General features: G+C 50.2%; 12 protein-coding genes across 32 annotated transcripts; 2 read left to right on the top strand and 10 right to left on the bottom strand.

The window, feature by feature from the left end:
* Positions 1 to 8,577: 8,577 nt before the first annotated feature.
* LHX3 (LIM homeobox 3) lies at positions 8,578 to 14,562 on the bottom strand. Its single transcript, XM_050319963.1, has 6 exons — positions 14,493 to 14,562; positions 11,771 to 11,942; positions 11,357 to 11,559; positions 11,006 to 11,157; positions 10,748 to 10,919; positions 8,578 to 9,134 (listed from the first exon to the last, which is right to left on the bottom strand). The coding sequence occupies exons 1-6, from the start codon at positions 14,560 to 14,562 to the stop codon at positions 8,716 to 8,718; spliced, it is 1,188 nt and encodes a 395-aa protein (XP_050175920.1). The 3' UTR covers positions 8,578 to 8,715.
* Positions 14,563 to 16,933: 2,371 nt separating this feature from the next.
* Positions 16,934 to 40,411, bottom strand: QSOX2 (quiescin sulfhydryl oxidase 2). Its single transcript, XM_050320020.1, is given in 13 exon segments — positions 16,934 to 20,293; positions 20,296 to 20,532; positions 22,770 to 22,958; positions 26,653 to 26,803; positions 27,555 to 27,677; positions 29,517 to 29,646; positions 31,357 to 31,500; positions 31,786 to 31,931; positions 33,361 to 33,451; positions 33,647 to 33,755; positions 34,854 to 34,902; positions 36,025 to 36,125; positions 40,072 to 40,411. Coding segments are annotated over 13 exon segments (2,121 nt in total). The 3' UTR covers positions 16,934 to 19,982.
* A 2,520-nt stretch (positions 40,412 to 42,931) lies between these two features.
* LOC126642382 (centrosome-associated protein 350-like) lies at positions 42,932 to 53,927 on the bottom strand. 3 transcript variants are annotated; one of them, XM_050319959.1, is made up of 11 exons: positions 53,873 to 53,927; positions 52,914 to 53,090; positions 52,661 to 52,836; positions 50,700 to 50,875; positions 50,063 to 50,175; positions 49,418 to 49,586; positions 46,098 to 48,759; positions 45,550 to 45,891; positions 45,035 to 45,178; positions 44,499 to 44,624; positions 42,932 to 44,200 (listed from the first exon to the last, which is right to left on the bottom strand). In XM_050319959.1, exons 1-7 carry the CDS (start codon positions 53,918 to 53,920, stop codon positions 48,680 to 48,682), a joined length of 939 nt encoding a protein of 312 aa, XP_050175916.1. In that variant the 5' UTR covers positions 53,921 to 53,927; the 3' UTR covers positions 42,932 to 44,200; positions 44,499 to 44,624; positions 45,035 to 45,178; positions 45,550 to 45,891; positions 46,098 to 48,679. The 3 variants fall into 3 exon arrangements, with proteins under 3 accessions (XP_050175916.1, XP_050175914.1, XP_050175915.1); XM_050319957.1 differs by lacking the exon at positions 53,873 to 53,927 and having other exon boundaries at positions 52,914 to 53,064; XM_050319958.1 differs by lacking the exons at positions 42,932 to 44,200; positions 44,499 to 44,624; positions 45,035 to 45,178; positions 45,550 to 45,891; positions 46,098 to 48,759 and having other exon boundaries at positions 49,174 to 49,586.
* A 38,091-nt stretch (positions 53,928 to 92,018) lies between these two features.
* On the top strand, positions 92,019 to 156,522 carry GPSM1 (G protein signaling modulator 1). Of its 5 annotated transcripts, XM_050320014.1 has the most exons (14): positions 92,019 to 92,113; positions 111,112 to 111,333; positions 111,820 to 111,955; positions 112,238 to 112,380; positions 113,510 to 113,633; positions 114,416 to 114,531; positions 114,799 to 114,954; positions 116,612 to 116,720; positions 119,459 to 119,585; positions 132,595 to 132,665; positions 135,554 to 135,724; positions 152,003 to 152,162; positions 154,137 to 154,345; positions 154,442 to 156,522. In XM_050320014.1, exons 1-14 carry the CDS (start codon positions 92,055 to 92,057, stop codon positions 154,628 to 154,630), a joined length of 1,992 nt encoding a protein of 663 aa, XP_050175971.1. In that variant the 5' UTR covers positions 92,019 to 92,054; the 3' UTR covers positions 154,631 to 156,522. The 5 variants fall into 5 exon arrangements, with proteins under 5 accessions (XP_050175971.1, XP_050175972.1, XP_050175975.1 ...); XM_050320015.1 differs by lacking the exons at positions 113,510 to 113,633; positions 114,416 to 114,531; XM_050320018.1 differs by lacking the exons at positions 92,019 to 92,113; positions 111,112 to 111,333; positions 111,820 to 111,955; ... (6 more) ...; positions 132,595 to 132,665; positions 135,554 to 135,724 and adding an exon at positions 145,303 to 145,323.
* A 3,098-nt stretch (positions 156,523 to 159,620) lies between these two features.
* Positions 159,621 to 161,327, bottom strand: DNLZ (DNL-type zinc finger). The gene is made up of 4 exons (XM_050320303.1): positions 161,187 to 161,327; positions 161,030 to 161,101; positions 160,546 to 160,685; positions 159,621 to 159,894 (listed from the first exon to the last, which is right to left on the bottom strand). The coding sequence occupies exons 1-4, from the start codon at positions 161,325 to 161,327 to the stop codon at positions 159,723 to 159,725; spliced, it is 525 nt and encodes a 174-aa protein (XP_050176260.1). The 3' UTR covers positions 159,621 to 159,722.
* A 97-nt stretch (positions 161,328 to 161,424) lies between these two features.
* CARD9 (caspase recruitment domain family member 9) lies at positions 161,425 to 169,309 on the bottom strand. 8 transcript variants are annotated; one of them, XM_050319968.1, is made up of 12 exons: positions 166,724 to 169,309; positions 166,177 to 166,314; positions 165,495 to 165,820; positions 165,226 to 165,405; positions 164,885 to 165,037; positions 164,534 to 164,662; positions 164,226 to 164,417; positions 163,927 to 163,968; positions 163,673 to 163,718; positions 162,670 to 162,737; positions 162,100 to 162,188; positions 161,425 to 161,873 (listed from the first exon to the last, which is right to left on the bottom strand). In XM_050319968.1, exons 1-12 carry the CDS (start codon positions 166,905 to 166,907, stop codon positions 161,777 to 161,779), a joined length of 1,644 nt encoding a protein of 547 aa, XP_050175925.1. In that variant the 5' UTR covers positions 166,908 to 169,309; the 3' UTR covers positions 161,425 to 161,776. The 8 variants fall into 8 exon arrangements, with proteins under 8 accessions (XP_050175925.1, XP_050175929.1, XP_050175932.1 ...); XM_050319972.1 differs by having other exon boundaries at positions 162,112 to 162,188; XM_050319975.1 differs by having other exon boundaries at positions 162,112 to 162,194; positions 162,670 to 162,740; positions 164,534 to 164,659.
* A 136-nt stretch (positions 169,310 to 169,445) lies between these two features.
* Positions 169,446 to 183,486, bottom strand: SNAPC4 (small nuclear RNA activating complex polypeptide 4). 3 transcript variants are annotated; one of them, XM_050319967.1, is made up of 23 exons: positions 183,404 to 183,486; positions 182,016 to 182,071; positions 181,652 to 181,810; positions 181,199 to 181,327; positions 180,973 to 181,051; positions 180,436 to 180,517; positions 179,814 to 179,918; positions 179,260 to 179,332; positions 178,841 to 179,005; positions 178,482 to 178,629; positions 178,040 to 178,146; positions 177,687 to 177,781; positions 177,342 to 177,436; positions 176,999 to 177,084; positions 175,915 to 176,328; positions 174,936 to 175,025; positions 174,547 to 174,790; positions 174,366 to 174,436; positions 173,948 to 174,046; positions 173,710 to 173,737; positions 171,208 to 173,270; positions 170,442 to 170,560; positions 169,446 to 169,956 (listed from the first exon to the last, which is right to left on the bottom strand). In XM_050319967.1, the coding sequence occupies exons 2-23, from the start codon at positions 182,016 to 182,018 to the stop codon at positions 169,917 to 169,919; spliced, it is 4,494 nt and encodes a 1,497-aa protein (XP_050175924.1). In that variant the 5' UTR covers positions 182,019 to 182,071; positions 183,404 to 183,486; the 3' UTR covers positions 169,446 to 169,916. The 3 variants fall into 3 exon arrangements, with proteins under 3 accessions (XP_050175924.1, XP_050175923.1, XP_050175922.1); XM_050319966.1 differs by lacking the exon at positions 183,404 to 183,486 and adding an exon at positions 182,748 to 183,195 and having other exon boundaries at positions 170,433 to 170,560; XM_050319965.1 differs by lacking the exon at positions 183,404 to 183,486 and adding an exon at positions 182,748 to 183,195.
* On the bottom strand, positions 183,331 to 186,870 carry ENTR1 (endosome associated trafficking regulator 1). Its single transcript, XM_050319977.1, has 7 exons — positions 186,747 to 186,870; positions 186,427 to 186,669; positions 185,908 to 185,980; positions 185,180 to 185,291; positions 184,565 to 184,627; positions 183,839 to 183,975; positions 183,331 to 183,493 (listed from the first exon to the last, which is right to left on the bottom strand). Exons 2-7 carry the CDS (start codon positions 186,578 to 186,580, stop codon positions 183,400 to 183,402), a joined length of 633 nt encoding a protein of 210 aa, XP_050175934.1. The 5' UTR covers positions 186,581 to 186,669; positions 186,747 to 186,870; the 3' UTR covers positions 183,331 to 183,399.
* Positions 186,871 to 186,977: 107 nt separating this feature from the next.
* PMPCA (peptidase, mitochondrial processing subunit alpha) lies at positions 186,978 to 192,471 on the top strand. The gene is made up of 13 exons (XM_050320001.1): positions 186,978 to 187,035; positions 187,220 to 187,422; positions 187,527 to 187,606; positions 187,919 to 188,001; positions 188,281 to 188,375; positions 188,527 to 188,627; positions 189,024 to 189,287; positions 189,513 to 189,605; positions 189,854 to 189,972; positions 190,229 to 190,319; positions 190,443 to 190,505; positions 190,778 to 190,922; positions 191,184 to 192,471. The coding sequence occupies exons 1-13, from the start codon at positions 186,992 to 186,994 to the stop codon at positions 191,351 to 191,353; spliced, it is 1,551 nt and encodes a 516-aa protein (XP_050175958.1). The 5' UTR covers positions 186,978 to 186,991; the 3' UTR covers positions 191,354 to 192,471.
* Positions 192,472 to 193,309: 838 nt separating this feature from the next.
* INPP5E (inositol polyphosphate-5-phosphatase E) lies at positions 193,310 to 202,481 on the bottom strand. Its single transcript, XM_050320000.1, has 11 exons — positions 202,358 to 202,481; positions 200,548 to 201,615; positions 198,848 to 198,971; positions 198,471 to 198,568; positions 197,763 to 197,887; positions 197,520 to 197,639; positions 197,037 to 197,144; positions 196,119 to 196,280; positions 195,440 to 195,555; positions 194,895 to 195,031; positions 193,310 to 194,053 (listed from the first exon to the last, which is right to left on the bottom strand). Exons 2-11 carry the CDS (start codon positions 201,402 to 201,404, stop codon positions 193,921 to 193,923), a joined length of 1,980 nt encoding a protein of 659 aa, XP_050175957.1. The 5' UTR covers positions 201,405 to 201,615; positions 202,358 to 202,481; the 3' UTR covers positions 193,310 to 193,920.
* Positions 202,482 to 203,083: 602 nt separating this feature from the next.
* SEC16A (SEC16 homolog A, endoplasmic reticulum export factor) lies at positions 203,084 to 229,284 on the bottom strand. Of its 5 annotated transcripts, none has more exons than XM_050319928.1 (31): positions 229,166 to 229,284; positions 221,424 to 225,196; positions 220,959 to 221,104; positions 219,360 to 219,445; positions 219,125 to 219,245; positions 218,314 to 218,512; positions 217,144 to 217,321; positions 216,243 to 216,385; positions 215,791 to 215,852; positions 215,409 to 215,547; positions 214,942 to 215,184; positions 214,533 to 214,630; positions 213,739 to 213,820; positions 213,454 to 213,571; positions 213,103 to 213,214; positions 212,734 to 212,839; positions 212,148 to 212,288; positions 211,918 to 212,031; positions 211,094 to 211,295; positions 210,659 to 210,904; positions 209,925 to 210,013; positions 209,332 to 209,493; positions 209,013 to 209,090; positions 208,734 to 208,790; positions 207,964 to 208,075; positions 207,503 to 207,640; positions 207,316 to 207,416; positions 206,861 to 206,935; positions 206,158 to 206,217; positions 205,179 to 205,253; positions 203,084 to 204,748 (listed from the first exon to the last, which is right to left on the bottom strand). In XM_050319928.1, exons 2-31 carry the CDS (start codon positions 225,126 to 225,128, stop codon positions 204,680 to 204,682), a joined length of 7,257 nt encoding a protein of 2,418 aa, XP_050175885.1. In that variant the 5' UTR covers positions 225,129 to 225,196; positions 229,166 to 229,284; the 3' UTR covers positions 203,084 to 204,679. The 5 variants fall into 5 exon arrangements, with proteins under 5 accessions (XP_050175885.1, XP_050175886.1, XP_050175889.1 ...); XM_050319929.1 differs by having other exon boundaries at positions 221,424 to 225,199; positions 229,166 to 229,256; XM_050319932.1 differs by lacking the exon at positions 229,166 to 229,284 and having other exon boundaries at positions 221,424 to 221,924; positions 222,669 to 225,196.
* Positions 229,285 to 233,037: 3,753 nt separating this feature from the next.
* NOTCH1 (notch receptor 1) lies at positions 233,038 to 276,040 on the bottom strand. Of its 2 annotated transcripts, none has more exons than XM_050320050.1 (34): positions 275,920 to 276,040; positions 274,122 to 274,203; positions 256,885 to 257,147; positions 256,196 to 256,534; positions 253,051 to 253,173; positions 252,660 to 252,893; positions 252,371 to 252,526; positions 252,090 to 252,275; positions 251,532 to 251,645; positions 250,814 to 250,927; positions 249,602 to 249,835; positions 249,174 to 249,284; positions 248,326 to 248,518; positions 247,966 to 248,111; positions 247,552 to 247,665; positions 246,438 to 246,557; positions 245,992 to 246,144; positions 245,336 to 245,564; positions 245,001 to 245,202; positions 244,722 to 244,875; positions 244,346 to 244,530; positions 244,019 to 244,151; positions 243,448 to 243,705; positions 243,248 to 243,360; positions 242,156 to 242,727; positions 241,022 to 241,450; positions 240,080 to 240,228; positions 239,230 to 239,446; positions 238,804 to 238,894; positions 238,413 to 238,578; positions 237,397 to 237,692; positions 236,951 to 237,098; positions 236,735 to 236,832; positions 233,038 to 236,394 (listed from the first exon to the last, which is right to left on the bottom strand). In XM_050320050.1, the coding sequence occupies exons 1-34, from the start codon at positions 275,975 to 275,977 to the stop codon at positions 234,916 to 234,918; spliced, it is 7,659 nt and encodes a 2,552-aa protein (XP_050176007.1). In that variant the 5' UTR covers positions 275,978 to 276,040; the 3' UTR covers positions 233,038 to 234,915. The 2 variants fall into 2 exon arrangements, with proteins under 2 accessions (XP_050176007.1, XP_050176008.1); XM_050320051.1 differs by having other exon boundaries at positions 243,448 to 243,567; positions 275,920 to 275,993.
* Positions 276,041 to 276,842: the final 802 nt, after the last annotated feature.

Below are 276,842 nucleotides of genomic sequence, written 5' to 3'. Positions count from 1 at the left end.
GAAATGCCACATTTTCAGCAGAGCAGCAGCACATCTAATAAATCACATCTGTACGCTGCTTTATTCACCGGCACTGACAGTTTAGGATTGACGACACCCAGGGCAGCCCAGTGTCAAGCACTCCTAATGAAAACTATCCCATTTTGCTCCAGTAGCAGCAGCTGCCAACAGACATAATCTACTGGCATATGGAGAAGGCCATGCTAATCCCTGCAAGGTCATTAACAAGAGGGTGAAAATTACATGCAAAGCACCAGCTGTGGCATCCTCTGCTCCCTCACACTTGCTGTGGCAGGGGCAAGGGAGGTGAAAAATGCGAGTCCCTCTCGGCAGGTCAAGCGCTGCTGGTACAGCACAGCTATTTCCCCCCTTCCCCAAACCTTCCTCCTGTGCAGGGGAGCCTTCAAAGTGTCACCTGTTTTCCCGCTCAGGGGGAGATGAGCCCCGTGACAGCTGGAGCAGAGGGTTAACGAGGAGGTCTTGGCCCACCTCGTTAGGTGGGCTGAGCTCTGCCAGGGCAGGAGCCACATCCCATCTCCCCTGACAGCCTGTCACCACTGGCACTGCTGCCCTCAGCAGAACAGATGCAAAGAGCATCTTTCCATCAGCCTTTCCAAGCGAAACCGTGGGGCTGTGGGGCTCAGGGACACGGCTGAGTGCTGGGTGAATGGTGGCACTCAGGGATCTCAGAGAGGTTTTCTCCACAGAGGACAGAGTTCCAAATGCGCTGAGCAGCAGCACTTTATGAGGACAAGGGCAAACAGAGCCTCCAACCTGTCTTTCCCCCAACCCCTTACCCACAAATAAGGCCCCTCTCCCTTCAGCCTCACCTCAGACACGTATTTTATCATTTACATCCAGATACAAGGTCTTCTTCCATAATCCAAACCTCATTCCCAAAGAATAGTCCACCCCCTATATTTACATGGGAATTCAGGATGTGGGTTTGCCTTTGCATGAAGTCATGCAATCATTTTTATAAGCACTAAATCAGAAAGTCTGTTAAAACCCCTCAGCAACGACCACCTAAAACAAATCTTCTCCAATTTAAATCCCAGCCTGCATAACGATCAATCCCATAAACCCCCTAATTGTTAACGTTACTTTGGGTGATGTTTAAAAACATTAATTTCAAAAAATGTAATAGGAAAAAAGCTCTTGAAATCGGCAAAAAAGATAAATGGTCTCCAGCAGCATGACCTTTTTCCATACCACGGTGACATTGAATCATTTTAAAGTTATTTACATTTTCATTCTTCCTTGGAAAAATGTTGACAAGGCTTTCACAGGCCGTAATGGATACTCAGTAACATCTGTGGGCAGTGGAGCTGCATCAAGAGCCCTTCCTCGATTCCTCTTCACACCAAAGGGCTTTAATTAATGGAGGAGAGGTGACTCCAGAGAGAGCTGGTTCATTAGTGGGGCTGGCTGAGCTGTGAGGAGTGACCCAGCTCCCCAAAACACAACCTGCCAGGGGTTTTAACCACCAGTGTCCTCCTGCCTCGAGCATGAGTGCCTTCAGCTCTGCTTTTCAACGGTGAATTTGACCTCCAGGCTCAGAATCACCACCAAGTTGGGCTGTGACAGCAGAAAAATCCCTGAGATAAGTCTTGGCTTTACTTTCCAACCTATAACTGGAGCATCCCCAGTCAGAGGCAGTGCATGGTGTGCACACACAGTCCCAACACGCAGAGAGTACCTGTGGCAGGAGGAACTTACAGGCACTTACAGGGAGCTAAACAGAGCTATTCCCATCCCTGGAAGTGTTCAAGGCCAGGTTGGAGGGGCTTGGAGCAACGTGGGCCAGTGGAAATTGTCCCTGGGTAGCCTGAAATTTGACACCATTCCTCTACTAACTCACAGCAGGAGCAGACATGACCCTAAAAACAAAAGGCACTCTGGTTTTCCCTTCTTCCATCCTTTGCTGAGCATTTGTGTCTTCAGAAAGCAAAACATCTTCCATGCTGGAAGCAGGAGGTGGCTCCCAGGTGAGTTCTGTCCCCATGGCACTGCAAGTTCAACTCACACACAAGACACAACCTGCTCCCCCTAATATTGAAGCGGGACAGAAATATCCCACCAGCTCAAAGCGTGTCAATTAGTGCTCGTCTCTGTTAATGAGATGCTTCAACTCACACAAGGGAATCTATTTCTGAACATCATGATTTTTCTGTTGGCAAATCTGGTGATAAAAACCTGCACAAATCTGTGTTTCAGTGGATCTGGGCATCAGTGTGGTTCTGGGGCATGGCTAATATCGGCATCCCACAATTAGCATGCAGCTTATTAATCCCTGCAAATAAATGAGCCTGGCCCTCCAGTCCAGAAAAACACTTGGGGGACCAATTCTTTATTTCTGAGTGTATGATTAGTACAAATTAAAACCAGAATAAGTTTTAATTTTGCCACATCAGGCAGGTTCATCAAAACACCCCTATCCCCCAGAGCCAAATCCCAATAAAGGCATAACAAGGGGATGTTTCAAGTAGAGTGATTAGGATAGTCCAGGAAAATTAATTTTGAAGTTCGTGGCAGCCTCCTGTCAGAAACAGGCCACAGTGAGGAGGGAATGTTCAGAAAATGAAAATGAAAAGGCTGTGCTAAGCACTGCTGGTGGCAAGGAACAGGCAGGACCTGGCTCTGCTCCTTCTCAATCACTCTCATCAAAGCATCGCATAATATGAAGCCAATTCAACGTGATAAACTCAACAACTGGAGCCCAGCTCCCAAATAAAGGGGTCTGCTGCCCAAATCCTCCCTCACTGAGCCAAAGGCTCCCCTTAGTTCTCGATCTGGACTGGTCAGAGCCATCAGAGCAGGTGCTGCTGGAGAAGGGCCCGAGGGGGACACTGAGGACTGCATGGGATGTTCAACTTCACTTTCTGAAGAGCACAGTGAAAACAAATCTCTTTTTAGCACTGCTCCCTTCTACCACCCTGGCTCTGCCCAGCACACAGAGCCTGGCTTTGCTTCATCAGCCTCAGACCAGCCCACGAGGCACCACTTGGGCTGTGACACCTCCATCCAACTGCACCCGGGAGAGTGATGGTTCTGGTGCAGCGACACAGGAGCTCAGCCCCTTCCTTAACCAGGAGGTGACCACCATCCCTCCTCTTCTGCACACACAGGCACAGCTTGGTGTGTCCCTCTCATCTGTCCCCAGCACATGAGGCAGCAGCACACCCACACCCAGATTCCAAGAGCGAACAAGCAGGAATTCCAGCATCCAGTCTCCGGGGGATATCCTAACTCCTTGCAGAATTATAATTCACGTTTGAGAAAACAAAACAAAACACCAACAAATCCTAGTCCAGTTTGCAGCATCCAGAAGGAAAAGCAGCCACAGCTCACAGTGTTGTGTGGCCTTGAAAAAAGGAACCATCAAACAAGTCCAACCCCTTAAACCTGGCTGTGTTAAAGTAAAAACTGGTTGTACAGCAAGCTGAGAGCACCTGAGCTTTGTTTTGGGGTTTTTTTCAGTCCAGAAAAAGATCACATTGTTGGGAACCAACCTCCCTATGGATACAAAGAAACCCACTGCTCCATCTATGGCTCCCACAAACAGGACAGATCCTGGGGAAACACCAAGCACCAAGTTCTGGAGATGAAATCAGTGCCACGTCCCATGAATTTGCAACAACCTCTCCCAAACCCAGCCCACAGAACTGACCTTCAGTCCAAAGGGAAGGCTCAATCCCAGGTCCCACGTGGTGAATCGAGAGGGACCCCATGGTGCTTTAGGAAAGCCAGGAATGAGCAAGGACACAGGCCTGGATAAGGGGAGCCAGGAGCCATCAAATGACCTCCCTCTGGCCTCACCTGCAGAGCCCTGGATGAGGCCCATCCCTCTTTCCAGGCAGATTGGAGGAGATCAGCTGTTTCAAGTGGAATAAAACTTCCCCCCCAAGCCCTGCCCAGCCCTCTGGGGGTGTCTGTGTGGGAGGGAGCCCCTGTCCCTGCAGGGGCACAGCCCCGGGGCCACCCTTTGCACTTGTGTTGCCTGCCCTGATTTACACCACCCCGAGAGAGGGGAGCCTGCCCTTGGCCCCCATCCCGCCGTCAATAAATATCCCAATGTGCCATTCCCGTAGCTGGAGCACAACATCCTCCCCCGGAAAGAACCAGCAGCGATTCCTGAATTAATTTAGATTTCCCGCTGCCTGCCCAGACCAGCTGGATGTGGCACGCTTCATCTTCCCTGCAAACAGTGCCAGAGTCCCCCGGGGACACTCAGCACTTTATAAACCTGTCAAGCCCTTAAAGCCGCTGACCATGAGGCTCCACAACAGAACGTGTGGAGCTTTATGGCCACACACACACCCCGGCCAGCCCCGGAGAGGAGCTGCAGCCTCGGCGAGTGAGGGGATGTTTGTTTTTTGTGCTGTGCTTTCATTTCAAAGCAAGCAAAAGAAAAAAAAAAAAAGCACTGCATGATTTATTTTAAAGCCTCCAAGCTGCTGCAATGCTTCGAGTGGCCATGTATATACATGGGGGAACGGGAGATTGTCTCCAAAGTCATTTGCATTCGTTCCCTTCCCTCCCTCCTCCACGCAGTGTTTTTAAAAGGTCTTATCCTGGAGATGCTGGAACACCTGCAGCGTGCAGAAATCAGACTTTTGGGTGCAGAGCACCTGATGGAGCTGGGTTTTATTTAGAAAACACATCGCCCTGCCAGTCCCACCCTGTGCTGATTTACTCCTCTCCTCCTCTGACAAGATATATATTTTTTTGACACAAACAACCTTATTCAGCATCTCTGTGAGCTGCTCAGGCCCAGCAGCTGCCCGGCGATCCCCTGGGCTGCTCCTGCCGCTCGGGGCGATTCCCATCCTGGAGCTGGGGCTGTCCCTGGAGCCACGCTCAGCTGCCCCACGCTGGCCCATTCCCAGCTGGAGGCTCTCCCGGCTCTGCTCTCCCCACCCGGCCCTTTGCTCAGCTTAACAAGTCGGCATCTGATGGAGTCGCTGCCGTTTGGGTCCCGCAGGGATTATAATGTGACTGCAGCAGGTCCCAGCCATTCTCCGCAGCCCCGCGTGTTGTTGCTTCATTAAACGCCAAATTGTTACATTAATTCTAACTGCCCTGTAGAGATGTAGCTGTCAGGAGTGATTTACTCGCCTGCAGCTGACTCGGAGACTTTCCTCCCTGGAAGAGGCCGGTGCCTGGGTGGGAGTGGGATGCAGGACATTTGTCCAGACAGAGAGTGGCAGTGAGAGGCTCTGCCCTCCCTGCAGAGACAGGGATGGTCTTCAGACCTCAGTGGAAACATCACCAGGGGGCTAAAAAAAGGTGTGGGGGTTGCTTTTGGCTGAACTCTGAGCTGCTGGTGGCTCAGGCCGCATCTTTGCTGGAGTATTTACTGAGTCCAAATCTCTGGGGTCTCTCCTTCGTCCCAACCAGCAGCTCTGCCTGTGCTGCAGCAGGAGGGTCTGGGGGCTTTCCTGCCTTGTTCCCAAGGACCGTGGTGTGGGCAGGGGGAGACGAGGTCAGACAGGAGGGGTGGTGGGAATCTCTTTGCTCGGATGCTCCTATCTGGGATAAGCCACTGGAGGGGAACTTGAGGATGAACAGGCCCCATCTGCCTTCTCTGCTCCCCGTGGATGAGGGATTTCACCTGGCCCACATTCCACATAAAACCTGATAATTTCTGCAGGTAACACAGGTTTGGGTACAAAGGTGAATTTGCTGTTTGAAAAAACAAATATTAATACAGTAGATTTTCCTCACTGAGAACACAAAAAATTTCCTGCCTCCCATGTCTTGCACTCAGGGAAATCAGCAGAGGTTGTAAAGCTCACCTGCAAACTGAGCAGTGCAAACCCCCCCCCCTTCCTAATTCTGTTTGGGTTTTACAAGCTGTCAGTCACTCGGACAGTGCGAGTTTTATTTGCTTCTTTCAAATTGGTTTTTCTTTTTAACGGGAAGAAAGCATTTATATTAATGGAATCCTTGAGCCTCAGCCCTGAAAGGAGAGGCTGAAACGCAATCCCTGAATTTGAGACCAGGGCGCTGGGGAAGCTCCTCTCTCTCTGTGTGTTCAGACGAGCACAAACAAACATCGGCAACTTCCAGCCCGTTCTGCCTCTGAGAGCAAAGCACAAAAGGCAGAGGGGCAGATTTGCATTTCTCCCTTTCTTAAATTCAGCCATCCCCTGGGAATTCCCGGGGGAGAGGAACAGCAGTGTCCGTTATTTGCAGGGAGGGAAACGATGAGAGAAATATCTGTAAACTGTACATTCAAGTACTACAGTTTTTAGGTTGGTTTTATAACAGCATTATCCCAAAATCAACTACATTTCTCTCCTTCCCTTCTTATTTCCTTATTTTTAGGAAATAAACATCCCCCAAAGTCTTTTCTTAGTCTGCTGTAGGAAAATATTATCAATAGAACCACCAAAACGTTTTGATGCAAAACACTTGCCCTCAGTTTTGGTGAGGGTGTTTCCAGACACGGAAATCTTGAAAGCACAAACTGCTCTTTTCTCTTTAGGTGAAGTTCTGCCATCTGATTTTTTAAATCCTGCAGTTTTCTATTTACTCCAGAAATTTCCATCAGAAATGTCCTCATGACGTACCTACAGGCTGGGATCAACAGTTGTCTCTTTATTACTCAGTCCTGGAGAAGGAAGGAAAAGCTGCTCAGGCTCATCCAAACAAGGCAAATTTCTGCCTTGGCTGGAGGAGGCAGAGCTTCACCCATCTCCAAACTCCCCCAGGAGCAGAGACACGAGCAGATTTCCACGTGTCACCCCCAGGTCCAAGTTGGTAGGGTGTTTTTTGCACCCATGGTGTCACACGGTGGGGTTTTCCCTTCCCTGCTGTAGCTCTGGGGATTTAGAATTCTCAAATCCAAACCTTTCTGCAGATATTGTCAGCACCTGCTCCCTCCTGGAGAACATCAGCATCCCACCCCTGCTGAGCAAAGGCCTGGGAAGGAGGGAATGGGAACCCACAGCTGCCCCCACAGCAAGAGATGGGGGACATTTGTAGAGGTGTTCATATCTGGATATGTGTGTGTGTATGTACAGATATAGAAATCAAACAAATATATGTGTATATGCTCTGACAAACCTAACCCCTCGAGGATTTTTTCCCTTTTCTTTTGGATTTCTCTCTGAAATATTCCAGTATTTGACTCCGTGTTTCACGTTCCCAGCTTTCTGCTCAGGGACAGGCAACATCAGACTGCATTTGCCTTTGCTTTATCAGCCCAGAGTTCTGCTTCCACCTTTGGGATGAATGCTAAAAAATAACCAGGGCCCATCAAAACCAGCCAGACCATGATCAAAGTCTGTGTGTGCCCAGAGCAATCCCCTCTGGATCATCCAAGGATTGCCAGCCTCTAAAAAAAAATGTCATTTTTTAACTTCCAAAGCATTTCCACCTCGGTGGGTTTGCTCCTCTGTTGAAAGGGACATTTCAACATTAAAATATTGAAAGCACATTTCAGCACTTTGCTGGATCATGGCATCGAGGTTTAAGTGCTTTTACTCTTAGATTAACGTGTTTTATTTACTTATGTTGATGCTTTCGAGGTGAATTTAGCAAAAGGCTGTTTAAAGTTTAGCTGACAAATTTATTTGTAACCTTGAAGTATTTGATCATCAGAGAGAAAGCGAGGATATAAATAAAAGACACTGGACATTCACATAATCTACAGTTAATTCCATATTTTTTTTTTTTACAGATAACAATATACACATTGTCTTGCCTTTCCTCACAATCAGCTCGCACCATATCCATAGGAATACACAAATGCCCGGAGCAGAGATGAGTTCCCAGGAAAGCCTGTGCTGGCTCCGACACTCCCAGCGGTGCCTCGGGAATGGCAGGAACTAAACCAGCCGAGCCCTCCCGCTCAGAGACCCCCGAGAAGGTATTTGGCAACAAGACATCAGGGTGATTGTTGAGACATTTTGCAGTAAAAACTGTTGCAAAGAAATGGGAAGGAAAAGCAGAAGACCCACAGCCCAGAGCCATTAGTGTTTCTGGGTCAAGAAAAATTCGCCTCCTGACCCCGTGATAAACGTGGAATTATTTGGTAATAAATACATCTATTCACGGTTTAGTGCTCATATGGAAGAGTCAAACTAGCAATCTACAAATTAAAAAGGGGGGGAAGCAGAATTAACATATGATTTTCATTTCACAAAGGAAAATGCTGGTGAGTGATTGGCATGTTAAAGAGCGTTTCATTTTAGAGAAGTGGATGTGAATCCGAAATAAACCAAAACATACCACCATTAGTGCGCTTTTAAAAAATCTGCTGGAAGAACAGAGAAGTTTCCTACCATGGATTTCTGAAGTGATTCACTATGAACAGTTCTCCTATAGAAATATAGAACACTGTCACACCTTTCACCGTGGATGAGGACTTTCATTTTCCCTTGAAAATGTCTCAGTGTGGGCGGGCGATGAAGCAAGTCCTTGCCTTGGAGAATGCACTGACAACAGAGAGCAAAATACCTCATATCAAATCTGTAAAGCACGAGTCTTGGTGTTTAGTAAAGACACGAGAAGCAGTTTGTTTGGACACCTCAGGATGCCACTTGCTGTGGTGCCACTGCCAGCCCAGGTCGGGTCCCCTCCGAAATCCCGTCCGTGTCCCCGCACGTTCCTGCCCCGCTCGGCAGCCACGGCTCGGCCCTCCATCATTCCAAGGGTTCAACAGCACCGAGTCCTTTCCCTTCCCACTGCAGGGTGGTGGATCCTGTATCAAAACTGAGCGTGGTCGACTTCATCCAGCCAGGAGGCCGGGCTGGCCGGGAAATCCGGGTACCCCCCGCTGCTGCCGGTGGACAGGTCGGAGCTGGGGCCATTCCCGGCCAGGACCCTCATGGGCTGGGGCACCCCTTGTCCGCTTTGTCCCATCATGCCCAAGCCGTTGTCTGGGTAAACCAAGCTGGAGATTAAAGGCTGGTGGCCTGGCAGTGCTTGCAGGGAGGCTGGAGATTGGGGGATCCCGTAGGGGCTGTTGGAGCGCAGGTCGTGGTACTGGTCCTGGGCTGGGATCCCGCTGGGATCCAGGGCAAAGCTCCCGTTGGTCCCGGCCTGTCTCCCCAGAGCGGGGGAGGCCTCGTTGAGATTGCTGTAAATCCCATTGGAATGGCTCATTTCTGACATGGAGGGCTCATCTGAAAGGGAAATGGACTGGTTTTACTGGTCACAGCTAGAATGGACTGGTTTTACTGGGGAGCAATGGTTGGGGTGGCAGTGGCTGCACAGGAACCCCTGCAAGCTCTGGGTATAAATAGATGAGATGGATGGGAGCTGAGCAGCCACGCTCTTCCCACTTGTAATTCCTTATTATTCCCATCCTTGCTGATGGATCTTCGTAGAAGGCCATGAGATGATTATTTTCTTTTTTTCTGAGTACAAACATCTAACACAATTTGGATTTTAAAAATATGCATGAAAAGTACATATTAAAATATAAGACTGTGATTTTAAAATAATCCTTTAAAGGGAAAGTGAGTTCAATACCTTTCCACCTTTTGTTTCTATTTGACTTTGAGGTTTATCTTGAATTTTGATATATTTTTTAGGAGCTACCTGAACATTGACCAATGCAAGAAAAACTCTCCATTTCTCAGGAAAAAAAATTATATTAAATAGAGATATTTATCTACTCAGGAACAGGCTGATGAAAACACAGTTCCAGAATGTATTTGTAAGACTTAAAAACACTCCTGAAAAATGAGCAGCATTTTTTAAATACCCAGCAAAAATTGTTTTTATTTGTTAGGGGTTTATGGACAGTGAGAGCTGCTCTGTTGCCTGGGATACAAACCTGTTTGTGGCATCGGGCTCTCAATAATTGTTCACATTTTTTAGTTATTATTTATAGAATATTCATATTTAATGAGCTGATGCACAGTGTGTGTATAAACAGACTCGAAAATCAAACAGTTTTCAGAAACAGCGAGGAGCTGAGATGCAAAGCTGTGTGTGCATAAACATTATGGATGTGTCTGTGTAAATATGTACAAAGCTTTGCTTTTCGGTTTCTCCCGTTATCCCTAAAAACGGCACACACACGTTTGGGATGGAGCTCTGCCTGGAGCCGGGACTGTGCGGAACCTTTCCCCGCCACCGACCTCCCCACCCAACCCCATCCTGCTCCCGCGGCTCTGGAGATTGCGGGATGAGGCTGTGCAGGGCAGGAGCTGCTGTGGGAATGTCCCTGAATTTGTCAACAGAAATCTGGGCTCCAAAAACGGGACCCTCTGATGCAGAAACCTCCTAACACGCAGCAAAATCTCTCTTTTGCAGCACAGCAGCCACAGCTCCCGCAGGGCTGAGGAGTCCTAACGAGTAACTACACAGATAAAACCATCCCTAAAAAAGATTTAAAACGAAACAAACAAACAAAAAATTAAAATTTCGCACATTTTTCCAGGTAAAAACATTGAGTGGTTCTGGACTCTCTGGTTTTTATATTTCCAAGGGTCCCTTGAAAAGGCCGTGTGTGAGCTGCGGCTCTGACATCGCAGCGTCTGCCCAGGGAGCTCTCCCTGCTGTCCCCGCAGCTTTTCGGGCCTGACACAAACATCCCCCCAGAGGAACAGCGGAGTGTCCCCCCTACTCCTCAGTCCCCACCGCTCCGGTTCCCCCGCCGGGACCGCGCCGCGGTCAATCCCTCCAGCTCTGCCCTTCTGCCGCCCCGGGCGCTTGGTTTCACTCATTGTACCGTGTCTGAAAATTCTGCCCGTGGCACCGAGGGGGTGACAACAGCTCAGTGACCGACCTGTGAAGGAGACCTCGGCGTCGCTGTCGGGCCCCTCCTCCTGGATGCTGTCCTTGTCGGACTTGGATGTCCCCCGGGATCGCTTCATGTTCCTGAAGTACTGACCCCACCGCTGCCTCCCCGCGTCCTTCTTCAGCCTTTTCTCCTTGGCCCTGCGGTTCTGGAACCAGACCTGCGGGCGGGACACGCCGGGGAGCTCGGGGAATGCGGGGTCTGTCCCTCCTGGAGCCCCCCGGCCCGCTCAGACCCCGCTCTCACCTGCACCACCCGCATGTCCAGCCCCGTCTCCGACGAAAGCTGCTCCCGGACGTGCCGCGCCGGCTTGGGAGAGTTGTTATAAGCGTTTTTGAGGGTCTCCAGCTGCTTGGCCGTGATGGTGGTGCGGGGCCGCTTGGCCGTGGATTCAGCCTCTGCCGACACGGTGCGAGTTGGAGGTGAAGTCACCACGGGACGCGGGACCCGCGACCTCCCCGCAGCCACCTCCCGATGGCAAGATGCTCCCAACCCCTCCCGCCCGCTGCTTGAGCCTGTCCCGCGGGGCAGGAGCGCCCCGGGTCGCCTCCCTGCAGCCCTCGGGGGGTGTCAGGACGGGGTAAGGGGAAGGGGTACCTCTCTGCTTGGCCGTCTCGTAGTCCGCCTTGCAGACCAGCCTGCTGTCCTCCATGAGGTAGAACTCGTCGCCGGTGGCCAGCTGCCGCTTGCAGACGATGCAGGCGAAGCAGTGCAGGTGGTAAACGAAGTCCTGGGCCCGGCGCACCACCTGGGTCGGGGGGATGCCCTGCTGGCAGGCGGCACACTTCGTCCCGAAGCGCCTGGGCGGGGGGGACAAGCGGCGGCCGCTGAGCCGGGGAGTGTCCGGGGGAGGATCCCCGTCCCTGCCCGGCGCTGTCCGCGGTTCTGAACCCGCCGCTGTCCCGGTGCTGAATCCCCCCCTCACCCTGAGCCGCTGCCCGCGCTGAGACCCCCACCCGGCCCGGCCGCCCCCCGTCCCCTCCTGTCCCGTCCCGTCCCTTCCCCACGCACTTGAAGAAGTCCTCCTTGCAGTACACGCCGTCCCCGCGGCTGAAGCACTTCTCGGCCAGCTGCGTCTGGCAGTCGGAGCATTTCAGGCACTTGCTGTGCCAGTGCCGGTCCAGGACCTTGAGGATGAACCTGTCCACGATGTGCTGGTTGCAGCCGGCGCACAGCGGGATCTCTGTGGGGAGGCAGCTCCGGTCAGCCCCGGCAGCCCCGCTGCCCCCCGAGACCGGCCTGGCCCCTCTCGCCACCCCCGGGGCCGCTGCCGCTCGGGGTGGCCCGGGAAACAGCCCGAAAAACCCCAGTATTCGTTCAAATTCGTTTTTTGCAGCGCCGTGAGAGCGTTTGCCCGCACGGAGGGGATCAGTGAACCCCCGGGCTGAGCACACCCGGGAGCATCCGCGAAAACATGAAGGGAAGTGATGGAAACGGAATTAACCCCCCGACCGTTCCGCCAGCAAAGCTGCAATTATTCCAAGTTCTTTTCCCTTTTCCTACACTTCCAAAATTCACCTTCAAATAACGGCGGGGTAGCCCGGGTGGAGTGAGGGAAGAAACTACCAAAAATTGCGAGAATTGCACTGAAAATGAAACCGCGGCAGGCTTGTCCCTTCACCCTGCAGATACCGACAGGGATGATACAGAAAGAGATAAAGATACAGATATGGAGAAATAGAGATATAAAAATAAACAGATACAGCAGATAGAGAACGAAATGTACAGATACATAGACACAAATACATAGATTTCGTTATAGATGTCTGGATAGAGATATGTAGGTAAAAATACGAACATAGGATACATAAATACAGATATATCGGTATAGATAGAGATGGAGAGATATAGACACGGCGGTAGAAATACAGATAGATGAGGACACGAGAGCATCTATATGTAAAGACAACTGTCTGTGGAGACACAGAGCTGCCTCGGAGTGCGTAGGGGTGGAGGTGGAGGTGATCTCGTTCTCCTCAACAATTCACCGCGTCCAAAAGAACAACCCCAACAGGGGCAGCGGCTCCGGACAGGACTGAGCTCCGGCAGCGGTAACACGGCACAGCCCCGCGGGGTCCCGGCTCAGCCCGGCTCGACCCGCGGCTCTTACGCTGCATCGCGATCCGCGGGCCAGCTCCGCTCGCTCAGCGGGGCCTCGGGCTCTGCAGCATCTTCCGCCGCCCCCCGCCCCGTCGCTGCCGAGGCCGGGCCGGGCACGGACCCGCCGTGCTCCCCCGCCGATCCTCCCCCCCACCCCAAATCACGGCGGCAGTTGTGTCCCCCCTCCCCGGCCGCTGCCACCCCCGCGCCGCCGGGGATTTAATTCGCTAAAGCGGGTTATTTTTAGCCGGCGGCCCTGCCCGCCGGTGCCGCTCTGAAGCGCCGGGCAGGGCATCGCGCCGCGCTGTATTTAATCCCCCCCCGCCCCCGGCGGCACATCCCCACATCCCCTCCCGCCGCCCCTTCCCGGCCGAGCGCGGCGGGAGGGACGCGGCTCCGGGAAACGATCCCGACGGGGCCGGCGGCGGGCGGGGGTCGTACCGGGGGGAGGCAGCGCCAGGCGCTGCGCCGGGTTCGTTGTGAGCCGCAAACCTGGGATTTGACCCCAGCTCGAGCAAACACAGCACGGCTCGGCCCCCCCGGCGGGGCGAACCCCCCCGTGCCCCGTCCTGCCGCCGCGCTGCCCCGGGCATCCCCACGGTAAGCCCCGCCGAGCACCCTCGCTCCCCTCCCGCTGCCTCCCCGACGGAGCCGGAGACCACGGGGCCAAAAACGAGCATCGCGTTCAGCGGGAAAACGGTTCTGTTCGCGTCGCTCGTTCTAGCGGAGGTACCGATTTCGGCGGTGTCGCCTCCGCCCCCGCAGGGCAAAAGCAGCTCCCGGTTGCCGGGTCAAACGCGCAAATGCCGCGCCGCGGGGAGAGCCACGGAAAGACGAGCCGGGGCAGGACCGGGGGCACCAGCCCCACCATGGGGGCTGCAGGGGCGCGGCGTCCGTCCCGCGGCCGGTGACAACTCGGTCCCCGCACACCGGCGGAGCCCCCGCGCCGGCTCCTCGTTGTTTGGTTTTTAAGCCCCCGCCGGCCGCAGTCGCTGTTGGAGAGAACCGGGACGGCCCCGCACCGGGACCGGCCCCGCTGCCCCAGCCCCGGCTGTGCCACAGCCGGTGAGACGCGGAGTCCCGAGCACGGCGGGGAAGCGCCGTGTGGTTCCTCCCGCCCCGACAGGGCTGTCCCCGTTCGTTAAACGGGAGGAAAGAACATCTAAGAGAAGAATTAACGGGAGTTTTTCCAAAGTGAGGAAATATCCGTGTGGGAGCAGGACGGGGGGCGCGGGGGGTCCCCGCAGTCGGGGGGAACCATCGGGCACCAAAAACTCCCCGTTTCGTCCCTGCCCTCGTTGTGGGGGAGCGGTGGGACCCCGGAGCAGCTCCAGGATCCCGAGGCAGCCCCGCCGTTACCCCGAGGGCGGCGGGGGAACCAAACGGGCGTCTGGAGCGGCCGAGGGGGCAGCGAGGGGGTCTCCTCTATCGGGGAAGAGCAGGAGAGAGCGAGCGGGAGCGCGGGGCGCTCGGGACGGACCGGGATGAACTCCCCGCTGCCGTCGGGCCGCCCGCCTTGCCCCGCAGCCAACCCCGACCGCGGCCCTGACGGTGCCCCGGGGAAGCGGCACAGACGGGACTCCCAGCGGTGCCTCCGCGGGGGGACGCGGAGGTTTGCGCGCCCCCGCCTCACCTGGGCTCCGCGGGAAGGGGCAGAGCTCCGCTGCCTTCTCCGAGCCGGCGCGGACCCGCTCCAGCAGCATCGCGGCCTCCGTGGGCGCCGTCCGAGGAGCGCGGCGGCGGTGCGGGAGTGGCGGAGCGGCGCGGAGGGGCGCGCAGGGAGCGGCGCGGGGCTGGGCGGGGCGGGGGGTGTGGGGGGCGGGCCGGGGGCGGCTCCGGGGCCGCAGCTGGGCCGCGGTTCAGCGCCGGGCTCTTTAGCATCACAAAAGCGGCGGGGGGAGCGCTGTCTCCCCCCTCCCCGGCCCACGCATGGCCGGGGCTGCTGTTCCCGACGCGTGGGCTCGGGCTGCAGGAGCCGCCCGCGGGGGCGAAGCGGCCCCCGGGACCCCCCTGAGCCCCCCGGAGCCCGCATGGAGCGGGGCGGGGGAGCCTCCGTCTGGGGGAGTCTCCTCCTGGGTCCCGCCGCGCCCCGGCCGCCCCCACGCCCGGATTTCGTTTGTCCCCGCAGCGCGGTCTGCGGGTCTCCTCCAACGCCGCCCGTGGGGAGCTGGGGGGGCTCTTCTCCCTCCGCTAATTAATTAATGAGTGCGGAGATGTAGCGGGTGTCCGACCCCCGGGCAGCGGCGCGCGGCGGCTGCAGGAGGTTAATTGCGCTAATTGAGGACGGGGCGGACAGGGACGTGTGTGTGTGTGCGCGCTGTGTGGGTAGCAGGGCTGCGGGTGTGCTTGTGCGTGTGCCCTTGTTTGTGCGCGCGTGGCAGCCCGTGGATCATTTCGGATGTGCCTGTCGCGCTGTGCGGGTTTTTGTGCTCACACGGCTGTCCCCGCGTTTTTTGGGTGTCCGTGTGTGCGGGGCGTCGGTGCGTCCACGGGGCTCGCGGGTCCGTGTTTTTGTGCGTGTGCCACCGCCAGCCCCGTGCGTGTGTGCCCCGCTTGCCCCAGGCAGCCGGAGCTGATAATTGTGGTTGTTACTGTGAGCCCGTTAATCCCCCGAATCCCTTTACCTCCTGCTCGCAGGGGATTACAAATTAATAAAAGCAGCTTAGGGGCGGGAGCTCCGAGCACACATATGCTCCTGCCGACGGCAGCACCGGGACTTTCGCCCGCTCGTGGGGGCACCCGGGGAGCTCCACACCGAGCCCCCGACCCTGGGACACCCCCGCCGGGGTGACAGACCACCGTCCTGCCCGCTCCCCTCCTGCGGGGCCGAGGGTCGGGACTGTCCCCTGTGATGGTTCATCTGCCCGGGGACAGGTCCCAGCCTGGGGACAGCTCAGCCCTGTGCTGGTGGAAAATAATCAGGGAGATATTTTGGAGGCCGGGATCTGGGGTGCCCAAATAAAGTACCCAGAAATTCCAGGCTGAAGTGAAGTTGGGGTGCAGGTACAGCACTGCTGGAGCGTGACTGTGACCGTGCTGCAGTGACACAGGTACCACCAGCACCACAGGTCCAGGAACAGCTCCTGGGGGGCAGGCGATGGCCCACAGGGCCACTTTTAAGCTCAGTTTTAAAGTGTGTTTTGTCTGAGCCCCTAAGGAAGCACTCTAACAAAACGTGCGTGTGTGGTGGTGCCAGTTCCTCCCGCATGGGGCAGGAGGGAGGGAGGGGCTCTTTCCCACTCAGACCATCCGTGGCACACACCAGCCCTGTGGTCTCTCACTGTGACACCACCACCCCACAAGAGCCCCTCAGGTGATCTCCCCCTACACACACTCCTGTGCTCTCCTGCTCAGGTTGTAGCAGCCACCAGACCCTTCCCCGGGGGTTTCCTCCCTGTGGTTCTGTCACCATTAACAAAACCCAAACCCATGTCTGTTCCTGGTTTTCTCTCTTCCCTGGTTCAGAAGATTCCTGAGCAACCCCTGAGAAGTCTGGGCTTAAAAATACTCCCCTCCCTGTTTTCTTCTGTTGGCTCTTCTATGACCAGACCCAGAGGCTGCACCACCCTTCCCTCCCACGAAATTGTGCCAGTTTTTGTAGGACTTGTCCCCAAAGCAGCATCAGACCATGAATTGAGTGGTCCCAGGACACCCTTTGGTATCTCTTCACCAGGAGGCAGCAGATGGCCCGAGTCTGAGTCTGGGTGGTCAGGACAGGTCTGGTCCTGCCCCAGCAGGGACAACACCCAGGTTTGTCCTCAGGGATTCAGGTGGTGAGCCCAGTCCTCAGGCTCCCCATGGGAACATTGCTGGTTCCCAGGCAAGGTCAGGGGCCAGCCAGGAAGCGAGTCTCAGTGCCAAACATTCCCTGACATTTCAGGAATTTATGGGATAACAGTGACAGAAACGGAGCCAAGGTTCACCTGCTCTCAGAATTAAACACCTGCACAAAAGGATGGCTGTGCTTTGCCACAGGCAGGGACATGGGCAATCCTGGCAACACAGGTTAGCTAAAAACAAACTGAAAACTAAAAACCAGTTGGAAAACACAGGTAAAGAGCCCAAACACACTAGTTTGCCCAAACGTTTGCAATTTATTTTAAACAAGCACATTAGTTTACATTTTAGTACAAAACAGTCACTTTTCCTTCCAAGAGAGGAACGAGACAGTAAAAAACCAAACCAAACCAAACCAGAACAGAATCAAAAAATGTCAAGTTACTGAATTCAAATAAATAGAACATTTAAATTACTGCAATGGTATCGTCACTATTTCCAACACCTCGTGTGCAAAGCACAGACTGAGACAACACATCCAGGATTTTTGTTCCCATCCAGTTCTGAGCAGGAACAGCAGGATGGACACACTGCTGGACATCAAAAATTAGCAGTTCTCAGGAATAACTTTATTAGGTTTCTTTAGCACTTGCAGCTTTTCTCTCTCTCCTGGCACATCCTACTCCTATGCAGGTTTAATATTCCCTCTTTAAAAACATCCAGAGAGCAAAGAAAGCTCCGTGAATTACAAAGGGCCAAGAAATCCCTCTTGGAACTGACTGACCCCGGCACAGGGCAGGGGCATTGCAGGAACCTCCGTGGCACAGCACAGGACACAAATAAACCCTCCAGGACTGAGGAGATGGGGCTGGAGGCAATTTTTAAAGCAGAACCACTTTCCTGGCAGCACCACCCATCCCCCAGCACAGACTGTGCCGTTACACAGACATAAAATGACACCATTTGTCATGATAAAGGTGGAAAACAAGAACGAGCAAACCAAGATTTACACAACTGAATTCAAAGTGAGGAAAAACCTGCCCAGATGAGGTTGTTGAAGGGAAAGCCTTGGCTGGTTCACTGGCAAGAGTTGGAGCACCACCACAGGCAAGAAACATCCTAATTTCACACTTTTGCACTCTTAAAAAGCCACTGGAAGTTGGAGTATTGGTTCCTTTCGTTGTGTTCGCAGCAATGTGGAAGTTAAAGGTGGGTGGCAAAATTCCCCCACCTTATTCCAAACCCACATTTGCTGGTTTTGAAAGGCCAAATCATCCCTAAAAACCTCCAGGAGCAGAAGGAGTCAAAGCTAACCAGGTCAGGTCTCTAAATGTGGGCGAATTCCAATCAACAGCAGCAATGACTGATTTTCAGCTTTGGAATGTGCAGCAATTCCCACAGTAGGAATTCAAGTCCCACAGGAAAAGGCCCAGTTTCCCAGATCCAACACTGCTGTGCTGGCTTAGGGGGTTTTTGGGTGCTTGGGTTTACTTTTAAAATCTAAAAGTCCTCGCCTGTGGGATGAGAACACCTGCCCAGATCAGGTCACTTTGAAGTTGCCTGATTTTCAAAACTAAAGGTGGAATCTCCAGGTTTTCCTCCTTCCTGGGATCTCTCATTGGATTCCAGCCCAAACCAACCTGCACTGAGCCTGTCCCACCTGCCACCACCATTCCTGTTGCTTACAGGGTGTTTTAATATCCAAAGCCAGGTGCTGGAGGGAGTCAAAAGCAACAGGGGACAGCGAATCCCTGAAGTTCAGTTCTGTTACTCCAAGTGGAAGTAGCAGAAACACGTCAGAAATACTCAGTTTTGTGAACAAACAAGATTTGATTATGAAAAAAACAAAAACAAATACCTTGTGCTTTTTAGATTGTTCTTGTTGCCAGGTTTTAAACTTCCTATGCTGGGGCTTTATGAGGGAAACCAGAGGAGGACCCACTAATGGCATAAACACAGGGAATTGGCCAGAGACTCCTTATTCCTTCTCGTGTAACAGAGGAGTCAGCAAACATTCAATTAAATTAAAAGTTGCAAATGTAGAATTGAAAGGAAAAGCCTTTTTATATAACATAATTAATCTGGAGAACTCACTGCCACGAGAAAACATTGAGGCCAAAACCTATTAGGATTAACTAAAGATTAGGTAATGGATAACCAGAACATGCTCAATTACATGGGATAGGATTATAAACTTCACTATCCAGGACGTGAATTATCCCCCCCAGCCAGGATCACAGGAACTCCTATTCCCACTGGTAACTTTAGAGCTGCTTTCAGGGTTTCTTCGAATTGCTGCCCACCAGGCCCCCAGACTGAGCTGTAAAGGAAGATGCCACAATCCCAACCTGCTGCCACCTCCCAGAAAGGAGCAGCACTGCCCTGAGAGCCCTTCCTGACTCCAGCAGGAGCATTCCAGCAGCAGGGAGGGAGGGAAGAGCAGCTCTGTGCACTGCACAGACAATTCACAGCTGGCAGGTGAGCTCAGAGCTGGAAATGCCAAGGGAAGAGTTCATCAGGATTGGCTTCCACCTGGATAACAAGATAATTACTCAGCTATTTTCCTGGTTCATAAATGAGGTGAGTTATCCAATGCTCCATCCAATAGTGGAGCAAGCCAAGCACCAGGTCCAAGTCTGTCCTTGCTCACACCTTAATCTCCAGTAAAATCCTGACCATCATCAGCAATCAGAATCAGGCTGCTGATTGAGACACAGACTGCCCCAAAACTCACACCCAGGCAGTCACACACACATCCTTGGCTGGAATACACAAGAATGATTTCAACACAGAATGCTTTCCCTTTTAAATATGCCTTGGAAATAATGTTTCAGAAAGTCACAGAGGTTTAGAAATGGTTTAATCAGAATAAAACTCGTTTCCTGGAAAAAAAAACAAAACCAACCAACAAAAAACCAACTCAGAATTGAATTCTTGCTCCTCCAAAGGAAGCAGCCAAAGTACCACTGGAACTGTTCAGAACTCGGGGAGGTGAAACCAGCTCTGGAATAAACTAAAAAATAAAAATAACACCTGACTGGAAGTTCACCAAACAATATTCAATTTCCTCCCACGGCAGGCACAGCGGATTGCATAATGCAATGTTTACTCTGACAGTGAGTAAAGGATGTCGGTGGTAAGTCATGGAAAAATCTGCACTCCCTGCCACATGCAACGCTCCCTCCAGAGCACAGCCACGTGTGCCTCGGGCTCCCCACAGCCAGCTCCTCACACCCACCACCTGCAAATGCCTGGAGGGCTCTGCCACAAGGAACACTGTGTACAAAATCCCTGATCAGAAAGGTTAAAGCTGTGCCTGGGAACAGCCACGAACACGGAGCACTCCCTACACCGAGGCCCGGGAATACCTCACCTTCCACCTCTTGGACCTCATCCTGAAAAAAAAGTACATGATCATCAGAAACAGGGAGGAGGCCACGTAGAGGATGACACAGAGGCTCATGTCGATGTTGGAGAAGCCAATCCCCAGGAAGGACACGGCCTGCCTGGCCTCTCTGAGGTTCACCGAGGCCGCCGCGTTTTTGCCGCTACCTTGGACAGCTCCGGGATTCCCCGCTGGCTTCTCCAGCACCTTGGAGCCCGGATCTCCCGGGTTTTCCTTCTCCTGGATCTTATTTTCTCTGTTTCCCCCGGTTTCTTCAGCAGGTTTTTGTCCTTCCCCTCCCTGGTGTCTCCCTGCTCGGGGTCACTGTGGTCAGCCTGGCTCTCGGTGTATTTGTAGAGGATGTTGGCACTGTTGTAGTGGGATTTCAGGAACTGCAGGACTTGCTCCTCATTCCAGCTGTGCAGGCCTTTAATTTCCTCGTGGCATGCAGGACAAATGTCTGGAGTCGGCCACTGAACCTTGGGAAATTTTGGATCCTCGGTCAAATCGCCTGATTGGGAGGAGTTAAAAAACCACAAACAACACAGTAAAAATACATGTCAGAATAAAAATCAGGGAATGAACTGGGGAAAGCTGAAACCTCACAGAGAGCATTTCCCACTCACAACCAGTGGGGTTGTTCAAAAAACACACAGCTCCAAAAATATTTGTATGAAACCAAGACAATCACAAAGAAATTCAGGAAGTTTCCTCAGGGATGCATCAATTGTGACCCGAAACATTTCCAAGCACAAACACCAAAGGATAATTATTTGCCTTTTCTCCCAGGAAAAGCTGCAGCCCTGGAATCCCAGCCCGAGCTCCTGCAGTTGCTGCTTTCAGGAGGCAGGAAAGACCATCTGGGCCCTTCAGGGTTAAACCTGAATTATGGTGCAAAACAAACTGCTCTTTTCACTCCGTGCTCCTTAATCCCTGCACTCTGCCTGGGTTGCAGGAGCAGCTTCAAGGCCAAAGACTCTGATACTTTCATGTTTCTGGGCCGTGAATCATTCCATCCTAAGCTTGCTCTTCCCCAGTTTTGCATTATTGCCAGAGCAAACTGGTTTTAGTAGTTGAAAAAAAAATTCTTATATTTAAAGATGTATTTTTCAGCTTGTGGTTTTTTGTTTGTTTGTTTGTTTTTTTAGCCTTTAAACCTGTAGTGCTGTCTTGATTTAGATCCAGTTTGGACATTTCAGATGCTCACAGCTGAAGGCTGGAGCTGGTGTCACATTTTGCTCTAAAAATAGCATTTGAAAATGTTGATGGAGATAATTTTGGGGAAAAAAAAAACTTGCAAGAAAAAGCTGATTTATTTAGCTGGTGGTTATTAGTACACTAGTATTTAAAATGTTTTTAAAAAGACAGACTCTGGTTTTATTATTATTATTATTATATATTCTTTTTAAAGGCAGGAAGCTTCCCCACGATTTTGAGTAAAACAGGGATTCAAAGGATGCTTAAAAAAAAAAATGTCTCCTTGATATGTACAAGCAAGAGAGTAAATTTGCCTTTTTATCTTCCAGATCACTCAGTAATCAAGTTGTTTCAACAGAGAAAGCAGAGACACAACGAATTATGCCGAGATCACAAACAGAAAATTCCCTGTGCTTCGTGTTTTGCTGCCAAAGAGGAAAATGCTGTCAATCCTGCCCCTTCTAAAGCAACAGGGAATAATCCCACAGGGCAGAGCCATTTCCAAGCAGCTCCTGCCCCACCCCAAGGTGCTTTCACTGCCCAAACATCATTTCTCACTGGAAGCCACTCGTGTGGCCACAACTCCAGAGGGCAGCTCTTAAGGCTGAAAATACATCACTGTCCCATGGAGAGATTTTAGCAAACTTAAAAAGCCCAATTTAACACCGTTATTTATTCCAGGGGGTTTCTACTTCTTAACTGAAAGGGTATTTTTGCTGGCTGTTGCATCACCCTAAATCAATATCCCTGGGAGTTTTCCAATCCCTTAATGCTCTAAATAAGTGTATTGCTTGCACCACTTAGCAAGTCCCAGCCAAGAGGAGTCACCTGGTTCTGTGTTCAGCAATTGGAACCAAAAATTAGGGGAGTGTGTGTGTTTTTTTCATTTAAATCCCTTATCATTTCCTTTTCTTCTCCTCGGAGGGAGGAGACCCAACTGTTTGTGCTCACAACAGTATTTAATACTTCATAAATCTGGGGAATTCAGCAGGACCATAACATGAACACAGTGTAGCATATTTAAATGGTAACCAGTGCTACATTACCCAGATCCATAACAGCAGACAGGGATTTAGTGCAAAGAGAAACCAATTTTCTTTAGTGCTTTAGTTATTTGATACCCTCATAACAGAAGGGATTAAACACAACCAGTATTTTAACAGCACTTTCAGTCTAAGTGAAAACACAGTGATCTAGAGGGGGCACAGATTTCCCTCACACACTAATTTTGTTTTATGCCACTGCTGATCTGCCAATAATTCAGGCTCTTTTATCCTGAGAAAGTCTCTTGTTCACTTATATTTTTCCATCCAGTGTCGCTCCAGCACAAAACAAAGCCAGGTTTTCACCTCTATTTAAAGTGTTACAGAAAGAAATGCGATTCATTTTTATCCACTTTTATTGTCCCTCTTTAAAAAGGTTTTGATTTGGACTCCAGGAAGATCCTCTCCTCAAGTAAAAGGTGAGATTTCAGAAGGAACTCCCTTTGGGAATGGTGTTTTGTCATTATATCCCACAAGGGCACAGTCCCTAAGGGTTTCCCTCCCATACCTGCCAGCCTGTTGTTCACCACGTTGTGCTTCTCCCAGAGCCACAGCACAGCCTTGTCCCAGCTTTTCACGGAATCCATGGACTCCCTGGCCATCTCCTCGAAGTGCTGAGCACAAGCCCTGCACCCAAAGAAGTGGTGGATGTACCTCCTCATCACCTGCAGCACAACCTGGGGGTTGTCCTCGAGACCTGCAACAACACAAGGGACAGGTTTATTCAGCCCCCTCTGGACCAGCACAGGCACTTCAACATCACAGTGAGCCAGGGGAAAATGTTCCACCACTCTTGTTCACTGCAAATTTACACCTGACTCTAAAAACAGCCACTTTTGTAACTTAGAGATACCCAAGGCACAAGTGTCACCACACAGGATCTATATAAAAATAAGTCACAAAGGTCTTAGAGGGACTAAAAGCTTCACACAGTTCTTTGAAGAAATAGCCCCTCCAACAAAAAAATATATATAATATTGTCACTAAGTAGCTCATCTGTAACAGTGCCACTAAGTAGTTGAGGTGAGACATTTAGAAGCAAAATGATTTGGCAATAAATAGAGCTGAGAGTGCTCTCAAACAGGGCTTTCCACAACACACTGTTTGGAAAGCTTGGCTGGGCTGTCAGACACAACTACAAGGGAATGATTTCCAACACACTGAGGGTCCCAAAATGCTGATTGAGCAACAGTGCTATTAAAAATGCAAAGTTGCTGCTTGCACCAATACAAACCAGCACATTTAGTCTGTACAACTGTGCTGAAAGTTACCCTGAACAACACAATTAAAATAAGAGTTAAAAGTCAGGTGTTCTCTACAGTGAAATTTCTCCTTTCAAAGAGTATCTGACAATTCAAGAGGGGCAAACAAACTTAGTTAAATGAGAGCCAGACATTCATTTTTACCAGAGAACATTGTGAAATTGTTCAAACATGCAAAGTTCACACTGCCTGTGTGTCACAACTCTTCTGCAGGCAGATATCCTGCCCAATAAATGAATATTTATGGCATTTATGCCCAGGCACTGAAGTTCTGGTGATCCTTCTACTGGAAAAACCAGGAGTCAAACCCCCTCAGGTCAGTATTTCCCAAGGTGCCTGTGATGCCTGTGTGTTCCTGAGGAATTTGAGCACCAGAATTTCATTAAACTCATTAATGCCACAGCTTTTTTGGCAGGCACTGGATGCACCCCCAGAACAGCTGCTGAGCAACGTTTGCACTTCCAAGAGTGAATCAGGAATCCCTCCTAAAATAAACACAAGCACATTATTATTCTGTGACACTCACACTTTTACAGTAAATAGCTAATAATTAATTCTGAAGTAAAAGGTCTCCCCAGATGGAGAACTTTGTGGCCTTTACTGTGTCAGCAGGTAGTTCTTTCATCTCCCAGTGGCTTGAAAACCTGACATAATTTGTTGAAATCTTAATGGTTTCATCTCTGTCTCGCAGAATTTCTGATTCATGCTTAATTGACCCAGTAAATTATGTCAAAATGCATTTAAAAATGTACTGTGTGCTACCAGAAACACACACTTGTCAAATTAAACACATTTTATGGTGCAGATTGATCAAATTACAGCCTCCTGCTGCTGAACACTGGAATAATTTACTATTGCATTGTTTTTTGGAAGAAAAAAAAAGCCTCGAAAAAGCTGCTCAAACTATCAGGGCACTCTTGTTATGTGTATAAGAAATACATGTAGACCTTTATTTAGAATAACACCACAATATTCTTAAACCCAGCAGCAAAAAGAAGTCTTTAAAGTTGAAAAGAAACCCTAAACAGCAACCAATCTCTCCTCAGCCCCCTCAATATCTGTGATTGAGCAGACATGTATAAATAAAAGCTGTGAGATTAAAGTAGATTAAATTACTGTATTAAAAGAAAGGGCTGGCAAATAATTTCGGAAAGTTGAAACGAAATTTCAGGCAGAACAGTTTTATTATTCACACTGAAATATGTATTTAGAAAAAAAAAAAAACAACACCAAACACAACCAAAGTAATTACCTGCAAATAAATCACACAAAAATGTCATTATATCTGTTACACTCCTGAAAATTCATTCTGTGGGGAGACCTTTCCAATTCACCACTAGATTAGGAAAAGAATCCAGATAATTCATTATGAAATCCCCAAGCCTGCCTTATTCACACCAACAGATCCTGTTATGAAAAACTCATTCCTCTATAATTAAGTGTGCTCAGGACTCGATGTCTGCGGTGAATTGACACGTCCTGGGGTGTGAGCAGCTCGGATCCCTCGTGCTGCAGGTTCAACATCTCCCCCTTCCCCATTCAAATATTCCAAGTGCAGCCCAATAAAGGCATTTTCTCCCTTAACCCACAGCGAGCTCACCCCGAGGAAGCAAAGGAAACAAACAACTGCAAACCGGCTCCTTTTGTTTGTTTTTCTTTTATCAGTCTCCCGAGATGAATCTTCTATTAACATCTGCCACGTATCATCATCGTGTAATCCTCCTTTCCTCTCTCTCTCCTCCCCAAACTACTGCGATTCAGGGTAACCCTAATCTCTAAAGTGGACAAGAAGCATAAAAGCCCTACCTGTGGTGGGCAGGATTAGGGGAGCACATCATGCTTTTTAGTAGATGGGATTTAAGCAAGCAATAAGGAGAGGCAAACCTTCCCCAAGACATAATCCCACAGTCTCAGACTGACCCAATTCTTTGGCTGTAAGAAGTGATCAGCACATCCCTGCCCCCGATCCGCAGCCGGGGTTAGCTGTGCCAAAGAGTTCTCAGGTCCTGCCGTGCATTTTCAACTTCAGGTTTGGACTCCAGGCTCGGAACACATAATTTAAGGGGTGATTTTGCACGGTTTAAACCCCCAAAATTCCCAATGTTTAATCAGCAAGTGGGACAAAAGGGGAATTTAACTTAAGGCAAGTGCAAACCCCTCGAAGTCACAGCACTGAATGGAAGAGATTTAACCCACTGTCCCATGAGAAACAAAGAGAACAACAAAAATAAACAACAGGCTGATTTGCTATCACAAACAACAACAAAAATCCCTGTTCTGCAGGAGAATTATTAAGATTTGAAAGATCTGCAAATCATTCACGTCTAGAGTTTGAAATAATAAAATAATCAGCAATTGGCAAATCGCAGATTTCTGGGGTTTATGGTTTAGGAACAGTCCACCTGGAATTCTCGTATTCCTCAGAAAAGACATTTAAAAGGCTTTAAATGAGAACTAAATAGAATTGTAACCAAATACAGTACTGTCCTGGCAAGAATAAAAATATATGAAGGTCAGTATTTTAGCATTAATAATTCTATTTTCATTGGGTGAGGAGAATAGATTATATATCCAGCATGTTTCTTAAATGGGAATCATCACCAGAATATTAACACTCTGCTTCACAAGATGCTGCAACTCTAAAAACAAGCAATTTTACAGAGTGCTGCCAAAGCAGTAAATCACTGCAGAGATTAATGACAGGTACATTCAGCTGAAAAAAAAAAAAACATCAACCCAAAAGAGTCATAACATTCAGTATTTAATAAATAACATTACAGAGGGATCAGCTAATGGTTGGACATCCTTTACAGCTACTAAATTCTGTGGTTAAATCTCATTCTTCTCAAATTGAATTCCCGGTGCAACCTCAGGTGACCTGAATCATTTTCATCCCTTTTCAGGGAGCTCAGAATTTCTTTTGTTTGAATTTTATTTATTTTTTTTTCCCCTGCTTTATCACTCCCAGCTTTAGGGCCACACTCTTTATTTACCACATTTCCCAGCAAGGAGAAGGGGCTTTCAAAACCTTCCAGCTGCAGCAAAGCTCTGACCCCTGCTGGTACAGACCTGCAGCCACAGATGTATTAACTGAGGGTTTAAAAACCCCCCAAAAAATGTATTTTTTACCTGTATTTAGCAAGGCTTTTGGTCTCAGTGCAGCTTGGACAGTGAGGGTGTGGAACAGCTTCCAAAGGGAGCAGCTGTAACCTCTCAGCTCTGGTCTGCTGCCCTGGCAGCCAACCCACTGCACCTTCTTCGTCAGAAATATCCCAGAAATCTGGAAAAAAACCCCAAAAAACAACACATGATGTAGCTCAACCTGTAAAGTTATTTTTTTCAGAACAGCGTGAACAAAACCAACACAAAAATATTGTAGAATTTAATATTATTTCTTCTTAAAGCAAACCCACTTTTTATTCCTTACACCCCAAATCCAGTGCAAGGTTTTAGTTTCAGAGTCTTCTCTCTCTGCTTCCCAAAACACACAGGAGGTTTCCAAATTTCAGAGGGCAAATAAGGAGGGAAGATTCTTATTAATTTCTGGGCAGAGGCAGTCCTGTCACAGGGCTTTGATTGCCAGAGTGGGATGGGATTCCAGCAAGGCCTTTGCATGCCAGGAAATGAAAGAATAATTCAGGAATAACGCCCATTTCAGTGGGTGAATCTCCCAGAGAATCCTGCTGATAACAGGCACAGCAAAGCCTAAAACATCCCCTGGGAATCTGGGATCCCTGGAAGCTGACATTAGGGAGCACACATTGCTTGCTCATTCTAAACCCAGCCAGGCTTGTGGATTTCAATTCTCTCATTTCAATTTCTTCATTGTAGATTTTTTGTTGTTGTTGATGTTGTTGGCTTTTGTTTTGTGGTTTTTTTTTTTCTGGTAATGATTTCACTTTATTTTCATTTTAACCTTCTTATAACTCCATTATGACCGAGGGACCATCAGTAAGTGATGTCTTAGATTTACAGAGAATCTTATCCTTTACTAATGCTGCATTTTCTGCTGGGAACTGGCACCAGCTTACCCGCATTTTGTTGTTGACCAGATCCAGAATAGCATCATAAGGGATTTTGTCTAATGGAAGGCTCACCAGCCACTCTTGCAAGGTCTCTAACAACTTCACCACAGGCTGACGGCCAGGAAAGAGCTGAGGAGAACAAAAATAAAAAAAAAAAAAAGCAAGGAAAACAATATTTTAAAGCCCAAATCTCATCACCAGCAAGATACTTTTGTCTAAATTGCCTAAATGTTTTCCTGCCTTTCAAATGCTTCAGATTATAAGTAAATTAACTGCTTGTTCTGCTTCCAGTGAAAAGCCATCTCACACTAAGTTAGGCTGACAAAACTAACAAGTTTTATCTGCAAAATATTAAAATGGAAGGTACTGAAGAACGAGCAGGAATTGCATGGAATAACTTTGGCCAGGTTACCCAGAATTTCACATTGGGGTAATTCAGTTCAGAGGGTGGCTCAGAACGGAGGTGACACCTCAGTGAATCAGGGAGGCTGAAATCCTTCTCACTTTTAGAAGACCAATCACCAAAAATCAGTTCTTCTTGGCCAGATTTCTGTCAGTTGAGGAGCTGGTTATCCAGAAGAGCGTTTTCCTTCTCATATGGGTAAGAGTGGTTTCCAAAGTGATTTGGAAGCAGTGACTTCCTTAGATTGGAATTTACAGAAGCCACAGTCTGGCAGATGGGTGTGAGGGACTGCAAGTCAGTGGTGAGGTCGTGATTTTACACCAGAAATGGTTATTTTGCTTTAATTAGGGCTGTGATTGCTACAGAATTGAGTTGAGTGTGCCCACCAGCCCTTAGGGAGCAGGATTTCAGCAATGAAAATTCCCCAAGTAGGGAACCAGAGACCTCTGTGACTTTGGGTTGATCCTCACTAGAACCAGGAGCAGAGTATAAAATGTTTCCTACCAAAATCACCTGCAAATCATGAAGGGGAGATACAAGGAAAATGTTACATCACCAAAAATAAATGCAAATAAAGGCCAGCAGCCCACCCTGCAAGGGCAGGTGGAGCTGAGCAGGGGCCCAAAAGAGAGCATTCCCAATTTCTGCACTAATAACTAGGGAAGCAAATGACATCAGCTGGCCAGGGGCCATCAGGAAGAGCAGAGGATGTTTTAGGGATAATATGATGGAAAGATTAGCACCACACTTTCTTAAAGAAATGAGGCCAGTGAGAGATTTCTGACCTCTGATGGCTGCAGGGGGGGGGAAAGGGGGTAAGAAACTGTCTGTCTGATTTTCAGATAAATCCAGATATCTGAAAATGGTTCATATAGGCCTTATTATTCCCTTAATAGTTATTGATTCACTGTTTTAAAATAAAACATAGTGGTAGCTACACTGTAAGTAAATATAAAGAGACATTGCTCACTTCAGTAAACTGGCATTATAAAGTGAAATTACTTCAATTTTTTTTCAATTCACATTATATTACAAATATAACACATAAGCATTCTTATTTTTTAAATACTCATTAATATTCAATGCCTCCATTATTTTGAAATAATCAGTTAAAATTCAGTACCTCAATTACATTCCAAATTTAGACAGAAGCTGCTAAGGTCTCTAAACAGAACACCACTTGCCAAGTGTGCATTAACAAAATCCAAAAGTCAAGAATGAAAAACAAAGGTTGTTTTAATCCCACTGAGTTCCAATAGCTACTTATCCTGAAAATCTGATAAATGGACTATATTTACAGTGGCTGTTCAATATGCTGCAGACTACTTAAGCTTTATTTAATTTTGAGCCCTCCAAGATTAAATTAAAATGCATTTTAACCCTGTAAGTATGTCAGAACAGCACAAAAGACTTCAAAAACAACACATAAACAAACCCACAAGACTCCTTTTTCCCCTATGGAGGACGCACATATTTAAACATCCCGAGAGACCTTTGCCCCACAATAAATTGATGATGTCAAGCCACTTCATTCTCACAAATAATCAACGACCAGAAGTGTGTACCTTGGCAGAGATGGTGACAAAATCCTTGAAGGTCCTGAGCTCAGCTCCCTCCAGCGTCTTGTGCGTGGCGAGCTCCACCCTGAGCAGGAAATGCAATCCCGACTCAAGGTCAGCCATGTACAGCTTGGTCCTGGAAAACACACAAATCATGGGGGGACAAACCTGGCAGTTTTCTTTTGCTTCTTTGCTCCCCAGCCACGAAGATAAAATTGATGGAGAGAGGTGTCATTAAAGCCTCAACCCTGCAGAGTCTGCAGTTACCCCGCCCAGGGTGCTCGGGTTGGTGTCATTGGGCTCTTTCATTCTTTTCAGGGTTTGGATAAATGAAGCACAATCACATTGCAGAAAGTTGGTTTTTTTAATATTTGACTAAACTTTTCTGCCTCCCAGACAGCCTTTACCTTGCCATGAAATTATAGCCCTGGCACTGCCAGCAAGGAAATGAAGCGGTGCGAGGAAATTACAGCTGCTCTGCTGGGGTGGCCACAAACAGCAAAATGGCATGTGATGGACAAAGGGAGAACTCTGTTCAACAGCAGTGGATTAAAGACAGAGCAGGGGCACAAACAAGGCTGAAAATGGCACTGTTGGAAAGGACTGGGGTTAGAAATCCTCTCCCAAACGCAGCAGTTTTACTGCAGGTCCTTCCCGTGCGAGTTAAACCACACCGGCCGGTTGAATGAGGCACCTCGGGACAGCTCAAAGCAAACCACGTAAAACAAATAGCTTTAAAAGTTCCTTCCCACAACCAATCATCTTCATAACAAAAACCACTTCACAAAGCACAAATGTATCAAGAATATCCCCCCCAGCTTTCAGTGCTTCCAGAGCACGGACTTCAGACAGCGTGAGACAGAGCAATGGCACTGAAAAAGCAGAATTTCACTTGGGGAATAGTTAAAATTTCTTGTAAGAGCTCGGCAGCACTATTGTTCCTAAAACAATCATTGAAGAAATTGGCTGGCCCCACCTCCTAAATTACACACAGGAAAGAACATATTAAAGTACAGAATATTCTATATCTTAACAGCTCAAACCACAGAGTTATGTTGAATCTACCTCCTTATTTAACAACGTACTCACTTAAATTTTAAAAACCAGCAAAATTCTGCATTGATTTTCTTATTTAAAGAGACAACCACATGAATGCAGGAGGTTCTCCCAAAGGATCCTATTTAGGAGGTACCTGGACTGGAGATTCATGTCCCCAGGATTTGGCCTTGCTGGAAAGCAGCTCAATTTAACTAAGTTGTTTTGCTAAGAGAATGTTTCATATAAAGCACTTTCTAATAGCCATTGGAAGAAGATGACACTAATAGTGTCTCTGAAAGGAAAATAAGTACGAAATTAAAGCCCTCAGTCCTACATCTTTCCATCTAAAGATGCTGAGGGATTATCTCTCTGCAAAGGCTTTACATCCTCCTCTCACACAAAGAGAGAAAGAGGGTGAAGATAAACCTTTGGGATTTGGGATGATAAACATCTTTTTCCAGCGACTTTAGTATTTTCTATTATACTTGCATTTGGCAGCACTTTTTAGAGGGCACTGCTTCAAGTGTTACACACACAGAGAACTCTCCTTATCTACAGCTTTTTATTTTACTATTCAGTTTTACTTCCTGAGGTTTTCCAACCTCATTTTTCCATCCTTTTCCCACTCACATCACTGATTTATATCTTTCAGGCAATGGACAAAAAGCTCTTCATATTTTGAAGAATTTATTATAAATTACAGCACAGCTTCCCACGGGGCAAAAAAAACCCAACAAACCAACAAACAAACCTGTAAAGTAAATTTTAATAATCAAGTATTGATCTGAAAATCAAGGGGATCACTTACTTATCAAACTCTTTCCACACCTTGATTTCTGTGCCCTCCTCTTTGTTTTCTTGAGCAGGAAGCTGCAGTGGCAAAAGGAGCTTTTTCCTCACACCTGGCAGTGACTTTAAATATGAAGAAAAGAAGGAGCGGAGAGGCTTCAAACTGCACATAAACAGACAACAAAGGGAGATTACTTTTAATCTCACACTGAGTGGATATCCAAAGAAAATTAGGATATTTATAAAACAAGATATCCGCTCTGGTTCATGTTTTCCAGTCCCAGAGCAGCACGGTGTGTTTCCATACAAAGTGAAGTGAAATAATGTTCAATTTAGCAACAGCACAGAATAATTTGTTTTGTGTGAAAGGAATCCATAGAAGCTTTTTTTTTTTTTATATATAACTGAAATGAACCTCCTCTTACTGCTCTGACTGCTAATGACTTACTTGTTAATTAAGCCATGGGACCCGTTGGGTTGGATCAAGTAGCAGGAGGGCACTGAGGGAACCCCCAGTTTCTCCAGGAAAGCCTTGTCAGAATTCAAGGCCCTCCTCACCACGATGTTTTCATACTGGATCAAGTCCAAGATCACCTGGGTGACAAAAAAGATGGCATGAATTACACATTGTCCAAGGAATGGCCCCAGAAATGGGTGAAGTGCATCAGCCTTTAAGGGCATCCTAAACTGTTTGCCAAAGAAGTGCAGCTATGAGTGTTCTGTGCACAGTAACAACTGCACTTCAAGAAGATTTATTCTTCTCTGGAAATTATTACTCCTATCTTCCTCTTTTTTATTATTTTCCTTGGTCTCTCCTGGTCTTTGCCTCCTTCCTTCCATCACAGTGATGACACGTGGCCTTCCCTTCTTCAGGAGCTGGGACTCCTGTTAGGATTGCCCATATTGTCTTATATTGTAAACATGAAAACAGTGCTATTTTCTATTTCACTATTTCTATTTCTATTCTGTAAAGCTAAAATGCTACATGACATTAGCAAATATCTTTTCCTCTGAAGGCAGACTCCACTTTGTGTTAATCAGCTGACTCTCAGTCTTCCTGTGTAGCAGCAGGTAAAGAAAAAAAAAATTAAAGCAAGTGTGATAAAAAGCTAAAGAACTTCATAATCTTCTCATTTCTTTTCTTCAGTAATGCTCACTTGTATCAACACAGCAGCTTCCAAAAACAAATGCCTGGAAGCAGAGCAGCCTGCTTCCCAAAATGATTCTCCCTTTTGGCAGCACCCCCTCCTCCCCTCCTGCAACTGGGCCATCTCAGCATCAAATCTAATTAGAAACATTTTGCAGACATTGGATGTTTCTACACAGATTATGTCCAGATAATTATGCAATTTATTTTCTTCACTTATCCCAGATCTTGGCAGGAAGAGAAAAGCAGCAGTTGTCTAAGCTAACAGCAGGCTCATTAGGTGGGGAAAAGATGCCAAACCAAATATTTTACTGATGGAGTGGGGAAAGCAGAAACCAAAGACTTCCACTTCCTCCATGCCTCAGAGATGCAAAAATAATCTTATGCTATCATCTTAATTTAGAACAGAGTTTCCCAAAATTTACATGTGAAGAAAGGGAACCTGAGATTTTAGATCATTATTGACAGTTGAAATCATAAAAGTTGCCCAGAAGAACGAATATCCCAAATGGTTCTCCAGTAGTAACAAAACAGTAACGTAATCTGACAGTATTTTCCCTGTGATCTTCTAAATCCTGAAAGAAAAAAAGAACTGGGCTAAAAGTGAAGTTGATAAATTAATCTTCCACTGAAACATGAATGGAAGAAGTCAACGTGACATCACATTCTTTTGTGAGCGAGTTCCTCTGTGTGACCGAAGCACCGCCCTAGAAAATCCCTTGGCTTTGTGATCCCTCCAACAGGCATGACCTGCCCTTTCTGACCCTTGAATTCAGTCCTGGAAAAGGTTTGTTGCTTGGCTAAATAACCCAAAATTCAGCTGTGTTGTGCCAACATTCATTCCAGGACCTCCTGGGGTTCAGAAGGCACAGTTACCTCTCGTCCCACGTAGGAGCTGTTGCTTTCAAACACAATGGCAGTGTAGTGGTGGCTGTTCTTGTCAAAAAGAGAGGTGATATCACTGGACCTTTTAACAAAAGAAAAGAAAAGAAATTCAGAGTGCAACACACCCCCTGATATTTATGGAATTTCCTTTTGCAACCTCACAGCAGAAGTGATAGTAGGGAAAAAAAAACCTCGCTTCACCTTTACTAGGACCTTTTGTATTTTATTTAATTAACTCAGTGACCATAAACAGCTCCATTTGCAACAAGGAACTCACCAGACTGGGTCCAGTGGTGGGCAAGCAGGTGGTCTGACCTCCTGGGAATGGTTCTGGAGGAAGTCAATCATCATCTGACGGATTGTTTGCAGCTCTCTGTCTGCTCCTGCTGAGAACAGGTCACAGAAAATACAACCCCTTCAGAAACTGGGGGGAAATGACTCCCAAGGAGGTTTTCTGGTCCTGTGCAGGCAGGTTTTCTCATGCTGTGCTTGTTTTAAATTTAGACTCACAATGCAGAACACTGTTTGGCTGAAGAACTAAGGATTGAGTTGCAGGATTGCATTTTAATGTTAATATAAGATCATATTTAAAAGCTGTCGTCCCACCCCAAAATTAATACAGCTTCAAGGCTTTTCCAAATCTACCCATCTGCCTGCCTGACTGATTTTCTATTCTAAATTTGATTCTAAATTTGATTCTAAATTTGTGCTCATTTTCACAATGGTTGGTGTGGGCACCTTCAGGAGCTTTTTTGCCATAAGGGTATTTATTAACCATGAATGTAAAGGTGTATCAATCCCAAATGGGCCAGGTAACAATTTGAGGAAATAACTGGAGTGTGAGAATATTTGATTTGCTTGAGGAGAAACCAATGGAAAAGCAGGAGCTGTCCCAAATGCCAAAAAGCAGCAGGTGCCAGCGTGGCTCCCCTGGCCAGGAAGGGTTAATGGTGCAGGTGGTCTCTCCTCTGACCTCTGGCCTTTGAAATGTTAATCCACTGAAAGACACAACATCACTTTTGTGCCAGACAAACCAGCTCAAGCTGTGATCCTGTCACACAGGGGATAAGCCTGGGTTCAGTCAGGCAACATCTGAATTGCTCTCCCAGTGCCATTCAGGATGCCTGGAAAGTGGCTCGCTGGAGTCAGGAGCCAGCAAATTGGATCTGCTGATGATGAGGTGTGTGGTGGGGAAAAAAAAAAAAGGGAATTTAAAAAAATTATCACGACATTTGGGATAATTAAGAGCTTTATTTAAAAGAAAAATGAGGAATGTGAGTCTTAAGATCTGGAACAAATGTTTTGCCTGTCTAAAGTTGTGCCTAATACTCCATTTTCATACAGTGCTTGGAATATCCTGCCTTGAAAAGCTCTTTAGTGCCCATCCCAGCTCTGTCCAAACTAATTGACAGGCAAAGCGGTGTGACACATCCCTGGCTCACAGGAGAACTGCCCTGGGATTCCTTACAGTTGGATATTCTTACCTTGGTAGTTTTCTCCAGTAGTAAACTGCTTTGTAAATGCTTTGAAGTACTGTGGGGGAGAAAAGAAAAGTCACTGCATCAGATAAAACCAAGAATGGCTTTCAGATTTTTACTTTTCCAGCTCTAACTACAAAACATCTTTATCTTGGAGTTTTCCCTCTAAATTTATGAGCTCCAAAGAGCTGTTTCTCACTCATATGTACCATTCAGAACTCTGATAACAATGAAGCCAATTTAGAGGAAAAATACTGCAAACATTAACCCAGATGAACTGATTCCCAAAAATCTGTGTTATCAGCTCTGCATATGCTTGGAACACAATTCACATTTTCCCAACTCCCTCCAGTGGTTAAACAGGAGATCCTTAGGGAGCTTGGCCACCTTCTGCTATGGAAAAGAAAATGGAAAAATAAAGACTGTGTTCCAATTTACACCTAAAAATTAAAGATTAAAAAAAAAATACTGTTTTTTCTCTCAGGGCAAAAGATCACAAATCCTACAGTGAAATGGCTCCTGTTCCCCCTCATCTCAAACAGAGTTTATTCAGCCCTCTCCATCCACCACATTCTGCTCAGCCTTACAGTTAATAATGTGATGACACAGACTGACAGAGAAGGTAAAAATTGCATTGAGATTTAAAAATGAACAATGGTAAATACTTCTGGTTAACACAAGATCCTTTCAAAAGCCAGTTTAAGCAAATTATGAAATTAATTAGGAAAATAGTGAATGATCAATCAAGGGGAAATTTTTAATTGGTCATGAAATAAACTGTTTTCATGAGGTAATTCCTATGAATATCCTTTGCTTTCACACCCCAACACTAAAACCAATATCAATAATCACAAACATCTGAATTCGAAAAATATTTGTACAGATTGTTGTTACCTAATGAGTCTACTAAAATGAAGTGTTATATAAATGGAACAACACAGTATTTTGTGTTAGAATTTTCCAAATTCAGAATTCCTGCTCTAAACAGCTGCATCAGCTCTTGCATTCAGCAAAAAAAAAAAAAACCCTCAAATTAATCTGTTATCCAGTTTGCAGTTTTCTCAGAAAAAGCAAAGTAAAAGTCCAGTTAAAGAAAAATGAGTTATTCATAATTTTATGGTTTTAATTCCTACAAAACATGCCTTATTTACCCAAGGCAGGATGTTGTGCCACTTACCCTGAAGGTGGGGTAGTAGTGAATCCCGTATTCCTTGCAGGTCTCATAGTTCTCCTCCTCCCCACAGTCCAGCACCCCAACTCTGATTGCAGGTTCCCAGTCTGAAAACAAAGACACCTTTCCATTTTCAGCAGAAGTGATCAGGGATCCCAGCTGATGGATTACTCTGCTTCCCAGGGAAAGCAGGAACAGGACTCTGACAGATTCCAGTGGCACAAAAATCCAGCCCTCGGTCGATGCTCATTTGCTGCTCATTTCCACCCTCGAGTGTAACACAAGCTCCTGATTTTTCAAAGAACTAAAACCTCCCTGTTTCTCTTGGCTGCATCAGGGGTTTAAATGCACCTAAACAAGAGGAATCCCGACAGGCAGTGCAGCAGTCCCAGGGCTGAAGGCATTTTAGTGAATCCAGGAAGATGAAACTGGGGTCATCCCATCAGGACCCTGGATTGAATTCCCCAGCTTTTCCCATTAGCTATGCCCATAAAATGAGGCATGCAGAAAACAGGACTGAATCAAATTAATCCAGCAGTTACTCATCCACATGGCTGTCAATTACAAACCCCTAAATTCGATGCTTTGGTTTTTTTAATAAGCTGCTTTTTTCTCAAAGTTACAATTTTCTGAGAGGCCTCAGGATTACACATAACCCCTCAGCTCATGCAGTGGCTGCTGAAAGTTGTCTTTATCCATCAGCATCGTTCAGAAATACATGAGATATGCCTCAAAAAACACCTGAATTTTAACCAGAGTGCTAAATAGTGGAGTTTGAGCATCACTGTGAGTTTTCTTTATACACGTTTCAAAGCAGTAACCACAAGAGTTCAAGTATTTCCACAAATACACTTATGTAACTTCAATAAGAGCTTTCAACTCACAGCTCTTTCCTTCTCTTTTTGCTGGGAACTTATCTTTCTGAGCCAGGCTGTGCTGCAGCAATCACTTTAAGGAAGAACCACTCCAAGGGAATCCTCAGACAGTTCCTTTTTGAAGCAAAGTTAAATCAAACCAGCCGTGGGCAGAATGTCAAGGTTCCCCCCTGCCCCCAATTCCCCAGTATCAATAAAATTTAAAAAGCACCAAAATCAAACTTGCTTTCACAGCAAAGAGCAGAAAAGCCTCATCAAGTTCAAGAGCTGCTTTGCCAAAGTGCTTTTGAAACTTTGCTTGACCTTCATTTGTCTTTGGAGGAGATGGGGCAGCTGAGGGGAGAGTTTTGTGCCGAACATGCCAAGAGCTGAGCGGGCACCAGGAGACCCCCCCCAGACGTGCTGGAGCAGATGGGCACCTATTCACAGCAGCACAAAGGACACAGCAGTCCGTTTCATCAACTAAAATGCAAAATACAAAAGGAAAGTTTGGCTTCTGGGTATCTCTGCCATTCAACTTCCAGCACTCCTCCTCCTTTTTCCACCTGTCTGGATCCTCCTCCGGGCCATGAATAGGAGCTCTGTGATCCCAATGCAAATAAACCCCACACAACAAAGCACCCCCAGCCCAGCTAAACCCCCGGGTTAAAGAGCACCAGCTGGGGACTGTGTTGCTCAGCATTCCTGCTGCTGGAAAAGCAGCTTTTCCTTCCTCAGGGATGCCAATGTTGCTGGAGAGCACAGCCCACACCGTGCAGTTTACACGGCCACTGCAGCCCTGGACCTGATTAATTTTAAATTAGCATGAGCAGTTTTGAAACACTGACTCACAAACCATGTGGAAAAGGCAGGGGGGTGACATATTAACCAGCACAACTTCTGTTCATGCCAAACAAGTTCCAGTGAATGACAGGACTGTCTCGGACAAACTGGAATCCACAGGTTGGTCAAACCTCCCACTTGAGAAAGGCTACACAACACTCAATCCTATTTTTGAGGAGGATTATGTTCTGCTATGAAATCTGCAATGGTTGTATTGCCAAGATTTAACTTCAAATGAGAAAGAAAAATACAAATGAAGTCTATTAGCACAGGCCTTTTATGGACAGAGTAGTGGCAACCAATTTAACCGGATTTTGTTTGGATACCAAATCAGCAAACGCATCCACAGTGATCCAGGAGTTCCCTAATGTGAAAAGAACCTGCATCCTCGAGGAAAGCTTTAATATCCTAGCAGAGGAGTAAATATTTTCGAAAAAATAAATGTTGAGACAGCCTAAGTGGGCAAAACGTTCTGGGTTTGGGTTTTTTTGATGAAGCTCCCAATGAAAAGTGTGCCTGTTCTCAGCCTCCTCCTAAAATCCATTCATTCCAACCTGAAAGTGGAAACATTTTCCTGACAAGTAACACCAGAAGCCAACTGCATTTGCTGGCAGTGCCAACGTCCACAAGTATCAAAATCCACTTTCTAAATGAAAGTCTTCATAAAAATTCAAAGGACTAAAGAGGAGAGAGGCCTTTAAGTGGTTCCAGCAATACAAGTGCATAACAGAATTTGCAGTTATCATGGCTGTAGATGAGAAAGAAAATACATATTTGAAGAAGTCATTGCAAATTACAAAGGTATCCCACTGCTGTATTAATATATAAACATGTCCCTGTTTTATTTTGGCAAAAGCTGTGGTCAGTTCAGGCTCTTCATGACCTTCACTGCAGTGCTCAAACACTTCCTTGTTACTTCAAAGAAGAAGAAAATCTAATACATTTTGGCCAGAAGCAAATCAAAGCAGTAGTGAAAATGTTACATAAATTTATGCAGATTAAACAGAAAAAAAAGCCACTGCTTTTCTAAACAAGCCCCCCAAGGAGCATCTGGACTGCTCTGAAACCATGACTGCTCTGTGCTTCTCTGGTTTGGAGCCTCTGCTCATCAGACAGAATTCCTCAGTGCGTGGTGAGTTCCTCAGCACCTATTTTTGGGTGGGCCCTCATTTGCACAGATCTAAAGCCATGTACATTTAACACTGCATCTGCATCTCCTGGTAGTTGTTAACACTTTTCAGGCTGTCAGAGAAGAGCCAGAGCTCTTCACTCCCTCTCAAACTGAAACCACAAGAGCATTAGAACTGCTGTTCCATCCTGGAAAGATCTCTTGGGTGAAATGCTAAATTAAGAATAGTTCAAAAGCCTTTTACATCACTCTGTTAAGAATAACATTTCATACAAATTTGATCTCTGGTTTTCTCCCCACCAGAGGTACTGAATGTACCCAGTACCTGAGGGGCCTGTTTGCTCCCTTGCACACATAAAAACAGAGTAAAACACTTCAGCACCTGCCAAAAAACCTGAGCAGGCTGACACAGCAAGGCAGGTCTCTCAGTATAAGCAGTGGAGGCCACCACTTATTTTTAATTCACCATGTGATAAATCTGAAAACCTGGTTCTCACTTTGCTTGATTTTTGAATTACTTCCTGGTGGTTGCCTTCCCCCTTCTAGGCCATCCACACTGTGTTGAATTTGCAAGATACAGATCAAATACATTCACAGTCCTTCCAATACCACAATATTTTTTATTTAGCTTCCAAAGCAGGCCGTTCTCTTTACAAAACATTCCGAGGATAAATATTTTGCCTCCAAGAGTTCAGTCTGAACAAACCTCCCATGGGCACACATGAACCCCGCTGCTGGATCACTGCCTGTGAGGTGATGTTTTACCCCCGGATTCCCACGAAACCTTTAATTTGGGGATGTGCTACCACCACCCATGCCTTGCTCTGTCCCCACGTGCCATTCTGGCAGCGTGGGACCACCAGGGAAGTGGGATGAGGGGTGATGCTCACACAACAAGGGACCACCAGGGAAGTGGGATGAGGGGTGATGCTCACACAGGGTACCACCAGGGAAGTGGGATGAGGGTGATGCTCACACAACAAGGTACCACCAGGGAAGTGGGATGAGGGGTGATGCTCACACTCAGAACACCACCAGGGCGCTGGGAGGAGGGGTGATTCTCACACACCGAGGCCCCACGGCTCCCACACCCGGCCACGCGTGGCCGGCCCGCACAGCCCAGGGGTGACACAGCGCCCGCGGCCCCCCAGCCCAGCGCGGCCCTGCACCGGCACCAGGCACCGGGAGGCCGCGCTCAGGGCGGCCGTGACCCGGTCCCAGCCTCACCTTTGACGTCCCCCGCCAGCGCCCGCCAGGTGGGAGCGAAGGCGATGCAGTGGCCGCAGGACGAGCTGTAGAACTGCACCACCCAGGCGGCCGACGAGTTGAGCAGCGCCGGCCGCACCGAGCCGGCCGTCAGCACGCTCAGCGGGTCGTGGCCGGGCCGGTAGAGCCGAGCGGCCGCGGCCGCCGCCAGGAGCACCGGGAGCAGCAGCGGGAGCAGCCCCGGGAGCGGGAGCGGCACCGGGAGCGGGAGCAGCGCCCGCCGCCCCCCGCCCGCCGCCGCCATGTTGGGACGCGCGGAGAGGGGCGGGGCGGGGCCGCGCCATAGCAACGCGCCCGCCATGGCGGCACGGCCTGAGGGGAGCGGTGGGGGCGCTGAGGGCAGAGAGGGCTGTCCCGTGTCCTGAGGGCAGCGAGGAGTGCCCCGTGTCCCTGCGAGGGCAGAGAGGGCTGTCCCGTGTCCCTGTGAGGAAAACCAGCAGTGTCTTGATTCCCTGTGAGGGGAGCGAGGAGTGTCCCGTGTCCTGAGGGAAATGAGGACTCTCCCGCGTCCTGAGGGAAGCCAGGAGTGTCGCCTGTCAGGAGTGTCGCCTGTCACCTGAGTGTCTCGTGTCCCCTGAGGGCAGCGAGGACTATCCTGTGTCCCTGAGAGGGAAGTGACAACTGCCCCGTGCCCCTCAGAGCCTTTCAAAATGTGGAACATGTAAAAATTTTCATAAGCGAGGGTGTTCGTTGATGCTTGACCTTTCAAGCCTAATCAACAAGAAGGGAGGTTTAATCGGTGAAACAGCAGCTGATAAGCAAGCTCTGAGTGATGTCCGTGTGTCAGAACAATTTACTTGTTGGTGGAGTCGTTGAGGTCTAGGGCTGGACATACTTCAGTGGGTAGGTTAAGGCTCAGGAAAAACAATGTACCACTGATAGGGGTACAAAGAATGCACAATTTTCGGGCCACGAGGACGTTCCGCAGAACTCCATGACCCACTGTGGTCCCTTCCGACCTGACCCAGCCTGTGATACTTTGAGACTGCTCGGTGGCCAAATTGATGTGACAACTGATGTGGAAACTGAAGTTTCAACTTCACAAAGCTTCTCACCGCGAAGAGATGAAAACCTCATGGCCTGTGGGTCGAGAGCTGTTTCATCCCAAAGTCCCTCTCTCAGCAGGGAAGAGCCATTTCTCCTCAAACCAAAGCTCTGATAAAAGGCTGCACGTGGGCAGGCTGATAAAAACTCTGTCCTTTCCATAAATTCAGGTTGGATGTGCACTAGTAATGGATTTTAGCACCTTTTATAGCTCTGGCCACAGTATGGACATCTCCTTTCATTTCTAAATACAGGCTTAAGAACTTCCATTACATTAATGAGAGGCAGAAAACCAACAACAGCACCCGAGGACAATTTCAGAGGAGTTTAAAACTTAGATAATTAAAGACTGAGGTCTCTGAAAATATAATTCTTGCTTCTGTTACTCACAAGCACTTCTTTTAATCCTTTAAGAACAAGTAGGAAACAAATGGGTCTAAATTCTTACTTCAGGCCCACCAGTGTAAATTTAGAGGTTAGAATTTAATTTATCAGATTCTCTCCCTTCTGCCTTTTCCTGATCCTCTCTTTTTTTGACCATTAATATCTGAAGTGCTTCAGTCACATATCTTTTGATCCATAGCCACAGCTACAGGCTAAATGATTTCTCAAATCACAGCCCAGCTTTGGGGTTTTCTGTCTCTTTTTCCAGGGTACAACAGCAAGAAAATAGATGGTTGCAAGAGCAGAGTCAACAGCCCCAAAGAATTGAAAAATCTTGCAGCAGCTGCTAATTAGGATTTTAAAAATCTGCAGTGCCAAAGATATTTTAGAGCACATTTTATTCAGAAGAATCGCTAAATGTATAGAGATGAAAGAGATGGATTACAGGAAAATTAAATGTAGGCTTTAACTGAGAAATAATCATTTTCTATGAAAGATAATGACTCCTCTTGAGCCTAGTATCAAGATTTATTGACCCAGGAGGTTAATATTGATCAAACCCAAGGCAAACAAAATATTAGACCTTGAAGGAGAGTAATCTTGATATTGAAGTCTTGCCACTGAGTGAGCAGGTCAATATATCTGGGTGCCAGAATCTCAGCTTTGGAGCACGGAATGGTGGGGGATATTAAACACGTCTGACATGCTCTGTGTAGACACTTTTTATTCTCATCAGGAGGGGTTACTTTTATAGCTGTGTCCTTCCCTGCAGAGCATCTCCTGAGGGTTCAGGCTTCACTCACACACCTCATTGCAAAGCTGAGGGTTATCAGCCTCAGGTGCAACGTAAGGCACCAGTCTGAAATCAAACAAGTCCTTCAACTCTTATTTCATGTATAAGTGATGTTTTTAACAGCTTTCATACCAAACACAAGGCTCCTGCTGCTGCTGCAAAGTCAGGGATGACAATAAAGTGAAAAACCAGAGCGCTTCAATATATAGATTTGTCATTGTAGCCAACAATCTGCAAGTCCAGGAGAAAAAAAAATTGAGTTAAATTCTACTACAAACTGACAACAAGAAAACAAATAACTTATCTGGATTAACTAATCAATGAGGATAAAAGTCAGAGACTTAAGAAAATGTACCACTAGGGACATGAAAACAGTTCCTAGGATAAGACCAACAGTTAATAAGCTCGGGGCAGAAGTTGCCTTTTTATTTCTGTTCATATGGCAACAAGCAGGGGAGGGTTTGATGTCCTCAGGAACTGTCTGCAGAACAAAAGTGCTCCCAGTCACTGCTGAGAATAGCAGTCTATGATAATCTGCAATTCTAATTGATTTCAGTACAAATAATGTTTTACATATGGTTTATTTTGTTGCTTCAGAAAAGAATTCAACATGAAACAATTCAGTAGGAAAACAACCAAGGCAAAAGAGGTGGGACAGCAATTTCCATAGTGAACTGATTACCACGCTCAGGGAATGCTTATATTTCCTTGCTAAAATCTTGGGGTTTCCACTTTTTCCAATGTTTTGCCATTAGAAAAGGATTATTGATTTCCTCTGTTTTGCCACTTAAAGCACATCCCCAGCACCCCATGTTTAGATGTTGTAAGAATTCAACAGGCTGATGTGAACTGGATGATAAATAACCCAAATCACATGCACATAATTTAATTGACAGACACTGAAGTTACTGGTAGGAAAGTCTCCCAGTTAAAGTGCATTGCATCAGTATTTGTCTCATTTACATAAAATTACAGACATTTAAACTGAACATCTGGCTCTAGGTCCTGCCATTCCCTATGTCACATCTCTGGAACCATCTCCAGGCTATTTTTAACTGGTTCCACAATGTATTAAAAACAATAATGATGGCACAGTCACTTTAAAATCTGCTGTACCCATCAGGAAAAGTTTTAGACTTGTTCCAGTTAGAGGAGTTTATTCCAAACTACAGAGGCCCACAGCAATTCAGGATCTGGGAGATGCAACTCCATCTGCACATTTACATTCTTCAGACAGTCACCAGTGATTTTCTGAACACAGTTTTCAAAGCATTCACAAACCTGAGCATGATAACAAGAATAAGATCGTTTGCACACAAATTAGTTCTGAAACCTGTTTGGAGAGACTTATATACAATTTTAAAACACATTGTGCTCTTCAAAGCAGATAAAGTGCAGTCTTGAATTAAAAAAGAGAAAAAATTTCCCCTTTGGATTCTGTTGGACATCAGTCTAAGAAGACCATCGATCTTAATGAGCCTCCCCAAAGCACAGAACACAAGGAGAGTATTTTGTGTGATATTTTTCTATCTGCATAAGTCTCTCCTTGATCCTTTCAGCATAAATATGAATGTACAAATTAGGCCAAGGCCACACTGGTATTGGGCACAAGTTCAGAGTTAAAGTTCTTAAATCACTCATTTCTTGACTGAAAAATAAAGAAAAAAAATCAGAGATTAAAATTCCTCCATTTGGGCCCATGAGGAAAAACTTCTAATCACAGGCTTTTCTCAGGTAAATCTTATTAAGAACTCTGATTGTATCAAGGATCAAGCAATCAAATATGCCTTCAGTCATCCTCATCTTCACTGTTAACTCATCATCACCATAATAAGTCCACTGAGACTCTTCTTTATGGAGCTCCTGAATCTGAAATATAACAAGAATAAGCTCAAGAGGAGGAGTATGGTTGGTTCTGAAAGGTCCTGAGACACTGTGCCTAATGCAACAGCTTTCTATATATGATATATAATAAAATATATATAATATAGTCAATATATTGAGATATTAAACCACTCACTAGAACTGGAAATACTAGATTATTATTGCAAGTGTACTGGAAAGAAAGGCAATAACTTGAAGTCCTGAAGTAATTAAGACAATATGATTCTCACAAAAGAATTTCTAGTTTAGTAAGAAGGCAAATCCCATTTGGAATTCTGCTTACCAGAATAAGATCCAGTCTGTCTCTCTTACAGTTTCCATACTTGGTCATATTTAGGAATTTCCTTTTCATTTCTAAGTCATTCTTTTCCAGGTTCATTATTTTAATAATTTCACCCTGAACAAATGTCTACAAAAGAAAAAAAGGCTGAAAAGGATTGGCCTCATAGGAACTGTGGCAGATCAGTGACAGGCACTGAAGATCCAGCTTTGAGGACAGAAACCTCCCCCAGTTTAGGGAACTCGTCAATATTGGCCAACCAACACATTTTAGTCATAGTGTTACTTTAGAGGTTACACCCAAAACAGTCATAATTAGGAGGATTGAGGCCATTCCTCTGCAGAGCTCCACACTTTTGGAATATTTTGACTAACCAGCTCAGCCTGTGTTTATTCAGGCATTTCAGAGCAATGCTGTTTTCTTCCCCCATCACTTCCCCTGCCATCACCCTCTCCCTCATTTCACACTTCTCGTTGCCCTTGCAAGACCTGCTCTCTTCACTGGCTCTTGTTCCTGCACTTCCCATTCCCAGAATGTACCTTGACATCACTGACATCTGTTCTTCCACAGGGATGCCTGGAACAACGAGATCCCACGTTTATTTTCATCCATGGAAAACTATTTGGATCTGCAGTCACTCGATATTCTGCACGTAACAGCTCCCGGGTCAAGTCAAATATAACCTGGAAGAACAAAACCACAGCACTGACACAACTGAACCTCTCCCTGCTGGCCCTTTCAAGTGTTTTCTCAGCACTTCTGAAGGATTTTGGTGGAGGTGGTGACAGGAAAGATTTGAATCTCAGGGCAGGATTTCCTGACAGCACCTGTATCACTGATGCTCCCACAGCTGGTGTCAGGTGTCCAGGGGCTGAAGATCTCTGGCAAAAGCCACCCATTCTACTGGAATTATCCAGCTTTACTTTGCAGTACCTTCCAGTGTTCCTTTAGCTACGCTTTGTGTCAGTTTAATAATTAGATTAATATTAAACATTATCTGAGTCAGCTTACAGAACACTAGAAAAGTTAATAACAGTTAGTACTTTGAAAATACCTGATTATACATCCTCTTGCTTTCTGCTTCCAAATCATTCCCTGGGAGATCATTACATTCAGAGTACTTTGGCACACTGATGCTCCTGAAATTTGAATTTATGTCTTCTGGGGTCCACAATTCTTCTACAGCACACGCAGACAAGTTTCTAACATAAGAACTGTAATGTGGTATCACAAGAGGAACTTCCACAGTTTTCTTCCAAGGAGCTGAGTGCCACTGATCTAATTTGTACAAGTATTGCCTTTGTTTTTGTCTCATCAGCATATGTTGGTCAGAATTAGGCTGAACAAAGTCTTCAGAGCTTCCAAAAACACCAGCATCAAGGATTTTATCAAGGAACTTCAACAGAGAGGGGAAAAAAAAAAAATAAAATTCCTTAAGTGAGGATAATTCCTTAAATTTAATGCCTTAAATGGGTCAGATTAAGGGAGCAACCTAGTTCCTAATGGTGAGATGATGTAATTTTTATGAGTGATAAATTCTTGCCTGGATAGACCCAGCTTCAGGACCAACACTTTAAATAAAAACTCTCCCACTGTACTTACTGGCAGAGTGGTTGGAGAAGTCTCTGAAGATAAATGAAGTATCTTGTCTGCTTTTGATCCGTGTTTTCTTTTAATCTTCCTATATTCTTTCACTGCATCGTCTATAAATTTAGTTACAATTCTTTCTGCTACTGTGTGACAACCATGAATGCAAAGCGCATCAAAATCCCCGAGGAGAACATCAGAAACCTTTGCTGATGGTTCAGATAAGACAGCAGCTGAATTTCCTTTGAGGAGAAACAGTTTCTGGCTGTCTCCTTGCCTGAGGCCTTTGCTGTAATTCATCATGTCCTTTTCAAAGGCACTTTTATATTTGTGTTGAGCTGTTTCAGAAAACGCAATTAAAATGTCCAACAGAAGTTTTTTACCGAGTTCACTTGCAACATCATCAGCAAGTTTAATTCTTTTCTGATCCTCTACCAAGCAACAAATATTTTTACTTGTGTTTACCTCATCTGTGGTATTGGTCCTGCTTTTCACTGGAAGCACAGCTGCAAGTATCCTTTGTTTTATTTGTGCCAGCTCTGTTTTTTCCTTATCTGATCCCAAGCACATCAAGTTCTTTTCACAGAGAAATTCAGTACACTTATACTGGCTGCAAGGTGGAAACTTCTGCCCTTTTCTAGACAGAAAGGCAGTGTGTAACCTGGACTGGCTTTCTTTTACTTCTGAGCCTCCTGCACTTTTTGTGTCTTCTGTTTTCTGCTCTGTAAACCCCGCTCTCTGCTCGTCATCTCCAGAGTATCTGCAGTCCCCTTTGAAGGATTCACCATCATCAGAGTCAGAATCTTCACCCCCAGAGGAACTGGAAGTCTTTTTGTTATCCCCCAAGAGGTGTGAGATCTCCTCAGGCCTGACAAAGACACCACAGTGCTGAGCACACTGGAAATACTTCACCCCTTGGTAAGTCCCAGCATTGTCACCTTCAGCTTTGTCCAGTGCAACACCAGCCCAGTGGCCACTGGCAAAATGAGTCTGTCCTTTGAACAGCAGAGTTCCAGACTGGCTCTGCTTTACCAACACCCTGTCCCCAATTTCAAATGACAGCAATGGGTCATCACTGTCCCCCTCAGTGCTGGGCAGCATGAAATCTGTTGTACACTGGTTCATTAATAAGTCAGGACTTTTACTGGCCTGACCAGAAAAAATAGGGTTTGATACAGGCAGGAGCTCCAAATGCTGCAAAGATGTCTCACAGTCTCCTTGCTGGTGTTCTGGTAAGTCCTCCTTTGGGCTGGAAGTGGCTTGAAGTGAAGATTGTTCTGAGTGACAACCACCCTGAGTTGAAAAAGCATCAATTGTCTCTTGACTGAGCGGGGAAATTCTTGAGGCACGATGTTATCAGGTAATGGGGGCCATGCATCCATTTCCAGTGATGTATCTTCACCCATCCCCTGACTGGTCTCTGAGCCTGTCATTTGTTCTGGTGGGGATGGGAAATCATCTGGGCTGAAGGTAGGATCATCATTTTTCATTGCACCTGCACCTAAAGAGGGAGGAAGAAGATCTTCACTTGGCAATGACAAATCCTTTTTGTCAGAGGATGGCAAGTCAGCACTTCCACAGGACAATACTTCATCCCCAGGAGACAGGATTTCCGACAAGGCATCCTCAGCAGTTGGAGGGAGACCCTTATCACTGATAGAGGTTGCATCATCCTCCCCTTTAGAAGAGCAGTGCTCAGCCTGAAATAAATGCTTTTTTGAGGAGGCAGAAGAACAGAGCCCCTCTGGGGAGATGGACATGCTAACAGTTTGTTATTTGCAATATCTCTGTCAGGCAGAAAAGAAACAATGTTCCCCACTTGGTCAGTAACTAAATCTCGATGTTTCAAAGAAACCATTGGTGGAAAACCCTTCAGGTCTCTGTTCTGATCCACAAATGAACCTCTAATTTCCCCTAACACTCTGTTAGCTACAGAATTAGGTTTCTGCTGTTCGTAGATCTTAGGTGAGTAAATATCATCACTGCATGAGGAGCTGACAGAGGCATCAGTACCCTGTTCTGGGATCTCCTGAGAACAGGATTGGTTTCTACTGGAGCTTCCTGAGGCATCCAGGTGTGGCTCACCCGTTCCCTCCTCAGGGTTAGCAGATTGGGAGGAACGTGCTGGCTTGGTTTTGGAGGCACTTGCTTTGTTTGCTGGAGTGAGAGAAAGCAGATGATCAGTGCAGCCATGACCCAACCCATCTCCAGGGGATGGGAGCTGGGAGCGTGACAAAACCTCAGCGCTGTCATCTTCAGGCAGTTCATGATCATCAGTAGGTGATGTTTCCTTTCCATTACTTATTGCTGTTGGCACCTCTTTTGAAAGATCAGGAGACACTTCACCACTGTCATGGACAAACTCTCCTGGGACACTGCCATCTGTGTCCTCTCCATGGTTCAGCTCCAATTCTGAACCTGAAATGGAGCTTGCTGAGATGTCAACCCGAACTGCAGACACCACCTGAAATTCTGGGGGTGAAGAGCCTGATTTGGCACTTTCACATTTCAAAAAGAAGTCATTTGACTTGGATGACGATTCAGTGGAAGAAAATCCTTCAGAAAATGCTTTTAAATTTAGTTCTTCATCAGGAGCTTCATGAGAAACACTGGTCCAAATGCTTCAAACACTGACTGTCATCCAGCTGATAAGGAACAGGCACCTCCACTTCTTTAACTGGAATATTTAAAAGAATTTTTTTTTAAAATCAGCATTTCATAAAAAAGTATTTTATAGAAGAGGTTGCTGGTAGATCACTTAGGACATACAAACCTATAGTCTCCCTCACTATGGTATGTAGGATTAATGCAGAAAGATGGTTCATTAGAAAAAAATGACACAAATACAAAATATTGCCACAATATGTAAATATTTATAATACAGAGATTATGCATACCCAGAACTATGTAAATGATATAACTGGCTCATATATAAACAGACAGTTTTATTTTGTGTATGTCCTACTGAGGAGTAAGAAATATGAACTGAGGATAAAACCTGGAAACAAAAATAACTCCAGCGTGTCCTGTCAAAGTCTATCTTCAACTAATCTATGTTCTTTTAAAAAGAACACCCTTAAATTACTGAAAAAATGCCTCAAAAGAGGCTAAGTTGTTAATGATACAATCAGAATAAGTTATGATTTTGTTCTGAGGAAGCGGGGCAATCACATCTCCTAATAAACCTTGGAGAGATCCCCTCATCTTGCCAGCAGTGATTTATGTGTTGGGTACAGTGAGCAAGACACTTTGGTAACAGACACTTTCTGTCTGGATTAAAGTTTGAGTGAAGTGGTTAAAACAGATTGGACATAAAAGCATTAAATATGATTTACCCGTTCCCTCAAGAGCATTCTCTGCCTGAACCATGCATAAGTTACACCAGGTAGAAAGCATCCCCAGGCTTTTCATTGTGAACTTGCTGCCACATGGACTAAAATCTGCATTGCCTTTAGGATCCACCTCTGGGTTTGAAAGAAGTGCCTCTTCCTGCAGCACAGATTCCTGGAATGTAAATATTGAAGAACACAGTTAATATCAGATTAAATGTACACGTTCCCCCTAAAGTATATAAGGACCTGTGGGCTCCTGAGCAGATATATCCACGCTGGGGCTGTATCAGGGAGGTAGGAGATAGGGAAGGGACTGGTCTCTGCAGATGCTGTGGGAAATAATAGTTTAGTGCTCTGGGAACAGGTTTAGTTTCCCCTGGAGCAGCACAGCACTTTCCCACAGGAGGTGGGTTAAACACTGTCACCAGGTAAGAGCACAGAGAACATGGAAGGGGTGGGAGAATTGGTGAACCAGCTGAACCCAGGTCAAAATTTAATGTTTAGATGAAGTGAAGGTACCCAACACAGACTGATTTTTACTTAATGTCATAACTGGCAGATGAGTCTTGTGCTGGTCCTGCCATGAGGCCAACATATCCCAGGGCACCATTTATTTAGGCATTAATGGAATTCCAGAGGGATCCTTACCTGAAATGCACACTGTCTGCCTTCTCTGGTAATTGGTGTAGATACAGGTTCATCCATTTTAGCTGAATTTATATGTTCCAGAGGTAATAAAACATCACCCTGAGCAGTAAGTTCTGAAAGGTACAACATTAAATTACAATGTTTCCAGTGCTACTTTTTTATATTAACAACTTTACTTCGGCTTTTTGTTTAGCTCAGTGTTAAGTAATTTATAGTTTGAGTAACCATTACCCTAAACGTTCCTAGTCACACCACCAGCAGCTGAAAGGACCAGTGACTTTATCAATCATCACCTTAAGTACCATCCAGTTTCATGGAAGCAACTGGAAAGCCAAATTCCAGAATTTTCTACCCTTTCTTTCTTCATCTGTGCACAGCTGCTGCCTCAACAGAGCAATTCACACCTTTGCTACTGATTCTTGCTAATCCCAAGCAGATCTTGGCACCAAAACTCACACTGGAGGCAACCAAGGAACAGCTCAGCACCCCAAGTTCTCTCTCAGGGGCTGATCAGCTCAAGGTCCTCTCCTGAAAGCTCATTTGAACCACTCCAAAGAGCAGCTGAGACTTCCACTTTTGCCCTAGAAGTGAGTAAGTGGTCACAGACATGGTTTGCTGCAGAATCTGCACTGGGTACCTGTGTTTCTGCAGTCTTTAGCCATAAAAACTGAGCCTGTGGTTTCACCAGCAGCACCACACACTCTCTTGGCCACCATTCTGGACATTTTCACACCAAGGGACTGCTCCAAACCTGGGGACTCCTCTGCCTGTTTCTGGTGCTGTCCCAGTGTTTCCTTGTTCTCAGTAGAAAAGCTGTAAAGAGTTGGACAAAGGATTAATTTGGATTAATGTTTGGGAGTGGGGTTTGTGTTTCCAAGTTAGTCATGACAAATCCATATGAAGTCAAAGGTACAAATTAAATGCTTCTGCTAGTGCTTGATAGTATCTCTAGAGCATTTCTAAACCAGCAAATTAGTATAGCCAGAAACACTCTGAATAGTGTATTTATTTCTCCAATCCCCTCCCTCTCACTTGGTTTTGTATTTTATACAGTCAAGTTTCAAACCTTCATAGACAAGAACAGGAGGAGACTGAAAAAAAAAAAAACAAACACCAACAAACAACAACATTAGAACTCAAAAATCAAACCCAGGGTCAAACTCTGGACCTGTCTGCCTCCTCCCTTTCCAATCAAGCATAGCATATCAGATTTCAACAATTCTCATTGAATTTTCTACTTCAAATATAGCGTTGCAATTTTATGGACATCAGATACAGATTTTGATGGTGACTTTGAACTTTCTAAAGAGTATCCTTACTGCAAAAACACAAGACAACATGACTCATACTCACAGGCTTTTCCCTCAGTTCTATAATTAACAGCTAAGTTCTTCTGTCCAGAAAAAAAAAAAAAATAGATCTGGGTTTTTTCGGTTTGGTTTTGTTGGGGTTTTTGACTAGTTTTTACTTTAATACCAGTTTAAAAAGGTAAATATGTTCTTGAGGATATTAACAAGAGGAATATCCAGAAGTAAATTCCTATATAGTATTCAACACCAACTAATGTTTAAGGACTTAAAAATAAGTAACCCAATTTAGAACATATATCCCTGATTCTTAAGTTAAGAGTTTGTCCATTTGTAAGAATTACACATTTCTTTATCATTTGTTTCTAGTATTTAACACCCATTACAAAACCCCAAACCAGCAGTTTTTTCTGCATGCTGGTAATTTATTATTTCAGTTTGGTTTCAGTTTTGAAAGTATTTCCCAAACTTTTCCATCCCCTTACAGCCCTCCTCTTGTTAACTACCTTCCTGATCAGTGTAAAATATGACCATACCCATGCTGGTGGATAAATAGCAGAATTCCCACTCTGCACTCTTACCCAGGACAGAGATCTGTGGACAATCAGCCTGAATTTGGGTGCATTTGAGTTCCAGCAGGCCCTGGCTGCTCTAGACTGACACCAATATTCACTGTTCTCCTATGAGCAGCTTTGTCAGTGATAAGAAGTGAAAGCACAGCCAAGAAACCTTTTAAAGATTCCTCTGACTTGTAATCAATAACACCATGAATTATAGATCAGTTCCATGCAGGGATTTATTTGAAAGCCTTTCCCTGTGGGGACTTAAGTAAATGGCACAAACCTGACTCACCATTCTGCTAAAGCTCTGGGTGCACTGAATGAAAAGAGGTTTTAATTCATACAAATATGTATTTTTTTAAAACTTTTTTTTTCCCAATTAAATCAATACATTTCTACTCATTCAGCACGGGTATTTTGAAGTCTAATTAATAAATAGTTGCAGAGAGGTTTTAAAAGCCACGATGAAAACATGAACTATCATCAGTAGCTGTGTGGCATCATTAAAAGTGCCCTGAGGAACTTACCATTTGGGACACCAGTTGGTCAGAATAAGCAGTGATATTTATGCATCAACTGCTTGAACATCAAGTTTTCAAAACTTATCATTATAAAACTCCCCTCTTCAGGGTATTTAGTGCTCACACAATTATCTAGGACATAACTGTCTCAATCTGCTCCTCTGGATTGGTTCTTAACTTCAGCTATCACTGAGAAAGGGTTTTACTTACCCCTCATGTTTCTTCTGTTTGTGCTTTAGCTGGAGACAACTCTCTTTACTCCCTGACAGCTCAGGTCTTTCTGGGGGGGCTGCAGACTCTGCTGAAGAGGAACAGGACCTTGGGCCAGAAGTAAGCTTCATTTTCTTCAGCTTTATTGCTTCTTCAGTTGCTTGGTTCCTCACAGCCTAAAAGGAAAAGGTAACAGAAGGTTTCACCTGCAGGATCAGCTCTGACTTCAGCTCTTACCCACCCAAAAACCCACCAGGACATCCAGCGACTGTGACTTCACAACCTCCTGCTTCCCAGACAAACTGTGCAGCTTTTCCTGGAGTTGTGCTGTTGAATGCTGCATCATTAAGATTTCTCTTTGCTGCTTTAACAAAAGCTTTCTTTCTTGATGGGCTGCCCTGTAGATGTTTTGCAGGTGCTGGATTTCTGCCTACGCAAAGCAGAAAAGGAAAGGAGCATAAGAGCGAAGATAACAAGACCTACTTAAAAAAATATGTGTAAAGTTTCTTAACATACTACTCACAAAACACCCTGAAAATTCAATATGCAGGTTTTGCTCCCTTTTGCTAAAAAAATTTTGCAGTTTTATTTTTCACTGGGGGTTTTGTGGGGGGGTTACCTGTGAAAACTAATGACAGATAAGGGGATATTTCGATGGGGTGTCAAGAGGCGAGACCTTTAAAAATGAATTATCTTCAGATCATTCAAAACTACAGGATGCTTGTGGTTTGCATTAGGAATCCCTTTAAGGAAAGGACAGGCTTGTACTACATAAGGAGCAGGACACACTTTCTGACTACCAAGTGTAATTATGAACCCTGCATAGCAGAATAACTGAGACTATAAAATTAGCTGTCAGATTAATTTAATGTATTTCAACATCAGAAGCATAAATCTGCATAAATCAGTGAAAACCTATATTACATGACCTGTTTGTTGTACCATAAATAGAAAAATCCACAATAACAGTGAAGTAGCAGGAAACAAGATATAAAAAGGTGTTTTCTTTTATCCAAGATTTACAGACTGCTGACTTCAGCACAAAAAAACCCTCACTGAATATAGGAAACAAGCAGAATAACGCATGCAAAGTGATTTTTCTTTTTTAAAAAGCAAACCCCACTTGCTCCAGCAACTCCAGACATCTCCCCATGCTGCATCTTCTCCCACTGGTTATGAGATGAAGCCCATCTGCTCTCACTGCAGCATTACCTGCTCCTGTTTCAGCTCCATGAGGATTTTGCACTGCTTTGCTGCCATGGCAGAGGCTCCATCACTATCCTGGAGGTTTTCCAGAACACTGGAGATCAGAGAAGGATGAGAATCACAATCAGATGATTAAACACCTTGAATTTACTGCCCTTCGGAAAACAACGCCAGGGATGGGAGAAAAGCTCCTCTCGGAGCAGCAACAGCCATGAAGGACTCTGCAGAAAGTTCTTCAAGACTCACAGGACATCTCCCAGCCTTGGGGCTGTGGTGCCTGGACCTCTCCCAAGGCAGATGGAGTTCCCTGAGTGCTCAGCGCACAGCACTGGTGAGGGACACAGTGCACTGGGGATGCTCACACTGCACCCTCACCATCCCTGAGGGCTCCTCATCCCAGCAGCACTGAGGGACACCCCTCACCATCCCTGAGGGCTCCTCATCCCAGTCAGCACTGAGGGACACCCCTCACCATCCCTGAGGGCTCCTCATCCCAGTCAGCACTGAGGGACACCCCTCACCATCCCTGAGGGCTCCTCACACCACCCCAAAGGAGGCTGCAGTTGGAAGCTCAGCTCTGCTCTGGAGACACTAAAACCATGCAAGCTCCTCTCCTCTTGCCCTTCTATACCCACGCTCGCTTTCTGAGAGAAGGATTTTATATTTGTTCTCTTTGTCCTGAAAGGAAGAAAAGGAAGTAAAGCAGTCCTGGCCGAGCAGGTCTCTGGGGCTGAGGGCCCTGTCCCCATCATGGCAGGTTCGGCGTCCTGCCCATTGTCCCCCCTCACCGTCTCTGGTGGCCCAGCCAGGCCAGCTCGGCCCTGGCCTTCTCCCTCAGAGCCTTTTTGTGGAGCTGGAGGAGGGTGGCGTGGTGTCGAGCCCGCAGCTCCTCTCCCCTCAGGCACTGCTGCGCCAGGGCCAGGCTGAGGCGGCAGAACGTGCTGGAACCTCCATGGAGCGGAATGGCCGCGCTCCACTGGGGACAGAGCAGAGCATCAGAGTCACTGACAGAGGGACTAAAAGCCAAAAAACAACCCAAATCCAGAGGAAAACCTCCCTCAGAGTGTTCCCAGAGCTGGCCTTACCTGGCTGCCACTGCTCTCTCCAGAGTTGTCCCCTGCACAGGACTCCCCATGGGGCAGATCCACCAGAGGCGACAACAGATTCACGGCTTGATGGCTGTGCAGTGGCTCCCCCCGATCTGCTGGCAGGGATCCTAAGGAAAGGAACTGATGTCACTATAAATAAAATATCTGTAACAGAAGGAAAAAGAGAGACCCAAAAAAACAACAACTCCCACAGTACAAGTTAACATCCGTTCCTGAATTCAAGGCACCTTCGCAAAGACTTGGAAGCCAGGCCCGTGCACTGCCCTCAGCAGGAGCTAGAGGAGCCACCCCACGGCTGTTCATTCACAGGAGCAAGGTATGAACACTAAACTCATGGTGCAGTCACGGTAAACAGGTGAAAAGGGACCCATCAATAGGGTAAATAACTCTCAGCTCCCAAGATAATTTTCCATAGAAAGGTCCAGAGTACAAAGGGAGACTGCTATGGTTTAGATATGGATAATGAATATAAGTATTTATGTCAACATTTTTGAAGTCAGTTATTGAATTTTGTTCCAGCACGGGCTGGATGGGCCTTTCATCAGCCTGGTCGAGGGGAAGGTGTCCCTGCCCATGGCAGGGGTTGGGATGAGATGATCTTTAAGGTCCCTCCAACCCAAGCCATCCTGTGATTACATGTCCCAGCCCACAGATGCTTCACTGTTTCTAATGCTTTCTTAAAAAGTGCTTGTTTTCCCTGTACCACCAAATCCTTCAACTCAGCCTTTACCTTCTTGCAGCACTGAGCAACATGAACCTCTTCCTCCCAGAGGTTTTCTTTCTCTCACTATTTTGGGATGCACTGGAGAGTGAACTCTTTCTATCTTCAGTGCAGGTTGTTTCAGTGAGCACATCTCTTGATTACTGAAGGTGAGAAAGAAAGGCAATATTTCCTTATTGCAGTCAGAGATACTATTTCAATTCTTACCTTTCATAGCTAAAGCTCTGTGGAAACTGAATATTTTTCAAACCAGAATGCTGCTCATTTTTATGAGATGCTGAAAGTTTTACCTGTGCAAAGATGCCTTTCTGGTAATTGCATCCATAAGATCCTAGAAGCAATTCTCAGGTCTTTATCCCACTTTAAATGAACATAAAAATGTGCACATACAATATTCTCATTCCCACCAGGGTATATCAGGGTAATGCAAAATGAGGAAAACTGTATTGTCCCACAGGTTTCAAAGGGCCTTCTACCTTTTAAAAATGCAGCATCTCCCCCAAGATTGGAAGGTGTTAATATTATGATTTGGGCATAAATCAGAGTAAAATGACTGTATTGCATTTGCTTTAGTGCCCTAAGTTGTTCATATAGTCAAACCACGGGCCAAATCATCAGGGTGCCTCACTGCATCCTGCCTCCTGTACCTGCCAGCAGCGTGGTCACCTTCCAGCTGGTGTCCTCTCCGTGTTTGCTCTGTGTGGTACAGTCCTGGCACAGGAGGATCACTGCCTCTGGAGCTCCTGCACTCCTGCACACACAGAAATTACCCACAGACCTCCATCATCTTTGTGAAAGGCACAACTTCTGAATCTTCTTCCTTCGTCTTCTTGGGAAAGCACCTCGTTGTAGATAAGGTGATAATTCAGAGGATACTTTTTGGTCAATATTAGCATCTCACTAGTCTCTCCTGTCTGAGCAAGTATCACTGTAATTATCTCTTGAGGACTTAAAACTTTCTCTTGAATTTACAACAAAACCAGCCATAGACACCAAAAGCTGCAGTACCTCAGTGATTTCAGATCAACGCTCCAAGTGACAGTCTAAGGGACTCTGTCACCTGAGAGACCCGGGCACTTCCAAAAATTACCCTGATCAACAGTTTTTAGTCAGTTAAAAAAACCTCTTTCAATTAAGGGACTCTAAGTGAGAATAAAACCCAGTGGGGACTGGAGGAACATTTGCTGAACCTAGAGGTGTTAACCCAGGATGTGAAATGATAACTTACCTCAGAGCTGTGCTGCAGCAAGTCACTCAAAAACCTCTGGCTTTCCTGAACCTCCTGCTTTGCTTTCTCCCTCAGCACCATAAGCTGCTGTTTCTGCTGGAGCTGATGGATCTGTGGTAGGAAATGACACACCATAAATGGTGTTTTTAACACAACACCTCAGGGCTGGGGGGCAAAGGGCAGCCAACTCCAAGACAGGGGGAGGACAAACACCACTTTGGTTGCAGCACAGCAACCTGCTCTTACCCACCAGAGCTATAGCAGGACCTCCAAACAGCAAATAAAGGCTGGTACCTCTCCTTTATAGCTCTCTGGGGGTTTATAAACCTGATGCAGATCAGCTGATACCAACTGGTTATCACCTAAGCACACCTGAATCCAGGGACAGCAGCACCTTCACTGACCTTCAGTTTGTGAGCCAGCAGTAGGGAGGTTTGCCTCAAAGTGTCCAGGTGGCTCCTGTGTTTGTCTTCCAGCTCCCTGTAGCCATGGTCTCCCTCACCTGTAGGAGTTTAGGAAATAGATGGTAACAGTCACCATTTAATTAAAAGAACCTGTTCTTCATTTAATGGGTGCCAGCTGGAGAAATATCAGAGTTAACCAGAGGCAGACAGTGGAACCAGATTCCTTCAGATTTTGGCTGCTGCCCTGGAAGTGTTTCCACACTGTCAAAGTCCTTTGGGAATTAAGCATTTATGAAGTGTTCTCCCAGCAGGGCTGACTTGCTGGCTCCCCACTGAGGCCAGTACACCTTGGAAAGAGTCTGACAGCACCAAAGTATTTCCAACAGAGTTCCAGGGCATCTGTTCCTCAGCTTTCTCTGCTGCATGACCTGACTGTACTTCCCAAACGTGTCTGAGTCCTGATACCTAAACAAGGGATCATCACAAGGAATGTGTACATTGTTCCTACTGCATTTTCCTTTTGAATCCTCCCTGGGCCTATTTTTGGAAGTGTCCCAAATCTGATATCTGCCTTTATTCCTGAAATAACTTCTCTGCATACATTTACTTCTTCTGCCATAACTGTAAAAGGAAAATGTCACTACCTACATCCTGTCAAAAAAAAACCTGTGAGCATAAAGTCCTTGCAAATATTGGGAAGAGATAGAACTTGAGGGTCTGTGCCAGGAAAGAGAAGGACTGGGGAACAATTCCTGTTCTATGCCTGAATTCCAGAGTGTGGGTTATTGCCACTCTTGGTCCCACTGCTCCTTTGCTGCACCAACAGGATCAGAGCCACCAGGTACAAAAGAAAAGCTTCCCAACAGGTAATTCCCTCGGGAACTTGAGCTGTATCCCTCGTGTCCCCTCCATGTGTGCAGGCTGGTTCCTCTCTTGTCACATGGGGACAAAAACCCCCTGCAAATAAAGCTTTCATTTTTAAGTGGAGATGTTTTCCCCCTTGTTCCAGGGGCACCTATTTCCCTGCTCCTTCCTTGTTGTAACTCCCCTGCCTGTCCTGGATGCTGCAGGTGATGTCATGTTTACCAGAGATATGTTCGTGGCTGCTTTGAGCTCCTCAGATGAATTGCTCAGCTTATGCAAACAGGGCTGGTGTTTACTCTGTGCTGTGCCACTGTCACAGCAACCAGAGCCAGAAATGAATTGAAGTGGGGCTCATAAATAGAAATAGGTTTGACTTGGAAACTTGAGATAAAATCTCAGTCCAAATTGCCCCACGCTGCAGGACGAGCCCACAACATGCAGGGTTTGTTTTTGCTTTAAAATCCTGAAGGATCTTTAACACAGGAGGAGCAGAGATGTGGGATTGTTTGCATGACAGGATGGGGCTTGTGTTTATGTGGGTGTGAGTGAAATAAAATATTAAACCTTACAGCAGATTTTCTATCAGACTGCTGCTCTGTTTTTATAAACAGCCTGACTGCACATTTCACTTACCACTTCCAGTGGTGCTGTGGGAGGCTTTTCTTCACCCCCTCCTTTTCAGAATCGAGGCACTGGATGAAAAATCTCATTTTTATTTTGATAATGGGCATTTCCTGGCTTTGGAGGGTGGTTGGAAAAGGCAAAATCACACTGAATTACCCAGAAATCACATGCCAAAGGGAGAGTCCATGCTCTTAAAAGCATTTTTGGTTTTAACCAATCTTTCTGATTCTGAGGACTGATTCAGACTCTTCAGTGCTGATAGCTGGTAGAGACGATTTTGTGAAATGGCATATTTTGGAAAACTGAGTGGGTGAAAGAGCTGTTGTTTCTACAGTGAAATTTTGAAGCAGTGCAATAGGATAAAAAAAGAAAAGTGAACAGATCTTCAGCAGGTAAACAGAACACTCACCGCTTTCAAAAGCTCCTTCAATACTAACAAATAAGGTCATTTTATAAAAAAGAAATTACAAGCTAAATTTATTGATGCCAAGTTGTCTGACTAGCTTTTAATACTAATATCTGGCCCACTTGAAAGTATGATCACCTATAGGGATATAGTTTAAAACCTGGCAAATATTTCTAATTTGTGCCTCAAGCTGAACAATGCTATTGTTGTTCTGCTCAAAGCCTGACCGGTGGTATTGATCTCAGAGTGATTAAAAAGTTTGATCTGTTTTCACTCCTTAGGAACATAATTTTCCTAATTGTGGCTATTTCCAGATGCATTTCTTGTGTTGCAACATCCTGCATTAAAGAAAATACCATCTGGCTAAACTTCCCATCCTTTTCTGTGGTGATGAATGGCATTTTACTGCCTCCCCAGATAGCTCCAACGTGCACACACTCAGCCTTGGGAAAAAAAATGCTATTTATTAAATCACTTTCCGCTGCACCTGCAGAATCTCAGTAAAGCCCTGTAGAATCTCCCTGACATATAATTAAAAAAGCCAGGCTAAAAGTCTCATTTTTCTAATCACTTGAAGCAAGGCAGAAGCATTTACTGCTGCTTTACTCAAGGACAGCTTTTCCTCTTTCTGCCCATGTCAGCAATCACACCAACCCAGCTATTACAAAAATAGAGACTTGCAACTTTAGCATGAGCACAACTTTGACTGCATTATTGCACATGGGGTACAAAGTGTCCCGAAATGCTGCTGTGGAGTGGAGCAGCAGATCCAGAAAGAATTCACCCATTTTCCCTCTTCTGGGCAATCCTTCCCCTCTCCAAAATTACTGTGTTGGCTCAATTGCTTTATCATTTCAAGGTGTTGCTCAGGTACAGGAGGGTGGTGAAGCACCATCCAGGCATTCCAGCACTCTGTTAACGTGCAGGAGCAGAGCTGGAGTGATGGCAGGGAAATGGAGGTGCAGAAAGAGGGTTGGTAACTCCTGATCCCAGCTGAGATAAACTCAGCACAGGCTGGTTGGCTCTCCTTCAGCACGACCTGTGAGCCAAGAGCAACTCCTGAGCAGGACACCCTCCACCTGCAGGCTGTGCCTGCTCACTCAGGAAAATCAGTGTGCTGATCTGCACCCTGGAGTACCTGGCAGAGTGTGCACTTCCAGGTTCTTCTCTCCTCTGTTAATACATCTGGTATCCACTCGTCACCGAAGAGGAGCTGCTTACTAAACAAGGGGATTAACGTGGCCTTTGCTGCTCCTGCCCTCCACATACTCCGTGTTTGTGTCTAAATCCTCTGGTGTGGAGGGCTGGCCTGAGTTCAGCTCCCAGCCAGATGTTGCAGCACATGGCAGCACCTCCCCCTGCTGCTGCCCCTCGTGCAGAGCAGCAGCTCCTGCTGCAGGATGGCAGGAGAGCCGGGCCTGAGCCTGGACCCGACCACCAGCCCAAATTTCCAGGGAATGCTGCTCCTGTTCCTCATCAGTTCTACCAAATTCCCTCGAGTCACGACCCCACCATTACAGACACTTCAGGGGTGTTTGCAGGCTGAGGATGGAGCTCACTGAAGCTTTGGAAAACACAGAGCACAGGGTAGGATTTGGAAAGGAACAGGAAGAGCTGCCTTAGCTCAGCACTATCCATCAGAGCACAATTAGCTGAAACCATGCTGATACACTGCTGTGCTGATTCCACCGATTTCATCACTTCTCCCTCTGCTAGAAGCAAGAAGGCAGCTCCCTCTAGCGATACGAGAAAATATGTCAATCAGCAGTTTAGGGGAAAGATGCTACATTGAATATATTCTCCTTCTAATTCAGGTTAAAATTCTGCATTTTAAGAGCAATGGAAACATTCCATTTCCTTTCCTAATGCAAATTACTGTAAAGCAGTAGCCAGGCTTAAGCTTCAAAATATAGAAAACACTTTTTCAACAGTTAATTTTGGCTTAAACTTTGTTATCTCAAATATTTAAAAAAAAAAAGAAAAAAAAGAAAGAAAAAAGTCTGGTCTGAAGCAAAGAAATTTCTGGCTCATTTAGAGAATTGGGTACTGTGAGCTTTATTCAGGGGATGTGCTGAAGTATCAAGGAAAGTGTAGCTCATCTCCTCAGCTCCCTATGGAAGAGACCTGGTGTTCTGGCAGGAATAATGGAAAGATTTTACACAGTGGTGTAATATATAAACCACTTCCTTATCAGCTCAATTGGTTATACCCAGTGTTGTTCCTGAACTGATGTGAAATACTTTCCAGTGGTATCTGTGAAGACTATTTTTGTTCACCACAGCATAGGTGCTTACAGGATTTGCAATTCTGGGTCTTACACTGGCTGTGTTTAAAAAGAAAATTCAACAATTCAGGGCAAGTTTCGTCTTACTGCAGGTAGCAAATAGCTACAAATATTTTGTGAATATCTGCTTCTTATTCTGTGCTTGACGGGGTTTGAAGATGAAATGTGTAATTTTGCCAAGTATTTTTCACTACAGAAAATTCTTCACGCCTTTGGCAGAGCAGGTCGAGATTAGGCCATGCAAGCACCCTTTAAAGGTAAATATGTTTGTTTGGCAGCAGTTGGGTAATTACACCTCATTATGCTGCACGTGCAGGGTGAATTCTGTGCTCTGTGACAGCCCAGAACCAACTGCTGGGGTGATGCCTCGGAGCAGACAATGCGGCCCCGTGTCTGAATGCCCTGTTCCTGCCGAGGGTGGTGACCAGCCCCACTTGTGACCCATATTTCACAGGCACATTGTCCCCGTATTGACAGTTCTGTGCCTCATCTGCAGCGGCGTGGCCGTGCTGGGGGTGCTGCTTTACAGCCCGGCCTTGGGCTGGCAGCTCCTGCAGATGCTCAGGGAAGGTGGAGGTTGCTCCTGGTACAAACACCAGGCAGCAGTTCCTGTTGTTCCTGTGGCCAGTGGTGGATGGTAGGATCTTCTTGTCAGGCCAGGCCCTTACTTATCAATAGTAAATAAATACATTGTCTTTCTCTTATGGTAAACACTTCAGACAACAGACTTGCTGTCCAACCCCAGATGATGCCCTCCTAGTCCCTGGGGGGCAGGGAGAAGCACAGTAAACAATGCTGGCTTCTCCACCACCTCAAAATCCAATATTATGTATAAAATGTTGTGGGGAAAACAATGAAGAATCCTTAATAAGAGCAAAGGCTTTTTGTAAGTACCCTCTTTGAGGAAAGGTTATCTGATCTTGTTCCTTTGTCTCAGAAAAGCCCTTAAAACAATGCACCATCTGCTCCTGTTTGGTGGAAGCAGGCAGGGATCTCTTGGTCTGCACGCTACTGTTTGTCATTTAACCCTTTCAGCCACAAACTTTCCCTTGTTTCTATGCAAACCTTTGCTCTGGGCAGAAGCAGCAATGCCCTCCACCCTGCAGGGCCCTGAGCTCCCTGCAGCAGATCACTCACCCTGCACCCTTTGGAACCCTGTCCATGTCCTGTGCCTCAATGCCTCCTGCTGTACAGGCAGGACAATATTCCACGCTGCTCTGATGTGGTAATTATGAAGAATTAATTGTAAGGCTCCTGGAGACCTTGGGATGAAGCTGCGAGGTGCTGGAAATGTCTCTGAGCTCAACGGGGTTTGTTCCATCAGGGACTGTCTGTAGCTGTCACAGTGAGGTGACACTGCTGAACTCACACCTGTGAGACAGCACAGCCCTGCATGGAAAAGGCAAAGAGTTCCTGTTGCATTTTATGCCTTTTTAATAAAAATCTCATCTATTAAACTGTAAAATTAACACTGAGGGGACATTCTTTCATAAATTCATTCTTTCCCTTCAACGCATGGAACACGAACCATCTATTTGAAACCTCCTGTCACCCCAGAAGTTTTTTCAACCCAAGTCAGGACCATTAGCAAGAATTCTCTTGCAATGAAGGACAATAGAGTATTTATTCTACTACAACAGCAGAAGAATCACCTTGGGAGGGCACTGAGTGACCACCCTGCTCTGACCCTCTGGGAGATGCCGCCTTACCCAAGTCCTGCTCAAAGCCATCGGTCTCAGCTCTGGTGCTCGGAGCAGCGGAGGGCTGGAAGCTCAGGCTGTCTGGGATCCTCAGGCTCTCTCCAGGAGATTGGTTGGTCTTTTCCTCTTGGTTCTGAACTTTCAAAAGAGCCTCACGTCGATAGTGATCCCCCTGCGCCGAGAGTCCTCCCTGAGGGCTGTGCCAAGGTAACAACAACAATTACCATGGTTTTGAGATGGTGCATGTGTATAAGCAACCTTTTGAACTAAAAAAAACCCAGTTCTTTCATTTTAACAAAACTCCTAAACTTTGTCAAATGGAAACAAAAGCCTCCCTGCCAACGTACAAAAATCTTCTTTTTTGTACCTTGCTATCGTCAGAAACGTTATCAACACTCATTTTTACCTGCTCTGATTACCTCTCTGAAAGAGCTGGATATTTTCAACCTGGTGGCAAAGAGAAACAACAACCTTGCAAGCTTAATTTATGAGGGTTGCATTGTACAATCTGTGCCATTGTTGGGACTTGGTTGCACAATCTGAGCCTTGGCAAAGAAATCTGTTTAGAAACACAAAGTACTGAGCTCTGTTCCAGTGTTTCTGGGACTTGTGCTGAGTGTGGCTGTGGCCCAGCTAAGATCTGCTAGTGATATATATATATATATATTTTAATATTTCAAAACAATGCCAGCACCAAGTCCTGCAGACAAAGACCTCAGCTAACTGGTTTTACTTTGTTTTGGTCTGTAACTATCTGAGCTTAACTAAAAAGATTAGGAAAGAAGGTGTGAAAATGAGCATTTATTGATCAAGCCTGGGCTAAAACACACGCAGGGACACCGAGACACTGAAATGGTGACAGATGTTTTCTGTTTTACAGAGAAAAAATGAATGTGGAAATTTTTTTTTTTTTTATGGGCAATCAGCTTAGGGAAATCTTATTTCATTTTTCTCGTTAATAAGCTTTTCTTTGTTTTTCGTGACCCAGAAACTGCTAAAACGATTAGAACAGCTTCCACTAACGCGTCTTGGGTGTGTCCTCCCGAAAGTGGGAGCCAAAGGTGGGTGAGAGAGAAAGAGAAGAGCAAAGAGGGATTTCTTAAAAAAGCAGTTCTAATATTCAGTGGGCAAGTGTGCTGAGTTTTGCCTCTGTATTTGTGTTTTGATAGTTTTTTAGTTACTGGGGGGGTGGTTTTTTTGGTTCTTGAGAAATGTCTACTTCTGTCTGGGGAGATTGATGCCAAGGTCTAAATCCTGGGCAGGACACCAGTAGAAGTCAATGCAGATTCTGTAGAAAATATTTGCTTTACACAGGAGTGGTCAGCAATGCTTGTCCTCCAGACACAACCAGCTCTGCAGTGGGCACAAACCAGCACAATTCCCAGAGGAGGCTCTTTGGGTTTGCACCAGCTAAAGAGAAAGTGTTATTTGGTGCACAGGAGGAGGCAGAGCTGTGATCCCGCTGTTTTAACTCTGAGGCTGCCCAGAGCGCTTTCAAATCTAAATTTATGGCCAAAGTGGTATGATTTTTTTTTTTTTTCACTTATAGAAGGTAACTGAAACAAAGTAAGGATGGAATGGCATACATGTTTCCTGGCAGTTTGGAGAATTCCCATCAGGGAGTCATTTGCATCAGCAACAAACCTCCCTCAGCCGCCCCCGCGACTGCAGGGCAGCCGTGCATGAAATGGGAACATTTCTGATGGCAACAGGCACCTGTGGGATTTCTTGCATGGCCACAAGTCGCTGTTTTCAGAGCTATAATTAAACATGTAAACAGAAAAGCCATGCTGCTGAAAGTGGTTGTGGAGCAGGTCGTGCTCAAGAGCGCTGGGTTTGTGGCGCTGGACGTTTTGTGTTTGTGAACGAGGCCGGCAAAGAGTCAGTTTTAACAGGTGGCTTTGTTCAGATGAACCCCTGGAGCCAACTGTGAATTCGTAACTTGTTGTCATTGGTAGTAACACTGAGCATGAACCCAATTCAGCTGATTTTACCATCACAGTTTCTAATCCAGCTACACTGGTGATGAGCTTTGCAGACACAGCACTGTCCCCTCCTGGAGCACAGCCCTGGGAAGTTTTCTGTGTGAGTCAAAAGACAAACTCCCCTCACTCCCTACCAACACATAGAGTTCCTGGACTCACAGTGCAAACATTCCTGGAGCAGGAGATATTATGACCCTGGAAAGTTCCTCAGCCACCTCCTTTGGTGACTGGGCTGACTGAGGCACTGAGGTGGCTGAGGTGACTGGTGCTCCCTCACCCCGTGGCTTTCTGTCTGATCTGATCTGATCTGTGTGCTCTCAGTGGGAATCAGTTGATAATGGATCAGGTTCAGGAATAACCTGATGACAGGAGCCTCACCATATCCCTGCCATGTGCTGCCAACTGGTTTGTGCCAAAGGACTCATCCTCTTTTCCTTCCTGTGAGTGTGCAGGCTTCGGGAAAGGGGCAAAATCAGACAATAGATTATATGGAAATAAAAGCTGAGGACAAAAGCCAGGCTTTTACTCTGAACCTTTGTATTATCCACTTTACCAGTAGCTAAGAAAGGGTTAGACATGGGGTGGTTTTGCCTTTGTATTGTCCCCTTACTGTCACTGCTGCACCAGAGGAGCCCTCAGCCCACAAGGAGATGAGTCTGGAGTCGTTCACAACAGAGCAACACTTTCCACTTCTAATCTCTAAATATAGCAATATTTTATCTGCAAGTGGCTCTCCTCATCTTTTGGAGCAGCACTTGCAACAGGGTTGTGATTTATTGTTGGAGAGGTTTTATTGGTGGTGTTTTTTTTTGCTCTGAGGACTTTCTTTGCCTCGGCCACTCGAACACACGGGAGCTTTGCTTTCTCAGTAATTGCATTGTTCAGGAGATCAGAGCAATCTGTCTTATTTCCACTTGTCCCTTACAGCTGGGGGGGTTGTTCCCATTGGGGCCCAGGGGGTTCTGCCCCTACCTGCCATTGCTGTGAATTAGGGTTGCAGAGGAGCACGACAAGAGCGATGGGCCCCAGCACTGGTGGTCTGTGCTCCCCAAGGTGCGGTGCAGGTGCAGCTCTGACTCTCTCCACTGCACACTCTCAGTGCCCAGAGCTCATGTTTTATACATTTGCCATCTCCTGTGACGGAACAGCTCCATAATCCTTGCAACTGATCTCTGGGAGCAGAAATCAGCCCAACCTTTGTGAGCGTGGTAGTTGTGCACAAAGAACAGGGGTTTAACTCCCGGTAATTCCAGTAATTACAGTTCATAACTTTGGTAAGCTGAGCTGTCTGGGCTTATCTCTCCAATTTTCATTTTCCTCGTGTTTACTTTGCGCTGCAAAGCTGTAAACAATCTTCTTAAAAAGAATGCTGAGCTTAATATCCTGCCTTCACTTACAAAACCCCACACCATGCTCATTTTTTCCTGCTAGAGCTCTCTGCAGGTAGGTTGGCACAGCCAGCCTGGTTCCAGGCTCCAGCAGAGTGTCCATGGAGCAGAGCCAGCCCATCCCTGCCTGGCAGGATCCCACAGCACCTCGTTCTTCCCTCAGAACGGGACGTTTGGGATGCTGTGGCCAGTTTGCTGCACATATGTCCTTTCTTTGGTAATGCCTGTCCAGGTCATATTTAATCTTCAGGGCTCAGGGGATTTATTGTCTAAGGGAAGACGTTTCTGCAGAGATGTGTGGCCCCTCAGGGGGCTCTGGCTTTGTCCTTCTCCATGGTTGGGCAGGGCATGCTCCAACACCTGCAGGTGTTGCCTAAAATCAGAGAAATAACTCTCTGGACGATTTTTGGGTAGTGATTGTGTCTGAGCTAACACGTCCCTTCACAGTCCCTCCTGTCACCAGGTATGACCCAACCATGGGCAGTTACACAAATATGTGTTTGCTCTCTAAGACACAGGCTAAACTCAGAGGGGGTTTTATCAACTGCCATCTACATTAAATATTTAATTAAGGCAGGCTGAAAACAACCTGCCTTAATGTAATCCATTTTTCTAAACTTCCTACTCCCAAACCTATTTTCCTGAGCCATCCCTGCGCTCTGCCCCCTGTGCTGCCCGAGAGCAGACACACAGCCCTTTAGAGCTGCAATAATCGGGATCTTTCGCCCGCTTCGGGGCGCGACAAAACGATTACTCGGAGCGGATTTGTCGCACGGCGGTGATGGAACCCCTCGTTCGTCCCCGCCCGGAGCTCGGGGACCTTTCCCCGGGTGCCCGGGGGGACCCTCGGCCCGTCCCGCCGCGGCTGCCGCTGCCCCCCGGCGGAGCGAGGGAGGAACGGCAGGAGCGACGGGATCCACCTTCCTCATTGATCCAACTCCCTCCAGATAGGGGCTTTCCCTCTGTCAGCTTTGCTCCCGCCAATCTCCGGGTGAGCAGCACAGAGCTGTCTGCTCCGTGCTGAGTTGGTGCTGTTTATTTGAAGTGCATGTGGCACGTTTAGCAGAGGATAATACATCCAGCTTTGTTTACCTTCTGGAGAGGAATCTGTGAGCTGGAGAGGCTGGGCTGGTTATGGGCTTTTCGTCAATAGGCTCCTGTCCACCTCGGGGCTCTTATTCTCAGGGAAACCTTTTAAAAAGACAAATGAAGGCATTTAATAAATATGCTCTTTGTAGAAATGAAATGGTCCAAGCTCTGGCATCTATTCACTGCCTCCTTATGTGTGAGCACTTAACTTCCATACAGCTCTTCTTATCCACAGATTTCTGAGTAGGTGGGGTTAGCCTTATAATTCCTTTCCTAATTTTGGGGATTAAGAGATGTAGTTTCACAGGTGCAAGGAGAGGAGAGGAAAGTACAGCCTAGAAGACCCAGTACTCAGGGATCTCCCAAGACACAACACTTCCAATAGCCCAGGGGAGATGAGGATTAACCACTGCTTTGTAGCTTTGAAAGACCTGGGCAATGGCACCTGAGTCTCCCTGTTGCATCATGCCATGATTTACCTTGCAGTGTGTTGCTGAGGTCTTCCCCAGCGCTGAGGTGCCTCTGTCCTGCTCTGTGAGTGACCCAGGGTAATTCCTCCCTCTCAGCACTCCCACCAGGCAAAGGAACGAGCATTTCCTTCTGTCTGTCCGGGGCTGTTGCTCCCTCAGTGCTACCCACAAGTCTAACCCTGTCCAGTCCGTGAAATTCCCTGTTGGATGACACACGTGGCACATCAGGATCAACAGCACCCAGGAGCATTGGTACAGTCAGTGTCCTGTCTTCCTTGTTCCTGGAAGTCTCAGGTTCTGGGACAGAAGGAGACTCCTTGTAAAGCTCCAGAGGTGTCTGTGTCCAAGCTTTGTCAGCAGAGTCTCTAACCCAGCTTGCTGCACTCAGCCTCTTGGTTGCCACGTCAATCTTTTCTTCAAGCTCCTTGGACAGACTGTGAATGGCTTTCACTCGATCCTCTTTGCTTCTCTGAGGAGAAAGCCCAGAAGTCCAGCCCTTGGAGGAAGGTTTTGCATCTTTCTGAGACAGAGGAAAAGCTCAGAGGTGAATGCAGAGCTGGGGGAGAGCAGGCCCTCAAGTCTTCACATCTCAGAGGACTGAGAAAGCAGCATTCCCATTCCAGTGGTGCTGCAGGAGCTAATGCCTCTCCTTTTTTAGGGGATTGAGCTGCTTCTAGAAGTTGGTTCCTGTTAAAAAAAAACACACAAAAAACCAGAGAAATATGTCTGCAGTGTGTTCTGAGAAAGAGGCTTTCTAGGATGCTTTTGAAGTCTGAGTACCTGCCTCTGTGATCTTTGTGTAACAGAGGACAGGATGCTCCATCCTCCCAGGCCATGGAATTCCTCTCCAGGATTCCCCCACTGGTTTGCTCCTGAAAAAGAAGAGCCATCAGTGTAAGCACCAAACAGCTGGCAACAGGAGGGTAATATTTGGCTTTTGTTCCACCTAATAATTGACTCATGGAACTGGCAAACTGCTCATACCACACAACAAACCTGTTCTTTCAGCTCAGGCAATGGAGATTTCCAGGGTTTTGGCCCCGAAGTCAAGGGTTTCAGCCCTACTAACGAGCCCAGCAGTTCTTGCCACAATTACAGATTAATTGCTCCATTTCTCCAGATAAAACTTTTCCTCCCTGACGCTTCAAAGCATTTGAATGAAGTGTTCCATGTCCTACATGGTGCTGATCAAGATTGGAGGGGTTTCAACGTGCCACTCCTGGAGGACTTACCTGCTCAAGTTCACACTGAGGATTTCCTTTTGCAGAAGCTGTTTTCCCAATGAACTTGTGTACCTTTACAGGACATGATTTCTTCCCAACAGCTTCTTTCTGTTTCCTGTACACCTCTTGCAATCTCTTCTTCCTCACCTCTGCAGCCTCCACCAAGGACTTTTTCTCTTCGAGGAGTTTTTTCTTTCTTTCTTCCTTTTTGCGCTGCATAAATTCCCGAACGATTTCGGGGCTGTAGGGGTGAGGTTTTTTAAGGTTTACCCTCCTCTTTGAAGGGTGCTTAAGGTTTTCTTTCCCAGACCCTCTCTGTGCAGGGCTGCTCAAGCCTTTCTGGCTCTGAGGAGATGCACTTTTCCCTCTGCTGCAGCTTCCTGAGGAGCCAGGCTTGGCTCCAGCTTTCATCAATGAAAGTTGTGTCCCTTCCCCACGGAAGGCAGAGGGAGTTGTGCCCCAAAGTCCAGCTGAAGGAGAATGGATCCCAAGGGATTGCTGCAGAACAATCCCTAGGGGTGCCTTTCCTTTTACAGTATCTTTTGGGAGCCTGGTATGCCTGTTTTCATCACGGGACTGGCTTGGGAGGTGGAGGTTCCAGAGTGGTTGGTTGGTATCCTCAGCTGGTGCAGTGCTGCCCCTTTCCACAGCCTGGCAGCTTTGGAATTCAGGGCTCTTCCCCACAGCTCCACTTCCCTTGTCTCTCCAGCTGTTTTCCATCGCTGGTATTGCCACAAATCCTCTACCAACTTCTGTGGGAAACATTTGGAAACAACAGTGGTGTTGTTACTCCAGAGAGTATCAATCCCTGTATCTATCATGTGCACCTCAAAACCTGCTCTAGGTCTGAGCACTATTTTCAGGTGTAGTCCAGACTTGTACACCTGTTGTAAAAACTGTGGCATTCAAGGGAGAAAACAAAGGTGAAATTTGAAGTGCCCAATTGCCATTGCAAGAACCATTAAAGAAAGGTGCTCAGAAGGGCCTGGAAACCTTTTTTTGCCACTTAGGTTTGATAAACCACTTTTTGTGTGTGTGTGTGTGCCAAAACAGCCAGTGTTGCAGGGGGGCAGCTGTACCGAGGCCGTTTGCTGTGCTCTGCTCTTCAGCTGTGCTCCTCAGATTTGGAAATTCAGGGGGTGGACCAAGCAACTTTCTGGCCAACTTCTGACCTTCTCTCCACGCAGAAGCACCAGGCAGCTTCACACCTGGAACACAGCATTGGTATTGAATTATTCTGTGATTATTCTATGATTAGCCCCTCAAATGTTCTTTGAAAGAGAATTGTAACTCTACTAAAAAGTTTACACTGGGTACCAGCACAGTTGAGAACTGGAGGGAAGGGGAAAACAAAATTATGCTTTTCCTTGCGATGACTTCAACCTCACCAGAGCAAACTAATTCATTTTTAAAGTGGTGAGACTCAGCAGGATGTGGTGTGGAAGGATCAATGAACGACACGGGACGGAGGGACGATGTATAATGCAGATATAAACGGTGCAGAACGAGGCCCAAACAAATTACTGCTGCTTAATAGGTGGTGTCACATAATAGACAACATTTATCACTGTTTTACTTCATAATTGCAGGTTGCATTCACAGCATGCCAATACTTGGACAATTATGTATTTATTGCAAACACTTCTCCAGAGTCTGTTGGGCTCAGGAGGGCTGGGATCCATCCATGTCTTTAAGGAAACACCTGCTGGGTCACTTTGTTTCCCAGTTCAGCGGTACTAAAAATTAAGGATGAGTTTATTTTGTACACTCTTAGTTTCTCTGAATGCACCAAACCAATATGTAGGCCTAAAAATGCTTCACCGTGATGTTTGATTTCAGTTAAATCTCTTTTTAATCTGCACAGTGTTCATTAACTACAGAAACTGATGCTAAAGTTCGAGAGCAGCTGCATTTCTGATGAGAACAGTTGATAGAAGAAAATCTTTTGATTTAAATATTCTCCCGGGTGGGTTCCCCCCCACCACCACCTATGAACAGATGAATATTTTATAGCTGCTGTGACTTAATTTTTTGTTAACTACAGCAAATTTATAATTCATCAAATTCCTGAGTACTCTGGCTCTGACCCCTGCCCCTCATTCATCTCTTTGTAGCCCTGCCTTGGCTCTTTCCCTGACAGAAACTAATAGCCAATAAAGACACCATGACACTGGCAGTTACAATGATGAATGCTTCACGTGGCATGGGCTTATTATGACCCACTCTCAGAGGAAGATCAAGCCATTTTTCAAACAATCCATTAAAACAAAAAAAAAAAGAAAAAAAAAAAGGAAGGAGAAGGAAATTATTACATATTTCATGCATTTTAAATCATACTTAGGTAGTAGAGCACAGGATGTAACTCTGCTCATAATTCCACCTGCTTTGCTTTTTTTCTCTTTCCCACAAGTTACTTCCCTGGTAACTTGGCTGGTGTGAAGAACAACCCACAGCACTCCCACCCTTTGCCTCGCCCCCCACAGAATCTGAATGCAAAAGTAACAGCCTTCAGTGGGTAAAATGACACCAGGCATTCCAACCTGCCCTCAGACCTCCCAAATAAAACTGAGAACCATCAGCTCAGACTCCTGTTCCCGCTGTCCACTTTGCAGGTAGTTCTGGACAATTCATCTGACTTTGCACTCCCTTGTTTGGCAAAACATCCCTGCCTTTGGTGGCACTGGTTTTCTTTGGTACCTGCTCTGTATAACCTGCTGTGTCCTTGGCTGGGATTTGGTGTTATTTAACAACCAGCTGTAGATTTTGGCAGATGAGTTTCCAGATGCCACCAACTTCCAGTAGTTTTGTCCACCAGAGTATGTAATTTCTCATGATTTCCATCCTTACCTTTCCCTGCTGCTGCTGCTCTCCCCAGAACAGAGGATTTGGGTGGAGGCTGCCTCTGGCTTTGTGTTTGGATTCCCCATGCTGAGCGTGCTGAGCTTCTCTCTCTTTGGTCTTTAATCAGGAGGGGGAAAATAAATCACAGAAAAGAATTACTGTGCAGCTAAAACCAAACTTCAGACACGACTGCTGAACCCAGCAAACCAATCCCAGTCCCATTCCCTTGGAATGCAAAAGCAAGGAGTCTTTTTAATGAAACTGGTCACCCAACAAGCAGGACTCTTGGGGTTGATGTTTTTATAGCCCCTTCCTTGTCCAGGGTTGATTACTCCCTCTCTACCTGGTATTCTGTGCCCTTCAGCAGGCAAGGAGAGAGCAGAGCTTGGGGTCAGAGCACTAAACCCAAGATGAACAGGGTACTGAGACCTGTTAGGCTACCAGGAGCTGTGCAGATGCTGGTACCCAACAGCACTGAGCTCATGGATGTGGGAAAGGCAGGAGAGGCTCCCTGGGCTGGACTGCAGGTGTCTGACACAGGGATTATGTCACAAGCAGCTGTGACACACTTTTCTCAGTGGTAGAGCACAGGGAGACAAACTGAACAAGATGCATCAGAACTCAGTGTCTGGAGCTGTTAATCCTCAGCCTCGGGGGCTGCCTCTGTTCTGCAAGTTGAGGAGTTTGCCTGGCAGTTCTCTGACTCGGTTACATAAAATGACCTGGGTTCAAAACAAAAGTAGCCTTCCCTTGGGATGTTCCAAAGAGGCTCAGCCCGGATTGTGGCTTTGGCTTCTGGGTATTAGCAGGGGTAACACCACGGAAAGCACTGCCTGAGGCAGCTGGAAAGGGGAGGTGGCAGCAGGGATGTGTGGCTCCCACAGACCCCTGGGGAGCACCAAAACACACCTCCAAACACCACTGTAAGAGCTGACAGGCAGCAAATCCGAGGGAAGTGCCTGTGGAAGCTGGTGGTGTGTGACAGGGACGCCAGCGCCCGATGAATTAACACTAATGCTATTACAGCAATAAGATTTATTATGTGCAGCTTTTCAGCTCCTCTCCTCTAGTCCCATATTCCCTCAGTAATCCCTCTTGGCTGAGGAGCTTGCTGGGCTCTCCCCAGGCAGGTCTTGCTCCCAACTCCATGCCTTGCTCCCAGCAACCTGAGATCTTAAACCCCACTAAACTAAGGTGACAGCTGTGCATGGATGGTTCTTCAGCCCCAAATTTAGCAGCAAAGCAGGATAAGGACAGTCTAATAATATTTCCTTTCAGATCCACAGTAGTTCCACTGAATGGACTGTCAAATCCCCTGTAATGCCTCTGAACTGCCCAATTCCTGCTTTAAATACCTGTGATGCCTCTGCACTGCTGTGTCCCATTCCACGCTTTACATGGGGCAAAAGGATGTGGGAGGAAAGGGCAGAAAACAGATTTGCAGCAAATTCTTTGCTATTCTGTGGAAAGCAAATGAATTTGTGCACGCTGGGGGAAGTAAATCCAGTGGAGAAATGACCTGAGGAGGGAGCAGGGTGGGATGGACAGCCCAGGGAAATTTGCAGCTGCAGAAGTAAATGGATTTATCACAAGAATATGGGTGATGCCCAACATGGACCAAAGGTGGGGTGGAAGCTGTGTGGGAAGTTATTCAGCTGTGCCAAAGCTCTGCTGGGTAACACACAGCTCCAGCCTTTTCTCCATGGATTCCAGACAACCACTGACCTCTGTAAGCTGGAGCAGGAGGAGCAGAGCCCACCCTGCACACCTTTCTCTTCAGGGCTCTTTTTGGCAGGGGCTCTTTAACAGAAATCAGGGGCTTCTGCTCCCGAGGTGCTGCTTGCTGCCTTTGTTTCTGCTCCTGGATCCTCTTCTTGAGTTGCTCCAACTTGTTTGGGGGTGATTTTTTCCACAGCTCTTCCAGCTTGTGTTCACTGGCCTCGCTGGCTGCTGAAAGGTGGTCCATGGGAGCGTTGCTGCAGCTGCCCCATGGGCCAGCCAAGAACGACCTGCTCCCTGCAGGGGGGTCAGCTGGGTGATGCAGGCAGCAGAGAGGTTTATTCTGCTGTGCTGTGTGACCTCTTGAGTCTGCCTGATCCCCAAAATCATCCCTTCTTGGTCTGCACAGGCTCTTTGCAGGAGTCCATGTCCCAGCTGTGCCTGCGCCATCCACAGCCCAGTTCCTGGAAGTGCTGGAAGGTGCTGAGTGTGAGGATTCCCTGAGGGACACAGGGATCATCCTGGAAGGGGCACAGATCACAGCAGGGCTCTCAGGCACACAGGTCTGTGCCCAGGCAGAGAGAGCAGCAGGGCTTCCCTTTCTTAGGAAAAAACAAACCAAGAGTGAGCACGTAGGATGATTTATTAAATCGGTCACTACACTGACATGAGTGACTGCTGAGATTCTACAACATGCTCTGATCAGCATTTACCACTTACCAGAAGTCTGGCAAACCAAGATAATCTTAGCAAAGTACAATGCAAATCATGGTCTGATAAGAGTAATTATGAGCATGGGCAGACAAACACAGAGAGCTGATGTCAGGATTTGCCTTCCTCCAGTGCCTTGCTGTCAGCATTTCTGAGGGTGAAATTGGTGACTTTTTGTTCCTTTTTTTTTCCCTAATAAACAATAAGGTGCTAAACTTTTTCTCAAGTCCTGCATCCCAGAATTTTAAATCCCTTTATGTATGGCTTCATCTCTTCATCCCCCACATGCTGTACATTCAGGTTATTATTTACCTGTGAGCTGGAGGAATCTCACTGCTCTTTTCCTCACTCAGAGCTGCCTCGTCTTTGTTCCTCTCACCATCTACAGCACAGCAAAACCATGTCAGTGGCAGAAATGTTCCTTAACCATTCGTTTCAAACAGCTCCTTTTACTGGGGATTATTCCCCCACCATTTCTTGCTGGAAACGTCACAGAAAGCTGATAAAAATAGACACTTCCCTCAAGAAAAAGGGTTTCCCACTATCTCCTGTCACCTTCCCTTCCCTCCAGCACCAAATCTGTCCCATCTCAGCAGTTCCCCAGTAACTCAGAACTCACCAAAGCTCTTCTGGTGCCAAAGCTTTCTTCTGGCTGCCTGAGATTTGGCACCACTCCACGTTTGATGATAAAATTTGTTTTCAATCCTTTGTAGCTGTGAAAAGGCAGATTTTTCTTTTGAAGGGTGACATATGTTTTTGGTTTGTTTGGGTTTTTTTTTCCCTGGTAGCTCTTTGCTGGCACACATTGCCTCTCTGATTAATTTTGCAGCTCCTAGTTACTGGGTAAATACTGGCATGTCTGAGCATGTTCCATGTGGCATTTCCTACAGTTGGAAAGAATGCAGTCGACTGGGAAGATAAGAGATGAAATCACCTCTCTCTTTATTTACACTTTGCATGTATTTGTGCTGCAGATTTTTACTGATGTTTTTAAAACCAGCTTAAGCTGGAAGCAAACCCAGCCAAGAGCAACTCCAGCAGTGGGATCCTGGTGTCAGCAATGCCCCATGAATTGGGATAATGTGATGATTTATCCAAGCAATACCAGTCCTGATGTGCCTGATATCAACATTATCATGTTCCCTATTAAGAGGATGATAAGACAGGGAGAATTCAGAGGATGTCCCAGCTCAGTGAGTGTCAGCTATAACACAGTGACACTATTATCCTGCTCAGGACTTCAAACACAAGCAAGGCCAAGCTTTGTCTGTTCTTGCCATTAATTTTGAAGAGTGTTGTGAAACTGAGAAGGATTTCTTGCTTTTCCCTTTATCCTCTTTTTGTTATTTATTAATATATTAATAATCATATTTAGCACACTATTAAAGAGGTGATATGTTCATTGGAAAAGAATAATACAAAGGGCATGTTTACATGTTTCAGTGACAATATTTCCATGGAATTAAACTCTGTGGAGGTGATGCTCAGGTAGCTGAGAGAAAGTGATAAAGGAATGTGACAGCAAGTGTTCCCTCATCCACACCTACCACTGCTTTGGCCTCCTGGAGACTCTTCCAAGCCAAGGCCACATCTGGGGAGTCAAGAGATGAAAAACATCTTTTAGCACCTTCACTGTAAAATGCCCAAGCCAGAATAGAGCACAGAGCTGGTGGGGGAAACACAGAACTGCTCCTGAAAAACTGGGTCTGCCTGCTTTTACATTTCAGTGTGTGCTCTGAGCACTCACAAAACTGTCCAGCCCTCTCCAAACTTCAAAATATTTGCTCCACTGGGCCTGAAGTCATTCAAACCAGACTAAACTAAGCACTCAGGTCTTTCCATAAGTGATAAATCCTGGGTTTAAAATGAAGTTACCCAATGACTGTGCAGAGGAAAATGGAAGCTCATTGCCCACATACCAGCTAGAGGATCCATTTGTCCAGATGCAAAGCTCTTATCCATCTGTCAGCTCTGCTTACTTGATGTCCAAGGTCTGAAACAACCATGCAAAAGGACCAGTCATTGGTGCCCTTTGAGAACAGCCTAGGTAATTTTGATGTCTCTATATATACACATACATGGATATAAATTTTCTCATCTGTAATTACTGACTGCCCATAAAGACCCTCAGCATCTACATTTCCGTGGAGCTTGCAAATGTTACCTGTTATTATTAATTTTCTCAGCCTTGTGAAGGAGCCTAAGGAGAGACAGGGATATGGCAGAGCTGGGAAAAGTCCTGCTCTGGGTCAGTGCCCCTGGCAGAGCTGCCCTGGGAGCTCAGGAGTCCCCTGAGGAAGGGACTGTGTGCTCAGAGAGCCAGGAAAATCAGCTCCCTGCTGCGTCCCCTGTTACTGCCAGTTCAACACTTACCTCGTGAAGCCTCAGCCATGCATGGAACAAAATCTCCACTTGAGAGCTGTGGAAAAGCACTTTAAGGATGATCTGCAGTCTTCCTACAGTGGCCAAGCCCAGCAGCCACTTCCAAAGGGAGGGGTGAGGAAGAGCTCAGCTCTCAACATCCCATGTGCTGCTCCTTCCCCAGGCTGAGCCATCCACGGGCACCGGTCCCTGGTGCCAGCTGGGAATGCAGAAGAGACACCCTCCAGGTCAGTCCCTGCCCTGCCCCTGAGTCCTGGCAGGAGTGGGAGGACATCCAGACGAATCCCCCCAGCCCAGAGGGATCCCCCCAGCCATGGCCACACCTTTGTTTGAGCCCCTCTGTGCAGGGCAACAGTGGCCACAGCACGGGGAGAGGCTGCTGGGAGCCAGGGAGAAAACAAACAGCAACAAGAGGAGCCCGAGTGCTGATCTCAACTTGCAAACACGTGGCAGGACGCCAAGAGATTTCTTGACAGGCCCTTGTGTCCTTTCCAGGGCGTCCTGGGCATCCTGGCAATGCCAGGGCTGGGTGGCTGCAGGAGAGGGCAGAGGGAGCAGCCTGGGGCCCAGGTGGGAGCAGCTCTGCAGTTCTGGGATGCCAGAGCAGGGCGAGAAACCAGAGCCACCCTCAGCCCAGGGCATCTTTCCTCAGTGCAGAGCAGCTCTTGCCGTTCTGGGGCATCTCTGCTCACACCTTGCTCTGTGGATTCATCCAGCCTTTCATCCTGCTCTCTCAGCATGGACATTCAGTCACACCTGAATCCCTGGTCTCAGGGGGCTTAATTTTGGGGTTTTATTTAGGGAAAAAATGAAAACTAAAGGGGAAAAAAAAAAAAAAAAAGGTTTCTGGTCTTTGTGATTACAAAGAAAAGCTTGAGAATATGAAATAAAGGTACACTGAAGTCTCACCCCTTTCTGGGTGTCACTTCTTTAAGTGTCGCGATTCTTCTTTAAGTGCAAGTGTTTGCAATCTGGGGGTAACCGCTCTGGTTCTCCAGGTCCTGCAGTTCCTGCGCTCCCGTTTAGGATTACGCAGAGGGAACAGTTTCATCAGCCGACAGCAGAGGGCAAACGCAGCTCACACACCGGGGACGCAGCGCTCAGTGCTGGGAAGCTCCGGGCCCCACTTTTCTGCCAGGAGAACCCGAGAGAACGGCAGGTGCCACCTTGGACAAAGGCAACCTGGAAAGGGAAGCAGCAGAAAACCTCTCACCACAGCAGAGATTCACTTTCCACTTTCGTGCTTTTCACAGAGTATCTTTCTGATGGGTTTACAACCAGAAGTGCTACAATCAACAAATAATCAGAGCAGGCTGGTCAGTCAGTGCTGCCTCTCTTCCTTGCTTGGATGCTCCTGAGACCTTGGCTTCCCCTGGAATGGGATTTTTCCATTTGTGAATTTTAAATTTGCTTCCCACAAATGTCTCGTCTCGTCATCCTCTCATCTCATATGCTGAAGTTCTGCAGGTCCCAAGGCTATCCTTGCCCTTGGCTCAGATATTCATGGAAGGCATTTGAACTCAAGAAAGACAAACAAATAAGGATAAAACACATTTCTTCTTCCCCCCCAGCAGTGGCCATCACTCACTGCTGCTGTGGGTTGAATTCCTGTAAATACCCTGAGAGGAGGCTCTGTATCCCCTCCTCCCACCCCACTGCAGAGCAGAGGAATCTGTCTACTGTTCCATCAGCATTTTGGCTTATACCGAATCTGGTTCTTTTTTCTGGTTTATATCCTCAACTATTTGTTCATTTTTTATAACTGTACAGATTAAGCAGCAATGTCAGTACTGTAAATGCTTGTTCTTTCTGGAAAGCACCCAGAAGGTGAGACAAGACACTGGCACCACATCCTTTGATGCCCACGGATCCCTGTGCCCTCTGAAGCCCCCCTGAAGAAACAGCCCCTGATGTAACAAATGTCCCTGCAGCCTGTGCTCAGACACCCCCAGCACTCCAGCTTTCCAAGCCTAACCAACCCAGCAATTCCTGAGCTGCAAAATTCCCCTTTCAAGCTGTTCCAAGCCAACGTTTCAGCCTGATTAGAGGTTTCAGTGCTGGGAATGCAGAGCCTGTCCAAGAGGGAACCACAGCTATTCCATGGGCACAAGTGATAAGAGCCCTAATTGCAGTCTCAGGGTTCAGGGGCAGTCACCGTGCCAGGGGAACGGGTCCTGCAAGGAGGGGACAGAACACAGTGAGCAACCTCAGCAGTGTGGGGGGGGAAAGCTGCTAAGATGGGAAGCTGCAACAGCCACCAGGAAAGCCCAGGGCTGCTCCCAGCCTGCTGGGCTGGTGGAGGAGCCAAGTGGAGCAGGAACGCCCGTGCTGTGACGGGCAGAGCTTCTCCCGTCCCTCAGGTCGTGCTGGAGTCTGTTTTGGCTCGGCATTTCCTCAGCAAGCTGTTGGAGCTCGCAGGAGCCGGCAGAGTGACAGATTGCCAGCGTGTTATGCTGCACATCTTGGAGTGTTAGACCGCAAATCTGCTGAGAGATGAAGGGAAACCCATCACTGGGCCAAATCCCGCTTGTGCAGCGTGTGGAACTCCCGAGTCAGGGAGCCAAGTGTGAGCCCAGGCAGAGAGGAGCAAAGCCTTTGAGGGGTGGATTTCAGACCTGGATGAACAAAACAGGCCAGCAATGCACAGTTCTGTCCTGCTGACTCCACAGCTCCTGTCACGTGGAACTAAGGCAGGATTAGGCCCCGTGTTTGCAATCCTATGGCATTTATGAGGCATCAGCCCCCAAACTCTGAATTTCCCCTACAGAGATACTAAACTACCACCCACTCAATTTAGCAACTTAGACAACAGGCTATCACACACTCAGGGAGGTTTTACAAAAGCCATTTTAGGATACTGCAGAGTTTCTCCTCTAGGAATCTATCAAGAGAGATGCAGCGAACCCACCACATGGAGTTATCCCATGGAAAGCACCTGGTCCAGGTTGGAATTCCTGCTTTTTCCCAGCCAGCACATTCCACTGCTGTCCCACTCGCACACATGATGGTGAGTGGGACAAGAAGTGCCTGGCTCTTTGTGCCACATTGTGGCACTTGGAGCTCCAGTGTGGATTTCTGGTGTTCCTGAAAGCAAAGGCAAATGGGTTTGGGCATTACTCAACCTTTGGGAGGCTCTTTGGGGTCTGGAGGTTTGTCTGACGTGGTTCAGGCTGCACATTCATCTCCCAGGGGTTTCATGTTCTGCTGCTGTGCCCTGTCACTGCTTAGGAAATACTTCACCCAATAACCCACAAGGCCCAGCAAAATTCAGGAAGTGCAGATGAGTGTGAACCCAAACCAGAAATTCCTCCTAAGCCTCTGTGTTTTGAAAGTTTTGCACCCACCAGACCTGCCCTAAGGATCTTAAAAACAATAATCCCCATCTCTGGCAGACACCCTCCTTTATTCTCTTGCTGACTTGCTCCCTGTGCCTGGCTTTGTGGGAACACTGTGAATTCCCTCACTTTTGGGAAATATGTCCAGCTAAAAGGAAAGGAAATGGTACTTCTTCATTGATTCTTTTTTTTTTAACAGTGCCTGACTAAGCAATTTCCATTGTAAACCATTTTCACAGCAATTCTCAGTCAGCAAACAATGGAAGCCCAAACCCAGACTTGGATTGCAAGCTGGATGTGACATGAATTTGGGAGTGAGCATATGGTGGGAAGAGGCAGCTGATAAAAAAACCAAGTGCAGTGCTCTGAAGTCTGACAGCCAAGGGCCCAATCCCACTGAAATCTGTGACAATTTAGCTGAAGCTAAAAGGGACACTTAATAAACTGGGATTTGTTTTGAACCTGCAAAGACCTTAGGGTTGACCACAACACTTTGAAGTCAATCTTAATGGTTCTTATCATCTCTCCAATCAGCAGCATAAGACTGAGATAAACGAGTTGCCCCATTAGTGTTGCCTTGTCAGAGTTCCTGAGATAAGACACAAATTTGTCCCTCCACAGGCAGTGCTGTAAGGTGTCAGCACTCATGTAAAACACCCAGAGATACAGGGGAGGAACCTGACCCTGGGCTGCAGAATTTTTGCTGGTACCACTCATAGTATTTCCTCTTTTTTTTTTTTTTTTTCCCCCAGTCCTAGCAGCTTTAATTCCTAATTCCTTCCTTGTTAGGAACCAGCAGATCCTCCTCCCATGGTCTGTGCTGTACACTCACCCTCTGAGTTGCACTGAGTGCTGCTCAGGGAACAGCTCAGATGCAGGTGGGAGGTTGCCACCAGGCTGCCCCGAGCTTGGGGAGGGATTTGCTGCCACAGAGATAGGCTTGCTTTGCTTGGATTACAGCCAGAAACACGAGGGAATATTAAGCTTGCATTTTCCTACTGATGTCCTAAAATAACAGGAGTAAATGTGTGTCAGGAAAGAACGAGACCTTCAGAATATCTGGATGTTTTGCTGCCTGCCAAGTGATGTCTGGAAAAGGGCAAGTGTTCTCTTGATGGGTTAAAATACAGATCTGTCATCCAGTTATTGGGGGAAAGTGTGTTAAGATAGGAAATAGCTATCCATGGCCCACTTGGGTTTTATTCCTATCAATAGGAGACTATGTGAATGGAATCTGAAGTGAAAAGGGGGGGGGGCTGCCTGCACTGTGCAGTGGAATGTGGGAGAGCACAGGATTGCCATGGAAACCCGCTGTAGTAAATGGGGCTCTCCAGCTGCAGAGAGGATTTATAGTGCCAGCCTGGGACTGGGCAATTTAAATCACCAATCTACAGGTAAAATGGCACATTTTCCTTCCACGGTGTCCCTGTGCACTGTGAAGTGATGAAGGGCAGGTGGGTGGTGAGAATCACAGCACAGAGTTATGAGGTGTCTTAAAGCCTGACCTAAAACACACACAGAGAAGCTGATGCAAAGATTCTCGTGGCTCTTGGTGGGGACTGCACCAGGCATGTGTCCCCTGTGCCCCAAACCAGAGCAGCAGGCACAGGATGCCCCATCCCTGTGCCCAGCAAACTCAGAGGGAGGAGAAGCAGAGCCCACTCCCTGCTTGCACAACCTGCAGTTTGGAGACCCCACAGCTCAGGAATGCTCCCAGTTTGTGTTTTTGGTTTGGAGCTGGGGAAGAGTTCACCTGGTAAAAGCCCCTAAACCAGCTTGTTACAGACAAAGTGTGCTGTGAGCCCCAAACAATGCTCTGCTGCAAAGGATCAGAGCAGTGGGGAATGATTTACCGCTTGCAGATGCTCCATGTACTGACATTCCAGCACAGGGATCTGTGGAGTGGTGTGAGACAGCAACACCATCATTTTTGCAGGGCTGCCTTCATCTCCGTAGGTTACCAGGTCCTGAGTGATGGGGCCACAGAATCCCCTGGATCAGACCCCACACACCTGTCTGTCCCACTCCCAGAGAAGGGCAGTGGGTAAATCTGACTCACATGGAACCACCACGGGGGCAGAAGGGTCTTTAGCTCCACTGAGTTTCACTGCCTTGCCTTGTTGTCATATCTGGTAACAAACCTCAAAATCTCCTGACTTAGTCATGGCTTAGTGTGAGGGGATTTAAATATGGACTTTACTACAAACCTGGGTATATTTATAACGTTAAATACAAGAAGGAAAATCCCTTTTGAGCTGGAGAATAGAGTCCTTGGCAGCAAAGGTAAAGCTCTGTGCACTCTGTAAGGGTGTTTTATTGTGCTCCACAGCTTTTTCTTCCAATGTTACTGGGTTCTGCTTCAGCCTTTCAACAAAGCATCAAACAGCTACCAAGAATGGCAGGATTTAGCCTCTTCCTTCAACAAGAGTTATATGTTCAAAATCCAAATAGTCCAATCAAAAGCTGGGAGGTGGGTCCTCCTGTTCTACCTCTACTGCTGCCCCTTCCAAGTCCTGCCCACACAGCAGATGCTGCCAGCCAGAATTCCACTTTCCTTTCCCATAAATTCCTCTCTGTAGCGCTCTCCTTGGACCTTCAGCTTTCAAATCTCTCCTGCCACCTTTCAGCTCTCTTAAGTCCACTCAGCCACTTGCAGGCCATCAGTCTCAGACCTCGATTCAGAGCCGATCTCAGTCCTGGCTGGGGCACAAATTCGGACGACAAGAGGTTATGAGAGCAGAGCAGCTTTATAAACCCAACTTACTAAAAACAGTCTCTGATACCACTGCCCCTCTGCTCATAAATTCACCTGATTCCCCTTGACTGTGTTTGTTTCACCACCAAATGCCACTCCCAGGCACTGGCAGTGAGAAGTAGCAGCTTAAGCTGACACAACAGGCCATCTCCTGCCTTGCCACGCTCCGTCAAGTCAGGTTGCCCTCAGATTTGCTGGAGTTTCATTGCTGCTCTCCCCTGGGATTCCAGGCAGCACAGTCATTTAACCCAAGATCATTTATGACTGACTGGAATTTGTTTGTCTGGGCTCTTTTTCTCTTTTTTTTTTTTTTCCCTGTCTCTTCAGATCATAATGTAAACCAGTAAAAATATTGCCTCATTATTGACAAAATTAATCTATATGGGGCTAAGTGCAAAGGAAAATAGATACTCACTGAGTGCTCATCTCCAATGGAAAATAAACCCAGCATATGTTGGGAGGCTCAATTCTCTGCTGATTTCAAGTGGTGCAGCCCTGTGCCAGTAACCAGAGCTCTCCAGGTTTATGTAAGCAGGGAAGCTGACCCTGAGCAATTTCTGCTTGCCTGCAGCAAAGGGTGGGCATGCTGGGGAAAAAGCAGATCCTGGACACCTGGAAATGATGTTTTTTTAGGGGCTGAGCCATTGGGAGCAAGGACTGCCAGCCCTATGCAGGAATTTGGTAGGAAAATGTGGACTATTGTTAATTTTACCGTCTGGTAGAAGGGTGGTAAGTTTGTAGAGACCAAGGTAGAGGCAAGTAAAATGTGCTGTCCTGGGCACAGCCCGGCCTGGAAGGGTTCCCAGATGCCCCTTTTTTGTTTCTATGACAACATCATTTAGCAGCTCTGGAGTGAAAGTCAAAAGCAGCAGGCAGGAGGTAGGAGCAAGGACACTGCCTGCACTGCCTCTGCCTTTCCAAGGGAAAGAGGGGATGGGGATGGCAGGCACGGACTGACCCTGTGCTTTGCCACTCCCAAACCTCTCCCTCGGTTCCAGGGCTCTGCTCTTTTCCAAGAGGCCACCGCAGCCTTGGGGCTGCAATCAGCAAAGGACACAAATGTTTGATCCCGCTGGACGATCTGAGCAAACGTTCCCGCTCATTGTGTGTGTCCCTCGAGGCGGTGCAGGTTGTTAATCACCCGTGGGGGGGGGATCGATACCACAGCCCCGGTTACACCACTGGCACATCAGCCAGAACGCTGAGAACTGCCAGGCCGGGCCACACACCAAACATCAGCAGATTAATCTGATCAATAGGTATAAACCAGAAGAGTGGTTTTGCAGATAGCAGAGCAGGTTGTCTAATTAGAGATCTGACATAATGCAGAGCAAACACTTGGTGAACGCTGCATCAGACCCCAATTTGTGTTGGAACTGCAGCGTGTTTAGACACCCTTCCTCCAGACACCACCTAAGGCAGGCTGCTCTCCTGAGAAGTTAATTGTTGCACTGTTTAATTACCTGCCTTTAAACATCACGTCTTATTTCCAGTCTGAATTTGCCTCGCTGCAAGGTCTGGATGTGCCGCTTCTTACCAGAACAAAACGCTTTCTTATTCCCAGAAATTTTCATGTCTGTGAAGTCAGCTGTGACCTGAGATTAAGTCACACCTTAAAAACCACCTAAGCAAGCAAAAACAATTCACCTGCCAGTTTTGCATCGCTCCTGGAGCTGACATTTACAGTCTTTGCTGCAGTGCTGCTCTGTGGTCTTACAGCTGGTTTGGCCTCTCACAGCCCCTTCCTTTCCACATGGGCAGCTTCATGTTGTTCTTGTCCCCAGAACAGTAAATGCAGTGATGTTTGGCTGTGCTGGAACATAGCTCCAAGGCATCCCACCCTCCCAAACAAACCAATCCCACCTCTCCCATTAATTGCTACTGCTCTGAATTCCATTTTTTAACACAAACCTTACCACTAATGTCTTCATACTCATTCTCTAGATAACTGATTAAATCTGGATTGATGAAAGTGTTGGATAACACTGTACCAAGAGTAAATCCTTTTGGACACACCAGAAATTCCTCCATCAGATAATTACTTTTAAATGCATGTTACTAATTTTTCCATCCATTTAAAATAAGCTACATTGATATCTTTTTATTTTTTTTAGGGCGTACTATTTTTAACAGAATGTCATGCGAGATTAAGTCAACTGCTTTGCAGAAGTCTATCATGTCAGCAGAATTATCTTTATTAAAACTGAACTTAGATGAAAGATTGCTTGTTTGATGGGAAGTTTTCTGGAGCGAGGGATTGACATTCCACAGACTGTGTCCCACATTAGCATGGCATTATATTTGGACTAAGGAGGCCAAAGTTACTTTGGTCACCCCATTTACTTTTCTATTTCCTAGAATTCCACAATGGGTTGGGTTAGAAAGGGCATTAAAGCTCATCCAGTTCCATCCTCTAATATGGGCAGGGACACCTCCCACTAGTCCCAGGTTGCTCCAAGTCCCATCCAACCTGGCCTTGGACACTTCCAGGGATGGGGCAGCCACAGCTTCTCTGGGCACCCTGTGCCAGGGCCTCTCCACCCTCCCAGGGAAGGATTCCTTTGGGCCTTTGAAAGCTTTCCTTGTGTTCTTTCATTTGCTCAAAACCCGGCATTAAGGGTGCAGAGAGTGTCCTGTGTGCCGGTTATCACTCCTGAAAGGAGAATTATTAAGTTTAGAAAATGCTGCTTAATGTTGCTAAGATATTCTATGAGAATGCTAAGAACAGCCTTATCTTCAAGTGGAAGAAATGCAGAAAAAAAATATGTATATCCTGCCATGACCACTGAGCAGAGCTGAGCTGTGAGTGGTGGTATTTTTTGCGCTGGCTTTCACTGCTGATTAGGAACTCGGTGGCTTCAGACCTGAGCCTGGGTGGTTTCCCTGCAGCTTTGGTGATAACCAGAACGTGCTTCCTGTCACAAAGGGCTGCTTTGGCGACTGCAGGGGCTCTGCAAGGCTGGGGCTGCTGCAGGAGCCTCGGTGACCTCGTGGTTGGTGTCACAGAGTCACTTCTCCAGCTCCTTCTCTGGTCCCAGGAGTGGCTGGGAGTGGAACAGAAACCAGCCCTGTCAGTAATGCAGGGAGTGTTGGGAAGCACTTGCAGAAGCTTGACTAAAACAATGCAATTACACTGTAAATATTGGCAATCTGCTTCAAAAACAAACCCAAACACGCTCTTAATTAATGTCATTATCTACCATTACGATTTAAAAAGGAAATAAAGCCCCCTTCAAAGGTGAAAATGTGAATTTGCCCCCCTGGGCTTTCAACTCTTACAAAAGGTTACTCCTCATTTCAATCAATGCCAATGGGAGTTTTTCCCAGACTTCCAGCAGGAGTAATTGGGTTTTTCTCTGTTGACTATTGGAAATTGAAGCTGGTTAAACAAACCCATTGCCCTCATTGTAAATACAATCTGATCACAACTCTGAGCAATAAAACTTTGATAAGGTGCCTACAAGGAACTCTCCCTATTACTGCCATCAAGGCTATAAAAATCCAGCACATTTCTGGTGAACCCCAAGAGAGGCTCCCACCACCCTGCTGGGGGTTTGGTTGAAATCCTAAGGAGGTCTCTTGGTGCAGGAACCATCGGGATGTTAAATTCTCCTGCAGGAACAGTGAGAGCTGGTGCCCCCAGGCAGTGAGGAGTAGGGAACTTCCCAAGGGATGAGAAGGAATCTTGGGGAATTCACAGCCATGGCAAAGCCAAGCTGGAACACAGACCATTCCAGTGAGCACTGCAGGAAAGGAGGGAGATGTGTGTGCAGAGCCTGTGCTGGGCTCAGCCGGGCCAGTGTCCCTCAGGAATCTGCACCAGGGCACAGAGGAGCTGGCAGGAGGCAGGGCTGGGTTACAACACCTCATCAGCTGCCTCTGCTGGGAAACTTGCTGAGTTCAAAAGCCTTCCCAGGCACTCTGTACAAACAGCCATTCTGCTCCCAGGCAAAGAGCAGCATTTCGGCAAAGAGGAGCTGCGTTTTGGCCACGAGGCACACGTGACATTGGCACAAAGACACCGGGACAGTCCCTTCTGGCCTTGCCTGAAAAATCCCCAACATCCCAGTGCCAGGCCATGGGGCTCCACTTCATCCAACTGTCCATGAGGTTGAAGGCAAGGGCATTTTCAGTGTCTCTTGGTATTTATTTAATGAAGCATTTTCAGTCGGGCTCGGAGGCTGAAGGAAGTGGATGAGCTCTGTCTCTTTGTTTGCCTCTTCCGAGGCTGAAAGAAGTGTTAATGAAGAGGAAATTCAGGGACATCAGAGACACAGGATGTATAAATATGCACAAAGCTAAGGCCAAATCCTCAGCTGCCACGTGCACCCAGACATGAGGGAATGCAACTTGGGAGAATTATTAAGGGCTTGGTGTGTGTTTTCAGGCTGCACCAGGAGAAGGGAGGGGTGGGAATAAGGTCTTACCCTGGGGTGGGGAGAGAAAGTTCAGAGCCCACTTGCAATCCTGCCCAGGTTCTGGGAAGGGGTTGCATCCAACTCTGCTGCCCAACAGGCACCTCACCCACCCCCCAACCTGGGCAGCAGAGCTCTGGGGGTGAACGTGAGCTCAGCAGTGGTTTCAGGAGTGTCTGCACACAGCTAAATTATTCAGAGCAGCTCGTTACTCAGAGCTTTTCCTGTGTGTCTGTGCTCCAAGAGGTTTTAAAAGAGACAGTCATAGTCAGCAAATCAACTCCTCACTCTCAGATGATCCTCCTCATTTCAGGTATGAATAATATTCCTGGCTGAGAGTCTCTTATTACAGGTTATCTGCAGATTGTAATAACCTTTTGTGCTTCTACTTTGGAGATGAAATAATGGTTCCTCACTGAGTCCTTCTCTCTGATCAAAGGAGCTTTGTTGCCTTAGGACCAGATTCAGGGGAAAGAAGGATTGTAAAAGCCCTTGAAAACTGTAATTCCTTTCCAGGTTCTGAAAAAAAGAAAAGCTGTGTGGCACAGCAGTTTTATTTAGACCTGTTCAATCTTTCAGAAGCACGGAGGGCTCCGTTCCCCAAACACAGACACTGAGCCTTGCTCTTAATATGTTGTTTTAAGGAAAGGAAGAGCTAAGCAGTCCTGCTGAAACCCATCCCAGTTTCCTGCATGGCTCTGGGCTGTTCTGAGCAGGCTGTTGCTGCAACTCCTGTAATTATGGTGGATGAAAATCCCAAAGCCAAAGCAAATGTTCCTGGTTCAGACAGGCCGTGTGTGGCCCCGATTTGCCTTCACACCCTCCAGGGGCATTTCTGTGATTCCCTTTTTCTTTCACAAGGCCGACTCCTCTCTTACCCATCCCCACACTGGTGTCAGGCTTCTTCAAACCACTGTGCTGGCAGCTCAGTGACACACTGAAGACCTTCAGACATTGTTCTTTCCCCAGGAGGGACGGGTAGAAGCTGCTTTGTTATCTTGACTCCACAAACTGGCAGATGGCAGCACCAACAGTGGTGTTTCCCAGGAAAGCAGCCCAGGCCAAGGCTGCCCATCATCCCCTCCCTTCCCAGCCCCCTGTCCCTTGTCTGGTGCCTCCATCTGTCCCAACAAACTGGGAAAGAACTGGATCTAGATGAAAACCACCCATTATGAGCTATCATTTCCTGCACACAAAAGGAAGTTACATCCCCTGGGGTATTCTGATATTCAAAGAGGTGCAAACTTCCTCAAAGATATGTTTATTCCCATCTAAATTCACAGCTGTGAAACTATCTGATATCAAAGCCAAGGCAAAGTTTCTTCAGTTTTGCTGTGTGGTTCTTTTTTAGTCTGGTTTAAAGTAGAACTTCCTTGCAGGCTGCCTTTATAGGGATTTAGAAAATGGAATGCTGGACAACAGCAAGGTGCTTTTGGAACCTGCCAGCTTGAGAAAAGAAGGCAGTGCAGAATACAGTGATTAATTCCAGCTGTTGCCAGAGGGAGATGAAGATTTACAGTGCCAGTTGTGCAGTGATTTCAGCTGGGGGCTGCCAGCTTGGGGAGCTGAACTGCAGAGCTCTTTTTGCACAGAAACCCCAGCAGAGGCCCCCAGCCATCCATTCCACGAGCTGCAAGAAAGATGCCCTGCTAATTAAGATGGATCTCTGTGTTTTGGAGGGAGTGCCTGGCTCTAGAGCGTGTCTGGATGATGAAGACATGGAGGCACTGGAGGGCTGTTCCTATGTCCTGGCAACCCTTAAATGGCTGGCAAAATTTACTGTGTTGACATCCATCTTGCTGTCTTCCCCTCAGCTTTCTGTGCCTTCTTGCCTCTTCCAAGTGCAGGGAAATATGATGATAGTTAGAGCCCTTCCATCTTGTGTTGTGACAGCATTGGGTAAGAATTTATAAAAGAAATCCTAAGAACTGCTCAAGAAGTGTTAAGGATCCTGCAATCCTATTATTTAGCACTGTGATTCTGCCTGTGTTTGTAAGTGGAGGTGTAGAGACACTCAGGAACTGGGAGGAACAGGATGATGAGGCTTAAGATTGCAGGAACAAAAGGTGTTGGAGGTGCAGAGGTAAACAGCATCTGACAGAAATGAACCTGCATCGCCTTTGATGGATTCTATCCCACTTTCTTTGCATCCTACCCTCTTCTTCATGATCCATTCCTCCTTTTTTTTTTTCCACTCTGCAACATCCTTTTTTCGTGTCTAAAGATTAGAGCTCCACTTCTTGATCTTATCTGAACAAATCAATTTCTTATACCTTTTTTCTCAGAGGTCACACTTGTCACATTCATCTGGAGTCTCTCTAATTGCTCCGTGTCCTTCCCAGCACACGGCACGATGTGCACACAGTTCACCAGATGAATTAGTGGGATTTCTGAAGTACTGGGGGTTCCTTTCTCTCTGTGCTCTCATAATTTGCCTGTTTCCTTGCAGCTGAGCACTGGATCCGAGTTGTGGCTCGGGCCCAAGTCCTTGCAGGGAGCTTTTTGGCATGAACATGTAGGGTTAACCAACCCCAACCCGCAGCAAAGTAATTGAATTACTTCATCTGACGAATTCAAATCTATGGTGACCTATCTGCCACTTCTAGGAGAGGAAGAAGAAGCTGAGGTTGTCAGATGATAAATTATCCATTGCAAATTCATGAATTCATGAAGGCCAGAGGGGACCATTTTGCTCTGCCCTCCTGCCTAACCCAGACCGTGGGACGTGACCCGGCGATTGCTGTGTCATTAACGTGGGAGTGACCCCTTTGCCCAGAGCTCTCTGGAATTCCATGTCTCTGGCTGCAGCCCAAACTGGAAGCTGGCCTCCACCCTCCTTTCCCTCACTCCCCTTTCCATTGTTTCATTGTTTCTCTGAAGGGCAATTCCTCTCTCTGCCCACACGCAGGGAATGCCAGCCCAGCATCCTCCGTGGCTGGGGAAGGGCTGGAACCAGTGGCAGCAGCAGCTGGTTTGCATCTTTTGCACTAATATTCTTCACTTGAAGAGGGGTTGGGGAGAGGGGGGAGGCATGTTCAAACCTACCCCCTAGAAATACCCAAATCTTTTAGGGCTGAACAGTTCCTTTTTTTTTTTTCCCCATGTGCTTGTGAAAAGCTGCTTGCACCAGGATGTTTGCTGCTGTCAGGGAAACCACAACCTGGCTAAAAACTGCCTGCTGTGAGGCACAAAGTCCCAGCCCGGCCCACAGGTTGGTGATGATCCTCCCACAGGGGCTTCTGTGGCAGAGGGATTCCTTATTTTTGGGGTGATGAGGCACCCAGGACACCATCCCACCTCCCTTGGAGAGGAGGAAACTCTGAGCTGGATGCTTTCAGCTTTCTCTGCTGTGGTTTATCTACAGGACTGAGGCTGTTCCTAAGCCGAGACACAGATCCAGGTTTGTTTATGGGGTTTTGTTTTGAATGTAAATGCCCAATCAATTAGCTCTGGGGAAAGAGGCTTTTGTGGTTTGCTAGTGGGGTGTTATTGAGGATGTTTTTTCGCCGAGCAGGATCTGGGTTTACTCTTGAGAGAGGGGTTTTCAGCAGGTCCCCAGGGTGAAACAGTCCAGTAAGCAAGTATTGCTCTGGATTCCCTCCAGCCACAGAGTTCTGTGTGTGCAGGGTAAGCTGCTGGAACCCAGAGAAAGCCACAGTTTATAACTGTGCTGCTTTGGGGGTTTCTGTGACAATGACAATGTTTAATTTGCTATTGCTGGGTAAGTGGTACTAATTTTCAGACAGGCTTCTGCTGAGTGACCAGCTCACCAACTTCCACAGGGACATCTCAAGCCTTGGGAAACAAAGGCAGCTGGATGCAGTGTTTGAGGATGAGCTGCATCCATCTCTAGATAACAGTTTAATAAATATTAAAGGTCACGAGGTTCAACAAGACAGAATTAACTGAAAGAAGCTGTTGTGGGCTGGAGGGAAACACCCCTTTTCCAGGTGGATTCCTCCCTACCAAAGACAGCAGCCAGACTTGGCTTTGTGGCTGAACCTGCTCGTGGCACAGCCCTGCCAGGTCCTGCTCCCAGCTGCTCCTCCGGGATGCCTCCAGGTGCAGACACTTCCTTTCGAAGCCAAAAAGGCTTCGGCTCAGCCAAAACTGCTTCTCCTAATCACGGATTTAAGCGGCTACACCTGGGGCGGGTCAGACACCGGTGAGGTTGGGTCACATCCCTTTGGCGATATCGCGTGTGGTGCCCTCGCCTCGCTGTCCGGGGGTGCTGTGGGAGCTGCCGGGTGAGCGGGGAGGCACCGCAGGGGTCGGGAGCAGGGAGGGTGAGGAGGTGCGAGCGCAGGGGATGCGAGCGCGGGGCGCGGGGGTGGCCGGGGCGCGGTGCCCGCAGCGCGGGGCGCCCCGGCCGGGGCTCGGCTCCCCCGTCCCACGCCGTGCCGGGCGGGAGGCAGGGCCGGGCCGGGCTGACATCAGCCGGAGGAGGGGCCTGCCCGCGAGTTTCTTTGCTCGGTGCATCACTTCCCGGCGCTGCCATACTCCGCTGCCCGCTCCCCGCCGCGGGGCCGGCGCCCATGGCGTGCCCGCCGGGCGGGGACAGCCCGGGCTCCGCCGCCCGACGCTTCTACTGCAGGTGAGCCCGTCCCGGGACGAGCCCGGTCCTGGGGAGAGCTGAGCCCCGGCGGCAGCGCCGTCCCGGCCCCGGGGCTGCGGCCACCCCCGCGGCACCGCGCTCATCCCCGCCGGGCGAGGAGCTGCTGCTCGCGTGGGGATCCAGCCCGGAGCAAACCCAGAGGAGTCGGGGGGGAAAAAAACCGCTCCGGGGCAGCTCCCGCTCGCGTTGGGTGCCCGGTGGGTGTCCTTGGAGGGATCGGCTCCTCCGCTGAAGGAGGGTGATGCTGAACGCTGGTCAGCGCTGGGTGCTCACACGGGAGGCTGGGATCGCACTGCGGAGGCTCCCGAGTCTCGGCTTTAAAACTGGGCGCTACAGGAATTCGCACAAGGCTGGAAGAAAATAGCTCCAGGCTGTTTAGCGTTCGCGGGAATGCCGTGTCTTGCCCATTCTTCTCAAGGCTGAAAGCAAAGAAGGCTAAACGAGTCACTTAAGAGGCCTCACCACGTTGTTGTTCGTGCTGTTGATCCTCGTGTTTTATTTCTCCTCTAGCAGTCACAAGTGGAGGTGATGCAGTAGCTGGACTCGAGGGGTAAAAAAAGCCAAGAATTCTTGAAGTGTATGAACTACGGCAGCTTTTCATCAGTTCTCTTTGCATGCTCTGCAATAATTAGCACCCACAGCTAGTGGGTGTTGGTTCATCAGGGCAGCAGGTGTTTCTTGGTTTTGTTGTATTATTTAGCGACTCCTGGGAAAATGAAAGGAGAATGCAGAGTTAAAAACCATTGCTCTACCTACTCTGGTGGAGCTGGATTTTAATCTGACTGAGGCTTTTTCTTTCCTTCTCTCTTTTGTTTTGCTTGGAAACTTATTGAGGACTAGATTTTGGTCCTTTCTGTGAAGGAAATTCTAGTGTGGGGCTGAGTCCTGCTAACACGTGCCTGTCCAGCACAGTGAACTCTGCTACCAGCTGTGAGGGAAGGAAAAGAGAAGAGAAAGGGGAGGCACCTCTCCTGTGGCTTATCTGGGTGGCTGTGGCAGGGTGTGTGGTGTTGGAAGTCCCTGCTGTGCTTTTCAGGCCTTGAAAATAGGTGTTGGTGGAGCCTCTGTGTCCTTACAGCGCTGTGAACTACGCTGAGAGTTTCTTAACTCCACTTGCATTGCAGTGTTGAAACTTCTGGGTTGAAGTAAATGACTCTGAATTCCATCTGGTAGGCACGTCTGGATGACAGGTGGAATCTCAGGTGACAGTTTGGGTGGTAAAGCCGTGGTGACTGCTATCAAAGCCTGGGTTTTTTGTTTGGTTGGTTGGTTTGTTTGATTTTTTATTTTGTTTGTTTGTTTGTTTTCTGGGAACATTGACTCAGGTGTAAGAACTGCAAACCCTGGACTGTCATTCCTGAGAGTTCCAGGGCCCAGTCCAGCAGTGTTCACAGAGCTCTGCTGGATTTGGCCCTTTGCTTTATGAGGCCTCTCTGGAGGCTTCTGGGTGTGGGAGGGACACATGGGCATGTCCTGGGCAAGCCATCACTGAACTGCATTGGCATCACGGAGACATTATTGATCCCCACAGAAAGAACAGCAGATGAGGCTGCAGTCGGTCCAGAAATGTATTAATCTGGCATGAGAACTCAGATAAAAGCACACCTTGTTCCTTCCTTTCCCTTCTCTGTTTTCTTGCAGTCTCTGTGTTTTCAATATCCCTGTTGGCTTTTGTAATGTTTGGAAACTTTTCTTGATTGTGTCATAAACAGTCTCCATCTCGCTCATTAGTGTCACCACAGCGAGGACCTGACCTGAATGTGCAGCAGGCAATTAGAGAGTGCTCTGAGAGGAGGCATCTTCCTCCTGCTCTGATGGGAAAACTGGCAGGCAGGAATTGCTTGGCCTTCTGACACGGAAGGCAGTGAGTGAGGGAACAACTCAGCGTGGTGGTTAAGGCAGAATGAACTGGTTTTTGCAGAGAAAATTAGAGAGAAAATCCACCATTGGGGTCAACCTTCCTCTGGAGTGGTTCCAAGGGATCATAACATGAAATATTCTGATATTTCCATGCTGCTAGTTCTTGGAAACTTTCACGACTTTTTAGGTCTGGACTCTGTATAATACTAAAAGCTCTCCTGTTTCCAGGAGGTGGTATTTAATGGTATCTGCCCCAGAGGTGAAAATTAGCACCAGCAGCAGTGCTAGTTTTGGGAAAATGCTATTAGCTTCTTCTATGGGATTGGGAAAGGGCTCAGGTGCACTACCAGACATTTTGCCTCTCTTTTCTCCATGGATCAAAGCTGAAATTGCTCAATTATTACATTGGAGAAAGCTGGTTCAGAGAAAGATTCCAATTTTATTTCTGCAGGCCCCTGCCTGATGGAGCCTGACTGCAGAAGGATGTGAAAAACAGGGCAACCATTTCTAAAATAGCTGTGCTGCATAATAGGTGGCCTGAGCAAAAAATTACATGATAGCTTAGCAGGCGGTGTTGGCAGTGCTGGTTGTGCTGACATCTCTTTTTGGGACATGTTGAACGACTCACTTGTACATTCAGCATCTGTGAGTCATCTGGTCAATCCCAACGTTGTGGTCAAGGCCAAGGTGGAGCCAAGCAGGACATTTAATCTCTACCACAGCAGGGAGAGCAAATTCATGAGACCCTTGCTCAGACCTCGGGTTTGGAGTCAGTCAGTGCCTGGCTGCTTTTTCAGGTTTCCCCAGGAGCTCGGGCATCCTTTTTGGTGTTTCTGTGTTTCCCCTCGTTGGGATGGTGGGGGGAGAAGCTCTGTCCCTGTTCCCTCTGGGTAGGGATGTGCCTCGTGCCTCTAGAGTGTGATCCTCCTGTGCCCTGTGGGTGCTGCTGCAACACAAACAGTCGTGGCTTCAGGGTGTTAATTGGACTTGTAGGTGCAGGTGGGAATGGAGCTGAGGTGATTCCCTGCCTCTTCCCTGTGCTGACTTGCACCTCACTGACTGAAGCTCTGCCAGACCTCCTGCTTGCTGTGCCTCTCCCGGGTGAGAGCTGTCCCTGTGGATGCTTTATCCCAAAATTCCGTGTGTTGTACAAGGAGCTTGTGCCAAGCAGAGTAGAAAGGGAACTCTGTGTGCTGGCCACGTGTCTGTGGCTTCTGTGGAGTTCTCTCCCGAGTCAACTGAAGTTTAAATAAGTTTGACTCATGTGTGTGTTGCCTGAGGGCACCAGTTCCCTGTGAGATAAATATTAATAATCTATTGATCACACCAGAGCCTGGCTGAGCACAGAGCTGGGTGGGGAGGTTCACTCCATGTGTGCTGGGTCCCCTTCAGGCTCCTGCTGGCTCCAGGTCTGGTCAGAGCCTTGGCTGGTGTCTGCAGCATGACCTGCTTGTGCCACGTGAAGCTCTCATGTCATGAATTTCTCTTTTCCTGGAGGATGTAGCCACTTAGGAATCTGCTTCCCCTTATTTTCAAAGTTAGGGGGACTGTGCTTATTACACCAGAGAGGATGAAAATGTGTTGTGAAGGTTGAGAAATTGATTTGTTAGAGAAGAAGGATTTTTAAAATCCTCTTTGGCTGTTCCTCTCTCGAGCCAAGTGCAGCTGGACCATGACTGCTCTGGTGATGATAGCAGAGACTTGGAGGGGATGGGAGAGTAGAAATTCCTGGGTGAAGGAGATGGGAACAGGCTGCACAGCTCTGTTGGCATTCCCCTCCTCCTCCAGTTCAGTGATGTGTCCCAGACATTGGATTTATTCCTGATATGTTACATAAACCACAGGGGAAGCCTTGCCTTGGTGGTGCCTTGAGGATGAGCAAAGTCACAGCCAGGAGCAGAAAGGTTTAAAATTGGCTCTGCTGGTAAAAGTCTGGGGAATCAGCTTCTTCCCTCCCTGATCCAGCCCTCAGGCTTGGAGGGAAACATCTGCAGCTGGCTGTGCAGATAGGAGGGGGATGTTTTTATGGGGACTACCAGAATCACTTGGTTTGTTAAATGAGAATCATCAGGATGGAAGATGCTGTTCTGCTTTAAGAGCAGTTTTATCTCCCAGTTGCTGCTCAGGTGCTCCTGGTGCTGTGTCCCATCTCTCCCATTCCAGTCCTGCTCTGTGTGTTGCTCTGATCAGCCAGCCCAGCTTCCAGAGTTCAAAGCCACTTCCCTGGTCTAAAACCCCCCTGCCAGCCAAAACCATGAAACCCAAATTCCTCCTGCTCTGGGCACTCAGGCTGCACATCCCAACCACAAAGTGGGGCTGTGGAATTCTGAGCCCGGGCTATTTATTGTCAGTTGGGAAAGCTTTCCATTGACTGAGCTGCTCCCTCCCTAAAGATACTTTTAATGAAATTTTATTTGGCAGATCTGACTTTCTAACTGGCTTAGTTTTAACTGGTGTAAATGGGATTATTAATTTTTTTTTCTGATGAAAGAAAAGTAGGAATAATTTTGTTGGAAGGCTACTTAACATTCAGAGTCACCTCTGTCTGGTGTTTGATGTAATAAGCTGATAGAGTCTATTAAAAAAAAAAAAAAGCCAAAAAAATCTCCCACAGCCAGAAAGTCACAAGTTCTTGGTGAGGAGAAGGGGAAAGGGCCAAGGCTGCCTCTAGTTTGGAGCTCTCTAAACAATGCCCAGCATTGTTATGCAACTATCTAGGGAAGGAAGTGAAAAATTATCATTACAGTGCAGTTTCAAGGGCAATATTAAATGAGCAATTTGCAGCACAACCCTGTACTTAAGTGACTTAACTGGCTTCTCCCAGGATAAAATTAACAGGGCTGGTAAGGGCAATAGCCATGACCTCTCTTCCCACCAGGAGTGGAGCAAATACAGGCTCTTTTTGGAACTGAATCTGAGCCTTCAAAGTGAGCAGCCAAACCCAAGCCAGTGCAGTGGCCTGATCCTGTAAGTGCCTGATTCATCCCTGTCCCACTGAAACCTGGGAAAGGGGAAGGAAGCCTGTCCTGAGGCATCTTATGGATCCTTAATTCAGTGGAAGGAATAAAAAGACCCTCTGCAAGTCCCCAGGCACTGGAGCAGCAACACAAACCCTGAATGAATGGCTTGGCAGGCAGTGCTGCTGTCTGATCACAGGGTAGGAGCAAATAGCTTAAAAATCATCTGCTATTCCCAGTTTTCTTTCAGCAGGAGGATTTTGCCCAAGGATGCCAGCACTGGAACCACAGGACTTTCCTTTCCAGCTCGGAGATCAGACAGGGTATATCTGAAGAACCTTCACCTTCTGTGTAAATCAGTAGCTCTGTGCACCTGCTACACCTGAAGGGATTTTTTTGGAAGGGGAATATTGGATTGGCTTGGTTCCCTTCATGCTTTTCTGTTACCTTTCCATTTACACCCTCTGGAACAGCTGGAGGGGCTCTTCCCTGGGAGTTTGGGGCTAATGCAGGGGAAAGACTTCTAAAATGGCTTGAAATGGGGGGAAAACACCTCTGTTACACTAATAACACAACTCAGTGTAGAAACCATTTCATTTGGAGCCCTGGGAGCAGATGTTTTGTCTTTGGCAGCTGCTTTTAAAAAATGCATGGCTGGAGCTGGGAGCCATCCCTCGGTTGCTGCTGCAGATTGCTCTCTGAGCCGGGGAAGATGAGGCTGTTGCTGTGCTCCTGGGAGGCAGCTCTGCACACACACATGGTGTGCCAGGGCTCCTCTGCTGCCCTGGGGATCCAGCTCCATTCCCCTCCCATGCTCTGGCTGCCAGGGAGCAGAGCTGGCTCCTGGGAAATCGGTTCCTGGCTGGATGCTGGGCAGAGCTGGCTGTGGAAGTGGGACCAGCTGCTGATCTGTGATGGGATCCCCAGGGCAGCTCCTCGATTTGCAGCCTCTCTGGGGCTCTCCTGCCCCTGGGAGCCTGGGAGGAGGGACTCCTGCTGCTGAGTCTGCTCAGGGAGACCAGCTTGGCCATGGGCAACACAAAGAATTCATCCTGGTGCTGAGCTCCCAAGGGGAAGCTCCATCCCACAGCTGGGACAAGCAGGAGGTTTCTCTGTGTGTGTGTGTGGTGCTGATTAACAAGGCTTCACAGCCTCGTGTGTTTACAGATGGAATGGAGGGTTTGCTGTCCCAGGTGGCTTCCCAGTTCTGTGTTTCCAGGACTTTCCTGATCAAATCCCTCCTGTGATTTTTGCAGAGCACTGGGCTGTATTTGCTCACAGCAGGTGCCATTTTTTTGTGTTTAAGAAAAGACTGGAAGTGGCACTCAGTGCCATCCACGGTCTAGTTGACAAGGTGGTGTTAGGTCAGAGGTTGGACTTGATGATCTCGGAGGTCTTTTCCAACCTTTTTGATTCTGTGATTTCTGCTGGTACCTTCCTGGGCATTTTGGTGCAAATTCTGTGACTTTCTGTGCTCTGGAGCAGCTCGAGCCCAAATTAACTATGGGGCAGGTTTCTGCTGGGATCCAGGATGCAGAGTTGAGGTGGCTCTTTGTGCACTCCATCTGTGCAATATCCATTCATGCCTGAGGAGACCTGGAAAGTGCCGATTAATGTTCATCTCTCTGGGCTATTTGTTAATTCCTGTTACTCCTGGTTTGTATTGCTGTGCTGAGTGGATCCTGGCAGGATTACATCCCTTCCAGGGGTTCAGATTGCTTGGTAAACATCAGGATTTTCTTGCAGCCTTTCTGGGAAATATTGTTCCTTTTTTCAAGGGGGGGAAATTGTAGAGTCTTCGGGGTGAAAGAGAAGAGAGGTGGCAAAGCTGGGAGCTGAATGTCCTGGCTCCTTCTCCTTCCCTTCAGCACTTCCTTACTTAATTTAAGAAGGGAGAGAGGGACACGGAGAAAATCCTGCAAGTTAAATTGCATAAGTGAGTGGAGTTCCTGGGTGCTCTGCCTTTGGGGTGTGGTGAAAGATGGAGGGGGGAAAAAAAGCCACACATCTGTTACAGTCAGGCAGGAAGCATTTGGGATGGGCAGGAGCTGCCAGTGCTTTGAGGAGGATCTTGTCATCACTGGACTCCAGCAATGCTCTTCCAGTTACCACATCACAGCTGGTGCAGCCTCAGGAACAGCCCCTTTTTCAGCAACTATCTGCAGAGATCTGTGTGGAGAAAATGCTCTGGGGATTTCATTTTGCTGCAAAACACAGAGGCCCATCAGAATCAGCTTGTTCATCAGCCAGGCTTTCTGCAGCAGGAAGGCAGGGATACAAACCACCAGCAGATGAATTCGGCAAATGGAAATATGGAGCATCGAAAGCCACGTGTGTTTCTCTTCCCCCCTGTGACAAATAAGCCCTTCTGGTTTCCCCAAGCAAGGAGCAGCTTGGGAAGCCCATGTGCCAACACCTTCTGGAGAGTGAGTGTGGACTGACATCCACAAAGGCAGATGAGTGTCCTGGGATTGTGATACTCCACTCATACCTCGAGGCATTTCCTGGTCTCTGAGTTCAGCTGAGTGTCTGAGCTCCTGCCTGGCTCTAAATAATAAAACAGATGAGTTCACTGTGATGTGCCCAGAATTTCAAGGCCACAGCCCTTGGCCAGCTCTTGCATGAACTGCTTCCATCAGGGCAGTAATCCAGGAAACTACAAGCACGAACTGGATGGTTGATGGATGTCTGTGGTTTGGTGCTTTCCTGGGTCAGGTCCTGGGAGGAGGGAAGGCTGTTGTTCTATCTGTGTTCATCCCTTGGATGTGCAGGCAGGGAGTGCAGACTGAGTGTGCCAGCAGGGCCCACAGGCTCTGAGGAGATGGGGGGTCCACAGGGAGCTTTGTCAGCATGGTCAGCTGTCCAAGGGGTTAATAACAAAGGGGCTGAAAATACCCATTTTTTTCCCTCTGCTGCCCTGGAAGAAAAGGAAAACTCACTCTGCAAAATGTATGTTTTCTTCACTAAAACCACCCTTTGGCATCAGTGTTTGTGGCAGAAAGTTGTCATCAGCCATGCCAGTTTTGCAGGTACCTGTGAGATCAGATCTTGCACAAGGATGAGGAGCGAGCAGAGAACTGGGGTGTGTCCTGCCCTCGGCTCCCCACGCTGAGCCAGGTGATTCTTCTGGCATGGAAATCTCTTTCTGAGGGACCCTGGGTGAGGTTCTCCCCAGCCTTGGATTCCCTTCAGGCTTGCTGAAGCGGGTTCTAACTCCAGCCACGTGCAGAGGGCAGAGCTCACCTGCCCAGCCCAGGGCAGCGGTGTGAGCAGCAGCCTTGGCAAGGAAAGGCAAGGCAAGGCAGGAGATGCTTTGCAGACCTGGCTCCCAACAGAACTGAGTCATTTGTCGAGGCTGACGGCTCTGGGAGCTGCTTGCCTGAGGCAAGCGTGGCACACAGACAGGAGACTGTGAGAATACAGCTATCTATACACACAGAGGAGAGAAAAGTAACAGCTCAGAACATGTGACTGGAATCAAAGAGGAAAAAAAAAAAAGAATTCCCAATTAAAACCGTGCGTGTTGGAGGGTGTAACTGCTCCTGAAAGGTTCCTGGAGGATGTTTGTGCAGCACAAATGCAGCCACTCCAGAATGCCCTGGATTAAGACAGGCAGGCTCTTCCAGCACGTGAAATCCGTGTGGAAGTTGTGCTGTTCCTGCCTGGCAGCAGCTTTCCCAGCCCATCACCCCTATGGCTTAAGGTAAGAACTGTCTTGTCACCTGTCTCCTCCTCCCTGTTGCTGCTCCCAAAGCACGTTTCTCTGTGCAGCCTGGTGCTGTGCCATGTCTGTCTTTCCCTACTGGATGATGGTGATGTCTCTCTGCAGGAGCAGAGATTTTTTTTTTTTTTTTTCCTGGAGACTTGCATTATTCAATTGTCAGGAGAGATGAGCTCCCTGGATTTGGGCAGGTCTGTAATCCTGGTGCTGTATCCTTTCTCTCACCAGTGTGAGGCAAGAGGGGAGCAGTGAGTTCCTCCAGTGCTCCAGAGCATCAGCCTGTGGTCTTCATAAAGCCACTGCAATACCTGCAAGAAGGAGCTACCCTAAACCTAAAACAGGTCTGTGGAGAGGAATCTTCTTGCTGTATTTGAAAAGACTCTCCGAGAAACACGATGTTTACACAGATTAATTCCTCCTGTGGAAGAACAGGACCAGAGCCCGTTTCACAGATGCAAGGACCATACCATGCTTTGCTCTCCATGGCATGCTCATATCACAATGTGTGCTTTCCTGCTGTTTACACACTGACTGAACTGCAGGAATGCCACAGTGTTGGAGCAAAACCTGCCGTGGGGTGTGGGGAGGAGCCGGACTTGCCTCCCCGCACCGGGTTTGTGCAGACGTGCCAAGCGTTTCCAGGGTGGATGTTACCCATGGAAGTGCTAAAAATCCGGGAGAATGTGGTGGAGGAGTCAGCCACACAATCCTCTGGAAGCAGGGGAACCAGCCTGCAGGGTGCTGGAGCTCCAGGGTTCCCTGCAGGGGCAGCAAACACCCACCACAGCCGGTGCGAGACGGTGGGGCTGCTCTCCTTGGATGAGCCGAGTGTGTCATTCTCACCTGGCATGGGAACTGCTTGGCTTTCTGGGAATCCTGCCACGCTTGCAGATTGATGGGATGCATAGATTTTTCCATAACGCCGTGGAGAACCCAAAAGCACTTCTGGTGCTGCTCTGCTGAGTCTGATTTTGCACAGAGGAGCTGCAGGAACAGTTTACAGAGATGCTGGCAAGGGCTGCAGTGGACACCTGGCTGATATCTGAGCTCCTGGGGAGCCTCTTTCCTGGTTTTTCAGACAGATGTGGAGTATTATCTTTACAAAACCCAGAGGGATGCCCTGTGGCTGCATGGATGTCAGGGAAAAGGGCTGTGTCCTGTGTGAGCTCTCACACAGTTGGCCGAGGCAGCCTCTTAAATCCACGAGTGGCTCTGGGCTGATGTCTGATTTTTGGCACCCCTGGAATTTTCAGGAAGAACACAACAATGCTTTTAACAGCCCTCAGAGCAAGAGACAGCTGCAGAAAAACAATGTAGAATGGGTGCAATCTGCTCTGCTGCAGCTTTGCCAACAACACTCTGTCCCAGTGCCTGGCGTCGCTTCAGCCTGGCCACGAGCTCTGCCCACGTGCCCTGGGCGACCCAGCAGAGGCACCTCTGTGAATTCCTCTGCTTTGGGCACAGAGGGCTGTAATCACCAAGAAAGGAACTGTCAGGGGCTCTGGCTTGATGTCACCCTCCTCACAGGCTTTACCAAGTTGTCGTTCGAAAAAGAAGCTGCTGCTTGTTTGGATTCACTGGACTTGTTTGGTTCCTGCTATTTGCTTTCCAGTGACTTCTTTAGAAAGATGAGGGTTGTCTAGTTCTGTCACTAAGGTCACATCCACACCCCTTTCAGGAGTGAGTGCTGGTGCTGCAGAGCATTCTCAAAATCCTCTTGGTGAGCTGTGATCGCTCAGCATCTCCCTGGCCCAAAGCCTGGATGGCCCAGGATCAGGGTGTGAGTTCTCTGATGGATCCCAAAGGCCCCTCTCTCTTGGACTGCAACACTTGGCTTGGGGCAGACGGAAGCAGATGAGACAGGAAGGGAACAGAACCAAGTTGGCTGTAGGTTGCTGTGGAGTCAGTGGAAAAAACCCTGGTGTGAACTTTGTCATCGTTTCCTTTTGCGCTGCGTGGCGATGACGATGCCTTTGCTGTCCCCTGGGTGTGATCAGCGCTTTGCAGGGGTCTGTGGGCAGGAAAGAGGCAGCGTGTGGGGAGTGTGTGCAGCCTCCAGCTGCTGCAGGAGGGTTGGGATGAGGTTGGGCATGAGCAGGGAGCTGGGACAGGCAGAGGTAAGGAATTGTGTTCCAAGCTCTTCAGAAGGTTTCCTTCTCACCCTCCTTGAAAGCAAAGTTCTCCTCACTCAGTCCCCCTTCAGAGTAATCTTGATCAGTTCATATGCTTGGTGGATTTATAATAATTTTTTTTTTCATTTGGGAGTCAGAACATGTTTTAATGAATTAATTTTCAAATCGGTATCTCCTTAATCGTAATTTCCTTAGACCCTGGGAAGTATTTGCATCTTATAATTTAAGTGCTTTGAAACTGGCTATCAAATGAAACTTAACCAGGATGAGATGAAATCCACATTTGCACCTTAATCTCGTCTGAGCATTTTCAAGTGCTGGAAGTTAATTACATCCATCAGGGTCCTTTGATATTTGAGTAATTTTGGAGCACAAAGACAGAAATTTGTGCTCGTTGCCTCTTAGAGATTTCACTCCTCAGATGACACAGAAAAATTTCATTGTGCTCTCTGTTCTTCCTGTGGGTCCAGCTGCATTTGTGGGAAGGGTTTGGTACATGGAATCAGGATAACTGTTCCCTGTGCATAATTTATTGAGAGCCCAATCCTTCCAGGTTTCCAGAGGCCAAGAGCATCTTCAGCTCCTGGAGTTGGAGGCATCTGCAGTTATTGTTTGGCATCATGCTGAGCTGGTGGCACGAGCTGTGTGAGCACCCTTGCCTGATGGATCAGCTCCACTTGGCACTCCTGGGGGAGGACCTGGAAGAGGTGCTGGGAGCCAAGGGCTCCTGGGTTCCTTTCCATTCCCTCCAGCTGACTCACAGCAAGGCAAAATTTGCCCCCAGTGCCTTTAGCTGCCTTTTCACAAAATGAGGGAATTGCTGCCCTCTCACCTCTGCAAAATATTTTGGGGTCCTTAGGTTGAAAAGTTACTGCACCCATCAACTCATCCTCATGAGCTGCCTCACAAAATGCTCCTAAACCAGCAAATAACTCCCATCTGCCTTCCATTGCCCACATCCCCATGGATCAAAGCCACAGAGGTTGTGTAAGCAGGGGAATGCTGGATGACTTTTGCTTTCAAGCAGGCGGTGGGGAGTTGGGATTTGAATTTCTGACAATGACGCAGCTTGTTGGAGCCTTTATGCATTGAAATGGGGTCTCATTCAGTGCTGCTAATAAGAGGGTAAATGCAGCTAAATACAGCTGTCTTCCTCGCTGTCATTTGGTATTTATTAGCAAATATGCAGTGGAATTGAATCCCTTGTAAGTACTCTGCAGCTAATGGTAGATAGCAATTAGCTGAAATGACTACTGTGAGCACTGGTGCTGCCTCAGTGAGGGGAAGAGGAAATCTGGAGCCAGCACACACAGCCAGCAGCTTCCAGAACTCCCTGGAGTTCTCCCCTCTGGATTCTCTGTTTCACGCCCTGAGCAAAAGACTGCAGTGAAAAATCGCTTCGTGTGGGTAATCCCTGGAGCTCCAGCTTGAGCAAACACCTCCCCAGCAGCAATAACTGTGTGTGGATATTCTTATTTTCAGCTCAGGGGTCACCGAAGAGGACTCTCTGCACTGCTCCTACCAGTGAAAGTGGGTGGAGGGGAAACCTTCTCCCCTCCAGATGTGCTGGTGACCCCGAGCTGCACAGATGTGAAAGTGACCCAGGCACTTGAACCCAGTTCAGGAGCAGGGGAGGGCAGAGTGCAGCATTCACAGCTTCATCTTTGGCCTCTTCCTCTCCAAACAAAACAGGAGGTTTGTTTCCTTCCCCTCACTAATGAGGTGACTCGTAGGTGAGAGCGTTCCAGGGGTTCTGCCCTCTGACTGGAGGGGGAACCAGCTCCTGTGTGCTGGTTTCAGACTTCCAAAAGTAGTTTGCATCAGGCTGATTTCATGTGTATATCTTGACTTGGCTGTCCCCTTCCCTGCCAGCCCGTGTTTGATAGGGTGCCTTGCAGGGAAGCTGCTTGTCAGGAGGGGATCAGTGCTGGGGACCTGGGGTGGGAGGGCAGGGGGGGCAGAGCTGGCACAGGGCACTGCTGGGCACGCTGCACCACAGCTGGGCTGGGGAGGGAGATCATTCATTGAGTATTTTCATTAGTCCCCTCCCAGCTTGCTACTGGGCATGTTGATGATATGGAGCAGCACAGGGGAGGATGAGTATGGAGTAATGGTTGGAGATCGATTGGAAGGTGTGGTGTTGTGGCAGTGATGATATTTAATGGTAGGAAGTTGAAAATCTGTGTATTTAGGGACGAGTAATAAGATTTTCTTCTCAGAGATTGAAGCTTCTCATTCGTGAGCGAGAGGGGAGAGAGAGCCAGGTGTGGATGTGTTGGTGAGAGAATGATGTGAGTGCCCAGGCTGGGGTGAGGAAAGTGTCACTTGATGAGCAGTGAGGACCCTGCCTGGGGCAGAGTAAGCAGAGAGACACTGCCCTAAACACCACTATGAGAGTGCCCCTGGCAGAGAAGAGCAGCTCAGTCTGGCTTGCTGTGCTGGCCCGAGGCTAAAAAGGATATCAGCTCACCGTGAATAAATTTACCCTGTGATTCTGGGCCAGCTTTCCTGGTGTGGGCAAGCCCAGGAAAACATTCGGACCCGTTGTCAGCAGGATGGGCTTTGGCCCAGGGGAAGCTGAGCTGGTTCCTGTGGGCTGTGAATTCCTTCTTTTGTGACCCCTGAGGGGGTTTGAACAGCCCTGCCCTGGCTGTGTTACCTGGTGGTTCAGAATCATCAGCTCAGGTGCAGGAGCTGAGTGAGGGCTGGAAAAGGAAATTGCTGAAGGGGAATAATTCCCAGCTTGATTAACTTGCAGCAGGTCCTTGAAGAAAGTAATTATTTAAATGCATATTTAGTTAGTTAAACCAGTGAATATGCATTTCCACTGAACACCTGGTAAACGTGATTCCTTTTTGGTCGGGGGAAAAAATGTTTAATTGCCCCTGTCATCAGTGCTCTAAAATGACATTTATTTTTGAATAAAACTGAATTAGATTTATCAGCGAGCGAGATGCTAAAATTGTAAGTAAGATGCTAAAATCTGTTGCTTCACTGATTCGTATCAATAGATCTACTAAGAGGGATTTTTTACTACTGTTGATGTTTCTGATGTGTTTTTTTTCCCTACCTTACCTTCTGTCTAAAAGTTTGGGCTTTATTCCTGACTTTAGAACTACAGCAGCTGTGATTGGGAATGAGTTTTGCAGTCACCCCCACTAATATGAATTAAATATCTATAAATATCTTTCCTTTCCTCCCCTTTTTTTTTTTTTTTTTTTGAAGGCAGTTTCACCTTGCTGGGATGATGAGGTTCTCTTGCCCTTCTTTTTCCACCTACCTGGAGTGGAGCAGGGCTGAGAGGTGGGAGCTTGGGGTCAGTGCACATCCCACCATCCTGCACAACAGCTCTTGGCTGAATGCAGCCTGCCCAGTTGTTTTCCAGCCTAACAGGCTGTGATGTTGTCCATGCAGTGTTATTTTCTTGGAATGTTTGGCAAGGGAGAGCAGGGTGTTGGGAGGTCTGGCTGTGGCTCCACGCTTTTGTACTCACCTCTTTAGTGGTGTTCCCCCTCTGGGGACCTGTATCATCACACAAATCCTAATTAGAGTGCTTGGACAGCAGTCACGGTGATGATTGTTAATGGCACTGGTAACACCTTGTGCTGTTGCCTTTGTTTCTCCCTTGGCAGTGTCCTTGGCATCCCCAGGCCCTCCCTGCCTTCTCCAAATTGTTGTTTAAAACCCTTGATGTGTGAGAGTCTTTGTCTTTTCCTTGTGCCCCTTTTGTGAAGGCACATTTCTGCTCTTTAATCCTTCCAGCGAGCTTGCCAGCAGCCAAAAGGCAATCTGTGCTTCATCCCATCATTAGCTGCTGTCTGACAGTGATCAACGACCTGGGCAAATCTGCTCCTTCAGGGCGGGAGCTGCTCTTCCCATTCTCAGCGTTTTCTGCCTTCAAACAGTTATCCTTTCAAAAGGAAGTTAAGGAGGAGGGAGGGAGGGAAAGGAGGCCCTGCCCTGTGTTGGATTGGGAAGAGATTTCCTCCTCTCACCTCATGGTGGGAGGTCACCCCTTTCTGCCTCCTGAGTGTCCCAAACAACATCCATTCCCAGGTTGGAGAGTCCCAGCTGTTGCATTGATGGGGACCGAGTCATCTGCCAGTGTTGTGCCTCTTACCCATCCCCCTGGCAGAATTCCAATGTTTGTGGCCAAACATTGGGTTTATATTTGGCCTTTTACTGCTTTTTTGCTGTGCTGGGGGTGAAAAGGCTGAGTGTGGTGGGAGGACCGTGTTGAGGAGCCCCAGTGTCTCAGCTGTGGATGAGCAGCTTGTGTTCTGCAGTGTCTCTTCTGAACTGCACCAGGTGGCCAAGCCCAGCTCCTCCAGCCTGTCCTGGTGATCTGCTGACTTGGGACAACTGGAATCTTCTTTCCTGGTATTGACACCTGAGCAGCAGGCGCTTGCTGAGGTGATCCAGGCCCGGGCGTGTTGCCTGTGTGTCAGCAGAGGACAATCTTCCTACCCCAGGGCTGGGAAGGCAGCAGGTTGTGCCACAGGGATGGTTTTGGAGCCCATTTACATGGGCAAGGTGGGATCTACCTTCTCCTGCTTTTCCCCAGTCTGAGGACTGCTGGGATCATTCCTGGAACTCCCAAAGCTCCCTGGGTGGCAGATGGATGAGGCCTCTTTGGGGACTGATGGATTAGTAAGTGCTGTGCCCAAAGGTGACCTTCTTTAGGAGGAGCCCTGAGCTCCTCACCTGACAAGGACAGGTTTGTAGCAGCAGGAGCCCTTCTTGCTCCTGGAGCAAAGAGGCACCAGCAGGAATAGCTGATGGAACCCAAAGGAAAAGTGCTTTGGGAAGAGACCAATCCAGAAAGGAGGGAACTGCTTGCCTGTGATCATCTTGAAGCCTCTTCTAGGAACCTTTTTCTTGGGCAGTGCTGAAAATACGTGAATGAACCAAGATACTGTTCTTGGAATTTGGCTGTGAACTCACCTATCTGCTGCAACAGTGGATCAAAGATGTTGGATTTCTAAGAGGAAAGAAGACACTGCTTTCTGATGAAGTGAAAATTGGAGACCAGTTGAAAGCTGGAGAGCAGTTCACATTGCATAGATGTGAAGATGCCATCAGCATCTTCCAAAGCTTGGATCCTGCCTGCCTGCAAAATTGTTCCAAGCAGACCTCAGCCCCACTGCTTCCTTCTGCCAGTGGGTTTGGAGCTCTGGGTTTATGCTCAGGAAATGCACAGCCTGCAGAAGAAGAGGTAAGAGAGGGCTTGGACCCTCTGCAGTGTTTCCTCACTGAGTGTTTCCCCTTTGCTGGCCTGCCAGGGTGGTTCAGGTTCACCCTTTTAGCCAGTTTTTTTAATGGGCAGTTGATCTGTGGCCTCTGGAAGCTTTTTAAAGCGAAGCTTTAGTGTGCTTGAGTTTGTTCATTGACCTTTAGTTGATTCCTCTGCCCTGGGCGTTGTTCCTGAGTGCTTTTAAGCCTGAAATGATTGAACTGCAGGCAGAGGTGCTTCCCAGAGTAGCTCTGGCTGTGTGGGAAGGGCAGGTGGGTTTTACAAGTGGGCTGTGTTCCTATAAATAGCTGCCATCCTTGCCTGTTGTCCCTTTAGGAGGCAGCAAAGGCTCGGCAGAGTGTGATGCAGGGAAAAAAGCTCCCCGTCCCTTCCCCTTGTTTGCTCAGGTCCCAATCCGAGCAGTGATGTTAATTAGATAAGTCAGATACTCCGCAGAGCAGCCTGTTCAAGGACAAACAGATTTTAATTAAGGGCTGTGTGAGCTGGAAGGTCGTGGCACTGCCTTGTGCCTGAGCAGTTACTATGGGAACACCGGGAAAGCACCCAGGGAGTGTGAGTGTGTGTGAGTGGATCAGAGTGTGGGTTCCAGGGCACAACATTCACTTTGGGACGTGGCAAACGCGGCCCGAGCGAGATGCCACCCTCGGAGTGTGTAATTGGGTTTTGGCGCTGTGGGAATGGGAACCTTCACTTCAAGCTGTTTAAAATCACACCAGAAGTTTGATCCAAGCTGCACAGCAACGCCAGGAATTAGGGAAATTGGTCCCCAGCTCAGATTTTGGACTGTTTACAGTTGGTGAACTCAGTTTCTCAAAGAGAACCTGGGTAAGGGAAAAGAGTTTTGTTTGTGCTGAAATTTGAACTGGAATCAGTTTGAAATTTTGCTTCTGTCTCTGCCATCTTCTAACTGGAATCCAGCGTTAATTCCTGTGTTAGCAGCTCGTTGCTGCATTTCAGGTCCTCCCAAGATTCATCTCCTCTAAGCTGCCTGAAGTTAATCCTGCTGATTTGAGTACAAGGTGTTCCTTGTCTTTCTTCAGCCCCAAGCCTCGTCAATACCTGATGATGGCAGTAAATGACTCTAGTGATCTACAAGCCATGGGTGTGCCTTGGGACTGATGGAAGTTTGGTGTGATCCCCAAGCTCATTCTTACTAATTTTTCCTGTGGTCTAGCAAGAGGATCAGCAGAGAGAAGTTAAGCATTTTTAGTATTAATATTTTTATTTCCTCTATCAAGCAGAAGTTGAGGCAGGGCCTGATGCTGCACTGGCACCACAAGCAGCTTTCTTGTGTAAATAAAATAACCACTCAAATGTGGGCCTTGCAGTGAGCTTGGAATCAAACATTTGTGTGGGAGTTTGAGGTGGGAGCTCACGGGAGCAGCTTCACAATCCCCTTGTCTCTTGTTCCTTGGTGGTTTGGGGGACAAATGAAGAGTGAGGCAGGAGAGGTCACAGGTGTGTTGGGAGGGAGAGGCTGAAACCATCTCTTTTGCTGATTTTTTTTTATTTGGACAGTCTTTATGGGCTGCCCTGCTCTGGAGGAGGCTGTGGGGCTGCCAAGCCTTGGGAGTTTGGAACCGTGTGGAGCCGACTCAGCAGGGAGATTGCCAAGCAAATGGGGTTGGATTTCAGGCAGTTTATGCTCAGAGAGGACCTGGCTTTGTTTCCTGGCAGCTGAAAAAGCACCATTCTGCCTGTTTGGAGGGAAAATGCGTTGGGATTGGTATTTCCTCCGTGCATCTCCCTGTGCCCCTTGCGGGAAGGGGAGGCAAGCGCTGGCTGTGGGTTTGGGCAGGAGATGTGGGAGCACAGACCTGGGGCAGGAGGAATTCTGCCCTGCAGATGGGGTACATGGGGCAGGTTGGGCTTGGCCTCCACACCTCAACCTTGGTGTACAAGTTGCAGGGCTGGGCCTTGGCTCCTGGGTGGCTTTGGGGGAAGCATCTCCAAGAAAGTGCCCCAGGAGGTGCCAGCTGGGCAAGTTGTTCTCTTGGTCTGGGTACCAAGAACTTCCTCCAAGTGCTCTTTGTCTGAGAACAGAGCAGGAACCACTCTGGGCCTTTATTATCCTTCATCAGGCTGTGGCTGTTCAGCCCCTGGACAAGAGAACTGGTTTTTTTTGTCAGCAGATGTCCACCTTTGACCTGGCGGTGTTGACTTTTAAAAATACACTGAGCAGAAATGAAAAAACCCAGAAGAGCAAAGAGAAGTGTCTGAATAGAGGAGCAGGAACAGGCTGTGTCCATCCTCCTCAGGAAGGGGCCGATTTTGCAGCAGGCAGGACATTTCCAGTGTAAGCTTGGGAGTCCCTTTGGAGAGCTTTGGATATGCTGGTCTAACAGGGACAGCTGTAATTCAGAGAGGGCTTGGTGGAGCTCTCAAAGGAGCGTGTTTCCTTTCTCTTGAAGCAGTATCACTGCTCACAAAGTGCTCCCCCTGGCAGCATGGTGTGTGCCATTGCCAAAGGTGTCAGCAGTACATGGGAGGAAAGCTGGCCTGAGGGCTAATGTGTGGAAAAAGTGACAGCAGGAGAGTTAATGAAAAGCAGACACCGAGTGCTGGGAGCTGCTCAGCCAAGAAATTCTGCACAGTCCAGGGTTTTCTCTGCTATCCATTAAAAATGTGTTACAATTTGGCTCTGTTACCCCAGGGAAGGAGGTGCAGGAAGGTGGGGAGTACCTGGGTACGTGGCACCCTCTGGAAGGAAAACAGATGTCGTGTTACTCTTGTGATGATTCCCTGTCTTGGAGCCAAGAGCCTTGAGTTTCTTGTCCAGATTTCTACTTGGAACCTTGGGCTGCCTTTACAGGCCACTCTTGCAGGTGTGGTCTGTAAATCATAGAATCACAGGATGGTTTGGTGGAAAAGGACCTTAAAGACTCTCTCATTCCCAAGGGCACCTTCCCTAGAAGGTGCAATCTGGATGCTCCTGTGTCTGGTGCCCAGGAGAAAATGGGTGTCCAACGAAGCAAACTTTGTCACCATCACAGGGCAGTGTGGGAGCACTGCAGTTAAACTCCTCTGGGAATGATGTCCCTGTTTTTTTGCAGAATGGAGGCATCCTGCCTGGAACTGGCCCTGGAAGGAGAGCGCTTGTGCAAGGCTGGGGACTTCAAAGCTGGGGCAGCCTTCTTCGAAGCAGCAGTGCAGGTGGGGACTGAGGACCTGAAGACTCTCAGTGCCATCTACAGCCAGCTGGGCAATGCCTATTTCTACCTAAAGGAGTATTCCAAGGCCCTGGAGTACCATAAACACGACCTGACCCTGGCCAGGTGAGTGAGTGACCCCTGCCTTCATCCTCATCAGGCACAACCTTGAGCCAGGGCAACTTCTGTGGGGTCTGAACCCAACAGCCTGAGGGGATCTGCCCAAAATACACACCCAAAAGCAGCCCTGAGGGTGATTGTCCTGTGGAGAACTTGGGGGCAACAAGAATGGGTCAGCTCCCTTCAGAGCAGGGAGGTGGAGGAAGGGATATGGATGTGAGGAGAGGGCTTGGAGCAAGAGCAGGGCAGTGCCAAGTTCTCCTGTGCCCAGGTGAGCACACCTGAAATCGTTAGAGGCAGCAAAACAGGGAACAAGGATCTGTCTTTCAGAGCTGTGGGACCTGTGTGAAGTCTCCAGCTGTGGGGTGGTGGTGTGCTGGGATCTCCTGGAATGTGGTGCAGGTACCACACAGCACTTGCTGCAGCTGGAATTCTGCTTCCAGCAGTTGGTGAATAAAAACCTGTGAGCTCTTGAACACCCTCACCTTGTAGGACCATCGGGGACCGCATTGGAGAGGCCAAGGCGAGTGGCAACCTTGGGAACACCCTGAAAATCCTTGGGCAGTTTGATGAAGCTGTGGTTTGCTGCCAGAGGCACTTGGACATTTCTCAGGAGCAGGGAGACAAGGTAATTGGTTCGTGGCATCCAAGAGGAAATGTTTCCTGGCTTTATAAACAATCTGCCTGCGAGTCAGTAAATGTGATCTGGTGGAGGTGGAGGGGAAAGCTCTCCCCTTCTGGCTGCCAGCACTGCTCTTGTGGTGCTGGCAGTAACAGCTGCCAGGAGGGTGAAGATGAGGAGAGGGAAATGTGGGCTCCTGGCTTTGACCATCCCTGCCCAGCAGTGGAAAGGCCCGTGCTGGGATGTAAAGTGTAATATCTTGCTGTTTCCTGTCCTTCCTCCTTTCAGGTGGGTGAAGCCAGAGCACTCTATAATATAGGAAATGTTTACCATGCCAAGGGAAAGCACTTATCGTGGAACATGGCCCAGGACCCAGGCTCCCTCCCTCAGGAAGTCAAGGAGACGCTGCAGAAAGCTTCAGAATATTATGAGTAAGTATCCAAGCTTGGCCAGCCCTTTCTCCTGCAGAGAACGGGGCCCCTGAGTGAGAATTTGCATGTTGAAATGAATTAGGAATATTCCCCTGAGATGCCAAGTAATGATGGCAAATTAATCTCAGGGAAGGTGAGGAAAGGACTACGAGCCTTCTACAAAATTTGAGCTAAAATTCCTCCTGGCATTGCCTTGGTAAAACTCACTGTGGTTGGAATTATGATCATGCACTGAAGTTCAGCAGTGTGTGTTGGGAAGCTGAACTGTTGGCTCCTGTAGCCCCTGCTGCTCTCTGCTGGCCTCCTGGAGGATGGATCCCTGTGTGCCTCCATCTCTGTCACCCAAGGGAAGAGTCACTTTGAAGTCCTGTTTGTCCTTCTCTTTATCTTGTTTGCAACATCCTTCCTTTTCCTAAATAGTTTCAGAGATCCCTGTGATGTCCCATGCAGGAAGGTTGTCACCAGGCTTTTGGGTTTGTGTTTTTCTCCTTGTTCTGCTTTTATGACGCAGGTTTTTTTAAGCAGGCTTTTTAAATGAAGAGAGAGACAAGAGCTTATATCCATCTCCTCATATCTGAGGATGTGATAGTGCCTATAAATAGCTCACCACTCTTTTTTCCAAGGAGTGGTGCATGTAGCACAGCCAGTGGGTAAATCTGTGAGTGCTCTGTGTGCTGTGTGTGTAAAAGGGGAAAAACAAGGGAAAGAAATGCTGGGAAGAGCCCAGAGAGGAGCTCTGCTGTGGGACTGTGGATCCTGCCCCTCTCTCCAGGTGTTTACCTGTCCTGCTCCAGGTGATCTCCTTCCTCCTGTGCCCCTGGTTCTGCCCTGTGCAGTGAAGAGACCATTTCTTATTTAATGTGGGATCTCTGTTTGAGCACTGGGGTGGTTCCTGCACCAGGAATTCTGAGCAGAGGGAGCAGCAGGGACTTGCAGCCCTGTCTTGGCACAAGCTCCCAGAGCTGCCCTGGCACGGGTCACCAGCCTCTCCTGCCCCCAGCACAGGTGGTTGGGAGGGAAATACCTTCTCCAGGTTGGCTCTCCTTCCTTTCTGTGCAGGTTTCCTGGCTGTGTCCCCTGCAGGGCACTGGCTGTGTCTCACTGGCCCTTCTGCTCTGGTGTCTTGCAGGAGGAACCTGTCCCTGGTGAAGGAGCTGGGGGACAGAGCTGCTCAGGGCCGAGCTTACGGCAACCTGGGCAACACCCAGTACTTACTTGGCAACTTCAGTGAAGCCATAGCCTTCCACAAGGAGGTAGGAGACCTTTGCCTGCCTTGCTGGCCTCAGGGGGGCTGTGGGAGCAGCTTTTCCTACTCACCACACCCCACCAAGCACAGGGAGATGTTTCCCCCAGCAGCTTTTTTTCTCCCTCCTGTGTGAACCCTGTTGTAGTAACTCACACTGAGCAAATCTTGCTCCAGTCCCCATCAGCACCTAATGAGCAGCTTGAGGGAAGGGTGCTGTTGGCTTGGAAACCAAAGGAGGTATCCAAGGGCAAATTGCAGCTGGGTCTAGCAAGGTTTTTTTTTTTTCTGCTCTTAATTTGTCTCAGTCTAGATTTTAATAAATGCAAGCCATGGATTTAATTAAGCTGCTGAAAGAGCTGTTGATCAAGAATAAATGCTGCTTGTAGAACATAACAACTTTCTGTAGAGCTTTACAGGAGGGTGAGGTGACACAGCCCCTGCCCCAATTCAGATGCAATTTAACTTCTGTTTCACTGAGTATCAGTTTCCTTGCAGTGGAACGTGCTCAGCCCCCTGGAAATTCAGCCCTGTCACAGCTCTGTCTGGGTTTTAAGTCCTGTGGGGACAGCATGGGGATGGAACTTTTCCAAAGGCCTTTCCTGATGCCGAATTGCAAAAGAGGGAGAGATTTCCTGCTGCATCCAGCCCTGACAGGCAGGGGCAGCAGGGCCTGGCTGGGTGGGAGCTTTGCAAAGCCCATTGCTTTGGGATGTTGATGTCCCAGAGGGGCTGGTGTGGGACAGAGAGCTGTCAGTGCCCCCTGTGCCCACTGCCCCATGTCTGCTGCAGCGCCTGGCCATTGCCAAGGAGTTTGGGGACAAGGCAGCTGAGCGCAGAGCCTACAGCAACCTGGGCAACGCTCACATCTTCCTCGGCAGGTTCGACATCGCTGCCGAGTACTACAAGTAAGTGCCGGGGAAATCTCGACCTGTTCCTCTTGCCCTGGGAGTCTTGGCCTGTTGCAGTGAATTCCTAAGCTCAGGGGGGAGTTGTGACAAGGGATCTGGAGGCCAGTGGCACGTGTGGTGCTCAGCAGTGGGGGGTGATGTGATACATCCACCTCACAGGCATCAGCACAGCGTGTGCCAAAGGGGGAACCTCCCTGCCAAAGAGGGGACTTCCCTGTCACCTTGCAGTGACCAGGTCTCTTCATTGCCACCTGTTCCCTGCAGGAAAACGCTCCAGCTCTCCAGGCAGCTCAAAGACCAAGCAGTAGAAGCCCAGGCTTGCTACAGCCTCGGAAACACGTGCACGCTGCTTCAGGACTACGAAAGAGCCATCGAGTACCACCTAAAGCACCTGGTGATAGCACAGGAGCTGGGGGACAGGTAAAGGAGTGCCTCAGGGAAGGGGGTCTGTGCTGGGTGCAGAGCACTGACCCTTCCCTGGCTTACTGTTTGCTGTTGCTGGGGTTAAACAGTGATGTGTGTTCGTGACAGTCATTAGAAATCTCTCAAAACCCAAGCCATGGTCCAGTCATCTGTCAGAAACATGACATGATTGACACCTTTATCATGTCATTCAAACTTGGAGGTTGTGCCCTTGATGCTGTGTCTGTGTGGGCTGAGATCTGTAAGAAGAGGTACTTCAAGAAAATGCATCGTGTTCAGGGCTTTGCCACGTGGCTACTGCTGTTACCCCAGAATGGCCTCTCTAAAGCTCCCTCAGGTCCACAAGCATTGTGTCTTCCTTAGAAACTGTGTGCTTAGGGCATAAATGTGTGCCACTTTCTCCTGTTGCTCTGGGTTAATGCTGGAAACTTCTGTGTAGAAACAAATGCTGTTCCACAGAGGATGTGGAGATGATGTATTTTGTTTCTCAGCCTCGTCCCTCCTTATTTGGAGGCTTGGCCTCTTACTTTTTAAAAAGAAAAAAAAATACATATTTTTTTATGAGGAGTTGGTTCCTTTTTGCTGGATACTCTGTGATCCTGAGCCTTCTTGCAGCTGAAGTGACTTTTCAGCGTTATGCTGAATTCTCTTGGAAGCTGGGTGTCCTCCACTAGATGGAGCAGGGACATCAGGATGGGAGAGCTGTGCCACCACCCGGGCAGTATCTGCTCAGAGAAAGTACAATCCCACCCAAGGGTGATTCATGCTGTGTGGGGGTGCAGGCCTGTGGGCTCCTGCGTTCCTGGGAACACACCCTGTGAGCAGAAGGTATTGAACAGGGTGACAAGAAAAACGTTGAGATGCTGATCAACCCGCCCAAACCTCTGAAAAGGGAGTTGCAGTCATGCTGAACCTCCCCCCGCGCCCCCAGGTGCTTTTTTTATCCCTTCTCCCCCCACATCTGCTCGCTTGCAGAGCTCAGCAGGCTCTGGGGAGCAGGAGGCTCTGCCTGCTCCTGCAAACAGCTGCTGGACCTCCAGGGACACCGGGGTGCCAGGCTGGGGCTCAGGGCTGCTCAGGGCAGGTTCCACACCCACCTGCTTTCCTTGGCTTCTGGAAACAATGAGCAGTGCCCTGGAGACCTTGTGGACACCGGTCAGTGTTCACTCGGCTTTGGGGCAGTCTCAGCTGTGCCCCCTGGGCAGTGCTGGCACTCAGCCTGCAACATTCCCTCCTTGCCATCTTCTCACCAGTTCAGCTCTGGGCTCGTGTTGAACCAAATGTTGTGTTCCCTCTCGTGCATCTCTGTTGAGGAGCCCTTGTGTGAGGTGGAAGCTGGACAGGAGCTCCGGCTTCTCCTCTTGGGCAGGTGCTCACCAGTGAAGCCAAACTGTCCTTGGGTCCTTGCTACACTGCTTAGTTCTGTGTCACTGTGGGCACAGACCTGCTCCTGAGGCTGCTGTTCGTCCCCAGCTCTTGCTGACCTCAGTGAGAGGAGTTTAAGATGTACAACACACTTCATTTTCCTTCGTAGAACCGTTGTGCAGATGAAAGCGTAGCGAGGAGCGTGGCTGGCAGCGCTCTCAGGGAGGCCCTGAAGGGGCTGCTGGGCTTTGCCCAGAGTTTCTGTGGCTGACAGTTTGCTGTTCTGCAGGGTGGGAGAAGGAAGAGCCTGCTGGAGTCTGGGAAATGCCTACGTCTCGCTGGGGAGCCACGAACAAGCTTTGCACTTTGCAAGGAAACATCTTGAAATCTCCCAAGAGGTAAGAGAGGCTGGTTCAGATCAGAGGGAACCAGTCCCCCTGCGGTGAGAGGAAGGTTATTTTACACCACTAAGTTCTATTAATGTAGTTCTTCTCCTACTGTGACTGCTCTGGAAAGCCCTTCTCCATGTGCTGTTTCAGTGGTGTCCTTAGGAACTGCAGAGCTTGGCAGGAAAACATTCTTTTGCTGGGAGGCTCCCAGTCTTCCTCTTAATTACAACAAATGTATTTATTAGCTGAGCTTTGCTCTTAACCAGTATTTTTGGCTGAGAAAGGACCTGGGCACCAGTTGTCTGCTCTGCTGGGCAAGGTGTTGTGCACCCAGGTGAAGGAGCTCTGACACCTCTTGGTGCATTTGCTGGCCAGTTAAAACACGTGGAGAACACGAGGGCAGCTCCTGAGTGCTCTGTGCTCTGCACTGCAGCACAGTGTGTGCCTGGGGAGCTGTTTCCCCTCAGTGGACCTGGCAGGTGGGAACTCCAGCAGTGTCCTAATGCAATCCACGCTGTCACCTGGCACACACAGCCTGCAGCCACCCTGTGCCACTGCCTGCTCACCCAGCTCGCTGCAACTTCCCCACTGCAAGAACACACCGTGGTTTAGGGTGGCTCAGAAGTGCAGAAAGCAAGAATTCCCATTGTTTGCTCCTTCCAGGGTGCTGAGGAAATTGGCCATGGCCTCTTTTAGTCTTCCCCAGATGAAGAAATTGCCCTCTCACAGCACTAATTGAAATCCCCATATGAGAGTGAGCTGGGTGTTCTCCTGCCTGTCTGTTAGGTTGGTGAAATCTCAGAGTAGGGCTGACACAGCAGCCTAATTACAGATTTAATTATACTTATCAGACACCCAGAAGAAATACTGTTCTTTTGGCCCTGTACATTTTAGGACAAATTAACTTTTCCAGCTCTGTTCTGCTTGGACTGTGGCAGTGTGGGCTGAGTCCTGGAGGCAGAACTGGCTCATCAGAGTGAAATGCAGATGAGGAGCAATGGGAGGACAAGCAGTGCTGGTCCTGGGGCTGTTGGGGGTGGAGGGGAAACCCACCAGAGTGGGTTCTCACTCCAGGGTGCTGGCTGTGACCACAGGCCATGTCAGGAGTCAGGAGTGGGTTCCTCATGGCAGGTGGCTGATAAAGTCCCCTCCACCATTAATTACAGAGCAGAGACTGTCCCTTTGAGGAGAACCTGCATTGGCTTTTAGCAGTGATTCTGTTAAAGCTGATGTTCTGGTTGGGAATGAGTGAGCTGCTTGTGCAGTTTGCCCAGGAGAAACCTTGTGAAATTAAACCTTTCCACACCAATGTTTGTAACTCACTTCCCCATCACTTTTTCCCTTTCCCCCCAACAAAAATCTAATGGTGACATTTGAATCCAGATGAAATCTGCTCGGGGAAGCTGCTGCAGGATGGTCAGGGGTTACTGACAAAATTCTCCTGAAACAGCTGGAATAAAGGACATGTGCCTAAAAACCTTGGAAGCTGCCCCAGCTCTCGGACACTGCTCTGGGATACCTTTGCCATGCCCAAGTGTGGCAGGAGGCTCCTGGGAAGCTGAGGGCAGAAAATAGGGCTCTGCTGTGGTGTGTTGTGTGGCAGGTCCTGCCCAGGATCATTGTCCTGCCAGTCTGTTCCTGGGTTGTTAATAGGGCTTTGGAGATGATCTGGAATGAGTGGAAGTCAGGGAAGCATTTAATAGAGCATCAAGGACTCTAAGACCTAACCAGGACATAGTAATTTCTCTGGAGATGATGTCAACAGCAAATCTCCTGTAATTGGCAGGGGGATTTATGGCTGATGATAAGCCCTTTGATCTGCCTCCCTTTACTGGCGCTTGGGGCTTTGTCATAAATAATGTGGGGATTTATGATTTTGTTCCAGGACGGCTCCCGCTGCCGTCTATCGCACGGGGCCACAAAAGAGCTGTTGCCAGGCATTTACCAGGGAATTGGGCCTCTCCAGGGGAACAGCCAAGGTCTTCCTCTGTCGCAGAGGCTGCTCCTGCTCTGAAGATGAGAGGCTGTTTCTGGGTGACCTCTCTGTGTTCCCTGGTGATGTGCAGCACCAGCATTTTGTTGTTCTGTTGAACTCTGAGGAGGGCCCAGTGTCACATCCCTGTTTTAAGCAGCAGGAGCCATTGGACAGAGCTCTTCCCAAACATGTACCATCAGCTTCCTTGGGCTCAGGCCAGAGAGAGGTGGAAATTTGGAAAAATGTGGACTTCCAAAAGACTTTTGGAGCCTTGTGTGTGGGTGGATCACTAGGAACAACTCAAAGTTGTATGGACCTGAGCCAGGAGAGAAGGGCTTTGGGAGCATCCGAGCCCTGGTGTGACACTGGCTGATGGCACTGTGGTGTCTGGTGCTCAGTAACCATGGAAATACTTGAGGAGGGGGGCTGAGATTTCCAGGGCTCTCTGCCAAGCCATGTGTGGCTGCAGGACGGACCAGACAAGCACATTTAACCGTGGCTCAGTTCTGTGGGCGAGCTGAGCCCTCTCTGATCTCCACAGGACCGTGTTTTGGGGTGCAGCACAGCACACACGGATCCCATCCCAAATTACCACCGAGGAATAGTTTCAGAGAGTTCCTTTGGGGCTGTGTGGTCTCTCAGGGTGTCTCCAAGCTCTCCTCTGGCTGGTTCTGCATCTGCTTTGAGATGGGACTGGCAAACCCCTTGCTGGGGGCTGTTTGCTTGGAGCACGTGCCTTTATCCAGCTGCCCTGTTGGTGTTCCCGCTGCAGATCGGGGACCGGAGCGGGGAGCTGACGGCACAGCTGAACATGGCCCAGCTCAGGTCAGCCCTTGGCCTGGGCCCTGGGGATGAGGACATGGGTGCAGCTAATCACTCTTCTGGCTATGAAGCACAAGGTGAGTTTTCTGGGCTTTTTTTTGGTGGCACTGGAAGGTCTCTGGGAAGATGTGGTGTGGGGAGGGGGAGGCGTTTGCAAGCGGGGAGGAAATAAGAGTGGCTTCAAAAGAAAGGAGGTTGTTGATGTGTTTGCTCTGTGCTTTCCATAACCTGCAAGGGCAGGGCACGGAAGGATCGCCCCAAAAAAGGGCACAGAATGAGTTAATGGAATTAATCTGCATTGGGAATAAAATTCCCTATGCCATGCAGCAAATTGGCTTTTGTGTCTTTTAAAGCTCTGCAGGGCCCTTTTAACTGATTTAACTGATACCACAGGCTTTCTGAAGTGACTGGCGGGGATTTTTGGCTGCTCTTGTTCTGATTAGCACCCAAAAAACAAGCCTAGGGTAGGGGCTGAAGGCAGGCTGGGAGCATCAGTCCGCTGGGTGACATCTCACCCTTGGAACACCTGCAGTGATGCTGAGCCTGGAGACAAGGAGTGGCAAGACGTGGTCACAGCAGACAGAACGGCTTTGCTCAGGGCACTGGACTCTGGGTCATTCTGCCTCTGTTGCTGTGTGCCCCCAGCTCCAGGGAATGTCCTGGAAGTGGCCACTGCAGGCCCTGGTGGGTGCCTGGCACGGGCAGTGCCAGCTGGCCGCTCTGTGCCGCGGGCAGACTCGTTAATTCACACAGCCCCAGCCGCGTCCCGGGAGGTGCTGGCTGATTAAATATGACCTTGTTAGCACAGACACGCTTTCCCAGGCGGAGCGTTCCCTTTCCTGGTGGTGGAACTGACGTGGAGAAGGTGATGCTTGGGCTGAGGCTCTGGGAGGGAAGGGCTGGCTGTGCGTGTTTGCTCTCGGTATCGATCTCAAAGGTGTCACCGGCCACGTCAGTGCCGAAGCTTTTCCTGGGAAATCAAACATGGTGAGGGAGCCAGCGTGTCCTGCCATGCCCCACTGGAGCTGAGCTGTTGCCTCAAAGAGGCTAGGGGTCACAACAGCTGCCCCAGCCTCCTCTTGCACGTCAGCTCATCCTTGTAACTCCTGGAAAACGCATTAGCTGGAGCCTTCCCCTCATTCCCAACATCTCCTTAGGGGCTTCCCTTTTGGCAAGTTCCTTTGTTGTGAAAGGGGAACGGGAAATGAACCTTGATGTTGGTCAGGGGGAAGTGTGGTGGAAATGAGCTGGTGGGGTGCCAGGTCCCTTGGGCTGGGAGTGGAGGGGTGCAGGAGGAGGGCAGTGCCAAGGACCGCGTGGGCAGGAGAGCTGAGGGTGCTGAGCCGTGCTTGGGTGGGGGTGTGAGCATGTGGTGTGGAGGAGCTGTGGTGGAAAGGGTCAAGCCAGGTTCATCTGGGAGAACCTCTGCAGCTCTGACCATATTGCACAGCCTTTTCTTAGCTGGAAAAGACAGAGCAAGGGGTTCTCTGCTCTCATAACACGTTCCCTGTTGTCTCTGGGCTTGGGTGTCACCTGCTGTGGGCTGGCCTGGTGTCCCAGGGTGAGGACAGTGCACTGTGGGGGTCAGGGAGGGTCTTGGGCTGAGCAGAGCCCTTCGTGGGGAGAGCTGAGCCTGGTGTGTGTCAGCATCCCCCGTGTGGGTGGTGACACAGCCCCACCACCCCCATCTCGCAGCGGGGGGCTCGGAGTGTGTGGCACCGAAGGCTTGGGATTTATCCTGGTCAGTCACTGGGCTTAACCCCGAGGGTGAGCCTCTGAACCTGTGGCTCCAGTGATCCAGATGTGCTGTGTTAACATCTGGAGCCAGCAGTGATGTTCCCCCTCATCAGGCTGAGGCAGAGCCGTGCAGGTCTGGGTGAGATCTCTGGAGGATGGGAAAGGGGCTGAGCAGCTGCAGGCAGAGTTCTGGAGGTTGCAGTGACCTCGTTAATCTGTGGTGCTGTTGCTCACATTCCCAAGGCTGAGGCTGTTTGTCAACAGAAGGACAGAGTGTTCTTGGGAGGAGAAACAGTAAATGACTGGGGCTTGCAGGGGAGAGAGAGGGAGGGATGTGGCAGAGCAGGGCTGTCCCTCGCTGGGTCCTGGGAACGTGCAGGGGAGGTAAAAACCAGCTGCCCCTGTGTTTGTGAGCTGGGGTTGTGCAGCACCAGTCCTGCCATGGGAAAGGGGGTTGGGAATCACATCTGGCTTAAACACTGGGTGCTTTTACAGACACATCTCAGGTGGGAAAAGTGCTGTCCCTGTCACGTGGAGATTTGGAGAGGGGATGGGTGTGCAGCACAGCCTGTGCAGAGGAGCCTGGCTCTCTTAGCTTTTATCTTGGCTTCAGCTTCTCTTACTCCGAAATCCTGTGGAGGATGAGAGGCCACCAATGGGTCTCTGAGCCCTTAAGAGAGGGGAGAGGCATTTAATGCCTGCCAGAAATTTTGATACTCTCCTGTGCACCTATTAAATGATTAGGAAAGCATAATTATTTATCTTATTAATAGCAGCAATTTACAGCAAGAGGAACATCTGGTTCTGTAATAGGAAGCAGGTGAGGGAGTTGAGATTCAAGTTGACTTCTGAACCAGCCGTGCCTTTTGATGTCGACAAATCTCATGGTCAGGAGAGCTTTCCATTTTTTTTTTTTTCCCCCTTCAAGTTCTTTTCCCTGCTTAAGGTTATAAAAGAGCTGCATATTCCTAAGGATGCTAAAACCATGTGTTATAAAACACATTCATTTCATCAAGCAGGTAGAATAAAGGCTGAGAAACCCTGAGCAGGACCATCACTGGGATGTCCTTCCCAGGCTACATCTGCTGCTGGGTCTTGGGCATTGCCCTTCACGGGGGGCCTGGGGGTGGAAGGAGTGTCTGATGTTTTCTGCTGCTGTTTTGGCTCCTCTTGCTGAACACTTTGTGATTTTAATTAATATTCTGAGCGTATTTGGACGTCAGAGGACAAAGCTGGAGGCCAGGGGAGTGGGGCAGCGCTGCAGAAGTCTTGTGAAAGCAACGACCTTGTTGAGAAACGCAAACACAGAGAGCTTAGAGCAACAAACTGAAGGAAGCTGGAGAGTAGCTAAACCATGAAGTAAATAAACAGAGGCTGGGTTTGTTTCTGCAAACAACCAAAAACGTGTCCCTGAAAAAATGGTCTTGTCCTCTTTCACACACTTGGAGTTGAGACCTGAGCTGGCTTTGCCTTTGGGAGAGAAGTGAGGGGCCTCGCTGTGGCCCTGGGGGTCAATTTGTAGGGGTGAAGGCAACCAGGACAAGAAGCAGTGCTGGGAGATGTCCTGGGGTGCAAACCCCCAGCCCTGTTCCCAGGATAGCCCTGATGTCCCCCTCCTGTGCCCAGGGGATCAGGAGCACTGAGCTGAGCCCTTCCTTGTCCCAGCCTGGAGGCAGCACCTGCAGGGCTGGCCCTGGGTGGGTAAATCTCTGGTTCATGTTGCAGCATTGTCCTCTTCACTTCCCCAGTGCCAGCTCTGCCCTTTGGGTGCTGGCACCAGCCAGGACATCCTGCCAGCCAGGAAGGAAGCACAGGGACAGGGGTCACTCACCCCCAGGGCTGCAGGCACCGGCAGAAGGAAGGGAGCAGCCCAGGCCAGCCCTGGTGCCCCTCCAAAGTGAAAACTCACTCTGGGCTGCTTTTCTTTTGCTTTCAGCAGCACGTCAGCCTCAGCCATCATCTCTGCTGGCAGCAACAGTGTCAGGAGACACCAAGCAACACCTCTCCTGGCAGCTGGGTGTAGGTGGGGAGGGATGCAGGTGTTCCAGGAGGCGTTGGCATGTGGATGCTTTGAGAGCGCTGTGAGCTGGCTCCTGGCACGGTCTCTGTGCTGTTTGCAGTACACAAATACCTCTGCCCTGCTGTGCCCAGCAGCTCTGAGGGCAGGGAAGGACTTGGCCTGACTTCCCCCACCCCTCTGCTCATCTTCTGCACGAGGCTGCTCCGTGGGTTTGATGCTCAGGGGGCTCCGTGCTGAGTGCTCTCCCCCCTGCATGAGGCAGATGTGCTTCAGGTTGTGTTCTGCAGCTGAGCCCAGGTGGGCATGAAATCCCATCCTCCCTCTGCAGGGCTTTGATTGTGGGGCTTTGCGTCCTCGATGCAGTTCTGAGTTTGCCTCTTCACAGGAATCTTTGAACCCTTGGATCAATCCGACAGGGGTAGAAGGAACCTGCTTTCATGTTTTCCAGCCTGCTTGTTTTTGTTGGTTTGCTTGCTTTAAATACCTTTGAAGTGCCTAAGAGGTGTTTAGGGATGAAACAGGCGGGATTGACCATGCCTGTGCTGACGCAGGCAGGGAGGGGGTGGTGCTGTACCCCCTGCCTGGGGCTGGGATGCTGCCCAGGATGTTCCTTTCTCCGTGGTTTGCTCAACCCTCCTGCGGAAAACTGACTGTCAGCCGAGAGATGTGGCTGGCTGAGACCAGCATCTTGCTGACAGTGGGACAGCCCTGCTCCCTCAGGCTGTGATTTCACTGTCTAGGAAGCATTTGGCTTCCTCTGGGCAGACGAGTGCAGGGTCACATCCCTAACGGCTCCAGCATGGAACCTGCCCCGTCCCTACCAGTCACACTGAGTAAGTGTAGCAGTTCAAATTGCTTAATATTAAATATCCTCAGCTCCATTCGATGTTTTTTATTTCTTTTTCTCCCCCCAGCAGCTGATGGGCTGCAGCTCAGCCTTTTTTCATTGTGAAAATGAAAGCCCCAGGCTGTGCTGGTTAATTGGAGCTGCTTGCGCAGGGGTTTGATGGATGAGGGTGTTGACAACCTGAAGGCAAGGTGGTCTGGTTGCTTTGTGGTGCTCTGATAGCTGGAGCAAACGTTCCCATGTGCCTGCAGGAAGGTGTCCAAAAGACCTGTGTCTGTGGTGGGAATGCTGCTTCCATGGAGTGAAAATGTAGGGCTTCTGAAGGATGCCTCTTCATTATCTTCATAATGAGTTTTTTTTCTAAATCTGAGTAACCTCTGCTGTTACAGCTGTTAAATCATTCCAACAGTGCTAATGGGGGGGAAGAACCTCTGAGTCATTTGGATTTAAACTGAGTAATTTAGCACTCACTTCAGACTGCCCCAGTATTGGCTTTAGGAAGTTCTGAAATATCCTTTCCGAAGTGTTAAGAAATGTTTAATGTTCTTCCCTGCATCCGTGTAAAATACAGCAGAGGAAATGCTCCAGGACCTGAGGAGAAAACATTGTGCCAGTGCAAATCAGGTGCTTGTTTGATCTTGATGCCAGGGGAGAGCAGCAAGTGCTGGAAGGGAGGATGAGGAAGAGGCCAGTTCTTGAAGCCTGTGGCAGAGAAGGTGCAACGTGGCTTTTGGCAAAGCCATCTGTTAAATCACAGGATCTCTTGTTGTGGGGAGAGAGAACTTTTTGGAAATTTTTGGTTCTGGGAAGCCTGAAGTTCCCTTTGGCTGCTGTTCCAGACTCCAGCAGCCATCCCAGCTCTGGTGTGTGCTGTCTGCTTCCCAAAGGCACTTTCCACAGACAGTTTCCTTTGGTAGCTGGTGTGTAATGGAAATGCTAATGGTTATGATGCTCTTTTGTCCAGCAGGACAGCCTTGCCATCAGGAACAAGATACCTCTGCTTGATGTATTTTTTTTTATGCAGCACAGAGGAAGAAAGGAGAAGAAGAAAGTCCTCTTTCTCACCCAGTTAGAATTACTTTTTCGCTCTTCAAGTCTTCGTGACTGACCATGGTCTGCAAGGCCAGACCCTCAGCGTGAGGCACAGTAATCTCTTGACTGACCTCAGGAACCATCCTCCCTCACCTGGCAGGGAAAAGCACTCAGACAACAGACCTTTGCTTCCCAAAACCCCTGGCACCTTGTAGGGACAGAGCTCGTGGACTCCCAGCCCAGCGTGGGCAGCCGTGTTCCGATAGCTGGGCAGTGCCTGGCTGGTGTGAGCTGCTGGCTGATCCCAGCAGCACCCAGGAGGAGGGATCAAGTGCATTCCCCCTCTTTTTAGAGGATTTTGCTGTGGGTGTTTGGCTGCAAAGCTGACATGTGGTTGCTGTTCCTCTGCCCTCCCTGAGTCAGTCTGGAGGACACGAAGTGTCCTTGGGCCTGTCTGGCTGCTCCAGATGTTGCCCCTGTTAATTACTGTCACCTTCTTGCTCAAACTCAGTTCCTTTTTGATCTCTGCTCCTTCAACACAAGCTAGTAATGGAAGATGGGGAGGTCAGGAGACTCTGCTGAATCCTGGAAGAGAAAATCCTGCCCTTAGAAGAGAGCCAGGTGCTCCTGCCAAGTCTATCACACAGCTCCTGAGTTAGCCCTGGGGTTACATGCCTGCTCCCAGCCTGCTCCACCCACTTCAGTTTATCTCCCAAGAGATCCTCCTGTCCCCACAACTGTTAATCCATTCAGCAGACGATTGCCTGGGGGGGGTTATGGTTAGAGGAGGCTGTGCCTGACATGGCTCGAGCTTCCCACAAGCTCCCAGGCTTGGATTTGACTGTGAGGTGTTGCACGATTGGGTGCTCTGTGTTTTCTGCAAATACACCCCAAAATGCTTCATTCTTTGACCCAAATTGCCAGTGCTTTGTTTGCAAATGAGCCTTATCCCTGTTGTGGTTAGAGAAAGTCCAGTGCCCACTGCACGTTTGGAAAACTGAAATCAAAGACGTGCCCAACATCACAGGACTTGGTGTTGTAAGGCTACAAAAAACATCACTTTGTACTCAAAGATTGCAGCTTTCCTACACTGGGTTTGCTCCCATGGGGGGAAATAAATAGGAAATAAGAAAAACATAAATATCTCCCTCGTGCCATCTTTATCTCCAAGGAGGACTCTTGCTCCAAGCCTTATCTCTTCCATGTGGATGTGAAGGCTCCAGAGTGTCTCCTTATTCCCTGTCCCCACCTGAGAAGCTCCTGTGGTAGCTGCTCACCCTGAGTGCAGTCAGCAACCGCCCCAGGGCTCCTGGGTGCTGTGTAGATGTGCAGTATTGCTGTTATTTCAGTTATTTTCAGCCAGTTGCTCAGCTGTCAGACTGGATTCTGGAGATGCAGAACCTGGGGGACACGAACACAGAGCATCTTCTGCCAAGTCAACCAGACGAGCATCTTGATTCAAAAGGAGCTTCTCTTTGTTACCACAGACCCTGTGTAGCTTGTTTAAAGGGAGCAGTTTTACCATGGAGGGAAAAAAACCTGCAAGGTTCTTGTTCTGGAGCAGGTTTTTGTAGAGGTCAGGGTCTGTCTGGAGGGTTGGGATTTGCTCCGCTCGTGCTCTGTGTGCCGGTGGGTTCAGCTCATCAGAGCAAACGTTCTGGAGCCTGATCCCCCAGCAACAGATGGATCATTCCTGTCCTTGTGGCTCCCAGCTCTGCTGTGGAGAGCTGATGGAGGAGCTTGCATGGGCCCAGAGCATTCCTGAGGAAGTCTGATGTGCTATCATATTGAAAACAACCTCCCCACAGCTTCCCTGGCCCTCAGCTATGGCTGACTTCATTTTCACGTGGACTCTCCTTTCTGTTGTAAGCTCTGACTCTTGGCCTTTGTCTAGACTGTGTAGCCAGCAAACCCCTCAGATAACTGATAGGGTTATTTACACTGTACCCTCTGGCTGTATCCTCACAGAAGGGCCCAGAGCTGTTGGGATTCCCTGCTCCTTTCCTGCCTGCAGGACAGGGGGGTAAGCAGATGGTCCTTCTCAGGACGGGCACCCAACAGCTCGGCGCCAGCGTTTTACGGCACAGTCATCGTAAATAACTGATATTATTTGCTTTCTCTATTTAGAGAAAAGTATTGTTCTATCCCAGTAACAACTGGGAAAACAAATGCCACCATTTATCAGGCGAGTGCTGACAATAATAGAGGTCAAGTGGATTTATAGTGCCAGAACCCATTATGTGTTTGAAGACTAATTAAAGGCCTTAGATGAGATGCTTGTCCTACTGGAGGCTGATTTTTTTTTTCCTTATTTCTTTGCTTGCTGCTGTGCTTGATTCCCCCTCCCCCTTTCCTCTTTAAGAGCTTTGCTGTAATAATGGAGAAGGAGCTTGACAGAACTCCCCTGATTAGATGTCAGCAGTGTATGATTTGAGATGCTCCACGAGCGCTGGGATCGCTGGACCGTATCTCCACTGTCACTCCTGAGCTTGGGAGGGTTTCCAGACCAGTATTCCACCCCAAACCAGACCTGGCTGGTCTGATTTAATTATATTGAACAATATTTAGAGTTATCTGCCAGAGTCAAGGTTTGGGTCTGTAACAAAGCAGGGGGGGCACCATCCAGAGCGGGAAGAACTCATCCCAAAGACAAGTCAGGATGTTGGTTAATACAGATACAGAGAGAGAAATGACCTTTTCATGAAAATACAGCAGGAGCTTATGCCAGATGTGTGGTCTTTGGGGTGCAAAGCCTGTGCTCTGTGGGGTAACCACCGAGCCGTGCGTGCGGCTCACTCGGGAGCACTGGTGGCAGGGAGGGGGCTGATTTGGCTGTACAGCCTTTCCCTGTTGGTCTTCCATGGGGTCCTCTGTCAGGTTTAATTGTGCTTCCTCTGGTGCAGCCACCCAGAGGGGTACAGCCTGTTCCTGGCCCGCAAATAGAACTGTCGCTCGATCCGCGGCGGGGGGGCCTCCCTTCCCCTCCAGCCGGGAGGGAGTAGGCAGCTCTCGGAGCTGCTGGGGATGGGGGAGAGCCTTGGAGTTATCAAAGCACATGTCAACTTGATGAGAGCTCCTGGCAGGGCTCCCTGAGTCGCTGCTACACATGTTCTGCTCGATCTTGTCAAGTGAAATCTCGGCAGCGCCCGTTGGGTACGGGGACTGTCCGTGGAGGAGCAAAACCCTGCCTGCACTGTCTGCCCAGCTCTGTCCGACCGCACATTCCCACGGGATGATCCCATCACCAACCTCTGATAAAACCTCCTTGTGTTTCCTGTGGCTGCATCTCACTTTGTAGTGAGGTACTGCTGGAGAATTTTCACTGGGTGAGCATCCAGGAGTTGGGCTCTGATCCTTGTGGGCCTCCTCCAACTCAGGTTATTGATATTATGATTTCTCCTCTAATTGCACCCTGAAAACCGAGGATTTGCCTGTCCTTATAGAGGAGTAGAGCCCTTCCCTCTGGAGACCTGAGTGATCCTGCCCTCCCAGGCAGTGTGAAGCTGGTGGCAGATCCCAAGGCTAGGAGAAGAAGGGGAGGAAGGTGCTGTGCCTGCTGTGGGCACCATGTCCGTGTTCTGCTTTATAGCCTCTCCATCAGCCATGCAGGCTCCTTGTAGCTCTACACAGAGGAGCTCAGAAAGCCCAAGGAGAGCAGGGAGGGTTCAGTCCCAAACCCCTGACTGTAGGTAGAGGTTCCCGTATCCAGGTCATCAGAGGTAGCACAAGGATGTGCAGAGGGGCCATCCCCATCACTGCAGGTGGATCTAGGTGGGTATCTGGCCTGGATACGTTGGATTAGTGTCCCAAAGATAGGAGAACAGATATTAATTATGAGATGGGAGGATGTGAGGGAAGCCAGGATGTCTCATGCACCCAGGCAGGCACCTGAGCATCACCCTCTGCTCTGTTGCAGGGAACTTCCCCTTCCCTGGAGTCTGTTGCTGCCTTCCAAGGAGGGAGGTGGCTCCTTCATCAGGTTTTCAAACACAAGAACGTGAAAACCGTTAAACTCACCTCAGGAACCGAATTGCAAAAGTGAGAAAGTTAAAATAAATTAAAAAAAAAAAAAAAATAAATCCCCTTGGTTCCCGGTCGTGCTGAGATCAGGGGTGGGGGAGGAAGAGATTTTGAAAAAAAATATTTAAAAAAGAAACAGCACCCCTGAGCAGTGAAAAGAACAACATCCAAGGAGCTGCAGGGAAACAGGGCATGAATGCAGCCAGTCAGGAGTGTTGCTCAGCTGATGTTCACAAGAAGGTTTCAGCTTGCCCCGTTAAGAGACCTCAGCAAACCTTTGAGACAGAGAGAGCATTTAGAAATGCCCCTGAGGTTTTCCGTTACTCTGCAGCAGGCTTGGTAAACATGCCAATAAATGCTGGAGAGACAGGAAAAAAAAAAACCTTCCAGAGGAACAGACCCGAGTTTTCAGCTGCTCAGTCCTTCGCATCCACGGCTGCTGCCGCCGCTGGTGATCGGCACCGGGGAGGAGGAGGAAGAGTTCAACCTTCTGCTGGGTAGTGAGTGGTGCTGCAGGTATTGCTGAGAAAAACAGCTTGGAGGAGGCTGAAAGTTACTCCTGGAGCCATCTGAGGGAATGTCCTGGGTGGAGACAGAAAGTTAACGGGACTCCTGTCGCGGGGCGCTTGTGAGTATGGAAACCTCTCAGAGTAAAGGGGAGAAACTGCCTGTGTTGATCCAGTTTCTGGTGGTCCTGAGGGATAGGCACCCTCTTGATTCTTCCTGCTGCTTGTTTTAATGGTAATCCTCATGGTGAGGGGGAAAGATGTTCAGCCCCGGCACTGGTTGGGTTTTCTCCTGGAAGAAACAGCCAAGTTGGGTGGCTCTGGAGTCGATTGTTACTCCAAACTTCTTCCTCTCTTGGCTTAACTGTGTGTAAACCCCACAGGGTAGAAGAGAGACACCAGCATCCCCAAACAAGTGAAAAAGACAAGTTGTTCTGCTGGGGGGGTCTCAGCTGACTCTATTAAATTAACACCGGGGAGGGCAGGTTTCCTCAGCTCGAGGATTAATGGCTGCTGGCCAGTGGTTCAGAGCTGTTGGAAAGGCACAAAAGCACCTGAGGACGGAGGTGTGTAATTAATGACTCTTTAGGTGGCTGGAAATGGTGTGTGTTTATCTAATGGGACACACTTTGCTGCTTTCTGGCTTTCCTGGAAGTGGCTGTTAAAAGCTGTGACGCACGTTCGCTTTCCAGGGGCTGGGCTGGCCTCCTGGGCATCGCTCTGAGACCCAAACCTGCCTCTGAGCAGGTGTTTGTGGGTGACTTTCATTCCAGACCCACCTTGCTGCTCCACAGGTGAGGCTGGGGGTTGTTCTGAGAGCCACGAGCAGCAACAGCAGTGTCCAGAATGTCGTGGTGTGTAACTGGGAGCCACTGGGAACGACCCATCTCTGCCTTCCCCTCCCTGAGCTCCTGCCTGAGCAACGTGGCAGCAGCCAGAAGCCCTTCACCCATTTGGCAGCTGCCTCACAGGGACCCTTCTTCATGGAAAGGGTGCTCAGGCATTGGAAGGGGCTGCCCAGGCAGGTGGGGGAGTCCCCAAACCTGGAGGAGTCCCAGGAATGACTGGACGTGGCACTCAGTGCTCTGGGCTGGGGGACAAGGCGGGGATCGGGCACAGCTTGGACTCCATCTCAGAGGGTTTTTCCAACCTAAATGTTCTGAGCTGCTGCCAGTTGAGCAACTGGCTTTGTATTGGGGAGGAGGGTGAGGTTTGATGGAAATGACACTGCTCATCATTCTGTGTGTTCCTCGCTCTCCTGTGTATTCCCATCAATACCTGCTCTGCACCTCCTCGCCAGCCCTGATGTCAGTCCCTCTGAACTCAAAGCCTGGCAATGAGTCACCTCAGAGAGAAGCTGGTGCTGATGTGCTTTTTGGAGCAGAGAGGCAGAAACACACAGAAATATTTTGCTGATTTGAGTCTTTGTGGCTGCAAGAAGAAGTCACTTCAGGAGAGTGAGGGGCAGAGACGTTACCTTGGGGTCACTTAGAGCCAAGCTGTGATGTGTGGGCACGACCCTTGGTGATGTCCCAGCTGCTCTGAGCTTGTTTCATATCCCATGAAGCTGAGCAGGGATGAACTTTGAAAAGCAGGGGTGTCCTTGGAGTTGGTGCAGTTTAGATACAGCTGTGGTGGTGTCTGGAGCCCTGCCTGAGCTGGGTGTGTGTTCCTGCAGGAATCCCTGCTACCTGAGGGCTTTTGCCATTTAATCCCCATGTTCTGCTCACAGTCAGTCTTGATTTATGAATTTTGTGCCTTCTCTCTGTTAAGTTTGTCCAGGGAGCAGCTCCAACAGGGTCTATGGGGGCTGCTCTGGCAGGCAGTGGTGCTGTTGGTGGTGGGAAGCTGGGGAATGGTCGGGTTTGGTGAGTTTGCTGTTGCAGGAACCACACAGAGCTCCGTGGTTTCCATTCTCAGGGCTCAGCGTGGGGGTGGGTTTCCACTCACTCAGGCATCCATTCCCCCTCCCCCAGGATATCCCCTGAAGCCTGGAAGTTGTCATGGGACCTTGAACGGAGAGCTTTGGCTTCTGCCCTGCGTGGTGTTGCTGGTGTGGGATGTCACGTGGGAATCAGCTCAACTGAGCCTTCGGGAAAGATCAGGGGAAGGGGAGCAGGAGAGTGGAAAGGCAGGAGCTTTCCCAGGTGTGGTGGAGGCATCCCAGGGCAATTTTGTAAGGCCAGAGCAGCTGGAAGCAGGTTGGAGGGAGTCTGTGGAGACAAAGAGGTTTGGAAATGAGGAGTCAGAGCTGAACTGTGTTTCGCCCACTCTGTTGTTGTTGGAATACTATGTTAAAGTGAATTTTGTGAAATCTGAAATAAATATGAGTGCTGCCAAATTTTGATTTCTCTGTCAGGTTCAAGGCAAGGTTTTGCTCCCCTTAAGGTTAGGCTTATGGTAGTTAGAAAACATTTGCTCCTTCACTTAATTTTCCAGCCCTTGTGTCTGTAGAGAAAAGCTCAAAGTTGAGTCCCAGGAACATTCTTTGAGTTAAAAACACAAAGATAAAGCAACAAATCCACAGATGTATTATTAAACTGTATTTTTGTTATGATTTTTCTCAATGCCTGTCCCATGACTTTTGTGGTTTTGAGCAGGGTTTGTAACTCCTGAATTCCAGAGACCCCGTCTGAGATCAGGGTTGTGTGATCTGGGTTCTGGTTCAGCGGTGAAGGCCTCACACAGCCTGAGCTTGTGCTGACTGCGCTGGGATAGTGCTTTGAAAAAAAGACCCAAAACAATAAAGAACCACCCCCCCCATTTGAATCTCAAGGCCAGCACAGCTGCAACATCCCATCCCTTTGGCTTTGCAGTGAACCAGAGCAGAGGATCTGCCGTGGTTTGAGTTTTCTCTGCGTGACATGACGTTGGTGCTGTGGGTGAGTGACACCCCCCTGATGTGAGGGTGCGTTGTTTTGCAGGAGCCAGGCCAAAGAGACTCCAAAGGAACAGCATGGACAGCTTAGACTTCCTCAAGTTCCCTTCTGAAAAGGTAAGCGAAGATGTGTGGCCTCAAAGATTAAGTGTCAGTGGGAATCTGTACACAGATTCCCGCTGGTTTGTTGACTGGCTTCATTTGCAGCGAAATATGCAATTAGCAGATATCACTGGAGTCAATGGGATTAACCAAAGAGGGTTTCTAGAGAGCTTGGAGGAGAGGAACAGCTGGTCTATCTAAAAAGGCACTTGACACTCAAAGCTGAAAAGCCACTTCTGTGCTTCTTTGAAAAAAACAGCCCTTTCTTGGAAGGATAATCGTGAGCGGTTCAGCCCCTGCAGGGGCTGGTGGCAGATCCTGGTGCCTTGTCACCCCGCTGGAGTGACAGAGAGGGCAGATGCAGGAGCTGGAGCGTTGCAGGAGGGTTCTGTTCCAGGGGCTCCAAGGATTGCCTCTGCTCCGCTTCGCTGCTGGGAACGTCAGATCCGAGCAGATCAGCGTTTTCTCCGTGTCCCCAGGGCAAGAGCTGTTCCTGCAGCCAGCTGGGAGGCACTGAGCCTTTCCAGCTCCAGGGATCGTTTAAGTCTCTCAGAAAATCCTGCTCAGGATGCTCTGTCTGCCCAGCAGCAGGCACTGGTGCTGCTGTGGGGCTCAGTCGTGCCTGTTCCCAGAGGAGGTGGCCAGGCACGCTCTGCCTTTTTGGAATGTCTTTGGCACAAATAATTTACATTCATCCAGTGCTTTCCAGGCACAGCTCTCCTGAGCATCCCAGGGAGAATTTCCCCTTTACAGAACTGTCACAGAGAGGAAAAACTTTTTCAAGCTGCAGGTGGGTGTAAATGGTGAATGGGAAAAAGCCTCAGGCTTGAGAAACCATTTGGGAGCCTGAACATCCCAGTAAGCGCTGAGAAGGCCAGCCAGAAGCTCCTCCCTGAATTGACTGTCTTTGGGAAATAGATTCCATGTGCCCTGATGTGTTTTTATCAATTCTCTCAGCTGCCCCTTGGGCATTTTGGCCCCTGCTCTCACCAGTGTGACTCCATCCCTGGGGTGTCGATGGCAGGGACAGCGACGTCCGATGTCAGGGGACATTGGATCGTGTGTCCCCATCGGAGCAGCACAGCCCAGAGGGCTGCCTGGGGGGCTCTGCTGCTGTGTGACTTGCTGCTGATGCTGTTAATGCTGTTGGTTTCCTGCTCTTTGCTGTGAAAGCTGAACCTCATTCAATAGCTCGGGCAGGGTCACGGATTTCAGGGCTTTCATGGGGAGGATGGGGTAAGCAGGAGCTGTGGAGTCAGGTGAGAGTACTCCTGTTGCCCCTGCAGTGGTCCTGTGGGGTGTGTGAGTTCACCTCTACTTGAGAAAGTGTTTTGGATGCAGTTCTCCTTCCTCTCTGCTGCTCTGCTCATAGGGAAAGGGGATTACAGCCGTGGGAGAGGCTTGTTTGCTTTGAGCTCACTGTGGTGGGAGTGATAGGATTGTAAGGTGCAAATCACAGAGATCTGTGAATCTCTGCAGCATCCCCTCGGTATTGTCTCACCTTCTGCCCACCAGCTCTGCCAGAGGCAGCCTTCAAAGTCAGCAGGTCAGGAGCTCCAGTGCCTCTGCCCAGGGTCGTGTGTTGGGGCAGAGTTTGTCTGCCAGGGAAAATACCCACGTTGGTTCTCAGGGCCCTGGCAGATTGCAGGAATCCTCCTTCCTGCTCATCCTGTTTTCTCCATCCTGTGCCCTTTTCCTTGGTTTGAGCTTCTCTGGCTTTAGCCCCCAGCCTTTGGTTCTTGTTTTTTCCTCTCTGTACCAGACTAAAATCTCTTTATCACATGCTGGGTTTCACCCTGAAGGTGCTTACGTGCCGTAATTGAGTCATCTCTTCTGGCTGTCATGCACTGAGCACTCTGAGGGCTCCAACTAAGGCATTGTAAGGCAGTTTCTAGTTCTGAAATATATTCAGGTGGCTGCTTTTCAAGCTGTGGACACTAGCCTGGCTGCGCTGGTCCCATTAATAGCATCCTGGGAAATGAATCTCTCCTTACTTGTTCTCACTATTCCTGTTTGCAGTCTCTGCCACCTCCGTTTCCCAAACATTTCCTGGGGGTGATAATCCTGTGTTTATGGCTGTGGGAGCACTGAGCACAAGCATTTAAGGGAGCAGAGAGGGCAGGGGTGAGACTGCTCGTAGCCTTCTGCTGTACTTACATCATCCTGCTGTCCCCTCGTCCTGCTGGTGGTGTGAGGGCTGGCAAAGAGCTGGATGGGACTCCAGCCATCCATATCCATCTGCCTTTTAGGGCCCTTACCCAGTGGTTTCCTTCTTGCTGTAGGCAGTGGGAGACTCTGAGGCAGGCAGTGCTCTGTCTGTGCTGGGAGGCAAATCCTAGAGGTGGAAAATGCTGTGGAGAGCATCCTTCCCTTGGGCCTGGTCGGGTTATCCATGGGCTGCTGCAGGGCTGGGCACTGGGAACGAGTGGAGGTACAGCCAGTGGAGGGACTTATGCCAAGAGTTTGGTATCCTGGGCAGGATGAGCTTGCCACTCTGTTTAAAGGAGGTTTTTAGGAGTGCAGTTGGCAGGAGTCACTCGCAGCAGTGCCTGTTTCTGCACCTGTCATCCCTCATTCCCTGTGCCCATAAATAAACCAGCCCCGCTCCTACCTGCATACCTGGGGGTTTTTAAGACGATGCCGCTTCTCCCTGTGGAGGAGTTGACTCCTGTGTGTGTTGTTTGGGTGATGCTTCCTCTCCACTCACTAAAATCACACCCTGCAGGGACAGACCAGGTGTCCTGGTTCAGCCCTGCAGGTGCTGAGTGGCATCTCCCACCCTCCAAACCCCACGGTCACGTCGTGCTCCCGTGTCTCCCGTTCCGTGGGTACGTGCCAGCAGATCTCCACGTAAACCTGGGACAGGCAAGTGGTGCACTGACTTGTTTCTTGCTTTCCCCAAGGACCAGAATGGGGACAGCCACCACGTGGGAGACCTGAAGATCTCGGGGAAGGAGTTCCTGTCGTTACCCGCGAGGACGAGGAAATACCGGGAACACCAGTCCAGTTCGGAGAGGAAGTCCCAGGGACCAAGTGCATCACCCTTGGATGCTGGGGAAGTCCGAGTCCAGTCGGTAGGAAGATGGTTTTTATAAATTTTGTATTTTTTTTATTTTTATTTATTATTATTTTAGTGCTGATTCAGGAGTTTCTTGCAGAGAATGTTCTTATTTCGTTTCTGACGCGGTGCAGGGCTGGCCTTTTGGCTGGAAAACAGAGCCCGTGTGTAGCTCTGCTGTTGGAAATTTGGCAAACTTGGACAAATCATTTTGCCTCTTTGAGCCTTAGAATTACTGACCATTTACCAGAGCAGTGGCACCAACCTCCACCACAAACTGGTTTGTGAGAGACTGGTATTTAGCTGTGATATTTGGAACCTTCTCTTGAGGGACAGGAGTGTGGACCTGAGCTTTCCTGGCGCTGTCAGGATGTGATGCCTTGAATTCCAGGAAAACACAGCAGTTTGGACCCCTTGCTTCGTTGAGCTTGATTTTTCAGCCTCCTGGGCCTCATGGGGAGTGGGCTTGTTCCCTTCAAGACTCAGAGCCCTTCTCAGTCTGTGCTGGTCTCCCCAGGTGCTGATGGGGGATCCATGTCCTGAACAGCTCTCCAGGTGCCTTTTTGATGTCTTCAGCCTGACAGCTGAGCTGTCTGTGGGCCGTTACCTTCCGCTTGTGCTGCTGTTTGTTGTGACACAGAACAAACACAAATACTGGGGAGGTTTTCCTGCAGCTGTGTTGGTTTTTGTTCTGGGTCCTGGAGACAGGGATCACACCCACAGCCATGGCATGCTCCTGGCTTGTGGGAGGGGGCTTGGAGATATCTGAACTCTGGGATCTCAAGTGAGAAGCCCCAAGTCCTCAGCTTGTTGCCAGGAGATACGGAGAGTAACAGGGAAGATCAGTGATCTCATGGTGCTTGGAAGTATTTAGGCTTTTGCTTTTATACTGAGTCTGTAACACACTATCACAGCCCTGATTATGCAGCGATTCCAGATGGAATAAATCCAAGCCAGGAAAGATAGGCCTATTTTTTTCTTGGCATTTAAGAAAAGTGAAATTAAATATTTTCATGCTGGGTCTGAGCTGCAGAGCTTGGGGATGAAGCCTGGCTGTGGAGTTGGGGATGCTTGAAAGCGTTTCTAGCTCTGAGCCCTTTGTTCCTGGTCTGTGGATCGTGGGGAGAACATATCCTGCTCTACCTGTGTGCATGGGTGTGTGTACACAGCCCTTTTTACCACAGACATTCCTGATTTTCGGTTCTCTGGCCACTCTCCTGGAGACAGGATCTTTACACCAACTGGGGTTTTTTTTTTAGACTTCTCTGAGCTCCTCCTTCGTTCCCAGCAGTGCTCGTGGAAATGGTCTGATGGGAAAAGCATTTCCTACTGCTCACCGGTGCAAACATGATCATTGAGAAGGAAAACAAAGCTCATCTGAGCCAGAAAGGAGACAGCAGCATGGGGGCACACCAGGCAATACAAAGGCAGAAAAAAAACCCCCCACTTCTGCCAGAAATAGCCTTGTATTTTTAACTCAGACGTTCAGCCAGAGACCAAACAAAAGCCACGCTCCATCAAGAGCCAGGAAAAAGCTTTCCTGAGGAGTGTGGCTGTGGATCTTTAAGCTGTGTCTAAAAGTGGCCCTGTGGGACCTTGCCAGCCACTGGTGACCTCTTGGCAGTGGGGTTTGGTGAGTGGCTGTGACAGGGAGTCTCTGTGGGACCTTCTGAGGGACACAGCGGGGTCACTGCAGGGGAATTGTGTTGTGTGGGTGCTCCCAGCCTGACTCTGTAATGTTTAAAGTCAATGTTGTCTTGCCAAAAGCAAAGCAACCCATTTGTCTTGTGTCCTGCTGCTGTCCCCTCTGTCTGTGCTGGTTCTTGGGGGGGATTTTTGAAGAGCTGCAGTTCCATGGGAACTTTTGTTAATCAATGTAGCAAACGCCTCCTAAATAGGAGAGAAGGTTTTCCAGGTCAGGGAGTTCAGACAAGAATCCCCCCAGATTCCTCATTTTGTGAATGCTCAGAGCAAAAATAATCCATCAGTAAACAGCGAGTCCTTGACTCGAAGTGAGCTCTGATGGTTGATCTAAGGAGCTTTTGTGGGGTGCCACAGTCCCTGCTGTCCCACCATTCAGCACACGTGGTCCTGTGTGCTGCTCTCCCAGGGTCGATCTGCAGAGAGGAACCCAGGCTGTGTGCAGGGATTCCCAGGAAAAAACCTCCTCCCAGGACTCCCAGGTGGAGTGATGCAATCTCTGGGTGAGTCCTGCTGTCAGCACAGCCACTGACCTCCTTCCCCACAAGGGGCTTGTGCAGCAGGCAGGTCCCCCGGGATGGGGAGTTCCTGGGAGAGCAGTGCCCGAGTCAGAGCTCCTGGATTTCCACCCATCCCCTGCCTCGTGTTCGCCTCCCCCTTCCCCCTCCGTGTGCTGGGGTAAGGCTGCCTCCCTGCCAGCCCCGGGGAGGTTACAGAGGCGTGATGGTGGCTGCAAAGTTGTTTGAGCTTGGGATGGCAGGAGCTGCGGTGGTTGTTATTAGCATTGGTGATGATGCTGCTAATTACCGAGCTGCTGGGAAACTCCCCACGGGAGGGGGCGGGACAGGGGAGGGCAGGCAGGGAAAAGTGCAGGGAGGCGAAGCGAGCCGGGGGATGGAGAGGAGCCTGTCCCTCCTGGCAGCTCTGTCGGGCCCTGAGAGAGGGGCTCAGCCTGCTGGCAAAGCCGTGGGGATGCTGGGATGGATAGGAGAAGCCATGGCCCAGGTGCTGCGGAAGGTAGGAGAGCGTGGCAGGTCCCTCCCTGTGCCTCGGACCTTCTGCCGCCGCTGTGCTGGTGCTGCACGTGGTGCTCACACAGGAGGGTCCTGTGGCTGGGGCAGAGAGGGGATTCCTTACCCCTCCCGTGGCCCCATGAAGTGGGGGGATTTCCCCAGTGGGAAGGAGCAGCACTGCCTGGCTCTGGAGATGGGCGAGGGCAGGATTGTGTCCACCTTTGAGGTCAGGCGTGGAGCTCCCATGGGAATCCTCAGGGCTGTGAGTGCCTGGTTCTCCACAGAGGAGGTGGGTTTGGTCTGGGAGAAGCTGGTGAGGGTGAGACACGTTTGGTGACATTTCTGCTCTGTTGCAGAAGGAGCTGCGTTAGAGCTCGGTCCCTGTGCCTGAAGTTGTGGACAGACAGATGAGAGTCCCTCTAAATCCCTGCCTGGGACTCGTGCAGTGCACACCTTCTGAGCTTCCTCCTTTAAAATGAACATCAAAGCAGAGGTTTTGTAGTACACGAAGCTTGCAGACATCAAAGGCTTGCTCATGAATTTAACCCCCCTGCTCCACTGGGGAGAAGGTCATAAATGCTCCTGCTTGGGATTGACTTGGTAAGGGATGTGTTTTAGGGGGTTACCAGAAGGTAACTAGAAGGTTACTGGAAGGATGGGATTTTTCTAACACTTCAAAAATATCAGAGATTGTGTCCTTCACCCTTCTCTCTGAGAGAGCAACCGCTGTGGAAGAAGGAGAGGATGCACAGGAGAAAGGGGCTGTGTATTCCATAAAAGACTATTTGGGAAGGGCTGGGGACCTGCCCAAATTCTGGGCCTGGTGTTTAAGATCAGCACTGAACTGAAGTCTTTTGAGGTCAGTTGGGCTGTGCATGTACCAGAGCTGCACTGTAATGGGTCAAGGTCCAACAGCTGGAGCAAAAACCATGGGGAGAGGTGAGGATCAAACCCTCTCCCCTCCCTGGGGATCTGAGCTCTACAAATGGTCCAGTTCCTCTGGACTTGCCCCTTCCCAGGGAGTGCACCAGCTCGAGGGAGCTCTCCCAACCTGCCCCCCACCCTGTCCTCAGCAAAGACCATTTATAGTCAAGAGAAAGAGGAGCTGTGTTTGATTGCAGTGTTGACTTGCAGAGATGGGTTGCTGATGTATTTAGACACTGAACAATTTTCAAGCTGCGTCGCCAGACATTCCCTAGGACTGATGTTTTTATGAGGCCTTTTTTTATGATTACAGTGAGAAGCAACCATAAAAGAAGGAACAGTTTTGTAGATCATAGGTCCCCACCCCAAAGGCAGAGCTGCCAGAGCTCTTTTGATGGTTTTATGTCCCGTGATTTCCTGGGGGATTGTTGGGTTGAAGGATGCTCATGGTTGACCCTCTGCCTGTTCTGCAGGTGTGATGGTTCAGTGCTGGGCTCGGTGGCTGTGGCAGGGAGATCCTGCCTGTCCCTGCTGAGCCAGGTGTTGTCCAGGCAGTACTCAGATGTCAGGTGTCCCCATTCATCCCCTGTGGCTTCCCTGGGCACTGTGGAATGGGCTGGGTGGATCCTGGGGTGGAAGGATGCATCAGCCTCGGGGGCTTCTGGCCCCGGAGCATCATTTCTCTGGTTGTCTTGTTTGGGAGAAGATTAAACTGATGCTTCCTCAAGCTCCTCAGGAGCTGGAACACAGGGTTAGCACCGGGCAGCCTTTGCTGCTCTGTGATGTTTGTACATCCTCCCTCTCTTTTACCATCGGGTTGGTCGCTGCTTCATCTCACTGAGTTGTGAACTCCCTCAACTCGAGGGCAGCACAAAGCACACCCTCCTTTGTCCCGCAGCCTCGCTGTTTGTTTAACTGCAGGGGTGTAATTACACCATTAGTGTTGGGCAGACTTTCTGGTGTAAACGTGCTCCCAGAGCGAGGGGAGTGGAGAGGAAGGGAGAAGGCAGAGCCAGGGAGAGAGGGAAGGCGGCTGCTGCTAAATTTAAGCCTGTTCCTATGACACCTGGAGGCTGCTGTGGTGGTGTCAGCCCTGTTGGAAGCGAGCAGGTAAACACTGAGGCGCGGCTTCTTCTTGCAGTGTTTTATCTTCCTGCTCAGCCTGTGGGACCTTCCAAGGTGCTCCAGGCAGATGCAGAGCCAGGAGGGAGGCTGTGCTATTTCCTAGCTGGAGGCAGCGTGCTGCACCAGAAAACCTCCTGGAGAGCTCGAGCCTGACAGGTACTGGGGAGGCTCTTGCAGGGATTTGGGCTGTCTGGTTGTCTCCAGAGAGTCACCTGAAATTGTCTGACCTGCCTTTCCTTGAGTCTCTCTGTTCAGCTGTCGGGCCCTCCTTTAGCTCTGACTCAGGTGGGTTGGTTGAGCTGCTGCCTGAGCCGGGAGAGGTGTGAAAAAACAGCTCTCCCCAAATCCAGAGAGGCAGCAGAGCCAAAATTCTTGGGAGTTTTGCAGTGCAGAGCCCTGACCTGCTGTTCCTCACTGGGACTTTGGTGCTGGCATGGGAAGGCAGGGCAATAAACGTGGGGACAGAAAACCTCTGCAAAGTGACTGCACGGAGAAGGGGGGGGAGGCAGCCTCGGTTTGTGCCTTGCGCTGCCTCTGCTGCATTCGCTGCCTCAGAGGCAAATTATCAGTTTCTTCCTTAAATATTAACAGCTGCCAGGTAATGAATTCCCCCTCTCTGTTTTATAACGGCACTAAAATTGGGCTTTGCCTTGGTTTTCTCTGTAATTACCCAGTGAGGCTGTGAGTGAGGGGGAGGCAGGGCAGAGCTGGGCTCTGCTGCACCAGCGTCCTGCCCTGGGGACCGAGCCCAGGCACGACCCTTCCCGAGGGCAGCTCCAGGGCTGGGGCTGCACCAGCTGCTGCCTGAGGCTTAGGGCTTTATGGTCCTTCTTCAAGTCCCTTTTTCTTGTGCAGAGGTGGTTTGGGAGGGAGATTAACACTCATAGTTGGAGTCAAAGCCAGAATTACCCACCAGGCTCCTCAGACTGAGTAGAAACGAGACCCTGTCACCCCTCAGGATGCAGGAAACTTCCATGTGCTCCCTGGGACAGGGCTGATGGCAGGGCACGTGGTATGGGCTGCAGGGATCAGTATCCTTCCTCCTCGATGAGATGCTTCGGTGTTTGAAGTCCCAGAGATAAAGATGAGTTCCTTATCTCCGTCTTTGGGATATTCCTGTTGCTTGCACACCCTCGTTCTGCCTTTCCCCACTCCTCCTGTCCCTTGTTTTCCCTCCTCCCAGGCTGAGGTCAGGCTGTGTGGAAGGGAGATAGGAGGCAGGATTTAGACAAGCCTGTGCCTGTGCATCAGCCACACACAGGGAGAAGAACACGCTGGCTGTGCCATGTGCAGGATGGTGGCCAAGCCCTTGGCTCTGCAGAGCTTACACCAAGGACCCCCAAGGGCTGGGTGCTTCTCAGATCCCTTGGGATGAGGATCAGGGGAATGTAGGAAAGCACATATCCCATCCATAACTGATCAGAGCTAGAAAACTGTAAGACAGAGCCACTTACCCCAGGAATCTGCTCTGGGGAGGAGATAAAACCCGAGCTGGTTGTCCAAGGACCCCCAGCAGACCTTTGGAGGTTATGACTGAATGTCTGCCTCTTGCTGGTCCAGTGGTCTGGGCTGGAGGTGACTCACCAAGCTACCAAAATGCATTTTTCTTGCCTTGACTCGTTGAAAACTGAATTTTCAGTTATTGGCACTTTAAAGCCATAATTGAGGTCTGCTCTCCTCCTTGCACAACCTTTTCTCCCGGCAAACTGTCAGCCATCAAGTGGTATGAGACAGTAAAAGAGATGTTACACTCACCATTTCCTAGAAACTGTCACTTTAAAGAGAACAGCACTAAAAAAAAAAAAAAAGGGGGATGAATTGAAGCCAGACCCAGAGCAATAAAGCTGCAAGTGTTTTGATTTCTCTCAAATCCTGGAACTTTTCATTCATTTCTCAGGTCTCTGCTGTACCTGGGGCACTTTGTGTGTTCACAGTTCCGGCCTCTGGCATTTATTAAACTGCACGTGCCAGAAGAGCTTAAAGAAAAATCATAGTCCAGGTTCTCTTTGGAGGTAAATCCCTGGAGCTGGGATGACACCAGAGTTCATTTGTGGGCTGGGAGGGGAGTTCAAGGAGCCAGTGATGGGCAGTGACCTCCTCAGGTGATGGGTTGTTCCTTAACCCACTGCTTGTGGATGGATGTGGTCCCATCCAATGCCAATCCTCTCCTCTGGATTTAGGATAGCAGAGGTTTTGGGGTCTTTCTGGGGCTTTCTTGTCACTATATTTGGACTAGGAGCAGAAAACTGAGGCTCCCTGGGAGCTGGCCAAGGGTCCTCCATGGTTTGCAGGAGTCAGGAGCAGGACGTGAATCCATAAATCAAGGGAGCCTGAAAAGAGGAAGGTTCAAACGCTGTTTTGTGGAGCTGTGATGATAAAACCTTCCCTGGCAGCAGGAGGGTTCCCTCTGCCCCTGTGTGAGTGTGAAGGCAGCTCGGGGGCTGTCAGGGTTAGAGGTGCAGGCAGGCAATTCCCAGCTGGACAGAGGGTGTCCCTGTTTTTGGCAGTGGCTGCTGGGCAGGGCACAGCCTGTGTCGGGGTTAATGGGGCCATCAGAGCCTCTGCTCACACCTCACCTTCAGCCTGTGTCCACGTCCCCATTAGCAGTGCTATTTTTAAGCCTCCCAAGGCAATTAACACCAATTAATCTAAAAAAGCCCAAATAGTGTGGTTTTTTCCAGAGCCCCTGGCTCTTTGCTGTTCTTGCAGCCCCAGCCCTGGCAGAGCTGAGCCCAGGGAAGGACTCCCTGTGCAGGGACTGCTGGGGAGATGTGCAATTAGAGCAGGGCCCCAAACCGTCCCCTAGATCCAACTTTTCCATCCTGGATGGTGCTGCCTCTGCCCACAGGGAGAGTTCCAGTTCCCTGCAGTGCTTATTGTGCCAGAGGAGAGGGGGAACCACCTTCTGCAATGGTTCTGCCCTGACCTGAGAGCCAGCAGAGGGTGAGGGCACCGAATGTGCCTGGGAACAGGAGGTGCAGCTCCCATGGGATGTGCAGGAAACTCCCAGGAGGACTTTTTTTGCCTGTATCTAAAACCCATTTGCATCCCAGTATTCTCTGGGCACTGTCATGTGGAGCAAACCCCAAGCAGGGTGTAGTTTCATCCTGCCCTTTAGAGCAGCAGGTACCAGATGCTTTTGGCCGATAGGAGAAGCCGCTCCTGCCTTTTGCATGGGATTTTCGTCTTACCTGTTTGAACTCCTCTGAGCAGGGCTGTGTCTGACCATCCCTGCGATGGCAAACCCACAGGTACCAGCCCCAGGAACCCTCCCTGCCCCAGCAGGGCCAGGATTTCATGTTCTGTGGGGTGCCTTGCACAACAAAGCCTTGATCTCGAACGCGGCCTTCAGGCATTACCAGAGTGTGAGTGAGTAAATAATAATTAAGATCTGGGCGTTTTTGCTGCAGTGAGGGGTGTTTACGTGCAGGCTGGATGTGTTGTGGGTGCTGATGGAGATGGGTGTGCACAGATCCACCACCAGCTTCACCATCACCACCATCACCACCACCCCTGGGTGAAGGTGCCGCATCTGTTCAGCTCCTTCTTAAAACATCGCTGCGCTGAGAGCAAGTAGGTGTCTAAACAAAAGTCTGCTTCAGGAAAGCAGCACAGTTTTGGCAGTCCAGAGACAGGTAGGCCTTTCTGCAGAGCGTTTTCAAAGCAAATTGTCAGGAGCTTCCAGTTTGAGATGGGGGGGAGGAGGGCACCTGTGCTGCTGGAGCGTTGGATCATCTCCATCTCCAAAGAGGAACGAGCCCTTTGCTGGCAGTGACCTCCCCTGCCTCCCCATCACCTCCAGAGGCCTGGGAGTGGGGAGATGGTGGTCTGGTGGATAGAGCAGGTGATTGGGAGTTGAGCTCCACGTATTAACCTTGGCCTCTGTGCTAATTAATCGAGAATATGGGTTATATCCTTTAAAGCAACGGAGTTATTTCGGTTGAGCAAATTACTGCTGCTCAGCTGAGACTCCACAGCCGAGCGTGGTCCTATTTCCATCCCCTTCCAACTGCAGAGCAAATCACTGCAACTGGCTGGAGCTAAAGCCCTTTTTTGCTGCTTGGGTGTGTGTTGGTGTGCACAGCCAGGTACCAGTAGCTCTGGGTGAGGGTGAGCACTCCAAAAACTTTCTGCTTGTTGGCAATCACCTGAGTTGTTTTAAGCAAGTAGTTCAGGTTCACTCCCACTTTTGGTGTTTAAGGGATGCTCCAGGTTTTTGCTGGGCCAGATTGACCTCTGTATCACTCATCCTCTTCCACAGACTGGAGAGATAGACCTGGAGTGATGATGCCTCTACCTTGTCTCCTCAGTTAGCAAAACAAGCTTCAGGTGCTAAATCCAGCCTGGTGTGTTTCTGTTAAATGGTGACAGGGAAACCCAGCCTGGTGTGGTAAATGCTGTCAAAACCCAAGTGGAAAAGTCACTACATTAACTAGAGAGACTGTTTGAATGCACATATTGCCTCCCAGGGAGAAGCCAAAGTCATTTCCGTGCTATGGCCACACTGGTCTCATCAGCGAGGCTGGGCTGACCTGTGATTCCAGGGCAGGTTATTGTGTAGCTGAGGAAAAAGGGAAAATCCAATATTAATGTGGTTGCTGCACAGAATGGCCAGATCTGCTCACAGTGGCAGGAGCTTCCAGACAGTTGGATGAGCACTGCGAGCAGCAGAGGTGTCAGTAACACTTCAGCCAGACACCCACGAGGCACAGCACGCTCCCTCCCCGAAGGACATCAGAAATTACATTGTCACCTGCTGCGGAGCCACAGGCGGGGATTGAAGCCCTGTGTGCCAGCAGGGCCTGGTCCCAACAGGTCAGCACTTACTGCGTTACGGGAGGAGGGAGAGTGGGTGAGTTATTTGGATTTTGTTTGGAACAATAAAACCCAAGTTATTTGAGATCTTAACAACAGAGCCAGCTTTTAGCACCGGCGTTTATAGGGATGAGTGGGCGAGTTGTTTAAAGGCAGGAAAAAAAAAAAAATCATCTTTGAAAACAGTCCAAGTGAGGGTGATGATAATTTCATGCTACAAGGGAAGCGTGAGCACGTCCTGGGTTTGGGCAGGGTGTGTATGGTCTGTGCCAGGGGCTGGGGCAGAGCAACCCTGCAGGGCACACTCAGTCCCTGGCTCAGAGCTGGGACCTGCCAGTGCAGGGGGTGTCTCTGCAGATCACAGACCTCTCATTCACCCCCCTTTGCTGCAGCCTAAACCCAGAGGGGAAATGTCATTTCCTCTCGTTGTTCCAAGCACAGACCTCGTGTGTGTGTGTGTGTGTGGGCTCTGCCCCTGGGTTGTTACCCATCTTCTGCAGGAGTCCTGGTCTCGGGTCCCACACAGTTTCCATCTTTCTGTGTGACCCCTGGAAATAAATGTTCTGGTGTGGAAAAGCATGGGCAGTTCCCCAAAGCTGCATTTGGTCAGGCTAAAGAAATCTACTACTTCTGCAGTGAAACATGAGAGTGGAGTGTAAGAGGACAGTGCAGACAGAGAGCTGAGAGTGCCATCTGGGCTCTGTCCCCATTTTGCCCCTTTGGAAAGCCGCTTCCCTTGCCTCATTTCACTGCCAGAAATCCCCGTTTCACAAACGTGAGGTAAGAAGAGCTCTCTGGCTGCTGCGTGGCATTTCCATCTTTCCCTCTTTAAAACCCTGTTGCAATTAGAAATTAGAAATTTCCCTCAGTTGAACAGTGGTGCGTTTAAATCAGGAGGTGCTTATGGCTGAGCAGCTTCAGCTCTTGCAATAAGACAAAAAAAAAATAAAAAAAAAAATCACATATCTAATAATATGAGGAGCAGGAGGACTATCAGGAGCTAAAAATGGCCCTTCAGTATTTTGGTGCTTCCAATCCCGGCGATCAGATCGTGTCTGTGTGTGCACAGAGCGTTTGCTGCCGCGGTGCCTGTGCCCGTGGAGCCGAGCGCGTTTGCAGATGTAGTTTAGGAGGATCGATCCCAATCTATTTTTAAGGTAAAGTGAGTGTGGCGGGTGGGAGGTGAGGAGGTGGAAGGAAAGCTAAATATTCACGTAGCTCCGCTGTGTGTTTAAGAGCATCATCTAATAACACGAGGAGGGATCGTGGCAGCGAGGTGAGGGAGAGAGGAGCCTTCTGTGGAGCCCACCCCCCCCCGTGCCAGGGCACCGGCGTGGCTCTGGGAGGAGCAGGGCTGTCGCTTTAAGCCTCATCTCGCACCCAGCGGGTCACTGGAGCTGGCGACGTTCTTCACATGGCTCCGCGCTCCGCATAAATCCGCGCTCCCGGAGCGGGGCTGGGAGAGCTCCCGGCGCTGCCCTGCGAGGGGAAGGTCGGTCCTGCCCGTGGACATGTGAAAGCTGGAGCCTGGGGAAGAGCTGCCTGCTGAGGTCAGTGAGGAAAACTCGGGTTTTGTTGGTGTTTCCTTCTTTTCTGTGAAACGAGAGGCTGGATCGGGAGGAGGAGGAGGAGGAGGAGGGGGTAGATACAGAGGCACGGAGGAGAGATCCACTCAGGCCGGGATGTGCCTGCGTATGCTCAGGGGGTTTAAAGTTTTCAGGGAGCTTCAGCGTGAACTTTTTATTATTAATAATTTTGCAACTTCATTCCTGGTATTTTGGCAGCTTCGTGGGCTGCAGGCGGTGCTCAGGCTCTGGGGCTGTGCTGTGTCTCACAGTGGAGGGTGCCGAGGGTGGGTGGTGGATCCCTGAGCCCGGGGAGGGGACCCACGGAGTGTCTGCCACCAGCCCTGCCCTCGGGGGGAGCGTGGCAGCAGCGTTGGTGTGGAAAGGGAAGTGGCGTCCTCAGCAAAGACCGGGCGAGTTTTCCAGCTCTGCTGACTCTGGAGGTGATGGGCTCGTCAAGGAGTGGAGATTCCAGCCAAGGTGCTGGTGGCCAGGCACTGGGAGAGCCCCTGAGATGATGTGGTGCTCCTGGGGAAGCAGGCTGTGGCTTTCAGGCAGGGATTTCCTTCCACTCCTCTCCTCCAGCCCCCACTTGCCGTTCGGGAGCTCTCCGCAAACCTCCCCCTCGCTGCCTTTCACCAGGTGAGGTTCAGAGCCTGATGGTTGGTTTGGGGTTGTGCAGCCCCCACGGTGGGTTCTCCAGGGTGAGGTGTTGGGGTGGGGCAGGATAAAGAAAAGCCACGTGCAGGGGACTGACGGGCAGCGGGGCAGCCCTGGAGAAGCTGCTCCTGGCACTGGGGGTCACCAGCACCGGCAGCCCCGCTCCTGCCGGGGGGGGTTGAGGTTGGCTGCCTTGAAAAGAGCAGAGGTGAGGAGTGGTGGTGTGTCTGGTTCACAGAGGGAGAGGCAGATAAGGCATGGCACAGATTTATCTGGGAATGAATATCTGCCAGGCCCTGGGCACATAACGCTGCCAGAACAAGGGGCACGCTTTTCCAAGGATTGTCCACCGGGGAGAGCTTGGCCCTGGGGACCAGGCACTTTTCCCTGACCTGGCCACCAACAAGATGCCTTCAAACAGCAGGTCCTGAGGTGGATCCACTGTGCCAGATCCACTGGGAACTGCTGGGCAGCAGGTCCTGCCTGCAGGTCCCCTCGGAGGGCTGGGTAAAGCAACCCTTGAGCCTGAGGGCTCCTTCCTGCCTCGGGGCAGATCTGCAAGAAGCTGAGCCTGGAGGACAGGAGGGGAACCAAGGGCAGGTCAGTGCCCTGGGGACACCAGCTGTGGGAGGAGAAGCTGATCTGACAGAGGGACAACGTGTGGCCCTTTGGATGGCTCAGGAGAGCGTCGTCAGTTTGGTCTGGTGGGAGAAGCTCCTTTTGAAGGGGATGTTTCCCCCATGGAATCACTGGTGGATGTGCCATTTCTTGGCCAGCACAGAAAGATCTGGTGGTGTTTGGGGGTCTCTGGAGCCCTGTCCCAGAGCACCCTGAGAGCGATTCAGACAGGTTTTGGTGGGGCTGAGCAGTGAGTGTGGGAAGAGCTGCATCCCGAGCTGCTGTGGGGGCAGCAGGAAGCTGTGGGAGAAGCCGCCACCTCCAGAGCGTTGGGTTGAGGGTACCTGTGACAGCAGGTGTTGGTGCCTGGTGGGGGAAATATGGGCTGCTCAGGGGCCAAAGAGAGACTGTGGACACGGTGCTGATCCTGGGATGGGGCTTGGGAGTGGGAATGTGTCAGAGAAAGGCTCTCACGGGTGGGCAGCGGCTCCAAGGGTGGAAGCCCTGTGGGGCATCTGTGGGCTGTGACTTCAGGTGTTGGGAGCTGGGAAGCAGTTTGGTTCCTGCAGTTAGGTCTTCTGCCTTTGTTTAGTGGCTTTCCTGACTCCCAAGTGAAAATGGCTGAGGGGGTTTAGGCACAGGAGTTGGTTTTTTGCTTTTCCTGGGATCGCTTCAGCCTTTGCTCCACCTGCACATCCGGAATGTCCGGACCGAGGCATCTCCCCAGGAGATTCTTCTGCGTGTCCTGCACGTCTCGGGCAGAGCTGGGCAGCCCAGGACATTATTTGGTGTGAATGAGAGTTTATCAGAGAGGAAATAGGGTGGGTTTGTGCTCTTCCACAGGGCAGTGACCTGCAGGGACTCCCAAGCCCTCCCGGTGAGCCGATGGTCCCGTCCTGCAGGGAGAGGGGGGAGTGGCAGCAGGATCTGCTCCTCGCTGCCTCTCCAACACCTCAGCTGTGGTTTGCACATCCTGAATCCACCCAGGCAGGTTAAACAGCCTGTTCATCCACCAGCAAGGGAATGTATGCAAAATCCTGGATGCTCTCCAGGAAAGAGAGTGTGTCAGGAGGGAGAGTCCTGCTCCCAGGCTGTCCCGAGCCAGGTTGCTCAGCTCTGTGATGAGCTGACGGTGTCCAGGTGGGAATACCACTCTCAGAAAATGGGAACAAAGCTCTAAGCCCTGTGAATGGGACCTCCACCTGCCTGGGATGGAGCCATCCCTGTCTTCCCAAGGTCAGGGAGCAGAGGCTCCACTCTTGTTCTTGTCCCCCCATGGGGAGAGGTGTGTGTGTGCCAAGGGTGTGTTTGCAGCCAGATCTGCCCCGGGGTGAGCTCTGCTGTGCCAGCTCTCCCAGCCCCTGGGCTCTGGGGGCCACCAAAAGCCCCAGGTCCCTCTGCCCCGTGCAGACAGGGTTGGTTTTAATTTTGTGACAGCATCTGGCTGACCACAGGAAGGTGACAGGTGGCAGAATTTGGGCAGTTGAAGTGCTGGAAGCAGAGGATGGGGGATGAGGCCAGGCAGGGACACCAGCCATGGGGTGAGTCTTGGGGCTGGGAACCGAAGGTGGTGCCCAGGAAGCATTTAGGGACCTGGGCCCGTGGTGCCTGCTGTGTGTGTCTGTCCTATGGCTGTTGCTCAGCCCCGTGTGGGGATGCCCTGGATGTGCCAAGCCCCGGGCGAGCACAGATGGTGAGCCCTGGGGTGTGATCGCACCTCCATCTGCCCTCGCAGCTCCTGCCTCGGGGCTCGGAGCAGCCTGGGAGGGAGGGAGGGAGCCAAGCACTCCGTGCCTTGTCACATTTGGGCATTTTAATTAGAGAGGTGCAGGCCTGGGGCTGGGACAGGGATCCTGCTGTCCTCAGGAGCTGCCCTGAGGCTCCCCCCGTCCCGGCTGGCACAGCACGTGTGAGCCCCAGTCGTGGCCCACGGGCACCGACCTCCTGCCCCTGGCGTGCCACCCTACCGGGAGGTACCCGGGCACACAGCCAGCCCCATCCCACACTTCCATGCACTGCCTGTTCTTCCCACTGATTCAGAGCATCCTCTCCTCTCCCAGACACGCTGTGAGCAGGGATCCCTACACCCCAAGTCGCAGGGTCTCTGGCAGGACGTGCCCCAGGGGAATCTGGTCCCTGCCAGGGGAGACAGAGCCCCCTGAGCTGGGGGTTCTGGCCACACTGTCAGGCTGCTCCTGCAAGGGGGAACTTGTCCTGTGGATCCAGAACTGCTCTGATTTACTCCGTGTGGTTGTGGGGAAGCTGGAGGGAGGCTCGGTGTGAATGAGCCACTTCCTCCTCTAGCCTGAAATTTGGGTCACACAACCCAGCGCAGCAGAGCTGTGAGAGATGCAGTTCACCCTCGGTTCAAGCTTTGATTTCCAGGGTGCAACTGTTGATGGTTCAGAGGATGGATCCATGAGCAGATCGGCACGTGGAGGGAGGTGAGAGGGGTTTTTCCCCTCCCCGATCAGCTCCCACATTGCTAATGTTCCTCTCTGGCCCGCTGCTAATTTTGACTCTGCCCTAAATAGAAGCTGAGAGCATCTCATCTGCTTCACTTGGCATACAGGAAAATTGTTTTCCTTCATTTACTCAATCCAACTTGTGGCTTTAACCCTGTCAGCACAAGTCTCTCCCTGTTGCAGAGCTCCCATGAAGGGCTTTACCTGCCCCTGCCCCAGGGAAGAGCTCTGCTGGGAATGGCACTGCATGAGGTGGGATTGGGAAGGCTCCCAGAGCGGCCACAAGCAGAGCTGGGAGAGGGACTTTGCTTCAGCAGCAGCCAAGGGGATCCCTTCTCTGCTGGAAAGTCTGGCACTCGGGGCTGGCTCTCCCTGTGCCCTCTCCATCTCTCTGGCGGGATGTGATGCACCCCAGGAGGGATCCAGGGCTCCTGCCCAGGCTCCGTGCTGGAAAATAGCACAGACAGACCCAGCTGTAGGAGGTTTTGGTTGGTTTCAGTTGTGGGGTTTTTTCCAGCAACTGGTGGGATCAGCCTGGCACTCAGGGACCGTCCCCAAGCCTGGCAGATGCCCCTCTTATCACTGGTTAATTTTATCTCCCATTCCAAGGGACTCCTTGGAAAGGTCTCTTGTTCCTGCTGCTCTGGGCTTGCTCTCAGGGCACGCAGCCTCATTCCGTGCTGGAACTGGCTGTTGGACTGGCGGCCTCCAACACAAACCCTCCTGCAGCACAACTTAAATATATCCCTGTCCAGTGCAAGGTGCTCATTTGGGGCTCTTGTGTAAGAGCTGCTGTCCTGAAAAACTGTAATTTAGTGGCATTTTCAGCTGGGTCACTGTTACAAGTGCTGTGCTGAGGACATGGGGGCACCGAAGGGAAGTGCTGGGGTGCGAGGGGCAGTGCCCTGGAAGGGTTGGATTGAGCTGGTGGAAAAGCAAACCCTGAGCTCGGGCTGAGCCCTGGCTGGGCACTCAGCAGCATCTCAGCCAAGGTGGCTGCACAGTTCCCCTTCACCCTTCTCTGAGCCCAGCCCTTTCCAGCCCAGGAGCTCCCACAGAGCAGTGCCTGGGAAATGCTGTCCCCTTTTGTCCCCTCTTTCCCCTTCAGCTTCCAGTTTGCTCCGGGAGCTCGAGGCACTGCAGTGACAGCGACTGCTCAGCGTGAGGCTCGTCTGCGTGCTGGTGGGCTCTGCTTTGGGCTGTGCAAGTGCCTGGAGCCTCTGGGATCAGAGGGACCAAGGAGCAGTGACCCCAAAAGGCTCCTGGAGGGGGGACTTGGCAAGCCAAAGGCACAGCCAGGACCTGGCCTCGGAACGGACCAGGAGAGGCCGTGACCATTCCCGATCCACACCAGACGGAGCGATTGGAGCTGTTCAGGGTGTTCTGACTCTCTCTGCTCTCTTTCCAGAAAATCAACCGGACCCCTTCGGATGAGGAATGCTTCTTTGACCTGCTGAGCAAGTTCCAGAGCAACCGGATGGATGACCAGCGCTGCCCGCTGGAGGAGTGCCCGTCGGAGGCTGCGGAGGCAGCTGCCACCCCGGTGCCTGCCCTGGGAGAGCGGATATGTGAGCACCGGAGCGTTCCTAAGGCCCTGTTTCTGTGGGAGCACCGCTGCTCCCGCAGCCTGGCCAGCTGTTGTGGTTTACTGTGGCTCCCGTGATGTTTTCCCTAAGCCTCAGCTCTCTGAACTTAGCAGTTCCTTGGCAATCTCCCTCATTATTTAAGGAAGGAAGAGACATTCTTATGTTAATGGTTGCTGAGGGGAAGGCTTGGAGAATGCCAGCGAAGGCTTGGGGATTAAACTAGGAAGAGGAATGCAAAATGCACTCGGGATTTTTCCAGTGTGGATCTTTAGGTGTTGGCTTTGGAATGGCGAGGTTGGCACGGCAGATCCTGTCGCTTCCATGAGGAAGATGATGATGGTCATGGCTGAGGGAGCCTTGTAATTACCCGTGGCGTGCAGGGTCAGGGTCAGGCTTTCTCAGGCAAGTTAAAATATTGCCAGTTTTTGTAATAGTGTTACCATGGAGGAAGAACTTCTGGATTTTGTACCGTTCTTGGATGCTGTGGTGATAGGTGCTGCATAAGGACAGAGGAGCCAGAGGGACGGATAAACAGTGGGAAGCTTCAGCAGGCAGACAGAGCTCACTCGCCCCCAGGAAGAGCAGGGATAAATTGAGGAAGGCGCCTGACAAACAGACGGGACAGGAAAGGCAGGGCTGTGTTTGCACTCGGGTTTTTTGGTGTTTTTGCCTTTGTTTAACCCAAGCTGGAGAGAAGCTCTAAAATGCACAGGTCGAACTCCAGGCTTAATCACCGGCACAAAGGGCTCCAACCAGTCCATTTGAGCTGAGGGATTTGTTTATCAGTTTCCAAATGACTACAAAGTGCAAACGGGAGAGGAGGAGACCCCTGGCACTCCTCTGAGTGCGACCAGAGCCGGGCACAAGGAGCAGGGGCAGGGGCTGAAGTGGCAGTGAGAGCAGAGCTGTGCGGAGGTGGTCAGGAAGGCAGGTTGGCTGTGAGGTGAGAGGGTTTTTATCATCTAAAAATAGGGTGGAAATAAGCATCACTTTGTCAAAAGATGCATTTCTGACACAGAAGTGCATTTGGCTGTAACAGCTGTGTAATTTAGGAGACTGGGTTTAAAATACGGAGCTTTATAAAGAATGCACAAGCAGCACATGTTGTGTTCGGCTCCTTTGGGCTCTGAGCCTTTTTGGACGTGTTATTTTCAAGGATTCTTTGTGAGCTGAAGGGGAAGAAACTCATCTTTGCGTCAGGGCTGAGATTTTTCCTGTTGTTTTTGCAGCTCCATGAGCTGGGGCTCCAAGATGATCTCGCTGTGTCAGGAGGCTCGGGGCAGCCTCTGCCCCAGTGCTTTGTGCTCAGTGGGGCAGGAACACCAGTCAGGCTGGGGTTCTTACAGTTTTCCTTTTGCTTGTCCCTGTCTGAGTGCAGTGTCTGTTGTTTGGGAGCCTTTCCCTGCCCAGAAGCTGCCAGGAGCCAACAGGCTCTTTGCAGTGAGGCATTTCCGAAGGGTCTATAGAGGGGGGATTACGTGTACCGGTTCTGGGACCTCCTGGCACCAGCCTGTGCCAGCCCTATCCCCGGGCTGTGGACTCACCTTGGCAGCCTCTCCTTGAGTCCTGTCACAGCACTCAGGAGCTCTGTGTCATCTGTGACTGTTGGGGTCTGCCTGGTGCCTCTTGGCTCCAGCTGGGAACCACAGTGGAAGTGGCAGTGGAAGCTGGAAAAAAAAGTGATCACACCCAGGCTGTGGTTAAGATGGGGGGCACTGAATCTCCTGGTGGCCTCCAGGAGCCTGACCAAGCGCAGTCAGTGGCAGGGAGCCCCTCAGCGGGTCCAGCAGTGGGAGATGGGGGTGAGGTTCTGCTTTTCACCCTGTCACGGCACCTCCTTCCCCCTTGTGCTGCCTGCCAGGTCAGTGCCTGTGTGGGAGGGGGGCTGGACAGTGGTTTGGCGAGGAGGATTTGGGCTCTGCAGGCAGAGAGGGTGACCCTGCCCTGTCCCCACAGCACAGTCTGCCCTGATGGCATCTCCGCAGACAGAGGAGTTCTTCGACCTCATCGCCAGCTCCCAGAGCAGGCGCCTGGATGACCAGCGTGCCAACGTGGGCAACCTGCCGGGGCTGCGGATAACCCACAACAACCTGGGGCACCTGCGCGTCGAGGGGGACGCCCAGGAGCCCGGGGACGAGTTCTTCAACATGCTCATGAAGTGCCAGGTACCCGTGCTGGGGGGGAGCAGGACCCCTGACCCCTCTGCTCCAGCCCTCCCCTGTCATGCTGCCCCACCCTAACGCCCCTCTCCCCCCGTGCAGTCCTCCCGGATCGATGACCAGCGCTGTGCCCCCCCTGATTCCATCCCCCGCGGTCCCACCATGCCGGATGAAGACTTTTTCAGCCTCATCCAGCGTGTCCAGGCCAAGCGCATGGACGAGCAGCGGGTGGATTTGGCCTCAGCCCAGGAGGCGGCCGAGGAGGAGCAGCACAGGCCTGGTTCCAGCTAAGAACTGGGGTTTGGTCTGGGGGGGTTGTTTTGGCTTTTTTTGGGGTTTTTCTTTTTTTTTTTTTTTTTTTTTTTTTAAAGGAAAAGAAGCGTAGGTGGTTTCAAACCTGAGGGCTCCTGTGCTGCCACAGACTTGTCCCAGGAGCCGCCCCAGGGATGTGGGAGCTGCACCTCCCTCCTGTTGTTAGGGGAAGGCCCAATGGATGCGGGGCACAATTTTCAAACAAGGGGTTTTTTTAGGACACACGGCCCCTGTAACAGTGGACACGAGGGAAGGCTTTGGCAGCCCCTTTGCTGATCACCTAAAAACCCAGGAACTTGGAGGAGCCCAGAGGGGGTAGTTAACTCCAGCCTTGATGTCTTTTATTTCCACAACACTTTTAATTAAATGGGGGAAGGGAAGAGCACCTTTTCCATTTTGAAGTCCTCCTGTACTGCCTGCATCACGAGGTGACACAAATGACTCTGGATCCTTCCCTGGAACGTCTTCTCAGCTTTGTTCCTTCTACAGGAGAAAATAATCCCAAGTCTGAGGCCCCACCAGTCCTTTAAATCTTACCCCACCACAGCTGCATCGCAGTCCCACACACCTCAGAGTGTGTTTTAGGCTTGCTGAAGACTCTGCAGAGCCCTGGACACCCCCTGCTTACCCAGCCCTGGGCAGAGCTGTCCTGGGACCTCCTGGGCAGGAGCAAAGCCTCGCTCACTCCGAACTTTAGTGGGATTTGTCACCTCTGGAGCTCAGCCAGCTGTGCAGCCCCGGGCAGGGGCTGTGCCTGGGAAGGGGAAGGTCTCTGCTCGTGTGTTCAGCCCCCTGCACATGTGGGCAGCTCTGGTGCCACTGAGCTGAGGTCTCAGGCAGGTGAGGGTGCCTGAGGCAGAACCTGCGTGTGACAGGGACCTGCTTCGACAGCCAGCAGAGCTTTCTGCCCACAGCTTGTCCTTCCTCCCTTCTGTGTCCAACAGCAGCTCAAGATCATGGCTCTTCACCCTCCCATGTTTCCCCCAAACCAGTGCTGAGCTGCTCCTGGCAAGGCACCGTAGCTGTGCCCCACCTGTCTCCGATACCTGGAGCCTCAGGGGAGCCCCAGCCACATTTACTGTCATTCCTTCCCCTTTTGGACCAGCTGGAAAAGCTGGAGGTGGGAAGCAGGGACCTGACTTCAGGAGGTGCAGGATTTTCCCTCCTCTTGACCAGAGACTATCTCGGACTTCAGAAACTCCAGCACCGAGTTGTGCCGAAGCGGCGACGTTCCTGTAGAGAGTAAAACCAACACTTCCTGTTTGGAATGCGTTTGATGGAAACATTCCCAACCAGCAGTGAGATGTTTTTTTAGACCAGTGATGCTGCTCATGGGGCATTTTCCCTGCCTGCACTGACCATGTGGAGTGGTAGCTGCATTTTCCCTGCTACCTGGGAGCACTCACCTGCTGCACGGACCACTTGGCCAAGGCTGGGCCTCCTTCCTGGGGCCGGGCAGAGCTCTGGAGAAGGGAGAGGAGGAGCTGCCCCAGCCACCTTTGTACCAGCCAAGCTGGCATTTGTAAAAAAAGAAAACATTGATGATGATGATGATGACCTGACCAGCTGCAGGCTCGGGCCTGTGCAGCTCTCAGCCAGGTGGTGAACTGGAATCTGACCATTAAGCTTTCAGAGGTATTATTGAGGTATTATTTGCCATATACTTGAATGTATGAGCTTATTTATTTTTTACATGTGCATTTGCTAATGTCATTTTAATGGGGAATTTCCAACCCACAGGTACTTGTTTTTGTTTTTCTAAAAAATAATCTGCCAAATGGATTAATATATTAGAAATGAATACAGCTCAAGGGGAAGGAGTGTGGGGGGGGTTGTGCTTAATAAATATTTGTGTCTAAGCTTCAGTGCAATACTCATTTCCATTATTTCTTGGCTGACAGCAGGGCTAATCCTGACCCTTTGGAATGGGGATGGGGGTGGGTGGGGGGATCTCTGGTGAGAGACACCCCACATGTTAACAAAAGGGTGTGTGCACCCACCTACACTCCCCTTTACACTGAGAGCACACGGGTCTCGTGGCAGCAGCCCCTAATTCCAGCTCTGCCTGCCTTCCAGCATGGATGTGGCTGTGGAGGGAGGCTACAGAGCCCTGAGAATTCCCTGCCCAGGAGTTTCCAGGACGACAGGGCAGGCAGAGCAGCCCTGCATGGTGAGAAAAGACCCCTGGAAAAGGCCGAGGGAAGGCCAGGCCGTTCCTTTCAGGCCCTGCCTGTGTCGGTGCCGCCCCGGCGCCTGGCCCAGGGCTGAGCTGTCCCCCAGCAGCTGCCAGGGGAGCAGGGCAGCCAGGGCACTGCACAGCCCTGGCACCAGCCCTCAGAGAGGACACTTACACAGCAGCAGGCATGAGCAGGCTCTTGGACTGTGCTAGAAAGCAGCCTTGGGAGCAGCAGAGTTTGAATGTGAGGATAAAGCCAAGTCCCAGCTGGTCTTCCCACGCCTGGCTGAGCCGTGCTGGCCACTGCCAGCCCTGAGCAAAGATCCAGGAAGAGCCATCCTCATACCTCTGGGTGCCCCCCTGCAGTAGCTCTGTGCCAGAAGTCTCTGTGTGCAGGCTCAGGTTCCCAGGAGCAGATGCCATCCCTGGGGATGAGTGATGGGGTCTCCCCTCCTGTCTCCCCATCCTCAGCGCTGGGGAAGGCAGCACACGCTGGCTCGTCTGGAGGCACTGGCTGCCACTGAGTCTCCAGGGCAGCCCAGAGCCTGCTCTGCTGAACCCTTCCCTCTCCCACACCCCCAGAGCTCGATCCCAAGTCGGGAAGAGCTCTCCGATGGTGACACCCGCCGGAGAGCCGCGGGATTGCCGGGGCCGTGCGGTGCTGCTGCTGCAGCTGTGGAGTGAGGTACTCGGAGCAGAGGCTGTCCCTGGTGCAGGGCAGATCCTCTTCATGAAGAATTCCCAAAACCCATCAGAACACGAGATCCTGCCGTCTCCTACCCAGCCGAGGCACATGCAGGACAGGGCTGATGTTAGCCCTGGGGGAATTATTTTTTTCCTTATGGCCAAGTCACATCAGGGCTGTGATGTGATATCACTTCCCTCAGCCCTCCCCAGAACCTCACTGTGCTGCTGCTCCAGCCCTCACTGATATTCCTGAGCTGGAAAGGCTCTCAGCCCCACATGACCCCATTTCAGCCCCCTTTACTACCCCTGGTCCCAGAACCCAGTGCCCCTCATCTGACAGACTGGGCCCAGCACAGTCCTGCTCTGCTGGGTAAACACTGGCAGCACTACAGAGGCAGAAAATGAGGCAGTGTTTGCCCTTTTGCAGGAAAGCCCTTGTGGGACAGGATTCAGGAACAGGATCCATCCCTTTAACCACAGTGGAATGTGTCAAAGAACGTGCAAACAGCTTTGTTTGCTGCCCTTGGGACTGCTGCTTTGTTCCCCTGGAAATCACCACCTCCCCTCTGTGTCCCAAAGACTTACCCTGGTCAGCTGTGCCTCCAGTCTCTCCTCTGCTCCTTCAGTCTGTCTCCTGTTCCACTGGACCTTCACAGCACTTTTTCCCCATCTTGACACACCTCCAAGTTCAGGAGAAAAGCTGCTTCTCCCCACTCCCCATTTCTGGCTAAACCAAGCTCTGCTGGGCTTCCCCCAGACACACCTGTGTCCCCCCTCCAGAGCAAACCCACTGCCCTGGGACACAACATTTTTCAGAAAAACCCTCCTCAAAAGGGAGCACAAAATTCCTTTTTTTACCTGGAATCTCTGAGCAGCAGATTTTTTTTTTTGGCATTACATGCAAATTCCCTCATGTGATGTTGGCCTGAGCCTTCAGAGCAGCAGCAAGAACTGCCCCCTTCCCTGCTCAGAGCTGGGGGCTGCAGAGGCACCTGGTGCCAGAGGACACTTGGGACAAGGAAACACCAAAATCTAGGAATGGCCAACACAGCTTTTGCTCCATTTTTTACTATAACACAGTAAAAAACCCTAGCACCACCTTCCTGTAGCTGGAGCACAGTAACAGGTATGAAAGGTAAGGAAAACAGCCTAAAAAAAACAGGTTGTAAATGAGTTGTTTCCAAGGCAACACGGATCCTGCAACAGCTGCTCTGTTCCACCCCATCAAAGGCATCAGCACCATGGAAGCAGAATGCTGATTTTCAGATTAAAGGTAATAAAATCAGCACTTTTGCAGCAGTGCTAAGAGGTGCCAACAGCTCAGCACAGGGTGAGCACACAGCAGTGCTCTGAGGTGCAAGACTCCTGTTTCTCAGTTCTGCATCTCCCCAGCAGCTCTTGTTTCTGGATTTCACAGGGGCTGAGCACACACAAGCTGGCTGCTGAAGGTCCTGCCCCTGTTTCATCACTCTGAACTGACACATCAACTGACACGACAACTTTCCTGCTGCTCTGACCCAATACTGATATTGCAACACGTATAAAATTACTATGAACACTTCTGATGAAGGAAATGCATTCATACACACAATGTCCTCACTGAATCCTTGGCTGATTAAGGACCGTGAGCACCTCGACAAGACTGGCTGAGAGAAAGGGGTTTGCTCAGCCCCAGACACCAAGGCTGAGAGGGGTTTTACTGCCTCCTGTGCAAAGGACAGATGAAAGCAGTAAGAGCTGGTGATCTGACCCTCCTGTGGGACCATTTTGGCTTTGGAATTTGGGACTCACCTCCTCATGGTATCAACTGCCTCCTCTGCTCAGCTGCCATGGGATGCACCTCCACCAGCTCTGCAACACCTGGGAAGGGCAGGGGACATCCCTGAGACCTCCAGCTCCAGCTGCACCTTGCTGGGCCAAAATCACACAGACAAAGAATTTCTGGCTGCCTTCTGAGCAGGGAACAAAGCTGGGCTCTGGGCACTGCTGGAGAACTGAAAACGGCCTCAAAGTCAGCAAAACAAGTACCAGGAAAAACACCCACACCACCTCTAAAGACATCAGCTTGATCAAAGGCAAAGCTACACAAGACAAAGGCACAAGACAGAGAAAACCCCACATGAGTTTATTTTAAATACAGACTGTGGAAATCAGGGAATGAAGGTGAAGAGTCTCTTGGCACCAGTAGGACAACCCAAATCCCACGTGTCAGGTCTGTCCCTTGCTGCCAGCTTCTGGGGGGGCTTCCTTGCTGTCCCCCTCTGCCAGCTGACCTTGGGACTCGGGCTCTGCTGAGCTTTCCAGCAGCAATTCCAGAGCTTCCTCACCAGCCATACGTCTCACCTTCTCCCCTTTGGCTGCCAGGATCTCCTCGATATTCCTGGACAGCGATTTGAGAACCAACAGTGACACCCCAGCAAAGGCCCAGCACAGGTTCCCTCCTCCACTCTGCCCTCAGGATTGACTCCACGCAGTGAATCACAAGAGCATCACCATGGGATTCCTCAAGAACAAGTCTGGGAAGCAGAGAAAACCACCCAAACCTTCTGGGACTATTTTTACCCACTATGATCAATAATTTAGCAATTACAGCTAAACAGAAGCTTTTAAAGGTATCTCAGCAAGTTAGAAATCACGGGAATTCCACAGCAGATGAGTCCAACACGCTTGAAACACTTATCCAGGGAAACCCAGCAGTGATGTAGTAAAGACTGAGGGGAACAGAACCCCACAGGCAGCAATTCACCTGCTGCCACCAACAAAGATCCCTGTGCCCCCCACAGCTTCTGCTGCAGCTTCACACCATTATCTGGATCCTAGGCAGTGCCAGTCAAATTACAGGTGACTTAAAACCGACTCTGTGTGCTTTTAAGGAATCGGATGAAAGAGAATGACACCCAGCAAAACCTTTGTGTTTTTTTTCCTCTGAGCCAGATTTTAAAAGCATCATCACAGAAATGACATACGAGCTCAAGGAGGGTCCGGCTGCACCGCTGAGCGGGAGCTGAGCAGGATCCCTCGGCACACGCACCTCTTTCCCTGCAGGTCGGAGAACCAGCCCAGGTTGTCGGCGATGACGTGGTGGTTCCCGCAGCCGGGGCAGGTCACGATCACCACCCCGCGGTGGTAGGCGGCCTTCGAGATGGATTTGGACGAGCGCGTCTGGCACACCTGGAAAGCAAGAGCGGATTTGGTGAGCGCGGGAACTGCAGCTCCTGGGCCACACTGTACGCGAGTAAAACTTGCTCTCCGACACCTCGAACCATCCCAAGCGCCTCGCTGCCCTGAGCGCAGCCGGGCGGGGTTTCACTGCTCTCCGTGCCTCGCTGAGGAGGGGGATCCTCAGCGATGCTCACAAGACCCCCAACATCCTCCTCGCACGAGGGGGCGGGACTGGAAACCTCCAGAGGGCTCTTCCAGCCTGAGTTAGTCTGTGACTGCAAGTTTAGAACCACAAGCAAGCAGCTACACCGGCAGCCCCCCCCGGCTCTGTCCCTCACAACCCCCCAGCCCACCTTGCAGGTGAACACCAGGCGATAGTGCTTGGAGGGCGGCGGACCCGGGGCGGTGCAGAGCGGGCGGGCCGGACCCCGGAGGCGGCTCTGGGGCGGTGCAGAGCGGGCGGGCCGGGCCCCAGGGCGGCTCTGGGGCGGTGCAGAGCGGGCGGGCCGGGCCCCAGGGCGGCTCTGGGGCGGTGCAGAGCGGGCGGGGCGGTGTCGGAGCTGCCCCGGGCCCGGGCGGGGGGCGGCAGGGCCGCCATGGCGGCGCCTCCCGGGGCAGAGCCCTCAGCGCGGCCCGCGCCACGCGCCGCATCGCACCGCGCCTGCGCCACGGGGGGCGGGGGCTGAGGCGCCGGCGGCCATGTTGGATTCGGGCACCGCCAGGGACCCGCCATCAATTAACCCTTTAATTAACCCTTTAATTAACCGCAGCTCAGCCCCGGGCACTGCCACAGATATTTAATGGTGTTTATTAACCCATAAGAGAGATAGAAGAGGGGCTGTCAAGAGGCAGAAGCAACGAGTTGGAAAAGACCTCTTGAGAACGCGGAGTCCAAACCTTTGGCTCGGATCGGCCTTTCACGCGTTAACTTTTCGCGAATGCTGGGGTGGACGGTTTTAAAATCGAAATAGTCCACGAAAGAGGCTCAGCCACCCCAGCACAGGCTAGGTTTTCCTCGCAGGTTGGCTCCTGCACTCAGGAGCTGAGGGTGTCCCCGTTGTCCCTCATTCCAGAGCCCTCAGTGTCCTCACTGTCCCCGCTCAGGAGCCCTCGGTGTCGGTGTTGTCGCTGCCCGTGGTGTTCTCCCAGTCGGCCTCGTGGTGCCGGTCCTTTGGCACCCTCCTCATGGCTCTTTTTCTGCAAAACAAGACCGGTCGTGTCATTTTTAGAAAGGTGTTTTCTGCAGACAAGCAGCATTTCAACGCTTTGGGGAGGTTTAGTATGTATTAGTCCAGTTTGTGTTTCATTTTATGGCCTCCCTGGCTCAGGTTTGGGGGCAGGGGATGGACAGGAAAGAGGAAACAGATATAAAAAAAGATACTAAGTTAGGCCACACAGGTATTCCGAGGTTAGTCCTGCTTACTGCAACGCACACCTTCGGTAGCGCTCAAAGCAATCCTTCATCCTCTTCCTCTCCTTTTCTGCCAGTTCCTCGCTGGCCAAGCCACACTCCTTGAATTAAAAAAAAAAAAAAAAAAATTAACTGGATTAATCCAAACATCAGATCAGTGTTAGCACCACATAGCTGCCTGCAGAATGGAATGCAGTAGATTGGTTTCTGGGCTGTCCCTTCATGTGTGTGCAGGATGGGAATACCTCTGCCTCACAGAGTTTTAGCATATTTATTCCCTCACATCTGTAAATCTGGGATTCTGTTTCCTGTACAAACAGTAATGCTGCAGTCAATTAGACTGGAAAACGTCCACACCCAGAGATGAAAGATAGAAAGTAACTGGGAGAAGTTTCTATGCACAAATGGAGAAATAACCACAAGTTCTGCTGTTCAGAGCTCACCCTTTCTGGAGGGTGAATTCTGCACTAAGTGCTCAGATTTTGGAAAAGCTGACAAAGCTTTCTCAAACCTGGTAAATCCATCATTAATGAGAACATGAAAGACCACAAACCCCAGAGGGGCCCACGAAGATTCCCTTACACTGGGTGACTTTGGGGGCAGATTGTCCTCTCCAGGGCTGAGCTGCTGGTTTGGTCCTTCAGGGCAATCTTCGGAGAGATGGAAAAAAATCACAGCTTTAGTCAGAGTTGCCATTGTGAAATAACTTCTCCGTCCACCAGTTCTTCAAACTGTGATGTAACTGCACAGAGTCCTCAGCAGAACTGAAACCAAGCCCAAAATGCCAGGACTTGGCCCTGTGATCAGTGCAGAGTCACTTCTCATTTTACTTGAGCCCTGAGTCTTGCTCAGATGGTGGAGTTCCCCACATTCTGCTTATGCAGGAGCAAAACAAACTTTTACCAAGCAACACCTCTGCTCAGCATCATTAAAGAAATAATACTCATATTAGAGGTCACCATGAGAAACATGTTAATTATTATTTTAAGTGTAATTTATCCCTGTTCCCCAAGTTGTGCATATCAAGGCACTTCACATCAGACCATATTTTGGTGAAACTCCTTATGTAGTGACCAGGTGTCATGATACATATTTTTGAACTGAGCAAGTCAGAATAATGAAAATTTTTTTGGATCAGTGTTGTTAAGCTTTTGTAAATAATCTCCCCTCTCAGTGAATGAACAGATCATTTAGATCTTCCAGGAGGTCAAACCAGAAAATTTCTTCTACTGTGCCAGTTTTCTCCCTTTCTCAACCTGTTTCAAAAGAGATTTTCCAGTTCTAAGAGGAGCCTATTAATTCCTTTCCACACTGCTGAATCATTTCCACTGGGGATGCCACAGAAACAGAACCAGTGACAGCACTCACCACCTGGTTCTGCTTTTAGGAAAACAACCTGCAACATAAAAGGGAAGAGGGGAGGGAAGAATCCCTGGAGAAAGCCACATGGTCCAGCTGAAGGATGTTTGTTCTGTTCTGTGAGCAGCTAAAAATAAAACCCCAGAAATGTCTTCTCATTTCCCTTTGAAACACTGGACCATCCTCTCCAGAATTCTACCCAGTGTTTTCCCAAGTAAAGCCTTACTTTTAGTGGGCTGTGCATCTTCATCCAGGTGACTGTGAAGGGTGAGCTGTGGGACAGAAACAGAGGAAGAATGTGAGAACTGTCCCTCAGTCTGCAGGGAGAGAGACAGGAATACAAGAAAGGCTTAGAACAGCCTTTCCCTGGTGCCTGAGCCATGGATTGGAAACTGCTGATCCTTGGGGAACTGAGCACGAGTGAGAAAAATGAAACCATCCCAAAAGAAAGTGAAAGGCAAACAAGGCAACCCTACTCACTTCCTGGGAATCTCTGGAGGACGTGTCATCCAGGTCAGAGGTCTGAAACAAAACCAGTAGAAATTAAGCATTCCTCATGCTCCAAACACAAACACAGCATCAGCCCACCCTATCCATGCCTGGAACTAAGGTCAGGTCACGGGAACCATCGTGTCTTTCATTGCCTAAACTCGGCATTTGGTTTTATTTAATTTCAGTGGCTCCCCAGGCAGGGGGTCCCTGGAGCTCTCCAGGTTGCAAAGGCCTCGGAAGAGCCACGCTCTGGCTTCCCAATCCCACCCCAGGGATCACAGTCCTACCGGGGTGGGCAGCTCCAGTTGCAACCTTTTCAGCTTGGCCTCGGTGGCCAGCAGCTGGCTCTCCTTTTGGAAGAGCTGCAGCTGCATCTCGTCACATCTCTCCCCCAGCTCCCGGATCTGCTTGCGGTGCGTGTCCCTCTCCACCAGGTTCTTGGAGTACTGCAGGTGGAACTGCTCCCGGGTCAGGAGAGCCTGGGGAGAGGGACAACACATGCCATGTCAACAGCAGCACAGTCAGGGTTACGTATCTGCCGACTTTGGGCAGCAGAGCAGGGACGAGCAGCATTCCATGAGGAATGTCCTATCACCTGGTCTCTTTCTGCGGCCACTTCCTCCATCTGCTGCAGAACAGCTTCAATCCGTTTTTTATACATCTGGGAGTCCCTCCTCAGGGATGTGCACTGCAGTTCAAGCATCTCTTTTTCCTCTGCATACTGCTGAGACAAGGTCAGAAAGCACCTGGCTGTGGGCAAAGCCTGAGCCAGGCTGGCACCACTCCTGCTCTGTGCCACCTCCACAGCCTGAGCCACCAGGAATGCTAAAATACAGATCCTACAATAGGATTGCTCTGAGCAGCTGCTCTGCTCCACAGGCAGGAGGTGTTCAGCTGCCTGTCTCCCAGCAGGCCCCTGAGGAGGAGTTCGTCCTGCAGCACCTACTTTGTCCTGGAGCGCCCTGGCTCGGCGCAGCTCCTTGCGCAGGCTGTAAATGGTGTTCACCAGCTCCCGCCGTTCCTCCAGGACCTGCCTGCAGTCACCCTCCAGAGCCTCCTTGGAGAGGCTCTTCTCCAAATTCTGTTCCCTGGCAACCTGCTGGACAAAGGAAGAAGTGAGATACAGCCACCACCTAACTCCACATCAACTCTCTCCCCCTCTGCAGTGCTCTACTTGACTTGGGAGAACAAGGACACAGCTGACCCACGGAATACACAGCCTCATCACTTCCCTGGCTGCCACAAATAACCACTTCTCACAAATCCACATTCAACCACGCCACCAACCTGGAGAGTGTTCTCCAGCTCCTGGTTCTTGGCCAAGAGCAGCTCCTTCTCCTGCTGGATCTCCCACACCACCTCGTGGCTGGGGCGCTGCTCTATGGCGTGTTTGAGCTTCATGGTGTGCTTTCTCTCCAGCTTGCAGTCGTCCTCAGCCTTCATGAGGCTGTGCTTCAAGTGGTCAATCTGTGAGAAGGTTCAAAGACAAGTCAGGTGCTCAGCCCATCCTTCCAGGGCTCAGGTAAGAGGGGGGAAGCTGGAGACACGTGACTGACCTCCAGGATCAGGTCCCTGTTCCTCATGAGGGCCGCGCTCTTCTCCTCGCTCTGCTTGGCGAAGCTCAAGGCCAGGTTGTAGTTCTCGTCCTTGCACTTCCTCAGCTCCCTGCTCAGGCTGTCCCTCTCCTCCTTCATCCTCTGGGCGCGCTCCTGGTGCTTTCGGAGCAGGCTGTCCCTCACCCACATCTCCCTGATGGTGTCCTCCTTGCTGTGCAGCCACACCGTCAGCTCCTGGGCCCTGCGCCGCTCCTCCTGCACCGCGCTCTGCAGCTTCATGATCTCGTTCATCAGCAGCTGGCTCAGGCCTGATTCCCCAGCAGTGTCTGTTTGGGGGGCAGGAGTCAGCCCTGCTGTCCTGGCTGCTCCCAGGCACACACACAGCTCAGCTTCCCCCCACTTCCCACTGCAGCTCGGGACCAGCCCATGCCAACCCCGAACCTGTGTGATCGGGTTATCCCCTGCTCTGTGCCCTCCTGCACCACAGTGCCACTGACAGAACAGGCAGAAAGAATTGATCCCTCTGCTTCCTTCTCCACCTTCCTCCCAGTCCAGCCTCTGACACCAGGGCTGTTCTTCCCAGAACCCTCCCAAAGCACACAGAGGGAGCAAGGCAGGGAGTGCTCCCAACTCTGCACAGCAACACCAAAGGAAGAGCGGTTTTGAAGAACACAAACAGTACCTATAATCATAGAGAAAACCCTGCTGGGCTCCTTGCCAGTTATTTTCTTATACAGCTGTGGATAATAAAGCTCAAGACTCTCCATGAAGGCCTCAAAGCCCTTGTGTCCTGTTCGCTGAAGAATGTCCAGAAGAACTCCTGAAAGAATGGCAACAGGAGGTTCTGTTCAGTTACTCATCTCTTCACCTATTTCTAACATAACAAAAATGGCTCCACTTTCTCCACGTACAGAAATCCCTGGGATTAAATCACAGAATCACAGAATCAGGTTGAAAAGGAGCTCTGAGATTATTAAGTCCAATTTCTGACCAAACACCACCTTGCCAACAAGACCAGAGCACTGAGTGCCACATCCAGTCTGTCCTTTAACATCTCTGGGCACGGTGATACCACCACCTCCCTGGGCAGCCCTTCCAGTGCCTTAATTCCCCAGAAAATCCCAAACCAACTGCCCAGTGACTACACAGGAGTCTTTGAATTGTTCCAACCTGCTCCCAGCAGAGCACAGGAGCACCCGGGGAGCCAAAGGCCGCCCTCAGCCACCCACCTGCCTTCCGCTTGCGCATGACCAGGCTGGGGTCGTTGAGGACCTGCTCCTCGTCATCAGGGCTGAGCACTTTGCACTGCCGGAGGTAGGGGGTGATGCGGGAGGGGTCGATGACGGAGATCAGCTTCACTCGGAAGTTCTCCAGGTTGTTCCAGCAGGTCTCGTCGTTGTCCTCCTCCAGCATGGCAGGGGGGAGGAGTGTCAGTGAGCGGCGCTGTCCTGGCTGCGAAACGACGCCCAGAAAACAAACGAGCAGACTCAGCCTCCCGGAGCGTGGTGGAAAAGCCAAGGGTGAGGATGGAAAAGTGTCCTTTAGGCACAGGAGCACATCTGCCACGTGCTGGCAAATCACCCGTGGGACGGTCACACCTCACACAAAGCGAGGTCCCGGAGTGGAGGCAGCGGCAGCTGAGGGTGGTGCCAGTGCTGCTGCCACAGCTGGGGAGAAATTCTCAGAAAACAGAAGTCACCAAAGCTCAAGGAACCTCCTTCCAAGCAGCTGAACAGCTCCCAGAGCTCACTGCAACAGGAAAGGAAAACTATTTAGGAACAGACTTAGTGGGGATAGGCAAGTCATGGAGAGCCCTGAGAACAAAGGAAAATCCAACCAGCTCTAGATTCCCGACAGCTATCCCAAGAAAGCGCTGTCAGATCTCACTAACAAACATTCCCCTGCGTCCTCCAGGACATCCCACCTCACACATCTGCAGCTTCAGCAATTTATGGTCACAAACACCAGCAGATTACAGGAGATGCATTTCTCTGTTGCTAAACCCATTATTGCCTCAGAGCTGTAAAATGTATTTTTCCCTGTTAACACGAGCCATTCTGTATTCCACGGACCAACCTGAGCCTGTGCAGTCACAAAAACCTCCTGGTTTCTTCTCCTGAGTCCTGGCTCTGAGAAAACTTGTCCTGGGTGCAGCCTCCCTTTATATTCTGGACAGAGCAAAGATCATCCCAGGAGCAAAACTAGTTTGAGAAAAGGGGAAACTACTCAGCTGTACTCTAAGACGGGAAATGGAGGGGAAAAAAAAGAGATAAATAAAAAAGGGGAAGCCAGAATGGGTGTTGGGGAGGAGAAAAATGGTGGTGGTGTCGTGAGTCAGCAGCAAAACACACACAGTGATTTTGGACTCATTCTGGCTTCATTTCCCATCTGCCCCACTGAACTACCTGCTGGGGTCCAGAGAGATTCCTTGGGCAGTGGTCAGAAAGACTTAAAAAAAAAACCCAACCACTAAAAAGAATGAAAGTCACAGGCATAGGTCTGTGCAGATGATTTCAGAGGATTAAAACCAGCCACAAAATTAGAAGGAAGAGGCTCTTCAAAGGCCTATCCTTCCAGCTGTCAACATCTCTGTCCAGGAAAGCAGGTGGCAGCAAGGACTCAGTTTAGAGTTGTGCTGAAAAGGACGATTTCCATAATGATGCCTCTAATTTTGGATGTCCTTAAGCTTCGAGCATAATTGTGACAACTCAGTGCTGTGAGGGGAAAGGGAGTCAAGCCTTGGCAAAGAGAGGAACATAACCCACGATCCCCAAATTACAGGCTGGGGCTGTAACTGCAGTGAAAGCAGCAGCACAGAAAGCAGCACAGTGATGATGCTGAGCATCAACACAAGACCTGTGCCTGCCTCCCCCTCTTCCCACAGTCCTGGAGATGTAGCTGAGACAAGGACTCTGTTAAAAAAGCCTGGAGAACACACAGGCTCTGATGCCATGGCAGCGTGACACATCTTCCATTAGCTTCCCACTCCGCTCTTTGTTCTGCTTTCTAAGTTTGTGGAGAGTTTTTCCATGTTATCATCAGGAGTGGGGCAGAGATGCTCAGAGATTCTTTCAGGCTGTGACTGTTGGTAGGCATTAAATTAGCTTTACATTAAAAGAAAGTACAGTCCCTGTGTCAGCTGTGCCCTTGCTGAAGGCAATCACTGGCTGCTAATTGACCAATCTAAACCTGGGAGGTTTTGTTCTATAGTGGCACATCAGTTTAATCCTGAAAAAGGACAAAGGCAGCTGCTTCTTGAACAGTTTTTCCACAAACAGTTTACAAGGGCACCTTCTGAGTGGCATTTAATAGAGGACAACAGTCATTCAGAGCACAGGTCACCATAACAGCCTGTGAACAGCCCCCAGAACTGCTTCTGAGCCAGATGAATTTCTTGGAAAAACGTCATCTACACTGGCTTATGGAAAATAGAGCCCATTGCAAGAGGAAAGCCACTCCACAATCATTCCAATCACTCCAGAATGTCAACACCAAATTACAGCAGCATTGGCACCCACTGTCCCCCTGACCTCTGCCTGAAGGGCCCTTGTGGAAGGGTTGGAACTCACAGAACTCATCACCACACTCAGGGCAAGCTCAGTCAGTGCAGTGCAACGAAGGTTTCTGCAGCATTTTCCATCTAGTTTTGATCAGCTTTGCCTCAGCTAACCTTGCACCTCTCGGGGAGACAGAAATTGCTGGTTTATAAATGAAGAAACAAGTTGTTGTTGAGTGATTTGCTGATGTCTCTACAGGGCAGGCTGTGGAAGAACCAAGAAAGAATCCAAGCTGAATTCAATCCTTTTTAGCCACATGAATATTCATTTTCCACAGTCTCCCTGGTTTTCATGCAGCTTGCAAACTTCATTTTTCTCATTAGCAATCACACTCATGCACACGTTATTAAAAGCACTATTTACCAGGGGAAAAAAACCACACAGAACGCAGCAGTAATTTTTAAGTGAGAAAAATAAAACATCTGTATTTCAACAAATACTTAAGACTCATTTTGATACAAAATTAATCTGCTGCTTATTCAGCAGCGTTCAGCCAGTTAGCAAGCAAAGCCACTGTCACAGCACTAAAAAACACCCCATTGACAACATATTCTGAACATGGATAAACATTCACATAAATAGGGGCTGAACAAAAAGGAAATAAATAACCACCATTGCTGGTCCCCCCAGATCTCCAGCACCTTCTCCCCCAGCATCTCTGGCAGGTGTGAGTTTGAAAGAGCAGAACTGGTCCATGCCTGAAAGATTTCCCTCCAGTCATTTTCTTTCATTTTTTTGCACCTTTCCTACAAGATGCAGATTTTGTTGGGTGATGGGAAAACCAGTCCAGCCATTTTCCTCTTCCCCAGGTCCATCCAGTTGGCGTGTTGGAAGTGGTAAAAGTGAACAGTGCAAAGAGTACCTCCTACTGCCATGCAGGAAGGCAGAGCTCATTCCAGTGACCTCTGTAACAAAGCACAAACAGCTCCCATCAGTCACAGCATTTTTAGGGGGAAGTTGCCCTTCTGGAGTTTCTAAAACGAATTTGAAAGATAAAAAAAAAAACTCGAGCAGTGTCATCTGCCAACCATGAGAAGCAAACACTGCCCGTGTTCATTCCATCTGTGGCACCAAAACCTCAACAGGTACTAAGGACATCACACACTTGTACCCTGCAGAAGCTGGCCTGTTGTCAGTGTAGGGAAACGAAGCCATTAAGGGGAAATAAACCCCTCAAAACCCCACACTGTTGTTCAAAGGTGACATGTTAAACTCCCCCAAACAGATTATCAGCCTTAGGCTGTGATTAGTGGTGACTGCAGAACTCTGTGTCCTCGGGGAACAAGAGCAGAGAGAATTTCAGCCCTTTCCTGGGGTTGTGATTCATTGTCTGAGCTGAACCACACAGGCACAAAATGCAAGTCTCTGAGTAGCTACTAACACATCTCACATCCTCCTCTTCCTCTTCCTGCAGCGGGCACTTCTCCTGATTGGGGCAGCACTGGCATCAGCCACAGCAGTGCAGGAGTCCAGGGCAGACTGGGCAGTGCCCTCTTCAGCCCCCAGGCCCTGCAACGTAAGCAGGAGATGATCAGCACCACGAGAGTGAGCAGAACTGCAAATAACCCCTCCAGCCATCGTTTTATTTTATGGAGCTCAGCAAGATTTCCAAAATAATCTTCCACTTACCTTCAAAAATAAGCATGGGACATTCTGTTACCAGTGTCAGACAAAGCACAAAACATTCCTGAGTTTTCAGAGCAAGACCTTTGGCCAACACTGACCTTTCCCCCTGTTCCTGTTCCCAGAGCAGAGCAATTCCTGCTGTTGTTTCTGTCTGGGCACAACTGCCCATTACAGAGGTTGGGGCACAACCTTTTGTTAGAGGTTGGGTGCCTGCCACGAGTGATGCTTTGGCTCTCACTGCTGGAGCCAAGACAGTGCCCCAGACAGCACAGGTCACACCAGCTTCTGATTGCTCATAAAACACAGCCCCTACCACAACCTTTCCCCTGAAAACTGCCAGGAAAACAACCTGACAGAAGAAAGGTTGGCAGTGAAAACCTGCTTTTTGTTTTATCAGCTGTGATACCACGTTTACTCAAAAGGACCACATTTCTTCTACACTTAAAAACAGTGGGGGATTCTCCCTGGGTTCCAGTGCAATATTTAGCTGGGAGCAACTTTCTGCTTTTAGCTCCTGGCATTTGTTTTACCTGATTCAGTAAATCAGCGTCTTTGTCTCCAGGCTCATCCCCAGCTCTCCAATCCAACTGCACTCCCGTTAATTCATTCCCACAACTCTCTTCCTCAGACACTTCCTTCTCACTCTGCCACTCCTCTTCATCACTCTCCTCATGTTGCTTCCTGCTGGCTGACAGAGTTGTTGTCACTTTTGGAGGAGGCAGAGTTGCCAGGACAGCTGGGAGTGTGAATGCTGCCAGGAATCTGGCTTTCAGCAGGAGGTAAGCAGGGTTATCACCCAGTTTCTGCTGCACCAGTTCTCCGATAGCACGGAAAACATCCCGAGTGCCTCCATCCTCAGTGGCATCAGGGGGCAGGAGACTCGATGCCTGCTCCTCCAGAGCTGCTTTCTGCAGGAGCAGCTTCGAGAGGGTTTTTATGTTGCACAGAAAAGGTGGCAAATAAGGCAGCCTGGTTTGCAGCGAGGGGACCTGGACACCTTTTTTCCCACTCAGCCACTCCCTCACCAGCCCCTCATCTTCCAGAGAAACCAGGCTGAAGTCAAGGAGATTCCTCTCTGCACTGGAAGTGCTTGGCTGGGGGGGAACATCCTCAGGTTTGGAGGCAATGGGTCTGTTCTTCAGGGCTTGGGCAGCAAAGCCACCCGAGCTCGCTGGGGCACTGCCGTGAGGAGCTGGATCTCCTGGCTGGAGCACAATCCCTTGTGTGATGATCTCTGTGCTTGCTGGAGCGGAGTCAGGGCTCTTTCCCGAGCTGGTGAGGCTGGGCACACCTTGGGGATCAGCCCCCTGAGTGTCTGCAGGGAGTTGTGTCTGGGGCAGCCCAACGGCACCCAGGGCTGGGGTGTCAGGGGAAGGGGCAGTCTGAGCTGCAGGGGAGTCAGAAGCCTTGGAGAAGCCATTGGAACAGGCAGGTGTTGCAGAAGAAACGCTGGATGAGGTGCATCCAGCACTCACTGAGGTCCCAGGTAAGAGGATTGTGGAATGTTCAGCTGCCTTTCCCAAAGGAACTCCTGCTCCCTGGGAACTCGGCCCTTTCGTCTCTGCACTGCTGGGGTGAGGGGGATTCGCTCCAGCTGCCACAGGAGTCGCTCCCAAACCAGAGACACTGCCATTGGAAGTCCCAGCTGTCTGGCACTGACTTCTCCCTGGAGCAGCTGGTGTTGCTTGGGGAACACCCACCACAGCCTGCACAGCGGTGGGGAGCAGAGCCTGGGGGGTCACCACCCACGTGAAGGGCAGGATGCTGCTGGGAATCACGGCAGATCCAGCCTGGGGAGTGACAAGAGCAGGCAGGAGGCTGACTGGCCTGTGTTTTGGCCTGTTACTGTTTGGCTCACAGGGGACTGGTGTGGAAAGGGGCAGTTTGTTGGTGCCAGGCTCCAGGCCAACAGGCACCACTGTGATCCGGCCTGGCACAAAAGCCTGGCTTTGCAGCACGACTGAGGCTGAGCTACTGGCTCTGACCTGACCATTGCACCCTCCCTGATCTGGGGCCTTCTCTGCTGCAGCTGGATTCGTGCCTGGAAAACCCCTTCCCTCAGGGCTGCTTTCCAAAGCTTTCTCTTTTAGTTCCTTATTGCACTGCAGATCTGTCCCTTGTGAGCAACCAGGGCTTTCCCCCGTTTCTGGCACTGCTGAGGAATGGTTTTCAGGCACGACAGCAGAAGTGGAACCTGCAGCAGAAGCACTTGCTGGCACTGGAGCTGGTGCACCCTGCACTTGGCTATTTGCACACCCAGCTGCTGCAGGTTTGCTCCCTGCTTGTGCAGAAGGAATGATTTGCTGTGGTGGGTGCTGGATTATCAAAGGCCCCGAAACCAGCACCTGTGGGGCCACCAACACCGTCCTCTGCACGGCCTTCTTAGCCTGGGCCTCCCTTAACCTCTTCTCTCTCAGTAATTCTGAGACAGTTTTAGGCTTCTGCCTTTGGCCCTGGGCTGGAGGAGCTGGGGCACTGCTCTCAAAGGCAGCAGCACAAGTTTCTCTTGCTTTTAAGGCAGCAGTTCTCCTGACAGCACTCCTTGGGACGCCCCGCTGGGAGCTCCTCTGAGCACAAGGCTGGGATGAATTGCCTGCAGAGGAGAGGAAATAACATTAAAAGGAACGAACAGTATTTTCAAAAGCCATTCCTCAGCTATTAAATATCAAATACCCTGCACAGGAAGTGCTAATTCCTGTTTGTGAGAATTCCCTCCAGCATTATAGTCCTGATTTAATCAAGGCATGTCCTGACATCCTTCAGGTAACTGTGGTAACAAGCTGGCATCACTGAGCAAGGAATTGTACCAGTCCAGTGCCACTGGTCCCCCAGCCCTCCAGTGTTTTTTCCAGTCCTTACCAAAGAGGAACATGTTTAGCCAATAACAGAGATCCAAGAGTTAGCAAAAATGAGCATGACAGGGCAGTTTTGTTACAAAAGTTCTCCTTTCAGTTAAACTGGTCGTTAATGTAACGGTGATTAATGAAGTGAAAGTTCTTGTATGGAACAAAAATAAATGTTCTGGTAGGTACCTGGAGGAGTCTCCATGTTTTGGGAAGCCTGTAAAAAAAAAACCAAAACATTAAATTATACTTCTGAGATACCTCAAGATCAAAAATCAAACCCACATGTGCCAACATTATTATGCCTCTGAACCAAAACAAACTGGTAACACATGCACAGACAGCACTACTGGCCAAGCAATCAAACAGTGTTTATTTTAGTCAAGACTTCAGTGGGAAAACCTTAGAAACAAACCCTGCCCAGTACCTGCTGAGGCCTTCTTGCATCAGCCTTGAGCAGTTCTAACTCCCTCAGCTTCCTCTCACGAATAATCTTCATACAGCCCTTGGTGTCAATCTGGAAGAGCTGCAAGGGGAGAACTTCATTAACGTTTGATTGGGAACGAAAATGTTCTGTGGGGTCAGTGACAAGACAAGATGGATGGGACATGCTCCACATGCAGGATTCTGGGGACATTTTTGCACTTACAGGAAAAGCCCTGGCAGGATTAGATTTTGGATGCAGGATTTAAGAAATATCATAAGCAAGGCACAAGGCCAGATTAATCCAGTAATAAGATGATTTAAGAAACAAATATAAATCAAGTACTTAAGCCTCAAATACAGAAAAATAAAGATTACCACTGTTTGAAAGCAGGTAATGCTACTGAGACAGTAATACCTACCTGAATGAACAGTGTGAACAGGGGAGTGCTTGTGAGACTGATTGACTTCACCTTCTCTTGAATAGCACCAGCTAGGAAAAAAACCCAACACCAAAATCAGCTGGGAATTCACTTATGAGACGTCAGACAGTAAAGTGTGTTTCACACACAGAAAGCAGCAAGCAGGACGGGTCAGAAGTACCTTTTGTCTGATGAAAAGCCATCTTCCCAGTCTGCAAGGTGCAGGGCAGCAGCACGTTGCCCACCCAAGGGGTCACTGCCATGAGCAGCTTCCTGTCCAGGCTGAGCCTCTTCCAGCGCTCCCTCTCCTGGCGATAAGTTCTGTGTGTCACGTTCTGCAGCCCCTGCAGGTTCTGGCCAGCAGCTGCACTGACTCCAGCTGTTCTGGCTAAAAGGCCAGCAGGAGGTTTTAGCATCTTGAATTGCTGTGCATGAAAAAAAAAATACACAATCAGAGTTCCAATGGTTTGTCCCAGGACAAACTATTCACAAGGCAGTTATGACAAAAAATGACTTTTTTCCTGGCAGTGCTTATGTCACAAGAGAAGACAAGACAGAAGAGGCACTTACAAATTTCCTCTGAAAGAACGTGTTATTCCTTAATATTCTTCTCACATCCTCCAGGGTAACCCGCAGCACTTGTTTGCCACACTGGGAAGCCTTAACATGAAAGCACACAAGGAAAGATAAAAGGGAGGGTAACTCACAGTGAATTACTTGCACTGAATATGCACAGCAGGTACAAGAGTTTCCAACATTCCTGCTGTTGAAATGAGCCCTGAAGAGCAGACCTTTACCTTGTTTTTTAGTCCTTGTGCATCTTCACAACACCAAACAGTTGTTTCATAAAAGATTTGTGTGAAGTATCTACCAAAACTCACACTGAGGGTCAGAATTTACTGGGTGATTCTCTCTGCATTTTTTGACTGAGCAGCACAAGGGAAGGAACAGCAAGGTGTTTGGAGAAGTCACTGATTCTTCCCTAAACTTCTATTAGTAAAATAATGCTGTATGTGTAACCCAGCAGACTTGTCTGCCCACAGTCCAGGGTACACAGTCAAATTCTGAGCACAAAAGTCAGAACAATTTTGCTTTTGAGACCTTAGATAGTGATTTAGACATTACATATTTGTCTAAGGAATATCTTGCTGCAAAAACATGCTCAGGAGGGTTTTTAGTGCTTCAGCACCTGATCTGGGGTGAAAACCCAGCTCAGAATCAGATAAGGATGTGTAAGTAACTTCATTCTTTTAAAGACACAACTCACTGGACAATTGTGCTTTCTGAAGACCTAACCAGTTTTGTTTGTGTGGCAGGGAGAACACAGCTGTGTTCAAGGTAATGCACAGGGAAGCAGAGCTGGAAATGTCTGTTTAATCCCACGGCTGAGTTTCCAACAGCTCCCTCCGATGGCACAGTGAGAAGGCAGCCGGCAGAGGTGAGAGAAAGATTTTGTCACCTGCTCATCACATCCTCTCCTCACTGCAGCTGCTGCACCTCCCAGTCGTGTCTAAGCTCCCATCCCAGCAAGCCTGGAGTCCCAGCTCACCTTGGCCAGCACTTCTGCTGGATCCCTCACCACGACGTCCGTGGAGTGGGGCCGTGCGATGCCCCTCAGCACAGTGTTCAGCTCTGATGGGTCATCAGCAGCTCTGTCCGTGTCTCCATCACACACTGCCCCTGGAATGCCACTGCCACCGCTCCCTGCATCAGCACTCCCAGGAGAGGAAAGGGCTGAGCTTTGGAATCTTCCTTTGTTTGCCTCCTGCGTGTCTGGCTGTGTTGGGATCCACAGATCAATGCTGGGCAGTGCACACTCCTCCTTGCTGGTCCTGCTTGGCATCTCCTCCTCCTCCTCCTCCTCTGAGCTGTCTGCCAAGTCCAGCTCCACGTCCTCACTGCTGCTCTCTGAAGAGCTGGAAGTCTCCTCCTCGTGCTGCCGTTTTGCTGCCCTGGATCTTTTCTTCTCGGCCAAAAAAAAAGCACAGACAAATTTTTTAGTCGATGTTCACCCTTGGCTTGCAATTCTGTCAAATCAGAAAGTTAAAAGTTTCATAGGGCAGGATCCTACCAGTGGCTTCCACATGGACAGTTCTGATTTGCTTCTGCTGAGATTGACTACAGCAAGTACACGGATTTTGGTTTAGATTCTTGTATGCAAAGAAAAAACTACAAATACAAAGTTCTGTGAAGAACTGGTGCATGTGGAAGCACAAACTAAGTACAGGGCCCCATCCTGACACATTTGGGTGGCCATGGATCCCTCCCTAGAGCAGGTGCTTTGTCAGTGAAAACAGAACCGTCTTCAACATAGTGTTAAACAGCCAGAATTTCTGTAATGCTTGTTATCAAAACTGGCAACTCACGAGGTATGTAGATGAAAACCTAGATATATCCCATCCTTACAGCCATTTCAAGGGAGTAAAGAATTCTGGATAATATACAAACATACAGCATATTAACCTGAGACCTTCAGAACAAAGGCTGCTTTAACACATCAAGAAATTAAACCATGAACACCCACGACAAGAATCAATGTCAATTTTTGTACTGATTTCACAGGACTGTACTTTTAGTTTAGAGAATATGAACTGAAGAGAGGGGACTGAGCCATGGCAGGATTCTCACAGTACCTTAGAGCCAATCATGAGTTTCCACTTGCTCAGGCACTGCGAGCCAGTCCGATGTGGCAGCTCGGCCGCAATTTTACTCCAGTGACCTAAAAGGGATGCAGAGGATGTAAAACATCAACCACTGGTGCCACACACTGAGCACAAAGGCCTTTCAGTGCAGAACACTGTACACATCCTATTCACTTCCTTGTGTAAGAGTTACTGCATGAATGGATCTCAGATCCCCAATACCCACAACACACGGTACAAGGAAGGCTGCAATCAGCAGTACAAAGCAGAGTCTGTATCTTTAATGATGCTTAGTTCTCCAAACCTGTATAGATGAAGCCACAGAAACACCTACCCAGGCCATGCTTTTCAACCAGTTCAATCAGCTGCTCCTCTTCCTCTAAGCTCCACTTGCCTTTCTTTACATCCCAGTGCAATGCTTTTAAGTACCTTCAAAATGAAAAAGCACAGTAAGGAACATTCAATCTTGCTTGTACAGCTCAAATCATCACTGCTGAATAAAACCAGAGCCTTCCTTTTTCCAAAGGGCCCCATCCCTACTCCCTTAGGACTATTTAGATCATAACCACTCCATACAAAGGCCCTTAAGGGGACACTGGTTTAAGCAAATCAAACACTTGTAAAATAAGTTGCATCAGGGGCAATAAACCTGAAGCACTGTCGGGACATTTACACTCACCTGTCTCTGCACTGAGCGTCGCTCCTCCCCGGCACCTCTGTCCTGATCTTATACCAGTCCTTCTCTCCATACTTCTTCACTGCAGCCAACAGCATCTGTGTTCATCAGACAGAGCAAGAGCTGAAATTCTCACCAGTAACATCCCAACAGGCCTGAGACAGCAGCAGTTGTATTGGGGTTGTAAATCTCCCAAGTGTTCAGGAGTTTCTGAGCCCTCTGTAAACTGCCCACCTTGGTCCGTTTTTACACTGCTCTGTGCCACGGCTAAAGCTCAGCTCTACACAGCCTTGCAACACCTCAACACTCTCAACATTCCCACCCTGCAACCCCAGGAAGCAGAGAACAGAGCTTACAGCATCTTCCTCTGGTGTCCAGGGTCCTTTCTTCAGGCTGGGGTCCACGCTCTTTGTCCAGCGGTAGATCAGCTGAGCAGAATCTCTTCCTTCCATGTAATAGGCAACTAGAAACACAAAGGCCTGTTCTGAAATCTCTTGTAAACTATGTTTTTCTTTTCCTTCCACTCTAATGGTGAGGTTTCCAAGCAGTGGTTGCCACAAGCAGCGTTTTAATTTGTGAACAGTGGTACAAAAGAATGGAAAGAGCACGGCACGCACAAAATGTCACTGTTTATAATGGCATTATCCACATTATCCACACGTGATGACCCAACAATCCACCCTGCAGCTACAGAAAGCTAGGAAAGGTTTCAGCTCCCACATGTCTGACAGGTTGAAAACACCAGGTGTCAGACTCAGGTGAATGGAAGGCTTTGTCACTCACTTGTAGGTCACTTACTTTTCTTGTATGGGATGTGGCTTCCCACTCTCATCTCTTGAACCAGCTCTAAAAGCATCTGATCTTCAGCCTTGGTCCATTCCTTCCTTTTCAAATCCTTGTTATAGATTTGATACTTCTGCAAGCACTGGAAAGGTGTCCTGTTTGTCTTTAATACAAGGAAAACAGATACACAGAGAACTGGTTATTTATGAGGAGCGAGAGGGAAAGGCTGAAGTACTGAATGTTTTTTGCAACGTTCTTGGACATTTCTCAGAAAAGCATTAATTACCAGTGGATTAGCATCAACATTGTCTCCTGAAACCTAACATGAGGCACAGCTAAGTGAGATTTAAGTGGTTTGTCACCTCAGACCTTACCCCCAGCTCCTGGGCTATGCTCTGCCAGTCCAGGTAGTTGTGTTTAGCAGCGATTCGCTTCAGCCTCTCTATTTCCTCCTCAGTCCACTCCTTTTTGTTGATGCTTGGATGCTCCCAATTTTCCCAATACTTCTGCAGTTCTTCTGAACTACGTTGTCCATCGAACTGAAAGAAACAACAAAAATCAGTTTTATCTTAAAAAGCTGGGACTGACACCCCTGGACAGACAGGAACATCCCAGATGTCTTATTGCCAGGCTTTCCAGAATTAAACCATCAAATTGAACAATCTGAGATCACTTAACAGTCAACTTGGAGAAATGCATGATGGAAACAGTGGATGCAGACCAGGTCAGGAGATTCTCAAGAGAAGGGACACAGATATCAGAAGCCATAAAACAGATGATCCCCTCAACTTACATGGATGTTTGAGATTTTCTCCCAGTCGTGCTCATCGAATCTGTTTCCTAACAAGTCACTTTCTGGGAGTTGGCTACAGCAGAAGGTACAAAGAGCAAGAAAGAACCATGTTAAATGGTTATTTAAACACTTCATCTTCTTGATCCTGCTTCATCTTTTTCCTCCCACCTGTTCCTGGCTTCCCCAAGAACCGAACACTTGGTTTAGCAGGAGAAACAATTCATGTAATATCCAAATATGCTGCTCTGGACACATTCATGAGCAAAAGCTCAAAGGCACTACACATTTCAGAGCTCTCTGAAACCAAGAGCTATCCAAAGCAGCACCTCTACAATGGGTACAGATACTACATTTTGTGTATCAAGGCCCAAAACACAATTTACAGTAAAGAACTGTGGAGATGAAAGAGCTGCTCTACAGCACTTCATTTTTTACAAGCCGACACAAATAAGCATTTCTCCAAACATCACATCTAGAAGTAGAAGGAGAGAACTCTAAAAGCTAAACTCCAAGAAGAGACCTTTATTTTTCACCAAGAACATAAAAGGACTTACTTAATTGCTTCTATTTCTCGCTCCAATTCTTTGATTTGCTTTTCCAAGGTCTGTTTCTCCGTTTCAGTCTTGACCTTCTCCAGTTTCTGATTCCAATAACTCATCCTGTTCAAAGACATTTTTATCATTAGATAGATGGAATGAGGTCAATGGCATCAGAAGACATTTAACAGAGAATTTCCCCATCAGTACCATTCCTTCCTTCAGTTTATTTCCACACAAAACTGTTGTTCTCCCAGGTTTTCCCACATGGCACACTCACTGTCCTATTTTTGCCCCTTCAATGCAGTCATTGACCCAGAACACATCTCAGATGAACCAGTTTAGTATTTACAGGGGGAACCAATGGTTGTTACAACAGCAATAAAGACTGTACCAGCTCCAGTACAGAAATCTCCCTCTGGACACACCATTGTGACTCACTTCATGTCACAGTTCCAGCTTCAAGCCCTGCAGATTATTTTAACTTCTATCACTGTGTCAATGGGAAGAACTGGATGGCTATAAAATCACCCAGTTAACACAAGAACTCGCTGAAGGAAGGTGGAATCTCCACATCTACCTTCTCCTTCCCTCACAGGTAACATTCCCAGGAGAATGGAGGGGTTTTGTCAGCACTCACTTGAGGAGCTTTGGCTGGAGCAGGCGTTGCAAGCGGTCGCTCACCACTGATTTCTGCAGCAGCGTCTTCTCCCTGCTCTTCCCTGAACCAGACAGTGGAGCAGTCAGACATCAGTGCAGAACCACTGCCAGGAGAGACCCCCCACTGCTTCCAACAGCCCTGGAAACACCCCCCAGGTCTGCAGTGGGAGTTCCCTGCCCACATCACTGATGTCACCAACAGCCCCTCGCTCGGTTTTATCTCCAACAAGAACCTCAGCCAAGATCATCATCAAGGTGTTTGTGACCACCTAGAGCTGGAGGTGCCCACTCTCTACCCTTGCACCACGAGATTTGGAATGCTCACAGGACTTGCTGCATCAAAACAAATGCAAATGAGTCACTAATCACTCAATAAACTACATTTTTTGTGGAGTCAAGTGTGCAATATCTGAAACGCTGATGTTTATCTGCAAATGGCACACATAGACTAACAATTTGAATATTTACATTTGTTACAGCTCTTCCAGAACACTGGACAGCCCACAGAGTTACTCACACTTTGCTGAATGCAGCTGTTCAAAGGATTTTATGCCCTGAGCTGCCTTTTCCTTGGCATCTTCATTGGAAGGAGGGCCCTGGTGAGGATTAGAAGGGTTAGATACACTGGAAGAGTCAGACACACAGAATAATTATTCTTTCTCCTTAGAACTGGAGCATGAACTGCTACAAAAACACAGTTACAGTGCAAATCTATCACTGAAGACACAGTTACAGTTACTTACAATCCCTGTGGTTTTATCCTTAAAGTAAGGCTTCATAAAGTGACCCAAAAACACGTTTGCTGGTAGATTTCTGCCATCTCCTGCCTTGGCTGTTTTTGTGGAACCATCGAGCTCACCCATGATTTCCTTCTGCAAGACAAGAGTTAATTAAACAGTGTCAGTGTCTCCTTCAGACTCCTGATTTCAGAGAGCAGTGGCTGAGCCACCACAAACATCCCAGGCAGGGTTCCAGTTTGCAGCACCAGGCTGGAAATCAGTGCACGTTACAAGTCAGGATTTGGAACTTCCTGACTTTGTACAGTGCAATGCAGATGACTGAAACATTAATTAAATACTAACTTGCCACAACAGGCTAAAATGTAAGATGCAAACCACCCATTTTTGGTAGTAGGAAAGGATGGAAACATCAGTCCAATAAACCACTTGAAAAGACACTCAGTGACAGCTGCTCACCTGCTGCTCCCTGTTCTGTGCAATGAGCAGCTCCACTTCCTCGATCTTTTCCTGGATAACCTCCTGGTACACGTGGTTCATCTGCAGGCACGTTTCTGGATCCTGGGGCAGGCTCTCAATGTCATCATCACTGCTGTCTTCTTCTTCTCTCTCCACTTCCTTGAGGCAAACAAGGCATTTAAGGGGAAAAGGGAAAGAAATGCTTGCTTTAAAGGCAGGTATGTAACATAATTAATTTTCTAATTGAACACCTGTTTGATCCACAGCCATCTCCCTGGGCACAGAGCCAAAGTAGCTGCCTGGATGTCCCTATTTTCTCTTCAATATACAGATAGAAAGATATGTTTAAAGAGAAAACATTTACCATTTCAGCATTAGAATCTTCATCGTCATCATCTTCATCATCTCCTTCATCATCATCTGTTGGACAACACAAATATAAAAGTGCTGACTGTAGTGGGATGAAATGAAAGCCTCAAACCCAAAACTTTTCAATTAAAGCAGACAGAATAAAGCAGCACAGAGAACCCAGACATGACAATCAGTGGCTCTGGATACCGACAACACTGTTGAGTGAAGTTGCACTTAGTTACACTCCACATGTGCAATTTTTCTGTTCTAGAGTAGGAAAAAGGAGGATCTCTGGATAACTAAGGCAGGATACCCACAGCAATAATCCAGCTACATCCTGGCCCTGCACACGGTGGCAAATGAGAGGCTCCAGGGCGAGCAGCCAAGTGAACATTCCAAGCCAAGAGGAACAGAAACTCTGAGAGCACCAACAGCCCCTCAGCAAGCCCTGGGTTTGCACCCAGTGCTACCGACTCCTGACAGAAGTTATTCACACTTGCACCACCAAACAGAGGTGGGTGAAGCCACTACGGGCAGAGATGCTCGAGCTGTTACCGCCTCCCCTTTGCTTTGAAGAACGAACTTCTAGGCGTTGCGGGCGGGCTGTGGGATGGGGCGGCTCACACAGGGTTTGGGATGCCCGTTCAGACGCTGTGGGAGCTCCCAGCCGGCTCCGGGGGTCTCACCACGCGAACACGCCCCACGCCGGTGCCGCCGCTCCCCCGAGCCCCCCCCCAGCCCGTACCGCTGCCGGAGCTGAGGCTGCAGTCGGACACTGCCAGCTCGACGCCGCCCCCGCCGGGCTGCAGGCTGCGCTCCAGCTCCTGGATCTCGCGGCGGATCCTCTCCCGCTCCGCGTCCAGGTCGAGCCCCGGGGGGCTCCGGGGGGCCCCGGCCGGGCCCGGCCCGCGGGACATGGCGGGGCCGCCGCTCCGCGCTGGGGCTGCGCTGGCCCCGCCCCCTCCCCCGCTCCCGACCAATCGCTGCGGGCCTCCGCGTCAGCTGGGCCTCCCCACGTGACGCCGCGCAGCCAATCGCGGCGGGGCTCGGCACACGTGGGGCGGCCCCGGGCCCTGCGGGGACCGAGACCCAGCGGGGGTTTGGTGGGATCGGGAATGGGATCGGGATTGGGATCGGGACCCGACCCACAGCCCCTTCGCCTGCCGCGGCACGGGGAGCCCCAGCCGAACGCCGAGGTGCTGGCGGAGGAGGGGCAGTGCTCCCAGGATGCGCTCCTGTCCCGTCGGGATTTAGCGGTGCGTGGGCTGCGCGGTGCGCAGGGATGGGGACGCCCGTTCTGCGGCTCCGTGCATCGACATGAGGCCGAGTATCAAAAAATTCGCTTTTTAGTAATGGTTACTAAACGAAAGCAAAGTCCTCCGTGGTGTCTGAGTCACTCACTGTCCGTCCTCTGACACCTCGGAAATTCTGTCGATGGATTTCAGGAGATCGGCCACGAGCTGCAGGGATTCTGCTCCGGAGAGGAGCTGCCTGGAATGGGAGAGGCACAGTTACACGGAGGGGGGCAGAGAATCCACGGGCAGTTTTGGTGGGGATTGCCCACAGTGTGACCCATCAAGCAATGCCTTATCAAGATTGGAACCTTCACTTCTTACGGTGAAGTATGAGAGACTTAGAGACTCCCATGTCCCACTTTTTATTTTACCCACACTTGGAGGAAAACCCACTGCAGGGGAATAAGAACATGGAGTAGCTCACCTGGCACACACAACACAAAAACCTGAGATTCAGTGCTAAAAACCCCACTGAGGAGGTTTATTTGTGAGCCCAGGATTTAGCCCAGAGCCTGGGATGGGCTCAGGAGAGGGGTCTCACCTGATGGATGCTCTGGAGCTGGTTGTGACCCTGAGCAGGTGCTGCAGGGCCAGCTCTGCGTTCTGCTTTGCTGCTGCCAGCCCTGCCTGGCCCAGCTGCAGGGCCTCGTTCTCTGCCTTGTAATTCCTCAGCTGGACCTGGGGGGAAACAGGCAAAAACTGGGAGAAACAGCCCCAAAACTCCAGGGGATACCTGACAATGATAATGATCACACAGCAATTGATGTGATGTAATAAATCACCCACACAAAGGTGGTGAGGAGAATAAAAGGATGCAATAAATAGTGACTAAATCCCAACACCAGACTCCCAGAATTATAAGGGTTGGAACAGGCCCCTGGAGATCATCCAGTCAGGCAGGGTCACCCAGAGCAGGTGACAAAGGAACAGGTGGCTTTGGAATGTCTCCAGAGAGGGAGACTCCAGGACCCCCCTAGTCAGCCCATTCCAGGGCTCTGCCACCTTCCACCATGGAAAGAAGCTCTTCCTCATGCTGAGGTGGAACTTGTAGTGTTTTAATTTATGGCCACTGCCCTTCATCCTGTCACTGGGCACCACTGAAAAGTGTGGCACCAATCCAGGTCTTCCCAGCCTCTGACAGAGCAGCACAACTGAACCTGAGAACACCCTCAGAAATCCTGCAATACCCTTTTTAGAGGCTCAAGTCCAATAACACATCCCTGCAGCCCCAGTTCCCCAGCCAGACCCCAGGAATGCTGCTCCATACCTGGAGCAGGGCGTTCTCCTGCCTCAGTTTGGCAACGCTGTTCTCAGCTTTCACAGCCCGCTTCTGAAACACAACAAAGATGATTTACACCACACAGGACACAGCAGCAGCTTGGGCTACACAGGAATGAGCGATTCCAGCACAGGACTTGGAGGGATATGGTTTGTGTTTGCCCATCTCGTGTTCCTAATGCTTTAGGAGGTGGGAACAGCTCCTTCCTCCCCTCCCCATTTCTCCTTTTGGGGATCTGCAGGTGCCACCCAGCACTTCTGGACATAATTTATTCTTTTTTTTCTTGGACAAGAAGAAAAGACACTCAGTATAAATAAGCAAACAGGAAAACCAGGTCATAGTTCACACAGGATGTCTTGTCAGAAGGCTGCAAAAAAAAAAGCAACTTCAGCTGATGAATCCAGAAATTGTATTAAAGCAAAGACCTGCCTTACTCTAGGGAAAGAAAGGAGTTCTGGCCTGGGATGCTGTCTTGTTCCAAGGGAAAAGTTTGAACTCATCAGAGCTGTTTGGGTGAAGCAATCACTGCAGCTTCCCTCCCTCTCCTGGGAAAGGAGGAAAAGTGATGGAATTACAGTTCCAACTGCCAACACCAACACTTACCGTCATCAGCTGGAGATTTTGCTCCACGTGCTGCACCATTGCTTCCAGATCCTGTGCTTCTTTTTCTTCTTTGATTTTGTTTTCCTCAAGCTTTTTCTCAAGCTTCCTCATCCTTAAAAAACACCAAGAGATGACGTACAGTAAGTGCTTGTAACGGTAAATACTTCAGGAAGAAAATGCTAGGGATCAAGGAAGGATGAAGAAACTTATTCTTTTATACAAAAAATTAAATTCTTCCCACAGAGCTCCAAGTTCTAGGCTGAGGCTCAGGGGATTTCTCTGTTCCACATCCATCAGATTCAGAGCTGAATAAAACTGCCACCCTAGCTGGGTCACCAGGTTGTTTAACCTCAGGAAATGCAAGTCTCTCAGGTTGTTCACCAGCAAAAATAAAAGGTATTTTTTTTTGCTTCAAAGGAGAGAGATGAGTATTCATTATTTTGTTAAGCTGAAGCTTCCTGAAATAAATCCTGTCGAGCCCTACCCTTGTTCTCACTCACCACCTGCACTGCACAAAGCACAGACCACACAGACACAGCAGATGTCAGCTGGCTGCTTGCTTTCCAAGACTTTTCCAATAAGAAAACCAGGTTTGCCAATGTTTTCTTTTAATAAACAGCACAGATTTCAACTACCTCCTCCTTCTTTAAGGACACGGACTGTTTCCAGGGAGCCCCTCTTTTAAGCCAATTCCTTGGGTGGTTATTTCCCCCCCCACTGTGTCTTACTTATCTGCTTGGGTTTCAGAGAGAACTTGAGTTTGCTGATCTTGCTTCTCAAAGTGGCATTCTCTTCTTTCAGCTAAAAAAAGAAACATTAGGATTGAGGGTGCAGTTTCACAACACTACAAACACTCCAACACCAAAACATTCAGCTTTAATGCTGGGAATTCTTGCACTTTCTGATACATTCATGCTTAATTTTGCACCCACTTTCCCTCTCTAGAAACCGCTTCACTGACCCCGTGGGGCACAGGAAGGTGGCACTGAGCAACCCGTGCACGATGTGACTAATTAAACGCTGCCAATTCTAAATTAACGTGACCTCCAGGGGCAGGAGCACGAGGAAGTCACCCGGGTCATACCCAGAGCAGAAGGGCAGGGAAGGCGCTGGACCTGGCTCATGGTGAAAAGCGCTTTTCCAGCCCTGCCTCTCTCCCTCAGCTGCTCTTCAGGCTGGGGCTGTCACATCAGTCCTGCAACCATCTGACAGCCAGCCCGGGCTCGCCGGGGGCGGGCAGTGCTCACCTGCTCGTAGCTGGGCTGCCGAGCCGGGGCACAGCCCGGGCCCGGGGGGGTTCCGGGGGCGGCCACGCAGAGGGAACCGGCGGAGGGCGAGGCGGGTCCGGCGGCAGCGAGGTGGGCCCGCTCGACGGCCAGCGGCTGGTAGCTTTCGCTCCATTCCTCCTCCTCCTCCTCCTCCTCTTCGTCATCCCCCACCTCTACGGGCATTGCGGGCAGCGGGAGCGCGGTGGGCCCGGGCGGCGCCGCCTGCGCAGGGGAGAGCGGGGCTGAGGCGGGCGCTGAGGGGAGGCGGAACCCGGCCGCGCCACCGCCCAGGGCCTTACCTGGGGGGCTGCGCCCGCCCCGCCGCGGGCCTTGGTGCGGACGAACTCTCGGAAGGAGAAGGGGTTGGGCTCGTCCGGGAGCGGCCCCGGCAGCGGCTCCGCCGCCATGGCGGCCCGAGGGCTCCGCGGGGCGGGGCCTCCCGGGCGGGACGGGCCAATCAGCGAGCGAGCGGCGGGGCGGGCCACGCCCCTTTCCCCCTCGCGGCCGCGCCCACGTGGGCCCGGCGGTCTCGGGTGGCGGCAAGATGGCGGCGGCCATGGCGTGGCTGCGGCGCGGCGCGGCCCGGCGGTGAGCGCGGCCCCGGGGGCAGCGCTGGGGGCCGGGGGGGACCGCCCGGGGAGGGGACAGCGCCCGGCACCGCGGGGCGAGGCGGGCAGCGCCCCGGGGCGCGCAGCGCTGGGTGCCGGCCTCGGCGGAGGCGCTGCCGGCGCGGTGTCCCCGCGCATCCCGACGCTGTCCCCGCTGTCCCCAGGTGCGGGCTGGCGGCCGGGCGGAGCTACAGCGGCGGCGGAGCCTACCCCAGCGTGTCGCTGGCCTGCCCGCTGCCCGGCGTGCCCAAGGCCGTGTTCGCGGCCGCCGAGGGCCGGGAGCGCTTCGAGACGCGGGTGACGGTGCTGGAGAACGGGCTGCGCGTCGCCTCCCAGAACAAGTTCGGGCAGTTCTGCACCGTGGGCAGTGAGTACCCGGGGTGGGGAGGCCTCGGCTGCCCCCGAGCCAGGTGCCTGTGTAAGGACTAGAGGTGGAAAAGTTACGCTGATTTATTCTCTTCTTGACGCCAGTTCTTGTGAATTCGGGATCAAGACACGAAGCGAAATACCTCAGTGGTATCTCCCACTTCTTGGAAAAGCTGGCCTTCTCCGTGAGTACTGCCCTGCCCTGCCCTGCCTAGCACGGGGGCCTGAGCACTACAGAACGGTTTGGGTTGGACAGGACCTTAAAGACCATCCAGTTCCACCCCCTGCCCTGGGCAGGGACACTCCCACTATCCCAGGTCACTCCAAGCCCCCTCCAACCTGGCCTTGGACACTTCCAGGGATGGAGCAGCCACAGCTTCTCTGGGCAACCTGTGCCAGGGCCTCCCCACCCTCACAGAAGATGCTTGTTCTGGGCTACACTGAAGGGTTATAAAAACTTATTGCTTTAATAATTAGTAACATATTTTCTTTCTTAGTCCACAGCTCAGTTTGGCAGCAAGGATGAAATTCTCCTCACCTTGGAGAAGCACGGGGGCATTTGTGACTGCCAGGCATCGAGGTAGGCTCTCCTCCTGCTCTCTTGTAACACTGACAAGCACTTTTGAGTCCCTTTTTCTGGTCTGGGGCAGTAAAAGCCACTTTTTGTTTCCAAGCAGCAGAAATCCATTTGTGGTGGCTGCTGGGAAGCTACAAAACTGAAGCTGAAAGGGTTATAAAGTTAATTTCTATTTCCTTTTGAAAGCATTTAACGAGCAAAGCAGCTTTACCTGACACTGACAGGACCCTGAGTGATCCCAGAAGTGATTTCTCAGCGCAGAACTGTCTGTCTGTGTTGCAGGGACACCATCATGTACGCTGTGTCTGCCGATGCCAGAGGCCTGGACACCGTGGTCAACCTGCTGGCTGACGTAGCGCTGCAGCCCAGGTTGTCAGGTCTGGGAAACACAATTCTCTTGCCTCTAAAAAAAAGATTCTCCAGCGTGTGTGGCTTGCTCTTTAAGATTTCTTCACTAGATTGTGCTCATCAGGAACTTGCCTTGCAGCAGTCGGGGGTTGTGATCTCTCGCTCTCTGTCCCGTTCCAGATGAGGAGATCGAGATGACCCGCACGGCCATCCGGTTTGAGCTGGAGGATTTGAACATGAGGCCTGACCCAGAGCCTCTGCTCACTGAGATGATCCACGCGGTAACACGCGGGAAATTCTGCCTTGCATGCAGTGCCCTGCATTCTCCTCGTTTTTCTGTCAGCTCCAGGATTTATTTTATGTTATCCTAAAAAGGTTTTTTTGTTACTCAGTTTGATTTCAGTGATGGGAGAATTTTGCTGTCACTCCACTCTGAAATCCAGCATTCTGCACTTGTGAGAGATTCTAACCTAAACTAAAAAATATTATTTACAACTTAACCTTTGTGGTTGTGGGTGGCAGTTGATTAATGAAATAACGCCCAGCCTTTCCTCTCTCACACGTCTCAAACACGCTGCCTTAATTCCAAAACAGAAAGGGAAGGTTTAGAGGAGGGGTTTAGAGGGGGAGGGGGGTGAGGTGATATTTGTTCCTTCAATGTGCCTGCTCCCTTTCAGGCAGCCTTCAGAGACAACACAGTTGGGCTGAACAGGTTCTGCCCCGTGGAGAACACGGACAAAATCGACCGGGCCGTGCTGCACTCGTACCTGCGCAGCTACTACACCCCCGACAGGATGGTGCTGGCTGGGGTGGGCATCGAGCACGAGCAGCTGGTGGAGTGTGCCAGGAAATACCTGCTGGGAGTGGAGCCCGTGTGGGGCAGCGGGCAGAGCAGGGGCGTGGACAGGTCCGTGGCTCAGTACACGGGAGGCATCGTCAAGGTGAGGGCTGGAGGGGGTGCCGTGCCCCTTGCTGTCAGTGGGAAGGGCAGGTTTGGAGTCCAGCTGGTTTTTTGCTTTTCTGAGGTTCCATACTGTTCGTGAGCATGAGCCAAAAGTGGCCATGGCAGCTGGTAATGGGGTGACACGTTAATTATCAGGAATGTATCAGACCAGATGCAACAGCAGTGAAAATCAGTCCTAATAACCTGTCTGCTCTTCCCACAGGTTGAAAAAGACATGTCAGATGTGAGTCTGGGCCCTACTCCCATCCCAGAGCTCACCCACATCATGATTGGGTTAGAAAGCTGCTCATTTTTAGTAAGTATTAACCTAAGGTCCTTTGTTTTGGGAGCCCTGTACTTGAAGAATCCCAGAACACTGACTCATTCCATAAACATTGGCACTCTTCCTGCTGCTGTGTTCAGACAAGCAGCTTTTCCACTGACAGTTGGATGCAGGCACTGACCTTCCCACTCCTCTTGTGCCACTCTTTTCTCTCCCCTTTACTCACCCCAGACCCTTGAGAGCTCTGCCATGACCTGACTGAATGTCTTGTTGCAATCCAGGAGGACGATTTCATTCCCTTTGCCGTGCTGAACATGATGATGGGAGGTGGTGGCTCTTTCTCAGCTGGAGGGCCTGGCAAGGGCATGTTCACCCGACTGTACCTCAACGTGCTCAACAGGTTGGTTTGCCTGTTAAGGGGTGGCAGAAACAGTCCCCCAGCAGGTTCATATGGAAGAAGTGAAAGCAAACATCCCCAGGTTATTCTGCTTGAAACAAGGGACTGGTTTGTCAATGAGCATTTTGAGAGGAAGAAAGTCTCACTGGCACTGCTGAGAATCCTGGAAGTGCACTGGGAGGGCACTCACTGTCCGTGTTTAATTTTTACACGTAAATTCTGGGTTTTTAATTTGAAAATGCTGCTTGTGTACCCGCAGGCACCACTGGATGTACAATGCAACCTCTTACCACCACAGTTACGAGGACACAGGTCTCCTGTGCATCCATGCCAGTGCAGATCCAAAGCAGGTACAGAGTCCTGTATTCAAAGACAGGTGTCCTTAAAAAGTAACCACATCACTCAGTACCAGACAGTAATGCTGACACAGTAAGTGTTGTTCTGATCTTCTTTCAATGATCTGGTTTCTGTAGGTTCGGGAGATGGTGGAAATCATCACCAGAGAATTCATCCTCATGGCAGGAGCAGTGGGAGAGGTCAGTAGCACATCTGAACCTGCAGACGGTCTTTGAGTTGAAATAATCCCTGGAAGTGTCCAAGGCCAGGGTGGACAGGGCTTGGAGCAACCTGGGGTAGAGAAAGGTGTCCCATGACTGGGGGATGGAAAGAGATGAGCCTTAAGGTCCCTTCCAAGCAAACCATCCTGGGACTGTGTGAACACACTGCAGAACTCCTCCATGTTACCTCGTGTCAGGGAGCAGCCACCACAATTTTTGGAACATTATTTGTGTTTCCTGCTCCTTCACAGGTAGAACTTGAGCGAGCCAAGACGCAGCTCAAATCCATGCTCATGATGAACCTCGAGTCTAGGCCGGTGATCTTCGAGGATGTGGGAAGGCAGGTGTTGGCCACAAACACAAGGAAGCTACCTCATGAGCTGTGTGCCCTCATCGGTGAGTACACCATGCCTTGCCTTGAGTGAATGTAGGTGCAGTTGGGGCAGGGCCACTTAGAACATACTCTTGCAGCACAGCTGAATTACTGCAGAAATATATTTCAAACTGTTCTTGATGGCTTTCAGGGTAGCACAGGGCTTATTTTAGTCAGAAGGAAGGAAAAACCAGAAGCATGGAAGAAAAGTGATTGTTTCAGCATGATTATACTTACGGTATTGTCGTCATAGTCTGCCTTTGTTTTTTTTTTTTTGCCTGCAGGTCAGGTGAAACCTACTGATATCAAGAGGGTGGTCACTAAGATGCTCCACAAGAAGCCAGCTGTGGCTGCCCTGGGTGACCTGACAGACCTGCCCTCCTACGAGCACATCCAGACGGCGCTTTCCAGCAAGGACGGGCGGCTCCCGCGGCTGTACCGGCTCTTCCGATAGAGCAGCACGTCCTGCCAGGCTCACAGACTCCCTTCTCTTGGAATTTTTTTTCAGATTATAATGTTGCTGTACCACCCTCCCTCCCCCCAGAGCTTCCCAGGCATACTGTGCAAACCATGGAGCTGTGCTGCCAGCGGGCAAAGCTGCTTCGGAGCACCGGACCGCGAAGAGCTCGCGTGGGATTCCTTCCCGAGGGATGTGGCGGCACCTTAAAGAGCTTGGCTTACACATCTGAACTCGAGGAATATTTATAGCTGTTACCAAGGTGAACAAAGACCTGCTCAAACTGAATTAGGACTATTATAATAGTTATTATCCCCGTCAAGTTTGGCAAAAAGGTTCCTGCAGTCCAGGTTTTGTTGCAAATCATGGATTCGTTTCATCAGCAGTCCCCACTGGGAGTCACGTGTCTGGGAATAACTTCATCATTTTGCTGGAGCTCAGAGGGAAGCAGACCCAGGGCATAACCAAGTTTCTGTGGAGTTCATCTGCAGGGATACTGTGCATAATGCCACACGGACACCTGAGAATGAAGATGATCCTGTTCTTCAGGTTTTTCACCCAGAAGTGAACTGTGCTAAAGAATAAAAGTTCTTTTCCTCCAGGGTTGCTTCACAAACAGTTATTAAAGGAGTTGCTGCTGCACCTTAAAACTTTGTACCTCATTTCCTCAGCGTCACTCAGATGAACTTAAGGGCTTGCAAAAAGAAGACACAATCATCTGTCTCAGATGTCCCTCAGCTGGGAGTCAAGATCACAAAATTACAGCCTTTGGAAACCTTATGGTGGTGACCGACTCCACGTTCCAGAAAGCCAAGTGCCACTCGTGACGTAGTGAAGAAATGGAGACTCAAACGAGGAATAAAACATTTCATTTACGTAATCCCCCAACTCATGGGTTTAAAAACATGAACTCACTGCTAGCTGTGTGTGGTGAGGAGCAATCAAACTGGGAGCAGAGCACTGTGAGGCAGCTGTTTACCTGCTTTACCCCATCCTTTCCTCATGCAAATGTTGACAAAACGTTGCATTGTTTCCTGTGCAGCCCACAGTCTGGAAATCCTGTTCAGTTGTTGTGTATGTTTGTAAGGAAATAAAGAGGCCTCTAAACAGCTGGAGCAAGTAGTAAGACTTCTGAAATTCATCAGCCAAGGGCTGTGTTTTCTTGCAGTGGCAGGTGAAACGTGCTTTGTGTGTTCAATTCTAAAAATCCCAGAGAAATCTGTCCTGCTCTTACAGCTGGAGACAAATGGCTCAGGTCACCCAAACATGCATCACACAAAGAACTCTGGGTTCTGACAACAGTAAGAGCTGGCTCTCAGTTAAGGTATTGCATTAATTTATTTTTTATTCCTTTAAAAAGAAAGGAAATCCAAGTGCCTGATGGCTACAGACAGGTCAGTGCCATAAGTGTACCGCAGAACAGAAGCTCTGTCTTGGACAGGTTGCATAGTCAGCAGCACTTCCTCCAAGGTGTTTGCTGGGTGTTTTAGGTACTAAAGGTGATGAATGATCCAGCCCATCTGTGCCCATGAGGAGTTTTTAAGTATTAGCTGTACTTAACAGTTGACCGGTGCCACACTGGTCCCTGTAGCATGTTTAGCCTTAAGACAACGCTACTTCAGAAAGAGCAAGTTACTGACAGTTCACCGAGTTGGAAAAACAAAAACCAAAAGGACCTGACTGGGACTGGAGGTGATGGAACTGCGAGGAGCTGACTGGGCTCTGCAAACCTCCCTGGTACACTCACTTGGCATCACTTTGGTGAAGCATCACACAGTACTGTACTTTAAACCGTTCATTTCAGTTCAGGTGCCCTGCTGCTGAAGGCAGGGAGTGTTTTGTGAGCCCTGGAGAGGGCAAGTGAGGTCAGGGAGGGATTGTTTCAAGCAGCCAAATATATGGCCTGAGAGCAGGGTTATTTACCCCCTTAGTAACAGAAGGCCTAGAGAATGATTATTGAAAGGCAATGTTTTCTACACTTCGATGTACAGGAGTACATTCACACACATCCTGCTGGAGAGGACCCAAGAAGCCCAACACAGGAGCACCATCCACACACAGAACTGCCCAAGTTCATCAGCTGGTCCCTCGTACTCATTTTACAGAATACTGAACACTTGGCTACAGAGAAGGAGCAAAACCCAACCCCACACTGTATGGAAGCAGATCTGACCAAGCCAAAGGAGACAAACAAAAAAATTCACCTTCCTGCAGGCTTGTCTTAGGTCCCCTGGCCCAGGTGATGCCAGTTCCAGCAGCTGTGCCCCTGTGTGGAGTCCTCCTACAACCAACAGGCTGCACCCAGTGGCTTCCTAAGATAGTCTGGTTAAAAAAAAAAATCCATTTTACCTGTTGGGATGGATGTCTTAAATAACTGACTCCTTTTCTTCGGCAAAAGCACTTGAGCTACGTGGATTAGCTCATGCAGATGAATCCAGGATGAGGTTTAAGACATTCTTCACAACTGCCAGAGTGCTTAAGCAGACAATTCCCTGCAGGGTTTGCCAGGGCCTGAAATCCTCTTTTCAGGGCACCTCTACCACAAGCATTGCAGGGCTCTCAGCTCAAGAAATGCTACATATGCTGCTGGATTTTTGGTCCTTTTGCTCCCGCCGTTTCTGAAGTTCCCTCGTGATCCTCCTCTTTATTCCCATTAAATACAGTTCTCTGTCAAACTGCCCCGCAGCAAGTGGAATGCTACAACAGAAACACAAGCCACAGATCAGGGCATAGATGTATTCCTGTTTGCCCAACATTTGTCAATTAGTTGATACAACAAAGGCCAGAAATCTAATTTTTACTTTCTTAATGCATTCAGCTACTGCTGTGGGAGAAACAATAGTTGTTCTTCCACAGCAACAAGTTAAGGTTTTTCACAACACATTTAAATGGAAAAAATGCAGGTTATAAAAGGGAAATGTGCTTTCAATTTAAGCATGAGTATTCATAAATAAAGAATCTTTATGATCCTAAACCAAACCCCACTGATCAAATGCTTTGGGAAATCACCATTTTCTAGATAGGTCTTAAAATCCCTGACCATGCTGTTCACAGAAAAGAGAATAAATAAATTTTACACACTAGTAAAACAGTCCACGGTTGGACATCAGGAACTTGGATGATCTCAAAATACTCCACTGATATCCAGCTATGCTGAAATGCAGGCTCAGCTGGGGAGGGAAAATAGCATTGATCCCAAAAAGGGAAAGGAGAAGAGAAAAGGAAAGCTGCCCATGCTGACAGGGGAAACAAAAAACTGCATCTCAGATAAAACACAGATTTATAATCAATTCCAATGGGCTCTTTATCCCCCTCAGGAGGATTAAAGGACCTGGAAGCAGGGATTTCAGCTGTCAGTGCAAGGTTTAAGCTCTCACTGCTCTGACCACCAGCATAAAAATCAAACAGGCTGCAGAGATCTACATGGGATAAACTCTATTTTTAGGAATTCTGAGAGGACAAACTCCAAACAGGAACATATCCCCAGGATCCCTGGAGCCACATGCAGTCACACAGAGCAGCACAAGGAGGTACTAACTTGTCTCTGCCAGGCCTCACTTTCACACGGAACAAGGCAAACACAGGGCGATGGTCTGAGGTTTTGATCACAGGACAAGAGGAATATTTGACAGCCTGGATGTCGTCCTTGTACCGGCTGCGGAACACCACCCGGTCCTGGAGACAGAGACAGAGAGGGGAGAGTGCTGGGAACTCCCTCTGCACATCCACCCACCCTGGAAAGCAGCACTGCTTCACAAGAGACAAACCCACTCATTTATCACCCTCACTTAGTGGAATTAAGTGTCTTGGGCAGGGATCCATTCATGAGGTGTGTGTGTCTGACCACAAGAGCTGTTCTGTGCCCAGCTCTGAGCACAGGGGAGAATCCAGAATCCACTCAAACAGGATGTAAGGCAGGGAAAATGAGGTTAATGAGCCTGTGCCAAACTCTCCCTGTGCTCACAGGTTCAACAATCCTTTCTTGCAGACCAGACCCACGTGCCCTGCTGCCCTTAAGCCACAAATCTCAGCACATCTGGATCCCCTTTGGTGCAGGTGTGGGGTGCTGAAATCATCCCTTACCGTGTAGGAAGGAGTCCTTTGTTTGGAAGTGGTGTCATAGCTGTCCTTCCCTATGTCAAACTTGTAGGAAGGGCGGAAATGGATATCAGCCTCTTGGAATCCTTTGAAAATAGACCCTGTAAGGGAAGAGAACAGCTTGAACAAATTCCTCCTTCCTGAGAATCCAGCACATTTCTGCACTGATTCTACTAATGCTGGCTAGAAACAACAGCCATGCACATATGAGACTAGAAAAACACGGGGTCAGGCTCCAGAAAGGGAGGAAGCTCAAGTTCTTACACAGTGAGGGTAAAAAATAGCCAGTGGATATTTAGTCAGTGGCCAATTGAACAAAGAACACCTGGTCCATGCACCTCCCCTTCCACTGAAAGCTTGTGCTGCTTTGCAAATGTTTAAATGTTCAAATCTAAATTCCCTGGACACTGTGACAGAATGGTGTCCAGGTCATGGAGTCAGATGAAACAGCAGCAAATGGTTTGGGAGGTTACACTATGGATAAAATGCTCCAGCAAAAGGTTCCTTGACACTTCTGCCACTGTGTTTGACAACTGCTGACTTCCTTTTTTAGGGAATGCAACAAAAGGAAGCAGGAAAGGTCTCCAGTAAATTGGCTGTGATTAGCCCTGTGTGCAGATATCTTTGTTCCTGGGGATGAGGGAGGAGAACAGCTGCCTCTCACCCCGACTCATCTCACTGGTGAGCTGGTCATACACCAGGAGCCTGGACACGTCCGTGTCCGGGTTCTGCTTCAGGATGGAATCCACAGTCTCTCGGTCCTTGTTCAGTCGGAAGTTGAAGTCACCAAACCAGAAGACTTCATCAAACCGAGTTGTGACATCACCTGCAAAGTCAGGCCACAGTTGTTCAGGATATGCTGCCAGATATGGTCAAGGAACAGGCATAAATCCCTCCTTCTCCCTACCAGGAGATGTGATACTTGAGCACGATTTCTGCCTGTGACCAGCACAGAGTATGGTTATAAAAAACCCAGCAGAAACAGAACAGAAAATTTAAACATCATAGAAAATAAGGCTGAAAAGACACCAAACAATCTATAGGACCTAAACCCAGGGTGAACACAAAACCCTAACGCTACACTGCAGATAAAGAGTCAATTCATCTTTCTAGAAAAAAAACTTGGCTACTTATCTAGGCATGATGTTATCAGCACAGTACTGAGAAACAATAATGGAATTTGGCAAACAATACACTGCCCTGTGTACATGCAAAGTGACACAACGTTCCTTAAGTTTAGAAATAAATGAATTCCTAATTGCTCTAGAAACATTTGGAAAGTAAAACACATCTGTAATACTGGTATTAATTACACCAAAATTATCATATTGCTGGAAAAATACATCAGATAAAAATTCCTTTTTGAATTTTTTCTCTCCCATTGCAATTTTTTTCTCAAATCCCCCTCCAAAATATCAAAAAGAAAAGAATTGTGTGATTAATAACCATCCTCAGACAAAAAGCCCTGTGGTCTCTTTTTATACTCTCTCAAATTATAACTCTCATTTTCTCTTCCTTACTGCAGACTGAAAGACAATGCACAGCCTGTTGGGTTCTCACACAGTCATGGTTTCACACTTACTAGAACTGGATCGATATGGATTTGTGTCTGGAACATTCTTGGGAAGTGTGAGGGCTTGAATGGTTTTATTGTAGTCCAGTTTCCTCTCATTCACTTTACTGTCCCCAGCTGAAAGACACAAACCCCATTACTGCCAGTGATGAATCATTTTCATTCAATGACCATTTTTGGTTATAACAGGAGCTTCCAAAGGGCATCAGACATTTTCCATGTGTAAAAAGGGACACTGACCCAGGGAACTCACACACTGAAAAATAATGACAGAAAGCGTGGAAAAAGGAATCCAATGGTGCAGAGTTCATTTCTGTTTCAATGAACACAGTTCTTTTGTAAGTTTGTTACCAAACAATCCTCCTCCCTTATCGTTCTCAGCTCAGCAATCCTGAGCTTTGCCTTCAGCCTGTCCTGCTTTTTTACCTCTGTACAGTTCCCTCCCCTCCATCCTCAAACAGGACCCTTCTAGCAAGATTGTAAATGTCTCACATGTGAAGTGGGAGGTGATGAAGAGAAAGGAGGTCCCAAAAAACGTGAAGCAGATTCCCAGCGCTCCCTTGGTTTTGATCTGAGATACGATTCGAGTTGTCACCGTGGCGTACTCCACTTCTGGAAGGAGAAAAACCAGATGCTTTCACTGAAAGCCTCCAGGGACAGTGAGCAGGGAAGAGAGGAGAGGGAGAAAAAAGCCAGGCCACTGGCTGGCAGCAGTGCTTTCAGCTCCCCACACACCTGAGCAGAACCAGATGAGGTCCCTGCGGATGAAGACCGACATGTAGAGCACCCCGTGCGCGGCCGAGTAGAGCAGGACGTAGTGGGGGCCCAAAGTCTCCTGCAGGCGGATCTCCCACTCCCTTCTGCAGGAAAGAACAACAGCTGGATCACACAGACAGTACAGGAGACAACAACCAGAGAGGAGATCAGTATTGTGGAAGCACAGCAGTCCCTCTGATACAGAACATCAATGAAGAGTAAGCAAAACCTCCACTGAACTGCTCAGAGCCCCTCAGAGCTGGGCTGAGGCGCCACAGGAATCAGCAGGATTTTGGCATCAGCTGCTCTAACAGGACCAAATTCTGTATGCCCAGAGAAGCTGTGGCTGCCCCTGGATCCCTGGAAGTGTCCAAGGCCAGGTTGGACAGGGCTTGGAGCAACCTGGGCTAGTGGAAGATGTCCCTGCTTATGGCAGGGGGTGGGACTGGATGAACTTCAAGGTCCCTCCAAACCCAAACCATTCCATGACTCTATGATTTACAGATCTTTGTGCCTTTTTCCTCTAAAGTCCATTTCCAATGGTGCTCATGCACTGAATTCTGTCTTATTAAATGGGCTGATTAGTGAAAATATTAAGATTATGATGGATACTATTTCCAGGCTAATTCAAAGCAATGTAATTAGTTAACAATAAAATAATATAGTTCATTACATTGTTTATGCTACCTGTCTGGACAGCCTTCTTGAACCCCAATGACATACATGTCCTGGGCATAGTCAGGGTCTGTTGGCAATAAGAAGTCATCCAGATTCACTGGAAGTTCCTATTATAAAAGAAATTAAAAAAAAAAAAGAAAGAAAGAAAGAAAAGGGAAAAAAAAAAAGCAATATTAGTTGTGCTCAGATTTACAAGAAAAGTACCTTGTTTTGATAAAGATGATTTGATAAAGATGATTTGATAAAGATGATTTGATAAAGATGATTTGATAAAGATGATTTGATAAAGATGATGAACTCAGTTTGATGAGGAACATATTCATGAACAGAAAAACATCAGTAAAGCTGGGCTAACTTTACCACTGTGGAGACTTCTGTGCACTTACCTTCTGACCCTGCATGTTCCAGGTGGCCACAAAAATTCCAATACTCCGATCAGGGAAATATCTGCTCAGTTCTTCTGCTCCCAGTAAGGCACCACTTGCCATAAGGCTGCCTTCCAAATAGCTCCTGTGAACAGAAGATCCATAAAAGAGCATCCAAGGAAAGGGAATGGGATAATGATTTGTAATGCTTGAATCTTGAGTTATTCAAGAGTATATCTTTAAGAAGAAGGTATTTAGTATTTAAATACTGTTCTGCTTGCCTAAAGTTCCCTATAGAGGTCCAACTCTTATGGAGAGTTTCTGGATGATCTACAATAAAACAAAACCACTCGTCATAAAGCAGCCTTTCAAAGCCAGGACAGGAGGATGATGGTGAGGCTGATGCTGCCCAGGTGCTGTGATGAGAAGGCTGAAGCCATCTAAGTCTTCAGCCCCAGACACAGAATGAAGAGATTGGTTTGGTAACCTGGCCCAGGTTGCCCAGAGAAGCTGTGGCTGCCCCATCCTGGAAGTGTTCAAGGCCAGGCTGGACGGGGCTTGGAGCAACCTGGGCTAGTGGGAGGTGTCCCTGCCCATGGCAGGGGTTGGACTGGACGGGCTTTAAGGTCCCTTCCACCCCAAAGCAGCCTGTGATTCCATGGTGCTGCAGCATCTTGAAGCACCTTGGTTTACTTGCAGCATCAACACAGCTCCACCATGCCCAGTGTTCCAGCACCAAGTTGCTCCCAATCAAAGACTCAAATTCACACTCATTCCCAAATTCAGCTCATCAAATAAACACTTTATTGAGCCTGAGGTCTCAAAACATCACATTTGGAAAGGACAGATCCGTCCCACACCTCCTGCCCCTCCAAAGGACACGCTGTTTACACAGGCAAGGGCTGCTGGCACAAGGACTGCCCGTTGAATAAGCATTTTTAATCTCGCTTTAAGCTCTGCAAATAACGATGACAACACAATGTCAGGGAGTGCTGGGCAACCCACTGTCTCCAGCTGCTTCAGGGAGGGAAGTGGAAGAAAACCCTCATGAGAAACAAGTAACAATATATCCCGAGGGGCTTTTTTACCAGTTAGTAACACTTAACACTTTATCTCAGAATTATTTTCCCCTCTAGCACTGACTCTCAATCTTTGAATCAAGGACTAGATTCTTGCCTGGAGAAGCTGGGGCAGAGTAGCTCCTCTGGACACTGGAGCAGTTCCCAAGAGGTGATTTGATCCTGCCAGAAGCCAAACAAGCACAACACCTGCAGAGGACCCACAGCACCTTACAGGACAGTGGTAACACTGCATGTCCTGCATGATAGTTTCAAGCTAGAATATTTGGGTATTTTTCCTGCCATTTAACACTTTAGTTCAAGCCCAATGTACTTTTAGATTTAAAAAAAAGCAGTTCTCCCAACTGTTGGCATGCACAGGTACTGTTTGCAAATTTTCAGAACAGGTTATGTAAATATTACAAACAAACTGACAGCAAACCAAACATAGGAATGAAAATAATCAGGTAAGAGGAGTAAACACAGAGTATCTGTACCGATCCCTTCATCTTCCATCTGTTTCCAGTCTCCACAGCAGGTTAAATAACATGGAACGACTTCCGTGCTTTCTGAGCGGTCGGACATTCCCAGCCCTTGTCCAGTGGGATTCTCCTCCCTGCTAACACCCCCCAAACTTTTGCCAGGAGAAGCTGGGGGTCTTACCTGCTGCGGACATCCTTGGCTCGGATGGGGGTGAGCAGGCTGAAGGTGGATTTCATGGAGTCTGTGGAGCAGCTGTCGAACACCATCCCGTTGCCGTGCAGCCGGGTGTCGCTCAGGCTGCTGCTCACCCTCCCAAACTTGTGCTGAGAATAATGTTGGTAATCCAGACAATCTGAGTCGATCCTATTAGCTGTCCTCGGGGTGTGAGAGGCCACGTTGAGCTCCACGGGGGGCAGGGGGCGAGCCGGCATGATTTGGGACAGGCGGGGTTTGCCTCCCGCGAACGCTTTGCCCCGCAGCAGCCCCCCGAAGGCACTGGAGATCTCCGAGGCTCGTTTCCCCAGGTCGGAGGTGCTTCCCCTGCTCTTCCCCACGGCACTGGCTTCTGAGGCGTCTGGTGAGCTGTGCAAGGAGTCCTGCTGGCAGCAGGGATGGCAGGGGCTCGCCCTGCCCCTGTTGGGAGGGCTGGGGGACGCTTCCTGCAGGGAACCGTTGGAGGAACTCGTGTCGTTGGGGTCAGTCAGGCTCTCCTGGCTCGTCCTAAAGCGCCTCCACCTCCTCCAGCTCTTCTCATCCAGGGATGCAGCACGTTCCAGCCGGGGCTTCCGGGGAGGCCTCGGGGTGATCGATTTAATTTTCATATTGGCTTTGAGTTCCTCTGGGAGAAGCTTTAAGGTCTCACTTACAGGGATGCCCACACTCACAGGACCTTCGGTAGGAATTGCCACACGGCCACCAGCCTCCTTTTTGGCTGCTTTTCCGGCTTTTTTAGCCTGCAGGTCCTGCACTGCTCCACCCTCCATGCTCTGGGTAACACACACCCTTGAGTGCTGTGGAAATCCATTTGGAGTGCTCATCCTCCCCCAGGTACCAGCTGTGGGTGCTGCTCCAGGTGAAAAGTTCCTCACAGCATAGTTTCCTTCCCTTTATCACCCTGTGGGTTCACAGGGCTTCAACGACGCCAGCAAGGCATGGGAATTGCAGACAGCTCAGTCTTTAGCTGGGAATGAAGGGCAGGTGCACGCGCAGGCAGATGCATTGTCTGAAAAATTCCAAGGTGTGGGATACCTGGTTTTTCCCAAGAGAAACACATAAGGATAAAAAGTTATCGAGCTGCAAATTGTGATGCTTAATCATAAAGCATCTCCTCGCAGGACCTCCCTCCAGCACAACTCAAACCTTAGCGTGACCTTGTTAGAAAAACACTACTATTTCTTTTATCAAGAGCAGAGCAGAGAACTGACCCCCTCGCTGCTGCAGATACCAGGGTAGTGTGCACAGTTCTGTAAGAAAAGGCTGTGTGCCCTCTCAGAACGAGAGGAAACCCGACCTGCACACAAAGCGCAGCTCGCTCTCCTTGCCGTACACACACACACGGCGTCACCAGCACACCGGGCTGCCCGAGGCCAGGAAATTTCCACCCGTCTCACAGCAGGGAAATCATCGCCGCCGCCTTTCCGCGCCTCGCACCGACCGCTGACACCGAGCAAACACCCGAGGGAGGGCTGGGCTTGGGGGGATGGAAACGGCGTTCAAGGCAAAGCCCTCCAGGGGTGGGGGGAAGCACCTCGTCATTCTGCGGCTGCCGCGCTCCAACCCGGCCCTGCGGCCACCCCCGCAAGGGCGACACGCGGCGAGCGCAGCCCCGAGCGCGGGTTCCGCACGGCGGGGGCCGCCCCCGCATCGCATCCCCCGGGCGGGGCAGGACGGCCCGGCCCTGACCCGGCCCGGCCCGGCCCGGCGCGGCGCGGCCCTCACCGGCACCGCCGCCCCCCTCCCCGCCCCGGGTAGCACGCAGCGCGGGCCTTACCGGCTCCTGCTGGGATTCTCCGCGTTCCCCGCGGGGCTCGGCGGCGGTGGCGGTGGCCGTGCCGGTCCCGGTGCCGGTCCCGGTGCTGGTCCCGCTGTCGGTCCCGCTCTCGCTGAGCCCGCCCCGGCCCCTCCCTGGCAACGGCGGTGGCGGCGCCGGGCCCGGCCCGCCCCGCGGGCGGCGCCCCCTGGCGGTCGGAGGAGCGCCCGCCCTGTGAGGGAGCGCGGAATCCTCGGGCGCGACTGTCGCGATACGGGCGGCGTTCAAATGAGCAGCCTAAAGCGAACGTTTCACGCTCGTAAAAAAAAATTAAAAGTTGCCCGTGTTAAGGCTCAGAGGTTTGATTTTGAACATTTCAATACAGACAATGATCACGGAATCGCAGAGTGGTTTGGGTTGGAAGGGACCTTAAGAGCCCACCTTCCACTAGTCCAAGTCGCTCCAAGCCACGTCCAACTCGGACACTTCCAGGGATGGGTCATTCATCTTTCTACAGGAAACCTGTGCCAGGGTCTCACCACCCTCACAGCCAAGAACTTCTTCCCAACATCTCATCTAAACCTACTCCCGACACACAAGCCAGTTCCAACACCGAACACTCCAGGCTCCCTTACACAGACCATTCCCAGAAGAACAGAAGTTCCTTCACACGGACCATTCCCAGAAGAACAGGAGAGGTTCCTCCACCCAGCTCGCTAAAGCAATAACCACAAGAAGAAAGTAAAATGTGAAAGTGCTCCAGAGCGCAAAATATTTTATTTAAGAATTTACAGTGTCAAATCTTACACTTAGGAAAGACAGCTGCTCCCAGCTCAGAGGGAGCCTCCTTGAATGAAGTTGTTTGGCAGTCTCTACTGAAAGGAGAAAATAATCAGCAGCCCGGCCGGACTAGAGGAAAGCCAAGTGTCTGATTAGGTTTCAATTATAGAAAAGTAAACCACACTGACTGCTGCTGCCCATGGCTGGAATTGAGTATGGACCATCACACAGAGGTTTCTAATCCCCCCCCAACAGCCTTTTACTTGGGCTGTGTACAAACCTTTTGGGACACATGTAAGGCTATCATGATCTCAGAAAAGTGGTGTTATTCAGAAAAAGAAAAAACAAAACAATGGGGGAACCAACACTGGCAATTTCACATTCGTGTTACTTCTACTCCCGGGCAGAAATTCAAGTAAAATCAAATAGTTTGGTGACAAGTTCTAAATAAAATATGGCCTAATGATTTAATAAATACTTAAAGTTTATTTCTCTCTTTGTAGATAATTCAGATTCTTCAGTGAATATAAATGCTGCATATCATGGTTTTCAGGATTTCCTATATTAAACCTAAAGATTTTAAAGTCCATCCGTAGAGGTCTAATCCGCCTACTTTTAGTACGTTTGAAATTCACCTGTCAGCTACTTAAGACCTTGGTTATTTTAGTAATGGAGATTCAAGAACGGATTATTACGCTGATTCTGGCACTCAAAAGGAGAAAAAAAAAAAAATTAAAAACTTTCAAGCTGTTACCCCCCAGTTGCACAGTGCCAGCAGCTTGAGAGAAAGCAAGTAACCGTATTGCACTTAAACGAACACTCACTCGTCAAGAGAACAGCATTGGCTATGATACAGAGCTCCTTCCCCACTATACAGTTGGCTTTACAAGTAGTCTAAACCACAAACTACATACAGACTAGGAGAGATCCAAATCAAACCAGTATTAGATTACAGTCACAGTTTTTTCATTCAACGCAGGTCAATTTATTTGGATGAGCTGTGGCCCCCTCCCCGCTCCCGAAAAAACACAGCAGCGCGAGGCGTCTCCCAGGGGAACGGATCCAGTTCCACGTCCTGGCAAAGCATCACAACTGTGCATGGTCCTCTTAAGGCCACAGTGTTACGTTACAATGTGGACATGTTTGTTTGTTTGTTTTTTATCCCTGCTGGGAGGGGAGCATCCTTCAGAAATTAAGGAATCCCTGAAACTACGCCTTGGAAGGTCACACTAGTAGGTTGAAAATAAGGAACAAATTGCCTATGCAATTTACAAATAGGTTCTGTAACAGACAGCAACTATTTCCTCCCTTGTGTCTATTCTTTATCACAGCAAAGCTATTTCTAGCCAGGTTTTTTTTTTTAAAAGGAAAAGTTACATATATTTCATGTTTGGTAATGGTTTTGCGTAGATGAGGTGCAAGCAGGGAGACCCATGAAAAAAAATCACCCATCATTAAGTTTCTGTCATGTCAACTGCAGCTGATACCACGTGCCAGAAGGCTGAATAGTTCTTTGCATACTCAGAACATGATTGGGGATTCCAAATACAAAGCCATTGTATTCTACTTCAACGTTGGATACTTCCTCTGTCCAATTCTCCCCAGTCTTGAACTTCCAGTGGTTGCAGGAGACTAAAAAAAGGAAGAATGGAAATTAGAAAAAAAAAAAAAGTTCTGTAAATGTGTCATGCTGGAGATAAAATATAAAAAAATTGGGAATAAAGGTTTGAATGGAAATCTGTTAAATTAAGCAGGTGCCAGACTGGTCTTTGTGCACAATTAATACCCTACATGGAACAATCCAGATTAAGCTGGTTAAGCACAAAATCATGTTTTGTTCAAAGTACAGAATCACAGACTGATTTGGGTTGGAAGGGAACTTAAAAGACCCTCCAGTCCCACCCCCCTGCCCTGGGCAGGGACACCTTCCATAGACCAGGTTGCTCCAAGCCCCGTCCAACCTGGCCTTGGACACTTCCAGGGATCCAGGGGCAGCCACAGCTTCTCTGGGCAATGCTGGATCATAAAAATAAGGCAAAGGAAAGCTGAGGCCTTTACTCACTTGTGCAAATTGAGAGGGATTGTAGAATGGTACTGCTCCTGCTGCAGGTGCCCCCGAGGGTGGTACACTGGCAGGCTGGAGAGAGAGAATCTGCAGTTAGAGGAGGGCAGACCTTTGCTGCCTCTCAAACATGGTTTGCTGAGTTGTACAGAGCAAATATTCACAGGAATAATGCCACCAACATGGAGAGCACAGCATATTGTAACAACTGCAGAGTGCTGGCACGGTTTGCATCCAGATCTAGGAATATTACTTGCTTAATGTAGGAATTGGCCAAACAATGCCACACATGCATAAACTGTCAATAGCTCTGAAGATCCAAAGCATGCAAAACCAACACAAGACACCGGTGCAACTTCACTGAATTAGTACCTTCTGCCTTTGTTAGTACACCTTAGGGCTTGCCCCAAAATAAACATTCTATGTCAAGTTTGGCTTCACTAAGAAATATCAGAAAGGTTTGTATCACCCCTTTGTGGTGACCCCACAGCTCTGGAACTTACAGCAGAGATGAAGCATTCCTTTAATTCCTACAGGGACTTTTGCAGATGGTTTATTACCAATTTGAGACCGGCAGCAGCAGAGTGACTAAGTTTTGCCTGTTTGTGTCTTTTTAGATTTGTTGTGTTTGATTTGGGGAGTTTTTTGTTGTTTGGTTGGGTTTTTTTGTTTAAAATCAACTGACTTCTTTAGTATCCCAGGAAAAAGATGGTGAAATCATTATGTGAATGTCTTAGGAACATAAACAAAAAGCATGCCTGGATTACATGCACTCTGATAAATACACAAAACTGAAGACCCTGTTTGAGTGTAAAAAGGAACACTACATCATTAGCTACTTATAATGATTATTTCTGTGAAATGAGAAGAGGGGAAGATGACTAAAAGTAGCATTAGTGTTTGAGCAAACGCAAAATAAAGATGGGAAGGGGGGGAAGTAAAGAAGTTAACATAAATGAGAATGGCCAGCCACGTGTACCTGATTAAAATGCTGGCTTACTTCACGTGATAATGAACTCATTGAACTAGAGCGCGAAAGCTACAAAACAGCAAGAACACACAAATACAAAAAAACACAAATAAAAAAAGTCGTCATGCATGTCACTGCCCCAAGCTTTCAGTTGTTTTATTTCATTGTAAAAGTCTCACTGCCAAAGGTTAAACCAACTTCAAGTTAAAAAACAAAACCAAAACAAGAACAAACCAAAAAGAAACAAAACGTAAAGCCAGAAGTTAGTTTAAATCAAAAGGACTTCTTAAAGCACAAAATTATGTAGCTATAGAAAACATTTAGTAGGAACAAAGGTCATGTTACTCTGCCTGGCACACAGCAGTCTGTTCTCCTCGTGTCTTGCACTTAATATTAGTGAAATTACAAGCATGCATGGAGGCAAGAAGAGATCCTCAAACTGCTCTCAAATTTTACTCTGAAAAAGGCTTGTAAAAGTAGTTATATGGGCAAAGGAGATCATATCACAGAATGGAGGACATGAGGTTGAACTTCTCACATGGGCCTAGAGGGTTTTTTCTCTACAATTCTGGAGGGATTCATATTCCATCTTGGCTACTCATCAGCAACTGAATCAGTTATTTGGTTTTGATGAGCCAGTAGTAAGTCCACTACAAATTAATGCTTAAAATATGTTGTAAAAGTTAATTAGCTACTTTGCATCAAGCCTTACCTCGCCTGATTGGGAGCCATCAGGGTTTGCAACAGGAAGTCCAGATCCAGCAGGAAGGGCTGCAGGGTTTAAGTACTAAAGAAAAACAAAGCACTTCTGTTTATCACCATTACTACGATGCTGTTTCACATTTCTGCTACAGATCTCACTGAAGCAGAATTTCACAATACATGAAGCAGGTGAAACATGCAGTGTAACATTCTTATCTTCCTGGTCCCTTTCCTGGCACATCCTGCACCCACCAAACCTGCAGCCCTGCCAAATTAGGAAATGCAACTTCTCAGGGGATTCCCACTTCCATTTCCCTTCTCCAGTTCTTCAAATAAACCGTTAAACCACAACTTCTACAGCAACATTCTTGATGTGTTGTGGCTGTGAAACTGCTACTCAGAACCACGAGTGGTTTTTCATCAGAAAGCTTGAATTATGTCCACAAGACATTCTTTTCCACCCACCTCTGGTTCCACAGCTGCAGCAGGATCTGTGTTGGTTTGGTTTGCAGCTGGTGTGTGCTCTGCTGCACCACTCCCTTCCATCGGCTGGGATTCCCCTGGAACTACAGAGGAAACAGGATTTAGGCAAGCACTCCAAACCCATAAAGAGCCATCCAAACCTCCCTGCAGCTGTATTCATGTGACACACCTGAGTTTGGAACAAACACATTGGCAGGAATGGGCATTGGTGCCAAGGGGGCAAACAGGTCTGATGGTGCAGGAACTGCTCCACTTGACTTGGTTCCACCTGGATTCAGGACATCCACGTAACGGGCTCTGCTTCCAGCTACAACAGAAAGGCAGAAATAACAGAAATAAGCCTCGTGTTAGTCATGCCTGTGACTATTTCAGTCTGCTAGTTAAAGCCTCTTTCAGAATCAGAAAATAACACTCCAGGGACACAAGCAATAACACCCAAGTCAGGATACACTTGTGACAGAAGTCACAGTGCAGGATCTGGGCACAAGCAAAGGCAGCAGCAGCCACAGCCCCACTGAGTTGCCAGCTGTTCCCAAACAACTCCAGAGAAGCCCAGACTTCTGCCTTCACACTTTATGCAAGAGAAAATCTGAATTCTTCCATCCTTTGAGCATTAATATTATCTGTTACCTGCTCTTCTGGAGAATATGTTGACAGGGGCACCAGGGGGGCCTCCAGGTCCAGGTGGAGCAGCCTGAGGAGCTTTAGGAAATCCTGTTGGAGGTGGTGGTGGAGGTTTACTCTGCAGGGAGAACAAAAAAAATCCCATCTCATCATTGACTGAGAGTTTTAAACCAAGTATATCCGCCTGACATCTCCTCTCCTTATCCCAGAAGGCACGGAATTGGGTCTACAAATCAATATTCCCAACAGATATCTTAGTTAGGAATATCAGTATCTCCCAACTGATACCTTAACTAATGTCAAGGCATTTCTACAACCCACCTACACTCACTCTAAAAGGAAACAACAACAGTGGTTCTTATAATTTGTGGTTTTAGGCAGATCCTCAAATGACAAGGATGGACAGGAGGTGTGATTTTCTTTGCTGTACAAAGTATGACATTTTCAAAACTAGATTCTTCCTACCTTTTTCCCTGTGTTCTGTTTGCTGCAAGTCAACTTACAAGCAATTGTAAAGAGGTGATGCCAGCCTCTAAATGAACTGATACACCAGACTAAGTTTGAAGCAAATTCCCTTGCAAATTCAATTGCAGTTACTGAATCCACACCAGCAGCTAAAGACACAAATGTAACCCATTTATTAGTTTCAAGATACTGCACATTTTAATCCCAATGCAGCAAAAGGCAACTCTTAAAGGCCAATAACAGACTAAAGAAAATTGTGTGCCAGATTTCTGTTTTCCACTTGGAAAAATCACGAGGATTCAGATTTTTACCTCTTCCTCTGGTTCATCCAGATTAACCCAGCGCTGTTTCTGTTCATCCCAAACAATCTACAAGAAAAATCACAGTCAAAAATTAAGAACTCAATGGAAGCTGTTAAAAAAAAACCCTAAAAATAACAGTAACCATTTCTTTAAAAAAAGCCAGTCTTGGAATAAGCATAATCTTCAAAGTTTTACAAGCATTTGTTTACTCGTCAGAACAATGATCATCTGTCATGCAGAAGAACATCTGGAACAAATTCAAGTGTAAGAATGTTTTTGTGATCTTACTGATTTGTTCTTGTCATCTGGCAGGTGAGCCTCATTCTTTCCTTTCCCCATCAGCCAGCGAAACCAGGTTGCACCAGTCTAAAAACAAAATTAATGCAGTCAGTTGATTCTTTCCCCTCTGTCTTTACAGCCAGATTAAAAGAAACGTTCATGCAACAACACATTTTCTGTTAGGGCCTTCAACTTTGAACCCAGAGTTGCACCTAATAGATAAAATAAACAGCTGAGAGCTCTGGAATCAATTCCCTGGGTCAGGGGTTACCACACACAGTAAGAAATCTCCTCCAGCTATAACTGCACCATAGTGATAAAGTTTTACCTTTCTAGGTGCTGCCTCCTTTTTTGGTTCTTTTTTGGTCTCTTTCCCTGCAGGAGCAGAGGGAGGAGGAGGAGAGGGCTGTTTTGCTGCAGAGTTGGATCTCTCTCGTCCCACAGAATGAGCAGAAGACTCTGAGGTGGTTCGGGATCTTTGTCCATAGCCCTGTTATTACAAATACACAGGAAAGGACAAAGTTGTCACGGCTGGAGTGGTGGATTATATTTCATCCTGCTCCACAAATTCCCTCTTTAAAAAGTTCATAACAGGAAGAGATATAAAAGTTTCTAGAAAATAAACCTAAAGATGGATCTTTGTCCTGGTGCCTCGTTAGATATAAAGCCAGGGCATAAATAATACCTGTATTTGTATATATTAAAAATATTAAACATAAATGCTTAATAAACACACAGCTAAATATTTGACACAACATCCACTTTTTATCAAGAACTTCCACTTGAAGACATTTAATCTGGTTATTTGGGGACTTCTAAAAATTAAGCTTCGAGTCTTGCTGAAGAGCCCCAACATCCTCTTGTGTTTTCATTGTGCTGCAAATGCAGCTGCCACTTGCTGAAGAAATGAAATAAAGATACCATGCTGGCCATTCTGCCATAGAAATCCTCCTCTCTCTGTTCAGGGAAGGAGTTTTGTGGAGGAGACTCCGGGGCAATTCTCTGCATTCCTTAAAAACAAAATTAGATTATGTTACCAAGGGGCACAACAACAACAAAAAACCAACATCAAACCCAAAAGCTCTCAAGTCCCACAACAGTTTTAAGGCAAAAGTTTTCATTAGTTATGAATCTTCTTCTAGAAAGAATATGGTCTTTTAAAGAACATGAACTGCAATTGCTGTGATTTTTCTCCCCTCTTGCAGGGATTTGTGTTTGTTCCAAACACAGGTCATCAGAATGGGGCAGTTAAAGGTTTTTCACATCTCAAACCTGTGTATTCCTGTCTTCACTTGTGTCAGGTTCTGCTGTCACTGGACTAAAACTTATCAGGGTCATAGGAGCTCATGTCCACAGAGAGAAATCCCTGAGGCTCCAGCCACAGACCTTAGAAATAGAACTGCCAATCCCAGGGATTACCTGGCAGGGTCTAAACCATGATCTGGTGAGTCTGTCCTGGCTTTTAAAGCAAGTCAAACAAGCAGCATGAATCCTGTAACTTTCTACAGATGCTTCCTTACCATTTCATGGTGGTTTTAAATCTCATTACCAAATCCTGACTTATTATTTTCTAAATACGGAGATATTTTGAATTATTCCCCAAACTAGTTCATTCCCTTCATAAGGAAGGAAAGCTGTTCATTAAAATCCCAGACCTGTTTCCAGGTTTGTCTGCTCTTCTGGCCGTGGTTCAATGTCTTGTGGTGGCCCTCCTGGTGGCACTGTTGACCCTAAATACAGTGGGGATGGTTCAGTCCCATATGGATTTGAAAATCCTGGAGGTGCAAAGCCAGGCCCTGGACCAAGAGGCTGAGGAGCCACTGGATAGAAAGGGACACTTCGGGCTTCCTGGTCACCAGGAGGGATCATTGCAGCTGAGCCATCAAGGACAGCCTGAGGTACTGCAGCACAAAAAAAAAACAAAGTTAAGAGTTAGAATTCAACAGAAATTCCAGAGTGAACCTTTTAACCTATGAATGACACAGTGCAGAAGTGAAACCCCACTGCTCCAACCAGCCCCAGGTGGTTTCTGGGATCAGAAACCCGAAACGTTTCTTTTCTCTCTGTCACAAAGGATACAAAACACTGACCTGAAGGCATCAGCTGCACGCTTTGCATCTGTTGAGCCACGTTGGGTAACAAAGACGCCAACAAGGCGTTCTCAGCACCAGGCCCCACGTCACGGCCCCCTCCTCCCTCACACTGACTCGCCCGGTCCAGCTCCGAGCTGGGGGTGCTGCATTCGTACGGTGGGGGGGTGGATCTGTCAGTGTTATAGGATATTGCACCCTCCTGCCCAGAAAAGAGAGGTGTTATGAACTGCACCACACGTGCAGCTCCCAGGGAACACAGAGCAAAGGAAATCTTCTGTGTCAGAGCTGCACACAGAGTGTTTCAGTGTCCAGTCAAAAAATGAGCTGTCGGCCATTTATGGGCCAAGTTCAACCTATTTAAAGGATTCATTAGTTTTTAAATCAAAGCACAGTTAATTAGCTCAAGGTTCAAATTTCTAAAAGATCTCTTTAAATAAATGGTAACTGCTTCCTCTCTGTTACAATCTAGCAATGCCAATTCACACACAACTTATTTTTCTGGCAAGCAGATCCCCTGCTTCCAGCAGCAGTTGTTACAACCTCAGGAGTCCTGCAATTCTCCTTTGCATCATGGTATTAAGAAAAGCCTGTCTCATAATTTTAACTATTCTGTATTGAATCTCAAGGCACTAAAGTGTGGTAAATCCACTTGCTTCAAATCATAACACTTGCAATTTATGACATGAATATGTAAGGTCGCTTCATATGCTTTCAAATCTTTTTCGCAAGCCCAGCCATGATGAAAGAAAAATATTTTAAGAAATGGATTTACACTAATCCTGAAAAGAGAAAAACTTCATGTTGAGAAGCACATTCTGTACCTTGATCTGTCCATCCACATGTCTCAGTGTTATCAACCAGGGGGGTTCAATCAAAGATTCCTGTTCTGGTTTTTCCTTTATCTGTGGGTCAAACAGGCGCAGCTGGGATGACATCTGGGGGAAAGGAATCATTGCAAAGGGTGAGTTCACCTCCCAGCACAGGGCAACTCCAGCCACAGCCTCTCACCTACAACAGGATGCCACAAGCACTTAATTGTTCCTCCTGTTACCTGGATTAGTTGGCCAATCAGTACAGGGGAGTAGTAATGTGGATCTTTGAGGACAGTTCTGGAAATCACTTCACAATAATGGAAAGCCTGAGCAGCCAGTCCCATTTCAGCCAGTCTGCAAGCATAGATGAATTTGAAAACCTGGGGGATGCAAGCAGAGAAATAAATCAAGTGATCACAACACATCAAAAATGAAAGGCAGTCTGACATTTCAGCTGGAAGCTCAACTATCCCCTGATCATATCTATATAGGCAGGAAAAGGAATTTAGTGAAGAAGCATTGAATTCTCCCCTTCCACACAATGCATCCAATGAAGTTATCAATTTCTCTACAGTTAGTGCCAACAAGTGCTGCTGGATTTTTCTTCTGGAACATAAAATTGCAATAACAAAATTTAAAATTCAGAAGTTCAGGATGCAGAGATGAAAAAAGTGACAAGGAAATTTAAGTGACAACAGGAAAGCAGGTATGGCACTAAGCTATGAATTAAATATTTGCTGTGCTGAATACAGCACATGAGAGACTAAAACCCTGTGTGAAATCTGCCAAAACAAAACCCAAATCAAAAGAGAAACAGCTCTTCACCTGGAAATTGGGTAAGCAGCCAGGCTGACTTCCTAGTGACTGTGCATATTCATAGGCTTCAGTTCTTTGAATGGCTTCATTGGTAGCAAACTTTAAAAATGGTAAACTGTTTGGGAACAGGAGAGGAAAAGTATTAAGTGTTTATAAATGCTGACAATAAACATGGATGTGTCAATCAGAAATAGAGTCACAAACATCACTCTGTTGACACACAATATCACCACATTCTCTTCAAAAAAAGGACAGGGCATCAAACAATTCTCTCCAAACCAGCAACTCCTAGTAAGGATAAGGGGAGCAGTGCAAGTCAGTCTCTCAAACTTTCATTTTTGCATCTAAAAAAAAAAAAAAAAAGGAGGAAAGCCAAACCTGTGATTTGATCCAATTAGGACAAGCTTTGTTGTCTTCCTTGTGTAAACTCCAAACCCAACTTGGGCCATAAGGTAACAAAAATGAGCAGCATCCAGCAGGCCTTTAGAAGCTGCAGAGGAATAAATGAGAGAACTCAGGATATTTCAGTGGCACTTTGTAACTCAGTGTCCTGTATTGTTTTGCTTTGCATCAAATACCTTCTCAACAGAGACAAGGCCACATAAAACTGTTCCATTTTATATTTTATACAGCAATCACTTGTGTTCAAAAAAAAAAGAAAGTTGAGTAATCAAATCTTTCAGAAAGTTTTTCCTTCAGTCATCACCCTGTTCATTCCCCAAGAGTTACCAAGAGTGTCTCCCATGGTAGCAATGGTCCTGGATTCCAAGTCCACATTATTGGTCAAGTTGGATAACACCATTGCTAGATGAGGCCTCCAGTCTCCCCATTTCTCATCTCCACAGCACTAAAATTAGAAGAATTACTTAGTCAAATCAGTGACTGGAGCTCTGCATGGGTAAGTGCTTCAGCCTAAAAAGGACCAGAAGAACTTATCTGACATTCTAGGAAAGCAAATGGAAAGACTTCTGCTGGGAACTACACTGCTCACTGCAGCTCCCACTTGAATCTTACCGTGGATGCAGCTGGCATCCTTCCAGACATGAGCTGGTAAACAGTCTGCAGAGGGTCATTAATTGGGAGACTGTTGGCAAATCTGCAGAGACGTTGCAGAGAAAAACAAAACACAAACATGGGGTAAGCAGTTAAAATGAACTTCGACTCCCAGTGGTAATTAATCCAGCTTAGATCGGGAGGAGGAAGTGCTGTTTGAAAACAACACACTGAACAAGCATTTGCCCGGTGGATAACGTTGAAAACATCACCAGTGAACTGGATCTGTCAACTCCAACATCAGTCAGTCCAAGGTAGGAAAACCTCAGGATTCTCCCCAAGCCAGATTATGAGACTTTGTACATGATTTCACAAGCCCGGGAAGCTGAAGGCAGTTTTTCTGTCTACAGACCAATCGTGCACAAACACATCTCTACTTCTTTTAGACAAGGAGGGTGAAGGCACCACAGAGTTATTTGGCTTTAACAAAGCTGACAGTTTGGTTTGGCCCAGTTTTTTCCAAGCCTGACTAACAGCACCTGTCAAGCAAGGCCAGAGATGACAGTGATCAAATACCCCTTAAATGGAAGGAGTGGCAGAGAGTAACTTGTCAGGTGTTAAGTTTACAGCCAGAAGGCCCCAGAATAAAAAGTGACAGATGACAAACAAACACACAGGTAAAATGAAAGCATAATTTTTGCATGAACTACTAAGGAGAACTCATGATTTTGACATTAGGATTTCTAAGCCCCAAGTCTTTATCTCATTAGCAAGACAGACAGTCAAATCCTACTAATCAACAAGCAAACCAGTACCTGGTCATCACTCTTGCATGTGTCCTGCTGTCCATTTTGCTGGCAAGGAGCAGAGCATGCCCCCACAAACCATGTTTCATGGCAGACTCCAGAGCATCCTAAGAAATACAAATATTAGTTTCCTGGTAATAGCTTAGCATATTGCTCAGACAAGTAATGGCTGTTTTACAGTGCTTTGTAATCAAATAAAAACATGTTTGTTCAGATAACAGCTGACACATGACTGTGATTTTGGTTTAAATTATAGACAGTAGGGTATAACATTTTGCTGTATCAGGGCAGTGCAGGGCATGAAATAAAACAAGCACTACAAGCTGCAAAAATTATTTGAACTGATGCCTGTGTGAAAATAATCAAACAAATGGATTTGCAGGACACATGCAGTGTTTGGAACACCACAAGCACTCACCTTCTTGCGGCCATAAAGCAGCAACTCCCTGAATCTCTCAGTCTCTTTCTCAAAACTGTCAACTGTGGTTAGAAGATTATCAGTGAGAAACGAGAGCTGGGCTTCACCAGATTCCTCTTCCACTTGTTCCAGAGCCTCATTAGTGAAATCAATCAGATTTGCCTCATTAGGGGATTTCCCAGGAAGCCACACTGTTTTATGATCTCGGAGCAAAAGTTCAGCCAGGTCTGTTCCCACAACAGTCTGGGAGTGTGCAGAGAAAACAAAAATCAACAAATCTGTTTGCCTTCATTTTATTTGTTACTTCAACAACAATATGTGAATGAGCACTTGAGGGCAAGTCCCCTGTTTGCCTGCATGAACTATTCCCAGAGAAGCCACTACACACATATTACTGACTTTTACACAAATACTATTTGTGTATAAAATATTTTAGGGCAGATAAAAACCCAAGCAGTGAGACATACCCCATTCTGCCTGCACAGCAGCACAATGAAGTCCCAAAGCAGACTTGCAGATTCTTTGTCGATGAGATTTTCATTCTTAAAGCACTGTGAAGCTTTACTTTGTGCAAAATTAATAACATCCACTTTATGGGTCTCATCCCTAAAAAAAAATATGAAAAAATAATTTAAAAAAAAGCTTGTAATGAGACAAATGTAAACATTCAGGTCATTATTGTGATTAGTATAAGGAATATATTTAAAGCCCATGTGTTATTTAAGAAGATAAAAAGCCACAAATATTTTAATTAAGCTTAAATCCTGTAATTTACAGGCAGTGAAATGCTCAATGAAGAAATTAATTCTGAATGCATGAAAGTTATTTCTGAAAATTGTAAGAACATACTTAGCAAGAGGACCAGGAAACGCTCTCATCTCTTCTTGCTCTGGAGAATGTTGTAACATGGTCTAAAACACAAATATAATCCAGAAGAAGTTTTTAAAATATGAATTTTGCTTTCTAACAACAAAACCCCCAGACCTGAACATAACCCAGGGTGTAATCAAGGGTGACCTGCAACCTGCACAAGGATAACAAATAATGAAATGAATTTTACATGGAAGTTATTCTGTACATCACCATGAACAAAACTGTAAAGAGCTGGATGATCTGATCATGACTAAATCATCTCTCAAAGGAAAAGAACTTTTAAAGCTCCTCTTTTACTTATGATTACAACCCAAACAAAGATAAATGCAAAAAAACACATATAAAAAAAAAAAGTCAAGTTCCCTCTTTCCCTTCCAAAATAAAGACCTGTATTCCACCCTCTGCCTTTTTTTCCTTTCAAACTTTACCTCCATGCTGTGGATCTCAACCAGAGCTGGCTGGCCCTCAGAAGGCAGGTTTGGCAGTGCTTTTATCAAGAAGCCCCCAGGCCCAAACCTGGCACAGATATGAGGCACTGAAAATTTCTCAGGTGTTGAGGGTCTTAAAGGTGCTGAAATGGGAAGGAAAGATAAAGTAAGAACAGGTAACCTGTCTTGCCACTAAGTAAACTTGCTGCTGTATTTATCCAATTCAATAATCCTGCAGTGTTAGTGGAAAACACCCTGCCATTCAATCTGGCTACACTTTATAAGCAACAATTAATCAGTTCCATTATAGTCCCAAACAGCTAAATAATTCCAAAGTCCCAAATCTGAAGATTTGCAACAACTAGAACAAAACTATAGAGCTTTAAAATCCACTTATTTTTTTCAATGCAGGGAATTTGATTGTCTGTATCAGACACATTTCTGTGACCTCAAAGAGCCAGTAATATACATCAACATATTTTGTGAAAGCTCTTCCAGACAAAGAGTTTTGTTCTACGTAAAAGGATAAGGAAAAACTATGGAAAAATCTGAAGTTTGGGTTAAACTTCTATCATTCCCAAATGAAGCACAACCACTGTACTTAAAAATCTATCTAATGGAGGTTTGCAGTATTTAGAGCAACCACTGCCTAGTCTAGAACTCCTGATCTGTGCTAGTCCCAGGTTTCAGCAGCAAGTTATCCTCTACTGAAAAGGAAACAAAACTTTGTTTGTGTGAGCTCTAAACCAGCATTTTATTCTACTAACAGGCTCACTGAATACAGGAAAGGCATCTCAAGGCATCTCATACCCTACAAACACTCCCAGCAGTGCAAAGTGCTACTGGCAGAGACCCTTCCAGGCACAGCTCCTCCCCTCCTCCCTCCCCAGCGTGCCCATACCTTGTTCCACAGCTGCCCATCCACCTTCAGCCGGGTAGCCATAATCTGCAAAAGGCTGCTGTCCATCAAAGCTGGCATCATATCCTCCATAGGGATAATCTGTGTGGAGGGACACTGCCTGGGCAGTGGTTTCATAGGCATTGGCCGTTAGATCGTGATTGCTCCTATAGAGCTGGCTCTAAACAGAGCACATTAGTGAGTGTTAGAGAGCAGGAGGTTACACAGAGCAAGCAGGACTGCAGACTGTGAGCACCCCCCCTGAAAGCTTTGATTCTGTTTGTAAACCAGGCTTACTGCACCACTGCCTTGGAGGAAACCACCCTGTAGGAACAGGCTACGGAAAATAATTAAGATATCTCAGTGATCTCCCTTACTGCTTTTACCACCATTTGATCTGTTCACATCTAAGTATGTTCAGTCCTCTCATGAGAATTTCTGTGTGCTTGTGTCAAAAGTGACATTATAGAAGGAGTTGTGTTATCAATAACTATGGGTCAGAATCAATGTTCACCTCTGCTACAGAGACAAAATCTCAACTGATTAAACTTGACAGATGCCTAAATGTCTTCAGGTGCCTACAGATTAATGCCTCAGTGATCTCCAATACTATCCTGCTTCCAATATTACTACATGAATTGGAGTTCAGACTGGAAAGCCACCTAAACTTCCAAGAAACACGACGAACCAACACATGAGACTATGAGTAAAATGACCCACCCCACTGGCAAAGACTGTACCTCAAAAACTAGCCAAATGTTCTCTGAGGTTTTCAGGTACATGTTCTCCTGGCATAAGTGGATGAGTAATCAGTTAGATTTGGTCAAAATAGCACCATACAAATACAAAGTTAGTGCTTTAACAGCTCCCAAGTTCAGTAACAATTTCATGCTTGTGATGAGAAAAACATGACACAAAGCCAGGCACGTTGTCCACTACAGCCAAGCACAGGGAAGGCAAAGATCTCACAAACAGCAAATGGACTCAGTGGAGAAAATTTCCCATTTCTCTGTGTGATTGTGTGATTTCGGTTAAAGTTCTCTTGACAAATATTAAGCTCAAAACTACATCCCAAACCAGCCTTAGCTTAGAAAATAAAATACACATCCCGATGTTTCACCCGCCCCAAGAACTCCGCTGGAGCAACGCTCGGTGCTTCCAGCTGGAACTCACTTGCTGGGAGCGGGAGCTGAAGCTGCTCTGGCGGCTGTGGACGCTGCGGGAGCTGCGCAGGCTGTGCCCGGAATGCTCGCTGTGCACGCTGCGCCGCTCGAAGTCGTCTCCGTAGGGATCCCGCTGGGGCTCCGAGTCGTCGTCGAAGCTCCCGGTGAAACGGGGGTCGTACCTCCAGTTGTCCTCGTACCGGTCGCTCCTGGAGAACGAACCAAAACTGAACACAGATCACCCACACCCCCGAGGGGAGGGGCTGGCAGGACAACTGTGCCGGAATATTCCGGATCAAGAACAAGATCATTCTCAGAGTCTGTTCTAAAAACCCACAGAATGTTGAACAGGTCTGAAAACAAGTTCTGCTGCCTTAAATCCTTTCTTTAGACTGATGTGACAGCTCAGCTGTTTTTCCTCCATGACCTGTTAAAAGTTACAGTAAGGACTAACAACACATCTCTGTGAAATGTGTAACACTGCATTTTAATTGTCTGTTACAGAGAATGTTGAGGGAATTTTACTCATAAATCTGCCTGATACTTTGAAATTCTGACGCCTGATACAACCATCATCTCAGTTCATAAATTTTGAAGGCTCTGGGGTGGATCTTCAGAAAATAATATTTCTATCAGTGCACAAGCAGAACCTCAGCCTTTGCCTTAATATCTACTGTCAGAACCTGATTTTCTGGTGGCACATTTGAGCATGGAGGCCTCAACCCTGAAGAAACCAGGATCAGATTCTCCACCTCCACTCAGCCCTGTGCTGCCCCAGGTCTGGAAAGAGCACTGAGAGGACATGAATTGAGAGGACAAACCTGCTGCCATATGGATACGCTTCCCTCTTCTGGTAAGGGTTGTGTTCAGCACTGTACCAATACCTCTGGTCATAACCCCTGTACCTGGGGTCATAAGCTGATGGTTCCCAGTGACGTGGATCTTTGGAAAAGAAAAAGAAATGCTCTGATCTTAAAGTTCCTCTTCCTAATAAATTATTGTTTAAACCTTCAATTTTCTACAGAAAGAAATTAAGAGTTGATTTTGACAACTTACCTCCATAATAATATGAGTTTGAGTAATAGCCTGAATAATAATCACCCCATCCACCTTTTCCATAATAGTCTTCTGGATACCCTTGCCTGAAAGAAAGCACACAAGTATAAAAAGTTATTATTACTCCTTTAATATCTTCTGAAGTCAGCAAGAGATAGGAAGAGCTGTATGTCACCACTGATTAGGGAGTTTCATATTTAAAATAATGCATTTCCAGGAAATCAAGGAATCATAAAATTGAGACTTTACAAACCAGTATGTCACTAAACTGCTGTGTGTCATGAAAAGCTGACAGCCCTTACTATGCAATAATTTAGTGGCTTTGGTGATAAGTTTAATTACTTACAGACAATTAATCACAAAAACTACTGCTATAATTAGCATCCTTTGAAGTGTCTCATTAGAGAAGTTGATAATTTAACAATTAATGAAATAACAGCTCCTCCAACTTTAACAGTGCTTTGTTACACTTCTTGTGGTGAAGAAAATACTCATTTACAGAGCCCATGTCAGAGTGCTGATTGTCCAAACAGCACAAGCAAAAGAACCCGACTAAACCAACACACCAAAGTTAAGATATTTAATGCCAGTGTGGGATGATGGGAACTTTCACGCTCCTCTACAACTGATCCTACAACTGAGAGTGCCAACTCCAAAGTGGCCAAGCAAGTCAAGGGATGCTCCTCCCAGGAGTGTGGGAAGGTGCTAACACAGCACTTGCTCTGCAGAGGAGGAGGTCTGATCTTATCAGGTCAGGTTTATCCACCCAACCAAGTCTTCCCAGTCTCCTTCAGAGGGATCTCCGTCCCTTCCCCAAACAGAGTTTACAAAGCTGTATCATCAAGCCTGGCACATCAAGGGCAGGTTCCACACAGAGCTCTGGTGCCCTGCAGACACCCCAGAGCCCACATCTGACTGCACTGGTAGCCCCACACAACTGACACAGCTACTGGTAAGGGGCTTTGATCTGTCAGTGTCACGTACAGGAACCTCAACCTCTTCTAAAAACAGTACACATGAAGAGCACACACCAGGAACTGCTACTAGAGATTATCACAGGTAAGGGAATTCTTAGACAAATTAACCTGACACAGCACCAGGATGCTGTCACCTGACTCACCACACTCTCTCTTCTGGACACCTCAAACACTGTGGATCATTAGGCCACACTCACCACAGTCCCTCCAAGGTAAATCCCACACCAGTGTGCAAAAGTGACATTTATTAACAGAACAAGGGGCCACTGCTTAAGTGTAAGCCAGAAAATAAATGAGTATTGATTAGCAAAGCCATGGCCTGCACTGCTCTTTCACAGCACAAACCTCAGCACCGAGGCCATGGCAGTGACTTCCTGCCTGGCAGAAACACCTCCAGCCCCCAGGGAACTGAAGGAAAGCAGCAAGGAGGCTTCAGCAACAGAAAGGGCTGGGGAACTGTATCCCTTTCAGACCTGGCATTCGATGCTGCCCGTTCCTCTGGCAGCACACAAGGAAGGTTTGAATTCCTCACTGTGTCTCATGCTATAAAACTCCACCAGGAATCACCACACTCCCTGCTCTGGGATATCCCAGGTCTTAACTCAGTTCAGGAACTGCATACCTAGAAGAGGGTCTGTCAGAGCAGTGGCTGGCTCTGGAACTGGGACGCTCAGGCTCGGGATAGCGGTAGTTCCCGGGCTCCATGTCAGCAGTGCTGGTGCTGTCGTAGTGTTGGTAGCGGGGGTCGTACTGCCCGTAGCTGTCCTCCTGGAAAAGAGAGGCACATCCAAGGGAAGAGGCTGCACACCTCCCAAAAAAAAGATTAAAGTTGAAGCTGCCAACTTTTTCCAAAGAATCAAACAAATTGCTATGAACTGACACATCTGTGCCAACTGGAATTGGTATCAGCAACTACTTCAGTTTCCATAATCTTTGCAATGTAAGTTTTGTTACTGCCATCTGGATTTTCCCTGCACTAAATGAGAATGCTCTACCGAATGTTTATCATGATATATAAAGTCATCCTTCAAAGATGAACACCAATAACACATACTGAAAGGGGTGGAAGGGGGAAATAAAAATTTACCATGTAATAAAGGTGAGCCGCTGTCCTGGGGTCTGCAGGCGGATAAGGCGGCGGATACGGAGGCTGATAAGCATCATAAGGGTGTCTGTAGTAGTAGTAAGGGTTCTGGGGGGGACCAAAGGCATCCTGAGGAGTCTGAGGCAGGGATGGACGCTGCGGGTCCTGCTGCACGCTGGGTGTGCCCGACTGACCGGAGGTGGCAGAGGGGGCTGCGGCAGCCGGAGCGCCCGGCGGCTGTTCCGACCCCGGCTGCTTCCCAGGACTCGTCTGGTCGTACCTTGGCTGGGCTGAACCTGCCTCCTGGGGACCCCCAGGCTGAGGATGGTTACCCAGCCCCTGGTTCTCCCCCTGTTGCATGGCTTTAGTCCCTGTGGAAACCTGGGAGTCTGGAGGAGCCGTGGCCTGCCCAGACGTCGGTTGCTGCGTTTGAGCTGCTTGCATTTGTGGTTGGGGTGGCAACGCTCTGTCTGACACAGCCTGATGCTGCACATCTTTTGTCACCTGTTGATAGAAATGTTGTTTGTCAGGCACCTCGGGACGCACCTGAGCAGCACCACCAGCTGCCTGTTGTGCTGGACCACCAGGCTGGTTGTGCACCTGGACGGAATTACTCGTGCCGCTCTTCTCCAACGTCCGTGACACTGTGAAGTCGAGCACTCCCGCAGCTTCTTCTTTGCAATTGGAGTGGTTTGCAGAATTATTGCCCTGTCCCATGGAATTAACAGGGGGCACTAGAGCACTCGCACTTCCACTGGGAAGATTTATCCCAGGAGGAACAGATGAGTTAGACCCTGGCTTGCTAGCAAATTCAGGAACAAAACCTTCCACATTAACATTCTTTTGCCCTTCTGGAGCCAAATTAAGAGGAGTTTTCATAAGCAAGTTTGCAGGCTGATTAGAGGCAGGATCAGAGGAATTAACAGGGCTTTGTAATAAATTATGTTTTAACAGATTAGCATTTGGAATTGCATTAACTAATAGAGATCCAACTTGCATCACAGGTAATGCCATGTTTTCCCCACCAGCATGTGAAGTTTGGGGACCCATTGCAGGCTTGTCCCCAACTCCAGAGTCCTTCATTGGCTGATTGTTTTCACTGTTGCTTAGCTGATTAGATAGAGAAATAGAAAAATTAATTGGCTGAGCCAAGTTATAGCTTTGATTAGGCTGAGCAATCAGGATAGGCTGATTCTGCAAAGACTCTGTAGGTGGAGAAGACAACAAACTTGCATAACCAGAACTTGCCTGAGACTGAAGTGCCTCCTCTTCTCCCATTTTGGGAGGATTCTCAAGATTTTCAAAAGTTATATTTCCATCCTGGGAATGCTGCACAGCAATAGTCCCTGGTTTACATGGCTGCTGATTAGACAGGCCTTCTTCTGGTGGCTGGATGACTTCTACAGTCTGTTTGGCAGGTACATACACTGCAGGGGCAGCAGGAGCCAGAAGCACATTTCCCCCAAAATTGGGTAGCTCATTATGAGCCCACAAAGTTGTTGCTGGGCTGTCACACTTCTTAACTGCTCCCTGAGCTCTTGTTGAGGACCGTCTCTCAGACACTGATTGTATGTTTTCCACAGCAGGTCCAGAGTGCAACACATTCCCAGCTTCACCAGAGCCTGCAAGAGGCAGTGGATGCACCTGAGGCATGAAAATGGTTTCCAGGTTATCCGGTGGCTGTTCAAGGTTGCCTGGGGACGCAGCTGGCACAGCTGTGCTCTTCTTGATATTCTTCTGGTTTGAGTGGCTCTCTCTCAGTTCCACCACCATCTTCGCTTGGTCGATCTCTGCGGGTTTTATACCAACCCCATGGGACCTCACGGGTTCAAAAGAACTATTTGCACTCGTCTGAAATACTCCCGTAGGCTTCGGAGGGCTGGGAGTTGGAGGCTGGGATAGATTCCCGTGGTAGTTCTTGCTCAGGTTTAGCTCACCTGAGTCCCCTCCCAGAGGAGAGGAGTCAATCTGTTTGAAGAAGCTGGCAGAGGATTCCTCATCAGGCTTCCCACTTTCCTGCTGGATGAACGTACCGACTTGTTCTGGAGGCCGTGCTGAGCTGGAAGTGCTCCTGTGGCTCATGCTGCTGTAGTTGGAAGATACACTATCTGGTCGGACAGGATGAGGTAATGAATCAGGTGCCTCCAAATTTGGTCCTCCTTCAGCATGGCTCACAACGGCATTCTTTGGAAGCATCTGACCTGGGAAGGATCCGTACCTGTACGGATCAGGACCAGCAGCAGGGGATGAAGCACTGATGTTCTGTGGTTCACTGGGCAGCACTTCCTGGTTCTGGATGCACTCCAGGTTCTCCACGTTTTCGTACTGAGACCCAGCAGCCGTGTCACCCACGTGAGCCTTGTCATCACCACCAAACAGAGAGTGCTTAGCAGCCTGTGCCTCCTGATGACTCACAATTTTTGGGAAGTACTGGACATCCATTCCTTTCTGTACCATCTCACTGGCTGAACCTGCACCAACCTGGGCCTGAGAGAGAACATTAGTTGCCACCTGCTGAGGATGCACTGGCTGGTGATACAGGGATGCCGAATTTGGCTGACAAGCATCAAACTCTGTTTTCTCCACCATGTAATTTTTTTCAGATGAAAGTATTTCTTCATTTTCTGCCTCATCCCCTTTGAAAAACATGGAGAGAGTTCCTGAATCCCGATCAGTGGGGACAGATCTATTTGATGTTTCAGATATAGCTGGAGACTGGTTTTTGGGGTTGTTGTTTTCCTGAGCTGTGGGAGGGACAAAACTGGAGTCTTGCAAGGGTGGCTGTGGGTAAAACTGTTCCTGGTAAGGTTGATTTACCCAAGAGTTAGCCATTTCTGTGTTCTGCCTGAACACACTTCCAGGTTGGATGCTGTTCATGTGATGACTATTTGCAGAGCCATTTCTCCCATTCTTTTCACAGCCAGCAGATAAAGGCGCTTGCACAGTATTTTGTGGAATACCTTGGTGTCCAGGACCCTGCAGTACATTTGTGTGTGGAGGAGGGTGAGAAACGCTGCCAGAAGGCTGAGAAATGTTCTGACTGTCAATCTGAGAAGACGGCTCGGGGTAGGGCACGAAATTCCGAACTGGAGACTGCAGGTTCCCTTGGCCAGGCCTCCACTGGGGCACAGGCGGCGGGGGCAGTGGGGTGAAGAGCATTGCCGTGCCGGATCCTGAAGGAACGTCACTGCCAACATCCTGTCTGCCTCCAGGTTTGTTCGATGCAGACACCGCTCCAGGATGCACACTGAAGGAATTTTCAACTGCCGCTCCTGGGTTATAATGCAGCGGCACCGCAGGCCCGCGGAGTCCGGGATCAGCGCCGGGATGCGCTTCCACAGCACTATTTAAAACGTACCCCGGGGACGGAGAAGGAACTGGAACGTTAGAAAACGTACTGGGACTTATTCCTGGTTGAGACACAGGAGCTGGTAAAGACGTGTGTGGTCCGTGGGGATTGTCCCCTGCACGTGAGGGCGACGGATGCACAGGGGCCATCTGCGAGAAGAGCCCCTTGGATGGGCTATCTAAGGGGGGGCCCTGGAGGGTCTGTCTGCCGAAGGCAAAGGGGTCTGTCACGGGCTGCACCGGGGCAGCTGCGGCGTTGGCCCGTTTGCTGAGGGGGCTGTTCCTCCAGTACATGTTCCGAGCGATGCCGGCGGGAGGAGGAGCCGCTCCCGCCGGGACAGGCTGCGGTGGCTGCTGCATGGTGGCCCTGCAGGGTCACGCCGTGACGCTCCGGCACTGGATGCTGCAGGCGGATTCCTTCTCCTGCCCTGCTGAGGCAAAACATGACAAGTGAGTCTCCTTTCTCACCATAATGCAGCGCTTGAGCAATTTTTATTTGAGAAACAAAATAGCCCGAAGAATCTGAAGCGAGAAATATCCCCCCTTTCTCCAGAACGCGTCAGAAATTAACACACAATGTTTTATTTTTTCCATTTGTATTTCCATTTTATTTCCACTTGTATTTCCAGTATTAATGAAGTTTAATGCTGTGTGGTAACAATGCACATCATTTAACAACTGTATTAACAAACAGCTCCAAGTAAGAGTAATTGAACACAGGTCAGACCTGTACTAGTGTTAAACCCTCGGACTGTTACAGCACCAATGGTATTACACTGTTACATTCCCTCAAAATTTGTTTTAAGTAGAAATATGCATCAGCAGCCAGCCTACAACAGAGCCTGCAAGCACTATGGCCTGCTTAATTCACTTATGAGGAGATAAGAAGTTATTATCTACCTCTAATTCTATTAGAGATGATCTTCAGCTCGGCTGCACTGGTGCTCCATGTGAATGGAGCTTTTCACAGGTAAGATGAGAAGCATCCCAAGAAGGAATTCACCAGATGTTATCACCCCCAACAGAGCACAGTCCATTTCTGTTTTATCAAGACAAGGTTGAGCAGGACACTGGCGTTATTTATTTTGAGAAAGGCAATTGGATTTCTATCACAAATATTGCCTCTCCTGGATGAATGGTGCATAATAAAACTGCATTTAAGGATAGAAAAACAATCAGCTCCCCCCACCTATTAACGAAGGTTCTCACTTTAACACCAGAGGGACTCTGGCACAGTCTCAGGGTTACAGCTCTATTTCAGGGTGAAGTAATCCAACCCCAACTCCAAACAATGCCAGCCAGGAATCTGCTACACAGGAAGCTCACTCAATTCATCAGGGTGTCTTTTTCAGTTTTATCACCCCTGAACAATGTGGGGAAGAGGGAAGCTGACAAAACCAGAGGAATTCTTCAGTACTTGTCCAGTGTAGCCCAGTGGAGCTTTAGCAACATGTGATAGTTTTGTTTTCTGATGGTACACAACAAATACAGTTTATAATATGGAGGGTGAAGTACCCACAGCAATTGCTCCATTCCAGATCTTTACAAAAGACAGACAAAAGCCGTGCAATTTTTAGCTGGAGTTCTTTTAAGATTCAGCATCTTGTCAGTAAGAGTAATAAAATGGGAAGCCAGAAAAGTCAGATGTTTGTAATCAAGCCAGAATTTTACGAGTGAGAAAGAAGTTCAAATGAAAACACTCCTGATTTCTGCTTATCAACAATACATTCTGAGTAACTACGTGTATTTCACAGAGATTTATAACTAAAAAAAATCCAATCAAAAGCCACAGTACCACAGCAGCACCTACACAGACTCTACCAGACATCAGCACAACATATCCTAGGGATAAACCCCTCCAACAGCCCTGTGTATAATCCAGGACCCTCTTCCAGAGTCAGAGTCTCTCTGTTTCTCCCCATATCCACACATTCCACTGCCATATCTTAAGATTGAATAAATTTGTGTTTCATTAAACTGGAAAAGGCAACCAGAAGTGACTTCAGAAAGCTTCACCAGTTTCATGCACTACTTGCATTTGCCTTCACCATTGTTTTTGGAGCACAGCTGCCTGCTGAATTCCACCAAGGAATGCTCACAGAAAGCTTTTAGAGCTTTGCAATCTTTTCTCCTGTTTTGATCATCCCGAGGTGAAGGTTTTCCAGCTGGCCACACTTAACTGCCAACCATGTTTCCAGGAAACCCTGCCTAAACACCCAGCCCAATTTCCACAAGCTGAAGTAACCCCAGGCTCTTCTGGACATCACCAGTCCTTTCTCAGCGTGGTTTTTGCTGCATTAACCAATCTGCAAAACCTCCAAATAAGCTTGTGGGTTTATGCAACATCCTTTGGATTGGGGAGGGGAAAAAAAGCTAATTAAACCACACGCCAAGGCAGATGGAAAGCACTAATTTCACCCAACAGAACTTTGATATCTACCAAGTAGCTTTGTTCCTCACAGAAAAGTTGTTTCTGAAATACAGCTGAGCACAAAAGCCAACTTAAATACCCACTTCCAAACTTTCAGTGTGGACTTCACTCCTTGCAGTGTCTTACACACACACACAAAAAAACCCCTCATACTTTACCACATTTTTGTTAATTAAAGTAAGTGTAGAGTTCTTCTTTAAAGGCAGAACTTGCCATTCCTCACACAGGATCTCTGCCTGTCTGATGACAGAAGTTCAACACGAGGGCTCAGCTTCCTCAAAAGCACAGTTAATATTAACAGACTGCACACAGCAGTAAAAGCACCCAAGATTTGAGGGATTGAGTCCAAATAAAATGAACATGCCCGTGTCAGGTAATTTAAACAACAGCTATCAACTCAGTGCTACTGACCCTCCCTACCCCTCACCCAGGATTAACAGAAATGCTGATTTTAAGGTATTTATAAATGAGAAATAACTACACAAGTTAAAGCAATCCATCTCTGCTGTATCTAGCTTGGAAATGCTTAACTTTCAGCTGGTTCATTAATTGATAAAGCAGAGCAGATTGCTAAACATTAGTCACCAGTAATAACAATTGCAGAGGGTGTCTCCAGGAGTACCAAAAAAAACATTACCAATGAGGGAAAAAAAGATTAAAAACACCCTCTAGACAAGGCCATAAAAAAATTCACCTGAAAAGCTCTGTAGCTTCATATATAATGCTTTATTTGGGGGGAATTAATTTAATCCTATCTCCAAGGGACATATGCTAAATAAATTACTCTTAGATAGAATATGTCCACAAAAGCAGGTTACAGAGGACTAATTAATTCTAATATTAATTCTAATTCTCACACGTGATGAACCAAATAATAAATAACGTTCACACACACAGATTCCTGATGAGGACAAAGTGACTGAAAAGCCCTACTGCAACCTCAAAGACAAGAACAGCTGGAAAATGAGATTTGCAGCAACGACTGGGACACTGGTTTTTCAGAATTCCTTTTCCATGTAGGCAGCTGCACATCTGCACACATGTGGGTGACACTCGGACCAAACACGTTCTACGTCTTTAATAACCCCTGACAGCTTCCTACTGGCCTTCTCCTAAATGGTTATAAATGTTATTCAGTGAAAATGCAGGGACAGGACAAGGGGAAATGGCTTTAAACTGAGAGAAGGCAGGGTTAGATGGGATACTGGGAAGCAATTCTTCCCTGTGAGGGTGGCGAGGGGCTGGGATGGAATTCCCAGAGAAGCTGTGGCTGCCCCATCCCTGGAAGTGTCCAAGGCCAGGTTGGACGGGGCTTGGAGCAATCTGGGATCGTGGGAGGCGTCCCTGCCCATGGCAGGGAGTGGAACGAGATGGGCTTTGAGGTCCTACCAACCCAACCAGGCTGTGATCCCGTGAAAAGAGCTGTCTGGGAACCCAGAGCACAGCAGCGGCACAAAACCCTCCCGTTCGTTTCGAGAGGACCCCGAACCACCAGCGCTCTGCCCCGGCAGGTCCCTGAGTCAGCAGCAGAGCTCGGACCTGTGGCACCTGACAGCTCGGAAAAACAGCCCCGAGCCGGCAGAGGCGCCGCGCGTCCCCACGGGGAGTGCGTGACACCAAACATCGGGCGGCACCTCCTCCCTCCCGCGCCCCTCTGAACACCCCCCGAATCCCCCCCGTGTCCCACCGAGCCAGCCCCCCGCCCCACGGACCCTGCGGGAACAGCCCCCCGGCCGCCACTGCGGCAGCGCCTTCGCCCTTCCCCGCGGCACCACCGCCCGGCCCAGCCGCGGGGGGCTGCGAGCCCCGCCGGCCCCCCCTGCGGCCGCCCCGGGGCCCACCCTGAGGCGCGGCGGGCCGGGCCTCGGAGCCCCCGCCCGGTGCTCGCACCTCAAGCGCCCGGCGCTCTTCACGCGGTGCACCCGGGACGCCCCCGGCGCGCCCCTTCGCTCCGCCCCGGCCGTACCTGGCAGCCCCCGCGGGCCGCGGCCCCTCAGCGGCGGGCGCGGGCCCCGCCGCCCCTCACGGCCCCGGCGCCGGCAGCCGCCGCCGCCATCTTGGCACATCCGGATCGCGGGGCCGCCGCCGCCGACGTGTCACGCCGCGGCGCGCGGTGACGTCACACGGGCGCGCGCGGCGCCCCGTGGTTGTTGTGGCCGCCGGAGAAGGGGGCGGGACCGAGGGTCGCGGGTTCGAGTCCCGCCCGGGGGGCGACTGAGGGACCGGCGATTCGATTCCCGCTCTCAGCCTCTCCCCGGTTCTGCCACGGCCTCGCCCCTCTCCCGGCCGGGGCTTGGGGAAGTGTCCCGAGGAGTTCCCGTGCGGGTCGCGGTCCCCTCGGGTCCCCAGGGTGGGTGCAGTGTCGCGGGCGGCCGCCAGGGCGGGACAAAGCACCGCTGGTCCCAGTCCCGGTCCCGGTCCTGAGGGAATGTGGGGCGAGCACTGGGGACTGCTCGGGACTGCTGGAACTGAGAACTGTAAACACCTGACCCCCTCCCTCACATAAGGAATTTTTCCCTGAAGTCCAACCTAAACCTCCAATGGTGCAGCTTGAGCCGTTTCCTCTCATCCTGTCCCTTGTTCCCTGGGAGCAGAGCCCGACCCTTCCCTGCCTCCAAACTCTTGTCAGGGAGTTGCAGAGAGTGAGAAGGTCCCCCCCTGAACCTCCTTTTCTCCAGGATAAGCCCCCTCACTCCCCTCAGCCGCTCCTGATGCTCCAGCCCCTTCCCCAGCTTCATGTCCTTCTGCATGTTTATATGTATATATACACACACATATATATATATTCAAAATCATAACATGATGTCACACAGCTCAAGTGCAAATCTAAACATTTCACTCCCCTCTCTCAGCTCTGTGTTGCAGGTCTATTTTACAAGAAGTTTTTAAGCGGGGACCCCCCGTTCCAGCACCAGAGAAATGTCTCTCATTCACCATTCACTGGCAGTGCCCACACTGTCATGCTCTGCACACAAAAAGCAGCCTTAGAGGGGAAAGAAAACACGACGAGCTAACCAAACATCTTAATCAAGGGTCATTATCAGTGCAAGAGCTGTTTCTGCAGCTTGATCATTAAAGCAGGGGAATATCCTCAAAGCCCTGTCCAAGCAGGGGAAGCAGCACTTTGATGCTGGTGTGGGAACAGCAGAGGCAGCGCTGTGATTTTTAAGGGCCTTTCATCTCCCTCTCTTGTAGGAACATTCTTCTAAACCAGCTTGTCAAATACAATTTCCCTGCACAGGCATGAGTTGCAGATAAAGCCCTGGTTCTCCCTTGATATTTCCTCCAACAGGTGTAATCTGAGGAAACATGATTTTAATTACCCTGATTGGCTTTTTTAAAAATACAGATGTGTTCTAAATACCAGCAATTGCTCACATGTATATCTATGGTTAGAGATTCATGTTACATATTATCTTACCTTCTTCTTACATATGGATCTCACCTTTGCTTGTTCTCCTGGTATGGGATTATAAAGAATTGTCACATTAGGACTTTTTTTGATCCCTTTTTATCCTGAAGTTTTCTAACTGCTTTGCTGTACTCAGCAATACAGATCTGGGCTTGAGTGACCCATTACAAATAAAAAGCACATCCTTCTCTCCTGCTTCCTCAGCTCACCTGGGGTACAACACAAATTATACTGTCCTTTTTCCATTAAATTTTGAGGATTTATTCAGTCATTAGGCTGCATACGACCATAAACCCACTTTTCTATGAAAAAGATCGTTCTCTGAATTAAGAAACAGGGAAAACAATTAAAGGAGAGTATCTGTATCCCTTACCAGCATTCTGAATCATGTTGGCCAGCTGGACAAGCTGAGTTTTATTAATTTACTCATTTTGTTGCTATGATTATTCACACTACCCCAGCCACATTAACCCATGTGGAATTCCAGGGAGGCTAAACCCGAGGTGCATTTGGCTCCTCTGCACATTCTTCAGGGGGTGATTTGAGTTGCAGCAACAAATCCTCAATCGGGGCTGGAGCAGCTGTGAACAACTTTCTGAGCAAACACCAACAGCCTGGAGGTAGAAGCAATACAGAGTAGCAACTTCTGAATGTCCCATCTAATTGAGCAGGAATAATGAAAACAAAGAATGAAAAGAAAAAAAAAAAAAGCCCTCCAGCATGTAAACAAATAGTTCAGGTGCACTGATTCCTCTTAGCACCAACGTTCCTGCCCTGGCAATAGCTGGTGCTAATCTTGTTTTATGCAAACACTTCTGAACCCTTCCTTTGGCGTTGGGTATAATTTTAGTGCTTCTCAGCCTTTTTCACCTGGAATGCTAAAACAAACACACTTGCCACTAATTCCTCATCATCTTCTGGTGACAGCAGAGCTTGAAATTCAGCTCCCAACATGACGTAAAGATGAGCTTGTGGTGGGACAACATGGTTTGGTTGGAGGGGACCGAGGGAAGGCAACTCCTTCTGGACAGGGAGTTGGTGTGAAAGCCCTAAGTGTGGAGGGAGAGTTTGAAACTGGGGCCATTTCTCTCATTTCTTGTTTAAATTTGCCTTAATCCCAGCTGGGGATCTGCGACCCCACGACCACCTCATGTACCCAGTCAGGAAAACAGGGACAAGGGACTGGCAGGAGTTTGTGGGTCACCAGGTGCCTTCATAAACATATGAGTAATTGGAGGACTAAACACTTAAAAACTAAATTTTGCATCCTTACTCCTTTACTGCTCAGAAAACCTTTTCTGACTTGTAGTTGGAATTACCTTGTGGCCAATTTATTAGTGTCTAATAATTTCCCTCTTTCCCAAGCGTATCTTGGGAAGCCCATCCCCAGGACGTCCCTCGGGGGTAGCAAGATCCTCGACATGGAACCACCTTTTGCAGGGGGCAAAGGGGTTTGTCCTCGGTTGAAATCCCCCTTTCCATGGAGTTTTCTGGGAGTGCACCCTGGAACTTCACCTCCCTGACCCCTGAAAAGTGCTGTGTTTCGCTGCTGGGTGGCACATAAAAACACCACAGCACCAGCTGCTGAGTGGTTGTGCAGCAAATGTCTGGTGGCCCCAGATCCGTCTGGGGCTGGATGGATATCAGGCACATGTACACACATGCCCACTCCCTCCCCAGCCACGGAGTGGAAAATACCAGCATTCCAGGCTTATGTGATTTGGGAGGAGGTCAATGGCTCTGCTATTTATATCCAGTTATCTGGGGACTTTGCAGCTGCATTTGGACTAGAGACTCCCTGTGAGGGAGAGAAAGAATTAAATTAAATTACCTTAAAAATCTTGAGGGCAGCAGGGACGGCAAACATTTCTGGGTGGTGGTTGAGCTCGGAGTGACACAAAAACTGGCCCTCTGCTGCTGCTGTTCCTCACCCCGTGGCTTCCCAGTTCCAATCTGTGCCAGCCACCACATCCAAGAGCCCGGGTACGGGCTCAGCACTGCCTGGGAAGTAAGGAAGCACTGCAGGTAACTCCCAGCACCACACTGTTCCCATGGGCACTATGGAATTAAAAGCACATGCCTATTTTTTACCCTTCACCATCTCACCAGCCAGAAAACGCCCCTAAAAAACTGATCAGAAAGCAAAATTTTACAACACTTTGAACAGGCTTTTCAGAGCCTTGCTCAGACCAGACGCCTCAAGCCAATGAGAGTTTTCCCACAGCTCTGCTGTCACCAGTTTTCCCACAAGGTAAGGAGAAATGTTCACCATCCAAAGCCCTCTCTGAGCATCCACACAGAGAACAAGATGCTGGGGAAGCTCCAGCGCTCCGTGCCAAGAGGCAGCCCTGCACTATCGAGGACCAGCAGGTGCCAAGCCCAGATTTCGACCGCTCCGTAACAAAAACACCAAGTTCCAGTTTTAGTAAAATCTAGATGCCCAGAAGCATCATTTATTGCAAATCAGTTAACCAAAAAAAATACATCATTTTTGCAAACTACAACTTTGCATGTAGATAGCTTTTATTACAGAAGATATCTTTTCTTAAACTACACTCTAGTTTATAAAACATAGGAAGGTTCAACACCACGTGATGTTTTTATCACTCATATTAGGCGTGTCACAAGAACAATGGTCTGAAATGTTAACTAAGATGAGTGCTCAGCAAGGCGCTGGGCCTTGGGAAAAATCCATTTTATTTGGTGTTCTAATAAAAAGGAATGAGGAGAAGGAACCCTTTTCTTAGGTTTTTCTTGATTAACTGCTCTCTATCTGCCTGTCCCATACACATATCTAGTCTTAGGGTGTCTGCTTGCCTTCGCACCCGAGTGAGTGATATTCCAACACCTCTATAAGGTGATATATTTATGATATATTTAAGACTCGCTCATTTAGATTTTTGAAACAAAATCCACCTTTTCTTTAAAAAAAAAAAAAAGATATTTACAAACATTAAATCTGCCACAGGCTTATACTATATTTTACATGATACACAGAGAGAGTGTACACCAATATAAAAAAAGATGCATCACTCCAGGCTAACGTTACAGAACAAAATGTTAAGGTTTCACGGCACAGGCTCAGCTGTGCTGCCCTTCGCCCTCCAGTTCAGCCAGTCCAGCATCCCACTAAAACCAGCAGCAGTGGCACTGCCAGAGGAGCTGGATCCGGGCGAGCACGCGGTGGTGGCAGTGTTATAAAATGCTTTGTAATCTCACTCGGGGTGTCTGCATTAATAGACACGCCCTCTTTAAAATAGGCAGGCCATCCTTAAAATAAGGATGTGGTTTACAAAGTTTATATTGGCATTTATTTCTTAAACAGTTACTCAAAGGCAAACACGAAAAAAAAGAACAACATCAACAACCAAAAATAAAACCAAAACCAGTAAAGATATTCAAAGTAAAATTAAGTCTCCTTTGTATATATACTCCATAGCTATGGGTTTGCTCTCTTGGAAGTTTGGCAAATACATTTCTTTTTGATGGGGGACAGTATTCATGTTTTCTAGTTGGTTTGTTTTTTTTTTTAGCTTAGAACCTGTTCTTACAGGTCTATAATCCTGATTTTCTTTTTTTTTAGATCATAAAAATCATTTAAATATATATATTTTTATATATATATATAAAAACAAGAGAGAACAAAAATTTCTATTATCAAGGCAAATGTACAACTATATAATACTGAAATTTAAACAAAGATTCATGACTGGTACCATAAAATGTCCTCTCATATAATAGCAAAGGAAACATTTTAAAGTACATTTAAAAAATTTGTTGATACTTAATTTCCCCCCCCCTAAGGAGTGGTATTTTTAGTCAATTTTTTCTTCCCCTTTTCTTTCTCGCCTCTCTTTCTGAGTTGAAAGAGAAAAAAAATAAATTAATGGCATTTGAGGATCACAAAATCGCTGCTTATAGCTTTACACAGACATTTCCTCTCAAATCAAACACAATGAACCCCCCCAAACAAAAGAGAACATCCTATAAAAACCTAATTTGTCCATTTCTTGAAACACAACTGGTGTCCCACATTGAGTTCTTAACAATAGAACATATAAATAAAAAAGGCAGTGTTTTCATGTAAAATAAAAAGTACATAAATAAATACTAAAAAAAAAAAAAAAAAGGAATTAAATTTGTCTTTTACTTTTTTTTTCTCTCCTTTTTTTTTTTTTATAAAAACATATTTAAAAAGGATCCTTTAATAAAAGCATCCAAGGTCCTTTTAAAAAAAAAAAAAAAAAGATCTCCCTCGAGCTTCTGACTCTCACTGAGCACCAGCGTCTCTGAAACACCTTCTTTCACTTGAAGGCCTCGGGGATGTGTCCCATCTGTGACTGCATACTCGTGGGAGGGCTGGAGATGCCCTCGGACCAGTCGGACACGTTGGAATGAGGAGACGAGCTGGACCACTGGTCCGGCGACTCCGGAGACGGCGTGAGGAAAGGGTGGTCAGGCACCTGGAGCTGGTGGCTGGGGGTGTTGTCCAAGGGGGAGGAATAACTGTGCTGGGAAGGCGGGGTCAGGAACTGCGTGGTGGTCATGGGCTGGGCGAGGGAGGAGGGCAGGGACGTGGGCAGCATCTGGGAATCCTGGGGCAGGATGGTGTGCACTGCCATGGCGCTGCCGCTCACCGGCTGCATGTCGGGCTGGCTCAGCTCCGTACCGAGGAAATTCTGGCCCAGGTGGCCGCTCCCGTTGGAGCCGGGGTTGTGGTGCTGCTGCGGCGGCTGCTGCGGTGGTGGCGGCGGCTGCTGGGGCTGCTGCGGCTGCTGCTGCGGCGGCTGCAGGTTCTGCTGCTGGAGCTGCTGCTGCTGCATCTGCTGGAGCTGCTGGCTCTGCATCAGGTGGGGCTGGGACGCCAGCCGGGTGCTGGGCATGGCCTGGTAGCTCATCATCTGCGACAAGCTGGTGGTGGGCAGGCCGTTGTGCAGGGAGGTCATCATGCCGTGCTGGAGGTTTTGGGGCTGCTGGTGCGCCCCGGGTTGGATGTTGCCCCTCAGGGGGTTGTACTGGCTCTGCACCATCCCGTTCTGCAGCCTGGTGAGCCAGTCACACTGCCCGTTCAGCCCGGCCGCTCCGCCGACGGAGAAGCTCATCGGGGCGTTGCTCATCACCGTGCTGGGGCTGGACACCGGCAGGTGGGAGAGGCGCGGCGGCACCGAATCGAAGGCCATCCTGCTGGAGTTCCCCATGGCCATATCCTGCTTCCCCGCCATGTTGAGGTGGTTGATGCTCATGTGGGCATCCGGCATGCCCGGCAGGTGGTTCAGGGGCATGGAAGGGGACTGCTGAAACGGGGAGGTCATCAGCGGAGGAGAGGCCACGTCTGAGAGGTACCCATGGGGCGACTCCAGGGAGTCCACTGGGGACAACACGCTGGAGTTGTCCAGCAGACATCCTTTTCCATCCTGGGATTTTTTCCTCCGGGCTTTGAGGTCTTTGGCGTCCTTGCCATTGCAGCTCAGGCCCTTGGTGCTCGGCTTCCTGGCCTTCTTGCCCTGGACGGCGGGTTTGAGGTTGCCGATGTAGCTGTTGGGGGAGCAGAGCGGGGGGGACAGGGTGGGCGCTCCCAGGGGGCCGTTGTGCAGCGGGGGGCTCCTCACCAGGTTGTACTCGTCCAGCAGCCTCACGATGTCGTGGTGCATGCGCTCCTGGGCGATGTCCCGCGGCAGGCGGTCCATGTGGTCCGTGATGTCCCGGTTGGCAAAGTGGTCCAGCAGGACCTTGGCGGTTTCGTAGCTCCCTTCTCTGGCTGCGAGGAACAGTGGGGTCTCCTCCTGGAAACCCAGCAAAAGGATGGTTAGGGTTGAGTTCACAGATTCTGAGCCTGTCCTTCTACTGATATCCAACCAGGAACTCGACGAGTGACTCTGAATGTGCTGGAGACGGCCACGAACAGCACTGCACCAAACTGCCCACCAAGCACTGCGTGGCCCCTCAACATCAACCATACGACCAAACCCCACAGTGCTCCTTTGAGCTAAATCCAACAACTTCATTCACAGCAGAACAATCAAATCAGAGTCTCAGTGCCAGCCATTTGTCTGGCAAAAATCGCTCTTTAACAGACTCCCCAGATGGTTCTTTCCTTGCATATGTCAGCCTAGGAGACATTACCTTATTGTTCTGCATGTCCTTATTGGCACCATTCTTCAGGAGGACCACTGCAGCTTCAACATTATTCACAGCAGCTGCCCAGTGCAGGGCTGACTTGCCTGGAGAGGAAGACCACAAAAATGCAACACAGATTAGTGAGAGGTAAGAGTAACAGCAAGAGCAAGCAGCCCTTTCCTTCCACATGTGAGGGAGCCCCTGTTTTAGTTGCCTCAGTACCTAGATCATCCACGGCGTTGACGTCTGCGTGGCAGTTGATGAGGTCGTCCAGCATTCCCTCCACGGCCAAGCGAGCAGCCAGGATCAGAGGAGTGGTCCCGTCGTGCATCCGGGCATCGAGGTCCGTTGCCCTGTTCCTGATCAGGATCTGCCACAGGGAGGGACAAAGGGCGAGAAACACAAACGTTAGGAGGGACAGACAGCAGGCACGCCAGGTATCCGGGTCTCAGCCCTTTCCAGAGGTTGGGCCCTCCAGTCCCCGCTCCCCGTCCAGGGATGCTGCTGTGGGGTTGCTGCTTTGCTGCGCCCCAAGACAACAAATACTTCAATTTTTCCGACTTTCACCCCCCCACCTTGCCCAGGTGAGCTGGAAACCGACCCTGCAGTGACTGACTCAACACACAGCACCTGAAAACCCTGAGACCGCTGGCCAAGGGATCCGTTACCTGGAAGACTCCTTGGGCATCGGCCGAGACGGCGGCGTGGAGGGGCGTCCGGCCCATGTTATCCTGGATGTTGGCATCGGCGCTGGCCTCCAGCAGGCGCTTGGCAGCGTCGGAGCGGGAGTACCTGGCGGCCAGGTGCAGCGCCGTCTCGCCCGTGCGGTCCGTCTGGTTGTGCAGGCTGGCGCCTTGGTAAATGAAATCCGAGATGACAGCGGGAGCGTCGTCCTCCTCCTCGCTGTTGCCAGTCTCCAGCCCTCCTCCGCTGCACGAGGCGATCATGAGGGGGGTGAAGCCATCTGAAAGCACAGGGGGACCCCGTGAAAAAAGGCTTTTTACCCCTTCCGTAATGCAGGCGGCTCAGCGAGATGCTCTGTCTGTGATAGATGCTTATTCTCGTGGGTGCAGCAAGGCTGTGTTCCTGACTGGTTCTGAACATCAAACACGAATATCCTTCCTCTGATATGGATCTGAAATTCCTTAGTGGTATCTCATCACTCACTGCTTTTCCTATTTCATATGCTAGCTTGGAGACTGTACCATGGAAGGTGCAGTTTTATAAGGAAGGCTGCTCAAATCAAATTGACTACGGTAAATAAATCTTCATTATTTCAGAGGGCAATTTCACAGACGTGGGGAAGACCAAATGTTTGTAATAATTTAAAAGCTATTAATATAGTTAAAAACCTGGAAAAAAGACTGAAATGTGCAGATTGGTGGGAGGGGAGAAATCTACAAGTGGCACAGAGATAACCTGGGTGATTTAATAGGCACTTCCTCTGTATTCTCTGATTTCCACCTCAGTGATTAAACAAAAGAGCTCTAATGGAAAGCAAAATGCGATAAGGTCTATCTCTAAATCATGCCCAACAGCAGCTGTGTGGTGCAGAACATGTAGCAGTGACTCTGAACTAACAAGAGACAGGTAGGGCTGTCTGGGGCTGCTCCTCTGCAAGGGGCGAGGGAAGGTTTGAGATGAGCTGACGAGCAGTGCAGAAGTGAAAGGGGTTCCACCTTACCCGGCCCTCTGACGTTGACATCCATGCAGTCAGCATCGATTTCCCCCTGTGGAGGGGTAGGGGCCATGGAGGAGATGCGCAGGTCAGCGGCATCCAGGTGCTGCTGGGTCCACTGCCTGTGATCCGTCTGGTCGTCCGTGTCCGGCAGCATCGCCTGCTCCTCGAACTGAGGAAGCACAGCAGGGAATCAGGGGGTGAGGAGGGGGCTGAGCTCCAGCCTGGGAAGCTCTGTGAGTCTCCAAGGTGTGTTTGTCACAGGCAAAGGAGCTGAGAGCAGCAATGCCAGAGCACCCCTGAGGGTCCCTCTGCTCCCCTGCTCCCTGCAGTGCTCTGGTCCCTCCGTGACTAACCCAGCCTGCATCACAGAAAGGGAATGTGGCAGAGGGCTTACCCTGAACTTCTTGGTGTCCAAGGTCTCCTCGTCACCCCACTCATTTTGGTTGTCATCCATCAGCGTGCCGTCCGAAGCATTTTTGAGGGGTCTTTAAAAACAAAACCATACAAAAAGTTACCTCCTCTTCAGGAACTGTCCCTGATGGACCTTGCCCATGGGCATGCACATGATTCTTCTGAGAGAAGAATCAACCAGACAATTTCCAGGAGGTTCCCCTCAGACTGCCTCTCATTTTTTACCAAGTGCAAACAGATCACGAAGCATTTAAAACCCTCCTCCAGATGGGAACACTGCTTTCCCCATGCAGAACTTTTAAGAACCCTGATTTTTCTCCTCCCTGCTCCACCAACACGGTGAATTGGAGGACAAAACTCCAATGAGCAGACCCACTGTGTTTAATGTGTCGGCAAGCAAATTACTCACTTCAGTCCAACAGAGTCCTCCCCAAGTGGTTCTCGCCGCTTCTTCTTGCTCGACTCCGTCACTTTGAAGCCTTCTGGGAACCAAAGCTGCCCATGCTCCCTGCGCCGCTTACGAGACACCAGCACTCCCAGTCCAATGAAGGCAAGCAGGACCAGTGCAGCCACCACCACGTACATAGGATACAGCTGGGAGTTCGTCGCGGGCTCAGCTGTTTCACCTACAAAACAGTGGGGCACAAGGAGATGCTGAGACATTAAGCTGCATAGCAAACCAGGGACAGAGTGGAAATGAAGGAAAATTAGTTAATAGAGGTACCTAAGTCTGATCTAAATCAGCTCGCCCCCCCCCCCCCCCAAAATAAGGTCATTTTATACGCTATTAATCAGAATTGCAAACTATCGGCAAATTCTCGGCTGCACAAGCCAGCCTGCACCAGGAGACAGCTTCACTTTTTTCTCCTTTAAGGAAAAGGATTAGCAAACTTCAAATCATTGCGCTTGCATTGAGCTGTTAAGACAAAAGGATTTAGGGGGGATTTTCAAGATACAAACTTCAACTCCTTGCATGTCACTGATTGATTGGGGCTGCTTGGGTTTTCTTTTTCTTTTTTCTTTTTTTTTTTTAATAACTTTTAGAGTGATAATGATTTTGAAATAAAACCCCAGACTGAGAAAAAAAACCCACTAAACTGGTTTTGCTTTATTTTTAAAGAAAATACTTTCAGAAGAAGAGATGTGAGGTTATTAAAACCAGACTGTGTTCAAATGCAGCCAATGGGCAGATAACTAAACCCAGGTAAGGCTGGAAAGTTTTGGTTATTTCTCCTCCCCAGCTGACAAGCTGTACTTACTTTTAACAGCTTCTATTTTGTAGGGTATGTTCAGATTGCCAAGGGAGGCCAAGGCACCCAGGAACGCTGCCACATCAGTTGCACTCTGGAAGCACTGGGAAGACGACTGGATGCACTGGCGGTTATCAATTTCCAAGTAGACGATGGATCTGTGTGAGAGAAGAGTCAATAAGGAACAAGGAGCGATGACACTGAGAAGACACAAGAGCACCATCTCCCTTCCCTCTTTAACCCCCCATCAGTGGGAATTAGAAGGTGGGAACCCATCTCCTTGCTTCCCTGTGGCCCAAACCCTGCAGCTCACACTCATGTTCTGTTGGATTTGCCTCAGTGAATACTGTGAAATCCAACTCTTCATCTACAGGAATGGAAGGGAGTCTCTACTTCACAATGTTTTAAAATTACCCAGACACTACAGTATCTTAAATAATGCTGTTTGGGAGCCTTCAGATCTTCTCCCATCAGTTTTGCTGCTCTAACTCCTTTGCTTTCAGTGGTTTTTGATTAAGCCCACGGAGAGGGAGCAGGTTGGATCTATATGTTTACACCAAAGATCTCCAAACACGGTTTGCAGTAATTGAGTTTTACAACAAAGCTCTAGAAAGCATTTCCCAGGGAGAAACTGAGGCTTAACTTAATGACTTCCTGAAGTCAGACAGTCGGTCAGGCCAACCTCTGCTTCCAGGTCCCACCCAGCCCAGCCCCGGCTCCCAACAATACACAGGACTCCTTCAATCGTGAGAGTCGGCGCAGCATTGTATCAGGGACTCCTGAATGATCCACTGATTTTCCCACATGGGAGCAAAATCCGGTTTCTGTTCACACAGAAGGCAACTTCTAAATACAATTATCTGGCCTACATCCTTCCCTTCATAGCGTGTTACTATTATCAACACAGAAAACAAGTGCTGCTCGGTGAAGGATCCCACTGGTCCCCCTTACCCTCTGATGTCCATCTGATCGAGCTCCCTCTTCTGCCTCCTGCCAGCCCGGGGGTAGAGGCTGCTCTTCACTTTGTTGATGACAGCACTGGACATATCTGACCAGTCCTCTGTGGACCTCTTGATGTAGTGTTTTTTCAGCTCCTCCTCATTGCCATAATACGGAAAGATCATATACTCCCCCTTGGGGTTCTTCTTGAAGACCACGTTGGTGTGCAGCACTCGGCTCAGCTCCCTCAGGAAGTTGAAAGAGTTGTTCTTCAGGTTCTCTGGGGTGATGAGGACCACCACCACCAGTGTGCCATCTGCCAGCTTCTCTGGCATGTTGTTTGCACAGTCCAGACCATCCCATTCGCACTCAAAGTTGTTGCAGCCCTGGTCGCAGTGGCCATCTGAGAAGTGATCTTTGCAGTACTGGTCATACAGAGGGCTGGGAGGAAGAAGAAGAAAGGCAGGAGAATGAATTAAACAAAGTACTGCACATACCACCCATCTGCTCAGAAAAGCAGTGGTGGTCCACAGGGACCTCTCTTCTATATAAATATTCTTCACCCTGATGGACACTAAACCAGTTTACACAGAAAGCATTCACCTCTGCAGGTGAGAGATGGTAGCTGTTAAATCATAAACTGCAATTTAGATGCCAGAAAAAAGGAGAAATTACTGTGACTTAGAGAAGACACAGGGACACAGAATAGTTACTCAGACCAGAGTTGGTCCAGGAATCTGGGATTAAGTTCATGCTGTTGCCAAAGACAATGTTTGGGAAATGCTTGGATGCTAACATCATCACGTTTCCTGGCTGCTCTTCCATCTGGGGTCTCCCTGTCCTGAAACTCACTGTGTTACTGCTGTGAGTTGGAGAATTCACTTCTATGGAGCAATATAGGCAAGGACAGGGAAGCCATCTGGAATGAGCCAAACCCAGAGAGCTTCCAAGTGGATATAAATTCAGTGAGACCACAGGGAAGAAGTGTGGTTGCTTGCTCACAGGCAGCAGAACAGAATGTAGAGAACGAACACAGGTCTGCATCTAGGAGCTTTAACCAGACGCAACCAGAAAATACCTCCAGATGACCAGCACATCAGGAGGTCTTGTCTATAAAACAAGAGGGTCAGAGAGCAAGCCACTTACTTGCACTGCCCCTCGTATTTCTGGCAGTCAAATCCATCGTAGAGGCAGCCAGCGTTATTGCACTGGGAATCACACTTGCCATCGTTGAAATACTTCCAGCACTGCAGGGACTGGGAGCAGTTCTTCCAGGGGTCGTTGAAGTTGAGGGAGCAGTCGCCCCCGTCCCAGCCGCAGGCGTGGTTGTTGCACTTCCCATCGCAGATCTTGTTGCCGGCGTAGCCCGCGCAGACCGCGATCTCGCACTTCTCCTCGATTTTGGGCGGGATGATGTCCTGCCCGATCCCGCCCTGGAAATCGAAGTCGAGGATGTGGCAGTTGAGGCCGTTGAAGTTGGCGGGGCAGTTGCAGCGGTAGTAGGGGGAGGCGTCGCCGAAGAACTCGCAGGTGCCCCCGTTGTAGCAGGGGTTGGACGTGCAGGGGCTGCTGGCCGGGTACTGGCACTCGGGGCCCGTGAAGGCCGGCGCGCACATGCACTTGGAGCTCTTGTGCATGGAGATGCAGGTGCCGCCGTTCAGGCAGTGCAGGTTCCCACACGTGCGGGAGTCGTTCTCGCAGGTGGCCCCCACGAATCCCTGGGGAGGGGACAGCAAGGAGGGAGTCAGAATCACTGGTGCTGTCCTACGAGCGGCCCAACACACGTGTGTGTTCTGGGAAACCCAGGGAATCAAGGCACGGCTCTGGTGCCCCCTCTGAAACTAGTGATGAGCAAGAATAATCTGGAATGTAAACCCTGTTAGAGAATCCCCTTGAAATAAAGTGAGCTCTTCTCCATAGCTACCTGCTCCACTTTCAGGCAGTGCAAATAGCAGTCAGCTAGGAAGAGCCAGTCCTACAGAGCTGAGCATGGTACCTGCAGGCCACCTTCTCTGTGACCCTATCCCAGTGTCCTTTCAAGCACCCAGGGTGTGCAAATACAGATGCATCGCCTGCCAGTGAGCACCCACAGCAAAGCATTCTCCCCTGCCTATCCCAGCTAGGGAAGCCTCAGGGGCTAAACTGGCCCCTTGATCACCCCTCGAGCACAGGGCTGGCTCACAGGGCCTGTACAAGATATGATGCCATGCTCAGAGCTGGAGAGAAGCAGGTACCTACCGGGGGGCACTTGCAGATGAAGCCACGGCCAGTGTTGCTGGCAACAGCACACGTCCCACCATTCCTGCAGGGTTTGCCTTTACACCCGTCCACCACTGTGTCACAGCGACGGCCTGCGAGGGAGAGGAGTGTGTGAGGAGCAGAGGAAGGTGTAGGGATGCTTGGGGGGGCTCTGGGAGAGGGGGGGACACGGTGCTCACCTGCATAGCCAGGCCTGCACTCGCATTTGTAGTCATTGACCCGCTGCACGCAGTTCTGGGTGCCGCGGGCGTCGCAGGGGTTGGACAGGCACTCATTGACGTCTCCCTCGCAGCGCTCCCCTACAAAGCCAGGGGGGCAGATGCAGCTGTAGCCCCCTACCCGATCCTTGCACTTGCCATTGTTAAAGCACTTGGGCCCCAGGGTGACAGGATCAAAGAAAGGGCTGCAGTCATCCACATTGATCTCACAGTGCACCCCTAGAGAGAGGGGGGAACAACCCACACAGCTCATCAAACAGTGCCGGGGCGCCCGGTGGTCCCGTGTGTGAGCCTTCCCCGCGGAGGGGCTGAGTCTGACCACGGCAGTGGCAGCCTGAGCCCCAGCCCGGGCAGGGGGGACGCGGCGCCGCACGGCCAAGGCCGAGGCCGCGTGGCCTTGGTGGCTAAGCCCGCGAGCAAACACCAACCTCCACCGCTGCGCTGGCTGCTGCTAACCCGAGCAGCTAATGAGCAGAATCCAAGGATATCTGCTCTCAGCCCACTAATGCCCCAGCCTGGGGAGTTAATTTACCTTGGGTTCCTCTGGGGCAGGAGCATTTGTAGGTATTGATGAGATCGATGCAGGTTCCTCCGTTCTGGCACGGGTGGGACAAGCACTCATTGATCTCCTCTGAGCAGTTAACTCCATGATAACCAGCCACACACTGCAAGGAGGGAAGAGGGGAACCATCAGAGAGGTTCCCTCAATTCCCATGCGGCTGCAGGAGCACAGCCAGCACCCTGGCCTCCAACTTGAAGAGGCACAGCACCATCCTGAAGCCAGGGCAGCTCCACGGGCAGCAGAAAGGCAGTAACTGGGAATTTTTCCCTGGGCTTCACTGCCCTCCACAGCACCCACCTCACAGGAGTAGCCCCCCAGGTAGTCTGTGCAGGTGGCTCCATTCTGGCAGGGGTTGGGGGAGCACTCGTCCACCTGCTCCTCGCAGTAGCTGCCAGTGTAGCCAGCCTGGCAGCGGCAGAAGTGAGTGTTGCCAGTGTCGACACAGAGCCCCGAGTTCCTGCAGAGGTGTGCTACATCGATACCTGTCAGGGAGAGCAGAGTGAGATGCGGGGACCTTGGTGACACACACACACACACATGCCACCACACATCCCACTGGGAATCACAGCCAGGACAGCAACCCTTGAGATCACTCTGGTTGTGCCAAAGATCCCCACCAAGAGAACTGACCCCAGCCCGGCCCTGTGAGTCCATACACATGGCAAGGACATACCTTGCTGCTTGGCAGCCACCTCGCAGGAGACACTGGGGACATCGCAGTAGAGCCCTGTCCAGCCGCTGTTGCACTCACAGCGGTACAGGTTGTTGGTCTGCCAGCACTTGCCCCCGTTTTTGCAGGGAGAGGAGTCACACCAGCGCACCAGGTTCTGGGGGAGCAGAGCAAGAGATGAGGGTCAGGACCCAGCAGGGCTTCTGCAGGAGTGGAGACTGCAGTGACCCCCAAACCCCCAGGGCAGCATGCAGAGGTGGGCACTGCCCAAGGTTCCTCTACCTGGCAGTTGAGCCCGGTGTATCCCTGGGGACAAGTGCACTTGTACGTCCCGTAGCTGTCCTGACACGTGCCCCCGTTCAGGCATGGCTTGGAGTCGCACTCATTGATGTTGTGCTCGCAGTAGCTGCCCGTGAAGCCGGGCAGGCAGACGCAGGTGAAGGTGTTGATGCCATCCACGCAGGTCCCACCGTTGAAGCAGGAGCTGCGAACACAGACATCACATGCCAGTGAGTCACCACTGGTTAATCTCCACACCAAAGCCCCCACCCACCAACTCAGCGCTCTGGGGCAGCACAGGGACCTCAGCCCTCGCCCCAGCCCTGGCAAGGCTGTACCTCTCCGTGCAGTCGGGTGTGTTGTTCTCGCAGTGGATGCCGCTGAAGCCGGAGGGGCAGGTGCAGGTGTAGCTGTTGACGCAGTCGGTGCAGTTGGCCCCGTTCTTGCAGGGGTTGCTGGCGCACTCATTGATGTCCTCCTCGCACTTGGGCCCACGGAAACCAGCCAGGCACTCGCAGAAGAACGTGCCAATGCCATCGGAGCAGGAGCCACCGTTGTGGCACGGGTCTGGAGAGGAGGGATGTGCACGTGAAGATGAGATGGGTCCAGCCATGGTGCAGCAGCCCAGCCCAGGAGCTGCCCCGCAGCACTGTCCCCACACACATTCCCTGGCTGCATGGAGGGATGGGACTGAGCCCATGCACTGGGCAGAAGCTAAACCAGCCCCATCAAGAAAGAGACTGGGCACAAGGAGGGCACATGGGACACATTATCCCCCAGCCTCCTTCCTCCTGCTCCCATCTGGCCTTAGACTGACACGGCTCAACCGGGCTGTGTTTAAGGTGGCCCAAAAGCCTCAGCAGGACTCACAGCACAGCCCAGGCCGCAGTGGCAGCCCATGCACAGGGAGGAAATCCCAGCCCCAGGAAGGGGGACGAAGCTGATGGCTCAGGGCTGGGCTGAGCACAGCCCATGGGGCAGCCCCTGCTCTTACTGGGCTTGCAGTCGTCGATGTCGGTGTCGCAGTTGCGGCCGGAGAAGCCGGTCCTGCAGGCGCAGCGGTAGCTCCCGTTGGTGTTCTGGCACGTGGCCCCGTTCCGGCAGGGGCTCTTCACACACTCATTGATGTCAATCTCACAGGTCTGACCTGGGGACAGAGCAGGATAAGGGCCGTGTGGGCTGGAGGTGCTGGTGAAAGCCCCAGGGATGACAATGATGTCTTGGGCACCGCTCACACCAGGGGCAGGAGCCCTCACAGCAAACTGCCCTCACCAAGGGGCGCAGGCAGTGGCTGCCTGGCTGAGCCATGGGGCAGGTCAGGACCCTCCCCAAAGCCTGGCACCGTGCAGGGCTGCTCCCTGGCCATGCCCCCTCACCTCTGCCTTTCCCTCCCTGAGGGGAGCAAGGTGTGCTAAACCCTCAAACAGGCCATGCATGTACCTTGCCAGCCAGGGGGGCAACTGCAGGAGAAGCTCTTGTAATCTTCCGACTCCCGGCATTCGCCGCCGTTCTTGCAGGGGCTGCCAGCGCAGGGGGCCAGCACGTCCTCACAGGTGGCTCCTGCACAGACACAAGCACCCACTGATATCCCCTCTGAAACAACAGGTGGCCCAAGATCCCTCTACTCCTGTCCCCTGCCCTGGGCTGCTGCCAGCTCTGGGGGAGGCTCTGGGCTTCCCCACCACCCCAGGGCAGCCCAGCTGGGGCCATCTCCTCCATCCCTGGTCACCCATGACCCCACGTCCCCCACGAACCCTTTAAACCCTGGCAATCCGGGCTGCATTAAAGCACTGCACACTTCCTTTGGCAGGGAAGTGCTGCTCGGGGTGTCTTTTCCCCCTTGCACTCCCTCCCCCCCGTCCCTCTCCGCTGCTTTTCCTGTTTACGTCCAGCCAGGGGACACGTTCCCTCCGAACCCTTATCTTCCCTGTCAGCCAGTATCTCCTGAACTGGCCTTTTGCTATTTTCCAGAGCCTTCCCCTCCCCTCCTGCCCAGTCCCCGTCCCCCCCCAGGGGTTTCTATGGCCACTGCCGAGGGCAGGAAACGGCTCACGGCTTCCTGCAATTGTGCACCGGCTGCGCCGCTCTGCGCCAGCGGAAGCAGGAGGCCGGCAAACAGGAATTGGCTCAGCAGAATCCCCCAGCCCTTCGGCCTCAGCTCGCCCCCTCCAGCACGAGCATCGTGGCCGGACAGCAGGGCCACCACCACTGCTGACCCCCCCGGGTGGTGGGGTGTGAGCGGGGAGGCCACCGGGCGCTGCTGCCCCTGAGCCACCACCACCCTGGTGCCCTCCAGGAGGAGGAGGAGGAGAGGAGGAGAAGGAGGGAGGAAGCTGCGTCTGGCAGCTTCCCAAAGCTCCTGCAGATTTCCTCCAGCTGCGCCGTGGAGCGGGGAGGTGGAGCCGTGGCTGCGGGCAGCCCCACGGCAGGGCAGTGCAAGGGAGGCATCTGTGGTTGGTGGTGGTTTGCTGCACGCTCAGAGGGACCAGTTTGGTGTCACACGTGAAGCAGAAGCCCCACAGAGCAGCGCTGGGGCACGGGGTGCTCCCCTCACCTGTGTAGGGCAGGAGGCAGTTGCAGGTGTAGCCAGCGACATCGTCGATGCACGTGCCCTGGTTCAGGCAAGGGTTGGAAGCACATTCGTTGATATTGGTCTGGCAGTTGGGGCCTGTTTTAAGAAAAACAGATAAAACCAGCTATGATAGAGGAGCATGTGCTGGTGGGAAGGGGCTGAAGGTACAGTGGGGATGTGGTGACAATGGTAACAGCCCATCCATTGAGACTATTGAGTCCAACCAGCACCACGACGTTCATCACTTAACCCTGTCTCCAAGTGCCACATTCACATGCCTTTTGAACACTTCCAGGGATGGCAACTCCACCACTTCCCTGGGCAGCCTGTTCCAGTGCCTGATCACCATTTCCCAAGCAGAACTTTTTCCAAATATCCAATCCAACCCGCTCTTACCGCTGAAGCCCTCCCTGCAGGTGCAGATGTAGCCGCTGGTCATGTCCTTGCAGGTGCCACCGTTCATGCAGGGATTGGATTCACACTCGTTGTTGTTAATGTCGCAGTTGGTCCCACTCCAGCCTGGGTCACAGTCACACTTGTAGCTTTGGGGAAAAGTTGGGGTATAAAGATCTGGTCCTCCAGGCTACACCAGCCATCATTTATCCAGCAAATCCTGGCCCCTAATCGTGCCACTGCAGGAAAGTATCCGACAGCACTGGCACAGAGCATGGACAAGCACTGACCTGGGGGACAGATGCTCACCCTCCTCTAACCCTGACGTCGCTACCTCAGCAGCCCCCATGCCTTCCAACCTACCCATTCAATCCATCATGGCATTTCCCATGGATGCAGGGGTTGCTGTTGCACTCGTTCACTTCGGACAGGCACTTGGGGTCGTGGAAGCCCTCGGGGCAGAGGCAGGTGAAGCCGTTGATGCCATCCTTGCACGTGCCCCCGTTGTGGCAGGGATTGCTGGCACACTCGTCGATGTTGACGTTGCACATGCGCCCTGGGAAAGGGGGAGCGAGGGAAAGTTATCCCATGGGATGCAGAGCATGGCAGGGGGTGCATTCTGCCTCACCTCGGATCTCAGATCCCTGGACACACAAGAGCCAGCCGCAGAGGAGCGGGGCTGCCCTGCAGGGAGGGTGACTTCACACCCTGCATCGCCTGCCTGCCTTAATTAAACGTGACTGGGAAGAGGCCGTGCCCTGGGCTCCTTTGGTCCAGGAGGGAATACTGAAGGGAGGCAGTTTCAGCCTGTAACCCTACCTGCCGTGGCTGACAAAGCCAGGCTTTCTTTCGGCTCCCAGCGGGCCCGAGGACAAGGGGCCGTGCGGGCAGGGAGCGGCGGGGGCTGCTCCCATCAAAGCCCTCCACCATTTGCAGCAGCGATCAAACAAACCAGTCGGACAAGGCAGCAACCTGATACCCATGGGAGTGGGCGCAGCAGGAGTCGGATTCGCGGCACCAGACACCCCTTTGATTTCAGCCTGAGCCAGGGTCACCCTCCTCAACAGGCAGGAGCGCTGGAGGGTGCAAAACCTCGGGCATGTGGGATGGCAGCCTCCCCCCTCCTTATTGCATCCCCCTCCTGGTGACAAGGGGCACCAGAAGCTGCAGGTCCCCAGGGTGTGGTGGTGGCTGCCGTGCCCTGCTCTCACCTGTGTACCCCGGCTCGCAGGTGCACTCGTAGCTGTTGATCTTGTCGATGCACTTGCCGTAGTCGCAGGGGTTGCTGGCGCAGTCGTCCAGGTTGATCTCACAGTTGGGTCCTGGGGAGGAGAGAGGTGTTGTTAGGGGGTCCCAGGACCTGCTCACGCAGCAAAATGAAGCCCCCTGGCACCAGCTGCTGCCGCCGCTCCACAACAAAGCGCCTCCTCCATAAGCAGCTCCAGGCTCCCAGCTGGGGTGCGGTTCCTGCTGGAGCCGGGCACCAAACCGGGAGAACTCGCCCTCACCCAGGATGCCCCGGGCCAGCCCCAGCACCAGGGTGGCTGCTGTCGGCGGCTCAGGGCCAACCTGCCCCGGGATGGGGATGGGACAGGGATGCTGCACCGGTGTGGAGCCCCAGGGGTTCCCTCCCGCTCACCCGTGGTCCCTTTGAGGCAGATGCAGTTGTAGGCGTTGTTCCTGTCCTGGCAGGTCCCCCCATTTTTGCAGGGCTGGCTCTGGCACTCGTTGATGTTGATGTCGCAGCGGTGGCCCGTGTAGCCAGGCTGGCAGATGCAGGTGAAGGAGGCGATGCTGTCCTTGCAGGTCCCGTAGTGACACGGGTCGGGGTCACACTCATCGATGTCGATCTCGCAGTGAGCGCCCGTGAAACCTGCCACCAGCGGGGGGGACACAGGGTGAGGATGAGGGACACGGGGTGAGGATGAGGGACATTCCTTCCCACCCTGGCCACGAGTGAGGCAGTGCCCTGGGGTGGCTTCACCTGCCCACCTGCCCTGCTATGAGCCCCAGGACCCCTGGAAGTGGGGTGCAGGCAGGGAGCACCCTGACATGCCGGTCGGACCCCGGCTGGGGGCTTTGTCCCGGGGTGCACAATGACCTGCATTAAAGCCTCCTCGGCTCAGAGCGGGGCCCCGCGCTCGCCTGCGGCTCGTCCCGGAGCGCACGGGGGGGCCCGGCCGCAGGCACCCCCGAATAATAACCCCCCCGGCAGATCCTATTCTCCTGGCCGGCTCCCTCCCCGCCGGGTTTGGGGGTGGAGGAGGTGGAGCTGAGGACAAAGTACAGCTTTGACTAGACCCCGCCAAGCCCACATAGCAGCTTTTCATCGGGGCTTGGCATTAGCAAGACACTAATTAGAGGCCATTCAGCTGGAAGATTTCTGGCGGGAGCTGCTCCACAAAAGAGCCACTGTTTGCCACCAGGGCTCAAGTCATCATTTTGTGCAACTGCTCCTTGGGTTTCGGTCGGCGAGCCCCCACGGCCCTGCACCTTGCGTCCCCATAGAGGCAGCTTTATTCCTTCCTTCCTGCCTTCCCCCGCGCTGCCGCCCGCCGCCGAGGCGGGAGCACGGCGGGACGGCTGCTGCGGGGCCACACCTCGCGAGTGCTGGGCTCTTACACCTGGCTCTGGGGCTCCACTGACACCTGGGATAGGGACAGTCCTGCCCCACGGGAGTCACATCAGCAGGGACCGGCCCCACTGATGGAAGGTCTGGGGACACCTCCCCCGGCAGGTGCTTGGAGAGGTGGGCGCTTAATTCATCAGTGTGGCTTTATGGCACATCACAGGGAGGAAGGTGGCTTGTTCCTGCCCAGTGGGCCCCCCCAGGATGCAGGAGTCGCCTCACCTTCGGTGCACTCGCAGCTGTAGGTGTTGGGGCCGTCCACGCACTTGGCGCCGTTCTTGCAGGGGGTGCTGGCGCACTCATCGATGTCAAACTGGCACAGGTGCCCGTTGAAACCTGGAAGGGAGGGAGAAGGAATGGAGGGAGAAGTCACGTCCCTGCGCAGCGGCCGGACCCGCCCCAGCCTCCCTCGCCGCCGGGCAGCTCCCGCCGGGCCCCCCGCACCCTGGCCGGGGCGCCGGGTTTCCATGGGGACGGCTGCTGGGGGCCCTGAATGCGGGGCTGCGACCCACCATTGAGAGCATCTTATTTACATCTCTAGAGGAGCAAAGTCTCTGAACTTCAAAACCTCCTTTCACAGATTAACCGTCTCCCCATTCTCCGCTCCACCCCGTGACTTTGACACCGCATTCAAAGCCGCTGGTGCAGCCCCCACCGGCCCCCAGCCCTCCTTCCCAAAGAGGGGCCTTTTCAAGTGCAAAGCCGTGGGGTTTAATCCTCCTTCCCCTCTCCCATGGGCCGGAGTTGGAGTTGGAGCAGCGTTGCCAGCCTGGGGCTCAGCCCCTCACTGCAATGGAGGAACCTCCCTCCAAAAGAACCTCTCCCCATTTCGGAAGGCTCTGAAATTTAAGGAGCCCATTTTTGGCTCCTTCTTGGCTCAAGCCAGGATGCATCCTGGCTTTGTTTCTGCCACGATGGCAGTGGGATTTATGCCACGTACCAGTGGGGCACTCGCAGTGGAACTCGTTGATCTTGTCGAGGCAGTTGCCGTTGTGCAGGCAGGGGCTGCTGGCACACTCATCCGTGTTGATCTCACAGTAAACCCCCTCATAACCTGCAGAGAGACCCAGCACCGTCAGTACCACAGCACAGGGTGGGCACAACACGCAGGAATGGTGTGTTACACCTGGGCACATCTAGTCTATCTTTAAAAGGCAGCTCAGAAGCTGTTCTGCAGGTGGTGGGACCTGAAGCACAACCTGCTCTATGGTTGTCCAACCCAGATCTCCATGCCATGGCTCAATCCAGGACAGCAAGGTTTGGTGAGAGGAGTCCAGTGCAGGGCTGATGGTGCCCAACTCTCACCTCCTGTCCCCCCACCACTGTGGGAGACCACACAACCTTTACCAAGCTCTTTCTCTTCAGTGCAGCCCCCAGGCACTCAGGAGCTTCACCCAACCCAGCACGGAGCTGAAGCTCAGGGGCACCCAGAACCCTCACACTGCCCACCCCCAGCACCACGGCCAGTCTGCAGGGGTCTGCAGAGCCACCCACTCACCAGGCATGCAGATGCACTGGAACTCCCCGATCTGGTCCAGGCAGGTGGCATCGTTCTGGCAGGGGTTGGAGAGACACTCATTGACATCGATCTCGCAGCGAGGGCCTGAGTAGCCCTGCAGACACTGGCACTGGAAGGACCCTTGGGTGTTGATGCACTTCCCTGCGTGCTCACATGGGTTGGCTCCTGCAACACACAAGCAGCACAGCTCACAGGATTTGCTCCTGGCTGCACCAGCACCTTCCCCAGCCGCTCCACGTGAGCTCAGCCCCAGCACTCACCCAGCGAGCACTCGTCCACATCCTGGTTGCAGGCTGGCCCCATGTACCCCGAGGGGCACGTGCAGATGGCTTTGCCATTGACGGGGTTGGTGTCGCAGTTGGAGCCCTCGTTGCAGGGGTTGCTGATGCAGGCGTCGTCCAGGTGGCACAGCAAACCTGGGCAGCGAAGGGCGGGCGCGCGTCAGCAGGTGTGACATCAGCGAGTGACACAGGACCTCAGCAAGGAGCCAGGGGGACATGCGGGGAGCTGCCACCCTGCACTGCGGGCAGGGGACACGGTGGGGCTCACCTGTGCGGCCGTGGGGGCACTCGCAGTAGAAGGAGGCCACCCGGTCGTGGCAGGTGGCCCCGTGGAAGCAGGCGGCCATGGCGCAGTCGTCGATGTTCTCGCTGCAGTCCTCGCCCGTCCAGCCGTTGACACAGACGCAGTTGTAGCCGCCGTGGTTGTTGTGGCAGGTGCCACCGTTCTGGCAGGCGTTGGGCATCAGCTGGCACTCGTCCACGTCCTCAGTGCAGTACTGACCTGCCAGGGGACAGGGCACCTGCGTGAGGCTGGCACTGTCCCGCTCCCCCAGGCTCTATAAGCAGGACAGTTCTGCCCACCCAGCCCCTGGCACCCTCCCAGGGCAGGACCTGTCCTCCCAGCCCAGCCCTGTGCCAGCCTCATGTGCCTGCATTACCTGTCCACTCGGGCGGGCACTGGCAGTTGTAGGTGTTGACGCCGTCCACACAGGTGCCCCCATTCTTGCAGTTGTTGCCTGGGCAGTCGTTGATGTTTTCCTCACAGTTCTGACCCGTGAACCCTGCACAGAGGAGATGTCTGCTGTGATGCCAACTGACCAACTGGCTGTGCCACCAACTCAGCCCCCACCACCCCCTTCCAATGGCATGTTGTTCACTACCAGGTGCTGAGCATGTGCCAGGTGCTCCCAACCTGGCTTTGAAGCAGCCACCTGGTTTCATCCCCATCTCTATCCTGCCTCTGCCAGGGGTGGTTCTGCTGGAGCCTGGAAGGCAGCAGCTTCCTCTGCCGATGAGGGCAGATGAGGTATCCCTGTGCCAAAGCCCCCAGGTCTGGAGACACTTGCCCCGGGCAGCAGAGAATCTGACTCCACATCATAGCTGGAATGAACCAGCGCTTCTCCCACGAAGGCTGGTGGCACCCAGTGCTGAATCACCAGCTTTTAATTTCACTTGTAAAGAGCCTCAGCAGCAGCACTTGCCCTGGAGGAGGATCCAAGTCCTTGCCAGGGTGAGCCACCTCCCCACAGGGCACTGGGCTTATCCCAGCCCACCTCTGACATGGGGAGCCTGGCTGCTTGGGTTTGTTATCACCCCCACCTGATAGCACAGCACTCATGGAAACCCTGCCTCCCCCAGCCTCTCCACCAGAAACAAAACAGCCAGGCCCTTCTCAGGGCACCTGCCAAGCCACACATCCCCCTCTGACCAACATTTGTTTAAAGAGCTGCATTCACTGTACGGCTCCCAAAGCCCCTGATCCAGCTGCTGCCCAGGAGCTGAGGGTCAGGATGGCAATGCCAGCTCACATCAGTTCCCCACAATGCCAGTGTCCATCTGCAGCTCCCCCAGACTCCCCAGAGATATTCTGCTGCTCCAGGCCAGGCTGCTCTCTATGCAGACAGCTCAAAATGTCACCTTCACAGGTAAGGAACGGGTGCTCAGACTCACCCTCTGTGGGATCCCCAACCCCAGACCAGCTGAGGGCTCTCCCCTTGCCCTCTCCATGTTTTTCTCTCCTCAGCCCCATCACATGGGGAGCAGCCACAGGTTTTCACGATTGCTGGTAGGAGCCCAGTGCAGACAACATTGATTTGCACCTCATTTTTAAGCAGCTGGGCTAAGACTGAGCAGCAATAACTGGAAATGTCCTAGATACCAGGATTAACTCATTTTGAACCATCTGAATGAGTAATTAGTGCTGCAATTACTTTAAACTCAGGGTTACATTCTACAGCGATGGCACGATAAAACAGCCCAGATTAGTTTAACTTGAAGAAACCCGGTAGGGCCAGACCTCTCCTGGAATGAAAAGGGGTCATTGTTCCGGGTCTGCTGCACCACATACCAGCGTATCAATCACCCCTTATCATGAGGAACAGCCCCCCATCCCTCCTGCCTCTGCCCGTGGCTGCGCAGCTCCTGCAGCCAGCCATGTGGGATGGTGGAGGTGCCACCCCCCACGGGAGGTGAAACAGCTCCTGCAGGATGCAAATCTCCTGGAAGCGGCCCACGGAGCCGCAGCCGGGCGTGGAAGAGCCGATCCTGCCGGGAGCAGGGATGCTGCCCCAGGGCCAAGCCTCGCCCCTGACGTGCCCCACGCTTGGGCTGCTCAGGGAAAGTGCCTCGTCAGCAGAATGGCAGGGCAGGGCCTGGGCTGCTCCTCCTGCCACCTCCACCTGCCCATCCCCGTGGCAGTGCTGCTCCCAGGGGATGGGGCTCGGAGCTGCTCCGACAGAGCATCGCCCCTGGGAGCTCATCCTGGAAAGAAAGGCTTCCTTCCTGGCACTGCTGGCACAGTCAGCCCCACACCTCACTGTCCCTAAGGACAGGAGCTTTGCTCCAGCCTGGGTGAGCAGGAGATCCTGCAGGGCCCTGGGTATTCTGGATGGTTAATGAGATTCCTGAGTTATTACAGCCAAAAGCTTTGGGAAGGGGATTGAACCTCTGAGCCCGTGTCAGAGATCAAGACAGGATGCCCTACACTGCTCACAGGGATCATGTACCTTCCCCCCAGCAGCAGGCTGGGCTGCCAGGATGCAGCTACATCTGTGCCCACCCCTACCTGGATGCTGTGTCCCCAGTGGAGATGGGGCAGGAGCTACAGGGAGGGAGGCTGGACCTCCCTGTGGCAATGCCAAGCCCTGCCCAGGGTGCAGGGCAGAGAAGGTGCCCACCCCTCACCCTACAGGTCACCAGAGGATCAAAGCAATCCCACGAGAGGCTCCTCAGGCAGCTGCCCACGGCTTCCTTCCCAAAGAGAGGGCGGATGTGTCCCCTCCACATCTGCTGTGAGTGGCCAGTGTTACCGGCTCTGGCGAGAAATGGCACTTGTCCTGGCAAGCACAGCCTGGTCTGGGCTGAAACTGCACTGTTTCATTTCTCCAGCTGACCCAGGGACAGGGGGAGCATGGGGTTGCTCAGCTCCTTCCGCTCCCTGCCCCAACTACGCTGCAAACCACTGTCTGAGGGCAGAAGTGAAAGGGCTTGCTGGGGTCAGGGGCCCTTTCAGAGCTGCTGTTCTTCCCTCTGATTTGAAGGGTGCCAAGCTCTCTTCCAGGGTGACACCATCACTTCCAGGGTGCTGAGCTCCCAGCACAGCCCCATCCGGCCCCCCACGAGAGCCCTTCATGCCAGAGGCTGTAATCCTACTGGGCTGCTCTGGCACTTGCCAGAGGGAGCAGCAGCGAGCATAGAGAGGGTCTTCCTTCCCCAACTCCATTTGCACTCGGAAACTTTCCAAAATAGCTATTCCGGGCTAATTATTCCACTCTGGAAGTGGATTAAGCTAAAGCGGAAAAAGGCACTCTTACTCTGGAATATGAGCATCCGCACAGGGGCCTCTGCTCAAGCAGTTGTTTTGGAAGAGCTATTTTGGTGAAGCACCAAGTATAAAAAGCCCCCAGATGACCTCTCCTCCTCGGGCATCGCTGCCCAGCGTCCTCCCAAAGGCACGTGGCACGAGTTTTGTCCCTCCCAGAGCCGTAACTCACGGGGAGATCGGGCACTGCTCGTTTAAGGCGGACAGAGGAGCTGCAAGAGGGTCCCCAAGCCCTTTCCTCCCCCCTGGGAGGCAGCCCCTACCTGGCAGGCAGGTGCAATCATAGGTGGTGTCTCCAATCTGGCGGCAGGTGCCCCCGTTCTGGCAGGGCGAGGGGTTGCAGGGCACGTAGAGGTGCTCGCAGTTCTGCCCGGTGTAGGCCGGCTTGCAGGAGCACTGGTAGGTGCCCACCTCGTTGGTGCAGCTGCCCCCGTTCTTGCAGACGGGCGGGGAGATGCTGCACTCGTTGACGTCCTGCTTGCAGTTGGCGCCGTGGAAGCCGGCGGTGCAGCGGCAGATGTAGTGGGCTTCGAAGGGCACGCACTGGCCCCCGTTGGCGCAGGGGTTGGAGGCGCAGGGGTCGGCCTGCTGGCAGGTTTTGCCTGGGGAGGGCACGCAAGAGAGGATGAGGATGCAAGTTGCAGCTCGGGGTCTTTGTGGCAGAGACCTGCACTGGGGTGCAGACCCAGATCTGGGACTGGTTGCAACTAATCCCCCTCACCTCAGCCCCTCCATTAACACCGTGCAGGAGGGTCGCAGCTCACCCAGCCTGGACTCTCCTAAACTCCAACCTGAGTTTGCAGACCCCCCTCCCTATCTCCCCCCTAGAACTGAAGGAAGCCAAAACCACGGGCAGCTCTCCACCCACGGGGCTTTTCTAGGAGCAACCCCTACCACAGGCCGTCCCTCTCCCCACGGCCGCGTCCCCACACCGCAGAGTGACACCCCTCACCTGACCACCCGGGCGGGCAGCGGCACTTGTACTCGTTGAGCGTCAGCAGGTCGCAGGTGCCCCCGTTCCGGCAGGGGTTGCTGAGGCAGACGTTGTCGCGGGGCGTCAGGCACAGCTCGTCGGTGAAGCCCAGGCGGCAGGCGCAGGTGTAATCCACGGTGCTGCCGCGCACCACCGCGGTGCAGGTGCCGGCGTTCTTGCAGGGGGAGCTCAGGCAGGGGTTGGGCAGCTGGCACCGCTCGCCCACGTAGGCACCGCTACACCTGGCAGGGGCGAGACGCGCGCCGTCAGCGGGATCGCCCCGAGGGGCCGGGGGGGCACCCGCGCGGCACAGGGACCGGCCCAGCCCCGCATCCCGGCACGCCAGGCCTGGCGGTGGTGGGGCTCTGCCCTGGCTGCTCTGAGCTGGGAAGAGGAAGATGAAAGAGGTGCTGGGAACAAAGGCGTCCCCCATCGAGGGGCCTGCGCCGACTTGCACAACCGCAGCCGCGGCGCTGACGTCCTGCGTCTCGTGGCAGTGAGAGCTTTGCCTCCCCTCTCCTCGCTGAAGAGGAAACCGAGGCACAAGGGACACATGGTGGAACCAGGAGGAGCATCCCCATACCCCTACCCACAGACCCCAATGGAGACATGAAACCATGGGGCCAGGCAGCAAGGGGACATCCCTGCACCCATTTTTATCCTCCCTCCACCCTAAATAGCTCAAACGTGATCAAACGGGGACTCAACAGATGGGACATGGTCCTGCTCCTCACAACCAGCTGAGAGCTTCCCCAAAGCTCAAACCCCGTGCAAGGAGGGATGAGCTGTCCTGGCTGACGCGTCCCTCTGTGTGGGGGCCCTGAGAAAAGACCCCCCGATGGCACCACCAGCTCCACCATCTGTCACTGTTGGCCAACAGGGCTGCAGCAACTGCCTGGTGCAGGGCTGGGGCTGGCAACAGGGACATGCCCCAAGGGCAAATCCCACCAGCCATCCCAGCAGCGCTGGCAGGACCACACAGAGAGGGGAAGGTGTCCCTTGGGAAAGGGAGGACGGAGCAAAGCTGTGCACCTGACATCAAAAGATCCCAGGAATGAGACACAAACCCTCCTGCATGGCACCTCTTGTATCCTGCCAGCCCTGCTCACTTTACACTGCTTCCAGAGGGGATGTTCTGCCCTGGGTGGGCAGTGCCAAGCAGCCGTGGCAAGTATGGCGCGGGAGGAACTGTCCCACACCACGATGGCAATGCCACCAGGGCAGCACAGGGCACAGCGGGCTCAGTTCACGCTCTGTTACCAGAGCCCTAGAGAGCAGAAATAAATCTGGGATCCTGCAGGCATGGCCACGAGGCACGGGTGAGGTAACCCCTGCTGGAGGTGACGGGCAGGGAAGGTGACAGCACCTGGGCACTGGGGGACTGCGGTCCCCGCTGTGCTTTGGTGGGCTGGGGCTCAGGGCACCACGTGCTCACACCTGTTGCCACCAGAGCTGGTGGGATGTTGCATTCCTGAGCCTCGTGCGCGGCCTCCAAGGCTCACATGGCAGGGGGACAAGCAGGGGAGGGGGTCCTGGGGAACACTGCAGAGCGCAGCACTGACCTGCAACCCCCAAAACACGAATGTGGGACTCCTCCAGTGAAGCACAGTCAGCAAACCCCCACCCCCAGGGGCCCCAGCCCGGAGCCACCACTCTTTGCCGCGCCGTGCCGGCGGCACGACCACGTTTCGACCCCGCTCCCCCTCTCTTCTTCCCCCCCTTTTTTTTTTTCCCCCTCTTTTTTTTTTTTTTTTTTTTTTTTTTTTTTTTTTTTTTTAACCCAATTCTGATTTCATTGTTGGGGATTGTGTGAGAATTTGTCAGGATTCGGAGACATTTTGAGTTAATGAGACGGCATTATCCAGGCCAAATGAAAAAGAAAATGTGTATAATAATAAATCAGGGCATCTGCTCGGCACACAAAGGGCGGCGGGGAGCAGGTGTGCATCCTAATGAGGCAGAGCAGCTGCCGGCGCCCGCGGACGATGCCCGGCTCGCCGGCGGCTCCGAGCCCGGGGCGCCTCGACCGCGGGGCGACGGCGCTTCTGGGTGGCTGAGCCACGGCCCCGAGTGGGGGAATGCGGAGGTTGGGGCCGTGGCTGCCTGAGAGAGCTCTTTGTGCGGGGCCCGGGCGGGCGGCACAGGCACGACGCCGGCAAACCGCTCGGGTGTGCAGTCATCTGTTAAAATCCCCGCTCTCCCCCCTCGCCCCTCCTGCCTACCCCGCACCACACACGCTTTTTTTCTTAAAACAATCCTCCGCGCTCCCTCGCGGCGGCTGGCGGACAGGGGGAGCGTCACGGGATTCTCCAATGGGAGAAAAAGGCGGAAAAAAAAAAGAATTCTTTCTCACTCAAAATAATAATAATAATAAAAAGAAGATTGGATGCTGGACAAAGAGCTGCGATGGCAGCGCGGGAACCGCCACGGTGGTGCCGCCGTGGGCAGTCCGGGAGCAGGAGAGGATGCTCTGGGACCAGGAGGCGATGCTCTGCATCCCGGGACAAGGCAGGCGGCCAGCAGGGCTATCTCTGGGATTGGGGCTCCTGCGCTGTGAGGTCAGGGAGAGGGGCACGCAGCCCAACACCCTCCCACCCAATTAGTTTTCGGACCGTTTCCAATTTCAGCGCTGGCGAGCGGTGGTTTGAGCTCAGGGATGGGACGTCGGAGCAGAGCCCAGCCCAAATTTGGGAATGGCTATTAGCCAGGAGGTTAATTAGCGATTGGAGGAAGAATTCTGAGGGGCAGGGAAGTCCCTGCCTGAAGGCACAGGGGGGTTGGGGTCCCTGGCAGTGCCTGGGTTGGGGGCTGCTCCACACCTGGCTGGGCTGCCCAGGTGCTTTCCAGGCTTTTGCTTCAGGAAACCCCTCAAGCTGCATGGTGTTGGGAGATTATTTTTAAATTAATTTCTATTTGTTTGTGTTAAGAGCTGATTTATGGCCACAATCAACTCCAGAAGTGAGGAGGGTGCAGCGGACGGCAGACACCCTTAAAATCCAGCAGTCACTGCTATAACCCACGGAGGAGTTTGCGTCACGCAGCGCGGGACTGCACAACACAGACCCTGTGGGGATGCCCGGTGATTCCTGAATCACAATTTCAGCCTCACTCAGCCACTGCACACATCAGCCCCCAGCTCAGGGAGCCCTCTCAAATCCTTCCATCTTTCTAAATCACCTCGGTTTCTTTTCCAAGGCAATGGCCAGGACGTCCTCCTCCCTCACACTTCCACACTGCTGCTGCATCATCTGTAGATGCTCCTGCCCACATCTGCAACAGCAAGTCCGAAACAAGGCAGGAAAGAGCACATTCCTGGCTGTGGACAAAGCCACAGGATGAATTCCACCATTCCCTTCCCTCACAAGTCCCAGAGCTCACTCACAGAGACTCTGGAGCTGCTCTGGAGCTGCATTTCAAAGCCCAGCAACCGCAGTGGCTTTAGAGAGCCCTGGCTGGGGAGGGAAGCCTGGAGACAAGTCTCGCATGCAAAGCAAGAGATCAAAAACCAGGTGAAGAATCAGGACAGTCCAAGATGTAGTTATTTTTCAACTTTCCCAGGTCTGGAAAGGCCGGATTCAGCAGAGTCAGGTTAGCACACTACAACCTCATCATGCATCCACCTATTTCTCCAGGGACTAAAAACCTCTCCTAAAGCTCAGCCCAGGGACCTGAGCTTTATTTTCTGTAAAAAAACACACCAGGAGGTGGTGGTGTCAGGGCTTCCAGGTGAGCAGACATGGAGGATGCGACGCCCCTCCAGGCTCAGCCAGGTGAAAATCACCCTGTGGTTTTTCCTTTGGCATTTCCCAAGCCAGGGCTACCCAAACCAAACCCCAAGCAGCTTATGGAGATTAGCATATGAGACATTAAAGCTGTGCTTTAATTATAGATTTATGTGTTGGCAGAAGCCAGGGCGGGTGCTCCAGGATCAAAACAGCTCAGAAGGGCCATTAGAAAGTAGCTTTGAGGCGGTGAAATGTGGCCAAGCTCCCCGGGGTCCCAAGGAGCTTCTGTGAAACCCCCAGAGAGGCCAGTGTGGTCACAGTCCCAGCTCCATGTGTGACGTACACCCTGTTCCCAAAACAGGCAGGAATGGCTAAAAATACCGGTGTCTCTGCCTCCCCCCAGTGCAGCTGAGAACCATTTCCACTGACTCATTAACCTGCTGAAGAGGCATCAAACAGCTCCGGTCGGGACCCGCCCTGATGGAAGGTGACGGAATCCCGATCCCGGGGATGGCCAAGCCCTGCTCCAACGCACCACGATCCCTCTCCCAGCACCATTCCAGCACACGGAGCAAGTCACGGCACACTGACCCACAACTCTACGCTTCTGGGGTGTTTTCCACCAAGGGACAAGCACCAGACAGGACAGGGGACAGCAGTCGGTCCCCATCCCTGTGGATGGGGTGTCGCACGTGGAGGGGACGTGCAGGGATGAACACACTGATTTACAACCCCCGAAAGTCTGGGGCTGCCGTCCATCCTGGTGGCTTTTTGTTTCAGGGCGGGTCAGGCAGAGGCTGGGGGCTGGATTCCCACAGCTCTGGGCTGGGATGTGTCTTCCCCCTCCGTGCTGGCCCAGAGCGAGCACCCTGCGTGAGGGGGAGGCGCATTAATAATGCACCGCGCTGCCGACCCATAAATCTCCAGCATGATTCATGGCCAGTGTGAAGGGTGATGGAGAAGGCCTTGTCCAAGGTCAGACAGCAAGTCCCGGGGGACAGCCTGGGAACGGGAACAGCGGCCTCGAATTCCCACCCTGCTCCCAGCACCGAGCCCAGGCCAAATCTGGGTCTGCTCAGCACGAGCACGTGCATTTGTTGTGTCTGCTGCACATCCTTAAGGAGTTACAACCAGTGGTCCAGCACTGCAGCTATTCCAGCAAGGCTCCAGGAGAGCTCAGCAGATCGGATAATCAGAAGCATGAATGAGTTGCAGGAGTGTATCAGAACCTCTGAGCTCTGCTGCCAAGCCACTGTCCCAGCTCTGCTCTACCTGTCTGCTTGCCCGGCTGCGGTGACTCCCAGCACCCCCCCACTCCAGTGCAGTGCTGGCAGAGCTGGGGTGCCCATCCCAGTCCCCCCCATGCCCTGGCTGTCGCACTGGGCGCTCCCTGTGTGTGGCTCGCGCTCCACCAGCCCTTTGTTCGCTCTGTCCCCGCTCGCGGCGCGCAAGGCTTTTCCTCCGACCCACCAGCAACAGGTTTTGTCCCTCCGCAGCAATGCGGGCACTGAAAGCATCCCGAGGCAGATGTTTCTGTGACCTCTGACCCAAGACTAATGTTTTCCTTTCTGTGCTAAGCTGCCATCTGCCACGGCCGGCACAGATGACACCCAGGAGCTCCCGCAGCCCACCCCGCCCCGGCACGGCTCCCGCATGGCGGCACGGGGGCTTTGTCCAAATTTGGGATGTGTCAGCCCTGCACAAGCACAGCCCAGGGGCTCTGGGGGGTGTTTTGGAGGTGCTGGGTGCACGGGGGATGCCCTGGATGTGGGGGCTTAGCCTGCACCACCCACAGCTCACACCACTCGCTGCTCTCCCGTCCACTCCCAGCACGTCCTCCCAAGGGACCCCGAGACCGTGGCAAGGCTGGAGGTAAAACCCACCTCAGGCTTACAACGCACAAAATAAGCCATCAAGCAAAATGGAAACCAGGTGAAAGCTGGAGCACGGCCACTGGACATGTAAGAGCTGTCCCCCATCCCCATCCCATTAGGGGCCAGCCCCACACTGTGGGAGGGGCTGGCAGGGAGCCCCATTCTGGCCCCTGGCCCCGCATCCAGGCTGCCTCTTATCTGCTCTGCTATCACACAACCTCTTCCTCACCCTCATCTGCTGGAAGCATAAACGGCCCTGGTTGTTTTCCCCAAAGTATGAGCAGCGTGGGAAAGCTGAGCAGGGGAGGCTCAGGTCCTTACTCAAGCCCCATTTTAGGGGTTCTTGAGACTAATGGGGCAGCAGCACACCCAGGTGGTGGGTGTGGGGTCTCCCATCATGGGGGGCAGCCCCCACCCTGACAGGCTGGGCTGGGGGATTCTCTGCTCCATGATACCTGTGGCTCGGAACAGCCACTTCAGATGAACCACCCTCTCTGTACCCAGAGCCCCTGTGAGAGCCACCCCAGTGCAGAGAAGGTTGAGAAACCATGACCATGACCTTGCACGGTGCAGAGGGTCCCCACCAAGGAACCATCACACCCCCAGAACCCTCTGCACCAACAAATGCATGGCATGACCAGCAGACGCCTGTGCCAGGGTGGTCTGGACCCAGCGGAGTGAATCAAGTGGCCAAACGTGATCAGGACACTCAGATTTCACATGTTTGCTGGCAACAGCTGAGGGAAGGAGAAACAACCCACAGGAGGGTCTCCCTTAGCTGCACAACAGCCCACAGCCCCTGCAGGCTGCTCCAGCTGCAGAGCAGTGACACAACCCTACCCCGTTGTCCCCACACCTCTCGGGGTAACCGTCATCCTTGGGCTGGCAGGGAACCACAACTGCCTGCTCCACACCTTCCCCTGCACCCCAGCAGCTGCAGACCCTGGGTGATGGGGAAGCCTGCTTTCCATCAGCCAGCCACACACAGGAGTCACCTTTCCAGTTGGGCCAGTGGCTTCCTGCCTGGCACAGCCTGGAAGCAACACCCCAGCTTTCTCCTGAAGTTACACCCTTCCCCGTAAGACACGTTTGCTCACTACCAGCCCAGGGATCTCTGATCTGCCCCGGCTCCAATCCGACCAGAGAAAGGGCCAGTGCTTGGGGATATGTCTCCATGTCCCTGAGACAACAGACATGCTTCTTACTCCACCTTATTCCATTCATTCTTATTCCATTGCCTCCCCAAGAACCCCTCCCATGCTGCACGGAGCAACAGGTGTGTACTACTGTCTGCAGGAGGGCTTCCCAGCGGCATCAGCCTGCCTTGGAAACACCCTGCTGAGCACAGGAGCACACTCTGGAGTCAGGGTATGGCATGGAAAATGGTCCTGCTGGGAAAGCAGAGCTCAGCACCCTGCTCTCTGCTCCCAACTCTCACTCAGCTCCTGGCCTGGCACTGCCACCCTGCTCAGGTGGCACAATACACCTGGAGCCAGCAGAAGGAAATGGGTGCAGGGAGACAAAGGACACTTTTGGACTCTGCCCTGACCTCCCTGGGGCAAGTGGGTCTGTGGATGCTCCCTCTGCCCTGGCAGCCAGGGGCTGGTGGGCTGAGCAGGCAGGGCCGAGCTCACCGTGCCTCACCTGCAGCTTCGCTCTGTGGTTTCTGGCACACGCAGCCGTTAAGAAACCAAAGGCTTTGCCACAGCTCCCAGGGGAGCCAAGGCATGAAGGCAGAGCTGCCCAGCTCCCCTCACCCATGTGGGGCACCCCGACTGGGTGATGCACCCCAAAGCTCCCCCGGCGCCGGCACAGCCCCACAGAAACCTCCAGCGGCCGCGACGCAGCTCCCAGCACCAAAACCCAGCACGAGACCAAACTGGTGGTTTTTTAAGAAGTCCCATCCAGGCCCTGCTTTATTAAACACTCTGGGACACCAGCCTGGGAAAAAAGCAGAGTTTCACACAGGGAGGTGGTTGGCAAAGCAGCAGGTTACTCCAAGTGACATCAGGTTAATAAAGCAGGAGCAGATCTCCACTCTTGTTTAATTAAAAAAGCAAACTGCAATCCCAAGCCTTTGATGTGTTTTTTTTTTTTTTTCTTGTTCCATTTCATTTTTGACCTAGCCCAAGCCATCTAATTGAGATTTTAAGATCCAGACTTTCATCTGGAGAGAAACTAAAGGAATTCCCAAAGCTGGATATGCTCACGGACAGGAGAAGGGAAAAACGTGCTACAGCCCAGTTCCTCCTACGAGCGTGAAGGGAGAGGGAAAAAAATGGCTTTGTTTCTTAAGCAGACATTAGTCAGGATAGTTTGGAAATCAAAGTTCCCATTGTAATGAAAAACAATATAATCCCATTACTAAGCAGAGTGGCCAGCCTATTCACCGGGTGGTAACTGGCTACCTGGGAAGGAGCTGCCTTTCAATGGAGCTTCATTCACAATAAACATGAAAGATGTCGAAGGAAGAGCCCAAGACAAAACTCGCCTCATTCCCACCCTCAACAATGGCTGCTATGAAATATTTGTTTTCCCCAGTTGATGTTTTTTTATATCCTCTCTCGGTGTAAAGCTGCACGGCCCCATTGTTTGTGGGAGCTCTCCTCACTCCGCTCATCCCGGCCCCTGCTCCTTCTCTTGGAGGAGCCCGTTTATGGGGTGACCATGAAGGATGTGCTTCCAGCACAGGATCCCCAGGGAACACAGCCCAGGCAGAGACCAGCACATGATCCCACCACCCATCCATGGGACACAAGTAGCTTTCCTGGGGCAGGTCCTCCAACAAGTGCCAGTGGTGACCAGTGTGCCCATCAAACACCAGTATGGCACCCAGCTCTTTTCCTCCTCTGCAGGCCTGCCTGGCACCTCTGGCATCTGAGAGCACCCCCTGCAACTGCTCCCTGCTCTGGTTTCTCATTTGTAAACTTTTCTCCTTTAAAAACACTTCATTCTTTGAGTCAGCAGAAGGAAAAGTCAGAATTTGGTGGAGGTAAGGAATTTCCAGCTCCCCAGGCTGCTTAGGGTCACTATTCCTTCCCTACCCCTTTTGGGGTAAATGTCCCATTTTCCCTGCAGTGCTGCCCACACTTGCTGCCTGTGCAGGGTGAATTCACAGTGCTGTGCTCCAGGGGCTCTGGCACTGGTGTCAGACCGCTCTAAGGAAATGATGGACTCTCTTTTTTCCCTTTCCCCTCAAACCAAGCCTTGGTTAAACACCGTGCAGCCCGAGAGCCAAATATGGAAAACTCCCACGCGTGACCCCACCATCCCACTCTTCTAATCCTGAACATAAAACCTACGATTAGGATCTGAACAGCCACCAAAAGTTTAAACAAGCTAAATTTAGCTCCAATATTTATAAACAAAGAGGAGATGGGGGTTTAGCAGAGCACAAGGGTGCCCCTACGGCACAAACCCAACCGAAAGCCAGAGAAAATTCCTGCCGGGGATGTTTCGGTGAGATGGGGAGTGGGCAAAGGTGGATCCAGCTCCCCCCAAGCTCATGGCCACAAAGCTGCTGGTTTCCCCTGGCGAGCAAACCTCCCAAAAATAGTTACCAGCCCACTTGCCCACTTGGAAACCACGTGCTGAGGGATGTAAAGCACCACCGAGCAGACGGGTATCAGCTCCCGGGATCCGTATCCCGGGATTTCTGTTGCCGCCGAGTTTAACCAAGGAAACGGCGAGGGAGGGAGGGAAGACTCTGCCTCCGACACCTTTTGCCGGCAGAAATCCCTGTGTCAACATGACGCCCTCGCCGAGGGAGCAGGGACAATGGTGGCGGCTCTGCCCTCCGGCCGCAGCCTGCATTCCTGCCCCCCTCCCCTGGAAACCCCCCTTTTGTGGGGAGCAGCAGGCCCTGTGAAAGGGCCGTCTGTCGCCCTGCCTTTTGACTTGGAGGTCTGTGTCTAACATTTTAATAGGGGCTGGGGGCCGGGAGAGGCTCCCCCTCCTCCCGGGCTGCTCCCCCGTGGGGTCACTCTCCCAGCCCGCCCCAAAGCCGGGCAGCGGGTGCGAGGGCGGGAACTGGGAGCTGATGGTGTGGCACATCCCACTGCGGACAGCCACATTCCTCCACCTGCTCAAGAGGAGCCATCCGATGGGTCAACCACCTGTGAGTGCCTTTGGGAGGGTGTCCTTCTGATCCCCCATGCAAGGATGCACTGGTGGGGTGGGAACACTGGGACATGATCTCCTCCATGGCTGCTCATCAACAGCAGAAAATTTCCATCTTAAAATAAACCACTGGACATTCACAAATGCTCAACCCTCAGGCAGTGGTGCCAGAGGGGAGAGTGGGGTCCTTGGGGTCCCATCACCCTGCTGACACCAGCTCTCTCAGCAAGGGGACGTGGGACAGAGCAGCTGACAAAGCCAAGAGCCCCAGTGCCAAAGGCTCCTTTCCTTGCTTCTCTTGGGGACAGTTGTGGTGGACACGGGTAGTGCCACATCACACCAAGAGCCACAGGGGAGGCTGAGGAGGAATTGGCAGCTGGACACAAGGCTCGGCCCTTGCAACAGCCAGGGACTGATCCTGCACAGCTCAGGAGGTCCAAGCAAACCTGGCACTGCCAATCTCAGCTACACCGACTTTAGATCAAGCTCAAAGCAACAGGCTCCACAGTCCATGGGTGCCCCTCCAGCACCCAGCCCTCCCACCCCACCACCACCAGGCCACTTGCCTGCAGGGTGCCCCTTCTATTAAATAAGGGCAACGTTATAGCATCATTAAAACTTAATAAATCCATTTCCCATATAAATACCATTAAATTCAGATTTTGGGGAAGGGAATTAGGGTGAAAACTTGTTAAAAGAAAATGACTCCTGCGCAAATAAATTTTTGCAACTTGACTGAGCATGAAAGTTTCCCATTAAAATGCAGCTCGGCTCCCTTTGCTGGAAATGTGCAAGAGCCTAATAACCAGGGCCTAAACATTAACTGTTTAACTGGCTTTTCCAATATTAACTCCAGGCTGCCACGGGGGGAAGGGGAGGACGTGACGGGTGAAAGCTCAGAGCAGACATTAATTACTGCTGTGCGAGGGAGGCGCACCCTGAGCGCGCACCGCTCGCTTCTCACCAGCACCCTGTCCCAGGGCTCATGGTGGGACTTTGGGGCTGTTCTGATCATGGCCAGGAGTTGGACTCCATGATCCTTGTGGGCCCTTTCCAGCTCAGGATGTTCTTTGGTTCTCAAGAGACATCAGTGTTGGACATGGCATCACCCCTGCTGTGCGTGAAGTAGTGGGCGCGATTGCTGCCCCATCAGTTGATGACCATTGTAGGTCCCTTCCAACTGCAAATATTCGATTTTGGGGGGAAGAGCTCCCCATATGGCCCAGCCAAACATCTCTCCCCCATCCCCAAGGCCTCACACAGGCTTTATTCCTGTATCTCTCACATTAAGCACTGCATTTACCCATGGGAACCACCATCAGCAGGTTGCCCAGAGAAGCTGTGGCTGCCCCAGCGCTGGACGTGTCCAAGGCCAGGTTGGATGCGGCTTAGAGCAACCTGGACTAGTGAAAGATGTCCCTGCCCATGGCAGGGAGTTGGAACAAGATGGTCTTTCAGGTCCCTTCCACCCCAAACCATTCCACAATTCTCTGATCACCTAATTCACCTCCCTGAACCAGGGTGCAGCTGGCAGCTTGTGCTGCTCCTTCTCACACTGAGACAGGTTTTGATGTTCAGGTGACCAACTGCAAATGGAGGGAAACTGAGGCACTAAGCACACCTTGCTGGAGGTATGTGGAAACCCCCACCCCACCCCATAAGGCAGACCCCTGCCCAAGGGGCACCTGCCAGCATGAGGGGGTGAGAGGAGAGGACCTGACCCACAGGATAAGCACTAGAGCTGTAGACAGAGATGCTGCAACAAGTCTGGGTGCTGCCACACTCCGAGGAAGGCAGAGTCCACACATGGGTGTGCAGGTGTGAACAGGCACCATCACCCCTGACCAGATGGTCAGCTGGAAATAGTGCTGAGCTGCTCCACCAGCAAGAGCCAGATGTTAAACACTGGGGTGTTCCCAGCCGGGCATCTCTAACTGTCCTGGGGCAGATGGGAGCTGCCATGGGGTTTGGTGTCATTGACACCCAGCAGGGTGCTGCACAGACTTCCCAACATCACACACAACAGACATGCAAAGAGAGTTGTGATGTGAAATCCCACTGGGCTTCCAAAGCCCTTCAGCCCCCGGCTCTGCGACGCTGGTCAGACCCTGAGAATGCCAGGGGTGCCAAGGCAGGGCCTGACCCTCACACCTCTCTGCCCCTGGGTGCCTCCACATCCAGGTACCCAGGAATCAAAGATACAACAATCCCCCTCAACACCAGAGCAGCATTTCTGTGCTTATTCCAGACCTTTGGCTCGTGCCAGGAGCTGCAGCTTTACCCCACACCAAAGTGCGAGCACAGCCCTGGGCTGGTGAGCACCCAGCACAACACCCATGGCCAACAGTCTTTGAGATGGGAGTAACACCAACCTGCTGCTGCCACTACCTCTCCAGGCCACTGCAGGATGGTGCTTTTCCATGGACAGATGGTCTGGGAAAGCTGGGATGCCTTCTCCCCTGCAGCAAATCCAGGCTCTTGAGAGTACCATGCAGCAAGATAGCATCAGGGACTGGGAGGATTTGGGCATAGCTGCTGGGCTGGGTGACTGCAGCACCATCCTTCAGGTGCTGGGACTCAGCACCATGTGCCAAGGGCTTGTAATGAGATGAAAACACCATTCAAGAAGCATCTGGAATCACCCCAAACCATCACCTCTCTGGCCTGATGGTCTTTCTAACCCTGGACCCCAAAGCAAAGAGCTGCAAGGACCAGCCCAGGACCAGCCTGGGGAGCAGTGAGTGAGCAGCCCAAGTCCCCACAATGCTGCCTCATCCCAGGTGGCAGCAGGAGCTGGGCAGTCCTCAGGGATGACTGGACACAGCCTGAGTGGAGCAGGTGGACCCTGAACACCTTTTTGGTTGCTGGAATGGAGGCAGGATTCAACTGAGATCCCACTGCAGGTCTGCTTTCCAAGGGGGAGTTAAGTTGTATCCCAGAGGCTCTTCCACTCCGCAGCCCTAACACATGGTCTAAAACCTTCACCTGGGGTTTGGCAGCACAGAGACCACAGAGAAGTCTCCATCCAGATCCAGAGCTTACCAGCTCTCCCTGACTGCACCCCGAGGCTACTCCCTCGTTAAACACACTGATGCTCTATAAATTTCACATTCCACTCATGTACACACGCCGTTACCACTTGGGACACCTACCAACACGAGCAAAACGAGGGTCACCACACCTCCAGGCCTGGAAAAAGCAGGTTAATTTCCAAACAATGTTATTTTAAAACTTGCTAACTGCCTCCTGATTATGTTGTCCGAGCCCTTAATTGGTGCATAGCCTGGTCTTGCAGTGACTTATACTTGTCACCCTCATGCTACATACAATAAACCATAACAGCCCGGGAGGTGAGGCCAGGTATGCAGAATCAGCTGGAACAAATGGACGTGTTGTGGCTGCCAGCAGGGAGGCAGACAGTGAGTCAGGGGGTGCAGGTGGAACAGATTTTGGTGGATTAAAACATACCCCGTGCACTGCATCCCATCATGAAGATTGAAGATGCCCTGCTCATTGCACGGGGGGCTGGACTAGGTGACCTTTAAAGGTCCCTTCCAAGCCAAGCTGCTCTGGGGTCACAGGTCTAACAGCTGTGAGTAAACAGGAGGAAACAGCCCCTCTGATCTCAGGTGATGATGGCCACTGTGAGTACTGCATCCCCCCTGTACCCCTGAGCAAATTCATGCCAGCAGGCACCACCCCATCTCTCCTGCTCATCTCTGTGCCGCAGGGACTGCTGAGGGAGCCACTGAGACATCTCCTGAACGTGGCCCACGCTGGCCACGCAGTACAACCCTCTGCCCCATCGCAAGCATCCAAGCCATGAGAAAAATCAAGCAAAAAAACCTCAGCTCAAGCAATAAAATCCCAAGGCAAGTGAACAGGAGAGAATAGAACCACCTGAGACAACTGATAACCATCGAGACGCCTTGCAGAGAGGAGAGGGGTAAACAGATTCTTTTAGAAAGGAGCTAAAACCCCTGCTGCTGTCCCAATGACCTCACCAGCTGGGCTTCTCAGCTAAGTTTCTCTTCCACTGGAATTCACAACAGGTGACACTTTTGTATTTTTAATCTCCCCTCTTACCCATTTCCACCTTGTTCTTTCCGAGAATGAGATCAGACTTGAAAGAGCCACCAAGAGTTCTCAACATGGCTGAATCACTGCTCCTCTAGTTCTTTAAGGGCTTCCTCTGGCTGATTGTTCAACACTCCACCCTCTTCCTCTCCAGCACCGAGACTGCATTTTTTCTTTGTTATTATTTCATGGAAATAACGCTGGGTTAAAGCACATGAGAAAAACCAAACCAGAAGGAAACTTCCGCCCTTTACAATGAGATAACAATGACTGAGCAGTTGAATAACTTGAAGGGTACAGAGACTTGCAGGGCTCAAATCACTCCTCTGCCTTCCTGGTTGTCTCCTGAAAGAGTCTGGAGCTAAAATAATCATCTCTTCCCGCTATGGTCCCCCTCTGAATATTTCTTCCCTTGCTTCTGGCCCGCTGCCCATGGAAGCTGGTGGTGGCAACGGGCACCAGCTCAGGAGCCATTGCCCTGGCTGAACTACAACACCACACTGATTCATAAACAGAGGAAGTACTTTAGCAAACCGACTTTTCCCCCTTTTCAGCACAAACCTAGTGATTCATTTAACTTATTCCTTCCCTCTGCCGTCTCGTTTGCTTCTCTGGGCAAGAGGATGACAACCCAGGCACAGCTCCTCTGACTTTAATGGTGAGAGGCTGGTGGAGCGGGGTTGGAAACTCAGTTCTCTTTCATTCCATCTGCTTTTAACTAGCAGAGCAAGGGAGGTCCTGGGAATAAATGTCACATGGCACGGCGAGCTAAAATCAGCCCGACTCATTTGCGGGGATGCCAGTCAAAACTAGAGTTATCCAACAGTCTAATTAGGAGCTATCACTAGAAGTCAAAACTGCCTCTTGGAAAAACCTCCTCATTTTGTCTGGGAAAATGCCTTAGCCAAAGGCGAGTGCCTTTTCTGGAATGCCACAGCTCCCCAGTGCCACGAAACCTCACGTCAAACCCCGCAGCAGCCACCAACTCCAGACCAGACCTTTTAAAGCTCCGGGACAGAAACACCCCATGCCTTCAGCTGGGGTTTGTGCAAGACACAGGAAACTCTGCTGCTGCTCTTCCAGCACTGGAAGACCCGGACAACCCTGCCAAGATGGAAAACAGCTCCAAAGCAGCTTAATTAGGGCACTTCTGTCGCGAGCCCTCCCGCCGATCCAACGCTCAGTCCCCTCCATTCAGCCAAAGCCCTGCGCCGCCTGGCAAAGGGACAAGCAAGATAAGGCACCTGGAGCTTTACAAACTACCCCTGTAAAATAATAAAGGCAGAGAAAGCTCCTCATCTTGCACCAGCGATCCCCTTTCTGTAACAGGGCCGATAACCCAGGGGTTGGGAGTTATCAGAGTCGTCTCCACGTAACCCAACGAGCTCTGTCCCGCCACAAGCACCGGGACACTCGTCCACTGGAGTAGCGTCTCCCTCATACGCTATTTATTTCACTCCACTTTCTAATTGGATTTGTGGGGGCAGCACAATGGGGCTTTATGGCCAAACTTTGTTAAGTGCCAGGCCGAGCAGAGATGTGGCCAGCAGCCAAAATGGTGCATTTCACGCAGGCGCCAAAGGGCAGTGCCAAGCTTTTCTGCGTCTGGTATCTGTGCTCTTGGCTCTGCTTTGTTTAAGAAGCTTGGAAGCAAAACTCCTCGTAAGGAGATATTCAAACAAAGTGAAAAACCGGGGTTTTGCGAGTTGCTATCAGATAACTCGGGAAGTTGCACCTCCTCCAGCCTGGCTGTACCTCCAATATCTGCCCCCATCGCCCTGCACAGGACAAGAGCTTTAACACATGGAGCACACACACACCTTGGGCTCCTGCAAAAGTAACTCACACACACTCACGAAGCCATCACGGCGTCTGCAGCCAAGAGAGAGGCAGTTATTCACAGCTAGCAAGCAAGAAGTTCTATAAAGTTAACTTTTTCTCTTAAAAAAAAAAAACCACCCCGAGCCCACTTCGGCGGCTTCTCCAAATAGAGCTCGCACACATCAGATCTAATTAGATTCCATCACCATCTGCACATGAAATGTAAATCAGGAGTTGCAGAGACTTAAGAAGAAAAGGAAAGAATGACCACAGGGAAAAGGAGGGGTGTAAGGTTGGGGAGGGGGTGGAGGGTTGGGCATTCTGGGAAGCCATACATGATTAGTCACACAGCATTAATCTGCCTCCCTTAACAATAGCTGCCGAATTTCGACCGAATCCCAGCTGTCGCTCTTTGAATGAAAGAAAACAAGATTTAGAGCGTCAAGCGTTGGTAAGGGCTTCTGTGCAAAAAAAAGTGGCGTGCATTCATTAGTGGCTCACAAAGGGACCCAGCCTTTGTCCATTAAATTGCTCATGTGCCTGATTGATTTGCTGATTTATTTGCACCAAAGGGTTGGGGGGCTCAGCTTGGAGAAGGGGGCGGGAGGTGCCCGGCTACTGGGCAGAGTAACGGCACCCAGGCGGATTTGCAAAAAAGCAACAGGCATTGTCAAGGGAAACTGCCACTCAACAGGTTGGGATTGGAAATGCCTCCAGGTTCCTCCGCCGAGGACTTCCTATTTGGAAATTTGGGGTGGGTGGGAACGTCTCCCCGCCTGCTCTCAGCTCAGGCCACGATCAACAGGCAGAGGGGAAATCTGGCCGGAAAACAGAGCCTTGCCCATTCACATTTCTTTTATGGAATAGTTTTAAAAAGGGAGCTGGAGCCTTATTCATTTCTCTTGGTTATTGTTCCCTGGGAGCCTGGAGTGAATCGGCCATCGCTGCGGTGGGTCGGTTGGTCCTTCAAAGAGTCCCAACGCTTTACACATCCGTTTCCCCACAATCAGCTTGGAGAAAGCCCCGGCCTGGGTGCCAGGTCCTGCCAGGAACACCAGGCTAGACCACAGCTTGGCACCAGCACTGGCAGGGCTGCAGGGAGGAGGTGGCCCCGCTCCCCTGGTGATGGACATGGACATCATTGGGGCAGCTCCAGCAGCCAGAGCCATGCCATGAAACCTCTCTTGAGTGTTTATTGGAGACGTACTGGTCACCCCATGAACTGCAAGGGACTGAAAGGCAATGCTTCAGGGCCAGGAGGGAGTAGCTGGAAGACAGACAGACAGACAGCCTCCCTCCACGCCCGACGGTCCAACGAGTGCCGCAGGCTGGCCCTACCTCCTGCTCCATCAGCAGGGCAGTCTGCATAGGTTAACACCAGCAAAACATGGCCCTTTGCCCATGTTTTTCCACCCAGCTAGGAACAAAGCCCGATCCTGCCAAACTCGCGGTGACTCCTACACAAGCAGGTTATTCTTGCCACTCAAGGAAAGAAAACGCATCTTGCCCTATTAAATCCAGAGCCTTCAAAGCAAAGTCAACATGCATGTCAATACTTCGGTCGGGGGAGATGAAAATCCTCTGGCTCCTCCATACTTACTGGCACACCTCCGTCCCGTTGGGAAAAGTTTCACACTTGCCCCCGTTGAGGCAGGATTCGGCGAGCTGCGTGCACCGTAAACCTGCAAACAGAGGGACAGCGTTAGCCACAGCGCAGGTCCCAGGGTGGCAGCAGTCACTTAGACTGGGGAGAGGCTTGCTGAGACCCCCAGAGCCCCCTGCACCTGTGCTGCCTGGTGAGGTGGGGGTACAGCACCCAGCAGCCCCCACCCGCAAGGGTGATGGGGGCAGGCAGGGACTGCGTGGCCTCAACTGTGAGAGGCTCACCTAAAAATAAACTCGGGGTGGGTTTGAGGGTAGGCTGTGCCTGCTTCTCCAGCAGGAGGACTGACAGAGAGAAACCCCAGATCAGGCCCTTGAGTGACAAATGCCATTTGCGAGAAACCATCTGCCCCAGGGCCCATGAGTTACCATGAACTCGGTAACGAAATGAGTCGCCCGTCATAACTTGCTGCGAGTACAGGTTTCATTGTCTGGCCCTCAGAGCCAAATTCTGCAGAGTTACCACAGCAACTCGCTGAAAGTACCAGAATCGCTTCCGACTTCCACCCTGGCTCGCTCTTCCCCTTCTCTGCCCCGCTCGCTCTTCACGGTAACTGGTTCTGTGACACGCGTGTGCAGCCGGGGCAGTTTCACATTGAGCCATTTCAGCTTCGCACTGTCACCACCACAACCAAAATCGTGCCCTGGATGGGCGCCGAGCCCACGCACCTCGGGAACATCCCGCTGGGGCTCCGGCCCCAGCCCCACGTGTCCCCGTGGGGTGTTGGGGACCACTCAGATCAGGCACAACTTCCTGCAAAGTTTTCCTCAGAGGGTTCCCAGCCCCGCTGTGGGGCGAGGGCAGCGCCACTGCCTCCGCTCCCCAAAATCCTCCCAGGGCTCTCCGGAGGAGGTTTCTAGCTCTGCCCCGGGACGCGGGGAGCACCGCAGGGCTCCGGCCCCGCAGGACGGGCTGCCCCGCAGCGCCGTCCGCTTTGGGGGCTCTTTTTCCCGGCCCCAAACCCACCACCCCCGACGGTCTCGCAGCGCTTTGCGGCGAAGCTCCCGGTCCCGCCCCGGGAGGGGGGAGCTCCGCGGGGGAGGCCGGGGACCTCGACTGACTTTCAAGAAACAGGAAACCGAGAAAAAAAATTTGCAAAACGGTCAAAAGCTCTCGCAGAACAACAGCAGGAGCGCCCTAACCCTCGCGCCCCTCCGCCGGGCCGAGCCCCCGTTCTCAGGCGCCCCCCCGGTACCGAGCTCCGCTCCCCCGACGGCAGCGAGCGCCGCTCCCCGCGGCAGCCCCCGGCACCGAGCTGCGGTTCGCGGTGGCCCCGGGCTCCTCCTTCGGGGCACCGAGCCCCGGCCGCCGCCGCGAGGCTCAGCCCCGTTCCCCTCCACGGTTCCGGCCGCGGCTCCCCCGGCGCCGCCGAGCTCCGGCCACCCCCGCGGGGCTCAGCCCCTCGGTCCCTCCGCGGTGCCGGCCCCGCTTCTCCCGGCTCCGGGTCCGCCCCGCAAGAGGCGAGCGCGGTCCCCGCGCCTCCCGCGGCACCGAGCGCCGGTTCCCACGAGGACCCGCGTCCCGCACCCCTCCCACACCGAGAGCGCCGCGCTCCGCTCCCGCCGCAGCAGCCGAGTCCCGGTTCCCACGGGAAAGTCCCGGCCCGGACCCCCCCTCGGCACCGTGCTCCGGTGCCCGCCGTGCCCCGCCGCGCCCGGGGCTCCCGCCGCGCCCGGCCCCGCTCCCGGCAAACTTCCTGCGGGGCGGCGGGTGCGGGGCCCGCGGCGGCCCTCACCTCGCGTCAGGGCGGGCAGCAGGAGCACCAGGAGGCCGGGCGTCAGGAGCCGCTCCATCCCGCTCTGCTCCCGCCGCTCACAGCCGCATAGATCCGCGGGGCCTCGGCCGAGCCGAGCCGAGCCGAGCCGGTGCGGGTGCGGGTCCGCGCCGCCCCGCCGGGAGCCCCAAACACAGCGCGCCCAAGCGCAGCGACTCCGAACACGGCGCCTCCCGCGGCTGCTCAGCCCCGGCGGGCCGGGCAGGGCGGCGGGGGGCGGGACGGGACGGTGCGGGGCGGGCCGGGCGCGGCGGGCCGGGAGGGGATGGGACGGGACGGGAGAGACGCTCCTCCCTGCCCAGCCCCGGGGGCCGCCGCTGAGACCCCCCCTTCCCGCCACCGAGGGTCGCTGAGTGGGACGAGGAGCGGGGCTGAGGGGTCCGCGCAGCCCCCACGGGCAGCCCCAGGGTAGCCCCTTCCTTCCATGCAAGCACCGGGCACCTCCAGTGCAGTCCCCCGTATGCGGCCACCAGACACCCGCGGTGCTACCACCGGACACCCCCGGTGTAGTCCCTCCCCGGCAGCTCCGGACACCCACGGTGCAAGCCCCCATGTAATCCCCTCAAGCCCGCAGTGCAGCCCCCCATCCCCAGTGCATCTCCATCACAGCACTCCAATGAGCAGAGCGCCAGTGCAGCCTCGGACACCTCCATGAAGACCCCCCAAGCAGCCCCCAGACAGTTCCAGTGCGACCCCTGGACATCCCCAGTTCAGCCCCCACCCTATCCTTGATGCAGCCGTCCCCATAATCCCACTGCAGTTCCCCCATGGTCCCCAGTGAAGCCCCAGTACAGCCCCCTCAGCCCCTGCACAGCCCCTGGGCCAGAGCACCCACTCAGTGACCACAGAAGCGCCCAGGTCCCCACGGTGTGCCCAAGGAGGGG

Source organism: Myiozetetes cayanensis, unplaced genomic scaffold (assembly GCF_022539395.1).
Source record: "Myiozetetes cayanensis isolate MyiCay16 unplaced genomic scaffold, myiCay2020 scf23, whole genome shotgun sequence".
Classification (NCBI taxonomy): Eukaryota; Metazoa; Chordata; class Aves; order Passeriformes; family Tyrannidae; genus Myiozetetes; species Myiozetetes cayanensis.
The sequence above is the reverse complement of the archived record's forward strand: the minus strand, read 5'-3'. Positions and strand labels throughout refer to the sequence as shown.

Excerpts from the sequence above, each read along its gene's own strand:
- SEC16A (XM_050319928.1), bottom strand. The coding sequence starts at position 225,128 with ATGCAGCAGCCACCGCAGCCTGTCCCGGCGGGAGCGGCTCCTCCTCCC. Across the intron at positions 219,446-220,958 it reads TCTGACAGACCCTCTTCTAG|GCAAGGGTATCCAGAAGACT; the intron begins GTATGCAGTTCC and ends GCTTTCTTTCAG. Across the intron at positions 209,091-209,331 it reads AGGAGGCAGCACCTAGAAAG|ACTGGTGCAACCTGGTTTCG; the intron begins GTAAAACTTTAT and ends TTTTGTTTTTAG.
- DNLZ (XM_050320303.1), bottom strand. The coding sequence starts at position 161,327 with ATGCGGCGCGTGGCGCGGGCCGCGCTGAGGGCTCTGCCCCGGGAGGCG. Across the intron at positions 161,102-161,186 it reads CCCCAGAGCCGCCCTGGGGC|CCGGCCCGCCCGCTCTGCAC; the intron begins CCGGCCCGCCCG and ends CGCCTCCGGGGT. Across the intron at positions 160,686-161,029 it reads GCCTGGTGTTCACCTGCAAG|GTGTGCCAGACGCGCTCGTC; the intron begins GTGGGCTGGGGG and ends CTTGCTTTCCAG.
- ENTR1 (XM_050319977.1), bottom strand. The coding sequence starts at position 186,580 with ATGGAGCGAAAGCTACCAGCCGCTGGCCGTCGAGCGGGCCCACCTCGC. Across the intron at positions 185,292-185,907 it reads TCTGAAACCCAAGCAGATAA|GATGAGGAAGCTTGAGAAAA; the intron begins GTAAGACACAGT and ends GTGTTTTTTAAG. Across the intron at positions 183,976-184,564 it reads AGGAGAACGCCCTGCTCCAG|GTCCAGCTGAGGAATTACAA; the intron begins GTATGGAGCAGC and ends GTTTCCCCCCAG.
- LHX3 (XM_050319963.1), bottom strand. The coding sequence starts at position 14,562 with ATGCTGCTGGAGCGGGTCCGCGCCGGCTCGGAGAAGGCAGCGGAGCTC. Across the intron at positions 11,943-14,492 it reads CCCCTTCCCGCGGAGCCCAG|AGATCCCGCTGTGCGCCGGC; the intron begins GTGAGGCGGGGG and ends GCCTCCCCACAG. Across the intron at positions 11,560-11,770 it reads TGCAAGGAGGACTTCTTCAA|GCGCTTCGGGACGAAGTGTG; the intron begins GTGCGTGGGGAA and ends CCCCCCGCCCAG.
- LOC126642382 (XM_050319957.1), bottom strand. The coding sequence starts at position 47,207 with ATGAACCAGTGTACAACAGATTTCATGCTGCCCAGCACTGAGGGGGAC. Across the intron at positions 45,892-46,097 it reads CTTCTCCAACCACTCTGCCA|TTCCTTGATAAAATCCTTGA; the intron begins GTAAGTACAGTG and ends TCTCTGTTGAAG. Across the intron at positions 44,625-45,034 it reads CAGATGTCAGTGATGTCAAG|ACATTTGTTCAGGGTGAAAT; the intron begins GTACATTCTGGG and ends TTTCTTTTGTAG.
- INPP5E (XM_050320000.1), bottom strand. The coding sequence starts at position 201,404 with ATGAGCACTCCAAATGGATTTCCACAGCACTCAAGGGTGTGTGTTACC. Across the intron at positions 197,145-197,519 it reads CATCACCTCCCACTTCACAT|CTGGGGACAGTAAAGTGAAT; the intron begins GTGAGACATTTA and ends TGTGTCTTTCAG. Across the intron at positions 194,054-194,894 it reads GTGAGGCCTGGCAGAGACAA|CATTCCACTTGCTGCGGGGC; the intron begins GTTAGTACCTCC and ends TTTCTGTTGTAG.
- CARD9 (XM_050319968.1), bottom strand. The coding sequence starts at position 166,907 with ATGCTGGAGGAGGACAACGACGAGACCTGCTGGAACAACCTGGAGAAC. Across the intron at positions 166,315-166,723 it reads CATGCGCAAGCGGAAGGCAG|GAGTTCTTCTGGACATTCTT; the intron begins GTGGGTGGCTGA and ends CCATTCTTTCAG. Across the intron at positions 163,969-164,225 it reads AACTGGAGCTGCCCACCCCG|ACCTCTGACCTGGATGACAC; the intron begins GTAGGACTGTGA and ends GTTTTGTTTCAG.
- NOTCH1 (XM_050320050.1), bottom strand. The coding sequence starts at position 275,977 with ATGGAGCGGCTCCTGACGCCCGGCCTCCTGGTGCTCCTGCTGCCCGCC. Across the intron at positions 245,565-245,991 it reads CATCGACGACTGCAAGCCCA|ACCCGTGCCACAACGGTGGC; the intron begins GTAAGAGCAGGG and ends CCTCCTCTCCAG. Across the intron at positions 239,447-240,079 it reads CAAAATAGAAGCTGTTAAAA|GTGAAACAGCTGAGCCCGCG; the intron begins GTAAGTACAGCT and ends ACTGTTTTGTAG.
- PMPCA (XM_050320001.1), top strand. The coding sequence starts at position 186,992 with ATGGCGGCGGCCATGGCGTGGCTGCGGCGCGGCGCGGCCCGGCG. Across the intron at positions 188,002-188,280 it reads TGTGACTGCCAGGCATCGAG|GGACACCATCATGTACGCTG; the intron begins GTAGGCTCTCCT and ends TCTGTGTTGCAG. Across the intron at positions 189,606-189,853 it reads TAGAAAGCTGCTCATTTTTA|GAGGACGATTTCATTCCCTT; the intron begins GTAAGTATTAAC and ends GTTGCAATCCAG.
- GPSM1 (XM_050320014.1), top strand. The coding sequence starts at position 92,055 with ATGGCGTGCCCGCCGGGCGGGGACAGCCCGGGCTCCGCCGCCCGACGC. Across the intron at positions 119,586-132,594 it reads TTCTGGCTATGAAGCACAAG|GAGCCAGGCCAAAGAGACTC; the intron begins GTGAGTTTTCTG and ends GTTGTTTTGCAG. Across the intron at positions 135,725-152,002 it reads GGGAAGTCCGAGTCCAGTCG|AAAATCAACCGGACCCCTTC; the intron begins GTAGGAAGATGG and ends CTCTCTTTCCAG.
- SNAPC4 (XM_050319965.1), bottom strand. The coding sequence starts at position 182,919 with ATGTCCCGCGGGCCGGGCCCGGCCGGGGCCCCCCGGAGCCCCCCGGGG. Across the intron at positions 178,630-178,840 it reads GCATAGCCCAGGAGCTGGGG|ACAAACAGGACACCTTTCCA; the intron begins GTAAGGTCTGAG and ends CTTGTATTAAAG. Across the intron at positions 177,437-177,686 it reads GACGCTCAGTGCAGAGACAG|GTACTTAAAAGCATTGCACT; the intron begins GTGAGTGTAAAT and ends TTCATTTTGAAG.